This window comes from Onychostoma macrolepis, chromosome 20 (genome assembly GCF_012432095.1).
Source record: "Onychostoma macrolepis isolate SWU-2019 chromosome 20, ASM1243209v1, whole genome shotgun sequence".
NCBI lineage: Eukaryota > Metazoa > Chordata > Actinopteri > Cypriniformes > Cyprinidae > Onychostoma > Onychostoma macrolepis.
This window is the reverse complement of record NC_081174.1, coordinates 23,409,055-23,635,448: the sequence shown is the minus strand read 5'-3', so window position 1 is coordinate 23,635,448 and position 226,394 is coordinate 23,409,055. Positions and strand designations below refer to the sequence as shown.

At 37.3% G+C, this 226,394-nt stretch overlaps 6 protein-coding genes, 1 long non-coding RNA gene and 1 other non-coding gene across 31 annotated transcripts; 4 read left to right on the top strand and 4 right to left on the bottom strand.

The window, feature by feature from the left end:
* The first annotated feature begins 15,694 nt into the window (after positions 1-15,694).
* On the top strand, positions 15,695-84,497 carry hivep2a (HIVEP zinc finger 2a). The gene is given in 10 exon segments (XM_058755657.1): positions 15,695-16,075; positions 16,506-16,574; positions 65,750-65,902; positions 73,376-76,198; positions 76,200-78,512; positions 78,899-79,050; positions 79,495-79,670; positions 79,918-80,019; positions 80,365-81,290; positions 82,091-84,497. Coding segments are annotated over 7 exon segments (6,954 nt in total). The 5' UTR covers positions 15,695-16,075; positions 16,506-16,574; positions 65,750-65,902; positions 73,376-73,642; the 3' UTR covers positions 82,820-84,497.
* A 981-nt stretch (positions 84,498-85,478) lies between these two features.
* On the bottom strand, positions 85,479-92,204 carry LOC131527285 (uncharacterized). The gene is made up of 3 exons (XR_009267626.1): positions 92,065-92,204; positions 89,643-89,781; positions 85,479-86,319 (listed from the first exon to the last, which is right to left on the bottom strand). It is a non-coding gene; the product is annotated as an uncharacterized LOC131527285 (long non-coding RNA).
* A 2,162-nt stretch (positions 92,205-94,366) lies between these two features.
* Positions 94,367-98,875, top strand: si:ch211-202p1.5 (uncharacterized protein LOC103909337 homolog). Its single transcript, XM_058756825.1, has 4 exons — positions 94,367-94,424; positions 97,565-97,712; positions 98,120-98,248; positions 98,339-98,875. Exons 1-4 carry the CDS (start codon positions 94,367-94,369, stop codon positions 98,445-98,447), a joined length of 444 nt encoding a protein of 147 aa, XP_058612808.1. The 3' UTR covers positions 98,448-98,875.
* Positions 98,876-101,111: 2,236 nt separating this feature from the next.
* Positions 101,112-139,725, bottom strand: adgrg6 (adhesion G protein-coupled receptor G6). Of its 19 annotated transcripts, XM_058756266.1 has the most exons (33): positions 138,920-138,937; positions 138,740-138,824; positions 135,765-135,853; positions 130,083-130,436; positions 127,231-127,851; positions 123,732-123,773; positions 121,395-121,460; positions 120,197-120,265; positions 119,389-119,448; positions 119,239-119,280; positions 119,081-119,131; positions 118,604-118,645; positions 113,832-113,920; positions 113,636-113,688; positions 113,500-113,541; positions 113,251-113,390; positions 112,768-112,882; positions 112,549-112,637; positions 112,270-112,471; positions 111,390-111,555; positions 110,433-110,567; positions 110,298-110,315; positions 109,434-109,553; positions 109,164-109,215; positions 108,949-109,055; positions 108,344-108,471; positions 107,312-107,580; positions 107,073-107,172; positions 106,685-106,968; positions 106,035-106,136; positions 105,309-105,461; positions 104,525-104,563; positions 102,137-102,276 (listed from the first exon to the last, which is right to left on the bottom strand). In XM_058756266.1, exons 2-32 carry the CDS (start codon positions 138,742-138,744, stop codon positions 104,547-104,549), a joined length of 3,822 nt encoding a protein of 1,273 aa, XP_058612249.1. In that variant the 5' UTR covers positions 138,745-138,824; positions 138,920-138,937; the 3' UTR covers positions 102,137-102,276; positions 104,525-104,546. The 19 variants fall into 19 exon arrangements, with proteins under 19 accessions (XP_058612243.1, XP_058612247.1, XP_058612242.1 ...); XM_058756260.1 differs by lacking the exons at positions 104,525-104,563; positions 138,740-138,824; positions 138,920-138,937 and adding an exon at positions 139,406-139,725 and having other exon boundaries at positions 101,112-102,276; XM_058756264.1 differs by lacking the exons at positions 104,525-104,563; positions 120,197-120,265 and having other exon boundaries at positions 101,112-102,276; positions 138,920-138,934.
* On the top strand, positions 106,300-106,372 carry trnaf-gaa (transfer RNA phenylalanine (anticodon GAA)). The gene has a single exon. It is a non-coding gene; the product is annotated as a tRNA-Phe (tRNA).
* A 3,683-nt stretch (positions 139,726-143,408) lies between the features above and the next one.
* Positions 143,409-191,596, bottom strand: vta1 (vesicle (multivesicular body) trafficking 1). 2 transcript variants are annotated; one of them, XM_058756642.1, is made up of 8 exons: positions 191,357-191,596; positions 170,227-170,321; positions 162,693-162,820; positions 160,804-160,879; positions 157,255-157,366; positions 149,917-150,099; positions 148,803-148,880; positions 143,409-144,111 (listed from the first exon to the last, which is right to left on the bottom strand). In XM_058756642.1, the coding sequence occupies exons 1-8, from the start codon at positions 191,445-191,447 to the stop codon at positions 143,966-143,968; spliced, it is 909 nt and encodes a 302-aa protein (XP_058612625.1). In that variant the 5' UTR covers positions 191,448-191,596; the 3' UTR covers positions 143,409-143,965. The 2 variants fall into 2 exon arrangements, with proteins under 2 accessions (XP_058612625.1, XP_058612626.1); XM_058756643.1 differs by lacking the exons at positions 170,227-170,321; positions 191,357-191,596 and adding an exon at positions 166,257-166,381.
* Positions 191,597-192,045: 449 nt separating this feature from the next.
* gje1a (gap junction protein epsilon 1a) lies at positions 192,046-196,174 on the bottom strand. Of its 5 annotated transcripts, none has more exons than XM_058756227.1 (5): positions 195,857-196,174; positions 195,622-195,718; positions 194,823-194,974; positions 194,501-194,683; positions 192,046-193,500 (listed from the first exon to the last, which is right to left on the bottom strand). In XM_058756227.1, exons 3-5 carry the CDS (start codon positions 194,859-194,861, stop codon positions 193,099-193,101), a joined length of 624 nt encoding a protein of 207 aa, XP_058612210.1. In that variant the 5' UTR covers positions 194,862-194,974; positions 195,622-195,718; positions 195,857-196,174; the 3' UTR covers positions 192,046-193,098. The 5 variants fall into 5 exon arrangements, with proteins under 5 accessions (XP_058612210.1, XP_058612211.1, XP_058612209.1 ...); XM_058756228.1 differs by having other exon boundaries at positions 195,622-195,715; XM_058756226.1 differs by having other exon boundaries at positions 195,622-196,174.
* Positions 196,175-198,556: 2,382 nt separating this feature from the next.
* Positions 198,557-205,111, top strand: nmbr (neuromedin B receptor). The gene is made up of 3 exons (XM_058756574.1): positions 198,557-198,945; positions 202,197-202,542; positions 204,715-205,111. Exons 1-3 carry the CDS (start codon positions 198,557-198,559, stop codon positions 205,096-205,098), a joined length of 1,119 nt encoding a protein of 372 aa, XP_058612557.1. The 3' UTR covers positions 205,099-205,111.
* The last annotated feature ends 21,283 nt before the right edge of the window (positions 205,112-226,394 follow it).

The window sequence follows — 226,394 nt, the reverse complement described above, 5'->3', positions numbered from 1 at the left end:
TTACTTCTTTTCATGTAAAGCACTTTGAATTACGAGTGTGTATGAAATGTGCTATATAAATAAATTTACCTTGCCTTGCCTTGTGTGTGTGTGTGTACAATACATACAGGTGCTGGTCATATAATTAGAATATCATCAAAAAGTTGATTTATTTCACTAATTCCATTCAAAAAGTGAAACTTTTATATTATATTCATTCATTACACACAGACTGATATATTTCAAATGTTTATTTCTTTTAATTTTGATGATTACAGCTTACAGCTCATGAAAGTCAAAAATCAGTATCTCAAAATATTAGAATATTACTTAAGACCAATACAAAGAAAGGATTTTTAGAAATCTTGGCCAACTGAAAAGTATGAAAATGAAAAGTATGAGCATGTACAGCACTCAATACTTAGTTGGGGCTCCTTTTGCCTGAATTACTGCAGCAATGCGGCGTGGCATGGAGTCGATCAGTCTGTGGCACTGCTCAGGTGTTATGAGAGCCCAGGTTGCTCTGATAGTGGCCTTCAGCTCATCTGCATTGTTGGGTCTCGTATCTCTCATCTTCCTCTTGACAATACCCCATAGATTCTCTACGGGGTTCAGGTCAGGCGAGTTTGCTGCCAATCAAGCACAGTAACACTATGGTCATTGAACCAGCTTTTGGTACCTTTGGCAGTGTGGGCAGGTGCCAAGTCCTGCTGGAAAATGAAATCAGCATCTCCATAAAGATTGTCAACAGAAGGAAGCATGAAGTGCTCTAAAATTTCCTGGTAGATGGCTGCGTTGACTGTGGACTTCAGAAAACACAGTGGACCAACACCAGCAGATGACATGGCAGCCCAAATCATCACTGACTGTGGAAACTTCACACTGGACTTCAAGCAACATGGATTCTGTGCCTCTCCACTCTTCCTTCAGACTTTACTTAAAATTTACTTTCATCTGAAAAGATGACTTTGGACCACTGAGCAACAGTCCAGTTCTTTTTCTCCACAGCCCAGGTAAGACGCTTCTGACGTTGTCTCTGGTTCAGAAGTGGCTTGATAGCCCTTTTCCTGAAGACGTCTGAGCGTGGTGACTCTTGATGCACTGACTCCAGCTTCAGTTCTCTCCTTGTGAAGCTCTCCCAAGTGTTTAAATCGGCTTTGCTTGACTGTATTCTCAAGCTTGCGGTCATCCCTGTTGCTTGTGCACCTTTTCCTACCCAAATTCTTCCTTCCAGTCAACTTTGCATTTAATATGCTTTGATACAGCACTCTGTAAACAGCCACACCTTTCAGTAATGACCTTCTGTGACTTACCCTCTTTGTGGAGGGTGTCAATGTTCGTCTTCTGGATCATTGCCAAGTCAGCAGTCTTCCCCATTATTGTGGTTTCAAAGAACAAGAGATACCCAGAATTTATACTGTAGGGATGGTCATTTATTCAAACTCAAATGTAAATATTCTAATATTTTGAGATACTGATTTTTGACTTTCATGAGCTGTAAGCTCTAATCATCAAAATTAAAAGAAATAAACATTTGAAATATATCAGTCTGTGTGTAATGAATGAATATAATATACAAGTTTCACTTTTTGAATGGAATTGGTGAAATAAATCAACTTTTTGATGATATTCTAATTATATGACCAGCACCTGTAGATGAACATTAAGCCGAGAACATTCCATTTTATCATTTATCATTTTTATCAATATGAGAAAATTACTTTTGATATTCTCTGAAGATTCTTAAAAAGTAGTAATATTAATGTTTCATGGAAAAAACACATTCCATGAACAATATATTAGACATTATTAAAGACCTAAACTGTGGTGGTTAAAACCAATATACTAAACCACATACTAAATACACATAAAAGTACACAGTTGGCTAATTGGACCTTTGAAAACCTATGGTTACTGAGATGGTTACCTTGTGAAAACTTACTGTACATCTCCACTATTTAATTTTATTTAATTTTATTTATTACTTAGGCTATTTATTTACTTACTTACTTACTTACTTACCAGGTATAGAAGTGACCAGAATACAATGAAACATAAATAACCCTTCAAAAACATAACCCTTTCACACAAACCCATTTCTGAACAGTTTAACTGTAACCTATAATTGGCCATTTGAGTCCATCACTGTTTGAGAGATGTCAGACAGTAGCAGACAAAAATTTTTGCCCCCGTAAAACCTGCATTATGATACAATACAGCAGCCAAAGAGGTTTACAGTGGAAAATCCCTTGCCACAGGCACACAAATGGTTCCCAGAACTAGCCATTTAAGAGGATGGAGGAATGAGGATTAAAAAACTATGCCTGCCTCCACTTAAAGCAGCATTGCAGGGGCTGGTGTGATTCCTGTGACCTGGACTATACTAGACTATCTCTATATTACCTTGGACAGGATGTTTTTTTTAATTTTTCAAATCAAGGGATAATATGCAAAATATACACAGTTGTAGCTATCACATCTCAAATAGCGTTATGAAACCGGACGCTTTTATGTTTGGACTTACTGTCACTCACATGCCATGTTATCTCAGCCAAATCCACTTATTACCAGCATGTTATTGCTTTTTATATCTTAAACAAATCAGGTCACTGAAGTTGATGTGTGTAAAATCCTTTTTTCCCCTGAAATATTCAAAACCTCATATTTATCTAACTCGACCTGAGCCCCATGAGCAAAATGAGAGAATGCAAAGAAAATATAAGGCATGCTGACTGCTGTGCAGGCTCTTCACCTACTGTGGGGTTTGATGGGGTCTGCCAGAGTGCAGGAGTGCTCCACAGTTTGTGGTTAGCTGTGGGGAACGTGCATAAGTTTCCAGAGCTGAGGTAGACTTGTTCACAGTGAGTGCACTTGAGTGAGATACATGTGCATGTGGTTCTAGATGAGTGGGTCCGCCAACAACCCAAAACTTCATCTCAGTCAATATACTGTTCAGGGGACCTAGAAACCACAGCAGCGCTCCTGGAAATGATAGCACTGGATTAGTTATTGTAATATCAGTATGATAAGTCACACAAATAAGCAAATAGAACCCATTATTCCAGAAATATTCTTTACGCAAATATGCAAGTCTTGGTCAGAAGTCGTACTGTATTTGCTGTTAGTTGTTAGAATTTAGCAATAAATTCTATAATTTGCTGGCCAAATTGCGGATACAATCACACACTTCTGTTAAATAAAGAGCTTTTCACACTTAAAATAGTTAACCCTGGGTCATTCTAAACCTGGAGTAAATGAAATCCTGGGTTATCTTATCTTGTTTCACACTTCCCACTGTTCATTTTATATCCAGGGTTAAAAATTAATTCTGGATATTCATAAATTCTAATTCTAATTTAATTGATCAAAATTCTAAACCCTGGGTTCTGGATTCTTCTTTGCATATTTGCCGCTTCATTGTCACTGATTGGACAAACACAGCACCCGATATGTTTACATAACAAAGCTACCCTGCTGGAAAAACCAGCATAGACCATGCCATGCTGGTCTTGCTGGTCCACCAGCTAAACCAGCACCAAACCAGCATATACCAGCATAGACCAGCATAAACCAGCATGGGAATTATGCTGGTCTATGCTGGTTTTTCCAGCAGGGTATATATCGCTGTGTATTCTTATATTATAGACTGCCGACTGTACTATCAAGTTTTCCTGAAAGGACTTTTTGGACCATAAAGATAAGAATGAAACGGTCTCTTCATCACTCCAACTGATTTGATATGTTTCCCTTCAAAAGTTGAAACAAGTGTTTAAACAACAGTTTTTCCATGACTGTCCAAAGCATGTGAGTATGAGGCCCGCGGCGCGATTGGATGTCTGCTGCTAGGCATTTAGCCGTAACATTCTAAAACCACATTATTTTAAACTTTACGTGTTTGGCACCACAACCTGGAGTTAACACCGCGAAAGCGGCGCTAACCCTGTTCCTGCCCCAGAACAGGGTTTCATAACGGTTAAGGTTAGAAGGGATACAGCTCTGGCTACTGGGCATGTACACATAGCATAAGTTTTTATCACACTGTACAACAATAATTACTGTTTTTGCATTACTGTAAGGGGTAGGTTTAGGGTTGGGGTAGGTGTAGACGTTAATAAAACACAAACTAGGTAGAAAAATTAATTTATTGTTAGTTTCCTGCCGTAGCTTTATCCCTTTTAGCCACAACCTTTCATAAAAGGCGCTGTAATCTCCGCTTCTTAATTACAGATGTGAAACGTTCATCCCTTACGAAAATTAACCATGGTTTTACTAAAAATAAAACCAAAAACCATGGTTACTACGGGTAAACCATATTTACCACAAATAACCATGGTTTTGCTATACTAACCACAGTTTAATGGTATTTGTAGTAAAACTGTGGTTATGCAAAAGGTAATCAGTACGCCACAAAACATGGTTACTACATTTACTATAATAAAACCATGGTTAATTCTCATGAGGGTTCTTCTACCAGGTGTTAAAAGTAGAGTTTAGTAGGCTGATAACCCGGGGTTAAGCGCAGTGGGAAAAGCCCGTATGTTTCTGGCTTTATAATCAATTATGCTGTCTACAATAGATGGACAAATGGACGAGAATTACCATGACTGAGTTGTTTTTGGAACGTTCTCACACTGAACATTCCAATTAATCATTCAGAATCACGTACACCAGAGAGCCACATAAAACTTTGTATTACTCAAGTTTATCAAGTAATACAAGAACAAACATGTGTATAATGAATTATATGAAGAAATACTGCCTTTTGTAAATTCAGTAGGAAAAAGCAGTGGACTGTGAAAAGGCCTGCTGAGGTGATATACTTGCGGCTTGTGTGGCTGGCCTGGTCTGCTTTCTATATGTCTCTTTCGATTTTCTGTTAACTTAAGAAAGTTCATAGCCTAACTTATAGCCAATAAATGTGCAGTGGCAACCATCATTCAACCACATTTGAAAAGAGAGTTTAAGACACTGAACCGCAAGTCTTAATGCAGTTCACAGACGGCGCATAGAGCAATATATCTGTCTTTTGGATACATTTATGGTCATGTGGGGAAAGTCATGCTAATCCTTTTCCCCCTTATCAATCTCTAGTCAGATCTGCAACAAGATCCCAGGTAATTAGGTTGAGTTGCCCTTACGTACGTATGCCAGCATGACATTGTAGCAGCCTATAAATAGTCTATCAGTGTCTCATTAAAATGTTGTTTTGTTTACAACAGCGTAATGCTATGGACCAAACACTGGTGTGGGCACTGATGTTTGGACTTGTTTGCAGACATCAAAGTCTGCCCAATCAATCTAATGAAGAGAGAGCGAACACACACATCTGCCTGCTCGCCCGCCTCCTGCTTACCTTTGTCCTGGTTCTGCCAATTAGATGTCCCTTCTCAGAAACCTCCCACTCTAATCCCGCAGATAATGAGGAAATATTATTCATTCATTACAATTGCCTCCAGATTCAAATTTGGTTTCATAACTGTCCTACGGTTAATCAAAAAACGTCAACACAGATTATCAGCTTTTTGGATGGAGGTTGGCAGGACCGCAGGAACTTCAGCGGTCACATTGTGCTCACTGAGAGCTCAGGTATTCAGTGTTGTGCACTAACAATTCCATTTCAGCAAACAGGACACATTTAAATTTTATTATAAGTATAGTGAAATTCATATGAGTAGCATATCTGTTTTCAGCACTGATAATAATAAATGTTTTTGGACACAAATCAGCAGCATGACTTTTGAAGGATCGTGTGACTCTGAAGACTGAAGTAATGGTTGCTAAAAATTTAGCTTTGCCATCACAAAAATAAATACATTTATATATATATATATATATATATATATATATATATATATATATATATATATAGAAAACCGTTATTTTAAACTGTAATCACGATATTACTGTTTTTATTGTATTTTTGATCAATAAGTGTCTTATTCATTTCAAAATCATGTTTATTATTTGACAGGTAGCCATTTCTTCAAATATGAATTTTTCATAACTTTGCAGGTCTGCGTCCTGTATCTTTCCTCTTTCTCATGGCCCATTTGCTTGAGAATGAATGATGCATGTGGTGAGGTTTATAATTGTCCCTGTGGACTTCGAGATTTGAGTGTTGTTTACTGTGCCGGCGGCTTTCATCATCATCTTGACAAGCAATAAATGATACAGTGCGTATATAAAACGCTCACCGAAAGCAGTGGGGTTTCCATAGTCACATCACACATTTCATATCATTACCGTTTATGGTCTGCGGTCACAGTCTGTCCAAATATACAGATCACACACACACATACACACCTGCAGAGATATTTAAAGCACAAGGTGTGTATCCATAATGGAGAGGTGTGAAAAGACAGATGGCTGATGAGAGGTGTGTAAACACTGTACTTTCACTGGTTTGTTGAAAGTGTGCAGAAAACGCAAACATCCACCATGACAGCATAAGAGCTGGGCAAATAGAATTATGAGCAATAATAACACAGAATTCAGAGCAATAATGCTTTTGGATGTTACGGCTGAATAAGAATAACTCTCCTCCTCGCGCTGACGTATTTCCATTACCTGTTCGCAACAGGTCACTCACCAGACTCTTGTTTAGAAATAAAGCACACAACCTTTTTTATATGTATTTACTGGCTTTTATTTTAGACCATGAATCAGTCATTCAGGATGTTAGAGTGTTAACTGAAAGTGCAAATAAATTATTCAACTATTAAATGAAAGGAATAGTTCACCCAAAAATGAAAATTTGCTGCAAATGTACTCACCCTCAGGCTGTCTAAGATGTAGATGAGTTTGTTTCTTCATCAGAACAGATTTGGAGAAATTTAGCCTTACATCACTTGCTCACCAATGGATCCACTGCAGTGAATGGGTGCCGTCAGAATGAGAGTCCAAACAGCTGATAAAAGCATCACAATAATCCACAAGTAATGCAAGTTATCCACAAGCTGTGTGTTTGTAATAAACAAATCCATCATTTAGATGTTTTTAACTTCAAACCGTCACTTCCAACTAAAATACAAGTCTTCTATCCATAATATTTCTTTATCAAGTCATTTAGTCTGAATTAGACTAAATGACTTGATAAAGTTATTAGAAATCCATAATATTTCTTTATCAAGTCATTTAGTCTGAATTAAGAGAGAAATATGCACAGATCAAGCACCATTTACAAGTGAAAACAGTCTTAAAGAGTTCTGAACAAACATGTTGGTGGATTTTGATGTAGGAGGACAACAGGGGATGGACTTTTTTCCACTGGAGGAAGCGTTATTATAGATTATGGATTGGATTCTATTTGGAACTCTCATTCTGACGGCACCCATTCACTGCAGAGTATCCATTGGTGAGCAAATTATATAATACTGTATTTCTCCGAATCTGTTCCAATGAAGAAACAAATCTTTGATGGCCTGAGGGTGAGTACATTTTCAGTAAATTTTCATTTTTGGGTGAACTATTACTTAAAATTTTGGGTTATCTGTGAAGGGAGATATCATTTTGGGATCTTAGAATCGCTTGTGTGGTCCTGTTATTGTCTTGTTTTATAACAGTCATGGATTCATGGATGCTTCAATACGACTGTGTTGTCTTCTATTAAGAGACTTTATTTAGATAACAAGCTTTTTTCATTGACTATATGGATATAACTGCATTTGACAGACAGGCAAACGTCAAAAATAGGCTAGTGGCTCTTAAAACAAACGTTTTGATTGTGAGAATGATGTCCTTCCTGATCTGTGGGAACAAGAGGACAGAATCCATGTGTGCCAAGTACACTGTGGAAAACCTGTGCTCTGCCAGGCATCAATGTTTTACCGCTTTCTGTCAGTTGTTGACTTCAAACACAGCGTTTTGGTCTCACGGGATGGAGGAGTCCGCAATCACTGTGCTTTTATCTCATGAAAACATGTTAACCGCCTTTTTGCAGGGGCCTCTGTGCGGTCTCCAGGGTCCTGGAAAATGAGATAGACGTTCTGGGGGATGAGGAAGCACACACTGAAAGTCATATTGAGCATGAAAAAGAAAGTAATTAAAAGGCACCAGTGTACTATACTGCTAGAGGTTGACCACGCAGTTAGGGGTCAAACTAAATGCTAATGCATATGGCATAATACCAAGTGACATATTATAATAAATTTGTAAAATGTTATATTATTAAATGTTATTAAATATTTTATTTTATTTATATACACAACTGTTTAAAAGTTTTGGGGTGGTAAGACTTTTTTCATTCTCTGTATTTATAAGATTAAAAATAAAAACAATAGTATTATGAAATATTATTACTATTAAAATAACTGTTTTCTATTTAAATATACTATTTTAAAAATAATTTATTCTTGTAATGGCAAAGCTGGATTTTCAGCTTCTATTACATTTTTTTTTTCAGTGTCATATGATTCTGCAGAAGGAATCAAATATGCTGATATGCTGAAACATTTCTTATTATCAGTGTTTATGTTAGTAATATTTTGGTCACAGTGATTCTTTTTTTCAGGATTTTTTTGTCTGATGAATAGAAAGCTATATCAGTATTTGAATGAACGAATATCAGTCATTTGAAATCTTTTGTAACCTTATAAGTGTTTTACTGTCTCTTTTAAGCAATGTAATGCGTCCTATAAAAAAAATACAAAAAAACTAATTGTAACCGTAGTGCTTTATATGACAGCCATGACTTTATTTTATTTTTTCATTTTTATAATTAAAATAGTAATAAAATAAGCTTGCCCAATTTTGATCGGAAGATAATGCAATATCATTCTTAACCAGCAGAGGTCTTGAGGCAGCTCCTCAACCAGCTTCTCCTTTTACAGTATGACCGCCATTGAAAATTACCTTTGACACCGATTTCCAAACTGCTATATTTCAATATTTCAAAAGATAAAATCTTAGTATCTGAAAAAACTAAATGATAAAGATGAATTTAATGACACTGTTGATGTTCTTTCAACAGATATTAATTTAAGCTTTGGGATTCATTAGAAAGCATGTCAGGTAACATCTTGTCATTGAACAAATGAATGAATCATAGCGGCATTCACTTTTATAGTCAGCAGACCCAACAAAGGAGTATTTGAAATGGTATGGACTCTGAGACTTTAGGTGTGTCCACTTGCCAGGCCTTTGTCAGTTTTACAGGGCGGTCTACAGCTTAGGTACATGAGATGAAAGGAGTTCTTTGGCAAGGATTCACACATTAGTGCCCTGCCTTATCGCATAGACAACCTGACCTTTGTCAAGTGTAACATATTCTTATGTAATTTTCTGGCAGTGCTATAAGAGCAGAAAGAAAGCTCTGGGATTCCTGAGAATGACATGTTGCTGAGTATGAGGTTAATCACGGGGATGTGAAAGCCGCACAATAGTCACAGATTACCGGGGGTAAAACTGGGAGTGGAAGAGGGAGAGGCAGGTCCCTCTGTGTAAACTCTGGCAAGATGACTGCTGTTGAAGCAATATTACACCATCTCTACTGGAGAAACAGATACAGCCTTGGGCTGTATTCCTCTGTGTCATATATATATATATATATATATATATATATATATATATATATATATGTGTGTGAGAGTGTGTACGTGATTTCTCTCAGATTATTGAAGTGTGAAGAGAAGTGGGACTCTGTGTCTCAAAGAAGCATGAGGATGTTTGCTGCTGTCTGCTTGTTTTGACATCTTAATTATGAAGAATGTGGCTTTGGATTACTTATTCATTAATAAACCTTTCTGATCTGCTTTATTTCAGAAAGAAACAGCAGGTATAAAGCACACACGCACACACACACACACACACACACACACACACACACACACACACTTTTAATGCCATTACTCCAGTCTTCAGTGTCAAATGATCGTTCAGAAATCATTCTAATATGCTGATTTTCTTACTATTGTCAATGTTGAAAACAGTTGTTCTTTTGTGTAAACTGTGATAAGTCTTTTTTCATAGAAAGTTCAATGCAATACAAATAAATGATCAAAACTAAAATAAATATAAATTATAAAAATAAATTGTTGATCAATTTAATGCATCATGTATTGTATGGTTATGTACAGTATATATATATATATATATATATATAACAACTTTATAAAGTCTAATCTACTTGTCATCCAAAACTGGAAAATTAAACATGAAAAGGTAGCTTAATTCAAAAACATCTCAGAATGAGTCAGTCATGCTCTTGCTAATACCAGCACTTACATCTGATTAAATACAAACACACACACACAAATATGTACATGCACACATTCACAAACAAAGAGCTGTGGCACAACAGCACGTACAGATATAAAGACCCTTCCCTCATTTCCTTGCTTGTAAACAATGAAGTGTAAAGCTACTACATCTGTATTAATGTAACATTTATCAGACATATATAAATGAAGTATATAAATGAAGATGCGGAGGGGGTTAAGGATAAAAAATATGTTTCAGTGATAACAGTCACGGGAGTTATGATTTGCTTCTAGGAATGTCTAGTGGTGATCACTTCTGGGAAATAAAAGTGCATTGTGATTCATGGCATTCAAACATGGCATGGAGCAGTGTTTTTATCTGGTCCACCGATAATTAACTGAGAACTGCTTTGTGCTGCTGGGTACACCCTTGGTGTCCTTGAGAAAATGACTTTGCACGCTGAATACACGCAGACACCTGCACAGGCACTCGCAATCAGTAAACGCCAGCCAGTGCAACAAGATGACTTGATAAATGTTGATGAAACATACCCTTTGGGTCAAGTGCAGACATTTCCATTTCCTCTTTATTTCCTGCGGGAAAGCGCCATTGACTGTGATGTCTAAGCTCGTCCGGCAATGCTGATTTATGTCTGTGTGCTGTCAATTATGCTTGAGTGACTCAGATGCCAGTGCTTCTTTGGGGATGCCCTTGCTGTGGATTACAGAGGAGCTCCCTATTGCCAATGTGATGGGAACTCCAGGTCACAGCTGATGTGATCACAAGCTCCTTAAAGGAAACGTAAGCCACTCTAACCTAGCCAGTAATCCATTTAACACAATACAGAAAAGATGCACCACTCCCGGCAAGACAAGCATGCACATTTCATATCACGAACAGGACGTTCCCTTGATTTCTGTTGGTTTTGTAGTGAGCTAATGATAATTTCTTTCTCCTACCCCTGAACTAAAGCCTCAAACAAGCTTTCATTCATTTTGGTTTCCCTCAAGGTTTTATTGTCCCTACGAGGACATTCAGTCCCCACAACGTAGGTAAAGCCTAGGGCCTCATTTATAAAGCGTGCATATGCTCAGATTTGATCTTAGAGAGTGCGTACGCTTAAATCCACACCAACGCTCATATTTGTAAAAACTGGTTTTGACGTAGAAAAGTGCTTAGCGTACACACTATTTCTTGTCGGAGTATTCTTGTCATTCAGTTGCGCGCAAGTTCAAGATCATTTGCGATTCATACATGCGTTTTCTGTGCATACGTTCATTCTATGAATCACACGTATGCATATTTGAGAGAGGATTGTAAGATCAAATTTAGGATGGTTTCTGCGCAACATTTTATAAATGAGGCCCCTCATGCGCACACAAGAATTGAACAGGTTGTAGAGCTAAGAAAAATTATAAATAGTAAAAGTAAAATAGTTTACTTTAACAGTCTCTCTTTATTTGGGGCCAAACAAGGCCTGCATACGTGATGATGTTTACATGTATATAATTTTACTATTAAAAGTAATATTGGAAAGTAATCAACTTATTAATTGTCGTGTGTGTGTGTGTGTGTGTGTGTGTACTTGTTTGCTACATTGTGGGGACCACATGTCGCCACAAGGATAGTAAAACCTGAAATTTTTGACATTGTGGAGAATGGCCTGCAGTCCCCACGAGGGAAAAAAATGATTAAAAATAGTAAATTATGTTTATCTGAAAGTTTAACAATGCAAACAGGTTTAGGTTTAGGGTTAGGGGATAGAAAATATTGTATGGTCAAAATAAAAGTAATAGAAGTCAATGGAAAGTCCCCACAATTCACAGAAACAAACATGTGTGTGTGTGCACTGTCAATGATGCAGAAGTGTCTCTATATTTACCGCCTACAGTTCTTCTTTCCTAAACAATATGTGTCATGCATGGACATGGAGGTAGGGAAAACAGGTCACTGCCATAATTTTAGAGTAGAAAACAGACAAATGTGATGCTGGAAGAAGTCACAAAGGCTATTGAGCAGTTGTTCGTGGATGATAACATCTAGATCTTGGTGCAGATTCTAAATCTAAATTTGTCGTTTTATACTTCAAAATGATATTACTCTAGTGTCAAGTAGACCTAATGTCACCGCGCGTTCTCGCCCTGCCCTGATGCATCAAATTACAGGAACACAAGACTTCTGTCGCGGTTTGGAGTCGGAGGAGCTCGTTCTGGACAAATTTCACCAAGGGAGTTCCCTCCTCTATCAAGACAAGGAAGAGGCCAGGCAGGCGGGTAGTCTCGGTCAACCCCACTCCCTCCCCCCCTGCAGCTCCACGGGGACGCGCGCTGGGGGATCCGATGACGTCACAATCACACTGACACACACGCGCGCAGATTCGCTCTCTCCTTCTCCCTCTCTCGCTTTTCTATTCTGGGAAGCGACGCTAGGAATAACCCCGTCTGCCCCCCCAGCCGAAGCGGACTAACTCACTTTCATCTCTTTCTGAAGCAAAGACGCACTACATTGTACTCCAACACCTGGCGTCTGCAGCGTTGTCGTTGCCTCACAATTCGAGTTGAACTGATATTTTGTGTCAGTCAGAGCCGGGAGCGACAGTGGCGTTTGACACTCTTTTGGAATGTTGTGGGCGGATTTGAAAACGTTCTACCGGTAAGTTCTAGTCTTGTACACCTTGTTCTTAGAATGTCAGGGAGTGATATTCTTCTGAAAGCGCGATTAAGCGAGAATGAGTTGCGGATGGGTCTCCTCCGCTTATTGGGACATGTGGGGAATACCCCGTTTGCCTGGTTGGAGATAGTGAATATTGCGTAATATCCTAAGGAATTTGCACGGCTGATGCGAAAAGAGACATGAATCGCTATCTTGAGAGCGAATGTCATTAATGTCGAAGGGTCTGTGCTGTTTGTGTTGATGTAGACCGTTCGTTTTGTTCAGCATGGGTAATGTTGTGATCTGTATTTTCATGTACACACCGCCTGTGCGCGTGTATGTGTGTGAGCAGGAGAGAAGGTGGGTGGGACTTTGGCTCGTTCCGGGAATGTTCCATGACGCGCTCTCAGTCAGTGAAGGGCCCCTTTAGGGAGACTCTCGACAAGCGATTGTTGCTCAAGTCGGATGGCACCTGCTTTAAATGACCATGCTGTGATAGGATGGAACAATTATTTATTTATTTATTTTAATGTGGCGACACATATTGCATTCAAAAATGCATACAAAAGAATGTTAATGTATTAATATCTAATTTTTCACAACTTTCCAAATTGACAGCTCTAATACTTTATTTCAGCTATTTGTTATTTTTTATGCAAAACATACATATGCATACAAACATATTGCAAGCAGCAGTTACATGTTAAAGCTTAGTTGGAGGCTATACTATTATTATAGATAAATATTTAAAGTATACCGAAATTATAGGTCTTATATAGCTTTCTAAAATATACAATGAATTTCTTTTTTAGGGAGCAGCATTTTGCTTTAACGCTTTATATTGATGTAATTTTGTGAACCACAATCTTTTTGTCATTTACCTTTATGCAGACACTTTCATCCAAAGTGACTTACATTGCATTCAGTGTACACATTTACCTTTTTTTTCCGTCTTTTTTTTCCAGTTCTTGCTTTCTCTGGAAATCACACCCATGACCTTGGCATTGCTGGCACCATGCTCTACAGTTTGAGCTACAGGAAAGCATTTTTGTGAAAAATGTTTACTGTTCTGTTCTTCCATGATTAATATAAGATACTATATATTGTATATCCGGTAGGAATGGGCAGTAGGGTTATGTAACAAGCAAGCACACCAGCAGAGACAGGGCCAAGGGTGTAGCCAAGTATTTACAACCCATCAGGCAAATTAGTTTATTTGACTATGCCAAATACATGAGCCAGTGCCCTTTGCACTGGCTTGATATATATGTCCAGTGCAATGCATAAACACACCCACCATATCTCTTCCTGACACTGACATATGATACATAAACATCATTTTGTTTTCCATCACCTGGGTTCTATCCATCAAGAAGCAACAGACAGAGTTGGAGGTTTGACAAATGTCCTTACGCATTTTTTCCACAACAGAATCAGTCACATTGATTCCGTGTTGAGCTTTGACACATCTAGGCTTTCTGGCAATTTATTTGTAATTGTTTCTGATGGAAAGTCACTTTTAAAGGTAAACTGACCCACCTTATGTTCTCACTTTAAACGCACACACACATTTATGATTCACCCCTCGAAATGGCTTTCATTCAGTAATGCCAACATAAACAAATGGGTTCCTGGAATTAGGGAAGCATATTCAAAGGCTTCAAATTCTTAAGTGCCACTTTGATGGGAATTTCAACAAGCTTTCTTTGTGGCAGCCTGTTCCCCGGTGCAAACCGAACCATTAAATGCAGAGAACCCTCAGCACAAATTTAGGAAGGCAAAGGTCACTCTCTAGCACTTAGTCAAACCACACTGTCATTGGCTACAGAAGTCTTTTAGAGCTCATGCCATGTACAGGTCTCCGGTACATCTTTTCTTTCAAAATTGTAAATAAAGATTATTGGCGTACATTTGACAATGAAATACTAGCCTATTTCGGTCTTTTCGGAAAATGTCATGTTCAGTTGTCAGTTATTTGTAATTATTTGTGAAGTTTACTAGCGACTTCTGAGTGATAATTGTTTCTACAACTAATTTTGTAACAAACTGCGAACAGAAATTGCATTTACATTTATGCATTTAGCATATGCTTTCATCCAAAGCAGCTTTTGCATTTAAGGTATACATTTAATTGCTTGAACCCATGACCTTGGGGTTGGTTGCTAGAGGCATGCTTTTCTGTTTGGTACAGGAAAACTGACATGCACCAGTTGTGGTTAAATGCTAAATTGTGCAGTGGGCAACTGTTGTTTTTGTGTGCATGATGAGGGGAAGGATTTGTTCTCATGGTGCTGGTATGGAAGGAAACAGTTGAGGCGTATCACCGCTTAAACAGTGTGACAGAATGGATGCCAGCATCTGGGTTGTGCTTTTCCACCTGTTGCTTCAGGTTACATAATTGGATTTCTGCTCGAGAATACAAGGTTAAGGAGGAAAATACGATCTGGAGTAGCCACATACTTGGGGCTGATTCCTTGCTGAAAACAATCAGAGGTGAGCGATTGCGGAGGTGCTTCATTTACGTGGTTTTAATGTTCTCGTAACATTTTATACAGTAATACTTACTATTTCATGGCAGTAATAAAACTAGCTCTCTCACTCACAACGCTCAGTGTTAAACTGAATCCGGTATAGATGCTGGGAGGAATCTTCATGTGTGTGTTATAATCCTGAGGCTGTCTTGAAAGTGTCAAGATGAGCCGGCGTCTGTGTTGACACCCTGCCAGAGTGTGAATGCTGCGCGTGACGTCCTCGCTTGCTCGCTTCAGCTGCACAACAGGAAATACTCACGGCCTCCCCTCCTTCCTGCTTTGAAAAAGAGGTAGTCTCTCGCTCACACTCGCTCTCCTGCCCTTCTTTTCTTTCGTTTTCTGCAGCAGCAGGGCAAGGCGAGACCTATTTTAATGCCTGCAGCCATCGCCGTGGCTGACGCCTCCTTCGGACCATCCGGCCAATCAGAGAGCAGCTGCTTACGCCGAAGAAACATGATCGTTTTTTTCACTCTTTTGCTCCTTTCTCTGAGCAAGTGAAGGTAGCAGGAGTGGGAGCAACCAAAGAAAGAGTGTGCGGGAGGGAGGAGGAGAGAGAGAGAGAGAGAGAGAGAGAGAGAGAAGGCTGCAGACAGCAGTAGGGAAATAGCTTCTCGCAGAGAACGTGAGCGAATGGTGATTGTACGGGCTTGCGTGATTGCCACAGCAGAGAGGAAGGAGGTTCGGTGCCCCCGAGGATCTGAAGGATGCCATGTCAGGTGAGCAACTGACCCCCGGCAGGGAGAGATAGTGGAGGAGCAGTGAAAAAGAATGAGAATGAAAGTAAAGAAATGCTGGTTGTGCTGTGACTTGTGGTTTCTTGCTGCTTTGCTGCTTGTTTTTAAGTCCTATATGGAGTCAGGCTGAAGTGACAGCTGGTTAGCGGGTATTGACAGGGGATCTGACCGATGCTGGACACATTTGCACAAGTTCAGTAGCTTACGGGAACAAGTTTGTTAACCCACTGACATACCTTTTCTGATAATGTGTAGTGATTAAATACAGATACCTTGTCCGATTATAGATAACTTGTGCACTAGATGACTTGGCATATTGAACACTGCTGTACAAATTTTGTTTGTGTGTTTGTGCTTTAATAAAACCAGTGTTGCATGCACTAATGACATTATCTTTTCTCTTTCTGAACAGGGTGTGTGAGGAGGGTGTGTACCTGGATTAGATTCCCGGGACCGTCAGGACAAGAAAACCGAACACTGGGTACAGTATATGTTTGAGATACGTTGTGCCAAAATTAGTACAGGTGTTTATGCTATGCTTGCAGCTGCATCAATCAGAAGTTCGTAAAGCGGTGACGTCATCGGTTCCTGTGTGTTTGGTAAAGCATCTCCAGAAACGTTTGTGCAAGGGTGTGTTACTCAAAACCTATCGCGCTTTTTTTAAACTGCAGTTTCTGAGCTTTGTTAATAGGGCTGAATAATTAATGAGCAGGTAATTGAGTTGGGCTAATTATTCATTATAAGAATGATGAATATCATCGCCGATTTGGGAAGTATTTCTCGCCTCTCATTATTTTCAGTCGCTTTTGATGAACTTGCAGTCAACTTTGTTCAGGGTAGAGTTCGAGATAACAAAGAGAACGAATATGTGGGCCTGGAATCGAAAAGAGGAACTGAAAATAGTAAAAGTAGAACATACTTTCTAATCTATTTTAGAATACAGTCATCTTCAGTGCATGTATTGTTTTAGTGGAGGTTTTTGAGGTAGGCCTGATGTACTGTATATGTTCTGTTGTGTGCCACTCTTTTTGTAGGCCAGACCTCTTCTGTTTTTCTTTCTTTCAGGCTACCTCAACCATATGCTCAGGACACAAAGAGCTGTTTGTGACCGTACATAGTTTGCACCGTAAAAATAGATGTATAAAACATTGATAACCATCAGGCACCGCACAAGCCTGCCAGTGGATCAACAAAATTGAGGGACCAACTACCTTGAGCAAATTGTAGAAGAGTGTGTATAAGTAAATTGAACGTGTGGTCGTTGATTCAGGGTGTGGTGCCGTCACGTCTGTTATGGTGTGTGTTTGTCGATGTGGAGCTCGGTGGTTAGCACTGGACCGTAGGTAGAGTGTGAACTGTTGTGTCTGTCTGGACTAGAGTATTGTGGGTGGCAAATGTTGATCCATGCCTGAAGCAGTCTGGTGATGTAACCACAGTTTGCTCGGGGTGATAAAACAGGCAAGTCATTGAACTTTTCTGTTTGTGTTTAGTCTGTAAAGTTCAGGTGATGTTGAGCAACAGATTTTAATATTTTGGTTTTCGATGTGGAAGGCTGAGTGGGTTTGTCGTGCCGATGTGTATCACATTGGGTCAAATGGCATTTGATTGCTCTTGACTCCAATTGGCTAGGAGTGTTGTGATGCTCTTTGCTGATTTGAGGTGACAGTAAAGTGCCTTCTGGTTATAATACGCTGTGCTAATTGGAAAAACATGTGGCCCCTGGAAGAAAGGCAGCTGTACGACAGTCAGGCGGTCGTTGCCCTCTTCGTAGTGGTAAGCATTTGCCCTTGTTTACCTCAGAGAGCGTGAGTGTGGTGGGCATGGAGAGGTCAAAAGGTCATGCTTTCAGTCTTCTTCATGCAAGGGATGAGTTATAAGTGGGTCAAAATGACAAAGGTAATGACAGGAACTTGGGTAAGGATGCTTTGAGTATGGAAAATAGTTTCACATTTGGACTAAAGTCAGCATTTGGAATTATGCTGTATAATGCGATCTTCTGAAGTGAATTAATATGCTAAATAATATGAAAACCTGAAGACTGGTGTGCTGAGTATGGCTAGATATTGATGCATATCTCCCGATTCAAAGCTGCTTTATTTGATTCAGATTTTTTATTCAGATTCACTTGAGTATATTTCAGTGAAAACGAAAGAAACTCTCTCTTGCTAATGCCATTAATTATACAGGGAAGTGTTTCAGATGGATTCAACTCATCACTGAAGAACCAGCTCAAAAGAATCATTTATTTTTGGAATCAGACTACATTGCTCGTGCTTAGGGATGTAACAATTAACCGCAAGCTGGTTGAAAATCGATTCAAATATGTGACGATTCAAATCGGCTGAGATGCTAAACAAATCACGATTTAATGTCTGAGGGGAACTTACTGTCTTTAGAAAAGTTTAGATGGTATTTTTTCTTTTCGTCTTGCCTCCGTATAATGCATATTAATGTTCATAAGTGCAGCGCTGCTTTGTTTACAGCGGAAACCAAGGAAACGCTTTAAGTGCCACCTGCTGGCAGAGAGTAAATCTGCATCTCATTCAGCTCGTCTGCTGTTTCTGTTTCATGCAGATATTTTTTTTAATATTATGTATAGTTTCACAAAACTGAAGTCAGACCATTCTGTTTTTGCTTCAAATTTCGAAATTATACAATCTAATTTAGATTAAAAACTGCTCATGTTGCATGTATGCAGCTTCTTTGTTTGGATCATGATTAAAATGCAGTGGTTGCCTCTGATTTTAAATGGAAAGAGTATAGACAACGCCTTATTTTGTTTATATGAAGAGATTTCTTTTATATGTGTTACTAATATATTTGATTTGGGGCTTGTTTTAAAATTTCAATTTAGTTTTATTATTTACATTTAGGCTACATTATATTTACATGTTTTTATTTAGCAGACGCTTTTACCCAAAACAACTTACAAATGAGGACAATAGAAGTAATCAAAACCAACAAAAGAGCAGACAAAATATATTAGTATATTATTATAGTGTCATATTTAAATTTCACAAAGAAATGTGCAGCATTTTGTCCAAGCAATAATACAAGGACACATTTAATTTATAATTTGTCTTAAATCTCATTTTGTAAAAAAAAAAAAATTGTGAATCAAATCGAATCGTGAAATCAAAATCATGAATCGAATCGAATCGTGAGTTGAGTGAATTGTTACATCCCTACGTGCTGTATGTTTTTGTTTCACTAAGAAGTACTGGCTTATAACAATCTTATAAAATATTTTTGATTCATTGATTTGATTCACTAAAAATCAGCAGCTCAAGAGTCATTTGTTCATTAATCGGTCTACACTGGTCACATTTTTTCTCAAAGTTTGTCTTTGCCATCTACTTTTTAACTGATTTTTAAGCCCATTATTATCATCAGCATTGTCAGCATTTGCATTTTTTGTGTGCGTGTTACTAAAATGACTTTTGGTTGAGTAAATAATGCTGAGGCATTTTGAAAAATATTTTCAAACATTCTTTCAAAATGACATTCTTGTGACCACCCATGAATCAAACTTTTAAACTTTTGACCAGCATGTGCATGCTCAACAGTCCAGTAATGGCAAGTCAGCCATTATTACTAATTCTTACAGGCAATCTGTGCACCTGTTAGTGTTTTTCAGCTAAATGTGGCAATGGAGGATTTTTGTTATGGATTACCATTCAGAAAATGGTCGCGGTCAGGGCATCGCCTGACCTGTGAGTGTATATGTAGGTGTTTGTCCCTATAGTTCATGACACTTTTCACCCTACTGAGGGGCTGTCAGGTCAGGCACCTTCCATCCAAGGCAAAAAGGTCAGAGCTGCCAATGCAGTGACCACAGTTCTCTGGAGAGAGACGTGCTTCCTGCCTTACAGCTCTTCAATGTTTAAAGTCTACAATTAGTCTGACAAAAAAAACCCTGATTGTAGCCAACTCGCAGCGCATGCTGTATGAAATCTCTCTGAATGGTCATCAGGTGCACATTCTGCCCCAAATATAGAGAATGCAATGAACAACTGAATTAAATTGTGCAAGGAGAGTGAGGGATTGAACTATTTGACTCCTTTTCATCTTTTTTTTTCTTCTGTGCAAGTCAGGGCTAAAACATCCACTGCTCTTCTTGCTTGAAATGTTGGCAATTAGCTGTGTAAAGTTAAAGTGCATGCAACGTGACTGCATACATTAAATTCTGTGTCTTTTAAGACATATTCTGGTTTCAGCTTAATCAACAGCATTTGTGGAATAATGTTTACAGAGGATGCAAAGGAGGCCAATTTTTTGGAGGATTTAAAAGCAGAAATCTATAGCTTTTCATTTAAAAAAACATTCTAGAATTCTATATTATTTTAGCTGTAAAGTTGTTCTCATAATTTATATACGTGTAAAATATATATATATAATGTGCATATATATATATATATATATATATATATATATGCACATTACTAAATAAAACAGCGTAGGAAATATTACTATTGTAGTTTTACTGTTAAATAAAAAACATAAGTAATAATAATGATTTTATTACCTGTCATTTCTTCATTTTCAAATGTTAAACCGTCAAACATAATATTGATTTAAATGTTTGCAGGGAGATGTCAGTCTTACAGTGTGCACTATGAAACAAACTCCATCTCTTAGATATAGTGTGTTTGTAGAACAACATAATTTACCCAGATGCACTGCCTGTTTACAGTTCCTTTATGCCATCTGATATCACTTAAATCCTTCCTTGATACATTTAGTCGTCCATTAGCCCTTAAGTGGAGGAGGCGGTCTAGTATGAGCGATCGACTTAGTAAAACACACGGCACAGCAAAAACACTATGCATGATGATTATACGAATCTCTCTGTCAGCAGTTGCGTGTATCATGCTAATGGAGGATCTCGCTCATCAGAAGAGCGCGACCGCCCTGATATACAACGCTGAGATGACTGCTTATGATCTGAACCGCTGCAGGGGTTCCAGGTCGCGTTGACGGCTCGAGGTTGAGGGAAACGGGAGCTATTGGTCAGCCCAGAGCTTTTATATGAACCCCGCCGAAGAAGACAATGCACAAAAGCCCCTAAAGCAGCAACACATACTCTGTTACTATGGGAACCTATCAGAACTGTGCTTTGTCCTTGACGGAATCAGATGGATAGAGAAGCTGTATTAGTGGAGCTTAGAAGAGAGAGAAACAGACAGAGAAAAAAGAATAAAAGCAGGAAGCAGCATGTGTGAGGATGAATGGAGATACAGTACGTCTGCCTTCGAGTGAATTTCAACACAACGGGAGACTCTTGACCCTCAACCCTTGCTCTGATTGATCTGTCTGTATCGATTCAGTACATTAAGAATTTATTATGCCGCTAGACATCTCACTAGATTACATGAGCTCTTTGCTGACTAATTAGGTAACAGCAAAAAAGACAACAGTGTATTAGGTCGGAGAAACAAAGGTTCCTTGCACACATACACACATAAAGAATGAAGCACATGGCGCACAGGGACCAAAACTAGTCTCATCTTTCCCAAGCAGAACAATAGTCTGTGCAGGTGTTTCATCTGATCAGAAATAGAGCACCTACCCACCCACACACACACATACAGTTATACAAAGACACACGGAAACTCGTACGTATGCACCAACGAGCACACACATACATTCTCATTCACCTAAACTGTTTACGAGCAACCACGCATGCAGCGCACCTTTCTCTAACAAGCAATGCTACATTAGATACACTGTCTGTGGGTCGGAAAATAAGATAACGGAGTTGTTACCCAAAAATGAAAACTCTGTCATCATTTACTCATGCTCTTGTAGTTCCAAACCTTGATGACTTTTTTGTCTTCCATGGAACACAAAAGGAGATATTTTGACTAATGTCTGTGAAATTTAAATGAATGGGAACTGGAGCTTTTAAGCTTTAAAAAACACACAAAAGCACCATAGATGTATAAAAACTTGGTTTATATTCTATAAAGACTATAAAGACTTATTCACTGGTTATTATTCACTGATTTTTCTTCCAATTCTATTGGAGCAAATGGGAACACAAAAATTGTATTACATTTACCACTATAGAAGTTTACTCAACTGTGAAGATTTCTGCTTCTGGGAACTTCTGTAGAAATATGCAAAGGGTCTATCGAGTCAGTAAATTAAACTTAAAGAACCAGATCAGTCTGATTTATGAGCCAATTTTGCTAACTGGATCCACCAATTCATCGAAAAGATTTGATTCTAAAGAATCGTCTGTGCATGAATCGGGCATTGTTTTTCCCATATACTCTCATAAACATGCAGAGTTTGGGCGTAGGTGAATGTTTCTGGAGAATAACCACATCTGATTGTTCTTTACACTAATTGCTATAGGGTAAACATACCTATTAAGCTCACGTACCCATTAAGCACACTTCTATGTTTGAGATCAGATTATAAAAAGAAAAAAATAATTTATTATCCTACTTGATGTCTTAATCAATTGATCTGTTTGTTACTATATACCTCCTATAATTTCAAGTCAATCAGATCATTGCACACTGAGATATGAGTCTCCATGTGTCCACACTGTCTGGCGGCCATTTTGAAAGCTGTCTAAAAACTTTCACCAAAAGAGGAGCCCCTTAAATGTGCATTTTTTAGATGTTTAAGCCTTTATTTTGGGTAAATTTCACTACTTATTGTAAAATTAAGAGATTAATGTTCAGACTTTTGCATATTATAACCTGGAACTTGGATGTGGGGAATAATTACATCAGATCCAAAAGATAGTTTTAGCAACATAGCGCAGATGCTGCAGAACACAGTTAGCTGATTAGCTGTATAAGATTGTGTGCTACGCTAATATATTACTTCACAGGCATTACTGGCTTGTACTTTTACATCCATAATATTATAAATTGACAGTTTATTGCTGGTCTGTGGTTTTACAGTGCTGTAATTTTTAAAGAATTCATATTATTGTAAGGTGTATGAAAATCACACAGCTTCAGTGTGACATCAACAAGAAAAAGTATAATTTCATAGATATTGTTAATAATAGTTGTTTATATTAAAATATGTATGAACTTAATACATGACCTAGACTATATATTTAGCAAAAATCCTGTCATTTTAATAAATATTACATTACATTTATTAAAAATTGTTGCTGCTCCAATTAAGCTCAGTGTGCTCTCTTTAAGCTCTTCCACACTGAACGTCTCTGTAAATACTGTAAATACTCTAAGTTAAGTTAATCGATTTTCTATGGATTCTGTCAACTCAAATCTACAGACTGGCTCTGATCTTTGGCAACTAGCATCAACTTCTCCAGACTGTAAATTGGTGGAAAATCAGGGCAAAAATCGTGTAGTGTATTCCAGCCATAAAAGACTATAGATAAGTTGACATCCATTTAAAAAGAGGCTTCATAATGAGGCTAGTTTCTGTGTTCATCCGCATGAATTAAATGTTTTATTGGTTTGTTTTATTTGATTTTTGAATGTTACTGAATGTTACTTTGAATGTGGACTATAGAAGTTGCAATGTGCTAAAATGACACTTCACTATGAATATATAACTGATCAAATTGAATGCCTTGTTTGCTTGATTTTAGTGTTCTGTTTTTTTTGTTGTTGTTTTTTGTGTGTGATTGACTTTGTACCTTCGAAAAAAATATATTTTTACAATTATTCTTTAAAAATTTTCCTTAAAATAAACAAGAATTTTTAATAAAACATGATGTGAGCTTATTGGGAACAGGGGTGTGCTTAAAGGGTACAAAAATGTACCCATTAAGCACAGCCAGACTTTTTGAATTTAATGATGTATATCTTAATTGAAATGCTTTTGTCATTTAAAATAAAATTAAATATTTTTGTGTGAGAGATTAATATTTTATTTTAACATAACTTTTTGTACTGAAACCAATATCTGGTGCACTAAAAATGTCTCAATGTAGATTTTCGTGAGCTTAATAGGTATGTTTACCCTACATGTAATGTAGTACATTAGTCGTATGGACCATTTTGGACCCCATTCACTTTATATTGAAAGAATGTTCTTAAAAAAATTCAGATTTATTAAAACACTTTTGTGTTCCACTGAAAAAAGAAAGTTATAGAGTATGACCTTGGTGTGAGTAAATGATGACACATTTTCCATTTATTTAATTTTTTTGGATGAATTCCCCCTTTAAATAACTGTATTTTGTAGCTCGTTTAACTGCCAGGCTGTACAGTAGATACTCAGCACCTCACAGCCCCTCAGCTGTTCTTTTCTTCCTCATGCCACTTCCAGATAACAGAGCATTTGAATTTGAATAGTCCAGGATTGGACAACAAGCGTGCATGCTGTTGTTTCCTGCAGCCAGGCAGAGGTGAGGCGAGCGGCGTGTGTCCGTAGGCAAAGCACATGGAAAGCAGCGAGAGAGCGAGCAGGAACTGTCCTGCCTCGCTCTCCCACACATCGCGCCGCACAGGGCGTGCAGGCAGAAAGCTGAAATACGCCCTCCTTTCGTTTCCTTCTCTTTGTCAATGCAAATCGCACACCGTCCAAAAGCTGCACCGCTGCAACGGAGCACGCTTCCTGTTTGACATGGTGCATGCGTGAGCTTCTGCAGAGGTGGAGGGATGCGTGCTAGAGTTGATGCCGGGCCTGTGGTTTTCATGCCCACTCACTCAGTTGCCACATGCAAGCGTGTATGCGGGTGCTCAGCTGTCTCGATAAGGTCAGACGGTGACGGCTGTTTCTGGCGTGGAATTGCATCACAGCAAGAGACCCATTACTTCTGTGGCTAGACCCGGGTTCTAGTGATGTGTATCTCCCTATCTGGCAGACTCCTCTGTGCACTGCTATCTCTCTCTCCGGATGTCAAAGGCGGACAAAGCAGCACTTATGTGACACCTCTTTAACTTAATCCTCTATTATAATCATGGTTTATCTATATCTTAATCTATTAACCCAGCATCTGCAGATGACCGGCAGAATGCATTGCTAATTTGCATGAAAATCCACGTCATTAGATTACTAACATCATTACATTACTAATACCCGGTATGCAGATTACTAGATGGATGTAAAATAGCACCAGATGGCTTTGAAATCAAAGACTGTCGTCACTTTAAATTTAAGATAATTGTTTTATTTGTTCATGCAATCTGTTTTAAGTCGCTTACGGGCTTTTGGTTCCTTTAATGCACCCAGTTTTCCAAATAAAACGATCTTAGGCTTCACTAGTTTTTGTCCTTTGTCTCAAATCTTTGTTGTTGATCACATATTCCTGGACGGAGGAAGATGTTTATATCATATTACCGGCTAATACATGAATCGACTGTAATTGCTCATCATAATGACTTTTTGGCAGTGGTTTGTCAGAAAGCTGGAGAAAATAGGAAACCCTGATTGGGGGTTATTCAAGGAGAGCTCTGTTTTTGCTATCTGTAGAACAGGTGGTGAGCTGAGCTCGGTAGGATTGGTTGGCAGAGGCTGTTCGTTGAGTTGGTGAGGTGGCAGCTGCGTTGAGCACTGAGCAAAAAGTAGCGCTTCCCTCCCTCCCCGCCTCACTTTCAGCACACCCACGTGCCACCCGCATGCCGAAAAGAGCTGCTCTCGCCCCACTCTCGCTGCGATGGGATGAGGGTGTAGCAAGGGGGCGGTTGGGGGGGAGTGTGTTGCAATCAGTGCAACCGAGAGATGAGGAAAGATTTCAGTGTAGATCAGTATGAGTGCTAATTTTGTCAGTGAAATGTTCGTTAACATTTTTTTAAAATTTCGTAGAATGCACATCATGGTGAAAATGAAAATTTAAATGAATACCCATTGTTTACAAAAATATATATGTGAACTAAAATGATAGATATTAATTATGTGTCATTTGAACGAAGATCATTTGTTAAAATTAATATATAAAATGTTTGAATATTTATGAATATTATGAATTATTTTTCTATTTTTTTATAAGATGCAGTGTTTAATATTATTTATGTACTGTAATAGTATTTATTAATAGTTTTAATTTATGTATTTTCAGTTTTAAATTTAGTTTTACACATTTTGTTTTATGCTTTTTATGTCTGTTTTAGTTCATTTCAGTTTTTTAAACATTTCTCATTTATTTTATATTTTAGTTTTAGTAATTTTAGTGCTTCGACTTAAACATTTCTCATTTTTAAAAGTATTTAATCTATATTCAGTTATATGTGATATTATTTCAACTTTATTGCCATTAACAAAATTAATTTTTCATAATTTTAGTTTTAGTTAACAATAACAACAGATGCCATTTTAGTCAGAGTAAAACTGACTAAAATGTAGGAAATATCCATTAAATTTAAAGACTTTGACTAAAAAACTGTAACACATTTTATCCAGCACTCAGGGGTTGTTTTCCTTTATTTTTAATTTTTTTAATTTTACTTTATTTTAGTCATTTATATATTTTTATATATTTATTTAGTATTAGCACACTATCTAGTCATTGGTTTGCTCATTTTGTGAGTGTTCGCATCCAATATTTACTTCCTCTCTTGATCATATGTTTGATTTTTGTTCACTGCTACAACAGGAGTCTCAATTATCTCCTCTTTTTGAAGGTGACCTACTTATAGGCATGGAGTATTTTCCCTATTGTGTGGTATGAAGCAGGTAATCCCTACTGTATGTCATCTGTCATCCAACACTGTTGCCTATGGAGGATTTGGCCGGTGATAAGGGGAATAGAGGGGGTAGGCCACCCCCTGCTCGCACGATGAGTGCCCTGCTGGGAATGGAGCACCTCTGACACTGGCCTGTTGGCTCATCTTCCCAGGTCATTAATCCAACATTCTGTCATTAGTGGTTCCACGCTGTTCCTCAGCAGCTGTCCTTCACACTTGATAGCAGTACATTGAAGTGCTTATTAAACAGAGCACAGGCTGGACAGTGTGCTTCTGTTGACACAAATGAGCGGCGGATGACACTCGGTTTCCCTGCAATCAGGAAGGGTGCTTGCGATTAATTAGCGCTGGTCTCTCCAGCTAAAGATGCAGCCAAGAGGTGCCCTAAGATGTTTGTACTCTGTTCGGGAGGCTAACAACAGCACACATGAGGATCAGGAAGTGGTTACTTAATTCTGTGTCAAACAGAATTAGGTTTGTGTGAGATTACCAGCTTCTGAAATCCTCAGGAACATCAAACTGGCATCAGACAATAACCGTGCACACTTGACCAATTAGCAGAGGATAGGTCTTGCCAGGTCATGCCTTTGACAATTGACCCTTCGCTAAGGGTCAAGTTGGCTAAACAATTACTCCCTTGGTAATTGTTGTCCTCTCAGTTATGCTATATAGAATGTCCCGTAGGAATGAACTGGAGACTTCCAAGAATAGTAAAGGTAACAGTTTGAATCAAGGGTGATGTTGCAACACATTGGTATTCATCTGTCTTTAAATGAATTGTTTTACACAGTAATTTGATTAAAGAGACTCCGATCAGAATTCCAAAAAGCTGCTTGAAGGCAAGCCTTATTTGAAAGCAATTTCAAGTGATTCTTTTTAGCGAATCAATGGATGACTCTTATGAATCAGTTCTTTTTTTGAATCAAAAGCATTTAAAAAGAGTAATTTCTTTTTAATAAATAGTAGTTCATATGGTGGTGTGTTGTTAAAGATACACTGTGCATTTTATCAGTGGCATTTTATAGATATTAATGAATTAATTATGTCCACTTGTTTTGTTTGTTTAGTAAATTGTTATTTATATATTTAAGGCCACATTTCGCATATATGCCGCCTCTAAAAATCCATTAACTGCTTTTTGCAAGAATTGTTTTAGATATACTTATTGGAGTCTCAACATTTGACAGAGGAATTTTATTCCCTAAAAGTACAAAATAATCGCTAATAAAACCATTAAGGACAGAATCATTAAGAAATCGGAAGTGGAATCTTTTCTGTCCCTATTTATTCTGCCCTATTTATTGGAGTCACGATATGAGACACCAAGCTTTCTAGACATCTGTAAAAAAACACATTGTTTGGCCACTACAGGACATCTGTAATCTGCCAGTGGATTGAATTACAGTAATCATGTTTTATGAGGTGAGAGACAGAAAAAAGCTTGAACAATTCTGGATGCACAGACTTGAAAGTTGGATGCACAGTACACATGTGGTTGTGATCTTTTGGCATTTGTGATGAAGGACAAGATTTGAATCTGCATCTGCTTTAATAATCCCTCTCTTGTAGCTTTGGACTGATCCATCCATCCATGCAGGATTGCCAACATTTCATATACTCAGGAGTTTTCATTTCTGTTCCTAATGAGACATTTTGTCATGTCACGGACAGAATGGCTCTTATAATTTGTTGTTCTTCTTTGCTAAATAAGAAAACTCTGCTTTGGACTACCCAATAGACTGCCTGGAATGTTTTTATTAAAACTGCCATCTTCACATAGTCTAGTGATGAATGGCCTGCTAAATCTTTCCCTTGCTCCAATTTACTGCAGGGATTAATAGAAGCCAAAGTTTAATTACGGCATGTGAGCGGAGACACATATTAAGGCTCTTTGTTCTCCCTGTACATGAAAGGTGATTACAGGTGTAGTACAGCTCTATGTATCACTGCCTTGGAAATACACCTCAGTGAGTCACCTTTACTAGTACTCAAAAGTGGTTTTGCATCAAAATGCCTATTTTGGGTCTATCAGCTGGCTGATTAGGTTTTAAAAGCCAGTAATTTAATTTACTGTATGTGTTAAAGTCTGATTTTTTTCTACTCATATAGAGATGGTAAATTGTCAAGTCAAATCTTGAGGTATAACCTTATTATTTCCTATCTGTGCTGTTATTTCACAGCCATTGGATTGGAATACAGCTTTTTTTTAATACCTTTTGAGGTTCTGACTAAGGAAACTCTTACTATACATCACACCGCTGAGGCAGGGAGTTACAGACGTTATGAATCAAAGCTAGCAAAGTGCTGACAGAACCCACAGCGTATTACTCACCTGACGTCTCTGTCACAGAATTTCTTTTTCCACCTTAACAGTCCCTCCAGACAAGTTGGAAACAGATCTTGGAAACAACAGTATCATGGGATTGTGTTTGTCTAATGTGCCTCACAAATTAGCTTGATTCTTATCTCTAGCAAGACAAATATGGTATGATTTTTCATATATGTATACTCAGGGATGTAACCAACATGGGTACCAATTAGACTGTTATACATTGCTCTGCTTTTTGCTAGGATGAAAATGTAAATTTTTATGCTGTATACCTCAATGGTCTAAAGGTCATTGCACACCGAAAAATAATATGACCTCGCGTTGTGTCAATCACGTTTACACATTGCCTCCGAAACCTTCGTCCGTCATAAAAAAAATTCAGATCATTTTCTGCATTTTCACATCTGTAGCAAGCATTTTGATAGGAAAGGATGACGAATATGAAAAAAACAGAAAAAATGTCAGACTCAGTGTGGAAGGACCTTAACACTTGTCGATGTCAAAAAGATTGAGATGTCTAGTCAGATCAACAGCTTTACTGTTTACAAAATGAAAAAAGCATGATTTGCGGCTCGACACTTTAGTTTTAACAGTGAGAGAGTGAGAGGTAAAATGTAAGAAACATTCGACAGTTGCTTAATTATAGAAATGTTAAACAACCGAGAGTAATATCCAGTGATGCAAAGCTACTTGTTTTTGTCAAATTTTGCTGTTTTGAATTGGAAATATAGGCTATCATTTACATGATTCATGTAATTCATAATGTTTTGAGACAAGAATTGGCATTGGCATTTTAGGCACATGATTAAAAGTGAATGTGTGCATATTTTAAAATAAATTATTATTTGCATTTATAGTTAATTCCTTTAAATAAAAATAACCCCCCAAAAATAGGTTTGGTTCCCCTGTGGTCAAGACATGGTTACGACCTTGCTCTAAATCACTTTATTTTTTGACAAATTAAACAAAATTGGAGATCAAAACTTTTATAGTGCTGTCCAGCATGTTTCTGAGGCATTTCGATGCACTGGCTACTGATGCACATGCTTTTGAGTCTATGCGTTTGATTTGTGTTAAGCTTCTCTTCATCACAGGAGGACGGAGGAAGGGAGGGAAGGACCACCACTCCTCCTCCTTTGAGTCCGGATCCCTTGATCAGCAGCCTGCGCCTCCAAACGCCGTGTCATAGGTTCTGATGAGTGCAAAGACCCGAGCTGTCTGTCTCAGTGCATTGATCCCAGTCTCTCTGAAAAAAAGAAATAAAAACACTGACAGTATTAGCAAAAGAGATGAGCCCTCGACTTGACGTGTGTTGAAACATGCCCTGCTTTGAGAGCCCACCGAGCAAGCTGGGAGTCTTTTGAATAAGACGAGGGAGGGGGGTAACTGCGCTTCATGACATGCTTTTTTAAATGCTTTTGGCTGTGAACGACTGTTTCTTCGTGCGGTGGAAGAAACGGTGGCATTTTGTTTTGCTCGAGCGCTATGATCAACCAGCTTGCCTGGGCCACCGTGTGACAGGAAGCATTGCTAACAGAGACGTTATTACACTGACAGCCAGAAAAAACACCAGAGATGTGAAGTGTGTGAGATAAAATAGACCTGTTCTATCAGTATTTTGCCATTATTTGAGTGTGTTTACTTTGTTTCGTCCATCTGGTTGTCTTCACAGTTGACCCCGTTAGCATGGTTTGTTTCAAGAGAGACAGCATTATGCCAGCCTAGTCTTCCATAGCCAGACTTTTGACTGGGTCCTCATTACAGCTTATTCTGGCCAAGAACTGCCCACTTAAACAGGAAGAGACAATCTGACCAAACTGGTTTCAACAATGATAATAGGAAATGTTTATTTAATCAGTCTAACATGCTGATTTGGTGCTCAAGAAACATTTCTTATCTGCTCATATTTTGTTATCGATGTTTTTCTGCTTAGTATTGTTGTGGAAACCATGATACACTGCTATTGAGGGCAGAAAGAATAAAAACAAACAAAAGATAAATTAATACTTTTATTCAGAAAGGATGCGTTAAATTGATCCGAACTGACAGTAAATACATTAATAATATTACATAAGATTTCTGTTTCAAATGAATAATTCTTAATGTATAAATGTATCACTGTTTTCTCAAAATATTTAGAATTATTGCTAAAACAATCAATTAAATTAGTCGTATGGTAGAGATGAGACACTCGTAGTCAAAACACAAAACCTGATGGTAAAAATCAGTTTTTGATCACTTTCCGAGCTTCAGAATTAAATTTTTTTTTTTTTTGGGGTTGCGAGATAGATGGAAGATTACACAGTCGTTTAGCGAAGCACACTCATTTAGCTCGACGACTTTCTGATCTTGGTTTCCTCTTCGGAGAGGGGTAGACACCTGCTCAGTGTGATGTCAGCGATGTCTGCTTTCCCCTGCTCAACATGTGGTGTGATGCAGGGCGGTCGAGTGAGAGGAGGTGTTGTTGGTGCACGCGCACACACGCGTTCTCACACATGCACACACAGCGTACTGGGAAGGCTAAGGAAGTGTGAGCTGCCACAGTGTCAGGTCTCTGGTGCTCCCAGCAGCCCATGCTGAACACACTCAGCTTCCTGCCTGAGCTGACAATCTGCTCTCTGCTGACTGCTTGTGCGAGCATGTGTGTGCGTTTGTGCGTGCAAGTGCAAACACTGTGAAATTCTGTTCCTTTGAAATGTCAGGTGCGCAGGCCTAATGCAAAACCGTGTTAGTCACAAGACGTCCCTGAAAAGATTTTCCTAGCCTTGAAAGCTTTGGAGGAACGACACAAGAAAGCGACTTGTAAATTGCAATCTGCGAGTATGACGTCCATTTAAACGATTTCAGAACCAAAATATCCCATGCCTCGCTCACTTTCTCCCTCCAGTCACCCTCTGGCCAAAACAAATTGTGTGGCAAAGCAGGAACATTTTAAGTGCGACTCGAGGCGCTGTTCCTGGAGGATTGGATCTTGGCAGGGCTGCACCGGTACCGTGGCAGGAGGGGGGTTTCACTTTATCTCAATTCTGTCGGTTTCCTCATCCCATCTGTGAGCTTGGCAGCCTTGTTAAACTGACATTGCTAGTCTCCTATCTCACCTTCTAATTTTTGCCCTGCAGCCCATCCAAGAATCGCAAGTGCATCCGTTCTCCCGTGCTGCTGGTTTCCATGGTGTTGAGGAACTGTGGTCTGTGGTGGGATGCCAGTTTGGTGGATACCATGCTCCAGTGGTCCTCTTTCCTCGAGTACTGTACTGAGCAAACTGTTTTTGTTGCTCACGATTTAAAGGAACAGTTCACCCAAAAATGAAAATTCCCTCATCGATTACTCACTATCATGTTTTTGCAAACCTGCATGTAAAACAATTGATGAAAATACGTTTTTCCAAACCTTCTATAAACCTAGGCATTTTAGGTTTTAATCTCAAACCGCTGTGGAATTATTTATTTTATTTTATTTGCTTATAAATTAATTACAAATGATCTAAAATAGCACATAAATTATATGGGTAAATAATAGTAACCAACAAATATAGTTTTTATTTTAATTGTAGACACATTGTTTAATAATTTAATTTAATTGCTTTAAGGCGAGACACTGCAGGTGAATAGGGTAAAAAAATTAATTAATAGTTATCACCTTACTTACCTAGTTGATTGATTACATTGATAATTTCAAACATTTTTTGTATTACAAGTTTTCTAAAATGTTAGGTTTAAATATGCAAATGAGGCATTATTTAATGAAATATGCACTAATTTGCATACATTTCTAGTGCAAAAATCTAAACACTGGATGAAGTCAGTTTCAAAATTCTTGTTTAATTTTTTTGACATATTACAGTCAAAGGTTTTTACAGAGGGAATTTTGGGTATCTCATTTTGTCACTCCATAATTCAGAAAATACTTAGAACAGACAGAAAACACTATATTTTGACAATTTTGGGGGGATTAAAATGTTGTATATAATCAAGCAAATTATATATGAATAAATCCCTCTGTAAAAACCTTCAGGATATAGACAGGAATAAAAATGTAAAGTTTGGTGTGTGTAAGTGCTACTGAAGTGGAGATTTATGGCTCAGTGTAGGAGAAAAAACTCATTTTGAGAAAATGGCCTTTAAAAATATGTGTTGTAATTGGAATCTATTGACACAAATAGATAAAGTGCTATAAAAGAAACACTTAACAGTGTCTTTTGGATGTTTTCGTTCTACTAGTCTGAAAAAACACTTTATGAAAAACCAAAAAGCCCAAAATCTCAAAATTGACAGATTCATAAAAAAACAGTGTTTTTGCCTGCAGTGTCTCCCAATAAATAAAATATGAAATGTTTAAAATGGCTATATATAACGATATAAATTAAATTAAAACATTAAACGAGGGCTAACTATATACAAGTAAATAATAGGAACCTATAAATACAGGCATTTTTGATTATAGTTACAAGACTTGTGGAATCGTTTTATTGTGTTATTTTATTTTATTATTTTTTGATTTGCTTTAAATTAAATTAAATTATAAATTATTTAAAATAGCAATACAAATTAAATTAAATTTAACGCATTAAGGGATTATAGATGAGTAAATAATATAAACCTATAAATATAGGCTGTTTTGGTTGTAGTTACGCCACTGTAGAATCATTTTATTGCATGGTGTGTTTGTTTTCTTTTAGTTTAGTTTAGTTTAGATGGACACCAACTAGGGCTGGGTTTATGGCCTAGGTATTTAATCTAAAATGAAATTTCAGGGGGAATTTAATAATGAGTCCCAAAAGGCTACTTTGGTTTGTCAGGGCATATAAATATTGAAGCAGCAAATTTCAGCCCTCAAGACTGTAATCCTGTCAACGATTGTTGCTTTTTTGCTGAGGTTCCTTTTCATAAATTTTATGCAGGTTTTTCATCCGACATTTAACACTGTCACAGGCTGCCAGTTTGCAGCACAATGAGTAATGTTTTGAAGATCCAGGGAGGGATGAGAGAAAAGTTTAGGACGCAGAAATCTTTGCTGTGTTTACCTAAACTAAATGCAGCGACGTGGCTCGCAATGAACCCCTCAGAGAGCACAGGAAGCTTAACTGTGTTAATTAGCCCTGAATAGGTACGACGGTGTTCAGCCAAACCACTTTGGGATTGTAGGGACTCAGTATGCTCCCATTTGAGAGGGGAACTCCCAATTACTATGCAGAGCCTTAGATGTTGACGTGTGAAATCTTCGGGTCTTGCTTTACATATATTCAATCTTGGATTGGCACAGCCAGAGTAAAAGAAGAGAACAGTAGTCTGGCTTTTTACAAATATCCTGCTGAGGGAAGCACTTTATTGGCTTAGACTATCTGCTTTGTGTAAATACACAGCCCTGGAAGCCCTGGCAGTGGCAGGGTGAATTGATTTCCTCTGGTGGGACAGACCCTGGATCTGTGTGTGGAGGAGTGAGACAGCTGCTGTGTACTTTTCGGTCTCTCTCTGTCACTATGCTGCGTCAAGGCCACTTTCAACCCTATTTCTATCCCCCTTTACTGTTTACTACTCCCTCCTTCTCGCACTCCCTCTCTGCCTACACTTCATCATGTTTTTTTCCCTTCTGACACTCAGTTTTTTTCTCCTCTATCTCTGAATATATTGTCGCGTCTGGCTGTGAGTGTGCTTTAAGCACATGCTGCAACCTTGATAGATGTTCTCTCCCTCTATCTCTGTCTCCCTCCCTCTCTGCCTTCTTGTCCTCCTCTATTTCTGCATCCTAGCTGCTGCAGGTCTGTATTTCTCTCCCCCCAACAAGTTCAGGATCTTTCCCTTGTGTGATGTAAAATGCGGATCTAGGTGAGGGAATGGGCATCCGTTTGTGTATCTCTCGTTCTGCTGATGGGCTCTGGGAGAAACCTAAATTTAGAAGCTCAGTGCTATCTCTGTTGTGTTTGCTGTGCATGGCTTAATTAGCTATTGCACGCAGCATGGCGGAGTATGTCTTGGATGCATTATATAATGCGTTATATAATTGGATGCATATTTCATGTTGAATGTTGGAGAGGGAGGCTCTTCAGAATCACATCCTGTAGTTGAAAATGAGTGCTAATGTCAAGAAGATAGTGCAAGCTTATGTTCAGTTTGGAGAAATGAGGCAACTACTGCTGTTGTTAACCTGATTGAGAAACTCATACTCTGTCAGTTCTGTCAAAGTGTGAGCTAGTAATCAAAAGTGGCTTTAGTTAAGTGACAATATGAAACTGTGCAGCAGATAAATATAAATATGACATTTTATATATATATGTGTGTGTATGTATATATATATATATATATATACAGTACACATAAAAATTATTTTGACCTAGAATTATGGTTTTATATTGTCACTGTCAAATTAATTATAGTATAATTATAGTATAGGGACCAATTCTCACTATTAACTAGTTGCTTATTAGCATGCCTATTATTAACATATTAACTGTTTATTAGTACTGATAAAGCACATATTCTGCATGACCATATTCTACATCCCTAATCCTACCCAATACCTAAGCTTAACAACTACATAACTAAGTATTAACAAGCAGCAAATTAGGAGTGTATTAAGGCAAAAGTCATATATATACATACATAGACATACATATATACATACATACATATTAGATTGTCTTATTGTTTTATAATGGACTGATGAACTACTGTTGTAAATGAGATCTTCTGATCTAAAAATAACTCAAGTCCGCAGCAAATGTGTTTTTGAAGTCATTGTATAGTTGGCATCTTTTCTTTGTTGAGTGTGATTAGCTTGTCAGAAACTCTCTATAAGAGATCAATTCAAGATGTTTTCTAGTTCGATGTTCTTTGTAAACGAACAGGTCTTGTTGATTGTTGGAGTAATTGCTGTAAGCCTCAATGAGTCATTTCTTTTCCCAAAAGCGGAGAGGTTTACAATAGATGTTAACAAGCTCATGGCATGGCACCAGCTTACAAATATCTGACTGGAAACGGGCTGCAACATAATAACCCCTCAGGAGAGGAACATTTGTGTAGTTTACAACTGAAACGTTAAGCGTGTCATGACCTGGCCGTGATATTGTAATGTAACGTGAGTTAACACAGATACACCCAACTGAGTCACTCCTTTACAAAGTCTTACAAGGCAAATTTGATGGTTGCGTTTGTTTCACACTGCAGGAAATAATGTCACGGCATGTTGAGGTTTTCCTGCAGCAAATAGATGCTCTTGAACTGCTAGCTGATTGCGATGCAGTGGCCCGGGATGATAGTGGCATCTGGGGGGTGCTCGGAGGGGGGGCTTGTGACCAGGCCACCACTGCGTGAAAGGATTGCATTTCCAGAGTGATAGATAATACTGTAGCCCTGCTCATTGACAGAAATTCATTTATTCATCCTCTCCAGCAAACCATTTATGTTCACTAACCTCTCTGCTTACAAACCCATTAGCCATGGAATGAATCCTTGCGCTAAAGAAAATGGACTCTACAATTTTAGCCACCTGTCTAACCAGCTTTTTATTCACCGGCCTTAGTTTTCAGTACTAGACTGGTATCTTGGTGATATTATTTAAGATTGAAAGACATTAAAAAAATGTTTCCTTGCATTGCAGAAGTCGTGACAACTTACGTTGTTAAGAGTTCACCTTTGCGAACATCTGTTTCTATGTTACCACTGACGTATATTTTGAGAATATGAATGGCTCATGCACTTACTCTAAGAATGTTCCAGAGCCCTTCAGGGACATTCACATCACAGCCTAGCATATTTTTAGAGACCAACAATATGTTCAATGTGCCCTACTGTTCTTCCAGGATCAAGGCCCAAGTTTAGACCTGCCACACAGAAGGGTTGCAAGCCATTCAGAAGAGAGTTGAGAATGCCTTTTAAATTCAGTTTAAATTCCTGGATTTTAATTGACTTGATTTACAGTAACAAACATGATGCATAATTGCAATTTATATTTGAATGCAAAGAATAAATAAACTGTTCAAAGAATTCAAAGAAATGCTCTATTTTTAACTTTTACATTTTAATAACAAAGCATAGATAGATAGTTTTACATTCACATTTACATATTTATGCATGTCATGCCATTTCTAAATATTACAAAACCCAGCCACACAGAAGAATTTTTTGAACTGTATTTTTGAACCATCCGTGTGTAGATGGAGACAAAAACAAAACCACTGCCAAAAGGGTGTACTTACTGTATAGTGGTTTTAGAAGTTTGTGATGAACAGAGCAAGCACTGAATTTCAAAAAGCAATTAATAAGACTGTTTATTATCGTTTTGACTGTTTGTAGAATGGAGATTTATTTTAACGTTTGACTATTTAGTTTTTTGTTTCACTCATACACATAATTAGCCCTGCATAGCACATTCTGTTACTGAAGAATAAAAATAGCTCAAATTCAGTCATGAAAACATGTAGATCAAATCAGAATACTCTAAACTGCTGTAAAATTGAGAGTCTGATTCAGCCGTTTCACACAGTGACTTTAGCTTTTGCGCTTGACGTTTCTTTCTAATTCTTATGTAGCTCAAACGTGTTGTCAGAGCAATTGAGTTAATTTCAGCTGCTAATGTTCTATTCACAGTAATTGTTCGGAAGTGGAAAAATATAATTTCTTAAATTACCCCCAATCTAAGGTCTTTTTCCATGCCCCGGTGGACTGCATCCGGTTCTGGGCGCTGAATGAGAGGCGGGCGGCATATACAAAGCCTGAATCTGTTTGCTGTGTACTTTAATAGAACTCTTGTTCTCGCACTGGGCAGCGGCCGAGTCACCTGCACCACAATGTGTTTGGGTTCGGGGAAGCGGACGCAACAGGGGTCTTCTGTTTGGGAAGCCCCCGGTGTTCATTCCCAACATAAGCCAGCTGATCTGACTCAGGGCCAGGGCTAAAATTGGTCGTGCTTGTCTGGGCGATTTTTGTAAACCGACACTGCGGGTGAGGGGGCTCTGTTGGGGCGGCCGTGCCCCCTCCATGCCTCGCCTTTAAACGCAACAGGTGCAGCGGGGCAACTTGAACCCTGTGGAATGACAGACTGCTGAGAGAGGTGCTCTGGGGACGGTGCTCAGAGGGGTATTCGCTCCACAAGGTTTCTTTTCCCCTGTATTTTTCCTTCGGGCAAAATTGGAGACAGCTGCTGGGGAGCGGCGCAGATAGGAAAACACGCTCCTGGGTTGCATAACAGGAGAAAGCAGGTCCCCGATGGTGCACGGAGTGTGAGCCACTGCCTTGCACTCCAGTGAGCAATTGTGCAGCCCTCGCTTGAGAGCCTGTTTGTTTTGGAATGGCTGCTGAGTGACTGTTTTCATCAGCGTTTGCGCATGGCCTGTCAGACTACACACACGCACCCCCCTGAACTCCCGCCGGGCCTCCTAGGAGAATCACTCCTGGCGCGAGTCACGCCGGGGTTGAGAGGTCAAATGGAACACTGACATGAATTTGTGCTCGGCTCATCAAGGCCTGAAGTGAGGTGTCAGAAATCTGTGACTGTGACCCTGCAGTGTGTTGAATGAAAAGCTAATTTAATCTTGATTTTAATGAATGCTTGAGCCTGGAATGTGGTGGTTTATTTATAGGAAGTTTAGCCTGAAAGATGCAAATCACAACATAATTTTTAAACATGCCATAAGCTGTTTTAGAGTGCACAATTGTGATGAATGAGTGTGTGTGTGTGTGTATGTGTGTGTATGTATGTATATGTATGTATGTGTATATATATATATATATATATATATATATATATATATATATATATATACACACATACATAATATATTAAAATATATAAAATATATATTTTGTCCTCTCAGTCACTCTGTAATTACAGTTCAGTTGTCAGTTCTGTATGGAGGAACAGTGTGTAGGTATTTGATAGGTGTGAGGTTTTGTGTTAATTGGATATTGCAGTGCTTTTGATGCACTGTGTCTCATTTCCAGACTATCTTCAGGTTAATCACTTACTGAATCTGCAAACCCCTCTGTGCTGCTAACATGTTAACATGCTCTAATTGTGTGATTCATTTATGTGTGCGTAAAAGCTCTTGTTTTCGAGCAGTTGGCTGTGCCCTGTTCTCATGCGCTTGAGGGATCTAATGGAAAGTACTGTGCAGCGTTACAAATGAGACCCAGCACAGGTTGCCTCCCAATTTTCTCTGCTCTAGTTATCCACTATTGGATGATTTTCCCTCTTTTAGCATCTTTTCACAACACTAGTGCTTCCAGCGAAAGTGTATGAATGAGTGGTAAAGTAAAACAGGCTCAGGAGAAGTGATTTCAGGATGTGCCCTGCTGATTACGCTGCTTTTTTTAGTTATATACAATTGAACGCTCTCTTGACAATCCCCACTCTGGAGGATTGATGGTTCCTGAAGGCACGAACTTCTGTTGTCACCAACGCATGGAAACAAAACATCCCTCATTTCCGTTCTAAACAGATGCTTTTTCTTTACAGCTCCACAAATAGATTTAAAGACAATGCTGTCAGTTGTATGATACAAGCACGTTGTTACAGAGAAACATGTAGTTATTTGGTATTATTAATACGAAACCACTTTGATACAGATATCAGAAGTTGTCTTGTATACTTGTATGGGAAAGAAATACTCCCAGCAATACTTCAAATTAATTATTAATGTAGTAAATGTATACTGGACGAATTAAACTTCCTAATTAAATCACTATCACTATCATAATACACTATTATTATTATTTTACGGTGAAACAGACTGATTATTATAGTAGCATAAATATAAATATATAATTATCATATATAAGAAAATGATTGATGTACAGCAAGTATTTGCAGTAGGTTTTTGTCCTCAAATGAAATGGCTAATTAAGAAACACTGAATAAAATTCCCTTGGGGAACCTGTTGATTGATATAATGATCCGCTTATGACACAGTTTGGAACAGATCCATCTGATCTTAGAATTAATACATGGCAAATATACAAGAAACAGAGGCTGACATATCTTGCTGCAACATCTTGTTTCACAACACGTCTAACTTCACAGAGTTTTCAGTGGTTGCTGATGCAGTAATGATACTCCTAATGAATAATACCATGACTAAACAGTTGCAATATGTCAATGTCAAAAAGTTCAAAGGTTTGGGACGGTAACAGTAATCTCACCACAGTGGCACTCAGACAGCGAGGTCACTTCGCAAGGTAGTTTGTGCAATAGATTTATCATTAGCATCAAAGAGGGAAAACTTCCATGAGAAGGGGAAAAATAAAGGCAAATCCCAGCTGGGGGTTCGGTGAGGTAAGCAGAGTATACTGTGGTGACGGGAGGATCTTTCATTTCCCTCGAGTCCCTCCCCTCATCGCAGCCTGCTGATTAAAGGAGTGCTCACAGCTTGGCAAAGGTCCAGAGCCTCACCTCAGCCATTAAAGTTGTTCATTCAGCACTAATGCCAGCTGAGATCTTGTTCCTGTCCTATTGTCCCTTAGCCACAGACCTGTCAGGCTGCTTACTTACTGAGGGTGATGCAAAGAAACAGCCAGACGTCCATCCTGCCCGAGATCTTGTCCTAGACCGGTGTCTCTTCTCTGCCCATTACCGTGAACATGACAGGCTTGTACCTGTCTGCATGGATGGCATTGTAGCATTTTTTATTTGCTTTCACACTCAGCACATTGTCTCATCAGAAGTGACTTGGGTTGAGAGACACCTATGTGTAGGAAGAAGGTGGACTGACGCTGTTTTTAGATCAAGGGCAATCACATTCTGAGCAGTTAAATATTAATGAAGCTTCACCTGTCTAGTTTAGTAGGAAATGCACTATTATGTGTTACTGCATTCAGCAGGAATTTGTATACATTTGTATGCTTGCATGCATGTGGCCACAGGTGATGGATAAATAATTAATTTGTACAACAAAACAGTGGAAGATAGATGAAGCCTGCTCTTTATTTCTTCACAGTTAGCAGATGGTATCCAGATGATCACTTATGGTAAATACCACCTGATCTTACAGAAAACATATCAATATCTGGAAATCCCTTTCCATCTCTACAGCAAGCTTTTGCAATATGGGGTCACTCTTCATTTGTGGTGGGAAATATTTTTAGTATTTTGTTGTAATTTTTCTATCTTTATTATGATAGGAAAGTTTAGAGGTATCAGGAAACGAAGTGGGAGAGAGAGGGGGGGCGGGATCAGGAAATGTTCTTGAGCTGGGATTCGAACTCGGGACACCCGTAGCGCAACACCCATAAGGCTATCAGTGCTGACATCTTTTTAGTATTTAAAAATAAAATAATAATAATGAATTTAAAAACACACACTATCGTTCAAAGGTTTGAGGTCAACACGATTTTTGAAGTACTTTTATCCAGCAAGGATGCATTTAAAAAATCTTACAGATCCCAACTTTTTGAACAGTAGTGTACATTTTGATAAATGTCATCATGACATTGAATGTCCTATAACATTGAAACCATCACAACCTTAAATTTTTGAAAATCTGACCATGAAAGTAACAACCAAGACAAAGTGGTCACAAGTATTTTATTTAACCTTCCATTTCTCTGGATATTGCATGATAAACTGTTTTTAAATGCACATCTATAAAGCAGATTTCTAAATAACAAGTCCAAATTTATGCATCTCATTTGCTACTCCAATTAAAGAATGATCCATCTAGTTTAATTAGCAGAGCAAATAATACCCTATCAAAAACAATCCAACACATTTTAATATGGTGCCCTATTGGAGATCTATCGGTAGCTAAACCAGCAGAGTTGTTTACAGAGAGACTTGTTCAGACAGTGAGTGAGAACCCCCAGGGAACCGGTTTAGGTCCTTATAGTGTTTTTATTCTCTGCGTATCTGAGTGGGCGATGTCACAGGGGATCCTGGCTCCCTGTTGGCCAGATTCTCTGTTAGTCACCGAGGTCAGACCTGATCAAATATATTTAGCTGTGTAAATTGGATTCTGTGGTAAGGGCAAAAGTCTGCCGAATAGCTGTATATGTTTAGCTCGCAGATTAACTGATTCATCTTTGGGATAACTGGGATGGTCGTTATCATGGTGACTCCTGACAGCTTGATGTCATCCCGCAGGTTGAGTAAATGCTCCCTGGAACGGCGCCGCAGCTGTGGGCCGATGTGGCCATAACTCTTGATCCGACAGCTCATTCAGGTGACCCTCAGAAGGGCTGCATTGCTGTCACTCATGACACAGTATGGCGGCGGTAAATATATTAGCATAAGTTAGAATTAATCTTCTCTGCGGTGAAGGGGGTGGCCGGACGTCTTCCCTCAGCAGCCTGGTTCCCCCGTAAAATCTTTTATTATTGGGATTGTCGCAGTGCACACCTGTCCAATGTCACCGTTTGTTCGTTACAGTGAAATAACCCTTGCTAAATGCACGCACACTCACACAGACACACTATTTCACGGCGTGATCTAAGCGGTAATCGTATCAGTGTCTGGGCCTGGCCGAGAATGATCAGTGAAAGCGCATCAATAAAGGGATTTTGTAAGAATTAGCCCGGTGAGCTATTTTTAGCCCTGCGGGAGGTGGTGGAAGGAGGGGTGAGTGGTGATACCATGTTGTTATACACCGTACTCTGTGGACAATCCCAGGGTCAAAGGCACCGAGGCCAGACTGCAATTAAAGCACTGTCCGATAAGACTCGAGCATTGTTTCACACAAATGCTCCTTCGAAAGGCTGCCTGTGATTTTTGCGAAGTTCTTTGACCCATCTGCAGTATTTGTGTTCGCAGCTCTAGAGATTTAAAAGGCACCAAAACAACCCAGAAGAGCAGGCACTGCGAAAGTACCTCTCAGCGTAGTCTGTTGTACAATCCCTCTAGGGGCCCCATTGCTATTTTTGTTCCTGGATATGCGTCACGACTGGGTATTTTCTCTGGTGACTAGCTTACATCAGTAGGTCTCCTAGTATACGCTCTATCAGCGAGAGCCTTCTGATTGATGGGAGTTTCGGCTGGGGATTGCTGGCGTTTTATTCCTGACCTCCTAGAATGGACAAGGGGAATTTGAGATCGGCGGAATGTTGTGGATGACCGAGGACCTTGAGAAGCCAGGTTGGTTGACAAATCCATTTTTTCCCCTTTCTCGAGTTGTCTCTACCAGTGCGTCTAGTGTTGATCAGAGAGGTGATATCCCTGTCTGTGTTTGTAAACTGACGGGGGGCTGATGCGACCGCGAGGACAGGCATGGGAGCGGAGGAGCGTGTTTTAGCTGTTTTCCCTGGGCTGCAGCAAGCTGTCAGTGACAGAGTCTCTGCTTGCTTGATTTCCCTGTATAGCTCTCATGCTGCCGTAACATTACCACAGCGATATAGCCTTGCTTTTGTTAGGAATCTTTTTCCTGTGCATGACCCTTTCTTATTCCGTTCTCTCCTGCATTCTGATGGTACACTTGTTGTTACTGGCTTGATGGTGTGTTGCTGTTAGACTTCCATTGATACTGATGCATCCTCGGCGTCTGTGCGCAGAGGAATGTCAGTTCCCTTCTCGCTTGCGGGACACCCCTCACATACCCCCACCAAATTCCCCCCGGGTTCACATGCCTCACGTCATCCATCAATTGCACTGGGAATTATAAAAAAAATGCTTGTTTGCACAATGTGTCTCATCTGTCTCTGGATATGCAGATATGTCCCCCCCCCCCCCACCTCATACAGCTGTCTGCCTTATCAGCATGGCATAATTCATTATGTGAGGGATAGCTTTGGTGATAACGTGGGGAAACACCAGGCGAATGTCATTGGCTCATGTCACCAATTTAAAAATGCATAGATTTCTTTTGCATAAACCTTAGACTTATATGAATGTACTAAGTTCCATTCAGAAACCTTTACAGCGACCTTGAGATGCAGGTCAGGAGAGTATATCCTCCTCGTTTTCTTCCATCCTCCTCCTCTTGTTGTTTGTCTGCTTGTGTAGAGAGCAAGAATTGTAATAAGTCTGTCTGATAGCAGTGGAATGATCCTCCCTGCCAAGTGTGCTAAAGCATTTTCCATTCACAAATACTTCACGTTCCGGATTCGTCTGCTGTACTGTAGTTCGGAGAGGTGTCTCTGGGACAGGTTTCGGGAAATGCCCCATTTGACATGCCTTAAGGATTATCAAGTGTTTCGTGTGTACGGACCGGCTTGCGTAAACGTTTCGTTGTTTGTTTGGAGTTTACGTTTTATTTTTCCCCCTTGGGCTCTGAACATCTAAAGTGTGTCAGCGGAGGGAAGCCTACCACCACGGATCCTTTTGACCTGTCGGTGTGATAGAAAGCAATTACCGATCGAAGCGGGAGCTCTCTCCGCCCGTGAGCATGAGAGTAATGCGATGTTAGGCTGCCACCGCTGCACTCACGGGATTACAACAGACCCTCGTGCACAACAACCAGATACAGACCCCGCTTCATCAATTGCTCTGTCTTGGCTGTGGGACAGGAAGTAATTGTGTCCAGGTTTGGGCACTGCCTTCTTTACCGCTTGTTTTCTGCTTGCCATTGTTTGATTAGCCCAAAATCCTGTTTTTCTAGATTTGTGTGTTTGTGTGACACATATAGACCTATGCTCCCAGAAGTCCTTGGAAGGGATCTCCTGTTTTTTTTCTCAATTTACTGTTTAATTTGAAAGGAATTTCACCTCTTTACTCACCCTCATGTCATTCCAAACTTGTAGGACTTTGGTTTTCTTGTGCAACACAAAGGGAGAGATTTTTAATGATTTGCTTTTGTCTATACAATTTAATTAAATGGGACTAAAGATTTCAAGCTTCAAGGGATCATAAAAGTAAATTTACTTAATCCACTGAATTTGTGTACCACTCCAAATGTGTCATTGAGTTAAATTGATCTGTGAACATTCATTTTTGTGAACCAGATCAGTTTATTCATAGCGTTATTTTATTATGTATGTACTGTTATAGTATTTACTAATATTTTGAATTTTATTTTTATATTTTTAGTTTTCATTTTATTTTTTTAGTCATCTTATGAGCTTTTGATATTTTTAGATTTATATTTAGCTTTAATTTATTTCTTATTTCAGTTTTAGTAATTGTAGTACTTTAAAATGAGTACAGCTAATTTTAATTAATTTTAGAACCGTTTAAACTTATTTCATTATTTTCAGTTTTTCATTTAATATTTATGTTTCAGCTTTATTTCCATTAATAGTTTTAGTTAAAGGTAACAAAACTGATCGTTTATAAATTATAGATGACTGCTTATCACAATAATGGCCCAAGGCGAGTTAGGGCAGATAATGGCTTAAATTCTGTTCTTCAAATGCTTCAGTTTCACTATTTAAGACCCGGAATATAGTGCAGAAATCATATAGACCACTTTTATACTTGGTGCTTATACTGTATGTTTTATTTCTGGATCTTAAAACCTCCAGTCCCAATTAATTGTGACTGCGATGAAAAGAGCGACCAATGCATTAATCAAAGTCCTTCGTTTGTATTTCACGGAAGGAAAAAAAAGAGAGAAAGTGAACTATTTCTTTAAAACCACAAAAGTATTTGTCCAACTATCAAGATTCTTTCAGCCTTCGAAGAGCACAACGGACCGGCACTTCATTCAGCATCTAACCTTGTCTTCTTTTGTGTGTCCTACACAGTTCCTGCATTTGCTGTCTTTGTACACTTCCTCTTTTCAAGCTTTACTTGAATGAAACGATTTCTCCGCCGAAAGGTTCACTACTCATTTTCACACGTTAGTATGCATTTTCCTTCTAATCATGACACATTTTCATTCCCTTTCCAGACAGAAGTGGATGTTACGCATCTTCGCATGCTGATTAGAATCAGGCCATTTACAGTTGAGGACCTGATTTCTTAGAAGTACAGAAAATAGTGTTTTGATGATAAATTCCACCATTCAATGGCTAAGCTCCATGAAGGCAGCTCCATTTCAAAAATCTGAAATGAATAGAAAGCCACAGTGTACAGATGGCAGGAGGAGGCCACCTGTACAATTGAAACAATCCTCTGTGACCTTGCACAACCGCGCTCCTCCTTCTGTTGAAGAGGAGTGAAAGAGACAATCACCACATCCGTGCTCGCTCCTCCCGCATGATTTGCTTTTTTCCCAAGATCCTCTGTGCTGACACAGAAGTCTCTTTTTATCATGTGTTGGCAGATACCGATGAAATATCTTCGCATTTTGTTATCTCCTGACAAAGGGTTGGGCATCTGCACTCTTGAATGATTCTGTAGTGACCATCAGTGCGGGTTAAAAGTCAAGGCTGCTCCCTGTGCAGCATTAGAGAGATGTTCAGGAGAGAGGCAGTGTGTCCATGGTGACACGACTGGCATTTTGCCCCTATTAACATCTCTGACCTTTGTGTGAGTTAATGTGGCTATTCTATGAATTAATTATGCTGACGTGTAGATGGTCCACCTAATTTATGTCTGCTTCCTGTTCACTATTCAGTCACTTCTGTTTGGTTAATAATTTTCTTGGTTATTTCTGTTTTAGTGCTTTTATATTTTTCCTTTTAGATACCTGTTTCTATTTTATTTCTGTTAGTACATTTACAGTACAGTGAGAACATACCAAAAAAACTTTAGGTGAGAGCTAATGAAATTATATTATATTATATTATATTATATTGTTCTATTCTACTCTATTATACAGTAACTGAAAAGCAGAAAAGCCCATTTAAAACATTAAAACTGATTAAAATCAGTGCAAGAAATCACTGTCATTTGGTTCATAATTTTCTTGATTATTTCTGCTGGATTAATATTTTTATAATTATTTTCCATATTTTAATGTTATTTCCGTTAGTATATTACAGTAGCTGTATTAATATAGTATAATATGAAAATATTAAATAAATATTCAATATATTTTTGTACCGCTAAAAGGCAGATGGCCCATATACATTTATTTATTCATTTTAGTTCTTTACAATCTTTTTATTTTGACCCAAACTTTCAGTAATTAAAGCCAAAAGAAACATTTGCTGAAATGTACAGCTGCTGCCACTAGAAACCATAGATGAGCAACTACAGGGCGAATGCAGCAGGGTCTGATCGAAAACAGCATGGCCAGGTTTTCATAATGAATGCCGAGGCTTTCATTCAAACCTACTCTAGCTGTGCCTTGTGACGCAAATGTCACTGATCCGAGTGCCAGAAGAGTGTGGAGGTGTATGGATGGAGGTTGGACAGACCCTGACTGCGTCCTCTCTCTGCGTCTGTGGCCTGATCTCCGACTGGGCTAAGCTCTCCATACCTTCTGTTCGGTCCTGGCCAATGCCAGATCTGTAGCAAACAGTGAGACCTGGATAACCAACCTAAGCCAAATGGGCAAGCACTCTGACTCACACTTCAGTGAGGAAGGAGGTGGAATAAACGGTATTCAAAATCATGATTTGTTTTTAACATTAACATGATCTCCTGACTTATAGTTGTTATTCATGCTGTTTACGTCTTGAAATGCAGCGCATATGTGAATGCGAGTAAAGCAGCACAGAGTGGGCAGGAAGTTCAGTCATGCTGACCTCTCGACTTATAGCATGTGAATGTAGATTTCAGTGTTTGAGGGTGTACTGTGCATCGCCGGCAGCATTTTTTTGTGTCTGTATGTGTTTGTGTGCATCATACTGTACAAGTGTGTGTGCTGGCATTGCATTGGCCAGGCCCAGTGTGTGGGCTGAACTCAGGAAGTGGGCAGGCAGGCATGTGGCCCTCTGCCACTTGGGCCCCAGGGTTCCTATCACAGATGGCCCACTGACATTAGCCCAGGCCTGGGGTCAGCTAAGACATCATATGGAGAGAAAGAGAGAGCGAGACTCATGACATTCTCAGCCTGAAAGGATGAAAGACAACAGGGAGATGCACAAAGACACTTTACCTTTGCTTAGGTGAGGCTTCTTGCGGTGCTCGGATTCGAGAAATGGAGAGCGGAGACAGCCAGGAAAATGGTGGGTTTATTCCATGGAATCACAGGTGAGACCACCTGTCTCCACTGGCCTGAATTAACCACATTCCTGGCAGCTTTCACGCTGGAAAATCAGTTTGCTACGATCGAGATTCACATAAAAGCAATTTACGGTTCAGATCTATCCCAGGTACAGATTTGACGTTTAATAGCATATATTTACAGACTTTTATTGCGCAGGCATAAATTTATCCGACAACCCTGTCTGAACTCACCTTTACGGTATGGTTTAAAGGTAAAAGTTTAAAGTTGAATGTCAGACGCTTTTTTTAAAGTTAGGGTCTTTTTTTATCTCTTCTTTTTCCAAACAGCCCTGTCAGACAGATCAGAGTTTTTTTCCCTTCTCTTTTTCTCACCCAGACTCCCTGTGCTCTCTGAGAGTCTGTGGCCTCCATTATTAATGTAGAAAAAAATCTGGCTTTACACACTAGGCTGGTGGACTGTACCCTATAAAACATATCATCCAGCGTATGAGTCACTCCATGCTGGACACAAGATTTTATAGGCAATCGTTTCAACAAATCCCTTTTTTCAGCAAAACCTTTTTTGGAGGGATTTTGTAGATGTAGAGAATGAGGCTGGTCACAAGCATATGTTGTATTTTAGTGGCTTTTATTCTAACTAGTGTTATTTTAGTTTCATTACTATAATATCTTGTTTTGTATTTAATTTTAGTTAAAGATTTAGTCATTTTGTTGTTTTAGTCAGTTTATTAATATTATTTAAAAATGTCTATTTTAGTTTTAATAATTTTAGTACTTAAATAATGATATTATTTTAACATGTCTATTTAATTTTTATTAATTTTAATTTCATTTTTAGTTTTAAATAAATTAAATGATATTATTTAAAATATATATTTTAACTTTAAAAAAATAATAATTTAATTTTAGTTTTAATAATCTTAGTACTTCAGATAAATTTATATTTTTAATTTTAATTATAATTTTATTAATTTTATTTATTATATAATAAAATTTATTAGTTTTCATTTTAATTTTCAGTGGGGCTCCTTGACTAGATTAATTAGCTGGACCAGCAATGGGAATCAATCATTCTGGGCAACCTGGGCATAGACCAGAATCAAATCTTTATTTCCCACACAAGCACCATAGCTTAACCTGCTTGGAGAATGTGTTTGCGTGCTAATCACTTCATCATAGCTTTTTAGTATTGCAACACAGATTTTAATCATTAAAAATGATATAGGAATGATGTTAGAGGAGGCTGCTGGTAATGCATTATCTTTCTTTATCTGTCAGACACAGAGATACAAGAGGGAGACAGTGTGTGGCATGTCATAAGGGAATCATGCGGAGGTTTCAGAACAGGAAAGAACCAGATTAATGGAGAAAGAGAGAGTTTACTGTAATGAAACCCACCTGAATCTTCAACCACTAAAGAGAAGAGAGCAGCTGACGTTTATTCATCCTACTGACGCGCTGACACCGAGGCAAGGTGAGGGCCTCACTTGTATTTTTAGCCTGTGAATGGAAGGAGCCATGAGTTGAGTCAGAGGGAAGAATAGACAGAAAAGAAATGGAAGGAAACGGGAAAAAAAATCTGCAGGCAGATGGAGAGGCAGCAGCCGTGGGTTGCTGTGACTGAGATTGTGCTGCTCTATTTAAAAACCACAGGAGTTTGTTAATGCTGCCGTGGGGTACATGTTATGTGTGTAGAGATGGAGAGACAGGAGTGTGTAAGTAAGTGGGAGGACAGAGGGAAGGAAATAGAAAAACTGCCGCTAGCATAGCAGCCCTCATTACAGTGTGACACAGATCTGACCACACACTGCTGTGGGCATGACACTTATCTATGGACATTATAACATCACTGCCTTTTGACCTCTGCCCTTGGTAAGCATCAATGTTTAATCCCTGAATATGGATATATTGATCTCTTGAATCAGTTTTTAGCATCAACTAGGATTGTTTTGATAACATAATTTCAGTAGTTGATACCACTAAAATGTCATGATTTTCTTTGAATATTATTATTTTATTTACTGTAAGTACTTCTCAATGAAGTAAACATTGCTTCTCAGCTACACTACACTGTAAGTTGAGCCAACTTAAAATTTTAAGGCAACCAGCTTCAGCAGATTTTTGAGTTTGCTTAAAATTTTAAGTTGGCTCAACTTTTTTTTTTTTTATTAATTATTATTTTTATACAGTGTACCATTCAAAAGGGGTCTGTAAAATGTGTAATATTTTTTTTTTGTTTGTTTTGTTTAAATAAGTCTCTTATGCTCACCAAGTCTGCATTTATTTGAGTAAAAATACAGTAATATTGTGAAATATTATTAGAATGTAAAATAACCGTTTTCTATTTAAATTTATGTAGTTTATTCCTGTGATGACAATGAGTTTTCAGCAGCAATTACCCTCTTCTAGATCAATTTGATCAGTCTTTTGCTAAATTAACTATTATTTTATTATTTTATAAAATAATAATAAATAATGAACTGACCCTAAACTTTTGAACGGTGGTGTTAAATAAAATGAAATGAAATAAAATAATATGACTGTAATATAATAAAAAATATGAACTTTTTATTATTATTATGTAGGTTACGGATAACGGCATGCTTAATCTGAATCACCCACTGTACAGAACAGTATCATGATGTTTATGATGTAGCTGAACAATAAAACATTCACATATTAATTTAATCCATATCTAGCCATCAGCTTTTGACCCAAGCTACTGCATTATGCTAAATCGCATGAAACTACAACATTAGAACTCACTTAAATTGTTATCCCAGGAAAAGGAGCATCACTGAAACATTGTAAAAATTGCTGTAAATGTCTGTAATGGAGAAGGCCAATCCCCATATGCCTACTGTGCCGAGAGTGGTTCATGTTGTTCATTTCTCATTGCCAGTTAAGGGAGATCTCTGTGATACTGAGGAGAGGAGGCTGCCACTCGTCCATCTGCGTACAGTCACACCAAACAAAAGCTGAGCAGGAAGCCGTTCAGCAGTGGGAGAAACTAGATCTTTATTTGGTTCTGTCTACATTTATCACCCATGGAGACGGCCAAAGCTGTCCAGGTTGGAAATAAAAATGGGCGTCCTTAGAGAAAAGGGGTATCAGTTTTTGGCTCCACTATTGGATTGTATGAATATTGCAGTTTGGTGGAGTCAGTCATTGGTTGCATTAGTCAGGATGTGGCCTTAAAGAATGAAACCTCAGCCATAAGTCTGATATACTATTCAAACGTCTGTACTTCTTTTTTTTTTTTTTTTTTTTTGTTAAAGAAATTAATACTTCAGTTTAGCAAGGATGCATTAAATAGATCAAAAATGACAATTAAGACATTTGTTATGTTTTACAGCATTCTATTCATCAAAAAAAATGCATCAGTTTCCACAGAAATATTTTGAGCATCAACATTTTGAACATTATAATTATGAGAAATAATAATAATAAATGTTATGTGAGCATCAAATCAGCATATTACAATAATTTCCGAAGTTTTGTGTGATGCAGAAGAAAACTCAGCATTGCCATGGCATTATTAAATAGATTTATATAGAAAACAGTTGCTTTAAATTGTAATAATATTTCACAATGTTGCAATTTTTACTGTAATTTTAATCAAATAAATCCAGCCCCAGTGAGCATGAAGAGACTTTTAAAAACGTATTTTCAAAAATCTTGAATGGTAGTGTGTGTAATATCTTTTTCTATTCTTTAAAATGTCTAGACTTAATTCGGTCTACATGTTTGCATAAAATGCCTTATGGCATTCCATATCCATTGTAAGTTTTGCAGCGTATACACAGAAACTCTGTCGGTGTTAAACAACACCAGTGGACTGCCTGTGGGGATATCCCGTCAGCAGGTAGACATAAACACACTGAGAAATCCTCACACACTCAGACTCCAGCATATGCCGGGCACGCATGTCTGGCCCATGGAGAGGGAGGAATGTGGAAAACCTCGTAACGCACCTCTGATTTTCCACTCCTGCTGCGTACACATCCCATTATCAGTTTTATAAGAACACTGGAAATTCCTCCAGTGAGGTGGCTTCAGTGCACAGATGCCCCGGGCACGGCCGCTACATTCCTGACTGGGGGGCCTCTTTCCGAGACAACTTAGGGTGGCCCCTTCATGGCTCGTTTAATAGTGATATAAAAAACCGGTATGCTCCTTTTCCCCACTTCTCCAGTCATCAGCATGCAATGCAACACCACATAATGTGTGTATAGAGTTGCATGCGTGCATGTTTTTGTGCGTGCAATATACTGTGACCTCATGAGCTGGCAGGTCAGGCAGTCATTCGCTCAGCGTTTGTTGATCCAAAAGTAATTAAACGCAGGTTAAGTGTTTTTAGCGATGGAAAATCGAAAAGGAACTGTTGATAGATTTCTAATGTGTCATGGAAGAGGATTGGTTGCATAATACGCAGGGCGGACAAAAGGTTTCTAAGCCAAACTTCAGTTTGAACGTTATTTCACTCTTGTTAGTGCTTGAAATGGGTGGATTTATGGTTGTCAGAACTTATTTTGACAAGAACGATACCAGAAAACCATGTCCTGTAGACGTAATACAGGCAACACAATGCAAAATTTTATGTAGCAGTACCGGCTCTTACCTTCTAGAAGTCACATGCTTGTATTATCTGTGTCAGATATATAAATACACACAGAGTTCAAATACAGTGCTGTGGATATTGTATCAGGCTTATTCAGCAAATGAATGGTCGTGCCTGGAATTCATTTAGCAGTCTATTTTACACAGTAACAATGGTATCGGGGAGTTTTTTTCCCTGAAATCCGAATTAACACTCAGAATGTGTGACGTCTACATCTGAAATTCTTGAACAGATTTGACATAGTCGCATTTCACTACAACCCAACAATAGAAAGTACACGAACGGCTAATCTGGGTTAAAATGGGATCAACCTTGTTTTGCTTTAGAAGTGTTACTATCCATTTTTGGTATTATTTGATTGTTCTGTTCTAAATTTATCCCAGAACTATGTGTTAATAAGGTGCAGTTGTGACGTGGCAGCTTTAGCAGCTCTCAGATCATTTTCATAAAGCATCATCGATTGCGTAGTATTTGGGTGTTCTTTCTATATTAATCTCAAAACTCTTAATCAGGTGCTGCAGTGACGTGGCAGGTAACAGGTTTCGTGAAAATGACAGATTACAAATTATTAGAATGTTCTGTTCTATATTTACTGGGGAACTATTTTTAGTTAGATGACTTTAGCAGTTTTTGTTTCCTGCGTGGCAAATATTGCTGACTACTTACTAAGAACAGATTAATGAAACTGTGAACCCAAAATAAACACTAGACATAATTTAACTATAGTAATTTATCTATATTTGTCAATATTGAATATTTAATTGCCCATGTTCATTAGCCCTATTTTTATCTTAGCCCTATTTAATCTAAACTAATAATTTAATAACAGCTATGTAACATTTAGCAAATTTTGAAATTATTATACTTTTTGTATTGTACTAATGCCTAAAACTATTTTTTATTATTAATTTAGACAAAATAGTCATTTTAATTCACCTTATTATTTTTATTTAATGTCTGACTGATATTGATATTGAACTTTTGAACAGACCTACATAATGTGATGTATACATGACATTGGGCCTTAGACGATGTGCGACATGAATTTAATCCTTCAAATATTAAATTATGCATGTATATTTGGACAGAGTGATAGAATCTGTAGCTTGATTATAACTGCACATGTAAATATATTTAGTGGGGCAGCTGCGAGACATCTTATCCGTTCTTGCTTCATGTAAAAAATAAATAAATAAAAAATGGCCATGATTTGCCTATGCGGTTTGTTTATGTGTTTATTTACTTCTCTTACCCCTAGTCTGATGTGTCTCCGGGGATAAATGTAAATACACACGTACAAACAAGCTCTCCTGGGATCTGCACACACCCTTAAGAGACGTACACAAACAGCATACGTACACACTTAAACATTCAAGAGGCCTCATGTGTGCGTTCCTGCTCGAGGGCCAGATGATGAGAACTTGTTTGTGATGGAGGCCAGCAGTGACCTCAGACGCTTAACAGAGAAGCTAGTGTACCCCTCCACACCCCTCTGACACACACACACAGACTCGCACAGCGCAGTTTGTATACCCCTCCGCCCCAGCGAGACAGCGCAGCATCTGTTATGCAAGTCACACACACACACGCTGCCAGAGTTCACTGCGAGGTTCTCGACCGAGTTAGGCGGTGGACCTCAGTGACACCTCGTCCCTTCCATCTGCGAGGAGATCTGCATTGTCAGAGACACAAAAGAGGGTATCCTGGGTGTTACGCAATGCTCGCATCTCGGGATTTTGTGTGCTCATCCATCTTTTCGTCTTTCTTTGCACTGAATTGTATTTGCTTCACACTTCAGAATGGCTGAAGCAAGAACTTCATTGTCTGGATTTGATTCTGTAAGACAGGGCTTTCCCCTTGAGAGTCAGCTTATGACATCAACTGAACTTTCCTCTCTTCCAGTTACACGTTCCTGAAAACTGAAAAAAGGGTTTCGTGTCTGTCAGGTGAAATGAACGTTCAAGTTGTTTGGCTGTGGCAGACGTGAATGGAATCGGAGGGGAAATTGCCTGTTGAAATTGCAATGACCATTCCGACTGGAGCGTTTGATTTGTGTCCGGGCATGGGTGTTGTTTTCACTTTGAAAGGTGCTGATAGACAATAGTTTGCTTTTAGAATGACATACTCAGTGTTGACTTGAAAGTCATGCAAAACATGAGAAACCTGAGTAGTGAATTTAAGCTTGAGTCTGAATTGAATGTGATGAGATAAACATACATGTACCACAAAATTATAGAAAGAGAACTTTTTTCTATTCTACATGCAAAGTGTAGGGCGAATCACACAAAAACAATTCTTGTGATGGGGTTCTTTTTAGGGATAACACTGTAGTCTAATTCAGAAGCATATGACCCGGCTCTCTTTGAAGAATCACATACGTACAAGTTGACTAGTGTATTCTAACTTGGTTCTTTTTAGTGAGTCATATATTTACAATGTGTAGTCTGATTCAACAACTGATTCTTTTAATGAATCGTTCAAAAAGACTCACTAACTTCTATGTAAGTCTGATGAATCCTTGACTCAGTGGATTCATCTGAATGAATCTTTTACCGAATGAACTCACTGAATCAGTTAAAAAGGGTTCTGAATCAATATCTGACTCACTAAACTGCAGTTTTGACTGCCTTTGACCTTTAAAACTCTGTCATGGAGAGGTTTATACATGTATCATTACTATTGTTGTTGTCGTTATTTATTTTTATATTGTAGTTTCAACACGCCAGTCAATGTAGATTGGTCTAGAAATGGTCTAATTTTGCTTCAGTTTGGTGATTGTTTTAGGGGTTCACAGGGTAATCTGCTAACCTGGTAACCAAATAGTATCTGTTTTTGCTGTTCACAGCTCCCCAGTATCATGTGTGACTCAGCTGAATGCGGCCATGGTACAAACATGATACGGAACAAGCTGAGCGGGAATCACGGGCACACGGAAAGGCTCAGCTGCATGTCAATGGAACTGGAAAAACAATTATCTTAATTTCGTATTGAGGGGTTTTGTCCCAGTGCTGGGAGAGGCTGAGAAATTGTGAATGAGCGGTTCCATCCCCACTGTGCTGCCTTTGAGATGTAGTTGTGTCTTTTAGAAATGGAAATTCATGGTCAGATTACACTACGGACCTGTCTCTGGAAATGAACATGCCCGGGGAGAGGACTCGTCACGTTATGACAGATGTGGAAAACGCCAGAGAGCCGCTTGATTTTCCACTTTCCAAGCAGCTTGGAAAAATAATTTCTCAAAGAGACTCACAACAAGGGAAAGAAAAAAAAAAAAAAACGACAATGCCATCAGAAACTGCTTTGCGCTTGTTTGCGCAAATATGCATATTTGCGTGCTAGTGCCCAGCTTTTCCATGGGTAGTATTTGGTCTGGGGAAATCTGGCCTGTTCCTCCTTTTCTTTTTCCTCCAGTGGTACCCAGAGTTTCCAAGCCTGGAACTGTTAATCAGTGTTTGTTCTGGGCCCAAGTGTGTGTGGCAGACCCCAATTCCATGGCCGGAAAACCTGGGGCCTGCCTCTCAGAGCAAACTTAACAAAAAAAAAACAATTCATCATTCTTCACCTCACATCCTTTGTCTCCTCACTCAAAGACAGCTATAGAGACTTGCTCTTGCATGTGGGCGGATGTGTACGTGTGTGCGAGCGAGTAAGTCGCCTGCACTGTTGTGGTGTTGTAGCTACAGTCTTGTGGGAGTTCAGTTCGCACCTTTACATTACCACTTCCTCCAACGTCACTGACACAGTTGCGGCCTCAACAGTAGTAGTTGCTGTGTGGATCTCAGTGTTGCAACCTGGGATGCCACCCAAGATCTTGCATTCACTGACTTTCTGTGATTGTAATCTTAGTGTTGGTGCTAACATCTTCTCAGTTACATTTACTATCTTGAACTACTTGATGGAAAGGGTTAGTAAATGCATCAAAATCACAGGTTACACTTTTTCAGCGTTTGATTTGTGTCCGGGCATGGGTGTTGTTTTCACTTTGTTTAGACAATAGTTTGCTTTTAGAATGACATACTCAGTGTTGACTTGAAAGTCATGCAAAAAATGAGAAACCTGAGTAGTGAATTTAAGCTTGAGCCTGAATTGAATGTGATGAGATAAACATACATGTACCACAAAATTATAGAAAGAGAACTTTTTTCTATTCTACATGCAAAGTGTAGGGCGAATCACACAAAAACAATTCTTGTGATGGGGTTCTTTTTAGGGATAACACTGTAGTCTAATTCAGAAGCATATGACCCGGCTCTCTTTGAAGAATCACATACGTACAAGTTGACTAGTGTATTCTAACTTGGATCTCAGTGTTGCAACCTGGGATGCCACCCAAGATCTTGCATTCACTGACTTTCTGTGATTGTAATCTTAGTGTTGGTGCTAACATCTTCTCAGTTACTTTTACTATCTTGAACTACTTGATGGAAAGGGTTAGTAAATGCATCAAAATCACAGGTTACACTTTTTCAGCAGCGCCTCAGAGGTCCAAAGCCACTCAAGAAATGGTGGAAAATCTGTCCCCACTGTGTGCACACTTGAGGCCCTTTCAGGGATTGAGACAGGCAGATTTAGATAAGGAGACAGAATTAACATAGTTGCCTGACACTTCTCTTTCACTAAAAAACACTTTACGTCAGATCCCTAGAAGCCTGTTTCTGCAGAGTAAAAAAAAAAAAAAACATCTCACAGTATAACTTGTTATATCCCAGAATCACACCTGTATTTCTCCTAATTATGACTTTATATTTCAAAATCTGACTTTGTTTCAAAACTGCGCCTTTTTTCTCATAATCAACTTATTTTTCATAAAATGCATTTGTCTCACATCAGCAGAATCTCAGAATTAAAGCTAACAGTTATTACTTTTCTCATAATTCTGACTTTATTTCTTATAATTTTGAATTTGTCTCATAATTGTGACTTACATCTCAATATCTCAAAAATATGACTTTATATCTTGCAATTGCAACTTTATTTCTTGTAACTGTGACTTTATATCTCACAAGGTGACTTCATATTTCACAATATGCCGTTATTTCTCATTTTAAACTTTATTTCATTATTACATGCTTTATTTTTTTATTCTGAGGGTAAAAGCAGGCTTTCTTTTGTAAAGCAGCAAAACATTGTTGCAGCTGGTCTGTCAAAAATGTTGAATATTAATTACTTTAGCCACCTCTTGCATGCTGAAAAAGACTGGATGAATTGATTGCAATTATAGGTGTGCATTTGAAATAATTTTCTGGCCACAGTCTGTACAAATGTATTTCATTTACAGGAATAAACAGACTTTTAGAAGTGACCACCAAAAACGCATCTGAAAATGTATCTTACATTAGCCAGCCGATGAGTTAAAGGCACAAAGCCAGGGGTAAAGAGCAGCCATGTAGAGGAAATGGATATGCTGTTATTTTACTGAAGATGTCATAATTATGATGCCACAGTGGCTTCCTCTCCTTCCTCACACAGCTGTGACAGTTCCACCCTCAGCACTTGAGCCAGACACCAAAGACGCTTTGTCTCTCCGTCAGATTTCTGGAAGTAAAGGCTTTAATCGCATTACACAGATAGGCCCAATTTGTGGGAAAGGCCGTACTCTGATAAAGATCTTAGAATCAAGAATTGTTTGCAGTTGGTGTCAGTAGAGCGAGACCCTTGACAGGGTTTTTTTTTTTTTTTTCTGGTGGGAAATGGAAATATAGCGATTCCTGGGAAAGTTGGCACCTGAACGGCATGACGAGGTGTGACTCTGGCTCTGTTATTGTGCGTGTGGGACACAAGCTACTTTACAAGCTCTTCCCACAGGCACAGCATAAAGACAGGGTCCTGTTTTTGGAAATACAACTATGTCCTTAGGACTCAAGTGGCTCAAAACGCTCTCCCTCCCTCTCTATTTCCGCTGGCTTATGTGGCCTTGACTGCAAGGGCTTGACTGTAGTGGGCCACTTTAGTCCTGCACTTCAATATTAATGCATCAGGAGGATTTCAGAGGGGGCTGTTATTATCTCCCGCGCATGTCTGTCTCCAGCAGAGTGACAGTTAAAGGGACAGGCGCCACAGAGCAAACAGGCTCGTGTTCTCTATGATGTGGGCCAGTCAGCAGAGCCCAGAGAAACACTGCGGGGTGACTGATTGATATTCTTGGCCCCCAGGATCGTCCCCCGTGGCCTGTATTCGCTCTTAATTATAGGAGTGGTTGGAGGGCAGGGCACTCTCTCTCCAGTAATAATATTATTCTATCGGGTCTTAGGGGAGAGCCGCAAAATGTCAAATTTTCTCAGCTCCGTTAATGGCTTGGTGATGCACTCTGATCATGGGTAAAATCCTCCTGTGTAGCTGGAAATGGAGCACGGTCGAGGTCGAATCAGCATATTGCTCTGTCTGCTTTTCTTTTGCAGTGTGTAAGTGACTCGTTTATGCGTTAACCACCATCGGTTCTTTTCAGGAATCTCTTTGTCTTGAAGAAGGGCTTTCAGCAGCAGCACAGCCTCCTCGACGCTGGTGTTGGTTTAAAAACAGCTCAGTGCAGACACAGCAGAGTGGATATCAAAGGCCAGAGAATGGTATGACCACGGCACTGTTATCCCTACAGTGGTGAATCAGCACTTCACCCCTCTGGAAACAGCTATCCTCAGTGTTTGTGGTATAGCAATGCTACATCCACTTTTCAGAAAGACAACAGGAAGTCTAATGTACTCTTTATGTTCCCTAAAGTGCTGTTCAAGTAGGCCCAAAACTCTTTCTCTGATTTTTAACAGCTGCGATACTCATTTTCTTGGAAGTGTCTCTTGCTAGAAGTGTGACCATGAGTAATGAATGCAAGTAGGACTCTTGCATTAGTTCCTGGACTCAGTGTCACCTTTGGCCTAGACTGAAGTACATATTTGTGTCACTTAGGTTTGCTCATTGAAAATGTCTTTGGGGTTATGGAAAAGTCTGATGAGCAACTTCCCTTCATTGTGAAACGTCTCGACTTCCTGAATGGCGGCTTGTCACTCACTAGGTTTTGCGAAATCTATCAATCTATCCATCCATCCATCCATCCATCGTCTAAATAATAATAATGTCACGTAATGGCAGCTAATGAAATGTTTTTGACTAAAAGTTTTGGCAGTGATAAATTCTTTCTAGAATTACAGAAAGATGTGCTTTGCAGATGCAGAACTGAATTCTCATGGAAACTCACCTACAAAACTGTACTGAAATATTTCTGGACACCCTCATTGACCCTCATTCTTGCTGATGTATGGAGGGAAATATTATATAAACATTTTTCACTTGTGAGTTGTGTAATGCAGGTTTCAGGACATTTCATCATAAATCAAGACCGAAAATCAGAGTTGGGTTTGCGGGGATGGAAGGAGTGGCGCCGTGTTACGAGAATGCTGCACAGGAAGTGCTGTTTACCCCTAGGAGAAAGCAGCTGGTTTCTCGCTACAGGTCTATCAAAGATCATTACAGGAAGACCCTCTTCCTGCTTCAATACCTAATGTCCAGGAAGAAAAATGTCTAGGATCACCTCAGATAATTTAGCAGGAAATCTTACACTATATTATTCTCCCATTATTCTCCAGCCAACAATCTGGAATGACGTTTTTTCAACGAAAATGTGTTGGTTTGCGTTTATTCTAACTGGTGCCATTGCTGATTGGGTGTTAATAGCCACTGCTGCCTCAAGTCTCCGGACTCCTCAACCTTGAGTTGGTATGTTTATATATGGTGGGCTTCTATAAAAGGAGCGCATGTCTTTCACAGGGTAATGGCACTGTGCAGTGGTTGTGCTGCCCGAGCCCATCAATTACACAGCCGTAAAGCTCTCATTTCAGCCCAAATAGCTGCCATTGCTGTGTCAAAGTCCCCACCAAACTGCCTGGGTACTTTTAACAACCGCCCTCCCCCTCGGCTGAAGTAAATTGGTGAAAAGGCATGTTAGAGAGAAAATGAGTGGAAACTGGACAGACGGGGCCTGGATGTATTTTACAGACTGACTCAGACACCAGCTCAGCGCCAGCTTCTTGACTTGTATAACAGTGAGGAGATTGGAACAGATAGAGCGAGCTTGACTCACGGTGCTATCATGAAGAATCTGCTCTTGTTTTTCTTTAGTAGAGGAAAGAGAGAGAAGAACAGAAGGACAAGTGGGCGGACTCGCCTTACACGGCAAAAGACAGCTGAACCCAGTGACCTCGCCGTGGTCCTCGAGGAGAGGTTCTTCTTCGGCCCTCGGCCAGCGTGGAGGCCGGGATGGGGTGTTCTACGAACAGGTTCCTCGAGCCGTTCTCTCGGGGTGCTTGTTACGGTTCTGTGTTACTATCACACCCGATGTGATGTGCTCAGCTTGTGCGATATAAGTCACACTTCCCCCGTTTCAATCTCAGGGGAGGATTCTCTTGGCAGCGGATGGACTCGCGCTGATGCTGGCAGCATTCCTTCGCTGCGGCCCGCCTCTGATCCGAAAAGAGCGCCGCTTGTGAAAGGGGTGACAAGGATGGTAACTGGTCCACTCATCCCCCAATGACGTAAATGTCACTTCCCCCTTTCAGTCTGGGCCTAGAAGTCAGATGCACAGCGAAGCGAAGGGCTGGATAAGATGACACTGATTAGCTCGCTCTGGGGGCGACTGTCGTGGCTTGCGCAGGATGGCCGTGGCACTCTGTGATTAATGCCCATTAAACACCATGTGGCTCCAATTTGTTGCAGCCCAAATCCTGTCTCCCAATGCACTGATTACAGAGCGAAAGCCTAGCTCTTCTACACCTGCTGGATTGAGGAGATGCTCATTGTGCCTCGTTCTTGGTCATGTGGTTCCGCTGACTCTTTAGATAAACAAGCAACGGAGAGACAGCGCTCCCTCTGGAACTTTGCTGTGTGATCAGGGCTTTTATAGCTCATCTAAATCACAATAAACCATGAGACTTAAATATTTTTGTTTCAGCAGTTTTGTTTGACTAGAAAACCTCTAGAGGTATTCGCCTCATGATGTTTCAAATTAGACGTGAGCAATGAATCAATTTCTCACCTTTTAAGACTGGACAACTCGTAAATCATTGAATACCTAACATAATTTTCCACAGGGGTATCTGGCTGGTTCTGTTAAATGTGTCTTTTATTATCATGAAATTCTTGCAAAGCATTTAAATTGTTCTTGACATTGGGGCAGTGCTATAATGGTTGCTGTACGCTTTTTAAATTTTTTATTATTATTTAAAATCGTAGATATTTTCTATATAAATGTTTTATATGTACATTATGTTTAATTGCCACTGTATTCTCCTTTTGGTCCTTAGTTACTGTTCAGATGGGAAGGTCCCTTCTGGACTGACCAAACATAGACCATGACACATGTGAAAGTAGTTCTTCTGTCAGAAGATGATTGGATGGCCAACCCACTGACAAGAAGCGAACCCTTTCTCAGCCTGCTGGGAAGATCAGACATATTAGTTAAAATCACAGAAAACCAATCTTGCCCCGTTTATTTCCGATCTTGATTTTGGCCTGTCATTGGAGCTAATTCAAGTACAAGTCAGCCTGTGCCGTCAGGAAATCCACTTAGCCCGATTTCCCGGCTCTTGTGAGGGGTAACATGACACTGGACCCCAGCCGTCAGGGGAACACTCACCGCCCAACAATAAAACGTGTGACTCTGATGTCATGACCACAACTATGCGCCGAATTCCTCACTGATGCACTCATCTATCAGAGGTGCTCTTTCCATTAAAACGCCCTGTCATGAAGAGACATGGGAATCAAAGGGTGGAAGGAAGCAGAGAGAAAGATGGAAGCGGGGGATTCGGTGGGGGATTGTGTGCAGCTGGGGCTGAAGGAGAACAACAGAGCCTACTGATTTGTTTGTTTGCACTGGGAGACATGTGATGGTTTAACGGGATCCTTTCCTTTTTTCTGCCTTCTTTTTTAAGACTAAGCCGAAGGAAGGAGCTGTCACCTTTGTTGGTTGTGTCATTTGTCAAAAGTACTTTCCAGTTTCCTTCCATAAATTTTTAAGTTGCCCCATTAAATATAAGGTAATTGCATTGTCTCTATATGGCGCCTGGAGCTACAAGTCCTATTAAAGAGACACAAAGGCAGTGAGTGTTAAGAGTATTTATTAAAAAGAATGATATTAATTATAAAGGAGGAGGAGAATGTGAGATGAGGAGAACTTGTGATGCTGCGAGGGTCACAAGTGTAGATTTGTTCACGTAGTGGTCAATGTCGCTCATATCGATGACAAGCCATGGATGGGGATTAGACTGGTGTTGGGTCGATCTATTCTGGGTAGTAACGGTTCCTCCTTACCCTATCATTTGTCCCCGGCTGAGCTTCATTAAACCAACTTCCTCAAGTAAAAAGAGGCTCGGGTTTGGAAATGATGGCGTTATAGTTCGTCAGGCATGCAAGAGAATGCAAAATGATACACAGGCAGAAGGAAAGAGGTTTAAAAGAGAATGAGTAAAAGAGGAAATGAGAGAGAGTGGTGAGTGCAATGGAGGTAGGTGCACCTGACAGAGTGCACATTGGTTCCCATGGTTGCGGGGCCGGTGCGATGAGTGGCGAGTCAGAATGATGACAGCTCTTCTAGCCCCAGGGCCCTTCCTCCTCCGTGATACATTTAGCTTCTTAATGCCACCTCAAATGATCTTGCTAACTTTCCTGTATTACTCTGCATGAATTATTTAGCACCCTGAATAATGTTGTGGAAGTGAGGCAACAGGAAGGCTCTTCGCTTTGACAACTTTTACTCAAAGGATGTGGTCGCTGACCACGTGCAATATTAGAGCAGGGTTAGTGTAAATAAGGCTAAATGCACTGAGCTACACTCAACTGCTCGGTTGTTGGGCAGGATGTGCCTAATAAACTGGTTGTATAAATCGTTATCTGAAATCCTGTGACTCATGTACTGCAGATCTCTCTAAAAATGTACCTAAATAAATAAAAAAAGACAAATCTAGCAGTGTGCCTTTACATCTTAGCATGCAACACACATTAAAAATAGAAGTGGAACATTCAAATAAAGAATTGTTTAAGTGTTTTGATATTACATAAGATCCATCTGAACAACTAGGACTTCCTCCTGGTTTATCAGGCGGCTCGATTTCATTTTTATGAGGAGTTTGTGTTCTCTCACTGAAGTAAATGGAAATGGATTAGGGTAGAAACAGCTTCATAATAATATATTTCCTGTGTCAGTTCTGTAATCCTATTCACTTTAAGACAAAGAGGCAGAAAATGGTGCGAGGATGTTGGGAAGGGGGTTGGAAATGCATTTATGGCATGACATTATATGGCGCTTTTTCCACCGAAATCATTTTGCTGAAATTACTCAGACCATTGAAACAGAAAATATGCATTCACTTGTCACTCTTTACATTTTAATTCACACACTGTGGAGTGGCACAGAGCATAGTTTATGAGAGCTTTGACAAAATGTGCCACATGTCCTCAAGTACTTTCAAATGATAATTTCCAGGGGAAAAAGTGGAGGCATATAATTACAGGCAGTTATTTATACCCTGTACATCTCCAATTCATCGCCTGTTCATTTAGCTAACAGCTCTATGTTGGGTCTCTATTTTGGATGCTTTTTTTAAGATGAAGCAAGCACTCATCATTGCCCCCATTACAGCACATCTCAATGGTAAGAATAGTTTCTCTTGTGAGTTCTTCATGACCTGTTGTGGGTGAGATCCTTGGTTGTGGGTGAGCTCCTTGGTAAAGGGTTTTGAGCAAGTAGTCTAAATACTGTAGCTGGACTTTGTTTCTCAAAAGCATCATAAGCCTGCATAGAACATAGAAACCATTGGCAGAAACCACTTGTTTAAAGACACCAAAGTCATTTCAGCAACCAAAATATACTTCACTTCAAGTGATACGGTTGATGATTTGTTTTATTATAAAGACATAATAAACCTTCCTTATAATGGCATTGTTAAAACGTTTTGAAAGTCTGATGTCTTGATTTGGTGTGCACCGCGATATATGTGAGCTCTGGTGAAAGTTTTTTAGTTTTTTTGTTGTTGTTGCGGGTGAGAGGAAGTGTTGCCTGTGTTTACCCTGGGTGAGCTCCACTGCAGATTGTGATGCAACCTCACAGAAATGTCTTGTTTTTCTGGGTTAGCTGAGCTTGTCTTAGTGCAGCAGAGCAGCATAATGGTGTTTGTAATATCTCCAGCCCTGGGGCACATTTTAGATTGCGAGGCTGAAGAGCACAGCTTGGCTGCATTCACTCCAAATGCAGGGAGCATGAAAACACTGTGAAGCATGCTTCTCTAGATGGACTTTTGGAGAGCAGGCCTGAATAGCACTATAAAGGTCAAGCAAATTGTTTAACTAAGAACTAAGACCTTAAGGTTGTGGCATTTGTCAGAGAGACTTCTGGTATCTTTATTTTCTCATCATAGTATAAATGGATAGATGAGCAGTGTATGCTTATTGCACCTGTTTTATGATAAAGGAATACATTGATTTGTAGTCATGTTCCATTATTCTGTTTCGGTCCTGGTATCATAAGTGCCTTTTTTATAGCAATATTACAGCCATTTTTTTCTTTCTCCATCACAGACTGCTGGCCAAGGTTCAGTCTCGTCCAGGCACAAACAATGGAGCCCTGTGGTCGTCGTCTGGGTTCTTTGCTATTTTAATGTCTTGAAGGCCTTTTTTGCCATTTTAGTGTCTGTGTTGTTAAAGGCAACAAATTGTGTCAGACACCATTCTGTTTATGATAAGACAACCTCGTTCTGGCAGATTACCAGTCAGTATAATTATGCCCAGTGTTTGATTATGGTGTATGCGATTTTTGTAATTTATGAATTGGCAAAAGTCCAAGAAAGAATTTAGAGAACAATGTGTAAGATGCACAATACCATCATGCAGATGTCAACTGAAGGAAAGGTTGATGTTTAATCAGTTTGAATCTGTACCGGCATGTCTCATAACATTGTGTATACTATCTCAAAGACAGACACTTCATTGCAATATGGTTTGTGCATAAACACATCAGAGGATTCATATTAATAGAGCACGATTGCTCTAAAGGGGGTGGAAATATTGTTCTAGCAGATGCTCAGTTCCAGTTTATTTATTCGATATGAAGAGCCTTAAGCTAGTCTGATAGTCTCTATTTAGTCTCACATTATCATTAAACTTATTTCCTTTCACTGTCTCTACAGTGGTCTGCATAAACTCAGCACCCTGGCCAGGGGACCTTACTTGTCACCCCACTGCCCAGCCTTTGCCTGCCTAACCTGACTACCATAGAGGAAGCAGCGTGAGGCCTTTACCCTGAGAAACAAGCAGATCCCAGACTTACAGAGAACCTTTGGGTGAGTTCACAATGTCACACCACACAAGAGCAAAAACAGCAGGATGGGGAGTATCTGGGAGGCCATGAAGGACCCAGGTGTTTAATATGGAAAAAGTGGAAAAGACACGTTCCTCGAGCTGTGCATCTGGCGGGACCGTGTGCTGAGGTTGCATGCCTCACAGATGCAGTAGGAAGATAAAAGTGCATCGCTGATTATATGCCACGGCTAATAAAACTTTTGATTAGCATGGGAGTGGCTAATCAATATTTCGGTATTGATTCCAGTTTTTAGTCCCCTACAAGTAAGGCTAGAATACACTACAGATTTTAAAACAATAGGCACCATTTTACAGAGAAAAACTGGGCATTGTACACTAAACATCTGAAGATCACATACTACCAGACTTTCAAGTCGTTCCGAACATGAACTCGCACAGAAACATGCATCTTATTGCTAGGAGATGCACGACAAATGAAAGCAATATGTGTTCTAAAACTGACTCAAAATACCAAACGTGATTGATATCCTCCGACTGGATGGAATCATAGTCTGAAACACAAAAAAATCACACATGACGCAATTTTCTGCAAAATCTTTCAATTTTGACTGCCCAAAAACGACAGACTGGCTTTGACTTCCAACAGCTAAAGCGTCCAGACTGCAAATAGGGCCAAAATCTGGGCAAAAGTCATGTAGTGTATTCCAGCCTTTAGGCCCCTACAGCAGAGCAAAGATAGTCCTATGATATGTTTGTGAATGCCACAAATGCCTGTGCTTCAAAGCTTGAGCCGTGAACAGTGACGGGGTTTATTTTCAATGGTGCTCAGAGTAGTGGCAGCCAAACGTCCCACTCTTGCATGCTCGCCCACCAGTGCTTAAGCTTTTAACCTCGGACAGTGACTAGAGCCATTTATTTTTTCTACTCTAGGAGGCCAGGGCACACTTGTGGCAGATGTTTCAACTCTTCCACTCGGGATCACAACCTCCAGATGCTCTCCCTCTTGTTTTGCGCCTTCTCTTTATATAATTTTGGCAGTGGAAATCTTTCTGAGGTATACCGTTCCACTTGCTTTGGCTAGTCCTGTGCAACACCTTTTTTTTGATGCACTTGCATCCAGTAAGCTGTGGAGAGACCTTCATGTGGCTGAAGGGTTGACATGTGTTAGTCTACAAGATCCAAGCTGTGTCCAAACCCCTTTTATGGTAGAGCCAAGCTAAGACCTCCTTTGGAGTTAGTCATTTCCCCTTGGGTTCTGTGATTTCAATGTCAACAACTGACCACAGGTTTTACGTTTATACATGGTTCAGTCAACCTCATGAGGTTCTAATGTAGGTGAGAGGAAGTGAAAAAAGCAAGGATATAATTTCAATAAGGCATAATGTTATAAGTGGGGAACCAGTAAGAAAGACAATTAATCAGTGCCTCCACAGCTGCTTCCTGACATTTCTGCAATATGTTGTGGAAAATTTAATGAAGGCTAGCTTGTAATGGTTTCAAGCTTACCCGGTGGAAAATATGACAGTCTTTCCATAGACAATTAAGACCAACATGAAGCCCTGTTTTTCACTTTTTTTATTCCTGTCTTTCCTTCCATTGGGCAGTGTTCTGTGTTTAAGCCAAGGCTAAATGGAAACATGTACATTAAAACAGATACAGCTGTGAAGTCTGAAAAACACTTAGGATTGTTGGCGCTTCACTAAGCAATCTAAGCAATGGCACCTACAGGAAGATTTAGTGTCAAATCGCACGTTCCCTCCCACAGTCCGCAAGGCGGGCATGTTTTTAAACACCGCCTCCAGGAATGCATCATAAATCCATCTAATGACCTATACATGGTGCTGATGATCTTTTCCCTATTTACTTCCATGACGTTTTCCTGCATTGCACCAGTCCACAACTATGCAGTTCTTGTTTTGGGAGCGGGTTACTCACAGAGAATGTTTTCATCTCTGCCGTTTTCAATTATCGAGCCATCCTGTAATTACGCTGCTCTGCCCCATATTGGACTGCTGGTGTGCCTCAGAGTCCCGGGACAGACCTCTATCCCAGACCGGGGTACATTTTTCCTTCCAGGCCCCCCTTTTCTGTAGTGGCCGGTCCAGTCACTTATTTGATTGGTAACAGTATCTCGTGCTGGGGGATAGTGCTTGGGCTTTCAGAGTGGCAGTTAAATTAGACATGACCTCATGTTGAAAGGGATTTATTCTCTCCTTAATAGCTGTTGTGTTTTCTATCAGCAGGCACTGCCTTTTGACCCGACACCCACAGCAGCACTCCGATCGTGGTACTGTCCCAATGTAGACCTCTTCTGTGACAATGAGAAAGAAGAGAGAACTGCTGCTTGACTGTAATAGGTTTACTCAGGGCTTCCCATCAGACCCCTGCAAATGGTTGGTTGCTTGTAGAAACAGATATCAGTAGCTTTTTCAATATTAAGACATAAATGGTGGACATAATAACTTGGCACTTTCTTAACTGCCGTTACTATTCATCAAGATAAATCGCAACATTCCCCAAACTGAGGCAGTGCTAATGTCTTATTTAATGGCTGATGTCAAGGCCCAGTCAAATTTTAGCGCATAGCAATTTGTTGAGAGAGCAGCCGCCTGGACAGATGATGTTATTTAAATAATCACCATTGATATGATTATAATGACAAGCTAATGGATAATGTGTCCTTTCCGCTGTCGTATCTCAAAACTAATCAGAGCGAGCGAGCGTTTTCTGCCTCTTCTTTATGCCGTGATATTGTCCTTATGAAAGAATTGCCCATCATTTCCATGAATGTGAGTCTGTTGATGCTTGATTTTTCCGGTACATTCACTCTCTCGCTCTCACTGAGTCGCTGGCATCACAGCTGCTAGATAATTACGCATTCGACCAAATGTCTTGAAGGGTTGTATGCACCTCGTTTCCGGCTGCGTGCGGATCACAGCAGCTTTGCCATCCCTCTCGGCCTACACAGGCAGAGAATTGGATGGGCTGGGTTGTGTAACTGAAGCCCCTTTCATAACGCAATTCATCAACACCATAACCCTGCATGGTATTCATGCCTTCTCCTCCCACACAGGAACAGTCACCCACTCTCCTCACCCCGTCTCGAGATGGCTGTAGATGCTTCCCACGCATGCTTTCTCTCTCCAGCGCGCACATAAATGCTTAGGCTCTCCTGTACAGAGTGTTAAAAATACTTCCCCTTTGCTTTAATGGCTTTTTCCTCTCCTCCATATAGCTTTGAAAGACTGGTTTATCTGTCTGAACTGCAAGTACGGCTGTCTTTTCATGAACTCCTATCGATCCTCCCAGTTCCTCATTTCAGAAGGTTTTGAAGGCATTGTAACTATTGTCGAACGGTGCGTTATGGAAGTCTGGTGTCCTTGGAATGTGATTGCGATATTGCCGATGTGTAGAACTCCCCTCTGCTGACCATCTGGACATGATTTTAGCAGGCCTGTGTCTCTGCACTGTCCTTTCACCCGGCTGCATGTGGAGCTGGATGAGTCGTCTGCCCAAGATTCAACTTTGGATTCTTAATGAGGAGTCAGTATGACACTCCAGGGGGCTGACTCACACACATTTTGGGTGATACATCCTCCAGTCCTGCAAACACAGACCAAAATCACACCGTAAAAGTTGCTGGGTGAGCAAAAGGTGAATCTTGCGGGGAGCTGAGATAAACTGCAAAGACAAAAGTCCTGAGCGAGTGAAGGAAAAGGTAATGTGAGGATAGCATTAGTGGGCCATAACTCAAGATTGTCTCAGAAATTTCCTTTCAGGTAGTTATAGTAAGTTCTATAAAAGAACAGCTATTGAGATCCTTCCCGCATACAGTTGTGGTTACTTGAATAATTGCTTTGAATATACATGTGCCAGTTCTTTTAAAACAGAAGACTTTATTGTGGTATCCTTACTTCAATCTATTTTCAGACTTGTTCTCATCTGCTCTGTGCCAGATGATAAAGCCAGTTGGAGTAGTAAAAGTTGCCTCCATCACTAATGAGTTGGGATAGCTGGAACAAGGGCAGTGGAAAATCAACTCAGCAACCTCTCCTCCTCTGCAAGAGTAGTGGTATTTGTGCACACTTGAAATTCCCCTATGGCAGTATAGTTCCTCTTGAGACAACCAAGCAAGGTGTAAGCAAAATTTGGGCGCATGACGGCACAGCAAATACAAATAAGGTGCAAAATGAAGTTTGTGGGATTGACCACGATTGTTTTAGCGCAAGGAATTTGTCACTGTAACCTCTATAACCACTGAATTGAAACAATTAGCAGCCTGTTGAATTATTCAGTGTCTGTCCTACAAGGGACAAAAAAAAATTGTGCCACTTGGACTCAGGGAAATGAGATCTGGTTTGTGTACCTCCCCAGCATCATGGCTGTGATGTCATGAGGGAGTAGACAAAAGGTGGAACCCAATCTCTGGAACATGCCGCCCGGTGTGCCCAGGTGCACCTCAGTGAGCTACATGATCTAGTAACACTGTCTGCCTCCGAAGAGTCCATTAGCTTAAGTATGCAAACTGCAGTCACAAACATATCACCTAATTATTTCTGAGTCATTTACACTACACTACACTACTGTGTTTGAACCAACAGATCACACCATAAGCGGCTTTGGACTGCAAAACCATCCCTTTAAAAAGGGGGGAGCGGTAAATGGACAAGCTTGACTGAATTACCCTAGTTGTTTATTGCTATAACCCTGTAACTTTGGCAGGAGTTAAACAGCCAGGCAGCTGATAATCACAGTGTTAAAGAGCATGACTCAGAATATTTCAAGAACATACTTTGGCAAAAAAAACATTTTTTCCAGGTCTGCTTCTATTTTATTCTTTATTTAGTTGTTCATTTATATATTTATTTGTTTGCGGTCTTGCAGTGTCCTGCGGTGAACTTCGGGGAGATTAGGCATTTCCACTGCATAATGGCTTTAAATGTGATAGCACTTTAAAAAGACAGGGAGTCTCCCTTCAAGTGAAAAGGATATCCAACTGGCTTAGAATGTGACATAATGCTTCTCCAAATCCTTTTAGGACTGCTGCACCGTGCAGCATTCATTGACAAACAGACTTTGAGAAGACTGCTGTTAATCCTCTCACTGGAATCTGACAGCAGAACTGTAAAATGCATAATCCTTGCATTAGATTAGGTGGTGTATTTTTATTCATGAGCAAGTGTCCTCATAAAAGTTTTTATGTTCTTTATTATACTGGTATTGTGCATCCAGCATGGAGGCCTTGCTGTGGCCCCAGGCTAAGAACCTCCTACACTTTGTATGGTGAAATGGGGCAGGAAGATGAGTGGGACAGCAGACAGCAACATACTGATCTCAGCCATGCAAGGATCACAATAACCTTTGGGCATAAACAAGTTTCATAACCATCTAGCATGGGGTGGTTAAAAAATATGTCTCAAGCTATGTGTGTAGAACAGTACATACTGTAGATTCACTCTGTAACAGTGGCAGAGAGCACAGGGACTTAATGTCATATAAGATTCTTGTAACCTCTTTTGGTTTATGTAATACGACTTAGTCATTCTATTCCGAATTCTGATGGATTTGCTGTGAATGGAGGTACTGCTCTTATCCTCTTCACAGTGTGTGTCCCACACATGTGCTCTCAAGCACATCCATTTGCCTCTTAAAAATGTGATTCAAAGTATTTTTAATCTCCCTTAGAAACATAGATTATGCAATTCATCCAGTAGATGCAGTATCTCGTAACCCAAAAACCCATCATATCATGAAAAGCAAGTAAAAAGCAGGTGAAAGCATGAGCAATAGGGCTGGATGGAATGATGAGATGTATCACAGCAACAGTACAAACCCAGCAGGCACAAAACAGGCACACAACGTCATAAGACGTTGATATTTGGTTAAATTTCAGGCGACGTCGGGTGAACAAAATTCAATGTAAATTCAACGTCTAATGTCAATGTTAAATTGATGTCCAATACCGACGTCAGCTGACGTTAAGATTTTGTTGTCTTTAGGTTGTGCAACCAAAATCCAACGTTAAGTCAACGTCAAATATTGACGTCAACATGATTTTCATTTTCAACCAAAATGCAACGTCTGTCCGACGTCATGTCCAACGTCAACCTGATGTTACATAGACGTCTGGTGCATGCTGGGAAGTGTCTATCGCTACAGATTTCGCTATTGTTGTTGCAGAAGGTATAAAGATCCACACAGCGTAGTACTACTTATATTTATCAACACGTGAAGGTGGTAAAGAAACATGCATGAATGAGAAGAAGTTCTTTGGAGAAAATTTATCAATATATTGTCAATATGTTGGATCCATGAAGTAAGTCTATAATAGGCAGTACATTATAATATAATAGGCAGTAGTGCCTATAATACCTGCTGCAGTCTATGACATGTTATTCAAACAACAAAAGAAAAATCTACGTCCTTTATAGTAGTATCAAGGGTCTCTTGAAAATACATTGTGATCCTTTTATAGAAATCTTACTTATTTACAGAATTGGGCAGAAAGATTGTTATGCATGTTGCTATAGGAAACATTGCCTGACAATGCTGCTGTACATTTAAAATTGCTGCTTTAGTGCAACAGCAACTGTCGAGTTCAACTCATAGTTTGTCTTGGTTTGTGAACACATACTTTCCTGTGTCAGGCATGGAAGAATTATGAAAACAAAATGAACCAAAAGTTAATGTTTCAAGTGCTATAAATACCAGTGGTTTTTCTGCCCTGCTATTTTTAGTGCTCACATCGCCTTCCAGACACCAACGTCACACATTTTCCTCACTCATACTCAGGCAGTGCTGTCTGTTGCAATCAGAACGAGCACGAGATTAAGATATACATCGCACAGAGAGTGTTCAGTACCTTCCCTTTACAAACACGTTCATGTTCTATTTATTGCTTTGAGTACATACTGTACCTTAAAGCTGTATTTTGGTCTGCTCCCACCTTTGTCTTTAAGTGTTCACGGTGTTAAGGTTTTTAAAAGCATAGAAAAACCCAAAACTCTTAAGGAAGAAAATGCTTAGAGTTTGCCCTTTAAACACCCACACACACTACGTTGAATGTCATTTGCATTCCTTGGGCTATTTTTATATGTTTGTGTCTCTTTAGGAAATGAGTGGGCAAGGCTGTTAATGATGACTCATGAGCAGAGGGAGGTGGTAGCTCCTCTGCATCAGTTCATTGAAAACTCTTGACACACTTGCTAGGCGAGAAGTACACAGCTGTGCAGCTGCCTCGATATCAAACTGAAAGAAATAAAACAAGAAAGCAAGCTGTAATTGAAGTATGATGAGCAACAGAGTCACATGATAAACTACCATACTGTTTTGTTTAGACAGCTGAGTATTTTTTGCCAGCTTTTTTAGGCATCGGCTTTTAAAATCTGAAGGTAGTTATGTTACATATGTAGCATTTTCTTTAATACATGTAGAACAATAATCCTTGTCTAAAAACAATGTTTAAACATTATTTTATTTATTCTCTCTTATAGATACTGAAACAGAGGACATTAAACAGAAGAGGAACAAGCCTGGATGAAACAAAAAGTAAATGGACTTCTGAAATGAGTGATGGAAAGATACTGGCCTGATTGTCAAAGAGGGACATCATTTACATTTTAAAGTGGAGCAACACTTAAACTATGGAAGTGGAAGGACCTTTTATTTAGGAGTCACTTAAGTAACTCATCTGGCATGACAGCTTGCATGAATGAAATCTAGCAAACATCTTAAGAAACCTCACTGAAGTACTAAGAAAAATGGAGACACATGAACCTGCTGTTGGCCAAAAATGCACCAAGGAACAACGGGAAAAGAACCCCTTACAAAGAAAATGGGTCTCTGAGCCCTCTGCTGGAACGAAAAGAAGTACCTTTGGAGATCCAGATGTTAAAAGACACATGCATCGTGAGCAAAGTCTTACAAGTGGGGCAAGCCTTGCTAGCTCCACTCAAAAGTTTAGCTCTGGAAAGCTGATGTCATCTGCAGTGACACACTCATCACAAGAAAGCCAGTTTCAACAGGTCTTCCCTCGGCCTTACTCCTACCAGTTGCCACATTCATACCCGCAGGAGCCTTTCCTTGGTGGTACAAAGCCACAACCTGGGTTAGAGGCCCATGCCTGGTCTTTCTCTGGTCAAATGCAATCTCTGCCACCAGATGATATGTTTCCTGTGCATTCCCGCTCTCATGGAGTATTTCCCCGTCAGAAGTCTCCAGCTGCTTTTGGACAGTTTTCCCAATCTGGACCCGAGCAGCCAGATGAAAGTCATAAGAAGGAACAAAAACCCAAGAAGCCAGGCAAGTACATATGTCACTACTGCGGCAGGGCATGTGCTAAACCCAGTGTGCTTAAAAAACACATACGGTCCCACACAGGGGAGCGTCCTTATCCCTGTGTTCCATGTGGTTTCTCATTCAAAACCAAGAGCAATTTGTATAAACATAGAAAATCTCATGCTCATGCTATCAAAGCAGGACTTGTTCCATTCTCAGAGTTAGCAACTCGAACAGACACTGATCAAGCATCTTCAGTTGGGGAAGCAGAGGCACACTCTGATGGTGAACAAAGCACTGACACTGATGAAGAAACTGCAGAAGGTGCAGTGTTCCCAGAAAAACGCAGCCCACAGATATCATTTGAGTCTGACAAGAGCCCAATGGAAAGGGGACCAGCATACGCTGATCCAGCAGAGGAACTGTCCGTGGCATCTATGAAAGTGCCTATCTTAATTGTTCCAAAACAAGGGGTACCATCACCTGCCACAGAGTGTCCCCAGTTTACAGACATTAAAGGTTCAGTTATTGGTGGACAGATGGGCAGAGGAGATGAGTCTCATACGGTCAAACAGAGACTTGCCTTAAGACTCACTGAGAAAAAGGACCAGGATTCAGAGCAGTCTCAAAATCTCTTGAGCCCCCACAGTAAAGGTAGCACTGATTCTGGTTACTTTTCCCGCTCAGAGAGTGCCGAACAGCAGATCAGTCCACCCAACACCAATGCAAAGACATATGAAGAGATAATGTTTGGAAGAACGTGGTACCACAGAACCAACTCCAGATCTAGACAATCAGTCACAGTTGGGATGGTAGCTATTGCTAGTCAAGACACTAATATCAACAAGTCTAGTGCCATGCAGGAGTTGGCCATGGGAAAGATATCAGAGGGTCATGTATTTTATCAAAATTGTGTAGAATCACAATTAATTGCTGGATGTGACCCAAAGCATTATCATGCTGGCTCTTGCCAAACTAGCACAGGTCTTCTGGAAGCACCCTCTGATTCAGGGCCACTTATTAGAAGCAACTCAATGCCAACACCTTCTCCAACCAACCTCAATGTCCCACCAAGTCTAAGAGGGAGTCACTCATTTGATGAGATGATGACCCAAGATGAGGTCTTTTACGGAGGAGCTGCGGGTCTAAAACGGTTAAGGAGGCAGGCTGCCTTTGAACACTCTGCCCAAGAAGGTCATGGAGAATCAGAGAACTACGGGAAAATCACAGGTCTGAACTCAATTTTGAAAATGGGAGAGAGGGGGCCTTTGATGCCAGAATTTAAAGGCTCTGGGTCAGAGATGGCTTGCCCAGAAGTACGCACAGCATACGCTTCATATGGTACAAAGGTGGGAATAACAGAGTTTACCACAAGAAAGAGACGCATGAAAAAGAGTGTGGGTGAAGAAGAAGATTGCCTTGGACAAGATGATAGCAGTCGAAGTGGCTCTACTGAAATGACAGGAGATTATGACCTAAGACAAGGAAGTCAAGATTCTGCCAAGGCTGCTCCTACTAGTAAGGGTTCCATATTTAGAGCACACAGCCCATCAGACAGTTTTGACAGAGGCTCATGTATGACTCCAGAGGACATTGTACTTGTTCAAGATTCAGACACGAAGACTGCTGGCAATGTAATATCTGTCATTCAACATACCAATTCACTGAGCAGGCCAAACTCATTTGAAAAGACTGAATCAATTGAACATCCATTTTATCAGCCAGATAAGCATGCTGGACACCTTTCTGAGCAATCAGACTCAGAAAACATTGATGATGTGCAGAGCCCCGATTCTCATCATAGATCAGAAAGCATGGAACACCAGCAGCAGGGTGACAATGAACATGGATCTTTCTCTTCTAACCCACTGTATCATATGCCCCACAAACTTGTACGACAACCCAACATTCAAGTGCCTGAAATACGAGTTACAGAAGAGCCTGACAAACCAGAAAAAGAACCTGAAGTACCAGTGAAAGAACCAGAGAAACATGTTGAGGAATTTCAGTGGCCACAAAGGAGTGAAACATTGTCCCAGCTTCCCGCAGGAGAAGCTGCCCCCAAAGAAGAAACGTCTGCGTCTTGCAGATATGGAGCACTCTTCTGGGGAGTCAAGCTTTGAGTCTACTTGTACTAGCCTTTCGAGAAGCCCTAGTCAAGAAAGTAACTTATCACATAGCTCAAGTTTTTCAATGTCATTTGACAGAGAGGAAAGCATCAAATCTATATCTCCAACTAAACAAGATGACTTTGCTAAACAGTCTGAGTTCTTAACTGTTCCAGGCAGTGGCCATTCTCTGTCTATACCAGGCCATCATCAAAGAGAGATGCGACGCTCATCATCAGAGCAGGCCCCCTGTGCTCTACCCACTGAAGTACCTGAAATACGTAGCAAGTCGTTTGATTATGGAAGTCTTTCAACCGGTTCAAGACAAGGAGAAGTTTATGCAAGTGCTTCAGCTATGAAGGAGCGTAGACGAGGTTACCTTGTTAGACAGGCATCTCTCAGTGTCTATCCTGAAGTAGTGGTTCAAGAGCCAATCTCAGAGTTAAATATCAAACAAGAGCATTCTGACCATGTTTCTCAAACAGCTTTATCTGGTACATCCTATTGTGTAACTAGTGACTTGGCAAGACCCAGAAGAGGTACACAGTCAGTTCTTGGATCACATCACTTGCTGCAGCAAAGCATCAGTGAGGACAGTCTATCTGAGGATCATTTCCAGAATGCTCCTCGTTTGCCTGCACAGCTTTCATCAGATAGTGAGCATTCATTGCATGAGCACATGACCCAGGACATAATTCAGCACTCTTCACTTCAGAGCAACCTGCCATCCTCACCTTTCTTGCCATTTCAACCAATGCTCTGGCATCCTGAATCAACACAAAGAAACAAGCAGCACCTAGCATTCCAGGCACAACAATTACAGAAACTACATATCAAACAGCCAAATCTACAGCCCATGCTACAAAAACCATACCAACCTCGTCATCAAATTCAGGTGCAAACAGACTCAAAAACCGATGGGGCAAGTCACAACTATCCATATCCTTCAAGAGCCTCCCCACAGCAACTTGGAGTCTTGTCATCTAAAGTGCTGACTACAAGCTTCTTGCAACAAGTTCAGCCTACCTTTGCTACTCAAAATGTAGGTTCACAACCATCACTCCCTGGAATGCTGGTACCAGTCAGAATCCAGACAAATGTGCCATCTTATGGTAGTGTTATGTATACAAGTGTTTCACAAATCCTTGTCACTCATTCTCAGAGCACAACTTCTATCAGAGTTTTATGCACAGACAATGTGTCGACTGTTTCACTAACAGGCACTGCATCAAAGCAACAAGTAGGCATCAATTTATCCAAAATATTAGGACATTCAGAAGGGTCCTTAAATATTCCAATATGGAAAGTACCTGAATATTTACCTGGGAGCCTTAATACAGGAATTCCTTTGTCTTTGACATCAGGAACTATCTCTACTACAGACGCTTCCTCTAGTATTGGGGGGAGTAAGAGAATGTTGTCACCAGCCAGCAGTCTTGAGCTTTTTATTGAAACCAAACAACAGAAACGGGTCAAGGAAGAAAAGATGTATGGCCAGATAGTAAAAGAGCTTAGTGCAGTTGAGCTAAGCAATTCTAGTGCACCAAAAGATAAGTCCCCCAAACCTGAATTTTCAAAGAGAGATGACTCCATAGATGAACAAGAGAGGATGTCCTCATCTCCACCCACTGATTTCTTGTCATCTAAATTCCTTGGGTACCCCTCTGCACCTCATTTACCTGATGTGCCACCAAAAGACAACTTCATTCCACCCTTGCAAATTATTACAAACATGGCTAGCAGAGCAGATTCCCCAGAAGAGCTTGATGTAGATGAGTCTACCCCAGAGGCAAGCTCAAGCCCACAATCAGTAATCTCCTCAAGTGATACTCAAGAAGAATCTAAGCAGAACATGGGTAACAAGTTCCCAGTAAACATGCTGGTGCAGCTAGCGGCCAATCAGGGTGGTGGAGTTGTTGGTAGCACTCTCCTGCTCACTGACCTGGCAGATGTCCATCAGTTTTTTCAATTCCCAAGTCTTCGCACACCAACCAGTGTCAGCTGGTGCTTCCTAAATTATACCAAGCCAAATTACGCACAAACGACTCCCCTAACCTCTGTGTATGGTTCTTGGTGCGTCAGCTCTTACAACCCAAACCCACTCAACCTCAGCACCAAGGCCACCATGGCACTTCTTCGGTCAAAACAGAGGAAGAACACAGAAATGTATACAATGGCTGCTATGCATCAACCTGGCACTGGAAAACTTGTTTCGTCCCTCCGGTGGAAACAGAAGTTTGAGCAGGTAAAAATACACACAAAATAAAAAAAGAGATTTAATTGAAAAGAAAAACATTTACACATAATATAAATTTAATTCCTTTGATTTTTGTGAATAAATATTAATTTCAGAACATTGTAGATTTTAATAGTAATTTATATAGACAGATAATAGAGATATATATTGTTTAAAAAAAAAATCAGGTTAAATTTACCACTTGAAAATTTGTTAGCAAAATATGCACGAGTTGAAACATAAGAAACATGCTCATTTTTAAATGTAATTTTTAAATGATCAAGATGATTAAAAATGAATTACAAGAAAATGCACAGACCAACTTATGTTGCTTATGTTTTATGCTTACAGTTTTAGGGTTCATTATTCAATCTCTTCTCTGTTTACATTTTCAGTTGAAGCCAGAGATCATACAGTTGGATGTTGGCAAGTTTGGTAAGAAAATGAAGGGAATCAGCTTAAGAGACAGGGGGAAAGAAGACCACGGAGAGAAAGAAGCTTCTTCAAAGCAGGCTGAACCCACTCGCATCAAAATCTTTGAAGGAGGGTATGTGAAGATCTGTGTTTATTTTCCAACACATAACTTAGTATTCTTTATACGAGATGGGACTTCCACATTTCTAAAATGCAATAAGTTTACTGCTGCTAAGAAACAAATATTAGGAGCTGAGGAATGAAACTACAACTATTTATCAACATACAATTTCATTTATGGTGCCTAAATCTGTTGAACACAAGTACCTGGAATGTATACAACTACATGGTATGGTATCTCATTGGGTGCTCCACATAATATTATCCTGTGCAGGGAAAAAAATTTAATTGATACAGCTGTGAAAATGTTTTCGTTTCAAACATATAAAAGAATCATGCCTTAAAAATATATAATGTGAGCTTTTTGATGAACATGATATCATTCCACATCAGCATTAACCAATATATTTCCATATCTTCCAATAATGTTAATAACCCTGCCTTGTTTTTATTTCAGGTACAAATCCAATGAAGACTATGTTTATGTGCGTGGCCGAGGCCGGGGAAAGTACATCTGTGAGGAGTGTGGGATCCGCTGTAAAAAGCCAAGCATGCTGAAGAAACATATTCGCACACACACAGATGTCAGGCCATATGTCTGCAAGTTCTGCAACTTTGCTTTTAAAACAAAAGGTGGGTTTTCTCATACATTTCCAATAACCAATACATGCAAATGCACACACAAAATTAAAAAACAACATTCTATAATTTGACGAAAACAATGATTTTTGTACTTTTTGTGGACTTAAAAAAACATATGTTTGTACCACACTGAACAACAGAAGATCTCTGTATTATTTAATCAGAATAAATTGCAGGTCAGACATCATTTTTGGCATGCCAATGCAAGTAATTCAAACACTTTAAAATCTGTTTTCAGGAAACCTTACGAAACACATGAAGTCAAAAGCTCACATGAAAAAGTGCTTAGAGCTTGGAGTGTCAGTGACATCGGTGGATGAGACGGAAGCAGAAGAACCAGGTATGATTCAGATTCTGGATACATTTTATATAGAGGAGCCAATATTGCAATATATGTTGGCATCTGGAAGTAGTACCAGTACAGGAAAATTAGCCTAATTAAAAACAGAAACCTTCTACTGCCAGTGTTAAATAAAATATTTCTAAATAAAAAATAATATTTTCCTCCATTGTGATTTTCCCCACATGTCCTATCAAAGGGAGACAAAGAACCCCAGCAACCTTTCTAGGCCAACTGATATTTAGGAATAAAATAAACACTATTTGCTATTAAAATACCTCAAACAATGTTGATTTAACCTGTTAAAGTCAGTTGAGAAAATGTGTTATTGTACTTTTTTTCCAGACACCACTGAGGAGGTCCAAAGAGCATCAGAAAAGATTGGCATGTCAGAGATAATGGCAGAGCACCAATTCTCTGACGCTGATGACTCAGAGGGTGCTGAAGAGGATGGCGATGAAGTTGATGAAGATGAGGATGAGGATGACGAGTATGATGGTGATTCAACGCCGAAGACACGGTCCCGAAGCACAAGCCCACAGCCATGTGCCATCCCCTCACTCTCCATCACTGCAGTCGCCGCTTCACAAGAATCCACACCAGAGCCTCTGGCCTCTGTCTCCAAACAGCCTCTTTTCACTTATTTCACTAGTCTGCCCAGTATTCAGATCACCCAACTCATGGCACCCAGTGAGAAAGCTGGAGAGGCCCAGATGGCTGAATACCAGAAGCTCCTTCAAGGGGCTCTGGGTGAAGATCACAAAAACAGACTGGATGTGCCTAGCTCTATGGATGAAGACCTGGCTCTCTCTCCGGAACACAGCTCATCCTCCTTTGACTTCTCCTGCTCCCGTCTGTCTTCACCCGGCTGTGATTCCTCCCCTCTGCGAGAAAGCTCACCTTCCTCTAGGCGATATCTGTCCCCTCGAAGGGACCTCTCCCCACGTGGCCGTTTGTCACCAAGGCGAGAAGCGTCTCCCCTTAGGCATATCTCCCCCAGGCGGGATGTTTATAGAAGGGATCTGTCACCGAGGAGGGACCTTTCTCCTAGAGGACATCTCTCTCCCATCTCCCAGACAGGACGGCCGACATCCCCAGGAAGGGATCTCTCAGGCAGACTTTCTCCCAGAAGCCGTAGGGGCATGATCAGACCTGTGTCCCCCAGGAGGGGTCTCCATTATCAAAGCGGCCCATGGGCGCACAACCCCAGCCCACATGCAGAGATGATATCGTTAAGCCAAAAGACCAAGAGCCATGCAGATCTGGAGGTGGTAAGTTTTATTTGCCTCATAAAACTTTATATCTCCAGTCATTATTAACTTTTCTAAAACAAATCCAAATTAATATAGCTATAAACAGTTCTCCAGCTAGGCAACTATATCGAGTCCATCTCAAAATTACACAGCCTGCATACTTTACATGCGTGCCAGGTTTGGTAAGTTAAAGGATAAAAAGTAATTGTTGTTCGAAGTGAAGAGTAATAATAACGATATGCCAGAGGAAAGGCAATAGCCAGCATACAGTATATTGGATCCTTAATAAGGTATACAAAGCTCAAGTATACAAGTTTGGACAAGTAAATTGCAGTGGTAGTCAGTTAATGTCTCTAACAAACAAATTGCCATCATACAACAGAATGGAGCATTTCTATTTATATTGTATACTAGTTGATTAAGAACTCCCTGGAGAAAGTGGAAAACTGCAATGCCTATTCAGTGTATGCAGTATAGTAATTCATTTCAGTGCTACCTGGCTTATTACCATAGAGCTAGGGGGATAATAAGATAAATGAGCAAGGTCTATTATGTAAGCTTGGCCCTTTTTACTGGCAACTGTTGTTTTTTTTCGTTGCGGTCTTGTTAAATTTTCCAAACTTTCCAAGAGGTCCAGTTTAAATAACTGTGAAACAAGCCCCAGATAAGCAGAATAACAGACAAGTATTTCAAGAATTCTTTGCTAATCTTATCACCCAAGGTGTATTTAGCTTCACAAGGATTTATTTAAACACTGCCTTTACGATTTTCCAGGAATATTTTGTAATGTAAATGAACCATATCTTCCAACTGTTTAGGACCAGCGAAAGACATCATATCTTCAAGGGGATGCCCCCAGTGTCCACCAGGGATTATTTAGCCACCTTCCCCTGCACTCCCAGCAACAGATCCGCACTCCGTTCTCCATGATACCCATTGGCGGCATCCAGATGGTCCATTCTGTGCCCACTTCTGTCACTGGTCATGTCCACCCCACACGCCTTCCCCTGCAGAAGAGCACTTCGGAGGAATCCAGCACCAGCGAGGTGTCCTTCCACGTTTCCGAGGGTAGAGGGCCCACCAGCAGAGGCCCAGAAGACTCACCCCAATCCCACGAAAAATCCATGTCCCCCAAGGTTGCATCACCTTCCTCACAAAAGTCACGAGAGGACAGCACCGACATGTCCGACAAGGAGAGCAAGCAGGAAGAGTGCATCCAAACATGCACTAAGGCGATTGCCTCGCTGTGCATCGCCTCCGAAGAAAATCCCGATAAATCGACAGTTCCAATTGATCCTTACCATCAGCACACATTATCTCATTCACCCGCAGCTCAGCAGCACTATTGCAGCTCAGAGATCAGTCACCCCCTACACTCCAGAGCAGAGAGCAGTGTGTCTGCCACATCAAAGACTCCCACAGCAAGCCATCCCACTCTCTACAACACAGAGACGGCAGAGCAAGCGTCTGGCCAACAGGGCCGTGGAGAGAGGCCAGCGACCATAAAGAAAGGCAAAGATTTAAAAGACGCTATTAACAACAGGTGAACAAGGTCGAAGAGAGAGTGGTAAATTACGCTCACACATTTTATATTTACACATGTACATCCATGTACACACAGAAAATCAGTCTTGAAAAACAAGTGAACTGATTCAGTGGTTTTAAAGTACATGTATAGCATGCCTTTTATAACACGGTTTGCTATCTCAACTATAATTACTTTCTTATTTAAAGTTTCAAAGAATATACATATATATAAATATATATGTGTTAACTTATATATGAGCCTGACCAAAATTGCTTATGGACTTTGTCTGGTACTTTTAAAAAATGTACAGATGTGTGTGCCTTTTCTTTACTTTTTGCTTATATTCTTATAAGCATTAAACAGGAAGACATGTAAATATATATATCGAGTTTTGTGTATCCCGCTTTGTAATAAATGCAATTTACGGTCTTTTTGGACACTTTCGGTCTGAATGATGTGAAGTATCAATACATGTAAGGTTGCACTAAAACATATTTTTATATGTGTGAAATTAAATGGCTTTTGTGTACAGCAGCGATTCTATAATACTATTTATTGTATCATGTTTCATAAATTGTACATTTTTCTTAATGTTGTGGATGCCTTTTCTATGTAAAGCATGGGTTTTGCTATTGCATAATTAGAGCAAAAAATTATGTACATGTAATATGGCTTTATATATTTAGAAGTATGTGTGCATATACTTCTCAGTAAACTCGCTTTATTTAGAATTCTATATAATTTAAGTAAATGTTTATATACCTAGTATACAGAAAAACGATATATATGCACATGTTTTAGATTGACACCCACATACAGTATGGTAGATGGTTCTAAGTGCTTGTACCCTTCTCTTTCCTATTGGCTGGTAGGCTACACTAGTTGTGATTTCACCGTTCACATTTTAAATGTAGAACTGTTAAGCATTAAGTGAATCAACTTTCGCACTTCTGCATTTCCTCCACCACTTATTGAGGTAGATGTGAAAGGTATTTTGATCTTCTGTGAATTATGTTGCTTGAAGTACTTGACTTGTTGATGATTAGTATGGGGAACATTCCAACAGATGTAAATATCGGATGCCTATGGTTCTGTATACGCTCATAGCCATACATATTCACACATTGAAGGAGTTCGTCAAGGGCCACGTCATCAGTCCGTAAACACTTTTATAAATGTACATACAAAAACTCCAATACTGAGAACTCCTAAAATGCACCTTATGTTTCCTAAACCTTCCTAACGAATCCCAAATTATATCACTTTTAAAACTGGGATTGGAAATACAGATTTTTTCTTGGTTTTTTTTTTTTTTTGGAATATGTTTTGAGTTGAAGCAACCTAACTGAACTGGAGTATGGAGCCAGTGCACTTGTGTGTATATCTGTATTTTGTATTGTGTGTATATAATCTATGTAATTGACTCTTTTGACATTTTTGTCGGTAGTCCCTGCTATCCACTTAACTGTATTAACATGTCTTTCAAACCTAAGGTATCAAAAGCACAAATCATTGTATTGAAACAAACAAAAAGAATAAAAGACAAACATAATTAAAAATAATAAAAATAAAAAGGTTAACTTTGTGATTTTCAGTGGAAAACCAATATGTACAATATCAGTTTTGACGAATCACAGCACAGGTGAAAAAAATACAGATTGCTGTTTTCAAATAAATACAACTATGGTAACTTTGCATGTCTGTGGTGTCTTAATGCTTCTCTACTTTTCCAGGAAACTGGCACAAAATACGAATGCTCAAATTCTCTTTCAACTTATGTAAAAAGAGGGGTGAGGAAAGGAGAGGACAAAACGAAGAATTTGAAAAGGATCAGATACAGAATCAGATTGAATCTGTCAGTACACAAAGACATCTTGCATTGCTAATTTTAGTAGTTCTACCTGACAGTACATGAAAACTGTATCACCACAATGTTAATACACGTTGACACAAATGGGTTGATGTGACATCTTTTGTGCATCTACCAATTAGATCAACCCATCAATCTTGCTTTCATTTATTTTTTTAACAGCCTTATCAGTCTTTTTAAAATTATTTTTAATCTAAACAGTAAGAAAAGTAGTTGTAAACTTCTAATAATCATTGATATGATCATTTGCATTTTTTAAAAGAAAAAAATTAGTTTTAGTTTTAAAGGAAGGTTGAACCTACAATATTTTCCTACCAATCTACACACAACTTTTGGTCCATAAAAATTTCATTATCATCTTATACGACATAAGAACTGGCTAAAATAGCCACACATTTTGTACAAAACTTGTGCATTTCACATTTCACATCAACAAACATGGATGCTGAGCCTCTCTGATTAGAAATACATTGTTGTTTCAGAAGCAGAGCTACAGATGTTGGGTGTGCTCCTGAAAAATCTTCATGTCTGCCAAACAGTTATTACGAGCATTTGTCAGCAGATTAACCTTTTACCACATCATCCAAAAACTGATCAAGTGCACATATTATGGGGAAAAATTGTATGTCAATAGCACAGTACTCAAATAGTAGTATCATTAACGTTACGCAGGTTTTCCTTTGTCTACCATTCTTGATTATTCCCAAAATAAGATGTCATCTGTTCATCATTAACTATGTGGTGTCATATGACGTATCCATTACTGTTTAACTTAAGAATGGAATTGCACTTCCTGAACAGTGTGAGGAACTTGAGTGTTTTAAGAAATGTGACATGGCCTCCTCCCTATTAATGAACTGTTTCCCATGATTCCCTATATAGAATGATTGCACAATACAGTCTTATGCAACTAAACATTTTTACAGTGCAAGCAGAAACTCAATTGCTGTCATAAAAATGAGTGTAGCAGAATTCTATACAAGTGCACGGATACAACTGGCAATACCACCCATAATGGCACTCTTAAAAGTCTCAACAAATAGCAGCAGCCTTGTTCAAACTGATGCTGATTAGAACACAAGCTACAATAAATGTTTGTGATCTATTTAACCAGAATGACATATTTTCCTCCGCTGTTTTATATCTAACCTGCTTCTATACAGATTGAATGTGGAGAAAATAATTGATAATTACAGTAGTATGATAGGTCTGTACATAGGTTGGGGGACCAACCCAAAGTGCTGCCCATATGTTTGGGAACATATGTTTGGAACAGTTAACATTTTTCCTTTTTTTTTTTTTTTTAATTAAGGCAGTTTTTTGCCAAGAAGAGTCCACAGAAAGAAAACCACAGCCCACATTTTCCATGTGTAGATTCTACACCGCTTTATTCATGGGCGACATCCGCGCCTGTCCTGCTGGAGGTGACCGGATGTCATCTCTGATAGACCCTGAGAATAAAAAAGATCACACCTAGAGAGAATTCTACAGAAACTTACTGACAGGTCTCAAGCTAAATTCAGTGCATTTTCAAACTTCTCACATCTCACTTGCTGTAGTGTTACAGTGTGCGTAAAACAGTCTGCATCCTGGTCTTTTCTTTAAGACATACTGCCATCTGTTGGTTTAGGACTGAAATCAATTTTTTCCTATACGTGAACAATACAATGCAGAAGAGACATACCTTTAATATAAAAAAAATATTTGTGCAATTTTTAACTTTTTAATGTTTGTCAGATCTACTAATTCTTTTTCTAATACTTTTATTTAGAAAGGATGCTTAAAATGATTCAAAATAAAAACATTTATAATGTTACGATTTAAAAAAAAAAAAATTCAGTTGTTTTGAATGCTGTATTCATTAAAGAATTCTGAAAAAAAAGTATCAGTTTCCACAAACATTTTAAGCAGCACAACACTGATAACAATAAGAAATGTTTCTGAGCACAAAATCAGCATATTAGAATGATTTCTGAAGGACCATCTGACACTGAAGACAGGAGTAATAATGCTGAAAATACAGCTATGCATTACAGAAATAAATTACATTTTAAAATATATAACAGTTTATATTAATATTTCACAATATTACATTTTTTACTGTATTTTTGATAAAATGAATGTAGCCTTGATAAGCATAACAGACTTAATGATAATTCTCTCACAACAAGTACTGTAAATTATACAGATAGCCTTCTAACTTGGTACATTACAAAATACAAATAAAATCATTTTAAAATATATATATTTAAAAGATATTATATATATATATATATATATATATATATATATTTTAATCAACATTACCTAGACAAAGTATACTGTCCTGAACTATAAATCAAGGTATCAGGTATGAAATATGCCAGTGGTCAAGTGCAGACAGTCAACTTGTGTCTATGTTTGCTATCAGTGGTCATTAAGGCACATACTATACCTGTAAATAAGACATAGTAACACTAAAGGAGTGGATCATTAGGTGATGTGGTTCACCATACTGACCACACTTGGCTGGGCCTCTCCGTATATTGAGAGGGCGAACATATATGGCTTGGCTGGAACTTCTGAGTCATAATAAGAACCAGATGTAAAGGAGACAGCGACGATCTCAAAGTCAGACTTATAGCACAGTTTACGGTCTGTTCTCTTGGACTGATGGGCTTCTGTAAAACTTTTCAAAATCAATTTATAGGCAAAGACTTTTTTTCTCTCTCTCTCTCTTATCATGGAAGTACTTCCTCAGAGAATTTCTTGATGTGTTAACTAATTGCTTCTTTGCTGACATGCATCGTGTTCAGCTGATGGAATGTTACTGTAATATAGTGCAAGATGACTTTATAGCCTTTTCGCTTGTAAGTCACTGAATTTCTGTACTGTCAGCTCTATTAACCATGGCAGATGTTAAAAGCAGGGTGAGGTGAAAGACAAATTTATTGGAACATTTCCATGAACATTTCAATAAACGTTTATTGAAATGTTCTTTACACTAAGAAAATAAATGGTTCTTTTAAGAACCATTAACAGAAAGGTTCTTTGGGCCACCCAAAATGGTTCTTCTATTGCATTGCTTCAAACCCTGATTGGTTTATAGTTTCAACACACAGTAGACTTCCCATTATGTTAATATTTTTGCTACATAGTCCAATGGCATTCTGAATGGTGAATGAAGTGTGGCAGTCTCCTGAGAAAGCAAAGTTAAAAAGTTCAATTAAAACATCAGAAGGAAGGACGAGACTGAGGAAAGCTGCTTTCTAGTCAGAAGAGTTTAAACTGCGATCACCGCTGCCACCTTTAAAAGTGATTCATTTGGAAACACTTGGGGAAAGAACAACATCAGTTTTGCTTTGGTGGCTTGTGGAAAAGCTGTAGGCGTGCAGGTACATACAGAGAGGTTACTTTCCACCCATAGTCTAGGGCCAAGGAGACAGAGCAGGAGTCCGGCCAAGCGCAGGAGAACCATTAATGCAGAACTCTAAATCATTCCACCGATGGCCTCAAAGGCGTCATGTTTTCACAGGGCAGGAGCCAGGAAAGGATGTTTAGCTGTGCCTAATCTTCTCCTGGAGGTTTGCTTTTGATCGTATCTTGTACATTATGGACATACGATATCACACCCGAGAGGAATAGAGACGTGCAATGTACAGTGGCAGGGAGGAAGTGATCAGGCAGGCAGGCAGACAAGCAGGCAGGCAGTAGAATAGTAGGGTAGATGCGAGCCCAGCAAGACCTGCATGGCATATGGTGAAAAATCTGTTCTTCGCTGTTATTAAGTGGCTCTCAGGCTGCCTTCAGCCAAGGCATACCCAGTAAGCCATGGCAGACACAGAGCACTGTTCTTGCAGAGCTGACGCATTTTGATCCACTGTAGGGCTGCCCACCCTCTGATAGTCCATTATAATTAGAACACTTTGTCGTCATCTTGCTGTACACTGATGGTCTCATAAATTGCAAACTGCCAATTGCACTTTTTTAGCACAGTGTAAGAATATTTAGCATGCTGTTTACAGTAGACTGTATATACACAGTACTATGCAAAGCCATTCTTTTTCAACTATTGTAATAATTATGTGAGGTTTTTGTATGAACAGGAGTTAAAACTATTTTTTGTTAAGTTTGTCTATTATTGTCTGTGTGTGTGTGTGTGTGTGTGTGTGTGTGTGTGTTAAGCAACACACATACATACAAAGAAAAAATCTAGAGAGGTAAGTCATTAGACAAAATTTGCATTTGTAACCACTACTTCCAATGTTTCCCCTCAGAATAATTGGCCAATAACTCTTAAAGACTTTTGCCTGAGCCCAATTATCTAAATATAGCCTCAAAATCTTTTCAGTATTTCAAGTTGCAGTTGACCAACGTGTGTTTTTCTGGTTGTGTAATTACTGTGATTCAGCTCAAAAATAACATAATTATCTTCTGCCTAACCTTTAATTAGTTTTGTTGTCTTATCTAATTCGTATGCTCCATAAGTGGTTTTATGGATTTATCAGAACAATTAAAATGCTGATGTATAGATTGTCACATTTGACAAATTAAAGCATCCATGAACTCGTTAGCAGCATTAGTGGATGGATGCAGAGGGATGTATACAGGTGCTTTTTTCATTTCTTAAATTTCATTCTGTTCCTCATAGGAGCTTATCATAATCCCAGTTATTATGGACTACTGTTGTGGTACTGTTATTTATTTATTTATTTTTTTTTGCCATTCTTGATGCTTAATAGCCTCTGATTATCGTTCACTTTCATTGTGCAAAAGAGAGTAAATAAAATCTCTTTTTGAGGTCAGTGAAAGAAAGCCACATAGTTGAGAACTCCTAAAGATTATTAAAAATATTCATTTTAGCGTGAGCTCTCTCTTTAAAGAAAGTTTTGGTTAAATGTCAAACAAATTATTGGCTTCAAGGCTGTAGTGAACCTTCATTAGGTTTGAAAAGTTCAAGAAGTTCTTAGTGTAAAGCAGACAAAATCGGTACCTGACAAGCTCTCATGCTATCTAGGATCAAAATGATGTCTGACACCCTCTTAAAAGCAACTTCCTATAAAAGTCACCACCTCTCCATTAGTGTTGTCTGGAACAGTCACCCAGCAGGCCCTTGTGGTACGGCATTCACTCTGTAATCAAAGGTAAAATGTGTGGTTTTCAGTAAGAAAGTGTCTCAAATTGAAAAAATAAAAATGACACCAAGCTTATTTTATTCTATGCATCCGGCTCCCAAGTTTCCAGCTGGGATAATCGGCAATAAATCACATTTAATTTCCCAGAGAATGTGTGTCCAAGCCCAGCGCTAGAACATGAGACAGGATGTGGTAGACCTGTGTTAGCAGCACTTTCAGTAAGACTACATGTGCTCGTACATTATGTTTCACTTTGGAAAGAAGAAAGCATTAGCACTTCCTGACCTGTGACAAGCTGATGTATTTTTGCATTTATTTACAGTACATTGTTTCTGACAAAACCATTAAAATACAAAAAACTTAACTTATGATTCTTTAAAAACCTTTGTAATTATTCAGAAGTTCAGAACTGAAATCCAAAAATCCAGCACAAAGAATCTAATCCCAGGAAATTGCAACAGACTTAGTCTGTATTTGTAATGTAAAATTGCTTATTTTACAAAAGTAGCACAGTTATTGTAAAGCATAATTTACAGTTACCCAGTCATCATCAGAGCTTTTTACTTAAAATAAACTACATTGTTGTACACAAATTAAATAAAGATGTGTCTTTAAATCAGTAATTAAAGCACACTAACGCCTGAAGATAAATATAGCATTATAACATGTGTGTAATATGCTGTAAGACAGAAAGTCAATGAAGATCTAAATAATTATATGGGTCATGACAGCAAGAGATGGGACTGCATGTTCTATTACATAACATAAACATAAGCTGAGGTAGTTACCACAGTAAATGTACATATTTACCTACATGGTTTATGCCCAATGCAGTTTAAATTCATGTGGGCTTTAACCAAACCTGCTTTTATGTAAGACTGGGCTTTCCAAATAGTTTAGGTAAAACACTGAAGCTCTGTCTGACTTTTGCTGCTTTGCGCGGGAATCTCTCACCTTACTTCTTTAAAAAGGGAAAACGCGAGAAAATCTTTTTATCCATTGTGCTGACCAACAGGTGAAACATGGTTGTCGAGTCAGGAAAATATTTCAAAATTTACTCATTTTCGTTTGATTAAGATACCTACCTTTACAAATAGGCCTAGTAACAAGCTTGCGGTTTGAACGCTTCATCTAAACCCCACATCTGAACACTAGGTGGAGTCATGGAGTACCTTTTTTTTCTGTTAAACCCACTGATCTATAATAGAGAATTATATTCTATATATCATTATATATAGATCAGTGGTTAAACCTGATCAATCGCCCATTGTAGGAAGCGATGTCACGTTCATTGTCCATGCTTAATGTCTGAAATCGTTGATCATTTTTAATAATTATGTTTAAGTAGTATCTGTATGCAGTGGCGGATTAAGACCCTTTGGTGCCCCTGGACAACGACACCTAGAGTGCCCCCACCCGCCACGCCACGCTACACCACAAAAAATGAAAGAAAAAAAAAAAGAATGAATGAATGAATGAAATGTGCTTAAATGTGATAATTTACATTAACTCTTTGGCTTTTTTGCAAAATTTTATATTAATAAACTGATCTGATAACAAGGCTACAAAAATCCTTAGAAAATCAGGTTACCACTTTTTCTAGTGTACTCCGATAAATTATTTATAACTTGTGAGCCCACCTCTTACAGGTGTAATCTGTCCTAAAATGATATATAAATCTGAACTGTATGCATCAAATTGAAACATTTTATAACTAGTGAAGCCAACTGTTACAGATATAATAATTCAGTCTGTTAATCACTTCAGACTCAATGGCCAACAAAGAAAGTGTGGATAGTCTTTTTAGAGTCATTGTTGTCCTCAGCTCTTCTAATGCTAAAATATAATTATTGTTGTGATTGAATGGATTCGAAGATAGATTGCACAAAAGTTTAATCAAAAGCGGGTCTTTGGGAACAACTAGAAACTATTTGGAAGTCAGTAACAACAGAGACTATGGAAAAGTGCATAGGCCTACAAATTATGACAGCAAGAATGCAAGCTTTTATCAAGGCCAAAGGAGGCCATACAAAATAAAAATTATATATATATATATATATATATATATATATATGTGTGTGTTTTTTTTTTTTTGGTTTATTAGTTTTTTGGTTATTATGAGAGAATAAAGACTATTTAGTCGTTTCAGTTAGTTATTTCCTAATGACCATACAACTTTTAGTTAAGTTTTTGACGGGTGGTCTATACATTTGTTAAACACTGTATATAGCTGCATAGTTTTGTGAGGATTTGAACTGAAAATAAAACTTACAAACTCACTTGTTTACACACCCCTTTCTTGATTGCCAATGGCTGCAAAGTACAATGTGAAAGCGCAAGGCTGACGCTCGGTAGCGGATTCACACATCCATGAGCGAGGCAGTTTCATTTCAGTTGAAGAGACGGGAGTTGCTCGACACCACACAGTATGCTCCTAGAATCAGTTTGAGTATGCTAATATATGGGCGTCGAAACTAAAGTGCACGGGTTCACGCAGTAGCCTGTGTGTGAATCTGGCGATAGATCGCGCATCCACTGATTCACGCATGAGGGGGAAAAAACAACTTTTAACAAAACATTCAGAGAACTTAGTACGTTCAGATAAAAGGGTATTGGCCACGGCTAGATAGACGTTTTAGAATACATCGCTTATTTTACCGTAGAAAATTTCTTTGCGTGATATTATTAGAGGCTTAAAGGGGGAAGTGCAGCTGAGGGTCAGTGAAAGTCCAGGGGAGTGTGTAAAAACACTGCACCTGTGCATATGAAGGTACTGGTTTTCAGGAGCAAAAGTATTTTAAGAGATAGTCTAGCTTAATCATTGTCTTCTCTCAATAATATTTTACTTTTAATGCATTTTCTGGCTCCAGGATGGATAATAATGAACAGATAGTTTCAGACTTGCTTGGCAAGCTAACAATAATTCTGTTGAAATGTTTATAAAGCTTTCTTCTCGTATAGAGGTCAGTGTTCTGTGAAAACAGAAAAGTTATTGATTTACTGATTGATTTAGTCAGCGATTCTGCATGCCATTTGAGACTTCGAGCAGTTAGCCAAAGCCTCACTGTTTTATTAGTTTAATAAACACTTATTCAGCATGTGTACATTGCTACAAAAGATAAAACTATTTTTTTTTATCAAATAAAAACAAAGTGTTAATGTATTGCGATTTGAAACTCGATAGAGCAACAAAGACTGGCACAAAGAATTCAATTTTTTTTCCTCTCGCACTGTCGTCCTCTCCCAAAGATCAAGCATGTAATATTGTCTTGAATGAAAGAAAAAACAACACTTATATTCTCATTAATGTATCAGTTGAACTTGCATATACAGTAGTGGGGCTGTGTCACATAGTTCACAGTTCAATTTCAGAAGCATGAACATTTTTTCAGACAGTGTGTCAAACTGTTAATTATGTCTCTCCCACAGCTGCAGGAAGAAGCCGTTTGGAGCTCTGAAGTTCTCCTTCCTCCTCCACAGCACCTCACCTCACAGATCTAATTGCTGTAGCCAGGGGCTCTGTGACCAAATATGTTGTTTTGTGTTGTGCCCAGCCTTTAATTATCTCTCCTGAATGCAAAACTAAGCCTAATCTGGACTAATGAGAAGTCAAAAAGTGAGCTAAATAGAACTATGGGTGGGAAAAAATAACCCAACCCCTGTGGTGCTGCATAGAATACATCACTTTGCCCCCCTTGTGATTAAATGACAAGCCCCATTGAGGACCATTCTCAACAACTTTCACGCCACAGTTCATATGTCCTATAGCCTGTTTGTGCGGTGGAGCTCGTGTCACACGAATTTTCAACAAATTTGAAATGATTATGGAAGAAACTTCCAAAAATGAGAGCAAGAACTGTTTCTGAACCAGTTAGAGGAACCCTCCACAGTTAAAAGAGTCTGGCGAGCAGATGCTTATATTGAGATGTTTCAATTGGCTTTTTATTGTTTTAATTAAGATGGAGGTTTACCACAATGGGCTTCCCTTGGCTTGGGAAAAAGACCTGGTCTGTCTAGGTTTTCTACTTTGAAAAAGAAGGGTTTCCTCTCCAGGCTGTAGTTTTGACTTTGTTCTTCAAGCCTCCATTCCTAACATAGCATCAGGAAGGAAAAAACAAGAGTGCGCAAGAATTCCCATGAGATGCCAGCTCACCCATGAAGTGGAACTCAGTCCATCGGTTTATAATCTGTGATGCACCTCTGACAGTGTTGGAAGCACTTGATGGAAACAGACAATGTTGAGATACCTTCTTTCACAAATGTTTCCTCTAGATTTAGAGCATCTATCCAAACAAAGAGTGCAATCTCTCCCTCTCTCTCTCCCACTGACACTCACATACAATGAGTCTTGTCAAACACCTGTTCTTAGCATAGTGAAGAACAGCTTGGCAGGCTGATCCAAAGAGGGAGATGGGGGGAGGAGGGTGTGGTAGGCTGGAGGTGTCTAGAGAGTCACAGAAGTTTCTGAGAAACTCCACAACCTGCTCTCTTTCCCCTCACAACTTTCCTCTCTTCCTGTGGATAGACATCCAGGAGACAGGCTTGCCAATTAATATACTGAGCATCTTTGGAAAGAAGCATTATGGATTTTTCCTTCTTACTCTTAATAAGTGTGGTTGTTTTCATATTGGAACAACAAGGTAAATGACTATCATCTTTCTTATATATATACATATATATATATATATATATATATATATATATATATATATATATATAATTTCAGCTTTCTGTTCAAATCTTGAACTACTATGTGAATATTTTTCTATCTGAAAAAAAAAAAAATGTTAATCTGGTTTACATAAGATTTTATCCAGCAAAAGCCAACTCTGTTAAAATTTCATTATCAGATTCTCTCTGGTTTGTTCTTTGCATGTGAACTGTATTTTCAGACCAGATATATATTCTTGTAATTTAAAGGGATGAACTATTTACTGTTAATGCTTAAAGAAAAACATTTACTCACCCTCATATTGATCCATGCCTGTATGACTTTCTTTCCTCTATGGAACATAAAAGAAGATTTTTTTGAGAAATGGTTTGGTTACCAATATTCTTAAAAAATATCTTCTTTTGTGGTTCACAGAAGACATAAAATTCATAAAAGTTTGGTGTAAATTCTGACAGAAATACTTTGACACAAAATATTTTATTTGATTGTGACTGGTGTTATGGGGGAAAAAAACTAACTAACAGAAATCTATCAAAAATGTGAGTTCAATATTTTTTGATAGATTTCTATTATAAATTTTTTTTGTTCATAACGCCAGTCCAAATATGCAGTTAGTTGTACAATTGTAGACTGAACTGTTGAATTAGGGTTAAATGTGGTATAAAATGTTGCTTAAGCCATTTGAGCATGTAAGTGTGTAAACTCCCCATGTGTAGGCCATCTACCACTTCTATGGACCACAGAACATATAACTTCCTTCATGGTGGTGCAAAAGCAGCGACAGTTGCCTCAGAATGGTCTAGCTTTTGTTCTGTGGGTAGGCTTAATTTTAATAGCATGCAGAGTTCATAGCCAGAGCAAGCTGTCTCTGTAAACATTTCAAGCAATGAGAAATCTCAGACACTTTGGAAATCTTCTTGAATCAATTGACATGGTTGCAAGTTGGCTCACAAATTAACATAACAGAAAGGTTTGTTGTTGAGCTCTTTAGTTTCAGCATTGGATGTATAGGTATGCAGTGCAAAACACTAGGATATTAGGCTAGGATAATATACTGTATAGCAATGTATTGTTATTGCAGTTAATTGCTGGGAATACTTGAGCATTTTCCTCAGTAGTTTCGAGTTTCAAGACCAGTCTCCTACAGGACAGAAATGATCACAGCTTTGAATTTTAATAACAGCAGTCAAACGACTTGGGATTAGTAAAGGTTTACATTGTTTTGCTAACATGTTAATGCTAACAACAGGAAAAGTGTTGCTGCTTCTTTGAGTGAGGTCTGGTTCACTGTTGGTGGTTATGATTTTACGTAATCCCTTGCTTGTCTTTTACAATTCTATGCTGATCCACCTTGGCAGTCCTCTCTTTCTTCAGGGCACGAGTCACAAAATTAAATTTTTCTTGGGAAAACAAATTGTCCTGAGAGGTGCTACAGAACTCGCCTTAGCATCATTCCAGTCATACCATCTAGTATCGAACTAGTGAAGTCTAGCCTGATAAAATATTACAGGGATGAAGAAAACATTTCCTGATCGTCTTTCTCATGGTTTTGGGTAGGATGGTATAAAGTCAGTTGTATGTGAATTATGTCAGGCATTTTAAGCAGACATTCCTATGTCACAAAATCCAAGTTCCACATCTCAGCTACTCACTGTGATTAATTATTCTGACCTGATATATGAAAACTAACCCCAATGCTTCACCGGGTAACCTCAGCTGACGCCTTCAGGATGTGGATGACAACTGATTTCCAGCCAAGTCAGAACAACTGTTGTGTATTCCACATCGAACCTCTATGGTTAGACCCCCATAGCCTTGTTATAGTGATGGATTACTGTGATCACTCCCAGATCACTTTCCACCAGACCTGGGCATGCAATTTCATCCTTTTCTATAAAGCCTTACAGCCTCAGGCCCTGTTTGCTTGACTGAGCACCTTAGAAGTCATTCCGGTTACTGGGGTCCTGTTAATACCCCTCTTCCATGTATCCTGAACAAAACTCAAAGACCTCTTGCAGTCTTAGTTCATCCATCTTGCTTCATAAAAGAATTTATCCTGATGTAAATACCATCATACTTGTTCTTTTGTCTTTCTTTTTTGCTTTGAGATCTGTTTGTCTGTTGAAGAGTTACCATGTTGCAGATGAGCGCGAGATCTGTTTTTGATTCAACTTTTAAAACCCCAACCATCGGAAGCTGTAGTGGTGGTTTGCTTTGTAGCATTTACACGTGCTGCTGGAATCCTAGAGGCATAAAATGTGGTTGGCCACAGATTCGTATTTGCTGTCTTCTTTAAACATGGTCCACATGGTCCGCTTGGCTTTTTATTCACCGCAACCTTAATGAAGCTCAACCATAAGACATTTTGTTTTTAGTTTTTCTTCTTTTGTCAACATGATTCGAACATTATTAATACTGTTGCATGGCAATTCACTTCTGAAATGATAACCTATGAGATCAAAGCTTCATGAAAACAGGATTTGTACGGGAATCTTCAGGATTAAAACAAAGCCATCGAAGACACAACAGTGCTGAATTGTTTAGACAGCAGCAACAGCTTAGACATGTTATGTCTCAAATCATCAAGTGAAGACTAATATTTTGACAAATTTTGAGGATTTGTTTCAGGTGTAACACATCAAAGCAAAAAGTCTTAGGCTTAGGCTGAAAATGGGGATCTGTGAATTGCTATAATTAAGCTTTCCGAGGGCTGCATTCATAGAGTTACCCCATTTGTTTTTACTGCAACTATAAAGATTATTATTTGATCAAAAATACAGTAAAAATTGTGAAACATTATTACAATTTGAAATAGATGTTTTCTGTTTTAATATATTTTATAATGTAATTTATTCCAGTGATGGAAAAGCTGAATTTTCAGCAGCAATTATTCCAGTCTTCAGGGTCATGTGAATATGTATAACATATTGATTTGGTGCACAAAAACATTTCTTATTACAATGAAAGTTTTAGGATTCTTTAATGAACAGAACAGAACATTTAATTTGAAATAGAAATCTTTTGTAACATTGTCTTTACTTAATTTGATAGTTTTTGTTGTTGTTGTTGTTACCTGTTGTTTAAAGTTATTTTCTTTGTATCTGTCAGTCCCAGGGTCCCATGCAAACAGAAGTCCATCTGTAAATGCTACTCCACAAACTCACCGTCGTGAAAGACGCTGCTCCTGTGAAAACCTGAAGGACAAAGAATGTGTGTACTTTTGCCACATAGGAATCGTATGGGTCGATACGCCCAGGTACATCAAACATTGATTTGTGAATGTCTTTGAACAGCACATTTTGGTAAAGAGAGATTTGAGATCTATGGGGGACTGATGCTGGTAACCTGTGCGCTCTGCAAGCACGTGTCTGGTTGTATTTAAGTGTGTGGTCTCATTAATGTGGCCCACGCATAGAGACCCGAGGACAGGCAGACTGCCTTTGGTGAAAAACAACCCAGAAACCAAAGTTTGAGAGTCTGGCTCTTGGGAAGTGAAACAAGTGTGAAGTCTTTTATATTTGAAACAAACAGGAATCCACACACCTTGTCAAAATGCTAATTCAAAGAATCACAAGGCTTTCAGTTTTTATTTGTTAAATTTGATCATTAAAATCCATATTAAAAATTGAAAGGTTTCATAAAATATCCACTGTTCTCTCTCAGTCAGGTCATTCCCTACGGTGTGGGTTCACTCCAGATGCGTCTAAGACGAGATGTGGAACGATGCCAGTGCACAGACAAGAGAGATAAAAAGTGTGTGCGGTTTTGCTCTTACTTGGATCTCCAGCAAGAGTGAGTGTCATTACTAATTTCACTGCATTTGACACACATTGCGACAGTTTTATTATATTTTACTGATACACTACTTGGTATCTTTTGCAGAGATGAAAATGCCTCAGTCAGAAGGTACCATCCTAGAAACTACAAAGAACGATACAAGTCTAGATTCCCCCGGAGACTGAGGAATCACAAACCAACACAAACAACCTGAGAGAAATGAAAAAAGCTATGTAGTAACATGCTGTATATTATTACTATTTGGGCAGCAAGCCTGGCCATACGTCTGAACATGTGTGCTGTGAATGGTTTACGAAGTACAGTATTAGACATCATTTCTATTACTTTGGCTTGTCATGAAATGCTAGCATCTCAATAGTGACAGTACAGGAGTGATACTGTATATTATCTGTCAGTATTTTGTAGAATACTGTAAAACCGTATTGTTTCTTATTGACGTGTAATATATATTGTTTGATGTTTCCAATTTTGTTTCCTTATAGTGAGTACATTTGGATATTTATTGAGAGCAATAGCGGCTTATGGGCACTTTATGTTTGACATTAAACATATAAGTTGGCCTTGGGAAAAGATTTTTGTTTAGAAAGAGGACATTGTCAAAAGAAAGATTGAAGATTTGAGTTTTATTTTTAGCCTTGGAATAATAATAAAAATAATAACAATAAATACCTCTCTACTGCTCAGAAAAGCAGTTAAAATTTATTAGTGGATATAATATGACTTCTCAAGACAATTGGAACGATTTGTAATCTAATGAATGAACTGAATATTTATTGTAATGTGAAAAGGCAAATAATAAAATAAACAAAAACCTAGTCATCTGTGAACATTTTTTCCCCCATATAATGGAATATGGCTGAAGTATATAATTTTGGTTTCGGTATCGACTTTCTTTATAAATAGTTAAATATGTACAGAAAAAGTGGAAGTTAAGGGGAAAAGAAAAGAAAAGAAAGAAAAAAACTTCAGAGAGGAATAGTGTGAGAGAAACCGATAAAACTGTCATTGTGCCCAGAGATCAAACAGGAGTCTCATCATGGGAGAGGGTAATGGCAAAGCTAAATGTTTCCACAGTGCTAGAGGCTAGCAATTTTCTGAATAGCTGCACTCGCTCTTTCTTTTGCTGTTGTTGTTTTCCATGAGGTGATGTGTAAAGCCTTTCTGGTGTAAACCAATATTGTTGGTTGGTCTGGTTTCTGAGTGATCACATATTGAAGGATCAACCATGCAGTTAAGGTGAATAGTAGTGGGCCTACATCTTTATATAAGGCTGGCTATTTATCTCCATTCATTTTTGGCATCATCAGGAATGCTGGTTTACCTCACAGGAAGCCTTTCACAAGAAACTTCTGGAAGGAATTTGTGGTGCTCTCATTTACTACCGGGACAAAGGAACAAACACTCTCTATTCCTGTCCCCCCTGTTTCAGTCAGACGCATCGAGCCAGCCACTAACCACATTGTTAGGTTCTGGGAAACACCCTGAAAAAACCCAACAAATGATTAAAAGTCAGCTAAAAACAGATCATTAAGATGATCAAGATACGGCTGCATCACATACTGCATATAAATCTTAAAGGGATAGTTTACCCAAAAATGAAAATTCTGTCATTAATTACTCACCCGCATGTCGTTCCAAACCCGTAAGGCCTTTGTTCATATTTAGAACACAAATTAAGATATTTATAATGAAATCCAAGAGCTTTCTGACCCTGCATAGAGAGCAACGCGACTACCACGTTCAAGTCCCAGAAAGGTAGTACAGACATCGTTAAAATAGTCCATGTGACATCAGTGATTCAACCTTAATTTTATGAAGCTACGAGAATACTTTTTGTGCGCAAAGAAAAAAATATGCACTGTGCATCTGGGTTGTTTTGTCAAAACGTGGGCTCCTGCAACAGCAGCGCCACACATGTGTCGTGATACTCTTGTGAACTTGTGTCGAAGACTGACATGGTAGAGAAGAAATTGTTGAAAAAAAAAAGTTATCTTTGTTTTCTTTTTGCACAAAAAGTATTCTTGTAGCTTCATAAAATTAAGGTTGAACCACTGATGTCACATGGACTATTTTAATGATGTCCTTACTACCTTTCTGGGCCTTGAATGTGGTAGTTGCATTGCTTTCTATGCAGGGTCAGAAAACTCTCGGATTTCATCAAAAAAAATCTTAATTTGTGTTCCAAAGATGAATGAAGGTCTTAGTGGTTTGGAACGACATGAGGGTGAGTAATTAATGACAGAATTTTCAATTTTGGGTGAAATATCCCTTTAATTTATCATGATATTTAACTGGGTCACCTTTTTAATATTGTTATGGAAGTTAACTTTGTGAACATATCAAACAAACAGGAAACATGTTTTAACAGAAAATTAGATTTCCAAAAGTTTTGCTCTACATTATATGCACAGCACATTTAGACCTTTAACAGCCCAGCAACCACAGAATGTTCCCCTAACATTGCTATTTGGTTCTTGCTTGGTTATTTTAATTTATTTAATTATTTGTGAATCAAATAATAATGTTCTATGAACGTTCTTTTTAGTTTTTTTTGCAACCATACAATAACATTCCAAGAAAATGCAGTAAGTTTTTTTTTTTTTTTAAATAACTTAAAATTAACATACAGAACATTCTCTTAAAAAAAAAAAAAAATGAACCGGATGTTCAGAGAACATTTAAAAATAACAGTTTTATAACTTCATGAGAATGTTAGTAGTAAAACGTTCAGTTTTAGTAGAACATAATTAGCTTGTTAGGATATACAGACACAACATTTCTAAGGCATCCCTAGTATTTCAGATTTTTCAGCATAAACAGAAAATGTTTACTATTCAAACAAATAAGAATGACAAGATCTGTTTTAAGTGCATTTAATATGCAGGATGTCACATTTTCATAAAGCATCCATTACCACTATACAACGATGATCTACACTGATGACCAGAGCAAACTGAACAGCCCTCAGTAAGCATTTCCTCTGCTGACATTTTCTTGAATGAAGCATAGAAATCTCTTAAAAGCATTTAAAATAAATACCAAGTCAAAACAGTCATTAAACTACAGCAATAGGAAGATCTGAAAGTGTTAGATTTGGTGTATAGCCTAGCTGTTGTTTTCCATTATATCATCAAATAGCAAAAGAACTGATCTTGATGTCCTGCCCTTCTATTAGAGCAGTTTTATGAAACTGCATGCACTGAAACAACTGAACAATGAACACACTGTAAAAAAAACCCTAACATTTTCTGTAACATGTTAATCAGTAGTAGATCATGTGAAGACTAATATAGAGAGCATTTAAATAATGACAAAATAGAAGTATTAAAGGTTCACTAATTTACATTGAAAATGTACGTAAGGTAAAGAAAGCTAAATCAAGGCAAAATTCACAAGCATGAAAATTCAAGCTCCAACCGTACTTGTTCTTTCAGTCCCGAACTGAGGAACTAACTAGTACTCCTCATGTTTGCCAGCCAGTCTTTGGTTGTAAATTGGTCCCATTTTTTTCTGCTGCAGCAAGCAATTATGCATTTATATATACAAAAACAAAAACCAAAGTAATGTGCAAAAAAATTATGCAAAACCGAAATTAGAAAAAGCACAAATAGTAAAATATATTATGAATATTTACAGATCACATAGTCAGTATAAGCTGAATATCACAGTATGTCAAATCCACACTTTCATAGCTTGCCCTCTCTACAGGGTTATGTGTTTCTCTACTCCAGTCGAGGGAAGGGTGGAAGGGCTTGGAGGGTTAACTCAATATGTAGCGTAGTCTTTACAAACAAGGTAAGTCTGTGGGACAGAACGGGCCTCCGTCTCAGCCTCCTCTCACTAGAATTTAGTGCTGTTGCTAAAGCTGTCTGACATGATAATGTTTTTGTAGAAGTTGTCCGAGCGCACGGAGCAGTAGCCCTTTACCTTGTCCAGGACCTGGTGGACGGGGAGGATGGACGAGGAAGCCTCTCCGTCAGAAGGGCTGCATTTGGGACTGCTCTGATTGGAGAAACTTTTACCTGCAAATATGCCACAGTGGTTGATTGAAGGACTGAGGGAATATACTTACATAGTAGGAAAAGCAAGTATTGATGCCAAAGTATCTACACGCTTGCATACAAGGTGACGATGACAAATGGCAAAACTATTTTTTTAAACACAGTATTGGCTGCTTCAAAAGAAACAGGACTGTTTTGTCAACGCTTTGACAGTTTGATCATATTAGTTTCCAATTCATTCAACTATATAAAGGGTGAGTCATTATTTGTTCATGCCATTCTGATGAATTTCCATGCCTTTGTGCATTCTTAGGCAAAACATTCCAATGCACACATGCACCTTCAGTCCCCTTCTATAGCTCTATTTTATTTATTTATTGCTTTTTAATGTGCAATAAATTGAACACTGTATTATGCTCTATTATGAGGCTTCAGAAAGCTGCTAAACTGCAGAATAACACAAAAATTGTTGAACACTTTTGGCATTTCAACCCAGACTTATGTTAGAAAAGTCATTATTTGATTTTGATGAGGTCATTTACATAGCTAAAAACAGAAAAAGGTCTCAGTATAAGAGTAAATATTACTTCACAATACACATATTGTGTAAAATCAGTCAAAAATTAATAAATAAATAAAAATCAATTAATAATGTCAGTTATAATTGGTCAAGTACATAAAATCCTTCCATTACTGGATTTGGGAAATCAAATTTTCCTTTAGGAGGTGCAAGAATATAACAGTAAAAAAAGAAAGAAAAAAAAAATTATAAATTGGAAAAATTTTAAATTATTCAAATTAATTTAATTTCTTCATTAAATAGAAAAACAAAGGGTGTCAATATAATAGCAAAGATTGTTTCATAATACATAATGTGTACAGTAATAATGACAAAAATCTAGAAAATTAATAAATAAAATATCAACAAAAATAAAAATAGAAAAAGTGAAATATTATAGAAATCTAAATTCTTTAATGTACTTTGATTAATTTAATTTCTTTCACTAGAAAGAAAGAATAATCAATTGTAATTCATTGTACTGTTAATTAAAAAAAAAAGTGATTAATCGCATCCAAAATAAGTGTTTGTTTACATAATATATCTGTACTGTGTATATTTATTATGTATATATAAACACACACGTATAGTATATATTTTGAAAATATTTACATGTATATATTTATATTCACATAATTTATATTATACATAAATATACTTCATATATAAACATAACATAATTTTCTTAAATATATATATGCATATATATATGCATTTATATATAAATAATAAATATACACAGTACACAAACATATATTATGTAAACAAAAACTTTTATTTTGGATGTGATTAATCGCAATTAATCGTTTGACAGCACTAAAAAAAAATACATAATAGAGTGAGCTATACTATGTGAACTTATTTTTAGATAAATTATGCAATTTCACTCAATTCAGTGTAACAGCACAGTATTCCCTTCATCTCAGCATATATGCAAACATAACAAGTCTACTACTCCTAAATTCTAAATGTCTCAGAATTTCACAATGACAAAACTCTGATGTTAAGTGCATTATTAGCGTCAAGTGCATATAATCTATCCTCTGCATGGCCAGCATGTAGAGTGATCCTGCTGTGGGGATGAAGTGTTTACTGTGTATGGTTTTAAACATTTTAGTGTCAGCAGTGCAAGCTGGGTATTTTCTCCTGTGGGAACATTAACACTACCAAACGAAAAAAGAACAAAACAAAGGAGACAAAAAAACAACAACAAAAAAAAAACAGCCCACCGTGAGAAACATTAGTCTCAAACAGAGTGCAAATGACATTCAGAACTCCTAAAAGACACTAAAGCTTGTCAATGTCTATTGAAAGACTGGGTGGGAGTCAAGTCTTTAGCATATTTATATATTTATTCGGGTTGAGGTGTTTCCTGGTATTGCACCATTGTGCTAGCAACTTTATTTGCTATTTAACTGACAATGACAACCAGCAGCAGTGTGCTTTCTAGTTCTTGAATGTCACTCCACAACTTGGATTCAATCCAACAGGCAACTATTCCACCATAAAACATCACAACAGATGCCTAATGTTTCCAAAAAGGTAATGTCATATTAAGGGTCAAATAGAAGCATTTATGTGTTAGGAGTGAGTTAGACTAGGTATTACGTCTAGGGCCGCTGGATTGAATTCAGTCTATCCCAAAAGGGGAAGCTGATCACATGAATAGAGGAAAGCAGTGTGAACTCAAGCTGGCTTGCGTGGTTTTACCTCAGGAAGTCTCTCCATGGCATTATTGCAGGGTACTATCTATACCACAAACATAAATACAGACACACAGCACCACTAAGTCCAGACGTACAGTCACACAAAAAGTAACACAGTAGAGCAAGGCACAAAATGAAACACAAGGCATGAAGGGCAATATCCTTACTAAAAATAGTACAAAATCCTTACAAACATTACACATCAAAGCAAAGCATTACGTAGAACATGCTAACGAAATGTTTTCAAGCTCTATTTTTGGTATCAAATACCCGTTTTAATCCTAACCCTTTGATGCATGATGTTTGTTAAAGTGGACAGATCTTTAAAGGCTATTTTTAATCATTCATATACACTACTGGTCAAAAGTTTGGGGTTGGTGAGATGTTTTTCAATTGAATCTCTTATGCTTACTAAGGCAGCATTTATTTGAATTAAAAGTAAAAATTGTGAAGCAATATTGTGAAATAATATTACAATTTAAAATATATTTTCTATTTTTATTACACTATAAAACTCATTCTAATTCTTATTTGATGCTCAGCAAAATATATGTAATAATAAATATATTTTTGTCTATTATGAGCATATTTGAGTTCAGTTGACCTATTTATTAATTATATAACCTTTTTTTTGTAGGTTATTAGTTAAAAAATAATTGACATATTTCACTTATGTATTGACAGTTGTGTTTTTACCCTTGTTTTAATGTAATAGTTCATGCAACAAAGGGTTAATGTAAACCAACAATTGTGGCCTATGCAATCCACATCATTACTTTTATGCTTACCTGTATTACTGTGCCTGGCAAAGGGGTTTAGTGTGGCTTTGGCTTTAGACGTCCAGTTGGCTGTAGTGGAGCCAAACGAACTGGAGGAGAGGGATTTTCCCAGGTTATCGGAACTCACTTTCTTGGTATTATTAGTGGCAGTCTTACTCCAGTCTGCAAAATATGGTCAAATGTTATTCATACATACCAGTTAAGACAGATGAACCCCATGCATAAAGATACAGCACAAGACAAACCCAGGAAGTTTCCATCTTAAATACAAGACAAGACAACTTTCTAAAGGAAAGTTGTACGGGACTGGCATTCGAAAAATAGGCTACTTCACATTTCATTTTATCAGATTTAACTGTAAGTAAAGCCCAGCTAAGGCTTCTCATGGTCCTAAATTTTATTAACAATAGTTCTGTGATACTTGAGGGAAAAAAGTCTCCAAAGCTGGGCTTTACTGAAACACACATTCTGAGTGCAACAAAAGTCTCAGGAATTCAGCACCTAAAGATGTAGTCACAGCACAGTCCAATATGCCTATGAAACAGAAATGATATAAAAAATGAGGCAAAAAATGAAAAAAAGTATAAGCACTAAATTATGTGGGCTTTACTTCATGGAATGTGATTGAATATATGATACTTCCTCTGTATAGTACTCCGACACATGGTAGTTGACCAGAAAATCCCCCAAAAAACATAACTCATTTAAGGTATCAGTAATACTAACTAATTTTACCTGAGTTATCTGCCAAGCGGAACTTTCCACAGCACAAGTACCTCCTCCATTGCTTCTGTACATTTTCTTTCAGGGCACAATGGAACACAAATATGAATAATCCTGTTGAAAAAACAAATTACACTCCTTAATCTTTTCTGATTACAAACCCACAAGCTATTTTCAAATGAGTAGTCTTATTTCACGTTTAATAGACCAACAATATCAACACGACCTCTAGCGGATCGCATACAGAAGTGCATAATTACACACGAGACCCCTACTGGCCGAAATAGCTCAGTTGGGAGAGCGTTAGACTGAAGATCTAAAGGTCCCTGGTTCGATCCCGGGTTTCGGCAGAATGTGGCGCTACTGTAAGCAGCTTTTTAATGTTATTAATTCTAAAGGCAAAATTAAGTTTAAAGTAATAAAAGGTAAGTTTAAAATAAAAAAATGTAAAAAGATTTTTCCAGGTATTTACAACAAATAAGGTTTTTAAATGCCAACAAAATTCACTTTTGACATACGTATTTATACGTATTAAAGAAGGTAAAAATACTTTATGTAAAAATAGGAAACGCATAACATGAAAGATATCATGACCAGCATCACCTGATTCCATGGAGTCTTTAAATGTACAGGATAGTGAAAATATAATGATATAAACCAACCTTGTAGAGAGTTCAAAATGGAGAAGAGGTACATGAAGGCCAGGCTGACTGGACCCCAGGCAAAAAAAGCAAAGCCCCAGGTCATGCCCAGCAAGAAAGTCAGGCTGACCACACTGCGCAGGTTACGTAAGATCTCCTCTCGAAGTGTTCGGTTGCTGCGCTTGCCGTTACGCCCGCAGATCTGGATCATGACCACGATGAACATGGCAACATTCATCAGGAAGATCATGGAAAAGTAGCCCACGCATGTCACGTAGAATACCACCGGACTATGAATCCAACAGCTACAGAAGGAAAGACCGGGAAAGCCAACAGAATGAGAAGGAGAAACTAAAATATGCTACTTCTTTCACAGATATAAAATAATGGTCAGTTTGACCAAACTTACAATTCTGTGCCCTGTCCATTCTCTCCTTTTCCATAATAGTTTTTTCCGTAAGAATTTTTGCCCACAGCCAACACAATGCCAACAATTGAAGCAGGGACACCTGAAAACACAGTCAGATCTTCTTAATATTATGTTCAACACTTCTTCAGAATGATCTTATACTATATTGAACACTGGATACAAAAAAAATCCCTGGCAAACAACTATCAAAAGGAAAAACGACTTAGTGTAGCACTTACCCCATCCCACCAGGCAAAACTTGAGGATGTATCGCCGTATGTAGGTGTTGAAGACCTTGACCAAGGCAATGTACATGTGGATGGATTCTAAGCCCATCCAGGTGAAGGAAGTGAGAAGGAAAAAGTGCAGAAAAACAGCCACTGTCACACACAATCCCTCAATGTCGTATGAGGCCAACCAGCCATCCAGAAGAAACACCATGTTGAGGAAGAGCAGTGATGTGCTGAGATTCATCAGGATCTTAGAGGGATAGTCTCGCCGCAGCTTCCTATAGATGTATTTCAAAGAAAACAATGAGTCTTTCCAATTCCGTCGCACCTTTAGCCATTTACACCATCATTCTGAAGTTCTGAATCTTTTTCAAAGGAAACATGCTCACTGCATTTAATTGTTCAAAAATACAGTAAAACAGCAATATTCTGAAATATTTATTGCAATTTAAAATACTTTTTCTATTCTTGGTATGACAAAGCAAAACTTTCATCAGCCATTACTCCAGGTTTTAGTGTTACATGATACTTCAGAAATCATTCTAAAATGCTGATTTGGTGCTCAAGAAACAGTTATTATTATTATTATCGAAGCTGAAAATAGTTGTGATGCTTAATATTTTTGTGGAAATCATGCAAACAATTTTCTAGGATTCTTTGATGTTCACGTTCAAAAGAACAGCGTTTTTTTTGGAAACAGACGTTTTTTTGTAACAATGTAAATCTTTACTTTCACTTTTGATCAATTTAATATGTCCTTGCTGAAAATAAGTTTTTTTTTTTTTCCAAATCAGAATCATTGGATGCAAGTAACAAGGAAGGGTGCAGCCTAAACTGGACATTGAGTTGGGCGAAAACATCTGAATTTTAATAGCTGTTAATGGAGAGCCAAATGTATTATTTCACAACCTGTCATTAAAAAACATGTTTAAAAATGTGGGTAAGAAAACTTAACTAGCTGTAACATTTTTCCATTACGAAGAGGCATAGATCAAAGATGCAATATTATTCTTCTCTAGTCAGATGCTGAAGGACACTCACTCAAATGCGATGTAGGTGAGAAGTGTTGCTGCGGAAAAAATGGCTGAAATGCCACAGCCAATGTAGGTAATGAAGGTGAGAACCCTGTTGTTCTTCTCATCTATCTGTGCAGAAGCTCCAGAGATGTCCTAAAAGACAAAAGTGAGGTTAATCAATAATGGCATTGGTGTCTCATCAGTGTTTAGTTATAGTGATAATTCTTGAACTATGGAAAAACTAGGTCATAGATAAGGATATATTTCCTCAAACAAATTATATACAAAGACATTAATAGATAAAATGATTGCTGTTTTATTATACCTGTGAATAAAACAATGCCACTGGCATGTTTTGTATAATGCTACATTTAAATGACAAACTGGTGCAACATGAAAAAAGTGCACCTAATAATATGAGCGTGTAAAGTCATGATAGCTTCAATTCCACATCACACTGAAGCCTATTAATTAGCTATTTGCCAGCTATTTGGCCCTGTCCGCTTCAGGGATGGTTAGCCACTCTAGATGACATATATGACGCATCAACGTCGCTTCAGTCTGCCATATTGGCTTAATACATGAAACCGCTCTGTTGGGCCATTTTGTTGCCAATCCCACAAATCTCACCATTAGAATGCCAAAGTGTGTGAGGTGATTACACAAGCAGACGGTCCTGTTGCTGTTGGACTCCGGACTGACCTCGCAGCCTTCACTGTTCCAGCCCCCTGTGCGATCTAATGGAGACAAATGGATATTATATGAATGCTGTAAGTCTATACGTACAGCCTCCTATGGGACTGTTTTAATGCTTTAACAGTGGCCAAATAAATTATTTATTTTACCCTCATTTTGGAGGCTGAAATCCCAAAACACACAAAGACGCTTTGGATTTCTCTGGAGGACAAACAGACACATTAAGATGTGTTAGACACCATTGTTCCAGTTAGCTTGCACAAATAATTTTTGGGAAGAAAATGACTGCTTTGAAACCTCATTGACGGGAAGGTTAAACTAATAAAATGAATGGCTACTGTAATTACTCCAAAAAATATATCACCAAAACCAAAACTGGTAATACATTACATTTTCAATAAATCAAAAAAGCTGAATACCTGGTACTCCAGATGGGCAATCTCTATTTTGACAGGATCCTGCAGGTTTTTGATTGTGAAGTTGCCAACACTGCTAGCCACCACATAGCTGTTCAAGGACATGCCGTTACTTTGTTGATCCTGTGAAGACATGAAACAGATTGTCAGGACAAAGCTGCTCATCTTGGTTTTAGGAAGATTTAGACACCTCAATTTTTGTAAGTATGGACAGAATATATCACTTTTGTTAGCTATTAGTAAGCGACCAAAGATGCATTCAAGGAATAAGAAACATATCATTAGATACATATGTTAATTAAAATTCAGGACATACATTTCACATGTTTGGGAATGATTTTTAAAAAAGTTTTTTAATAAGTTTTAATAAGCTCGTCAAGGCTGCATTTTCTGATCACAGTGCAATAAAACAGTAATGTTGAGAAATATTATTATAATTAAAAAGAACTGTTTTCTGTTTTAATACAATTCGAAATGACATTTATTTCTGTGATGGCAAAGCGGGAATTTTCAGCAGTCATTCCAGTCTTCAGTGTCACATGATATTTCAGAAATAATTCTAATATACTGATTAGGTGCTTAAGAAACTGTGATATACTTTTTCAGTGTTCTTTAAATAATACATTTGAAAAGAACAGCATTTATTTAAAATAGCAATATTCTGAAACAGTGCAAAAGACTAACCTTTGATCAATTTAACACATTCTTGCTTAATAAAAGTATTCATTTCTTTTTCAAAAATCTTACAGACCCCAAACAGGTTTGAATGGTAGTGTATGCTACGCTGTTTAATGCACAATTTACAGTTTATTCTGAGAAGTTAGTTTACTTAGCACAGAGAAAACATCCAGAGATTCATTACCGTACCATGAATGATCCAAAGTGCTATTAACAGAAATATCAATAAATAAAGCCATATTTTAATATGAGAATGGACCATAGAATACTTCATTTAGAGAAAAATATACTATATAAAAAAAAGCTAAATAGGTTCATTCTTACCTGAAAGAGTCCTGTCTTGCTGAAGAACATGAAGTTTATTCTTGACACTCTTTGTGAATTACTCAAGTTCTGCAATAGTGTTGGAGGTAGAGTGACCACAGCCAAAGCATTCTGGGCTTCTGACTCAAAATCAATCTGTGGAGAAAAAGTTACTTATATTATACATAAATGTGTGTACTAAGGGTATAAGAGCTATATGTGTGTAACTGCATTTGAAGAGGTTATTGCGCCCTCTGCCAGAATAAAGTGGTAATGACTCCAGGTAGACTCGGGTTGAATAACCAATGATGCACTCTTGAAGATATAAAAATGGTTAACTTAAGACTTCCCTGAAACGGGGCCTTCAGGTGATAATCTAAACTGTTGGTAGGCTAATTTGTATTTTTTATTCTTTAAAATCCCTTAAATAGTTTCAATGATTGAATTAAGCTTCAACTATAAACATACAAAATGGCACAGAAATACAACAATTTAAACTTGAGTATGCTAAAAATACAGAAAATCCACTTAAATACTTGCAAAAATATACATTCTGACACTCATGCCCTGAGAAGAGAGAAATGTGTCATTGTCTGAGTCACTCTTAAACTGTACAATGTTGCTCTTTCCTCCCACAGCTTTCCAGGAAACGTTGGCTCTTAATCAATGGGTGCAACCTCTGGGCATGGTCCATACACGTCACCTCTCATTACACTGCTTTAATTGCTAAAGATTACTTTAAAACTTTACTGCAAAAATGTTTGGGCAGCCAAAAATACAGCTAAAATGTTTGGGCAGCCTTCCTGAGGAAGTCTTAAGCAAATTTTGAGTGCAGTACATGTTCAAATATACATGCATAACCAGAAATAGACCCCATCAAGCAAAAATAAAACACTCGTGCCCTTGAATAAAGAAATGTCAAATGTCACATCAAAAGACATGTAGCAGAGAGGTGAACATTTTTTGATGGACATTTACCTGAGGGTCCATTTTGTTTGTGGCTATAAACGCACTGAAAGTGGTCCCATTAAAATTGCTGACATTGAGTGCAGAAACTCCAACAGCCAGATATTTGGATGTGATGGTTAGTGAGGGTCCATCAAACTCAATCTTCTGTACAAGTTTATCCACTGCTTTGAGAGCTCTGATCATGTCGATACAAAAACAAGAGGCTCAGATGAGAAGATTAAAAAAAACTTCCAGACTGGACATACAAGAAGACCCTTCATTGAAACTGGAAACATTTGGATGCATAAGATACAGACATTTCTGAGAGATTCAGGCAATATAGTGTCTTACAAAAATATAATGCTTTGTTCTCAAATAATATGTAGTGCGGAGAATGTAATATTGAACCATATATAGCCATTTAAAACCGTAAAACTGAAAACAAAGGGAAAAATTTCCACAGAAGTTGATACAGCTTAAGAAATCTTAGACTTACTGACAATAAACAGACAATTATTAAAATGATGCAACACTCCTAAAAATAAAGGTTCTTTATTGGCATCAATGATTCCACAAAGAACCTTTACCATCCATGGAAACTTTACCTGTCACAAAAGGTTCTTTACAGTGGAAAAAGTTTTTTTAGATTATTAAAATGTTCTTCACGCTAAGAAAAAATGGTTCTTTTAAGAAGTGTTCACTGAAAGGGGAACCTAAACTGGTTCTTCTATGGCATCGCTGTGAAAACCCCCTCTTGGAACCTTTATTTTTCAGGGTGCAGATGACAACTGAACATTTGATGTTTAGTCAAGACATTTAATTCAATGTATTCAACTCCAAAAATGAATGCATATAATTTTATAATTTCTGAAAACTCTTCATGTTCTAGTGTACAGGTAATAGCACATACGTCTCTGAGGATTCCTTTTGAGCGGCCTCTGAGGTGATCATGACGTTGGAGATGATAGTGACCACAGTGCTGGCCAGGGTGGCGTTGATTTTGGCTATGTTCACAAGCTCATTCACCTTGAAGACAACCTGTGTCACCTCCTCCATAGAGAGCTCATTATTGGATATGTCAGCGAGCTGCACAGCCACTTCCATTGCATTTTCTGGCGAATTCAAAATAAGAGTTATTAAATTTGGTTTTGATTTCAGAGTAATGTGTGCAACGTGGATCGGAACCTACCTTGTGAAACTGAAATGCTTGTTATATTAGTGCAGTTTCCACGGTCCGGGAAGGCCCAATATGATGTATAATTATACTGGCTAATCATGCTAAAGAGTGGAAAAACAAACGCAAAATATTAAAAAGATTTTTTGAACACACCTGCTAAAATATGATTACTGGCTGTAATTGCTTCATTCCCATTTGCATCTAGATCAGAAGCTATCAGCATTTACTCACCAAGTCCTGGATGCGTTTTGCTCTTTGTAAGGGAAACAGGGGACATACTGGGTGACAGTGGGTCTGCTCTCTGGCCATCTGTAGTGGAATGGGAAATCCTCGGCCTGGCAGTTTTCTGAGTTAAAACAAACACAGAAACTAAATTAAAAGGATTCACTTATAAATGTTTCTTTAAAGAGGAGCCATGGTTCTGAAAATTTCCATCTTTCCTTAAAAGGTGTACTGAGTTCATTTTTCTCATTAAAAAGTTTTACTCTTAAGACATGAATAATCCTTTTGAAAATATGTTTAAAATCACATTACGGCTTTGACAACTAAAACCTGCTTGCTTGATGCTGCAAGGTATCAGGGTTCAAGAAAAACACCATATCATATTTTAAAAGGAGATCACAATAATTTGTAAGAATTGATATTAATGCTTTTTTCTTTAGCAGTTTGCAAGTACAGGGCTACTGAAATTGAACAACATGGAGCATGCCATACCCATTAAGTTCACGGTCACACTGTCCAATATCAAGCCATTTCCAATTGCAGGGTCTTTTCTCAATATGTTCTCAATCTCTGCTTCTGCCAGACTTGCATCAGTGGTATTCTTATACACCAGAAGAGCCATGTAGGTTTGTCTGAGAAGAATGCAACATCACATCATATCTTTTAGACATCAAAAATGCTGAAAACGAAATATTGTGAAATATTAATTGACAAAATAGTAACAGTCTGCAAACGTTTTACCGTATAGTTGTGGCCCTTGAGAGAACAGTGTTAGGTTGGAGACTGAAAAGGGGATGAGAGTGAGATTGCGAACAATCATCATTAAATAAAGTAAAGAGATGTTTATTTACACCTTCAAGTTAAAAAATAATCTTACCTGACACTCTCAACATAAACTCTGTAGGTCCAGTTTTGAAATGTTCGATTGAGCTGTAAAAACCACAGAAATGGATTAGTAAGCAGTAGCATGTTTAGAAAGAATTCAAAATGAATAAAATGATCTTAACATCCATTATTGAAGTTTTAAAACAGTGAAACAAAACAAATATATAAATTAACGAATATAAATGTACCCATTCAGATATCATCCTCGTAGCATCCCTGTCTGGGGTGTTTGCTTGTTCATCAATAACCACTAGGGATATTCTGTAGAAAATATCCTCTGTAAAAGGAGAATATGGTACTTTTTTAGTTATTAATCAAAACACACTTTGCTTAATTCACTTTTTTTCTGTGTTGCATAGCAGTAGTAATGTAATAATAATAAAATATATATCTTAGTCATTAGCAATTTTGAAACAAATGTGTTCTTAAGATAGGTCTTCTAAATCAAACTGATCCAAAGTGTTGTAAAAACTAATTTATTATAGATGATCTGGCAGTAAAAAAAATCCTGGTTTTGAGATCTACTGCTATGCTGCACTTCTATCACAAGATGGCTCTCATGTATCTTGAGTTGTTAGTGCTGGACTACTTTATAATGCATAACTACACCATGCCAAGACTTTCTTAGGAGACTCCTAATATAATAAAATGTAAAAACTCCACAAAATTTCCACAAATTGAAAATATGAGAAAACTTCCTTAGATGACACACTGTATTTTTACTCTGCACCCCAGGTAGTCTCTCAAAATCATCAGAGTGAAAATGATTGAAAGTAAGGCTGAACAGTTCAATGTAAAATAAATAATTAAATAAAGCAGTCTCCTAAGAAGGAAGAATGATACAAATCTGGATAATTACAAGAGACCTATGCACTCAATTTGAGTGAGCAAGTACCTGCCAGTACATGAAGAGCGTAGAAACTCAGTGATTGTCAGAACTGGCTATTGTTAATATCTTACTACTTCTAGTAAATCACATGGAATCAAAAAAATTTAATTTTAACACCAAGAAGACTGATTTTCCCCCCAAATTGAACAACCATCATTCTACGATCACTTGCTCAGAAAGTCAAGATTCAGCAATAAAAGAAGCTATCTCTCTTTCTAAGGTCTAGATTGTTATTGGAAAACATACTGTTCCCGGTTGAAAGTCCACACAGACATGTAATATGAAAGGGAGCTTTACATGGACATGGGTCCAGTTCATGAGGGTCTGTAGTGGTCCCATTGGTGGCACTAGTATGCACAGATCCAAAACCTGCACCGACTCCGTTGGTTGGGGTGTCGATCGTGCCATTTGTGCGGACAAAAGACTGGCCATCAATAGCTAGAGACGGATGCGTCTCGCTATCTGTGGTGGCGGGCTGAACAACGAGCGCATTGTGGCTATGACTGGAGGGGTTTGCTGATTCATTCTTGGCCCAAAATGGCCGCTTTGTTGTTGAGGAGTGGACATGTTTAGTGTCCAGCAGGTCTTCACTGTGGCTGCTTGAGATGTCCATTGATTTTGAGGGTTGGATGACTGGAACGGAGGCAAGTTCTGATGGCGTGCTGCTTGTAAAGGTGGAAAACTGATGAAAAGCAGGGTCTGGCAGGGTCTGAGATGACAGATCTGCACCAGTCATAGTCATTTGCAAAGGAGCATGAGTGTGCGGCACGATCGCTGACCATGATTCAAATGTGTGTATATCTGTTCTAAACAATTCATAGTCTTGGATAGTGTTTGAATGGCTCACAGTGGTCACGTTTGCAAAATTACTATGTGAATCAACAGAGTCACGTGTGCTGTTTTTGTTAAATGACTTAGAGACTTCTGAGACATTTAGAGAAGATGTTGTGTTGAGAAACCATGTGGTAGTTGTGGCTTCAACGTATTTGTGGGTTTGACTTGCTCGGCCATATGCACCAGAAATAACAAATCCATCATGATAAACCTCTCCTTTAGACTGAGAAGGAAGGACATTGCCAGGTTCTATGAAGTTAGAAATGTCCATTGTCTCTGATTGATACCTGAATTTGGTTTCATAAGGTGAGGCCTCATCTGGTCCATTCTTACTTATCGAATTGAACAAAATCGAGGGAAATATTTCAGTTGATGAAATTTGGGAACTCTCCCAATTGGCTTTGAAGTAATCCGACCATTTTGACGCGACCATGCCATGTTCTGAGCCGAAGTCAAAAATGTTGTGGGAGGGCAAACTGAATGTGGGCGACACATCTATCTTCTCCACTTTCATTTGGGAATCTGAATTAAGCGGTGAAGACTGAGCACCTCTCCATTCGTCTGTCAGGCCCACCACAGAACCGTATGGTAATTCCGAACTTGCGCTGACAGAAATATGAGGCATATGTGACAAGTCCCTCAGATCAGCCTCTGAAGGATTAACATCGCCTTGCCCGCTTAAGCCTCTGAAAAGGGTCTCTGGCAATCTGTTTACACGCGACGGCTCTAGTGCCAGAGGTGAATCTAATTTGGACCGGCTGCCCACTATTGACGTAGAAATGCCGCTCGTGATGCCTGGATACGCAGTGAGAACACTGCGAGTTGGGAATTGGCTGGAGTCAACAGCTTGTGGGTTTTCAGAGAGGATGAATTGATTGTTCATTGAGGGTAAAACCAGGTCAGCGTTGTTTTTGGCATCAGCGATAAAGAGACTTTGGGCTGAGCCAGGTGTCAGAGATGGGAAAACATCAGTGTGAGGCGAAGAAGACAACAGACTCGGTCTGATGGCCTCTGTCATTAAGGAGTCACTTTGAACCCCTGCAGTAGGCATCGAATTCAGGGGCTCAATAAGAGTGGCAGCACTGCGGGTTGAATTCATAAGCAGTCCAGCCACCGGCTCGACACTATGAGAAGAAGCGAGAGAGGAGATAACAAGTGTCTCTGTTGTGAGGGAATAGCTGCCTTGCGGAACGAGAGGGCTCGCTGCCAAAGGCTCTATGAGTAAAATAGTTTGATCGGGGAGATTGTCGAAAGAGCTCTGTTGGGAGGTTGATGAAAAATAGGAAGGGTTGGTATCAGTAAGACTGTACTCAGGTTCTCTAAAGCTTGTCCTGCCATAACCCTCTACTAAAGTTTCCACCTGGTCATGAGTAACCATTGTGGGCTCGACGGTGGACTTTTTCTGACCGTGTTGCGCATCTTTAAATGTGTCCTCGATGGCAGTTGCCTCTGAGAGGCCCCAAGGCACAGTGCTTGTTAGCTTTATATCAACAAGTTGTGTGGGCGACCGCTCTGGCCATGCTGCTGTTTGGTCAGAGAGACTCTTGAGCTCAAGCTGGATCATTTGCACACCTGTTCCTCCCAGAGACACGGTGGGAGATGGGATAAGTGTCCAGCTGCCGTCTGTCTCCTGCCTCTCTGAGACCTGTGCCAGCTCTGTCATAGCCCAGGGTAAACTAAGGTCTGACTGACTGTGTAAATGTTCCTGTTTGCTAACAGCCTGTCTCATAGGTCCAAAAGTCGTGGTGTTGACAGTAGGCACACTTTCTACCTCTAAGAAAGACATGTTATGGGGGATGGCAGTGGCCAAGCTTTCATCCAGGGAGTAGGTGGAATCAAAGTCGAACAAGCTGAAGACATCATCATCCAAGTCAATGTCGTAAAAAAACGCCTCCGGGCCAAAAGCAGATGGGTAATCAAGTATCTCCGTGCTGTTTTTGTCACTATCGCTCAGGACCAGTTGGGGAGCTAGTGGCTTGTTCTTACGATTACTGTGTGATGGCACCTGGAAAGACTCAAAGTCTTCACTCTGATTGTGAGCGTCTGATTGCCACGGAGGCTTCACCTGGGAATAGGCTGGCCTCATGCTTGTAGAGTCTGTTTTCTTGGCAACGGGGGCCACTGTGGATGTTTTCGGCAAGTGGGATTCATTTGTCATGCTTATTGCCGGTTGGGCAGGCGGCTTGGTCAGATGGATGGCGGGACGTTTGTGTGGTCGAGTGACGGCAGCCTCAACTTTCTTCCTCACGGGCCAGATGAGGGGTGTGGAGATGAAGCCGAGTGATGTTTTGGGGCCCCGGGGTGCAGGAGCAACAAGAGGCCTAGCAGGGGGAGAGCTAGTGGACGGAGTCTCAGCGCGAGGAGTAAACCGCAGTAGTGACCACAAAAATGCAGCCCTCTCTTTTTCTGCTCCAGCTCAATTATTTAGCAGAGGATCCCGGATTTGGTAAAAATGAAGAGGTCAGAGCAGGCTATTATTTATCTTTGTAGATATACAGTACACCATACAACAGAACAATATACTGGAAAAACAACCTGGAAAAGAAAAACCCATTCTAAAAAAACAATATAGAAGTTAGCACAATGACTGTTTGAAATAAAGCACAAACATAATCCAGTCATTAACACATTGCTGGTGACTGTGAAGAAAGCAGATTATATTAGAGCACACACACAGAGTGCTATGCACAAAGTAAAAGAATAAGAATGGTAGTTAATTTTGAAATGTAGCTTTGCTAAAAGCAAGAGATCAGTAGAGAACTGTTGGTTGGCTGCCAGGAAAGGTTTTAGTTGAACACATTTAGGGAATTTCAGAATATGCAATGAAAGAGAAGAGCGAAGGGAAGTGTTTAAAGACTTGAAAAAAATACAAAAAGCTTTCAAGATTCTAACAGATACATACACGAGGTAGAAGTCAAGTCCAAATTGGAAGAAAAAAAAACAAGCTAATCACAGCACACACTTGACAAATAAGACTTAGAATGGTGTTTATTTATACAATTAATTCGGAACATTCTAATATTCGATAAGTATACAAAACATGCATAAAAATAGGTATGAGGCCTTTCATCTGCACCCAGAAAATTTCAGAGCAATTAACCAATCGTTTTAATTACCGTGCCCATTTAAACAAGCTAGCAGTTCCCATTCTGCACATTCAAATGAAAAATTAGCAGTGACATCCCCTGGTAAGCACAAGCAAGCCATTTATGACATGAGATAACAGGTTTGGCTTACCATTGGTTTTGCGGTTGGACAGAGGTGAGTTAGTAGCAGCAGCTGCAGATGAATGAATGGATTAAATGACTGATGAATGGTTTAGGTAAATGAACACACATAGAGTAAAGCTATGCACGAGGACATGAGACCAGGGTCCATATACATGCCATGCAAATTTTTTCTGTTTATTTTTATCTTTCTTGGGCAATTCAAGGTATCTGCCAAAACAATGTTTAACTATTTTATCCAAAAATTTTATTTATTTATTTTTTTAAATATTGCAGGTAACAGCACATTAAGTGTCCAAATGCCACAAACATTTGACATGTATCTAGTCTTACAGTACATCAAATAAACGTAAATCTGTTCAAATAATCAGGTCTTGCAAACGTATAATCAAATGGATGTAAAAGCAGATTTTCTAGACATTACTGAGTAATTTAGCTAATAAAACTGGGAATTGATAATACATCTTTTGTAGAAGTGATGTCTTACCAGGGTTGATGGGTGGTGGGTTAGATTGAATTAAAGGTGATGTAGTTGGTGCTAATAATGGCACACACATGTTATAGGTTTGGTTAGTAAGGCAATATGAAACATAGCATGCATGTATATTAATGGCTAAATCTTTTACTCAGTAACTGTTAGCTTACCAGTAGTTGTTGTTTTAGCGCTAGTAGTTGGTGTGAGTAGAGCTAGCATTGGTACAAAGAAGCAGAGCCGCGCACATGTATTAGTGAGGGCTTTTATCATACCTCATTAAACAGAATATAAAACAGTAGGAAACCTAGATAAGTGCTTACCAGAAGTTGTGGTTAGAGGCATGCTAGAAGTAGATGTGTATGAAAGAGTAGTAGTAAGAGCTGATGAAGAAAATACAGAGATAATGAGCTCTACTGACATGCATCCATCTTTAAAATGATAAAATAAACATCTACTGGGTTATCTGCTTCATAACATTATTTAAAAAATGTAGATATATTTTTGACTTGGAATACATCAGTGAAGAAAAAGATGGCATATAACAAATACAATTTTTGTCATAGTTTAAACAACACAAGGGTGAATAAATGATGACAGAATTTTCATTTTTGAGGAAACTATCCCCAGTTATAAAAAGTAAACTGCCCCATTTGGCATATATTTAAATTTAGACAAACTGCATTGTTACTACATTATTAACAAGAGAAGGGGGTCATGCCTTAAATGACCATTCATCAGTCATTTAAGGCATCAATTAATACTGTTTATTAACTTTTAAATCACTTGTAAACTGAAATATGACAGAAATGAGCATTTCAACCAAAAACCATTTTGCATGATTATTAAAAAATAGGGACATTATCAGTAGAGTGCTGTGATTCAACCAATTCACCACATAAAGCAACCATTCTCATTGGAATTTTTTCAAATCTACTTTTGAGCATTTAAAAAAAAGCATTCGAAATTCTGGAACACAGCCACTAGCATTAATAAAACTTTCGCAGCTAATAACGATGTTCGCCAAATGAGTTGACCACCACCTGTTCTGCATTAGGCAAAAGACATTACCCTCATGAAACAAAAGGAACACAGGCATAAAATGATAAGAAGGCAGATGTGAATGCTTACCATGGGTTGTTGCATTAGTAGGAATCATGTTAGTGGTGGCAATGGATGCGGTGGTAACAGTTAATGTTGCTGGTGGCAGGGATGGAAGAAGGGCACACTGGCATTAAATGGAGGTTAGAGTGAAACCAAAAACGCAAGAACAACTGGTGGAGCAAATGAACAGTTGTGTGCATTACAAGCATAGCGTGAGATGAATATGGAAAAAAAAGAGAATAACCAAAAATGAGAAACATGACATGTTCTAAAACTATTTAATGGCAAGAAAAATTGGGCAACAGATGATTGTTTTAACTTCCCTTGCTGAGTCACACATGCGAATGAAAAGGAAAATGTTTCCTTCTCATAAATTTCTAGTCATTTTCTATAAACACCAAATAGGTCAAATTCTACCTTGTGTATCCTCAGAAATACATACAGTCAGTTCATCCTTTTTTAATGATTTTTTCCCGTCAGATATGACAGCCAGTTATATGTAATTAATCATTGTGAAATTTCAAGAAGGAAATTATATAGAAGTTACCAATGATTCTATATGCACTGATATGAATTTCTGTGCAAAGATATTTTATCTCCATGATAGGTTGCTTCTGCAAACATGATACATTAAAAAAATTATGACGACAATAATAGTTCAGTGACGAGTGATGTTGATTAAAGTTTATTTCTCAATCAGAAGACTAACTTTATTGAAAGACTGTCAAATCTCCAGGCATGAATATGCCATTTTTGTACTTCATGGGAATGAATATTATGCAATGAAATTTCAGTAGATCAGTGGGAAAGAAGCATGGGACAATGACCTTTAATGGCCATTACTATGGACAGGAGGCCTGAGGATTCTCATGGCTCCCAGATGATGATAGACGTTTACTGGCCACCAATTCGGTTCAAGGGTGTCTTAATGAGCGGAAGGCAAGCTGTTTTTATTTGTCATGCTTACGCAAGTACTAAGACTTGCCAATTAAGTATTACAAATAATTTTCATGGAAAATGGTTGTATGTTAAACTCTTTCATGTTAAAACTAGCAATGAAATTAAGAGACAAAGGAATAATGTTAATCAGTCATAAATGAGTCAAAAAGGTAAAGACTTTGATGAGACAATATTTGTTTATAATGGGTCAAGTAATTATCTAGTAAAAAATGTTCTGAGGAATGTGTTCAGCAAGAAAAGTTATAATTAGGATATTTTTTCCTACCTGGGCAGCCAAGTCCAGGGGAAGCACAACCTGTGGTTCCCGGGGAAAGAGTTGCTATGGCAGTGCCTAAGAAAGATTTGAAAATTATCATTTGACATTTTACAACAAATGAAATGTAAACAGTTCTAAAGTGAAACTAAATAAATAGCCAGTATGAGAATGCCTCATGATTACACTGAGAAAACACATTATATTCAAAATTCAAGAAAATATCTTTAAAATCTAAATGCTGCACAAAGTCACAAAAATACATCTAAAATGAATCAAGTTTGAGATGGACAGACTTGGACATTCCCAAAGCACTGTCAAAAATATTCATTCTCTCTCTTTTACATCCATAAATAGAAATTCAAGTCTACCTTAGGACAAGATTTGGATCGTAAAAGCGTCATACATTTCCCAGCACTCCTCTGGGCTTTGACAATGGAATGTGACCTCAAAATGTCCACACTGAAACTTGAACATCAGCGACTCAAAGGTGGAATTTAATAATTTGCCACAGTTGAATGACAGAAATGTTCTGCAGGCTGGTTTGATCGAGGCCCAGGAATGCCACCTTTTCTCAACACAAATCCATTAGGGGTGAGTGAAATACCAAATTGCATCTTCTTGTGCTTTTCAAATCTTTCCAATTCATCCGCTGACATAAAGCTCAAGCCGTGTCTAAACAACATGCTTGAATGCATGAAGACACCAAATCTTGAAAATAATTTAAAAGCCAGGCAATCCCCAAAAGCAAAACCTCAGCTTGCAATGCAAATCTATTGGTTAAGCTTTAGTCAATGAAATCTTCATCAGAGCATATCTGAGGATTGGAGCGATGACCAAAAGTCTAGTCAATAAACCTTTTGCACAGACCAAAATTTTAAAGGTTTTCCCAGATCTGTTTGATATTTTTCACTTTTTAAGATCGCTAAAGGATTTACTACATGTAAATCAAAATGCTATTGGTTCCAACAAAAGCTGATTATTTTGACATTTTCAAATACAATGTAACTCTGACTTAAGCTCTGGAAAGCTCTGGACAAGTCATTTGTGAAAAAGATGATTCGATTCAGGTGTCAAACTACACAAAGGAACTAATCCATTGTACATCATAGGAATTAAGTAGTAGGGTAACTTTAAGATCTCTTTAATATATTAACGGAGATGTCACATTGCGTAAACTGCCTAGTGTTATAGCGCAGAGTCTCTGATCATCCTGAAGTTCAGTGTTAAAAGGCAGGATGAGGGGGAAAAAAACCTCAGCTGTTCTAAGGACAGGCTCCTCTGCTGCATTTCCAAGCAAGGTGGGATCGCCGTCTCCCACTGGTCTTGTCAAAGGATGAGAAGGAACCACATGAGTAGCCAATGGAAAGACAGGGGAGGGTAGCGTTTTAAAGGCATGCTTATTAGTGACAGCATTAGTTTTGCTCCGGGCTCAACTTCACGGGCCTCTTGACTTTATGCCAACATCACAAGCACAGCTGGTTGTAACTGAGCAAAGGAAATAGTTATGTGTCATAGGTTCCAGCGTCTAACTGTCTGCAGAGGGTTGAGGGGGTCTTGCACTGCTCCTGTCAAGGTCAAAAAAAAAAAAATGCTAGCTAAAAGCAAAAATGCCCTGGAATCGGTCTAGCACTGAAATTGCAGAAATTCTAAATGAATGAATGGAACAAAAGATTGTATTAAAGGGGTAGTTCATTTATTCACCCTCATTTCGTCCCAAACCTGTATGACATTACCTGGATACAGTACTCTACCGTATGTGACTTTCTTTAGTAGAGTACCAAAAAGGTACATTTCTAAAAATATTCTGGTCACTCTTTTCAAAATAACGTAGCTCCAAAATGAAAAAGGCATCAAGTTAATCATGTGATCAGGCTAAATGATTTATTCTAGAAATGGACAGATCTGGTTCTCATGTTCAAAACAGATAAAATCTCACTAGAATTGAACATTTTCAGTGAATAATAACTTAAAATTCACAAAGATGATATACTGACTCCAGATGTGCTGTTATTTCTTGTGGTGCTTTTGCATTCTTTATGAAGCTTGAAGCAACCAGTGGCATACTAGAAATTAACCTTTTGCATTTTTAAAAAGCAGAAAGTACAGAAAGTCATACCGGTTTGAAACGACATGCGAGTGAGTAAACATAAGTATATGCTAATAAACATCAGCTTTCCAAATGTCCGTCAGTAAGAACATTTTATAGAAAATAAATTATACACTGTGCAAAAAAGCATCTATAGGTACAGCCACACGTTGAATGATTTTGTGTATGCGGCATGCATGACCTACACAGCTCAAAGCAAGCAATTATGCACATATTAGGCATGTTAGCAATACACTCACCACTAGTTGAAGCTTTTAAGTGAATGCAATTTGGGTAACAGACTGTAAAAGAAGATGAGAAATTAGTTGCCTTTACAAACTACAGTTAGCATAAGCACTTAATTCAATTGAAGTTAGCCAATGGCAGGGATATGTATGTACTAGGCATGGGACGATAACAGGTTTCAAGGTATATCGCGGTTTGGAAAATTCACGGTTTCAAAACCACTAAAATTTTTCGTTATACCGTTCCTGCGGTATGCGCTGTTTTTTATGTGTCGTCAAAGACGGAAAGTGCAGGACTCCCTCAGTTGTGAGCAGTGAAGAGCGTAACGAGTCACACGACTCCTCCTCCTCCGGATAGCGGTCAGTGAGGGTCACCTGTGTGCAGGATGATGGCCGAAGGAGGTGAATCCCTGGAACTTTTTCCCCCGTCGAAAAAGGCGAAGTATGCTGTATGGGAATTTCTCGGGTAACGTAGACTAATGTTCCGTACACAACGGTGTTCCGTACAGATGCCGTTTTGGCGCCGATCGCTAAATAAATACTTCCAGGTCGTACACAAACGATATATCTGTGTCGTCTTCATTTCTCCCTCTTTCACCCTCAATCAAGACAGAGACCCATTCGCCGTTTGTTTCAGTGTTGAAATAAATACTATTTGGCTTGCTACCGAGGCAGATAACATACCTAATTAACTAGCTAACGTCAACTAGTTTCCTCCCTCACGTTACTTCACAGAGCGGGGAATAGCAGACTAAAGTACTACGTTTCTGCGATTTAGTACACTAATTAAATTTAGCTGGTATCGCGTCTATAATTTTAAGCCTCCTGCCATTTTTTACATCTGTTCAAAATCACGTAATTTAAAAAAGAAACAAACTGCTGGCTCAGGTGTCTTTGCCACTGTTTGAGTGTGTGTGTGTGTGACACACTCACGCGCTCTCCTTATGTGTATGTGCACACATCTTTGTACCTCACCGCTCATAACTTGGACTGAAAGATGAATGTGTAGAAAGTGAGCATATCTCCAAAAACCTTGTTGAGCTGCAGGTTTAATTTTTTTACATAAATTGTTTTGATTTATGTTTTTGATTATTGAGCTGTAGGTTTAGGTTAAGTGACTGCATTTTTTATTTTTATTTTCATTTAGAAAGATTTTTTTTTTTTTTTTTACAGAAAATTATTTATTTATGTTCTGATTATTGTTGAGCTGCAGGTTTAGGCTCACTTAAGTGACTGCACGCAATTTAATTAACAAGAATTCAATTATTTATATTAATTATTTAGCCTGACATGTTTACCGTTTCAAAATGTTCTATACGTTTCTTAAAAATAAAATGTATTGTGTTCAGTGGAAAATTTTTGTTGTTTTTTACCCAGACATTTAAAAATAACATATTTTAGAGCTGTAATCGCAATACCGTGATACCGTGATATTTTTATCTAAGGTTATCATACACCGTCAGAATCTCATACCAGCCCATGCCTAGTATGTACATTGCATACAGCATCTATCAAAGGAATTTCATGCTTTGAAATGGACAGATAATTAAAAAGCTTTTGAAAACATTAATAACAGTACATACAAGTAAATAGTGGGAGTCCACATTGAAAATCTTGGATTCAACATCCAATTAAACCTTGAGCCAAAATAGTTTAAAAATTGTTTGATAAAAAACTCAAATAAATGTAAAACAAATATGAAAAAAGATTGTGCACTATTTATGAGATATTACTTTTGTGACATTTGTGATGCACAGGATGGTGATCGGTCAAGGCTATCATTTTCAAATCATTCTCAAATCATTCAGTTGCCAGCAAAAGTAGGACAAATCAAATAAAACATTCATGCTTGTTACCAGACACAATTTTACCTCTCAAGCAAATTAATTTTCTTTTAAAGATGTTTTACTAGAAAAAAATGACTTTGCAGGCTAAATAGAAATATTTTAGATTATGCACTAGTTAATTACTTTATAAAAAAGCTAATTTGTGATGCACAAGATGGATACAAAGCAAAGCAAAAGGGGGACAAATCAAATAAGACATTTGTGTATATTTTCAATTAAACTTTTAACTCATACTATTTTCATGTTAATAATACAATTTGCAATGAAGAAACGGTCAAAAAAGAGAAGCATTTTCAGAGCTTTGCAGCCCACTGTATATCAACATAAAAAAGCCAATGTGTTGCTAATGATTTGCATATGATCAAAAGGAACTCTCTGTTCTGATGTTCTCCTGACAAGAAAATACCTTTAACAGGGATCTATATAGGCGATTTAACAGGTTATCCAGAAAAAAATAATTCCAACACAACTTCCAAGACTAACACAGACCAAATGTTCACACAGGACGTATGGCTTTATCTGTCTTAGGGCACAGAACGTTACTGAGTGAGTTAATGCTTTTGATCTGAGGCGCCATAGTTTAAAGCGACACTTTTTTCCATGGGCTGCTGACCCAAGCTGTGCTGGGCATCTAGAGTTTCAGGAACCTAACTAAGTGGAAGAAAGCAGTCCCTGGTGAGGCTTGTTATGCATGTGAGTCATGCCTGCTTTTCCTCTATTCCACCCAAAGCTCATTCCTCTATGCTGAGAGTTGGAGGGCATTTGAAGGACTTTAAAAGTGTTGTCTTAAGTAGTGGGATAAGAAATGGTTCTCAAGATTCTTTCTGCATTTTTAGTTGATCAGAAAGTGCACAAGGAATGGGCCCCTTTAAACTTGGTATTAACATCCACATGTATCTGGAAAGTATCTGGATACCGTTTAACTGTATTGCATTTTCAGTGTGATACAATGACATTTATTTATGTAAAATGGAAAATGTGCTGTTTTACATATTATTTGTGTGGTTGTATAGACTAAACAAATTTAGCATGCACTAGCAGTCTGTGACCACCTCTGAATGTGTTTTTAATGCATCTTGGGTGCATTTACATACAGTATGGGGTTTATTGTGATCGCAGGACTGGCAAAGTCTTTTCTGTTGGTTTAAAACTACAGTCCTACTACATGTATTTGTATTTGCTTATGCATTTTCAAAGACTTTCAAAAGTTTACTTCTCCCTTTTGTTTTTTTTTAGAATGTTTGAAATTTTTACTGTGAAAATAAGCTGAAATTACTATTATTGATTACTAATTTCAGATTTTGAATTCATCAGATAAACAAAATTGTTCTCTTATACCTTGTGTAATACCTTATTCCAATGCCAAGTATAAAGGGGGCCTAACAGTTTCCTTTTGCAATGAAAATCGGAAAAAATATATAATAAAAATATATAATAACTCAACACTATAATTTAACACATGAATGAATGAATAAATAAATAAATGTTTTTATTTGAAATTATGTTTGATTATTATTATTATTTATTTCATTTATCTCATAGTTTAACTAGTGGGCAAAATGATAAGGCACTGAGTTGTGTGTGATGGCTTCTCAATTTAATCTCTCCCGTTTATTAATTTATAATAAACTAGCTTCCGCACAATAGAACTGAAACCGTATACTCACTACAGCTGAGAGTGCTGTCGGTCTGCGTGTAACTGCCTGGGATAGTCCAGAAGCGATGATCCCAGTCAATGACGTTTCCCTCGGCATCACAGGTGAGGACAGACAGCTCGGAGTAGGGCATGGCGTAATCCCACAATCGGAAATTGTACATGAAGCCATCCAAATTCTGATCATCCACATTGACCGAGCTTGACCCCTTTCCTGCAAGCTGGAGGATTCCCCCACTCGGCAAGGTGTAAACCTGAGAGGCTGCGCAGGTTTTGGCTCGATAGTGACCTCCAAAGTACACTGCCACAAGGCCGGTGGACTTGGTCCAGGTGAGGCAGATGGGCGTCATGCTGGATGTGATGTCTGAGCTGGTGAGCAGGTCGTTTACAGAGCAGTAGGAACCGTCGATGAACAGCTCCATGCCTCTGTCTGTCTTCTCAAATGCCAAAATGGATCTGCCATCAGCATCAGACAAGGTAAAGATGGTCTCTGTACTTTTCTGGGCCGTGCGGGCGATCTCAAAGCACACAGTGAACGCAGTGAGAACTGGAATGGGGACTGAATTGGACACTCTCACTACATTCTTGCTGCTTTTTGGCATTGTGACCTTCTGGTTCCTCAGTGCCACTGCCACTGCAAGAGTGAAAAACATTACATCTTAAAATATGACACAAATGCATGCACTTAGTTATTGTGGAAAATGGAAAATGGTTCATTCAAACCTCTTTATGATCTCCAAATTGGTTAAACAGGACAACACAGACTAAATTAAAATGAGAATCAGCTAATATAAAGTAACTGTTTCATTATACACACATGAGAAAAGAAGAGAAACATGAATGTCTGAAATCATCCAAGTTTGTCAGGAACATTATATTAAGTAATCACTCTAAGACAAGCTTATTAAACTTCTTCCAAACCGGACAATCATATTCTTTTGCCCATGTTAAAACACCTCTTTTAAGTCAGATTTGCTGACACATTTAATTTAAACTGGCGGAAGTGTGTGTCTGTTGGCCCTCTCACTATAAAAACCACAAGCAATTTGGAATGGAAAAATACACCTCCAGTTGTACTATTAGATCCCTGCACTCTATGTTCATGATGCTTTTTGACATAACCAGACATCTGACGCAGAACAAGCAACGGGTTTGCTGAACACTAAACACTAATGAGCTTGATCTCAAAGGTGTTTCATTTCAAAGCTGTTTCACTGGGAAGGTAATAGAAAATACAGTGTCTAAATCTGTAAGCTACTGGGTACTAACGGGAACCTTCACACCTGTCTGACTTCATAACAAAGGTTATTTTTGCAGGTTGTTATTTCTTTTAGAAGAGTGTGTGCTTTTCCATTGAACATAACTGTGTCCGTCAGTTTATACAGGCACCCTTGTTGCCTGATAATGAGCCTACACCTAGGAATTTGTAGTTTTGTTCACAAAAATAATTCTAACCCTAAATAAATACAATGTGTGACTTCCCAAACTCTTTCCGTGTTTCAAACAATTCTACAAAAATCATGTCTTCTAGTTAAACCAATATAACAATTTTACATTTTAGTTTATTGTTTTCACCTCAGAGTTAAAAAAGACACTTTTTAATTTTTTTTTATTATTATTATTATTTTACACCTTAAACTAACAGAAATTATAAACTGTTTTCAACATTGATAATAAAAATAAATATTTATTTAAGCCCCCACCTCCACCCCACCCCACAATGTTCACATCATTCTGTTCCAAAAACAGGCTTCCATTCGTTTATGAAAAAGAAGCAAAATCTATGCCAGTGGGCATGAAATATTAACTTAATGTAATATATATTATCTGAAAACTAGCCTTATTAGGTCACAAAATCAAATGAATAAATTAGTAATTGTTTTCTGAAAAACAAGAAAAAAAAACATTGATTAAACTACTTTGCAGGCTGAAAACTCTTGTTGACAGAATGAGAGAAGTGCTGAATAAATAACTCAATGTAGTTAAATGACTGTGACCGTGGTCATGAGAACCCAATGAGATGATACTTATAGCGTGAATGGCAAAGCAATATGTGACCCTGGACCACAAAACCAGTCATAAGGGTCAATTTTGAAATTGACTGAGATTTATACATCATCTGAAAGCTAATAATAAATCATAAATAAGCTAATAAATAAGCTTACCATTGATGTACGGTTTGTTAGGATAGGACAATATTTGGCTGAGATACAACCATTTGAAAATCTGGAATCTGAGGGTACAAAAAAATAAAAAATAAATCAAAATACTGAGAAAATTGCCTTTAAAGCTGTCCAAATGAAGTTCTTAGCAATACATATTACTAATCAAAAATTAAGTTTTAATATATTTACAGTATGAAAATTTACAAAACATCTTCATGGAACATGATCTTTACTTAATATCCTAATGATTTTTGGCATAAAAGAAAAATGGATAATTTTGACCCATACAATGCATTTTTGGCTATTGCTACAAATATACCCCAGCGACTTGAGACTGGTTTTGTGGTCCAGGGTCACATATGATGTGAGCAGCTGTGATAGGAAACGGAGCGATAGAGTTCAGAAACATAATCTTGATAATACTGCTGTCTATGATGTCTGATGTTTATTCACTGCATTAAAACACAGCTTTCGCTGTCACGCTTGTGGGGAAAGATTATCTGCAAAACATAATTAATGGCAAACCATAACAGGGTACAAAAAAAAATCTATTTAATTATACATTATGAAATAAATATTAATAAAATATTAATAAATTAAATGATTCCTTAAAATCAATCATGAATGATAAAAAAGGATAAATTAAATTATCTTACATAAATAAACATGCTGTGAAGAGCTCGCCATGCAGTAAACATACCTTGCTTGTAACTGATATGGAAGCCTTTCTTTTGGACACTAAAGTCTGAGTTAAAGGAAATCTCCATCACATTGCCACTGGAGTTGAGAGTTAGTCCATTGGGTGTTAAGCCGCAAAATTTGGCATCGCTCATGCCAGTGCTGATGACGATGCGGTCATAGATGCAGCCGTGCGCTTCCTCGAGCTCAAAATCTAGGAAGGTGATCTGCACTATAAAGCCGGTCGGGGCCTGTATGGTCCACTTGCAGGCCTGACTGGGTGGGTAGTCATTGGGGTAGCAGGGGGAGGTAAAAGAGCCCTGGGAGTCGGTGAGCACCACATTGCAGCTGACGCTACTCTGGCAGCTCTGTGCTACTGCAAGCAAACAGGTCACATGTCACTTTAGCTCGCAAAGGACAGGTATTAGAAGAGGCCAAGGACAGGAGAGGAGTCAGGTGACAGGAAGATGCATTTAGACAATCGTTGGGTTAGTGCATCGACAAGGACAGAACGGAAGGGAGACAGATATCAAGTTTGATCGAGATATGGTACGTTACTGTTGGAGTCCTGGAGCCATTTTCCCATTAAGACAACCTAGAATCTTGAACCATTTCATGGACTTACGATCAACGTCACCAACCATATCCTTTAAGATCCCTCAAGGCAACTCTCGGATGTGAAGACTTCAATGGGGGAAAAAAAAAACTTGACTCAGAGACAATGGCCTCTGTTCATACAGTCCCGAAAAGTACATAAGCAAAAACCACAGCACTTTTTGGCAAATTGAGCAGCGCTGAGCAATTAAACTTTCTCAAGATGCAGTGGCTTCCTCAGGACAAGCTTGATGTAAGTAAACAAACATTACTGAGGGTTAAATTTCATAACCCATTCCAACAGTCAAAGGACAAACTAATTTCAATGATTTATTATATGCTCTCCAAGTAAATAATATTCCATGAGTTTTTTTTTTTCTTTCTGCAGAAACAATTTTTCCTTTACAGTAACGATATTGTTGAGAACAACAAATTGAATTTTCATGCATGAAATTTTAAAACTCTTTGCCCACTCCCTTTGGTCCACTAGTGGCCATAAAAAAAAGTATTCATAGTAGTAGGTTTGAAACTCGCAGGTATAGTCATCGTACCTCAGGAGAAACAGGAAATATGGGATTTGATGGCTTTACACAGATTCCAGGTGGGGAACAATAAAAAGCACTTTAATGATGAGAACTGCTCTCTAATAGAATAGAAGGATAAAGGGCATTCACCCTAGAAAGGGAAAATGATCTTCCGTTTAAGGGGACACAAACTGAACCACAGAGTTCGCTCTCTTCAGAGACCTGAGTCATTACATGCCTTGTGTTCACCAGAGTGGACAGTTGATATAAAGGCTGAATTTCAGACCACTTACATTTCAATCCAAACTATCAAGAAGCCAAAACCACACACTTTTCTCCTTTCTGATTCTGTTTCAAAGAGGTCAGACATTTAAAAGCATTCCTAGAATTAAAATAAATCTTTTTATGAAAACGCACATTATCACTACTGTTGCAAACTACGAACTTTGCTCACTCTCTAACAAATTTGGTAGAATGTTACGGATTAAAATATGTATGGAATAAAATCAAGTTGTTGAAGTTGTTTAAAAACTAAATTTTCTTGTTTTAACTTATTTTAAAGCTATCATTCATTTTAAGCTATCTTAAGCATACTTACAGTATGTCTAAGTTAGGTCCAGACCAAACACACTACAAGGTAAATGTGAATGAACTTTAAAGGATACAAATTACTAACATACATAATAGCGATATACACACATTTTCTTGCAGAAGTGTTACTGTGTGCCTATGTACAAAATTAACGGATAATTTCTTAATGGAATAACACTATAAGACATTTTTGCTTGTGCTTGTTTCCCACAGCCCTGTGCCAAATTTAAATTAAACTAAATAAGTCAAGAAAAGGCAAAATATGTGATTAAAATTACTTTTGGAGAGTGACTCTGAATTTAATAAAGTATAGCACATTATGTGTTATGGCTCCAAGGCAAAACGATCGTTGGCTGTATCGCTGCAAGTTGTAAACTGTAAAACAATTTAACTAAATAGATTTTATAAATGTAACTACTACCTCATTTTTGATTTTATTTCATATTTAAAAGCCAGCAGGCTCTACATGCAAACGACACATCATAAATGTATAGCAGACCCTTTTTATTGGAGCGTAAGCTAAAGTTTCTGCACATTTGCATTCTCCTGGTCCCCTCTGGAGGATCAAATACACCACACAAATCAGAATGTCAGACCAGTCTGAACTGGGTCACTACAAAACCCACCACAAACAAGACCCCATCGACACACCTAGGACAGAAAACGGTGGAAAATTCATAACAGTTGTCCAGCAAAAACAAGTAAAGAGGTGAGGGAAAAAAGATCATTCTTTCCGCCGTCATGCCTGGGGTTTAAACAAGCAAGGAATGGGATCAGCTTTTGACAAGTGGCCTGTGAGTGTTTTGCAGAAAGAGGCTGAAATCACTATTGGATGGAATCACGCTACTGGAATATCCTGCTGTTTTATAGTTGTGTGCAAAGCTGTCGGAGTGGGCCACAGTAAAAAGCGGCACGACTAACTGTGCTACAGAAGCCACAGCTCTAACTGGCACAATATATCGTGTGCTGCTCAGATCCTGGTTCCCACCCAGGACGGGTTCATCTCAGTAGTGCGTCAGGGGGACTGAACACGTCACCTGCCTTTTTTAATGAATTTCATTCGCACAAACTGTACAAAACAGGATCGCTCCACTCAAAGGTCATTTACTCACTAGTGAGATCATTCAAAATAAGTACAATTTGTCTCGTTCATATACTTATGTGTAAAAACATCTTTAACAATGAATAGCTGATAACCGCTTTCACTATGTGCTGAGTGTAATAGTGTTAAATGTGTTGAAAATGAAATGTAATACATGTAATTTGTAATGTCAACCCTTTTATCTTTTTGAAGGTGTAAGTATATCACAGATATATTACAATATATTAATTTGGCATGAGATGGAACAATGTCATTTATTACACTTAAACACATTTAATAATTAATAAAAACTAAAATAATGTTTTTTTTTAATAATAAAAGGCACTGGTTTGCTACCTAATTTTTGCACTACAGTGATACCAATCAAATCAAATAAAATACTGGTGATAGGATGGGATTTGCGCAGTGTTGTGAAGTGAAGGTCAATGAAAGAATGCCTGCATGATTTTACAGGAGAAAAGGAGAGCTTTGATCTCAAAATGTCCTTTTAGAAGAAGGGCGCTTAGGGAAGATGCCAAAAGATGGAATGCCAGATACATGGATCCCAGGCTAAAAAGGCCTGGGAGATTAAAAATAGCCCTTTCAGCAGCGTCACATTTTGTGAAAGCTTTAATCCTGAAATGTCTCATTTCTCTCACTCTCCTGGCAGTTTACCTGCTGTCTTTGTACCTCAGGTGTGCTGCATTCGTCTGCCAAGGGTCAATTAACAGCTCACCCAAAAATGCGAATCCTGTCATCATTTAGTCACCTTTCTGTCATTACGGATGCTTGTTATTTTTTCCTTTCATGAAAACGAAAAGCAGATGCAAGGCAGAATGTCCAAGCCGTTCTTTTTCATATAAAATAAAATAACAAATAAGCTGCTATATGGGATCTGAGCACTGTTGTGATATTGATATCTGATGTGATTGTGATAAATGATATTATTTTCATTTTTGGGGGAACTGTTCCTTAATTGAGTCCATCACTTGTGCACCTTTTTTGCGTTGCTCTTGATCAACATGGAGCAGCTGTTATAAGGATTCAGTGAGATTTAACTCTATAAACACACCCATGGCTCCTTGGCTCATGAAGCATGGCAGAAAAACAAGGGCATCCAAGAACAAACATGTGACAAGTTGTGTGTACATTTGCGGTTTTGGTATGAAAACAAGCAACAAAAGCATATTGTGAACTTATGCACAAAGAGGCTGGTCTCTCTATGGGCTATAATCACATCTGGTTTTAATGACAACCTCTTGCACGAGGACAGTAAAGATTCCATGTCTGGGATGGAGAGTCTGTGTGCGCTGTTTACTGAACGTGGCAAATCATATCTAATCAAGTTTTTCATCAAGAATTTTCCAAGTTTGAACTACATTTGATTTAGGCGTGATTTAAGTGAGGTCTGGAATGCCTACGAGAGGCGGACGTCCTAAAATGATGTTCGAAATTGCTCTTGGCCTTCTCTGCACAACATTATTCCATTATTTGTTTTTGCTGTGGCTTACATTAATCGAATTTCATTGTTTTGAAAGAGTTTTAGCACTCGCTTGTCCGTTGTTTAAACTATTAAAGCGCTTTAGAAATCTCCCTGATGCTGATTCCCAGCATTAAATCTGATCTTTGCTCTAAACCATTTCTGACAGGCATCCAAAGACTGTAAACGTTCCTTCTTGGACCAATATAACAGTACGAACAAATCAGGCGAGCCATGGTATGCGACTAATATTAAAAAGACACATGCTTTTCATATGCAGCGCACAGGGAACTTAAATTCAGCAACAACAGGCCGATTAAGGATTCAAGCTGCCAGTTAAGGCCATGTTTTTTTGGTTCTGAAATTATTAATAACACGTCTGAATTATAACTCGGTCTCAGGAGAAACTGTCGTAACAAAGATTATGTCAGCTGCACAAAAACAACTACAAATGTTGTGCGTAATGACTGGCCTACAAACAGAAGCAGTCACGGTAAACCGTTTAGCCCATCAATGCATGCTGTGAGACCACTGACAGAGCCAGATCGCACCCTTGGGTCCTTTTTTATTTATATATGGAGGAGTATATGTAGGATCTTTCTTCACAGCTAAAGTGATTGTGGCGTTATTTTAAAAAATGTCTTTTTATGACTTTGAGATAACTGGTTGTGACTAGGACAAGGACAACAAAAGCATGTTAAAGGTGATTAAAAAAAGCATGATATAGAGCAAGAAAGTCATTTAAACAAATGTAAGGAAGCTGAGAGAAGGTTTAAAACATGTACATCACATATGTGACCCTGCACCACAAAACCAGTCTTAAGTCGCTTGGGTATATTTGTAGCAATAGCCAAAAATACATTGTATGGGTCAAAATTATTGATTTTTTTTAATGTCAAGATCATGTTCCATGAAGATATTTTGTACATTTCTTACCATAAATATATCAAAACTTCATTTTTGATTAGTAATATGCATTGCTAATAACTTCATTTGGACAACTTTAAAGGCGATTTTCTCAATATTTAGATTTTTTTGCACCCTCAGATTCCAGATTTTCAAATATTGTATCTCGGACAAATATTGTTCGATCCTAACAACCCATACATCAATGGAAAGCTTATTTATTCAGCTTTCAGATGATGTATAAATCTCAATTTTGAAAAATTGATGCTTAAGACTGGTTTTGTGGTCCAAGGTCACATATATTAAATGATTAGAGAAACAGTGAAATAAGTAAACTGAAAATATGAAATAAAGACATTAAAAAGGGGAAAAGATGAATTCATGAAATGGAAGCAATGTTGATTGGCATGATATGCAATATATATACATATAAATTATCAGATTAGAACTTAATTATGGCTTACATTTCCTGATAACACACTATTTGCATTATTACATTTTACATTTATAACTGTAGAGGTCCTTTACCTGAGATGGAAAAGCAGCACAGCAGCAGGAAAACTGTGAGAGTATTCTGGAACTTCCATCTCCACCACCTACCACTGATGAACGAAATCCTGCCAATCAGATTTAGCAAATTAAATTTCAAAACAAAACCACAATTTAATTTATTACTTACATGTAATTTTAGTACAGTGTAAATACACAAAACCCACAACTGCATTAGAGGTTTCATTAAATGGATTGCCGTTAAAGCCCAGGACATTATTTGACGGATGTTTGGAAACAAATTCGAGTTTATTTGTGTAAAAAATGCAAATAGCGTCATGAATTGTTGTCTCTGGTTTTCTTAGTCACTGACTTAAAACACTTCATACACAGCAACTGGCATAAACTTCATGCATTAGCTTTTCTCACTCTCACACACAGGCAGGAGCACAATATCTTTATTCATGCGTCTATAATTTAGGAGAACTTTGAAGGTTTAAATTATGTATTTGTGGCATGGAAACCGTTTTTTTCTTGTCAGAACAGTGACCACAGCCATGCAAAAACTGCCCTGTTACATAATGACTAATCACTCTCCCACGTCAGCCATAATAGGTTTGCTGAAAAAGATCACGGATGGTGAGGTTTACAAAGGGGTACACCACTATTTACAAAGCAAAACTTGAATATGAACATATATCATAGCTGCTAAAATAAACGGAAGGATACCTTGAAAAAGCAATTTAGCTATACAGAAAACCAGTATCTAAAAAAAGAAAATGATAATGCTTAAAACTACAATGCTTTTCACGGTCTTAAAGAGACAGATCACCCCTCAAAAAACATAAATTCTGTCAACGTCTCATGACTAATATAGAACACAAAATAATTATTTTGAAAGTCAGTGAGGTCTAAACAACATTGAACTCCATTGACTTTCATAGTACGGACAAAATCAGGGACATTTTTGAAAAGGTATTCTTTTGTGTTACACATAAGTAATAAAGTCAAAATGTGTGAAAACAAAATTCACTTTTGGGTGAACTATCCCTTTAAACTATTGTTAACCCTATAATACACTAACCATCCAATGTCCATCCATGTTCAAAAAGAGGTCAGGATACTGAGATGTGCAGTACAAAAGAACCAACTCCACATCCCCTTAAAAGCAATGATTGTAGTCTACAACCTGCTCAGAATGGATCACTATTTTGGTTCTTCAGATCCACAATAATGGACTGTATGGAGCATTGCCCAGGAGTCCCTGCTCTCATTCCTTTATAAAAAGACTGTGCTGTTCTAGCAGAGGCGACTGACACTATCAGCATCAGTTTTCAACTTTAAAATGGTCCTTCTGAGAGCTTCTTGTCACAGATTGTTGACTAGCTGCAAAAACTCCAACAGGTTTTTACTGGAAAGGGAAGCTGACAATCATTTTGAAAATAAAGGCTCTTCAATGATTCAGTGTAACCCCACAGATTCAGAAAAAGAACCCCTTTATCGTGGACATTTTTTTGGGGTTCGTGAGTTGGTTCTGGTTCTTTAAAGATAAAAAACAGTCATGATGTTACAGCTATAAATATCCATGTTATTCAGATCAGCGTCTTGTTTTCCCAAACTCTTTAAAACATCAGAACATAGCTGGTTGTCTAAAGAACTAGAGAAAAAAAGTTCTCAAACGATTCTCCTATTGAATCAAGGAGTAAAGAGTAAAGTTAGAAAGCACGTAGCACCGATCTGCACATCCAACTCAGAAGAATCAACTGCACATATCTGTGACTTTTCAATACAAACCACATTAAGATGCAAAATTTGAAATTGGATATCAACAAACAACCCCTGATCCGAAATCTGCTTCCAAGAAGGCGAGTTCTGGTGAGTCATTATCCGAGGTCTATGGAAAATGAAGATTCCAGCGGGAGACGACAACCAGAGACCTCATAAGTTATTCTGACGAAGACATTATTTGTTTAATTGGGCATTGTTCATCTGTATTAGAATTAGGGCGATAAATGTCTTCATTATTATAAATGGATGGAAAATTCCCTCCATCTGAGACTGAGTATGTTTTAATGAGATTATCGCAATGCTTCATTTGATACTATGGTTAATAACACATAGTCTGTATAAGCTTTTGTTGCCAAGACTTGAAGTGTGTGAAGTTACAAGATACTGTGTGAGGTCCCAAGATCTTGTTTCATTTTAACAACCATTGTCATAATATAATAGAGATCTCTATTTTCAGCCCACAGCGCAGTTTAGCGAAGGCAGAATTAGCCAGCAGGACAATAGACAGGGCCCTGAATTCATATTTTATTAAACAACCACAACATGCCATCAGTAACATTCATTAGGCAAGCCGCAATTGTAGAATAAAATTATTAAATAGGGCATGAAACGAGAAGGGAATCTTATCTAAGTGGAATGTAAGTCAACACCCTGACATAAATCATTGTTGCAAATCATGTTACTACATATTTTTCAGCCTTAAATAAACATCCTCATATCATCTCTGTAAGGTGGTGCATTTGGCATGAGCGATCAGAATGAGGCCATTTATTTAGACCACCATATAAAAGTCATGTTATACATGACATTAGGGAACATATGAATATTGTTCAGAACGCTCCCCTAAGCATATGTAAATACACATGAATGGGGTCAGCGACTCATGGGACCGTGCAAGCAGCATAAAGAACTTGATTCATCATGGCAAAAATGAGTTGGAAAACCAGAAACAGGGGCTTCTGGTATTCAAAATGCTAAGACTCTCATGCTAAGAAAATTATAATGCAAAATAAAAATTATTTGCATTAATATGAGCCACTATTGAGTTACAAAACCTAAACCTTAGATGTAACTGAAAAGTACATCAAAACTTCAACAGTTTTATTATCTTCAGAAACACCACAGCTGTCAACACTACAGGTAAATGGGATATTCATCATTCTCTAATTTTTCTCTGACATGAGCTCATCTCATTTAATGACCTAAGAAATTCCACATTAACCTACTTCATGGTTGTGCCTTAGAATCAAGTAGACTGTCCGACATCAAATGTTTGTGATGCCTGAAAACGCTGTGTAGGCAGGCAGCTTACTATAGTAAGAGAGACAGACTATGAGTGGAAGCTATAATTTAGACGTAGACATTTTAAATACTATTTAGTTGTTTACAGTTTTATTTGCGGTCACCTAAAAGTCCAATAAGCAACTCATCTGCCCACCAACATTGTAATGTGACACCCATTCTTTTGGGCCATGGATATTTCACTCTTAGTAAAAGAAGAAAAATATAACTAAATGCGCACAATACATACATAAAACAAGACTACATGCACTTTCCATTTATAAAAGTAAATGACCTACCTGAATATCAACGTTGTTTTAAATAAGAGAAAATATATAAAAAATATAAATAAAACACGTAGCGGTCTAACAGCTCACTCAGTTTCTAATAGTATTATTATTAGGATTAATTTTAGACGATATTTTAAACATTTATTAAAACGTATCAATATCTTGTGGTCAAATTCTATTTCCACTAATCAGAGCCCTTTATTATCAGCGAAAGTTAAACAGGAAAAACCACAAGACTAATTTACTTGAGATTTAGTCTGAATATGTAACATTAGGCTAATTTCACAAAGAAACGTGTAAGTAGTTCAAAAAGTCACTTACATTATTTCATTGAAGCTCGTCTCGTTGAAGAAGCATTATATCTCTTCTCCTGTTTGAACAACTTGTGAGAACTTTGAGAGGCAGCCCACCATCAATTTTCACGCGCCACGCCAGTGATTAACACACACATATCATCACCGGAGATATTTTTAAATTAATTGCACTATCTATTTTTGATGGATGAACCTGTTCTCCGAGCAGACAGATGCTGGGTAAAGCGTTAACAAGAGTTTACTAGACAAAACTGTGCTCGTCCAACCGCTGGAGGCAGTTCTCGATAGAGCCCCACCCTTCAGTGAGAGAAATCCCGAGGAGACCCCAAAAAGAAGAAATAAATAAATAAATACATGAATACTTTGCATTACTGTTTGGTACGCACTGTTGCTAGGATTAAATACGATGATATGAGCAACAATGTAGAACAGTATATGATTAAGCATATGATTACTTTTTATAAAATGTCTTATTTAGGTAGGCTATAGGCTAATAATACACACACGTGTGAGGGTGGAAAAAAAGAAAAATAGGAGAAATATATATATATAATATTAATATTGTTTTCTGTGTCATTTTAAATTAACTACACACACACACACATACACATAGCCTGCATATACACACACACACACACACACATATATATATGTAACTAACTACATATACAGTAAACACACGTGATAAAGAAAAAAATGAAAAAGAAAACTTGAATTTTTAAAACTATATACATTTACTATGTAGGCTATACAGTCATGGCCACAAATATCGGCACCCTTGGGAAATATGATCAAAGAAGGCTGTGAAAATTAATCTGCATTGTTAATCCTTTTAATATTTTATTTTAAAAAATAACAAAAATCTAACCTTTCATTACATAAGAATTTAAAATGGGGGGAAATATCATTATGAGATAAAAGTTTTTCTCTAATACACATTGGCCACAATTAACGGCACCCTTTTATTCAATGCTTTTTGAAATCTCCATTTGCCAGTTTAACAGCTCTACATTTTCTCCTATAATGCCTGATGAGGTTAGAGACACCTGACAAGAGATCAGAGACCATTCCTTCATCCAGAATCACTCCAGACCCTTTAGATTCCCAGCTCCATGTTGGTGCTTCTTCTCATCAGTTCACCTCACTCGTTTTCTATAGGGTTCAGGTCAGAGGACTGGAATGGCCAGCAGAAGCTTGGTTTTGTGCTCAGTGACCCATTTTTGTGTTGTTTTTGAGGTTTGTGTTTGGATTATTGTACGGTTGAAAGATCCAAACATGGCCCATTATAAGATTTCTAACAGAGTCAGTCACTTATTGATTTTTTTATCTGTTTGATAGAATCCATGATGCTGTTTTCTAAGATGTCCAGGACCTCCAACAGAAATACAGGCCTTGTACACATGGGGTACTTTTTATCCCTGTGTTCACCAAACCCATCTTGAGTGTTTGCTGCTAAAAAGCTCATTTTTTAGTTTCATCTGACCGTAGAAGCCAGTCCCATTTGAAGTTCCAGTCGTGTCTGATAACTGAATATGCTGGAGTTTGTTTTTGGATGAGTGAGGAGAATTTTTCTTGAAACCCTCCCAAACAACATGTGGTGATGTAGGTGCTGTTTGGCAAAATTTTTTTTAAGGTTTTCTGACCCCGGGACTCAACTGTTTTCTGCAATTCTCCAGCTGTGCTCCTTGGAGAGTCTTTAGATATTTTACTCATAAGAATTTCTAGGGGTGCCAATAATTGTGTCCAACGTGTATTTGAGAAAAACATTTCATAATGATATTTCCCCCCCATTTTAAATTCTTGTTATCCAATGAAAGGTTAGATTTTTGTGAATTTTTTAAATAAAAGATCAAAAGGATTAACAATGCAGATTAATTTTCACAGCCTTCTTTGATCATATTTACCAAGGGTGCCGATATTTTTGGCCATGACTGTATATTTTTATATATATATATATATATATATATATATATATATATATATATATATATATATATATATATATATATATATATATATATATATATATATATATATATACACAAAATAATTTTATATGTAATTTTAAATAAATTACCTGTTAAACTAAAATAAATCAGAAATTAAGAATAGAAAAATAAAAGAAAATATAGCCTATAGAATTCAGTCATTTTTCTAATTATATTTTCATGAACAAATTATTACTTCTTACTAATTTGTTGAAGACCTTAAAAGGATTGTAAATATGAGCTTGTCCTCAGTCACCCATGCTAGCTACTTTGTTTTCAACGTCAGAGAAGATCTTCCAGTTAGATAGTTCCTACAAGTCGGATAACTGTATTTGCATGTACCTCAGATACTTATATTTCAACATTCAGGTCAAATAGTACGCTCTACAGAAATCTCAGGTTATGTGCTTGTAACCAATTCCTGTTTACGACAAGCCTATGAGCTGATGAATGATAATACTACAGATTTTGTCATCCTTTATTTGGATGTATAGAGCCTGCCTCTTTCTTTGAATCAGATAAGAGTCCCGGTAGGGGACTGTTAGGTTTTGATCTATTGTGGGTGTGAGAACCCATACACAATAACATGGACATTTATTATAGGCTAGCTACATTTATGTTTTGTTTTGTATTGGGATTTACAGCCACAATGACGTTTTATCACCATAACACAGGAACTTGGCTGAGGATTTTGAATGTAAAACAACTACAGAGCCAGAAATTAAGATTTGAACGATCCTTCCAAATTTTTTGCTGTTCTCAAATTACCCATTTGTTCTGCTCAATAGCCATTGCAAAATATGGTAAATTTTAATAATGCAGCATTCATGGTGGTAAAAAAGATTTAACGGCTTTCTCCATTCCCACAGCACTGATAGCGATCAGGTCATAAACTTTATCTGTGCGCGTCAATGTCAGTATCCTTAAACACACTTTAAACACTAAAAAGAGATTATAAAGTCACAAAATTTGATGAATGTAGTCACTCAGAATTGAAGGATAATTTTTAAAGGTTAAAGGACAATGTTATGGTTTAATCCTCCGCTGTAGTGTAAATGTATATGCTGTCCTAGATGGATTTTAACAGAAGCAATTCATTACTTTGTAAATTCACTTAAGCCAATTAAACCAGAATACAAAGGAGTAAGACAGGTGGGATGGAAAATCCCAGGTGATGTTCATTTGCATCCACAGTCAGGCAGGAAAGGATTCAGGCAAATGCAGATGCATGCAGTGATAGCTGTCTACTTCCAGATAAGTGCAATGCCCTTTCTATTACACTTCAGGCTAAACTGTGGAAAGAGAGGAAAACAGTGACATCGCTAATGCGACCGCAACAATCACAAGTTGAGCAGAAAACAACAGGAACTGTCTATTGTAATTAGATGTTTCCTGAATATGCACACTGAACTGAACAAGTTCAGTCATGCATAGGGCCGAATGGGTTGTGACTAGTAAAAAATGACCCATCGTAACATAACTACACTCGGTGGGTATCACCTTTAGTGCCTTTGAAATACAATATCATCCCTGTCTTTCAATCTGCAGGAATACTTAACTGTGGCACATTTTACTGCCAACTGGAATGTTCAAAAATGAACATTATTTATGAAAAAAAAAAAAAAAAAAAGCATTTATGACAGTGAAGAAGAGTATAGAAGCCTGAAAAATAAAAAGCTGCAATTACTTTATTTTTTATTCTGTAGTATAAACGGCTTCAATAAGAAAATGACTGAACGTCTTTTTAATTTAACATATTTTCAATTGATTTGGTTTATAATTGCTATCGATTTATTTAAGGCTGTCTTTGCAGAGATCCAAAGTTAACACTATTATAATCCTTATTCGTGTTCTAACTGCATGTGTGCAATGCTTATAGTTCACATGATTCAATGCATGCACCTTGGAAAGCTGCATATGATGACTACATTTAATAATCAACCACCAAAAAGCAAAATGTGAGATGCTCATTTTTCATGAGAATAAAAGGAAACATGCACTGCAAATGACCAATAAAAGAGCTGACCAAAAAAGATTTATTGTTGATCGTAGCAATGCATAACTAACGGCTATGTTTACTATGTAAACTAACTGCAGAATCTTTTCACCTGAAGTATACACACAGAAGTGAAAGCAAAGTAGTAAAAGTAGTTAAGGGCAAAGTGTCTCCAAAGCTCATGTTTCAGATTGCTTGGGGTAAGATGAGAATTCCTGCTTAAGAGATATCTTGAGACATGCTTCCATGTCCATGCATATCTAACCAAATTGTTGTGAAGCCAGAAAAAAAAAAAAAAAAACCATTAAAACACCTCAAACCATAAATATGTATGAACTCCTCAGAATTTGAAAGGGTCTTTCACATGCACCTGATTTTTTAGTGTTGTATCTGTATCTCATCTGTCTACTAATGAGCAACTATTGACATCCAATATGGCAGAAACAGATGTTGTATTGAGTGATTGGGGGGTCCTGTGACGTGTCCCATTTTGATACAGATGGGGCTAAGGAAAAGGCCCTTTTTCAGTTCCTCTGGGCCAGATTTCTGATAAAGTGGTTTTAGGGGGGACAGCACAATGGTCTCATTCTTTGCCAGTGGTTAGTAGCTTCAGGGCCTTCTGCAGATTCTGGATGGCAGTGCCCACATCCTCATATTGCAGTGCACTGCCTGCGTATTTACAGTATTTCTGAGCCCGAGTAAAGTCTTCTGCTGTGAGCCGCACATCACCTGTAAAAAGAAAATATTTACACAAGTTAAACTTGACACACACTATACACACACATTACTGTTTAAAGTATTGGGTCAGTTTTATTTAAAATAAATTAACACTTATTCAGCAAGGACACATAGATATTCATCTATTTAACGTGATAGTGAAGTCATTTTACTTTTTAAAAGATTTGTTTTTAAAAAATGCTGTTCTTTTCAACAGTTTTTCACTAAAAATCCTGAAAAAAAGCACTTTTTCCACAATAATTGTTATGCACAACAACTGTTTTCAACATTTATAACAATAAGACGTATTTCTTGAGCACCAAATTGGCATATTAGAATGATTTCTGAAGGACCATGTGACACTGAAGACTCAGGCTGCTGAAAATGCAGCTTTGCCATCACAGGAATAACTTAATTTAACTTTTAACTTAACTGCATATTAAAGTAGAAAACATTTATTTTAAATTGCAATAATGTCAAATAATTGTTATTACTGTACTGTTGATTAAATAAATGCAGACTAAAGGATAAACAAAAGCCATACAATTTAAACTTTGTATATTAAGTTATTAATAAACTATTAGTGAATATAAAAATGAAATAAATATAATATGAGACAGATATTACCAGATAGCTTCTCTGCTAGCATTTTAATGATTTCCAGGGGAAAATTCTGGGAAAGCCATGCTCCCATTTCACACATGCATGTCTCTCCAGTGCCCACCAGCACATTAAATTATAGGGTGAGCTGAGGTTGTGCTAGTTTATGAATACTTAAGTTAAGGCATTTGCCAGTGGGCATGTGAAATATTATAGTCATGGTGCACGAATGCCTTTACCACAATGTAAACTATGCTGGCTCTCACAGTGACACACTGAGTGACAGTTTGAGCTGAATCCATAATGTGGGAACCAAATAATGAACTGGACAGAGACGACCACCAAAGCACTTGTGAGCTTTCAAAATAGTTTTAGGTACAGCATTTCTGGGAACCTACAAAGATCTCTAGATCCTGTCTCCTCTCCAGTATTAATATTTAACCATAATACATTTTTGCCTCATTCAATAGCACTGCTTGCACCTCGATTACTACAATATACACACAGCCTGGGAAGAGTATAACCACAGAACTATCTCAACTGAAATGCTCTATTTCAAGAACATTTCAACAAGTTACTACACTGGTAATGTTGTGACCTTGGTCATCATTTATTTTGGCCGTAGAGGGGGTGAAATATGGAACAGAAGGTGTATTTGTGCATTTATGGAACTCAAACTGGTTCATCTTTGTGTCATTCACAAATATTAATCTACTAATATGCCGATCCATTGAAAAGAACACAGAAATAATTGTTGAATATTTGAGGCCTGTTTGGTTGGTGCAGCTGGACAGAAGACTAGCTTGATTAAGGCTTTACACGTGACTGCCAGTAAGTACAGGTTCTGTGATGTAAGGATTTGTTAACTAAGACGTATTTCCCAGTTACACTGTAGTGACATGATCCACCCTGGGACTTGTTGTAATTGGTAATAGGTTTGTTATTGTTTGGTGTAGGCAGAGCAGTTGTCTCGGATGCATGTCGGTACATCAGCTTGTTTGCTGGTCTTGTTCATCACTGTCCTGCAAGTATTGATCACCATTATCTGCTCTGAAAATAGTGATTAGATCAGCATGAGTTGAGAAATGGGATTTAATTAATTTAATTTGAAGTCTTTTAACCTATTTATTAGAAACAGAAAGTAAACCATACGGATTCAGTATGATATAACATTATACACTTAACCAAAATCATAAAGGTAAAAGATGTGACATCTAATATATATAGTAGGGTTGTTCCGATACTAGTATCGGAAATTCCACCGATACCACAAAAAAATCTGGCATCGGTATCGGCGAGTACTTGAATCCATGTATCGATCCGATACCATTCTTAAACAAGATCTATAGTTATGCCCGCTAGCTTTGCTTAACGCTGCAAATCGGAAATCAATTCTTCTTCGCTGCTCAGAATGCAAACACAGGAAGTTGTGCACAAGCAACCACTATTTAGAGCAGCAAAGAATAAATACAAACGTGGTAGCACATTGCCAGTAAATCACTCGCATATGCGACTAAATCTTCACCCTGGGCGACTAAATAGTGTATAATATTAGCCACTGGCTAATAAATGCTCAGATTATACTCGCCAGTGTGTGAGTTGGAGGCTATGTATAAGTTTAGCACAGATATATTGTCACTCGCTGAACACTCTGACCAAGCGCTTCAGAGTTTCACTCTCCGTCAAGCGATCTGGGCTATTTTTCAGTTCATCTGAATGAATGCGCAGCGCACCTGTATTTGACGTACCGTAAGCTCTAGTGTGAGCTTTGCTTTTCGCCGTCGCTTTGCTTTTTTTCCTCACATGCAAAGAGAGAGAGAGAGAGAGAGAGAGAGAGAGAGAGAGAGAGAGAGAGAGAGAGACTTATGTAGCGCGTCAATTCTGCTTGGTATGTAAACGATATTCTTTGTTGTATTTTCCTGTCAGAATCACGGAGTTCCTTTGGAATTCTTCATCTTTTAAGAACTGCCGGGTTCTCCGGTAGTAGGCGGAGCTAATGCGCAAACGACAATCTCATTGGCTGGCGCTCACCTATAATCGTCCCTGTTTTGATTTCAGCAAATCAGTTCAAGCGAACGCAGACAACGTGATTAATATTCATGAATCCAGCAGCTCGTTAATCCTTAGTGCGTTTTATATTGTTTTTAGTAGAATTCATAGTATGATTATTATCTTATCAGTATTATTGATAGTTCCCCCATTTTTAGAGAAACACTGAATGACCAAAAAGCACCACCACCAGTTCAGTTAAAATGACTGTATTCATGGTTACCAAGTTTTAATTCTAATTGCTAAAGTTATATAATTAAATAATACTCGATTATCATAATACATTTATAATGCTTCACTGACTGATGTTAAGAGTGTACTTTTAGATATTTAAATAGATTTTAAAAATGGAATGCCATTTTCCAAACATTATATATTATATTTTTTGTTTACCGCCAGACTATCTATCTATCTATCTATCTATCTATCTATCTATCTATGGTGAAGCACACCATAAAATAATTGTATCTATTCATACAGATCTAGTAGTACATACAGCTGTATAACCAGATACACACCCAGGTATCGGATCAGTACTCAGTATCGGCCGATACCCTGAGCCTAGGTATCGGAATCGGTATCGGGAAGGGAAAAAGGGTATCGGAACATCTCTAATATATAGTACCATCTTATGTTAGTAATCTTTTTGACTTCAAAACAACAAAAATAAGGAAAGTCATTTTATTTCAGTAATTTATATTTTATTTATTTATTTCTGTTTAAGCTGAATGAGATCTGGTATTATTTTTTTAACTAATATCAAAAAAAGTTTTCGTTATTTGAAATAAAATATATTAATTTATATTCTATGTTGAAAAAAAAATTAAACTTAATTTTTAAATGATAATTAGAAATGTTGGCTTGGCAACTAACTAAAATACATCTACGCTTAATTACTAATAAAAATAAATTACATAAGAAAAATAAATAAATTAAAGCTAAATTGAGGGGAAAAAAAAAAATCACAAAATTACTAAAACCTTGAAAATAAAGCTAATTATATTAATATTTGAAATAAACATGAATAACTACTATTACAGTATTTAAAGAACAATAAATAATATACAAATTATTTATTCATTAATTAATACTAATTACCCCCATTTTTCTTAGCTTCTGAAAAAAAATGTTTTTGTTGCTTGAACAGTTTCTAATCCCTGGTTTCATGGATGAATGCTTCTTTTTACCTTGGTCTGTGCAATATCAAGTAAACAGGTTTTTGAATGGGTTCAGATATTGTAACTCTTGGAAGGATGGCCCTACCAAAATCACCTCACCTATTAGTGTCACATGCGGTGCAGACTTTCAAACCAATTAGACAATGTCACAGACGATATGTTCTCAGAAAGACCTCAATGGTTCAGGAAGGATGGTTTTGAAAAGCAATTTGCAGTATGACAATGCAAACTTTTCACACTGAGGTTATATTTATGTGTTATCTTCCTTATTTGTCCCTGTCTGGGTACAAGTTATGATAACAGACAGACTTCAATTAGCCAAAACCATATCAAATGATACTCTGTTTTCAATGTATACACGTCTGGTTGAGCTAGAAAAGCAACTTTTTACCCTCTGAAAATTTGTATCTGGATAAATTACGTCTTGCATTACAAGATTCTCAGTCTGCTCTATTTCTGGCAATTGCAGCAATAATAGACAGTCATTGTATATGAAATGACCTCACTCATTAGCCAAATTATTTAATTGGCAGGCTGAATGCCAACAGCAGCTTTGGGCACAATCTGCAGTAATTCATATTAAAGGTACATTCCGATGACACAATGGCTGGTAGTAAGGGAATGTCATTTTGAGCTTCATCTGTGGCTGTTCCCACCAACTATGGAAAGCCAAAAGTGTCAATCTGCTTCCCATAAAGCCTTAATTTATTTCAGAAAATCCAGTGCAATGTCTGATTTTCCTCTGGCTTCACGAACAGAAAATGAGGTCCATCATATCTGTGAAATGAGGTTCTATGCTTTCTGTCACGACTGTTTGCTGACTTCAGTGAAATTGGATTTCAGTGTAGGGGAGTCATCTTCAAACAAAAAGCTTACCTTCTTGAGTATTGTTTAGAAGTGAAGGATCGACCACTGGCATGGATCGTGGAACAGGCACTGGTTTGACGGGCTGTGCTGCTCCAAAAGAGGGGGAAAAGTCCATTAGCTCATAACCATGAAAGCGTTTTTTGCATTTGCAATCACGGCTGATAGGATGTTAAAAAACTGTAATGGATGAATTAACTAGTCCATTTATTTTAGACCGCTGTAACTGATTTAGATTTAGATGCGCTCAGCTACCAGCTACGGCTGAGCACAATTTTTCCAAGGAAGAAAAGAACAAAAGGTACATTTTATTTAAAGCAAAGTTCACTTTGGTTTCATCTAAGAGTCTGAGAGCTGACAGAGTCAAATACAAGAGATCATGCTATGCATGATCAAATTAAGTGGTTACACCTCTGGGGTGCCATGTAGCAGATTAGTCATTTCCGTGTCTGGAAGCCAAAGCACTAATCACAGAGGACAGCAGTTACCAGGGGAAACATGCCCCTCATGGGGACCCTGAGCCTGCCTTTCTGCGCTTTAGAAAGAAAAACAGGAAATATACAAGCAAACACGCAACAGCTCTGTCCCAGTCCTCTGAGAAGTACTAATTAACCTGTACGTTTGAATCAAGAGATTTGTGTTGTTATGAATGACAATCATTGTTCATCAATCGCTGCCCACACAAACTGAGCAAAAATGTTGTGGTGACACTTTAGAACAGGGAACACTTATTTACTGTTAACTACGACTTTTCCCTCAATAAACTCCTAATTTGCTGCTTATTAATAGTTAGTAAGGTAGTTGTTAAGTTTAGGTATCGGGTAGGATTATTCTGGATGTAGAATAAGGCATTAATTGTGCTTAATTACTACTAATAAATGGCTAATATTCTATTAATATGTATGCTAATTAGCAACTAGTTAAGAGACCCTAAAATAAAGCGTTATCAATTTTGTTATAAAATGCATGCTATCCATAAACAAGAAACTGTTTCTGGAAAAAAAAAAAAAAAGAAAAAGAAAGAAAAAAAGATTCCTAAGTACACATACACTACCACTTAAAGTTTGGGGTTGGTAAGATCTTTCAAAAACTTTGACCAAAGTCTCTTTAAGCTCAGCTAGCTTACCTTCCGGATGGGGAATCTCTGCAGGTGTATTGGCTGGGGCGTGTGACCCAGGAGGTATCTGAATATTACTGAAATTGGAAGCTGGGGGTTGATTTGATGGGTGGCCATGGAAAGAAGGCTGAGATTGAGGTGGATTGTGAGGCGCTTCTGAAGGATCACCACCCTCTGCACCAAATTCATCATCTAAAGTAAAGAGAAAAAAAACAAGCAAACGTTCATGCAAACAGCATTACACTTTGTCAACATTAAGCTTGTTGTGAAAGTGTCAAGAAAGTTCAACTTTGTTTTGGGAATACTGATAAAACCAATGCAATTCAGTATGAGGTTTTCCTTCCTAGAGTCATTTTTCCACAACTAATTGAGCTCTGAACTGTCTGCTGCCAGCACTAATCAGGCTTTTCAGTTTTCTCACATTATCCCATTCAGTGCTGAAAAGATGCCCATGTTCACAGCATTATTTTCTCACATAATTTTATCATGAACACAAATCATGGAACAAATGAGTCTCACTGCCAGTCAACTGTTTGAGGCTGTAAAAGCCTTTGATGAAGTGGCTTCAATCTGAAAATATCAGGGCAACTTCCTGTAGCCAAGGAGATACTTGGCAGCACAGGGAAACAAACACTACACAAAAATGTGAAATTGGGACACGCAGAATTTTATCAGCCGAATCTATTATGCAAGTGACATTTTAGCGTGATTTGATTTAAGCTTGAAACATTTTTGCTCCTCAAAACCCTGGAATAAGTTGATGAGGACTGCCATTACACGGAACCAATTTCAATCAAATGCAAGCTGAACCCTAAGACACCCCAAACGGAGTGATGAATATAAATAAATAGAACAAGGAAAAAAAAAAATATTCAATAAACTGTGGCTTGGTTCTTCCATTTGAAATTTAACAACCATCCCACATTCATAAGGTTTCTAAAGCCCCTGGGCAGATTCGATTTCGCAAAAATATTATATTACAGTAAAACACAGTTTAGAGGTTAGCACCATATGTATTTGCCTGCATCAGCAACATTTAATAACAAGGTAAAACTTCAATATAACATTTCTTCACAGGGAACAACTAAATGAAGCATATGAAAAACACATTTCCAAATTTGCTTGATTCAAATGTGCTTTTTTGACGACTTTTCTTTCCCCAGACATGTGTCGGGGGGTTTATTTTCATAATCGCCGGTGAAATAATAAGGGTGGGGCAAGTCAAACAAACATTATGCTATTATGAAAATATGGCCTTCATATGGTTTCTGTGCTGAGGGGCTTGATCGGCCAAAGATCAGGGGATTCCTGGTCAATCCTGGAGGAGAGTTTTGTTCTCAGAGCGATGCTGTAGGCAGATGAGGAATTGTGAAAAAGGCCATAAGTTGGCAGACTATGACCACGAAAGTATTGAGATAGCTTTGTACTGCTATAGTGAAAAGACAGGTTGTGATTACACAAGGATGGCCTTCTGCTCTTAAAACCAATAATCCACACCGAGGGGCTGGATGAAGAGCTGAGCTATGCGTGAATAAGCAGTGGCTCTGGAGAAAACTCTGAACACCATATCTATCTATCTATCTATCTATCTATCTATCTATCCATCTATCCATCTATCCATCTATCCATCTATCCATCTATCCATCTATCCATCTATCTCTCTATCTCTCTATCATGCTTTCCGTGTGAGCAATGAGGGAAATAAATACCAGCAATGTATAACATAACTACACAGCACATAGAAAATTAAATGTTCATTTTGTCTATGTGAGTAATTCACATATAATTCAAATGAGCACCCGACCCTCTCTAAACAGTGTTGAGTGCTGTGGACCTGGACAAAAAAAAAGTAAAATTCCTGTCTGATAAATCAGCAAGAAAAGTAAAAGCTGATTAAAAAGAAAAACGAAAGGTTGCAACCAATGACAAAAATTAAACAGTAAATAAGATGATTTATTTTGTGCGTACATGTTGCAGGACTTATCAATGTGACATTGATGTTTTGTAAAGTTTTTTTTGTGTGTGTGTGTGTGTGTGTGTGTGTGTTTTATTGATTAATCAGTGTGCTACCATTTCCGGGTACTTGAGTGCCAATCCATAATACAGATCCCACCTTTCACTGCCCAGTGCATAAGAAAGATTGATCAGTTAAACTTATTTTAAAACTCCATTAAAGTTCTCACCAATGAAAAGACTCCAAAAGCCCTTTGTTTTAAGTAGGAAGGTGATGAAGAGGGAGCCAGCATTGGCTCTAGCACACTATGGATTTGTAAAAGTCAACATGAGGATTAAGAGAAGCTCTCTCTGCAAATATGTCTCTTTATTTATTATTGATCTGTGCTGATAGCTGAATTCTGAAAGTTTTAATGGGTGTGCTCAACCAAACTCTACAGCTGCTGGCCAAAAATTGTGACCTACATTACACTTAAAAGAAAAATGTATTCTGTGCTAATTAGTGACAGGGAGGGAATGGATAAATTGTGAACAGATGGAATTGTTTTAATATGCAAGATGAATTGCTTGGAATGTTGCAGTCATGTTCGTCTGGAAAAGTATGGAGGAAAAAGTCATTTGTGGAATTGTAAAACGTATGCAACATTTTAGGAAATACTGCAATAGGACGGAGATGCTGTAATAATAAAAACTAGCAGCAATCAGAATTGTCATGGGTAATTTAATTCGCAAGGGCAAAAGGGCGTCATTATCAGGAGTAATTAAATTTGAAGCATGTCCAAATCACGTTTTGCAATCAGTCATGCTACATAAAGTTATAATGCTATCCATAATCATACTGTACATGTATACACATGGTCATGCTTGTTATATTTGTCTCAATTTAGGCCAACCTTGGTTATATAATCGACTTAATGCAAACCAATTCAAATCCAGAGGTTCACCTGAATACTACAAAAGAGTCATTTAGACAATGATTTCAGCATGTCTAGAGCATGTTCTTCACTAACTTTTTATACCTCTCATTTTTTCCAAGCTGTACTTGTCCTGACACCAGAGCCCATTTGAGTTCGACCTTAATTTCTCAACGGGCTTAAATAAAGAACCCCTTACTTTCCATGGAGTCATGGCATGGGTGCAAATCCTGCTCCAGGAAACGAACAGCTACTGGTGTAAACACTGTAGATGAGTCTTAGGAATAGTATACTAATTGAGAAAGTTGTTACAGATCAGTTCTCTTTCCTTCAAATAAGCCTTTTTCCCATGCCCCGAGGCGTGCTTGCTGTGCATATATTCCCGTAAGTGGGAAAGCCAAACTCATATGGTGAGGAGACAATACCACTAGTATGGTTCTTAAAGGACTATTCCACATTCATCACAACTTAAGTTCAACCAGCAGTTGTAGCATAATGTTGATTACCACAAATAATAATTTTGACTCGTCCTTCATTTTCTTTAACCCTTATGTTGTGTTCTAGTCAAGATTTCCTTTTTCCCCGAAAGTCCTAGCTAATGTTACAACACTGGGCTAAAACCTACTGACTTTGCAGTACTAGCTTGTTATACTTGTGGTGCTCCCAGTCAAAAATGACCAGCCTACAAAATATTGCTTAAAAATGTCTCGAAATATTATCATCAAATATCAGATCAAATCTTTTTTCATCATCTTGTTTTCTTTCAATAAGCACAGGGCTTGTATTTGTTTTTGGAACTGATTTATCATAGGCTCATTAATCTGAGCTTATGCATCTCAGTTTTTGAGTGAATATTGCAAACATTATCCAAAATCCAGAGGGTTTTTTTTTTTTTACTTCAAAACTGAGGTGCATAAGCTCAGATCAATACCAATCAGTTCCAAAAACAAATACAAAACCTGTACTGTACTAACTAAAAGAAAAGACGACAAAAGATTGAATCCAATAATCATAATATAGCATGACAGATTTACAAGCAATTTTTAAAAACAAACAGTCATTTATGATTGGGACACCAAAGTAGGTAAAGGATTTTCAGCACAGCATATTCCTTGAACATTATATAACTTAATATAAAATTTCACCAAATAAAACACTCTACTTTGTTAGACTTTCTTAATGGAAACAATTGCTTTTGGAAAAACACAGCGATCACTTTTCAAGTCCTTGAGGAGCAAAACTCTGTCTGCCTTCATCATATGCTGTAATAAGATGCACTGTCATACTGGGATCCCGCATACACAGGAACAACTTGACTAACTGCTAAGGACAATAGAAAGCGAACAGTTAATCAGCTGACCCGATGCAGGTCTGACCTCAAACGAGGTCTGGTGTTCGTTATACAGCACATAAACATCTTGGCATATTGTTATAATAATTTTTCTAAGGGACTTCCTTGGAAAGGCAATTTGACGGACATATGGAATGAGACAAATCTGTGATAAGGTGCTTAAACTCCGCAAGGCAAAAGCATGCTATCATTTTTCTCTTGGCAATGCTGCACATCAGTGGGAATAACCAAGCATGAGGTCACTACTTAACAAGAGGGGCCCAGCTGCTAGATGTAAAGCTCAAGAAATCAAATTTAAATACCATTAAAACAAGAAGAAACACTTTTGACATGGGTTTGTGACAGCAGTTAAAAATAAAACAGCTTGCACAGAATAAAAGCCAGTGATGATACAGGCAACATCATACAAATATCACATATACCGTGCATGCATGTGTACGTCCCAACTGCTCAGTCTACAGATGACTTCATCTCTGACATGAGCAGGTCAGGTCAAAAGCAGCACGCCCAGCAGATGTGGACGGGAGAGTGATCTAACTGAATCCCATCGCCAAGCACTATTTTGACCTCCACATGAACGAGGAAAATTCTTCACTCTTAAACATAAGCAACTTTCTAAAATATATGGTAACACTTTATTTTAGGGTCTCTTAACTAGTTGCTTATTAGCATGCATATTACTACAATATTAGCCATTTATTAGTGATAATTAAGCACATATTAAATGCCTTATTCTGCATGACCTTATTCTACATCCCTAATCCTACCCAATACCTAAACTAAACAACTACCTTATTAACTATTAATTTATTGAGGGAAAAGTCATAGTTAATAGTGAATAAGTGTTCCCTATTCTAAAGTGTTACCATATATATTATCTGGCAGTCAAACGGTCACATTTTCATATAATCTCTAAACAAGATAGACTTCATAATGAAACTGCAACTAATAGGAGGATCAATCTTTAGATGACTAACTGCAAAAGGCTCTCTCAAGTAGATGAATTTGTATATTCTACTTTATAAATATGCTATATTACAGACCTAATTAACTGGCAGCCCACTTAGCAAAAGTTTCATGGCTCGCTTGAGAAATTCTCTTAGACTGCTTTAATTGCAGTGAAAATGTGGTATTGCATGCACTCTGTGGAGAATTGTGTGTGTCAACTGTCAATCATTCAGGTTTAAAATCAGTGAGGCATCTTTTACAGTCTCATCAAATCATCAAAACTGAAAAAAATAGACAATGAAAACCACCAGTTCCAAGCAGAACAGGATGAAATCAGGATTGCACTAATGAATGCAATTTGCTCTCAACCAGTGCGTTTATTATGCAACGAGACTGTAACCATAGTAAAATAGTACAATGTGAAGAGGCACTATAAAATTGATGCATAGCTCTTGAATCAGTCTACTTGCAATCAGTCAGATATACTCTCTCTCTTATAGACAAATTTTAAAAGCCAATTAATTTACTGTATTTTTTCAGAATTTTCTCCTAGGTGGTGCTGGTTGTCATGAATAATGCAAAATGTTATAAAAAAAAAAACAGCTATATTGTTTTTAAAATGATCAAAATATTACTAAATACTGCTTTCATTCACAAAATATTCTAGCTCGGGTTTGCCCCAATGAATGTTTCATTTGGCCCACTTCTTGATGAAGTTGAATAGCCCTGCTATATGCTATTGGCACGGCCATGGTGTTCTATGTCTGGTGATCATTAATTTAAATAAAGTTTCAAGATGAAATGGGTTTGGTATTGCTATTGTGTAAACACCTTAGGATGAAATGACCTTTTCCTTTCCAAATGTCCAAATCAAAACATTGGCCTTATGTAACTCCATACAAAATCACTGAATTAAACATTCCCATTTTTATTATAGAGTAACATAAGCAACCTATTAAACAATACGTAATCAATTTGTGTTCTGTGAACTGATTACATTAATTTACTTTCTTTTTTTTTTTGGTTGAAATGTAATATCCTATACACTAGCTACAAGTAATATGCTGCAAGAGATTTCTTATGCACATTCTTAAGAAATCAACTGTCACCACTACAATGTAACTTCCTATTACTATGTTGCAGCTTTTTTAATCTTCATAAAAACTAGTGATATCAAACGATTAATCCTGATTAATCACATCCAAAATAAAAGTTTTTGTTTAAATAATATATGTATGTGTGCTGTGTATATTTATTATGTATATATAAATACAGAAACGCATGTATACATTTCAGAAAATGTATACATGCTGTTTATATATTAAATATACTATATTATAATAAATATTATATAATATAAATTATATGAATATAAATATAGACATGTAAATATTTTCAAATATGCTGTGTGTGTGTGTGTGTGTGTGTGTGTGTATGTATGTATGTATGTATGCATGTATATACACATACACACACACACGTATATATTACACATACATACATATACACATAAATGTACACAGAACACACACATATTATGCAAACAAGAACGTATTTGGTATGCGATTAATCGTTTGACAGCACTAATAAAAACCCATTTAGCTGCTTCTGATATCAAACTACTTGAGTTAGATAGTGGTTAGTCTGCGTCTCAGATGACACTCACAGACTGCAAACTGTTACTAAATCGAACAAAACTGGAAAGTACTTTATCTGGCAAGATCTAATATGTTTGGCTGGTTTTATCAATTTTTTTTAAAATCAACACTGTGTTTACACGGTACTGCATTACTTTTTTCCATTTAATTTTTAAAGACGCATTTCAATTCAGCATTCACTCTAAAACTTGAAATAGTTAGATTAGCCAACAGTGGATCATTTTCACACTATTAAAAGGGGTGGCAACCCTGATCCACTCTGTGATTGTTTAAATAATCACCACATAAATAGCAGCCTGTGCTGACTCGCAGTGGGAGGGTCACGGAGCGAGGCGGTCATCTCCTGTGTTCTTCACAAATTGATAAGGCACACAATGTGCTAACATTTAAATGACTCAAAACAACAGATTCACATCGAGGAAGCCTCTTAGTAAACCTGGAGGAAAGCCCCCGCCTGGTGTGTATTTTGTTAATGGGAGTCACAGGATCATTCTGGGGGAGCAGATATAATATCAGCACTTACCATATGCTTCCCCCTCCATTCCAATAGGACCAGGCTGTGGTGTCTCCCCATTCTTCAGGCAGTTGTGGATGTAGGCTGCCTTCCACTTTGCATACTTCCTGTGCTGGATATTCTGGATAGGGGAGAAAATGGGAAAGCCAATCGGTGAATAATTAAGATAAGAAATGCTCAATTAATGAACTTTCCCAACAACACAATAGATGCTAAAAGAGCAGGTCTGATTTGTTTGTCAGGATTTTATCTGGATATGACATGGATAAGAATTGATTGATGAATGATTCACTCGACTATGATTATGATACATACACTTATGAATGAGTTTAATGATGGTATATTCTGCATTGTTTTTGAATAAAGCACTAAGACTTGAAAAGCTTTCACTGAAATCGAAGGGCTGTTACGCATGATGAACAGTTTAATTCCTTGAATGGCGCATGCAGCATGTTAAAAGACACCAATAATTATTAAATAACCAATAATAAGGGGTTTTCAAAATTTTTGATGTTAAGTACCCACAAATAAGATGCTACCCTTGTAAAAGGGCCCCCTTCCTAAGAACAAAGTCAGCTATATATTTTCATGTACACTTAGGAAGAAAAATATTAAACACAATATTATAAAGACATAAAATAAAAAAAATACTTTTATATTTTACTATTATTTATCTGGAAAATATTTACTTTGTCTTAATTTGACAGGATATTTACTTTCTAACCACTAATAGTGTAATGTTAGACAGTTTTAATTTAAAAATATATAACTTTCACAATAAATATTGTTTTAAAGCAGCATATTAAAAATTATTGCTTTAAACATTATTTTCAACATATGTAACCTGATCCAGCAAAACGAGTCACAGTGACCCAAATTTCAAAATTGAGATCAATTTGGTATCTGATTGATTGGTATCAATGGAAAGAGGAGACGGTCACACTTTATAATAGGTGGCCTTAACTACTATGTACTTACATAAAAAATAAGTACAATGTACTTATTGTGTTCATACTATATTGCAAAACACTATTACTGCTATTGAGGTGGGATACGGGTAGGTTAGGGACAGGTTTGGTGGTATGGGTCGGTTTAAGGGTGGGTTAAAGTGTAAGGGATGGGTCAACAGTGTAATTATTTAAATGTAATTACAGAAATTAATTACAGATGTAATTACGTATAGGTATTTTTAAAAATATAAGTACAATGTAAAAACATGTACACAATAAGTGCATTGTACCAAATGATTAATTTAAATGCAAGTACACAGTAGTTAAGGCCACCTAATATAAAGTGGGACCGGGGAGACCATAAGCTTAAAAATGATATCCTAGTCAAAGTCATACCTTGAATGGTTTTAAAGATATACCCATTTGAATTATGGTCGTCTGCCCTCTTTTTCCAATTGAAAACCTGAGAAAATGGCCGTTTTTTTGGTTGATATCTTTCAAAATCCACTGCATTTAAAGGGATAAACTATTTATTTTACAGCTTAATTTGACCAAAGACATTTGTATATATATACAAATGCTATTAAACCAGGCTGAAGCTCAAATTATTTTAAAGTATTTATTTGAATAAATATTTTAAAAGGCACTTTTACAAAGATTTACTAAAATCAGAAAGATTGAACAGAGGTGCTACATTTTTGCTTGAGAGGGAGGTTGTGTGTGTGTGTATGTGTCTCTCTCTGTCTGTTTTGGCGACTTTGCTCTCTTTTGACCACGACACTTCTCAAATTAATAAACAGAACTACACACAGTATAGTACACTACATTATACTACACTACACAGTATTGAACTATCTTTCTGAGGAGATCTGCTAGCTTGTTTACACAGAGCACTGCTAGTCTGACAGGAGGATGGCTGGACCAATCGCGTGCCGGTCAGTCGAAATGGGGCTTCCCATTGACAAACACTGTTTGTGTACATTTCTAAGCGTTTTGATTGGTTTTATACAACGTTTAACACCATATTTGGAGAGCAGAGATAGTGATGTTTCAGGGGATACCCAGAATATAGGGAAATGCTCAGAAGTGACGAGAGGAGTTGAGAAAAGCAATGTTCATATCCAGTGAATTTAGTAGAACTTTAAGTCAACTTTAATAGTCATTTAAATACCTTTACTCAATTATCTGGACTACAAAACTTTGGGAGATTATTTTTGAATGTCTGTTCTTTGAAATTAGCTAAAAAGAGAAAAATCGATTTTTTCATTGTTTTTCCACAGTATCTTAAAACGGAACTCTTTTCGCCAGAACGGGTCACATATATTTTAAGTTCTTATTTTCTGATTTCCAATTTTTCTTCCAAATGACCCGCAGACCTTCTAGCAGGCCTCTGGCAATTCCTGGACTAAACATGCAATAACCACAAAAACAATTATTCTGTTAAATATTATAGTATATTAGCCTAGCTGTGGGTGATATCTCAGATACAATGTCCTAGCAAATTAATAAAGAATTTAACTATATGTAACATATATACACACACACACATACATACACACACATTTCAAGGTGGAATGTGTAACAGCTATTTTAAAGTCAGAACTTTATATCAACCAGTCTTTTGAAATATGAAAAACTAATGCAATGCATTCAGCATACTATTCATATAAGAGTTGTAATTATTGATTTTGTACAGTGAAACTTTTTTTAATCTAATGACTTTAAAGTATGTTGGCTTTATTTTCAATGGTCTGGAGCGTGCTGAAACCTGTAATTACACCACCAACTCAAATCCATTAAAAGGGTCTCGCAGACTCTTGAAGCCCCTTTACATCTCAACTTCTACTTTTACATACATCAGAACGGAGTCCTCTTAAGTCTAGCACTAAAAAGTTCCCTTTCCTCATGTAATCTAATATGGCACAACTCCTTGTGGTATTGTCAGAGAGAAACGGCACAGTAATGGAGGGCGATTCTGAGAGCTCATTGTCTGGGTTAGTGTTACACAGAGAAGGCACACTGTTTCAACAGTCAATCCAATGAGCTCTCTACAGTAGGAAAATGTCTGGCCCTTAGGGAGCGAAGAACACTCAATGAAACATTGTCCATCTTCGGACACAGGTCACTTCCCTCTGTATAAAAGAGACATCTGCGGCCATGGCGACCAGTAGGGATGGTCTAATAGGCACACTGGAAATACACAGATTCAACTGGTGGATTAGCAACACTTTCCAGGCGCAAGTTTGCCAAGAATTGGCCTCTAAAACCTCTGTGTACATTGAGTCTGGTGAGGCGTTGTCAGTCCTTGGGCTCAGCTTTATAGTTTCCCATTAATTTCCACCTTTTCATGTTTTTGTAGCAGTTTTCAGATTTGAACACGAGAACATGGCTCTAATGACGTATTTGATTCCATCAGACGTTTTCACGTTCCACTAAATTAGGCGAGTTTGTGTCTGTGCCATCAGAAACAGGGACTGTGTCAAGAAACACATCTCGGGTCCATATTTATGTCCCTTCAACACAAAACGTTGTCATACTAGACTTGGCGTCAAAATACAGACCTACCTAGTTGATAATGTGGAGGACGAAACAACCCGAGGTGACTCACCTCATCTGATAATTCGCCAAAGACATTCAACACATCAAACAGGAGACTTGAGGTGTAGAAGGACTTGATCATATTCCTGTGATCAAAACACACATTAAACTGTTAACACTGGAGTCAATTAATTTCTCAAAGTACAATAAATAAGCCAATTGTATGTCTCAAAGCAGATGTGTAAAACGTAGAACATCTGGATATTACACACATACTACTGTTCAGATGTTTGGGGTCAGTATAATTTTTTTTATCCAAGGCTACATTTATTTGAAAAAAAAAAAAAAAAAAAAAATAAGTGTTATAAATTATTACAATTTAAAATAACTTTTCTATTTTAATATATTAAAACATAAATATCACAGTTGCTTAATATTTTTTAAAAAGTGATACTTTTTCCCAAGATTTTCAGCATTTATTTTAAATAGAAATCTTCGCAACATGTAATACTGTCAAATAGTGTGTTATTTTTCGGAGAAATCAAGAATGTATGAAGCTAAAGAGACTGTTCACTTCTGGTAATCCTGACTCATAATCTTTTTTTTTTTTTCCCTTTCCAAAAGTCGTTTTATTTCTTCACACATGGTGCCATTAAACATGCATTTATGATGTAAGCAGCGTTGTTTTTTGCTACGGACCCCAAAGTAGTTTTCTTACTTAAATGTAAATTATCAAAGGTTTAGGTAGGTGTTTTTTAATTTCCTATGAAAACTTATGCAATGACACAGAGTCAGGTATGGTATTATTCTCATACAACAGCTCCGTTACCATCCTGGGACATATTAATCATAGTCACACTTCTGTTGTAGTCAAACACACCAACATTCAAACTTCCTAGAATAAGGAACCATGAAATGAGACATGAGACTATACCAAGTATGACTTATCCTCTTTAAATAAAAACAAACAAATATAATTTAAAGTGATTAATTTAAAGTCTCTTTCAGTACAGGTACGCTGCTCTGATCACTGTGAGAAAAACCTCACTCTATAAAACCTTTAGGGTTACAATTATACATTCATGTTCAAGAAAACCTAAAGGAACTTGCTGACAATACTAGCATTGTTTTTCCAGAATGAGAATAAATGTCATGAAATAGAGTACCTTTTAAAAGAAAACTATAAAGTACACAATGATTCACCTTTTGAACTGTTCGAACAAACCCTAAGTATGTGAATACATCCTGAAGAGTGGCCTTTGGACAGGGAGTGTATGCAGGACTGACAGCTTCCTACAGCAAGATAGATCTTCACTCTAAACCTCATCAGCAGGAAGGGGATAAAGAGCATAAGGGCACGAATTTCAGAATGTATTTTGAGACTCGGAGTGAACCTGTCGTTTCTTCATGTAGCAAAGCAAGACTTTGCTAGAAATTCACTTTTGGAAGCTTTTCTTGTGCAACCGCATGGCATACAAAGTTCCTATGTCTACGGCAACATCCTGAAGTGTATTTCTCTGAGATTTTATTACATCTTGGTAAACATTTTATAAATGTGTACTCAGGTTTATCTAGCTACAACCAAACTAACGATCACTTAAAATACCTTGAGAAGTGCCAGTCTGTATGACCTGAGGCCTGAGTCACTGCCAGGTATTCAGCTCCTGGACCCTTTACCAGCACTGCACTGCTTATGACGTCACTGTCCACAACAGCTTCATTATGCTGCCGTGACCTGTAACGCTACACCTGGCTAATCCATGCCGTCTCACTCCCAAGCAACTGCCCTGTACAGAACCAGCTTTGTTGCTAATTTTAGCCTGCTACTCACTCCCTGTATGTGCAATACTGACAGTGGGATTATTTTGTGTCACAGTTCAGTGAAACAGTAATTAAGGTCTGCGCATTTAAACAGTCTAAACAATCTGGGGACTGGGGACAATCTAGAACCTGACTTACTTGTGGAAACGTCCTGATCGATCTTCACTGTCTGCATAGAGGAACATTTTCAAGGCGTAATTCTCAATGTGGGCATTGCCAACTATTTCCTGCGTGATGGATTCATTGTCGCTGAGCTCCTTCTTCATCTGAAACACAAAGAAAGTTAGTTTTCCATGTGCAGTACTGATGTTAATGGTAATAACATCATCAAGTGCTATGCAAATGAGGTCATTTTAGCATGTGTGATACTGTAAAGTGTGTTTACTGCATCATTTATGACAGATTCTAGATGATTACTCTCTAAAGCGCTAGTTTCCATAGCATGACTAATTAATTCCTGAGACGCATCGGCCACTTTGATTCCACTCCAGAAGCCTAGTGTAATTAATATTTTGTTGTAAAAGAGGGTCCCTCTGGAGGATTGCCCACACGCAATTAGTGGACTCATTCACCCAGCTATTATGATGATCCTTTCTGCGACATCAGGCGAATGAATTTGCAGCCTCATAATTCACAGAAAATGGTTAAAATGCAACAGACAATAGCACTGCGTGGACTAAAGCAGGCTTATGCTTTCTCACTTCTAATAAAACTGAGACAGCAGCAAATCTGAATATATCCATTTGTTTTCCTGGCATGAGTTTTCAGGCTTCATCCTTCTCCATGTTGGTACATTGACAATAAATGTGGTGTAGCTTCATTTAAAATAAATTTAAACAGTGATTATATAAACATAAGCAATTTTTCAGGTGGTCCAGAATAAAAAAAAATAATAACTTCATTGCAACATTAAATGGAATGGCAGGTTTCAGCACATTTGAAGCTATAATCCTGATCTCTGCAAACCAGTGTAACACATAAGACAGCGGTGACCTGTCTTTTACTTAGGTTTGGAATGGCCAGCACCCAACCGCCAAAGCTTCAGCCAGTCAGTGGCCCCCGGGCTCTGCCTTCCTCTCTGTGATGTTACAGTCTACTAGAGAGCATCAGGTTTCCTTGTAAAATCAGTAAAGCAAATACAACTGGTTACATTTCAACAGGTGGAACCTGGGCGGCTGAATGGACTCACTGTTCATGTTTTAATGAAATTTTTACCTATTCTATGAAAAAGCATTGCGAAGGCACAGTACATCACTTGTGCTGCGTCGCAGAAGAATATGAAAACAAGTCGGAAGGAAGCGTGCAAAAACAGTACAGAGAGAAAGAGAGATTGAATGCTTTCAGTTGCCAGTGCACACTAAATCAAAGCCTTGAAACTAGATCTTGTCTCTACACACCGATTCCATGGGGTTTACCCAAAATCCCCCTGGAAAAAAAAAGAAACACTGGAGTCATTTTAACACTCTTACTAAAGGAAGCTTGTTCTGTTAAGAAAAGCGAAGAAGGTACTGTGTGTTTTCTGGCCAAGACACATGCTGATATTTAGCACGAGAGCATGATATAGGTGAAGTGAACCTTATCGCACACATTTTACTTCTCCGTGCCAGTCTATGAGACAAAACTCCTACATCTAATACTGAGAATTAGAAGGCATACAAGTCATTTATATAAATGCTTCAGAAGGCAGATATTTCAAGCCCACAATTCGCTGTATAAAACACACTTTGGTCAGCACAAATCATGTTAACCTCTGTCTCAAGTGAACCTGTATTTATTGTAGTCTGGGTCATGTTTTCTTTTACCTTGTCTAGATTTGTTCATTGTTTCTTGAGGATGGAGGAACCAGTACATGCTGGCATCTACCTAATTTGTCTAGCTTCTGCTAGCTGACAGACGAGTTTGTGCTGAAATACCTTAGAGATTAACTGGATGTTGCATCAGCAAAAAAACATATGGGGTTTCACTTCCTTTTTCAAACCTTTCTATCCCAGTTATGCAGTTATATAGTTAGTTATATATTAGCTATTATTTGCATTATGCATTTTTTCTGTGAACCATTTCTGGGTTGAGAACCACTGATTTCAATTACAGCTATGCTACCTGAACCACTGTAGCAGGGGTTAAAGCAAAAAAAAAAATCTTTTGACTGAAAATTTTTCCTCGGCCAAACCCCGATCCACAGTCATACCTGTCACACACCCAGTTTAAGAGCCGTGTTTTTCTTCTTGTAATTAGAAACGCTTGTCCTCCTAATTTAAAAAATTTAGGAGCACCTTCTAATCAATAATAAAAAATTCTGATCAAAAATTAGCCTTCTTAATACGAGGTGACATTTGACAAAGTGATTTACAGGGGAATTTTCTTTTTACTTTTGTAAATGCATTTTTCCAATTTTATTAAATGTATGCAGTGTTTTCCTCTAGGATTTTTTTCCAGCTGTGGTGGCAGGACTATTTCCCATGGAACACACCCCCTCCCCACCCAAGAATCATCTGCACTCAGAATTGAATTTATATTAACTAAAAAAAGTAGTATGTCTTTGAATAATTTAGTAAATAATCAAATAAGAGCAAATAAATTAATGACAATTAATAGAACAAACAAAAATAATAACAAGATACAAATTAAATTATCAGTACTTAAATTTGTTCAGTTAGGTCTAACTATAATCTATTCAACTGTAAAATAACACTGGATAGTCTTAACTGTATAATGAAAGACAGCAGCAGGTTTATTTAGGCTGCTGTCTCTTTAAGACCTCATGCATGGATCTTTTCTTTTTAGGAGTTCTTGTCCTCCTAATTCAAGGCTCGAAATTGCGACCATTTTGGTCGCATATGCTCCCATAATGTAATCTGTGCGACCTCAAAATATATTTGGGCGCATTTGTGCGAGTGCATATAATTGTTGTAGTGCGACCTGTTTTCATTTCTCTAAAAGCGTTCACACTTATGTGCCTTCTGTGTGCTGATACGGTGACCGGTCTGCCGTTCTATCAAACGTTATATAACTTCATCTTTACGTTCTTAAATTTAATGCAGATTTTAGATTGGTTAATAACGCCCGAAAAGACGGCATACAGTTTTCGGAGAGAATGGTTGAAAGACTTCGAGTGGCTCCGCTATGAAAATGCACTGTGCTCTATGCACTGCATTCACTTTAAAGCCTGTGGGACGGAGTTTGCAGGTAACACTAACAGCATTCGCCACCGAATCTACACATTTTAAGCTCGAGAGCTTGGTTAAATACAGAGAGAGTACCAAATACAAGAAATGCAGGGGCAAGTGTGTGGCAAAACGTTCAGGATCATCAGGTTCAATCGTCAAGGCCTTTAATTGTCAGGATGCTCACGTAAGGGGCTGCGATAATGTCGTAATTGTTGTTTTAACGATGTGCGATTTGACATTATCGAGTATATTGCAAAAACCAAACCAAACACCTACAGAGAGTGCACGCACACATGACGTGAAGTCTAGTAGGTTAGACTAGTGCGCGTGCGCATTTACAGTGCGTTTTCACTGCATGATTCGGTCTATTAAAATGCATAACAAAATTCAAGATATGGGGGCTTTATATCATTTCATATAGTTAATATCACACGGACAGTGCCGTTTTTTCCTCCAAAAATCAGCATGATTACAAATGTGATATTGATTTTATACAACAGTTCAATAAACAAGAGGTTAATATTAAGAGACTTACGTCTTAGACACCATATTTCCTGTTTTTGCTCCATTTCAACAACAAAAATTATTCCAAACAAAGCCACAGCACTGTTTTGCGTCTCTGAGCAACATGACGGTGTTTCGTTCCTGAATGAATCAACCGTTTAAATGATTCGGTTCAATCGCAGTGACTCACTTATTAACAGTGACTTGATGCCACCTGCTGGTGATTGTAATTTCACATTTAAGGTATCTTTTAATTTAAAAATAATAATTTCCAATATCAGTATTCAACGTTTTATGTTTACAGTATTAAAACATTATATATGCATGTGTAACTGTAGGGTAAATGCATTCATGTCCTGCATTAAGTAGGGTGTAAGTGCATCTAAATGCCACTTCAGAAATTCACAATTCAAATTCAAAGATGAATTTTGTTGATACTGATTTAATTTGCTTGATAACAGCCCAAATGGCTTCTTATTCTAATTGACTGATTAAATTTAAGAATTTGACTCAAATGATGATGCACACTTTTAGAAAAAATGGCTTAATTTTGAAAATGACCATAAAAAGGTAAAAATCAATTTAAACTTATTGGAAAAGATTAATTTCTATCACTGCTGTGAACTGACCACCACACAGAATATGAAGAATATCAAAATCAGCTGTCCACGGTAGTCCTTAAGACTACCAGCAAAATAACACAAGATCAGCACAATAACACAAGCAAAATCTCATCTAATTATTGTTATCGATAAAAAAAGAGATATACATTTTTGTCAATATTGCACACCCCTAGCTGCCAGCCATTCTGCACAATTTGCAGAGCTGAATGTAAAATTTAACACGGCATACACCATCCTAACCGTCGCCAAAGAGGAGCTCTCTCTCTGTCTGTGTTTAACCAAACTCAGATTAATTTAGGTGGTTTACGAAAGAAATCAGTCAGTGTTTCTTTTCATTTTCTCTCTTCTTCAGCCCTTTGCATTTCCCGCCGTAGTTATAGCTCCCTCTCACCTGACAGTGGAAAGCAGTGACTGAGTGATTGACAGCTAATATATTAACCCATCTGCATTAAAGTTAAGAATGTAAAGATGAAAACTGTTAATATATAATATGTAGTTATGGTGCTCATTAATTTTTGGTGGGTGCTCCTAAATTTTTGCTGGTGCTCCTAACTTTTTAAAGTTGGGAGCACCAGTGCTACCAAGTAAAAAAGTTAATTTCGAGCCCTGTAATTTAATTAGGAGCAGCTTCTGATCAATAATCAAAAATTCTGATAAAAAAAATTAGCCTTGCTAATTTGAGGTGACATTTGACTCAAAGTGATTTACAGGGGCATTTTCTTTTTTGCAATGGCATCATTTTCATGTCAAATTAAAACAATTGTTTATAAGCTTTTTAAAATTTCTATTTAAAAAAAAAAAAATTAATAAGAAGTAGAATAAGACAAATAAGTTACCAATTATATGAAATTAGTATTAATAAGAAATTAATTTGTACTACAGAGGTGGCACAGAAGAACACAAAAGTGGCTTGTAAGTACATTTTCAGACGTTTAATGAGGCTCAGAGGTGGCATGAGTGCAATTAAATTCATAAATTCATGTGGAGATTAATGTTTTAAATATACAATTTTGAATACAGAACTATTAAATGATTTAAATAACTAAAATTATACAGTAACCCATGTGTTTGCTTTTAGAGATGCGCAGCGGCTCAGCTGTTACTTTATTTAGAACTATTTTCGTTGATGATATAGAGCTGTTGTATTAAATCAATAAATCACATTTGCAAACTCCCTTAATTATTATTAAAAGCTGTCACTCTCCTTATCGCGATCTGTGCACATAGATGAGAGCGCGCGAGTGATTTATCAAAACTGATTTATCAAGCAGGTGCAAATGTGATACATTCCGTCGGAACCTGCGGGAATGAGTAGAATGATTATCACCGCTAATAGCCGCAATCCCGCGCCGAAATTCAAGTTCTGCTCTGTTCTCTGCTAATAAGCCGACTGTGAATGATGCGAGCAGGCCCGTAGCCAGCTATGAGGTCACCGAGGTCCGAACCTCGGTAAATTTTTCATGTTCAAAAATAAAATTTGTTCTCTGAATGACCAATTTGCTATTAAACTCCTCATATGTCTGTATGTATAATTCAGTTTAGACAGTTTGCAAGAATGTTTAGCGTCCGTGGTATGAAAATGATCGCTGCGAGACGCTGCCGGAGCGAACGAGGCTTGAGAGAGTTGATAGTGAGGACGCGAGCGCAGTCTCCGTATTGCCAAATCCAGCTAATATGCACGTTTTTGACTTGTCTTTCCCACTTAATTTGACACTTTAGAAAGTTAATAATGTAGGACCTTGCGGTTTAGGGTCAGCGATATCTTTATCTTATCTTATTTGCAAAAGATTTGTAATATATTCAGTTTATTTTTATTTACTGATGGGCTTTTGCTCATCTTAATAGCAATATCTGGCAACACTGCATCGCCGTAATCACCAGTAATCAAAAAAGCCCATTTCTGACATTCGATAAGGGAAACGCAAAAAAAAAAAAAAAAAAATCATTATCTGTCAGAAACGTTATCAACGCTGTCAAAAACAGTAGCATTTAACACTAGTGCAGAGATCTTTAGAAAAAGTAGGTTACAGAATAAAATGAAATATGCAAACACTATGAAGAAGTATATGCCAAGTCATTCATAGTAGTTAAATTTTCACAAATCATGCTATAAACATTTATAAGAGCACTAGACAAAGTTATCAGCTACACCGCAATGGTTATAAATAAAAACTATAACAGTATTGTTGCATGTATAATAAACAACTGATAAAATTATCCACCCCATAACTATAGAAATGTATTAACAAATTTTGATGCAATAAATAGGGTATGATTTAAAAATTAAAATCCCTCCAAAACAGAGAAAACTTCTTTCTTTCACAAAAATTTCTGTCTATTTTAAAGTGTTAATAGTGTATAATGAGTTGTATATATAGGGATTATTATAGCACAATTCTATAATAAGAGGTTATTATAGCATCCAATCTCCCCCCAACCATCCCCCCATCCGGACCTCACTAATTTTCAAAGCCTGGCTACGGCCATGGATGCGAGCGGCGTTACTATGTTCTCAGTGAGAAGCTGCAGCCGTGGCGGGGATGATTTTTGGTGTGCTGGCAGAACAACAACAACAATGCGCTACATGTATCTTTTCCCCTCATTTATCCCTAATAACTAATGGAGTGAACACGGAGCAGTTTTTCCGTGAGCGGGAACACAAAACCCGGAGTGGATCCACAGGAGAGAGGAACGTGCTTTCGCTCCATTCCAGGCTTTGATCACATCCCCCTCAGCAGGCTGAATACACCTCGACTTTCCCTAATTTAAGACCTATTCAAACTAAAATTAAGAAATGTATTACACTATTTGAGAAATGTAAGCCATCATCCTTTCACACAGATTCAGTTCAGTACACTGTATGCTTCAGACCTTTTGACCGGATGTGCCCACCAGGATCTGGGTCTCCACAGATTGTTGTTTCCTGTTTCTGTGACATTTAATGAACTGAGCCGAGGCGACAGTAAAAGCGAGCTCTAGAGACGGCAGGGTCTCCATTCTCCAGTAATTGGTTCCCGAAATGTCTATAACAGCGCCTAAGCATAAAAACAAAGTTTTTCCGTTGCTTCCTGCTCCCCTTCTGAGCTATAAATTCAGCCTTGTGAACGGTGATGTGAATACAGTGGCCTTAATACAAAAGGTCACTTAACACTTTTTGCTAATGCCACATACACAAAAGAAATCAAAACTAGTATAGAAGTATGAGTCTAGAATTATGAATCTATAGTTATTTGTAAATATCAGTATATTGCAAGATAAGGCAGTTAATTTTTAAGTAAATAGTTATAAATTCTTCACATCAGTTGAATAAGTGTGCTTAATGAGTTCATGATGTACAATGTTAATTTAAAAAAAGAAATGAACCTATTTAGGACTTACCATTTCCAACTGATCCATTAGTTTCACCAGAAACTTTCGGCACTCTGGAGTTTTGCTATCTAGTTTCATTCCCGTCTGCATGGCGTAAAGTCGACCTGAAACACATTAGACATGAGGAACATTTTACTTTCAATGTTTAATCACTGCACTGATGTCATGTTGGCATTCAGTATACAGTACAGTCAAATGTCTAGACACACCTTATGGGATCATTTTTCCATCTAAAGTATTGCGGTGACTGATAAAATAAGCATGAAACCAAAATTTTAAAATGCAAGTAAAAATATATTGCATAAAATTTAAAAATGAAAGCAGATTTTTTTCAGAATAGCAAACAATGGTCACGGATCGAAAGATAAGCCAGCGTAATTTTTTAAAATAAGCATATATCAAAACTTTAAACATTTAAAATCATATTGCACAAAACTGAAATCTCAATGCAAAATTATCCATTTTCTGCTAATTTTTTGTATGCTTATGGTGTTTTTCCTTTCGCTTGTTTCCACATTCTGCCGCTTGTTTCCCAAATGTTGCGGTTAGTTTCATGTAAATCAGGGCGGGTTTAAGCCTCATCATTGGTCCACTAGTTCTTGATTGACAGCTCCTCCTCTAGCCAATCAGTCGAAGAGGGGCGGTGACGTCAATCCAGTGCGCCTCATTAGCTGCTGATGCTCAGCGTTCACTTGTACAGCTGAAAATTACTGTCAGCTGGAGTAACATCTTTCCATACAGGACACTGTTATATGTGTCTGTCTGTCACTGCTGTATGCCTACCTGGCGATTAGTAAACGTTAAATGAGTCATCCTAGCGACCTGTCGCCATTATATTCACCTACGGTCACATCGTGAAAGGCAGCAGCCACTATATTCACCGGTCTCTCAAAGTCACTGTTATATGTGCCTGGCTCGCCTAAGTCAGTTATGGTAGGGTGACCAGACATCCCGTTTTTCCTGGGACAGTCCCATATTTCAGCTCTATTTTTAGTGTCCCGACTTATTTTGGAAAAAAAAAAAAATCTTTTGTACCGTATTTGGGCGATCAGAGCAAGTATTAGTAGTGTTCTGTCATACGAGAACAGCCTAATCAAAGGTAACCAAGCTCAAAACAAAATTACTATCCAATCACAATTTCGTTATCGTTTAACTTGCAGTAGGTTAAGAAGGGATAAGTGGAATCATGATGAATGACACACACACCGGAAGCGCTCTCTCGATCCCAGTTCTCTTTGCGCCTGAATTGTCAAATACACATACAGCTGTCAAAATGTCCATCGTATGTCGATATTACATCCATACATTTGGTTTTAAAGTGACAGCCTATACCCATCTAATCAAACAACAAAAGATGCTACATAAATGTATACATTTTAAATAAACCTAATGTATTTGAAAAATTAGTTTATTTAATTTATATCTCTATTGTATTCGTCTTGTAATTTGCTTATTTGTTAGTGTTAATAAAACAACTAATATAAATCAAATTTCTCATATAGTGGTCATATTGCCTACTCATCCCATATTCCACCATGAGAAATATGGTCATATGATCACCCACAGTTATAGTTAGTACTGTTAGGTGAGGATAATATGAGTAAGAGTAATATATGCCCGTCACAATTGTTTAGTTCACGTATATTCGTGATTGCAATATTTTTCTTATTTTTGTTGTGTATTTTTCCCCCTCAGATTTGCAGTTTTGTCTTTCATGTACAGTATGTCATTGAGTGGTTGTTGTTGGTTTTGTAAGATTTATAACATTTTTTATGTTACGCTGAGATTATAAAATGGCAAACAGTTAAACAATATCACACGAGGAAGAGTGTTGTTTTCAGCACCATTGCAAATGTTTATTGAACTGTAGTATAAAATCAATATAACAAAGTAAATTTAAGTTAAATACGTAGCCTAACTATTTTTTAATTTTGCTGTATTTCGACGAAGAGTCCAAATAAAGCCACAGTAGAAGAGTGTCCACTACAAGCAGCACAGAGCAGCCTTTTGTATTGATAAAATGATTCACTTTATTCCTCACTGAACGAATCCGCCATTTGAATGAATGATTTAATGACTCACTCTAAAGATAGAAACTTGCTGCCACCTACTGGCTATTTTACTTTCATATTGTTGCTATATTCAAACCTTATATATTTATGACATTAATATGACTGTGTTATGCAATTATATATGTAAATAAACAATATCCAAATGAATCGTTGTGTATATCAAATCCACCTGGCCTCTGTAACACTTGTTTTCACTGATCAGTAGTCAAATCTAGCCAAGTCAATGCAAATGACTTGCAAGTTCATTTATAATTAATTTATCAATTTACTCATTTACTGTTAACAGATTGCCAGGTTGGCATACAGCAGTGACAGACAGACACATATAATATGGAAAGATGTTACACCTCGATTGAATACAATAAAACAAAAAAAATATAACAAAACTAAAATATAATAAAATACCTAACTACATAATACTACTATTGTTAGAAATTGCAACAAAATTAAAATAGAAATATAAACTTTTGAACTGCGGGTTTCGTCTGGTGAGAGGAGAACTGACCCCCGACTGAGCCTGGTTTCTCCCAAGGTTTTTTTTCTCCATTCTGTCACAGAGGGAGTTTTGGTTCCTTGCCGCTGTCGCCTCTGGCTTGCTCAGTTGGGGTCACTTAATTTCTAGCGATTATCGCCGATTTGATTGCACAGATCATATTTAAACTAAACTGAGCTAGACAATGACATCTCTGAATTCAATAATGAAATGCCTTTAACTGAAAATTTAAAATTGAGTGTTTAATCTTATCATTATACATTACTGACACTCTATCCTCTAATTTGATACTGTTAAGTGCTTTGACACAATCTGTATTGTTAAAAGCGCTATATAAATAAAGGTGACTTGACTTGACTCCAGCTGACAGTAATTTTCACCTGCACAAGTGAACGCTGAGCATCGGCAACTAATGAGGCGCACTGGAGTGACGTCACCGCCCCTCTTCGATTGATTGGCTAGGGGAGGAGCTGTTAATCAAGAACTAGTGGACCAATGATGAGGCTTAAACCCGCCCTGATTTACATGAAACTCTAACCGCAACATTTGGGAAAGCAAGTGCAGAATGTGGAAACAAGAGCGAAAGGAAAAACAGCATAAGCATACAAAAAATAAATAAATAAATAAATATATATATATATATATATGAGCAGAAAATGGATAATTTGGAATTAATATTTCAGTTTTGTGCAATATGATTTTAAATGTTGGACAGAAAAATGATCCCATAACGCCTAACTGGATATATGTTTCTCATGACCTTACAGCTTATGCTAAAATGCCTGAAATTAACATCTTTTGTAGCGTACTTTTGTAAATTGTATAAGTCTTTACAAAACAAACAAAGTTTTTTTTAGTTGGAATGAAGTGAAGAAAACAAAGCCAGTATGTGTCCAGTATATCAGAATTCCTTCATTACAGTCCAAGAGGAGAATTCCAGACTACCTCATAAAGTTGGCTGAGAGAATGCCAAGAGTGTGCAAAGTGGTTATCAAAAAGAGGTACAGAAGTGTTATATTGAAATATTATTTTAATATTTCCATTTCTGTTATTTCAAAATTTTGCTGACCTAAAATGTGAAAAAAGTAGAATTGTCCAAATGTTTGACTTACTGGAAGCAAAATTATATTATGATGAGTTAGATTATAAAAAACAAAAAAAAAACACAAAAAACAACACCTTTAAATAGTAATTAAAAGGTCTGTGTTACAGTTCTGGCCCTTAATTAACTTTCTCCACTATCCTCTAATTCTCTTTCCTTGCCAGTAAACTGCATTTTTTGCTTTTGTGTGTTTTTGGACCAGTGGAGTCTAGTTGTCACTAGCGAGAGTTACAAAACATGATCAGGCCAGCACATCTGGCAAATGTTTTCAAGGTATTTTACTGGCCATATGTGGCCTGTACAATGGAATTCTTACTGGCTCTTGTTCATTTCGTATAATATACAACAGTGGTACATGGTAAGTGAGAAAGGGTTTATTTATTTATGTATATATATATATATATATAAAAAAGGTCCCACAAGCCTTTGATGCACACTGTATGTGTCATTTCCGGATGCGCACTTTGAATACCACAGCTACAACTGTCAGGGCAAACAACTCCAAAGATACAGAAGTCGCTGCTTTAAGGGCATAAAACTACACTCATATGCAGAATGAATTTCATTCACCTCACACATCAATAAAAAGCATTAACCCTGTTTTGATATTAATTAATAAATGTACAAGTCTAGATCAATCAATAAAAAATGTGATCTACAAAGAAGAGGTGAAGCATGAAACAGGATGCATGGAGTGTGTTCATTAGAATTCAAGAAGAATCGCAAACAAGGTCTTCATTATGGGTTGCCTGGAAGAAGACAAGGCAACAATCAATTGCTATTGCACAAGTTCAAAGTCATTAAGTTAAGAGGGAGGTGTTAAGAGGGACATTTGGGAAAAAAAGGCAGTAAGCCCAGAGCCCTTGGGATATGCTCCACTAATGAAGATAATATCCGTTCCCACCCACACTTTCACCAATTTAAAATCTCACCTAGGTGAACCTATGATGTCCCAAAGGAAATTAAAAAGATGAGGACTTACAAAGTATTCCCGGACTTGCTATCGTATTTATGTGATGAAGAGGGATGAAATGATCCCCTTGCGGCTAACATTGGCCAAAATCTTCATTCGCTAAATATTGAGATACATCAGTATGGACCTCTTACTTAATGTAACAAAACTAAATGTCACAACAATGAGAAAACTTAATGTCATGACCTTATGAACTGTTTTTACTTGGTCCTTAAAATGGTATATATTTGCAAGAAATGTCTTTTAATGGAAATACTGTGAAGACATAATTGGTACGTACATTTACATTAATTGCCGTAATTCAAGACACATAAATCTAACCTAATACATATGCTATAACTTAAAATGAATAAAAAAAAAAAAATGTAAAGTCATTCTAGTATGCAAACATAAGGAAACTGATGTGAATCATTAAGTGAAATACATATTTAAACTTGCTGTCTTTTGTTGTAAACACACTGTGGAAAAGGCTGGAAAAATTCTCTTGATATTACAGTGCTTTTAACAATATAAAATATCCAAACAAAATAACCAATTCCACATGCTTTGCTGAAGCGACATTCGTCAAGCTGAGACGGGACTTTGAATGGCACTTTGTATGCGAGGCAGACCTTGAAATCAATCATCTAATTCCGATTTTAAACACATTAGCCAGTAAAACACAGTGAACTGGCAATTACAACTTCCTGAAGGAAACAAGGAAAAGCAAATATACCCAGCTGTGAGTGCTCTGGCCAGGGCAAATACATCCTGCGTGTTAGTCCTCATAAGGGTGTCTGTATGCTGCTGGATAGAGCTGTGCTCTCTGCCAAGAGGTAAGGTTTAAATTTCAATAATTGAACTACAAATGTTTTTGTTGAGAGAGAAAAACACTAGATAGAAGACACACCTGAAATCGAATCAATTTTAAATGGTTTAGACTGCTATCAGCATCAAATGCTGAAGTTTTATTTCAAACAAGAGGCCTATTCACATCTAATGAGACATTTAAAGTGCCTTAGTTAAAATAAGCGTTAAATTAGTCAGAATAAGATGGGTTAAATAAACAGAGAGAAAGCAATATGATCAGCTTAAAGGGATACTCCACCCCAAAATAAAAATTGTGTCATTAATCACTTACCCCCATGTCGTTCCAAACCCGTAAAAGCTTCGTTCGTCTTCGGAACACAATTTAAGATATTTTAGATGAAAACCGTGAGGCTTGTGACTGTCCCATTGACTGCCAAGTAAATTACACTGTCAGGGTCCAGAAAAGTATGAAAGACATCGTCAGAATACTCCAGAATATTTTTTGTATGGAAATAAAACAAAAATAACGATTTAATTCAACAATTGAATTAAATTGTTCGGCACCGTAATGTCACCGTAGCGCCATTATGGAGAGTATTGCTGCACGCAAAATGCGTACGCTCTTCCGTGTCAGCCGCGACATAGGGATGCGCTGTTTGCATTTAAATCAAAGCATAAATCCACGTAGAAAACATATCCTTGTGTCGCGACTAACACAGAAGAGCGTACAAATTTTGCCAATTCTCCAAAATGGCGCTACGGTGACGTTACGGTGCTGAATTGTTGAATTAAGTCGTTATTTTTGTTTTATTTCCATACAAAAAGTATTCTCGTCGCTTCATAATGTTACGGTTGAACCACTGATGGCAGATGGAGTATTCTGATGATGTCTTCCATACTTTTCTGGACCCTGACAGTGTAATTTACTTGGCAGTCAATGGGACAGCCACAAGCCTCCCGGTTTTCATCTAAAATATCTTAAATTGTGTTCCGAAGACGAACAAAGCTTTTACGGGTTTGGAACAACATGGGGGTAAGTGATTAATGAGAAAATTTTCATTTTGGGGTGGAGTATCCCTTTAAGACAAAATACAAAAAAAAAAACGAATAGTCTTGTGTAGTGAACAAGGAAAGGCCATAGGAAGCACATGAAATACTAGTCAAAATATCACACATTTATCAATCATATCATCAAATATATATCCAAATATAATAAAAACAAACAAACACAGGGTAAGGTAATTGATTTATGAGCTCTCAATCTGGATAAACAGTATATTTTACCACTGTTAGTATCACCAAGTACAAAAACCCTAAGAGATCATAAACTGTTGTTGATGGGTTTTTTTTGGGGTTCCCATTTTGGTCTTGTTTTATAATCTCAACATAAACTTTGTTACTTTCTCATAATCTCAACCACATTTCTTATGGAAAACAAATGATGCGTTGCTCATGATTAGTGCCACTTCAGCTTGAGCGAGTCTCTGATCATTCATTAGGCAGCAATAAATGCACACTGCTTGGAAATTAATTTTGTTAAGGAAAAAATGAATACACCCGACTTTCTAAGTCAAAAACTTTTGTTGCAATCACTACAAAACAAAACAGAAAAAAACAAGACTTAGTGTCACGCTAATATTTATGCAATGCCTCTTTATTCCACTTTGTCCTCAAAAAATCCTCTCCATTTTGGGAGAAGACCAGTTATAATGAGGTCACAATTCAAATGGTTATCAGTTAGATAACCTTGTATGAACAAAATAATTGGAGGTTCAATAGATGGCAGCTGAAGGGAAAGGCTCATATGGTTTTTGATATATTTTTGTCAAGTACTTCTCGTCCTTGATTCTTTAAGAACATGCCATTTCCTCTTCCATGAGGCCCAATTTGCAGAGATCTGATGTCTATCAGAATAGATCACAGCATACGGTCACAAAGTCCTCCTTTGTAACTGTATTACGCCCATACTGCTCAGCATCCAATGTTCCTCATCTGAAACAATGCAACACTGAGGCTATTCAGACTTGTAAAGCATGAAATAAAAACCATAATCTATTATTTGCCTACGGATGATTTTATTTCTTTCTCTGTTTAAAAGAAAGCAAGTGAAATAAGTGTGGATTAATGTAAGAATAGGAGTTTCATTGAAAGCTGTTACAAACCTTATCAAGCGACTTAAAATAGCTCTAGAAATGACTCGTTTTGGCGTAATTAAGTGGTAAATGTAAATTAATTTAGAAAGACTCTTATTAGTCATATGATTCCTTGCTACTTGCATGTGCCTGGGCCAAACACCAGATTGCACCCGTTCAATGTCCACTGTACAACAAAGCACACTACAATATCTCAGACGCTCATTATTGGCCAAGTAAGCATCAATGCAAGCTTGACGTTTGACAGAAGAAAGACAGCGTGACTCTTCAGACGAGGACATGCCCGAGTATTTCACTGACATCTGCAGTAAGAACCGAATTGTATATTCAGGAATGTCAGCCCGCGCACTCTGCTTTCCCTATTACAAGGATGTTATTATGTAGCTGCTGCTCAATCTGAAGACTGGATAAGGTCCAGCGAGAAGGAAGGAAAACAATGTCAAAGAGGGCCTTTTCCATAGGTTTACAGCATGGTGCCAATCAGAGAACTGGAGCTCTGTCAAAGAGACAGAAGCCAGAGCAGAACCGCATCTGAAGAGCATTCTGCTTCAAAAACCACGCACAACTAAAGACTGCCACACATTAATCTGGCACCGCGCACATGGCTGTCGCACATTATGATGCCTTCATAAAAAATAAAACAATTCTTATAATCCAGAAAAACAGTTTTGCCATTACCAATGCTCTGAAGCAGCACTAAATCTGTTGTTTTTTTCATTATATCACATAATGCAGTTCATCCTAACTTTAAAAGTGTGAAGCATAAAATACACTTCAGCTGAAATACCGGGTATGACAAAATCACTAATTATGATTCATAAAGCAAGTTTAACTCCTGAGCCAAGAATAATTTACATTTTAGGATAATGAAGAAAAATATGATAATCAAGAGAGAGTGTAGATGCATCATCATCATCTAGTTATATAACAAACAGACCATGATCAACTATTAGGAGGGTAAGCAAACAACAGATAAAGTCATAAATAAAAAGGGGCCAGTAAGTTAACAACAGAAACAATTCCAGCAAAGCCTGATTCCCTCAGTTAAATGTCAATGCTGACCTCCAGTGGCACAGTAAATTCACCCTCTATTAAAAGAAACTGCTTAGACCTTTTATAATTAATAAGTCTTCATGTATGAGTACAACACAATTACAGCTTTATACAAACAACTTTCACAATCAAGAGCATCACTGAATGTCCCAAAGCACTGCAGACTAATGGAGACTTACTAAAATATGAAAAAAAGTGTTTAAAATCTACACTGAGACTGTTTAATCGACTGTCTTTTACATTTTGAACTGGAAAGAAGAACACAATTACACACAAAGCAACTGATCTGTTCAGAATAAATACAGAGCCTATAATCTATACAAGAAAATGTCATAATTGAGATAATAAAAAGCTGAAAATCTTCCAAAAAGGTGTGTTAGTGGGTGTTGATAAACTGCAGATAGTCATTTGATGTTTAGCAGGGACTAGTGTTATACATTTGCAAATCCCACCCAACTTTGGCAAGTGAACTTTTGCAAATTCATAGATCATCCCCATGGATTGTCCTTACAAAGCTTTGAGTTATGAGATCTTTAAAACCCAGTACTCCAGTTTTCAGTGTCAAATGATCCTTCAAAAATCTCACTGATTGATTTGGTGCTCAGTTGAAAACAGTTGTGCTGCTTATAGTTTTGCGGAAATCTTGATACTTTTTTTTTTTTTTCAGGATGTGTTTATGAATAGAAAGCTCAAAAGAACAGCATTTATTTGAAATCTTTTGTAACATTATAAGCAATGCTGTCACTTTTGATTCATTTAATACATCCTTGCTGAATAAAAGTATTATTTCTTTGCAAAAAAAAAAAAAAAAAAAGGAATCAGATTCATTTGTTATCTTTTCAAAGGGTTAGATACCGGATCACCGGAAGTGACGCAGTGAAAGGTGTTGTTGTTGGTGAGCGCGGTAAATTCGTGTTGTGGTTGTGGAGTAAATGGCGTAAATAAAGTTTATGGTGACCGAACATGGACTGCGGCCGAGGGATGTTTTGCCCGTTTTGTGGCAAACACATGAGCAGCTTAAGGCGGTTTTGCTGTACGTGTGGTCAGTGTTTGGAGTTTCTAAAGGACGCGAACCAAACGGAAACACAGGGGACGTCTCGACAGCCAGACAGTGTTAAGCTGCTCATGTGTTTGCCACAAAACGGTAGTGATGTGACGTTCGACACCGAGGCTTCGAAGCTTGTATCAAAAAAACTAAGCATCTGGTAGTGAAGCACTGTACCGGAGCTTGATTCATTTTGCCAAAACCACATGATCTGTGACGTCCGAAGCTTCGTTTTCGCACACAACCACGTGACTGCTTCATATTCTGTTTCAAATAACGCGAACCACTTGTGCAGTTTGAAGGGTCACTCACTTCTTTGATAAGAATGAATCAATATACGAATAAATATATGCATGTGTAGTTTTGTGCATGTTCATTTTGTATTAATTCCCGCTTCACAATCACTTCAGCTGACCATTCTGATAATCTTCTTTTATTTTGATCATTTATGCATTGCCTATTTTTTCCACAAATTTATTCACTCATTTATTCATATATTGTGTAAAACAATGACTGACATGTAAAAGATTAATTTATATAGCGTTAATACTTTGTTTTATTTTCATAGCACAAACTGATTTATTATCTGAAACAATCCAAAAATGGCTGGGTGGTCTGGGACGCAAAGGCAGCTATTTCCACCTTTTGACCACAAGATGTCGTTAGTGTGCATCGTTTTGAAAAGCTTCGAGTAATGAACCTTTTTACGATACAGTTGAGGGGAAGCCTTGGTGCTTCGCAAAGCTTCATTTTTACATCACTACAAAACGGGCAAAACATCCCTCGGCCGCAGTCCATGTTCGGTCACCATAAACTTTATTTACGGCATTTACTCCACAACACGAATTTACTGCGCTCACCAACAACACCACCTTTTACCACGTCACTTCCGGTGTGTGGTACATTCCCTTTCCGTGAAGAATCTGTCATTGTAAATTTGTTTCGGAACTGGTAAAAGTGTTTTGCGTCTTGTTAATTTGTTTTCTAAAATGTAAATTTGTTTCGTCCTTGGTAAAAGTGTTTTTCCCATGTAATTGTGTTTTATGATAGTTAAAAATGTTTTCCAAAATATAAATTTGTCTCGAGCTTCGTAAAAGTGTTTCACACTTTGTAATGTTGTTTTGCACTTCCCGGCCACTGTTGTTAGATGCCGGCTATATTAACAAATAAACTGATGTCCAAAATTTGTGACAATGGCACATTTCTGTCCTCGATTGAAGCCAAAACTTAATCTTCTCAAAGCAGTTCCATAACAGATGTATATTGATCTTCTCTACAATATTTTGCCCTGAAACATCAGGATGGCGTTAGCCTGGAAGCTTAAACGTGGCCTTTGTCAGAGTAATTGGACTGCCTTTCTCCTTCAGAGTTCAGAAACGGCCCAACAAAGAAGAGAGATTACATCTAACATTTTCTTAAAGTTGCCCCTCTCCCTTCATGGATTGCTCAGGTCATAACACAAATATCAAGTTTGACATTTAGACTCAGCAAAGAAAGGACATAATGCCTCACTACTCAGAAATGGAAAATTGTAGGAGCAGTGGGAGGTCTCCTATTGATGAGGTCGGACTCCCAGTACACTGACTGCAGTCTACCTGAAAAGGTGCTCTTCTGGTAACTATGACAACAAGAAAGCAACGCGAAAAAAAAAAAAAAAAAATGATCCTGCTCAATAGACAGAGGGATAATGACACTAGCCTTTTCACTGGGTATTTGATAGAAAATGGCTATTCGACATGTGACATAAGTATAATAGTGTGTGAGACTATTATCTGGGACATGCAAACATTTGGTAACCTTCCTTCAGCGTCCAGTCAACTTATTACATTTTTATTAGTGCTGTCAATCGATAATTTTTTTTAAATTGAGTTAATCACAGTCATGGACTTGAACCCGGTTGCTATAGAAACAGTCAGCGTTCTGAGACATGCGCTTAGGACTGCGCATGCGCACTGGCTGATCTAGCCTGAGAAATATGCTTTTTTTTAAATGCTATTTGAGCAAAATAAACAACTTTTATGATACAGTTGTTGTCAGATTTCATTGGTGATTTCAAATATGAAATTTAATCGTATGCTTGGCGAACAGTTTTGGAGAATTTGATGTTTCCCCATTCAAAGAGATAGGAGCTGCACTTGCATGCCCGAGAAGCGTTTCAAAGATGGCCGCTGAGTGACATGACTTGCCGGGACTTTGATTAGAGCTAACATTAGCATCATGCTACATAAGACAATTTATGGTATTAAACACTTGGTATTACACTTTTACTCAAAACTCACTTTAAACCACCATCGAGTGTTTGATCTTCCTTTTGCGATCACGTGGAATTTGGTCATTTACTGTTGTTAAAATATGCTATTAATAGCCTTTTTTTTATTCTTTTTTTTTTTCAAATCGCTGTACAAATTAGCATTTCAGTACACATTATTGTTATGAAAATATCCAAATCTCAAGAAAAATCACATATAAACCATATCCTATCATAATCGCGTGTTTATTATTTTATATAATCTATAGTGGCTGTTGTCATGTTTATTTCTGCTGTGTAAAAGCCTTAACATGTATGCTCTGGCTGAAACTCACGTTGTTTGTGATGTTACAACCGCCTCTCCGTTCTTAAGTTGCCAGGTATACAGTCCAAGAATAATACCCATTAGTAAAATTATACATTTTTATTTGTCTATACACTTTGGGCGGCCGCGGTACATTATAAAAGTTGCTAAAAAAAACGCAACCCACGGTGTAATTTTTCCTGCGACTGCAGCTGATTTTCAAAATAGCCCAATTGTGCGGGAAAATCGTGACCCTGGCAACACTGTAACAATGATAGATAACCTTCCACGCTGTGATGACGGCAGGAAGTTGGGGTCAAACCTTATCAAACGATTCATTTGCATTAAAAAATATTAACGTGTTAAAATTTTTAGATTAATCACATGCGTTAACAGCCCTAATTTTTAGGAATTGTTAACTTAACTCTCAAGCTGACTTGCACAGACCTAACAATGTCTTCCTTTCAGCCAATAAGATACTCCTATTATGAACATCAAATAACATTAATATTATGTGCAAAACCTTCCTCCTGAAGCTAAAGGTAAAACATATAGAACCAAAAATTGTAATACCAAATAAAATTAAAATATGCAAAAATCTATATCTGCAATTATCAAGCAATTATCAGTTTCTGCTATCTGATTCTGTGAGCACGCAGACTAAGCAGCTTGATGTTAAGCAGCCACAACACGCAGGTATTATCAAACATTCAAATATGCTACAATGTCCCTTGAGCACTAATTATCATTTTTAGTTTGTTAATTCATTAGAAAGCATACAAAAACATGCACACTAATTAATAACTGTTCAAATATAAAAGTATAATCAAAGTTGTTGAAATGCAATCCTTTCTACTGCAACATCACGGTCTTCCCATATTATAAGGGTTATGATTATCATATCACAATGACTACTTTCCTATGCACTTTGATTACATAGTTAGTTTATAAGTCATTGACATAAGGATTTTCGGGTCAAATGGGCCAATTTTAAAATACCAAAAAAATATCAATTGTAACTGTTCAAACATTAAGAATGTTGTGTACACAAATTCCTATTAAAATTTAAAATTAAGTGATTTTAGTGTTTTTTCACCTAGATGAATTGGCCGTAGTCTTAAAAAATGTCATGTAGCGCGACCATGATTTATATAAAAGTTAAATTCCTTAACTTTTTTTTTTTTTAAATGTTCTCAGTAATTAAATTGTTTAGAAAAAGTATTTGCATTTAATTTTGAGTTTTTGTAAATAATGACCTCTTATTTTTGTTCTATAATTTCAGAGTTGCCTTCTTAAACATAGTAAACAGTTTCCTGTAAATTGCATAAAACATAAAAATGTTTTAAAAATACCATTCACTTAAGCCTACCGTAGCAGTGATTTATATTTCAACCACAGAAATGTATTTTATTTTTAAATTATTACAGTTATTGATATAATTGGACGAGTGGTCGCTCCAAATAACACAAAGACCTTATATCATTAAAAATCTATTTAAAGACACTTGTGAAAAGTGCAGCACGTGGCATTAACTGCAGGCATTTCTTTAGCCCCAGTCATTTCTGTACTTTGCCCAATATTGGCTGCTCAATTGACCCTTCGCTGGGAGTTTGATTAACAAGCGATCTGACATACCACCGAATCCGTCATTTTTGTCCGACAAACAAACCAGACAGGAGAGTAGATTAACGTCGGTGGACTTGAACTTGAAAAATGGTGTGTATTGACATCTTTTCACGGTTGAAACAAAATACCTTCTGATTAGGGTTGGGTACCGAACTCAGTACTTTTAAGGGTATGGACCGAATTGCGTCGGTGCTACCGAGTATCAATTCACATTAAATCATTCGGTACCAAATTTCGGTACCTGAGAACGCATTTGGGCGCATACGAGAGAGACAGAGAGGGAGAGAGAGAGAGACCCTGTAAAAACGGAATCATAAAAAAGAATGTCTGTCACTTAATTTGAATCGCAATATGAACTAGTGTATGTGAATATTAAAACGCAAAAAGACAGTTTAAATATGAATCCTGCATGTTCCGTTAGCCTTGGTATGTATGAATGGCGGAGGTTTCGGTCCATGGTATTGTTTACTACACAAATACTGAAGTACACGTGAACTCGTGGTGATTTTGGACTCTGCACTACATGAACACATGAACATACAGGCTGTGAGAGTCACTTCATGAGAATTTTACCATTTCGTTTGAGAAAACCAGCATCATATCATACTGTATACACACAGAAACCTGTCAAAATAAAAGTGCGGTTTAACATGTAACAGAAATATATTACTCTTGTATTACTTTTGTACAGTATAATGTACGTTTATATATTCCATTTACTGACAAATTTAAATAAAACAATTAAGTGATAAAAATTATTACAACCACATTAACGACTTAATTGTAGAAAAAAATACAATTATTATTAAAACTTTTTTAAAAGTATATTCACACAATTTTTCTACCATTTATTAATTTTAACAGTAAACCTCTGTTTGTTTGCCAAAAAATAAAAGGGTTTCATTTTGATTTGATTAAAAATAAATAAATGTGCCATGCCTTCATTTGATTCATTTGCCTTCAAGAATTTCTGGAAGAAAAAAAAAAAAAAAAAGTAGGGTCCTATTGTTCAAAATGTTGAAATTGAGAGTTTTGGACTTATTTTTTCATTGAAATAAATGTTTTTGTTATTACACACAGAGTAAAGTACCGAAAAAAGGTACCGTTGGGTACTGGTACCGTGCAGTTCAAATGTGAACGGTACCCAACCCTACTTCTGATGTTCATTCATGTTTATTTTGTGCTATAACTAGTAAAGATGAAGAGATGATCGGTTCATGGGGTGCTTGAACTGAGGCGCTAAAGCAATCTGTCACAACACGTTAAAGAGCCACAAAACAGTATGTGTTTGAATTTCTTTAAAAATTACAAAATTTGAACACTGACACTTTGTTTCATACCAAAAGTAACCAGCTCAGTCTTGTATGTCGGGCGCACCGTGATGTATTTTTCACAGCAAGAGAACATGATGCGTGGCATAAAAATTCCATGGTTTGTCAGATGTAGCAACAGTAACTAAGGGGTGGGTCTTTGCGAAGGGTCAATTTAGAGTAGTGGGAGGTTGCTGGCTCAGGTTCTGAGATGACAACATGAATATCTTTCTTATAGTAGAAAATGACATCTGAGTTTGTGCTAGACTGCAGGGTCAGAATTAACATGCTGCCTATGGTGAGCATTTATTTTACTTTACATGGCAGTGCAATCTGGTAGAATAGATTAAAATAGTTATTAAATAAATAATAAAATTACTAATAAATGCATAATTACCAAAGTAAAATTACATGCTCTGAATTTTTTTCTCATATTGTACAAATATTAAACAAACCATCTGAAATGACCCAAATTGCATAAAAATCTATTACAAATTATAATAAAAGTATTTTATGTATACACACAGAAACCTGTCAAAATAAAAGTGCGGTTTAACATGTAACAGAAATATATTACTCTTGTATTACTTTTGTACAGTATAATGTACGTTTATATATTCCATTTACTGACAAATTTAAATAAAACAATTAAGTGATAAAAATTATTACAACCACATTAACGACTTAATTGTAGAAAAAATACAATTATTATTAAAACTTTTTAAAAGTATATTCACACAATTTTTCTACCATTTATTAATTTTAACAGTAAACCTCTGTTTGTTTGCCAAAAAATAAAAGGGTTTCATTTTGATTTGATTAAAAATAAATAAATGTGCCATGCCTTCATTTGATTATCAGAAAAAATAAAACAAGAATTTCTGGAAGAAAAAAAAAAAAAAGTAGGGTCCTATTGTTCAAAATGTTGAAATTGAGAGTTTTGGACTTATTTTTCATTGAAATAAATGTTTTTGTTATTACACACAGAGTAAAGTACCGAAAAAAAGGTACCGTTGGGTACTGGTACCGTACCGGTTCAAATGTGAACGGTACCCAACCCTACTTCTGATGTTCATTCATGTTTATTTTGTGCTATAACTAGTAAAGATGAAGAGATGATCGGTTCATGGGGTGCTTGAACTGAGGCGCTAAAGCAATCTGTCACAACACGTTAAAGAGCCACAAAACAGTATGTGTTTGAATTTCTTTAAAAAATTACAAAATTTGAACACTGACACTTTGTTTCATACCAAAAGTAACCAGCTCAGTCTTGTATGTCGGCGCACCGTGATGTATTTTTCACAGCAAGAGAACATGATGCGTGGCATAAAAATTCCATGGTTTGTCAGATGTAGCAACAGTAACTAAGGGGGGTGGGTCTTTGCGAAGGGTCAATTTAGAGTAGTGGGAGGTTGCTGGCTCAGGTTCTGAGATGACAACATGAATATCTTTCTTATAGTAGAAAATGACATCTGGAGTTTGTGCTAGACTGCAGGGTCAGAATTAACATGCTTCTTATGGTGAGCATTTATTTTACTTTACATGGCAGTGCAATCTGGTAGAATAGATTAAAATAGTTATTAAATAAATAATAAAATTACTAATAAATGCATAATTACCAAAGTAAAATTACATGCTCTGAATTTTTTTTTCTCATATTGTACAAATATTAAACAAACCATCTGAAATGACCCAAATTGCATAAAAATCTATTACAAATTATAATAAAAGTATTTTATGTATATAAACTACAAATTGAATATAAAAGCACAACAAATATTTTTCTATATTATTTAATTAAACAAATGTTTAGATATATATATTTTTTTTATGTGAATGTCCCTTTAGGGGACATGAGATTTTCATGAGATTTTAAGAGAGTTCAATTAAATGTTCCTTTAAATCTTTTTTCAATTAAATTAAATGTTATATCTTTTTGCTGCTTTTGAGAGTTAAAAATGTAACTGGTTGTGTAAAATATAGGGATTAACCATGAGCAGGTTGAAAATAGATTCAAATATGTGACGATTCAAATCGGTAAAGATGCTAAACAAATCGAGATTCAATTAGGGGTAGGAGTTTATATGAATACTGGAACTTACTGTCTTTAGAAAAGTTTAGATGGTATTTTTTCTTTTCATCTTGCCTCTGTATAATGCGTATTAATGTTCATAAGTGCAGCTCTGCTTTGTTTACAGCGGAAACCAAGGAAATGCTTTAAGTGCCACCTGCTGGCAGAGAGTGAATCTGCGTCTCATTCAGCTCGTCTGCAGTTTCTGTTTCATGCAGATATTTTTTTATGTATAGTTTCACAAAACTGAAGTCAGACCATTCTGTTTTTGCTTCAAATTTCGAAATTATACAATCTAATGGTTGCCTCTAATTTTAAATGGAAAGAGCATAGACAACGTCTTATTTTGTTTATATGAAGAGATTTATTTTATTTGTGTTAATTATTTATTTGATTTGGGGCTTGTTTTAAAATTTCAATTTAGTTTTGTTATTTACATTACATTTTGTTATTTAGCAGACGCTTTTATCCAAAGCGACTTACAAATGAGGACAATAGAAGCAATCAAAACCAACAAAAGAGCAATAATATGCAAGTGCTATATTAGTATATTATTATAGTGTTATATTTCAATTTCACAAAGAAACGTGCAGCATTTTGTCCAAGCAATAATAAAAGGACACATTTAATTTATAATTTGTCTTAAATCTCATTTTGTTAAAAATAAAATCATGAACCGAATCGTGAGTTGAGTGAATCATTACATCCCTAGTAAAATATGCACATAATATTGTAATATTGATGTATCGATCACAGGCCCTTGAATTTAACTAAAAGCACAACTGTATTGCAGCATGTTTTGAGGTATAACAAATATTGCATCGCTGGCAAAGAGAACCGACTGTGATGAAACCCTATTTACATCCTATTTTTCCTAGTACACAATAGTTTATATTATTCTTGCCATTTTATAGATTTTACAGTACATTTAATTTACTTTTCTGTACAATTTGTAAAACCACATGAATAATTACAATTAGTATTTTGAATAATAAAAAAAAAGGTTAAAATATTCACCCAAAAATGGAAATTCTGACATTTACTTACCTTCCAGTTGTTCCAAACCTGTATAAGTTTCTTTCTTCTGTTTAACATAAAAAAAGAGATAATTTGAATAATGTAGTAACTAAACAGTTGCTGGTCTCCATTGACTCCCACAGTATGAAAAAAATATAGCCTATACAATGGAAATCAATAGGGACCAGCAACTGTTTAGTTACAATTCTTTAAAGTGACCCTATTATGAGTTTTTGAAAATTACCTTACATGCAGTGTGTAACACAGCTCTAAATGAATGTAAACATCCTGCAAAGATTTAAATCTGAAAGTGCACTGTGTTTAAAGTTATTGTCTCTCAAAAGAAAGAGTTGACTCTGAATCATTGAAACAAGTCATTTTTAAAACGAATTCCAGGCATGTTACATGAAACATTAGCATATTGCCCACCCACATGTTGGTCTTTTTGTGTTGGTCTGAATGAAAATGCAAATTCATGCTTTGCCACTAGGTGCCGCTTTTGGGGAGGTAAAACAGCTGTTTCCCCAGTAACGCTGTACACAAAGCAGCACTGCCTCACAAACGCAGCATTATCAGGCATTACCGGCATGATGAAATGAAAATGAAACCAATCGGACCAATCACTACAGATCAACCACCATAGCGTCACACAAAGGAGGGTTTGGAAAAATGAATCGTTAAACAAATCGTTTGGGGGTCGTTGAACAAATAAGGTAAAAAATAATTGCATATTATAAGACAATGAAAGTGTTTTTTGACCTTGCATGCATGTCAACCTGTTGTTGGGGACTCCCAAAACCAAAATATGAACCTTTCATTACCCATAATAGGAGCACTTTAAATGGGTCATCGGATGCCCACTTTCCACAGGCTGATATGATTCTTTAGAGTCTTAATGAAAAGTCTATAACATACTTTGGTTAAAATTTCTCAATGGTAGTGTAAAAAAACACCCTTTTTAACCTATCAAAATCAGCTGTTTTCAGCAAGCCATTCTATTTCATGTTGCTTTAAATGCTAATGAGCTCTGCTCACCCCGCCCCTCTCTTCCGTGGGGTGACGAGCAGATTGTAAACTTCAGCCGCAAAACTCGCTAACTAGCATATATTAGGAAAGAAGATTTGCAAAGATTCATAAAAAACACTTATGCTCACTTCTTCTGCAGAAGCTGGGTCATGAATGATTCGCACAAACATAGACGCATTTAGGCAGAACAGGGATCATCGCATTCCTTTCAAAAATGAAAGTAACGCTAATCCTCTGCGTCTTCAGCGGCTCAGATGTCGGGAGTAAATGACGACTGCTATATTCATTATTACATCCAACAACAAAATACCTCAATCACTTAATCGGAGACATCTTGTCATCCTGCACCAGAGTCGACACAATGGTGGACAGCTCTCAGCTCACTCAGGGCGGGTCTAAGGTAAGATGGGCTTGTCAATCAACTATCGTCAATTAACTATCGCGGCCTGCGCAGAACTACATCATTCTGACAGGAATCTCATAAAAGCCTGATTTGGGGGATTTAAAAAAAATAATAATAATAACACTGGGTGGATTTTCATCATTATATAGGGTGGATGTGTACACATACTTCCAACACACATTTATGTTCAAACAACACAAAGTGAATTTTGCATCCGATGACCCATTTAAAATATCTTTTGTGTTCAGCAGTAGAAAAAACTCATACAGGTTTGGAACAACTTGAGGGTGATTAAATGATGGCCGAATTATAATTTTGTTGTGAACTATCCCTTTAATTATAACAGATTTAACAATTTAAAAAAAAAAAAAAGACTGCAGTTTTATGACATCACTAGAAGCATATGGCTACATAATATGCATGTGTCATGCATCTCATGATGTGAGCACAGATCAAGCATACTAATGGGATGGGGGGGACATCTAAAGGCCCAAGGCCTGCAGATGATCCCTGGGGTCCTCTGAGCAACTGGACTGACCAACTTCCTGTAACGCAAAGGGTCACGATTCATCTCAGTCTATGTCACGCTTTAAAAGTCTGTACAGAAGAATTACAGTATTGCTAAAAATAGATGTACCACATGCAAAGTCTGACACACCTATATGATAATTCAAAGTACCAAAGTCCTTCAAAAGCCCTAGCCCTTTACAACACCGAAAAGATTCTGTTAAAATTTTGACAACTCAGCTTCTGAGTAAAACATATTCTGAAATATACTGTAACTTTAAACAAGGTTGTGGAAATTTCAGTTCACGTCCTATCACAACACACATCGAGATGGGCGGACAAGGAACTTGTTTTTCAGCTTCGCGTGGTGAGAATGACAGCAATACCTAACATGATTCAGCATATAATGATTACTCTTACACCTGTCGTAAAGAAACAAACTGAATAGCATCCCTAAAGAACGACTACATCTCAAGAACAGCATCCCAGAACAGCATTAAATTAAATCTAGCACATGATGTACTCGTGATGCAGTGAAGTTTTGCCAAAACCTTTCCAAACAAAGCAACCAGTTAGCCAAATACTGTTACATTTATTCCTAAACTTGTATCACAACAGCGTGTGTGTAGATCTATTAAACGGGGAATCTAGCTGTACATATGTATTTATAAATGTTCTATAAATTAAGCTGTTGAAATAGCTATATGATCATAACAGCAGTTGTTAGCTAGCTTAGCAAAGTAACGTTAACTGAAATTAACTTCCATAACAAACTGGTTAAAATACAACATTTCTATCTACTGCATGTAAAAATACTGAGTAATTAAAACCATTTAAGCTAAATTGTACTGGTATAATCTACAAAATGACAAGTTTAGTAAACCAGTGAGAGGGGAGGAGCTGCTATGTGACAAGCTAACAAAACAAAGCGCTATTTTTATACTTACAGTAATAAGCGACCACCGGCTCTCTTTTCTCATGTTCCTGCGCTGTTCTTAAATAGTGCTGGATCGGTTTCAGCTGCGGTGGGAGAGCCATCCCGAAGAAAAGACACTGTTACAAACTTCTAAGATTAGCAAGAGCTGAAAAACGGCTAATAACAACGCTGACAGGCGCTCGCGAAGGAGCCACTTCCGCGTCTTCACGTGAACGCGCAGCCACGCCTTTACTGACCTCCATAGGCGTGGAGTAGGAAATGACCGACATGATCACTGGTTACTTTTATTCTGCATTAAAAACATTGGATTGTATACAAAGCATTTTGTTTAACGTTTTGTTTATTTAGTAATCATATATTTTAAGGTATAATTTGTAACGTATTTTCCATACTAATTGTTTTAATTAATTAAAGGCTACATTTACTTAATTTTGCTTTTCTGTTTTTATTACAACCATCAAGTTTTTTTGTAAATGTTGTACAATTCAATTCGGTGAACCTGTAGATTTACTGTACAGCATTACTGTCATAAAAGAGCCCCTCGTGAAGTTTTAATTTTAATTCCTGTTCTCCAATAATAGATTCTTTTTTAATTGTGTTCGCCTTATAATGTGTAAACATCACATATATGGAAAGGTGTAAACAAAAAAGGAATGACGTGACTATTTTAAATATTTTTACTTGATTGAAACTTTACAAACATTAGGAAAGCATTGTATCTGACAGAGTGCCAAGGATTCACAAGCAGTTCTGTTTATTCTGACCTAGACTGATAATACATTATGGCGGTCATAAAATTTGCACCAATTATTATATCTATATGATGATTTTCATGCATAATCATATCATAAATCCCACAGACATTGATCAAAAACCAATATAAATGATCAACTCTCTACACATAGTACAAAAGCTATTACTCAAACAGCTGTGGTGTTGAAACAGTTGGAAGGCAACTGTGGGAAGATGTGCAGGCCAGACCTGCTGTCAGATCTCCTCAGATGTTTCATTTATGCATAAATAGTATTCTCATAATAAATAGTTACCTGCTGACACAAAATAAGAGATCACAGTATGCCATTTTGTACCTGAGATGAAACACTTGGCTGAGAATAATAACAAAAGTTGGATGGATGCCTGATAAAAATGTACAGATACAGATACTACAAACACACAAGATAATGGACACAAAACTATATGGAAATCAACAGCATCATGAATATACTATCTATGTGCATGATTGTAACTAGGTACCGTGGACCATTCAATAATGTTTTTAGAAACTGATGCACTGTTGCATGTACTTATTCTTCCTTAAGAAGAATGAAATTTAAATCAAACAATATTTGTCAAAATAGTACTTGCAATTTGTGTAGTACTTCAATATCGAAATCTGAAAATATTATAGCAAAGATAATAATTACCTACAAAATATTTATGTGGGTTTGGTTTAGATTACACAAGTTTAAAAAAAAAGTGTCTCCTGCTAGAGAGGTGTTTTTTAGGCTTAAAAAATCTGAAAAGCTAAAAAGATTAATGAGTCCCTTGCCATTAATTAGGCTTGTTTTGTTTTGATTATTCCAGAAAAGGAATGATAAGCTGTCTTGTTTTAAAAAAGCATGTATTTCTGTGTCTACCACCAGAAAATGCAGAGGTATGTGGGTTTATGTCCTATCTGTCATTCAGAGACCCATAGAAGACATAAAACAAACACTGCTGAAGCATCACTCTTAAAAAACACTTCCTAAATTCTCAAGTCACTGGCTGGTTTAAATAACCAAGTCTTCGGAACAGAATCTCAAAAATCTCAGCGATACAGAGGAGTATGGTGATGATGGTGAAGGTGTACATCGCACTGAGGAAGATAGTCTTCTCAAAGTGTTCAGGGACCATACACTTCGAGATGTTGAAGATCTTTGCAAGGGCACTGGCATCGCACATATAAATAGGATCAACCAGGAACCCAAAAAGGTGGCTCTGAAGCCAAAATGCTAAGACTTCCAGAATTATTCTCAACAGGACAGAGATAATGTAGAAGACTGTGGACACTGGCCGCTGAAGGATCTCCTCCTGGTCTATATCTTTACAGGCAGCATAAAGATGAAACACAGCTCCAGGTACCAAGACAGTGACTAGCTGCAACGCCCAGAATACCTACAAACAGACAAAGACAACTTTTTATTACTTTTATGTCTTTAGGTTTTTTTTTTTCACTTTGTCATTTCGTTTTATTTGGATGAAAAATGAATATATGCTGACAGTTTAGTCACCCTCATGCCATCCAAGATGTAGATGAGTTTGTTTCTTCATTTGAACAAATGTGGAGAAATGTAGAATTACATCACCTGCTCACCAGTGGATCCTCTGCAGTGAATGGGTGCCGTCAGAATGCAAGTCCAAACAGCCGATAAAAACATCACAATAATCCACATGACTCCAGTCCTTTAATTTATTGTCTTGTGACTTGTAAATCTGTGTGTTTGTAATAAACAAATCCATCATTAAGTCGTTTTAAACCAGTGCATCACTTCTATTAATGTAACATTAAGACATTAATTGATGGCCTGAAGTCGTGTGGATTATTTATGGACTATTGTGATGTTTTTATCAACAGTTTGGATTCTCATTCTGACGGCACCCATTCACTGCAGAGGATCCATTGTTGAGCAAGTGATGAAATGCTTAATTTCTCCAAATTAGGTAAATCATTGAAGAAACAAACTCATCTACATCTTGGATGCCCTAAGGCAAGTCAGATTTCAGCAAATTTTCATTGAACTATTTCTTTAATTTATCTCAGTGGAAGTGACTGATAAGCTTCAAGTCTGACAGTTACTAGGAACTTACTTACTGATTTTTATTTATTTATTTATTTTTTAAATCCATGTTTTGATTATTGGATTTCTGAAATAGTTTCTAAGGTCCCGTAGACTGCATATACCTAAATGACAAATCTTACAGTTACATGTTTAGATTAGTAAAATGAATTATTGAATGAATAAAAATCTATTAGCTTCCCAGAATTTATCTTTGTTTCTTTATATCGACTTTCTACTTCTTCCTGCATCCACAGTCAATTTTCCCTGTCATTTCATGCATATTTTGATACCACAATAGCAGATTATTAAATCCAGATACTTTCAGAAACTTTTACCTGAGGTGTTATAGGTCTGAACTGGTTGTAACAGTAAAGGTTTATTTCCCTTTTGTCCGGATCACAGCTGAAGTGGAGGGCCTCATTGCCATAAACAGCGAATCCAAGGACCCCAAGGAAAAATGTACGCACAGAGCCAAAAAACAGCGTGTGGAACTGGCCTATCACTGTCGGAGGCCTGAGCTGAAATATGCAATGAAGAGATTATAACATGCATATGCAAGAGCACTAATATCATGCATCCACTAAAATCATGTTGATATCGAATTTTTCTAATTTTGCATAGAAAGATTTGCATATAAACTTTACATTGTATACTTACACATCCTTCATAAAAGTTTTTGATGTAGTTTAATGACATAATATGGCTTCACAACTCTGCATCATTCTATGGTAGCTTGTCACCATCATTGCCAGTCTTCTAGGCCTCAGGCAGAGGCAGATGGCAATTCCGAACCTCCAAATGACCTTTCGCTTTAGAAACCCCTTGTCAATGCATTCTCTTTTTATCCGCAGTGCCTTCATCAATTTACTCACACAGTGCAAAAAAACAAAAAAAACAAAAACAAAAAAACAAAAAGGAAAATAACAAAGGCCGCGGGACATGTGGTCAGCCCATAGGCTAATCCCTATTCAACTCTGTCAGCGAAAAACCAACTCTTGTATCTCACAATAGCACAGAGCAAACATGACAATTGCAACGAAATGCAATTGTATCACTGGGCAGATCACATAATGGAAAACAACAATTAATAAATTACTCAAATTCCTGAGCAGACCTTAAACAGGCTATACAAATCAAGGTAACAATAAATGGCATTTGAGTTAAGTGCATTTTGTAAAACAATGGTTGGTTGAGTAATGATATCTTGGGATTTTGAGACTCTCTAAAACACTTGCAAATTATATCGATGTATATAGTTCCATAAACATATATATTTTTCGTTATTACATATATCTATATATTATATTTGTAGCTACACATCTACCTCAGTTAGGCCTACTGAAAGTTCCTCTATACTTCCCTGCAGTGTTTCTACTCTAAAACTACAGCACAAGTAACGTTCACACGGTAAGAAACGTTTCACAAACGTTAAATCGTCTATTAAAAGTCCACACACCAACCGTAATCCAGGCGGAGAGCTGTTCATCCCCCTTCTTAATCAGAACCGAGGTCCTGCTCTCATGTCACTGCGTCCCGAGGGAAAGACAGACCTGCTGGAAAAGCAGCATGTTGGGGGCGCCTTTCTGACGGCAAGCTTTTTCGACTCATAAACCAAAGAGCAAACAGACAAGCAAGGCATCAAAGAAACGAAGCAAAGAATAGATCATTATGGCCACAGAGATGCTAATTACCGAAATAAGAGTACTGGGGTCTGGCGGTCATACGGTCATTGCGCACGTGATGCACACGCAAGCATAGCTGTCAATCAGAGTGATTCTTCATATATGACCATGCTTGATTGTTTTGTTAGCTCACGGAGATCATGGCATAATAGAGGACTCTGTTATATGAGTTTACATTATTAGTGCGATGCCATAGGCTGTAAATATGAGTTTGTGTATTTATATTGTTTGTGCAATAAAAAGTTTAAAAATTTCCCAATTTCTTTGAAAATAAAAGTAAAAGTGTAAATTACGTTTCCATAGGCTACGTCTGATTCCAAACTAATTTAAAATGCAATTCTTTATATATAAAAAATAAAATACTTGAATATGCCTTTTCTGTAATGAACGTGTTTTAAATTTCTTTTAATTAAAAAACAAAACAAAAAAAAAACATTAAATGACTGAATCCTTATAGCTAAAGATTCTTTTTTTTTTTTTTTCTAAAATGAGGCAGCTATGTGCGTTAGTTCTGGTTTTGGATGATGGAGAAGGTAACCCATAAACAGCATACGTAGGCTACCTTACAGCAATTAAATATTTCAGTTGCATTCTTCTCTAATTAGATTTTTCGTCTCCAGCATTAACATGTTGCATCAATAGCGTCATAAATACCAGCAGATGTCACTAAATCAACAGACTACATTTCCGCATGCAACCCAAGTCGGTTGCGAATTATATCCATTTAGCCTATTACCAAAGGCTACATTTACATCAGACAACATCTGTGTTGTGGTAAACATACACAATTAGATAGAAATGATTTTGTTCGTAGGATGTGAGTCAAGGCGAGTAACTAGTCCAGTTGAACTGCTAGAGACAGAGAAAGAGTGGGGCATGATGCTTTTCATTCGTAGACTGAAACTCATTCAGGTATGCAAGGCCCATGTCAAGTTCAGAATTTGATTGTTCCCTTGGCTGATCTTTAAGCAGAGCAGAACCAGTTAAAGTTGTCAAAACACCACACCATTTCCGAAGTTTCTGGAAGTTTGAATTCAGCCTTCTAAAATGAGGCTACGGAGGCTTAAAGTCTTTGTATTCAGCATGGCACAAAGACGAGTTTAACAGACCAAAAGCAAGGACCAAGACAGGAACGTGATAAATTGGCCAACTGAAAAATCTGATTTCAAGATCTGTCTAGACAAGGCACTTTTCTCATCAGCATTTATAATCCATAAATGTCTGTTTGCAGTCAGTGTCTGTTTGTTTTAATCCTCGTAAGGATGAGAAGCCCAATCTAAACGGAGGTTTGAATAAAAAATCTCTTTATGTAATTCTTTGGTTACATGCAGTGACACACGACACAAGCCACACACAAAAAGTCTTCTCCATTTCTCCAAAGTTGCCACATCTTTGCAAGGGACTGGAGAATTTTCTTTTCTATCTTTCTTTTTCAAATACCTGTTTTCCACTCTAGTTGTCCAGACCCAGTTGGTTTTCTGATTACGTATTTATTGCAATTCTTCCCTCAGTAAATCCCCCCTGCGAGTCATAGAAAGAGCATGAAAGAGCTCCAGCCGAACCCCGATAAGGGAGTACGCGGACAAAAGCTGCACCTGACGAGTCCAGAAAGCACAATCCCAGTTTGCGCTACTGATGAGCGACTGCACCATATGGCCAACATCATTCAGAGATGGGGCTTCGTTTCATGAAATAAATAAATACACTTTAAAACAGGTCGTGAAGGATAGATAGATAGATAGATAGATAGATAGATAGATAGATAGATAGATAGATAGATAGAGAACTGTTTGGTGCTGCGCTCTGCAACACTGTCCGCATTGAAGTGGTGGCTCCTATGGCAAGCCAATTTACCATTGATTCCTTTAATAATATATATATATATATATATATATATATATATATTATGCATCTAATACTTGTTTTCTAATTAATACTAATAGTAAAACTGGAATAGTTAGAATTGGAATAGCCAGAACCAAATACACACTAGTAAAAAGTGAATCGTGATTTGGGATCCAAGACCAGTGGCGAAGAATGAATAAATACTAGTATCACATGACTGGTTACATGACAAGCCAAGTCACCTTTATTTCTATAGCACTTTATACAACACAGATGGTTTCAAAGTAATAAACAGGAAAATTATGAAAACTCAATTATGAGACTATTCAGAGTCTGTTAAGCAGCTCTAAGTGTGTCTAAAAGTGTTGTTACTTAGCTTAAGTCAGTTAAGTGTTGATTCAGTTCAATAAAAGTGTAAAGTTAATCTATTTTGAAATGAGTTCAGTTCAGTTTTTCTACAGAAGCATTGTTGGTATTCAGCTTGAGTTGGTTCAGTGTTAATTCAATTCAGTTGGATAAAAGTGTAGATGTTGCAAGATGTGATTTACCTAAAAAGCAGCTACAGAATAGTCATTATCCAGCGTTTTACTATTCACTATTGGATTTTCTAAAATATGTGTTAATAACATCAATACACAATAGCTTGTTTTAAAGAGATAAATGTTAAATTGGTTTGCCACAAGCTCCCCCTTTACTTGTTCCTGCCTGTCAAAGAAGCCAGTCAACTTTTAGGGACGTGGCTGAAGACATCGCTCATTTCAGCACTAAGTTTGGCGGACAGCACCTCTCTCTCTTTCTCTCTCGCAACTGGACAACTTTTAAAACCCTTTCAACTTCTCTGCTTTCTAACCACTAAAACAAAATATGGATCACACTTTCTCTGAGGATACCTCAGTTTATGAGAACTTCACAGATGACTGGACATCAGATGGAGGGGAAACGGTGCATTTCATCATTCGATGCGTTATCCCGTCGGTCTACATACTTATCATAACGGTTGGTTTACTGGGCAACATTACTCTTGTGAAAATATTCATCACTACCAGCGCGATGCGAAGTGTACCAAACATTTTCATCTCCAGCCTGGCCGTGGGAGATCTTTTGCTTTTGGTCACTTGTGTACCAGTGGACGCGTTCAGGTATTTCTACGAGGAGTGGATTTTTGGAACGGTGGCTTGTAAGATGATCCCGGTGATCCAGCTCACTTCGGTCGGAGTCTCCGTGTTCACTCTCACGGCACTGAGCGCAGACAGGTAAGGCAAAAAAAATCATCAATGAACAACTGCAATCACTGTCACATTCACTACTGAATGAACTCAAGATAATGACATTTAGATAGAAGATAATGATTTTTAATGATGTTTAACCAATAAAACATGAGAAATGAGCAACAAACGTGATATAGCCTATGCCATTTTTGTATACTATAGCTTATACATTGATTTTAACACAATTTTGACACACACACACACACACACACACACACACACACATGTCTGCTAAATGACTAAAAGTAAAAAAAAGTAATATATATATATATATATATGTGTGTGTGTGTATTGCATTACTAATTAAACAATTTATTATATACACACACTTTATACATTTTTTATTTATATTTTTGATTATTTAATTTTTTTATATATTGTTAATATATTATTTTGTGTGTGTATATATACATTGTTTATTGCTATATAAGCCACGAGAAAATATTCATAGTTACTGCTTTAAGTCATTAAACAGTAAAGACCTCCTTATTAAGCACCTGTAGCTGAGAGCAAATGCAAATAACTTTGATTTACAGAGGAATTAATCGTGATGATGAAGATATCATACAACATTTGGCAAGCAGCCTGAAGGGATTCTGTAGTACATTTGATTCATGGCACAGATATATTTCTCAACAACAAAAATGCAGTTCATTTCTCTGTCATTACACAGAGTGATGGGGTTAGGTGGGCACAGAGCACAGGTTTGGACAGTTTATGAAAGATTTATTAGGTAGTTTGGTTTTTTATACTTTCTATACACATAAATATTGTTTTGAAGGCTGGAAGTCATCTATACAGCCTACCCATGACATTATTATTCTGATTTACTCACACCGCAGTGAATTTTATTATAGAAATGCAGCGTTTTCATAACCAAATTGGACCAAGGCAGCTGTAAATAACAGAGGCATCATTACAGCCAAGAGAGGAGGGTTTGGGATAAAGCTTACTAAAAATCATTGTTTATTCAAGAAAATCTCCACATACATCAGGACCATAATTCCTTAATATTTCTTTCCATAAACTGCTACTGAAAGTAGGAATATCTTCATAATTTGAAGTTTTCATTAGTAGATTACAGTGCCTCAAATCCTAAATGATGATTGACAACCTAACTAATTGACAAGCTTATTTCTGGCTGCAAGTCTGTGAAAGAGCATTAGAAATGTGGCTGAGGATCCGTAGTGAAGATGACAAATGTCCTCTCTGTTTCACATACTCAGTCTTATCCTTCATTGTTGTGTCAGTGCTTGGGGGCCCTGGCTAAAGGTGATGACCTTTCCTAGTCTGATTTGTCGCTCTGTCTGTTTGTTGTTTTGAGCACCTGAAAGTTCATTTGTGTCACAGTGATTATGCCACCACCCTGGGGGTCCAAGCAGTTCTCATTTATTGCTATTGATTTGCAGGCTGCATTAACAGTTCCGTTCCCCAAAACGACAATCGTGATGCAGAATGTAGTCAATGCTCAGCTACTTGTGATAATGAATCTCCTGGCCAAAGGAATTGAGTCTAAAATGATAGATTTGGGGAGCTTCTGCTTGAGGAAGAACGACAAGCGCGTTGACTAGTATTTCATGTGAGAGGAAGAGAAAACAGACAATTTGTTTTGTCAACCAGACGATTGTTTTGAAGACTTAATCTGATTAGAACTTACTCAGCATTCACAGTCATGCATGAAATACAATCGAGTTCATTTGCATGTCAGTCAGTTCATACTGTATGTTCAATTGGGACTTGTTTATTCATGGAGAAATCAAGCTGTGATCGTGGCGCTCCCCAGCTAACCCACGCCTCAGGCAGGGCAGTCCGTTTTCATTGAGGGAGGAAAAAGCAAGCCCGGGGCAGTGAAACCTGGTGGAGGGGAGAAGTCAGGGCGAGGATGCTGTCATATGAGATTTCCATTTACCTTAGAGATGATGGCAGCAGAATGTCTAAAGAACACTGTCGAATAGATCAAACCGTGCCGGTTTGTCAATAGGAGAAAATTGTCAATTTCCTTGGAGCAAAAGTAACCAATTTTCCACCATGAATTTCCTGTATTGGTTTTGGTGTATTCTGTCTGTAGGCTTTGCAGCTTCAGCAGAAGATCGGAAAGATGTGCACAGGAAATATCGTATTTCCTATAGGACAGCTTTTCTTTTAGGAAAAAACATTAACCTAGAGATGAATCATTTATGACTTTGATCATGTAGTTTTAGACTTACTATTGCTGATCTCCAGTGTAAAGATTTTTTAGGTGCAACTATAGAGTAGCAAACATTAAATAATTAAATTAAAAATGTGGAAAAAATAATTATGTAATATTTATAAGATAATTATTTTTTAAATTTACATACAGTATATGTAAAATCTGTAATCTGTAAATATAAATCCGGAAAATGGATAATTCTACATTATATTTCTAAAAACTCTATATATAAAATCTGTAAAAGTATATATATATATATATATATATATATATACATATATGACATACATAAAATATTTACTTTTTACGTTTATAGTATATGTATATTTAACATAAAGCACATTGTAATATTCCAAATTGAATCGGTAAAATAATCTGTAAATATATACATTTGCAAAATGATATATTTCTAAAAATCTATATAATCCATAAATAAAATCTTTAATATATATATATATATATATATATATATATATATATATATATATATATATATATATATATATTAATATGTCAAAGTAACAGTAAAATGCAAAAGAAAAAAAAAGTAAGCAGTTTTCGTTAATTCTTAAAGCTTAACATTTTTTTATTTAAAGGTGCCATAACCCTTGAGCAATATGTTTTAATGAAAAAAAAAAAAAAATTTAATATAAATTTACAGAGTGTGTAACTTCCGTTCATGACTGTGCTGACAAAGTACTTAAATTCTTCAAAGATTGTCACATAAAAAGCTTATCCAATAAAAGAAATGTATCCCTGTATGACGACAGTAGAATATTAAGAACATGGAATGAAACCATTTAAGAAACAGATTAGTAACGGTTAAAGCACCTAATCTCAAAATGTTGTTTTACTAATAATGGGTCAAGTTTAAACAGACACGTATCCTAGTGTGGACTTCAGATAAGAAACCACAGTGTTTTTTTCCCTTAAGCAATGATAAATAGTTGATAAACAAAGCAATTTTCTCTTTCATCCAACCTCAGCCTGGATGAAAGGCACAGCGATCTGTGTGCTGACAATTCTTCACATATGTTTCTCTTAGACACAAAGCTATTGTGAATCCCATGGACATCCAGACCTCCAGCGCAGTGTTCTGGACCTGCTTGAAGGCCATCACTATATGGGTTGTCTCAGTGCTGCTGGCTATCCCTGAGGCGGTCTTCTCGCAGGTGGTTCATATGCCAGATAAGAACATGACGTTCACCGCTTGTGTGCCGTATCCACTCTCCAACGAGATGCATCCCAAGATTCACTCCATTATGATATTCCTCGTCTACTTCCTCATCCCTCTGAGTATTATCTCTGTTTACTACTACCACATCGCGAAGACGCTTATCAAGAGTGCTCATGATATGCCAGGTGAGATTAGTGAGCACTCCAAAAGACAGGTAAGAGGTTCCAGGGGAAAAGTGTAAAACTCACACGGTTGAATGCCAATCCTCTGTGTTTGCATTATGTATCAATCATGTTTTAAATATCACAGATGAGACAGTACCACAGAACGTACAGATTTGTCATTATTAAATATTAACTTAATGTGCTTCATGTGGTCACTGGCAGGGTTGTGCCAAAATTCTAAATTTAAGAATGAGTGTGAATTTGGGATACACTTCACAGAAAGTTATTTGGGACAATTTGGAATATGTTATTTGGTTCTATCTATCTATCTATCTATCTATCTATCTATCTATCTATCTATCTATCTATCTATCTATCTATCTATCTATCTATCTATCTATCTATCTGTCTATCTGTCTATCTATCTATCTATCTATCTATCTATCTATCTATCTATCTATCCATCTATTCCATTTTTAAGCTGTCAAACAAGTTGTTAACCCAAGATCACTTTTATATACTTGCATACACTTGTAGTGTATAGGATTTACTTTGAAAAACATTTTTTTCTCAGAAATTGATACCAAATTTCACAAATAATTACAAAGAAATATTGAACTAAATGTGAAATTTGATAAATATAAAGACTATACAAAAATTATTGAAAAGAGGTGCTCTTCCAACGAAAGAGGAGGTGCAACCAAAAATCAAAAATCCGTCAAAAAACGTCATTGTAATTAATAAAGTTTTGACCTCTTCAAGAGTTTTCTACTGGCATGATAAGTATAAAGTATAAAGACTGAAATAGTATATTTATTTATTCATTTATTTTTTGTAAAATGTACTCTATATATATCATTTACAACTTTAAAGATTCAGGAATTCAATTGGAATTCAAAAGACATCCTTAATGCAGTTCACAATGCATATAATCCTTGCTCATTATTTAGAAAAAAATGTCAAATTGCAGTAACAGCTGTTGTTAATGGAATTGGCCCTTTTATGATGATCTAAGACCAGATGCCTTTCCAAAAATTCAAACCATAAACATTTTTAGAGAACGTATAAAATGAGCCTCTGTTGAACTGAGGGACACCCTTCATAAAATGCTCCCTTGACAGTTTTTCTGAGACAGGGCACTTTATCTTTTGCTGGGCTGTGAATCATCAGTTAAGCATTGTGCCAAGGGTCCTTAAGGATGACAGATATTCTCGTTAATATTCTCTTTTAGCAGCTGTTTCAAGGCAGCTAACATTTTCCGCTCCCGCTTGCCCTTGATAATACAGTATATCATCCTAGCTGAAGTTTATCACTTTATCTTATCTCTTTAGGTTATGAGTAATTATGCATTTCACGGGACAAAGCAACACAGTCATGTTCATCCATCTATCATTCATTTCTCTGAATGGCATGAATGGCTTTTTGGGATATAATCTCTTGTATTGCAATGTATGTACTTCATTGAACAGGAGAAAAATAATGCATTATCAGTACTGCAGAATCTCAGGAGCCAACTAATAAAAAATTGCATACCCAAAAATGAAAATTCAGACATTATTTACTCACCCTCACGTTATTCCAAAATAAAATAAGATATATCCTTTTATAAGAATAAGATAATTCAAAGCACAAAGCAACATGCACTACCGATCAAAAGTTCAGAATAATTAAGTGTTTAAAAGAAGTTGATTATTTGATTAAAATAATGCAGACACAAATGTTATCACAATTTAAAATAATCACTTTCGATTTTAATAAAACATTAAGCAGCAAAAACTGTTAATAATAAATGTGTATTGAGCACCAAATCATTCATTTTTTATGATTTCTGAAGATCATGTGACACTGATGACTGGAGTAATGGCTGCTGAAAATTCAGCTTTGCCATCACAGAAAAAAATTACATTTTAAAATACAACATTTTCAATATTACTGTTTTTGCTGTATTTTTGATCAAATAAATGCAGCCTTGTTACGCTTGATGAAGATGCTTCCTTTAAAAACATTCAAACATAATGCTGAAACATAAATTGCTAACCAGAACACCTGTTGGAACTAAACTTGATTCCTGCAAATGACAATCAATAACTGGGTTCAGAATCAGGCTTGAGGATGCACTACTGAACTTGCATGCATTTTATTGACCATTTCCTCATCTAAAATGCACCTTGTGCTTTATCGAGTGTTCTTATCTGTCAACTTTTCTCCTTCTCTCTTCTGAGACGGAAACGAGGAAGCGTCTAGCCAAGATCGTTCTGGTGTTCGTGGGCCTCTTTGCGCTGTGCTGGTTCCCCAACCACGTTCTCTACATGTACCGCTCATTCAACTATCGGCAGATCGACTCTTCGCTGTCACACCTCATCATCACGCTTGTGGCGCGCGTGTTGAGTTTCTCCAGCTCCTGCGTGAACCCGTTTGCCTTGTACCTGCTGAGCGAGAGCTTCCGAAGGCACTTCAACAACCAGCTACTGTGCAGACAACGCAAATACCAAGAGCGCAACACCAGCTACCTCCAGAGCACCTCTGCTATCCGCATGACCTCCATCAGGAAGAGTACACCCGCTGTCGCTAACGGACATGGCCTAAAAACAGGAGTCTGCATTTAGCATCTGTTCTCCAAACCGAACAAAACCTGAGCATAAGGGTTGCTGGTGACTCACATTTAGGTTCGATTGAAGTGTTTGGTGACCCAGCTGGGTAAACAGGTGGTTATTGAAGCAGAAGAATTACTGTTGTAAATATTGCATGCATGTTTTTTTCCAACGGTTGCAGCGTCGCTTGAGCCCAAGAATGAAATTTGCTTTATTTTTGAAACATTGTTCTTATTGCAAACAGAAAGGAATGGATATCTCGCTGATAAAGACTAATTCTATTTCTCCTCAACCAAAATACAATTTCTGCCTGTATAGATCTGTACAAAAGATTTCCATTATTGTATAATGGCAGGTTTGCTTTTCAGCTCAATCTTATTTCATTTATCATCCAATCAAATGATGAAAATTCAACTTTAATGAATGGAAAGTGCACTTAAAACAGTAAATGAATGTTTGGGAAAGCAGTTTTGATTTCACCAAGGAGGACAAGTGTATTGTAGAGATCCCACTGAAATCATATACAATGCCTATGATCACTTTCTATTTATCAGACAATGACAATATATTCAATTTAGGAGCAACGGGAGACATGGCTCTTCCTGGTGAATGTTAATGTCTACGATGATAGATCAGACAGGTCGCACACTCAAGGGTAAACTGTGGTGATTAGATTAATATATGCATAAACAGATTTGGATTCAACATGAATATAAATTTTTCAGACACATTCCCCCTTGCCTTCTGATATATGAGTCATAGGAACACCAAGATCATCCTGGCAGATTAATATCAATAACACATGCTGTGTATCATTCTTCGATTCACCAGCAAATATTATCATATTAATCACTGCATTGCAGTACATCATCTTTAAAAATCTTTGAAATCAGTTTCTGTTTGGAGTGCCTGGTGTCTATATGTAATGGAATAATCATTCATTCGTGAGGTGAAAATATTACCTATAAATGCAGCGACTGCAGGAAGTGCACCTTCGAGCCAAGTTTTGAGCTTTTCATCAGGTTGCAGAACCTTTAAAAAACATCAAACCTTAACATGACATGATTTAGTGACCTAAACAATGAGTTTAAAGAGTTTTTTGCGATCTTGTGATCCTTGAGGTATTATTTTGGAAAATTTACACAATTTTAAAACTGAATACTTGCACTTTTACCCAACACACACACATTTTCATTTAGACCTTCAAAGGACATAATTCATTGGTCATCATTATACATTTTGGTCTCTTTATCTGAACAAGTTAAGTTCCATGAATTTTCTTCAAAACAATGAAATCCGTTTTAATGGAAAATGTAATTAGTGATAACTAATTGCAATGATTTGTCCTTGTAAAGACACATCTTAGTTCCCACAACACAGAATCTTTGACGTAAAGCAATGTGTTTTAATTAAATTGAAAATTAACATGACTTAATTGACACTTGACTTTAACAATACATTTCAGAATGTTGGTTTCAGTTTAACATCAGTTTAAAAAAAAAAAAAGTTTGGGCATCAAAGTTACTTTAATGAAAAAAATCTCCACTGGTTCTTAATTTTCATAAGTCTATTTCGAAAGCCAAGAAAAAACCTTTACAAACCTGAATACAATTAAATGTGGAACTTGGATATTTTGACTTTAAAGTAATATTTCAACAGTACCCATAATTTCTACTTTTTACACTCTGCATAGTACAATTATGAAATGATATAAAAATATAACAGCACAGAACATAATAAATAGCATCCTTTAGCATCACGAAGTGAAGTGAAAATACACATCAAACTTACCTCCTCAAGAATTGATTGTAACTGTTCCACAGAAGCAGGATCTAAATGTAATTTGGAATGATTGATTAAACAGGCACACTACCCATTTCCCATCTACTTTATTGGGATTTCACTCCGAGAGTAAATTAAACATATGGATTAACTTCTTACATTGAATCAAGACACGTTCAACCAAACTGGTTAATTATATCTTTAAGAACATATGCAAAAAAGCAGTAAAAGGATAATGCTAAACCATAAAATAAGTATTTCTGCACTTCTGAGCTACAGTAGCCCGCTACCTACATTCATTCATTTATATTCATTAATCTGCCTACAGTGATTATTATCGGTTTGGAATTCAATATTAAAATAAAAACGATCAGTAAGAAATTTTATCTGCATTTGCAGTAATTTGGATGTAAACTGTATGTATCATCAACTGATAACAGCAAAACAATGTTGTTATTGTAACACAATTATTGTATGACTATGAGTCAACATGGAGAAGCAGGGCCTCCTCTGCTCTTAAATTGGAACATCAGTCAAGTGTTTCACGTGGGTATAGAGCAATGCACAGATATGTCTTCTACAAGTCTAGCTGATTTAGACATCTACATAATGCAGTAATAACAATTCAGTCATGCATGTTGACCATAACAAGGTCATGGAATATTAATCAAGATCTGTTAATTAAAAACATCAATAGACAAAACTTAGACTCAATAAAGCTTGCATATAACGGTTTTGATTACACTCTATTTAAAATGATTAATTTGATAAAGTGGCTCTGTTTTGATACAAGAGTTTATATTTTAATCAGGGATGTCCACCTCCTGCATATGATAAAATGTCAGTTATGCTTACAATGTGCATGTGCATTTCTTTTTCATAATTGAAAAAAGAATACAAAATATTCCAAAACATGTTCATATGGGACCACACTTGAATGGATAAATATGAATGAATACACCACGTAATGGTTCTATGTGTTGAAATATTACTAGCTGGTTTTAAGTAAATTGTATGCGTTTATTGAAAAGATGTATTTTAATGTTTTCTTGAGATTATTTGTGAGATTTTTTTTATTGTAGTATTTGTGATTCATAAATTGTTCAATAATATCAATCAAGATGTATTTAAAATGCTAAGTTATTAAAGATTCAGATGGAATAACAAATAAACTGATTTTTGGACTTCTACAAATCTACAAATGCTTTATGTTCCCTGAAACCAGACTTGGAAGATGCAAAACAAGCTTTATTTATTTATAGGCTATATTAACTTCCTTAAGCAACTGCAATGCAAATTTGGTCCTTTTTAAAAGACCATTATCTGTTCATTCACAGATAAAGTTCACTTTATTATTCATAACTGCTGAATGAGTCATGGCGCAAAACATTTGAAAGTCAGATGTAAAGAATTTTTATGACATGTTTTATCGCTGTCTCCCAGATTGGAATAGCATTTTCTTTTTATTTGTCACAGAGCAAAGTAGGAAGAAAATATTTGTGTCAATAATTGTATATCAAATATAAATCAGCATAATAAAAGGGAGCGTTGTGCTGTATGCACTGAACCCTGATAAGACAGTCGGCTGAAAGCAGTGGATTTTTTCAAGATGCTGCATTTTAGAAGAAATTATTATTAATAACACTAACAAATCATCAGATTTTCAGAGTACTGACGATTTTCTCTCACATATTTGTAAACCCCACACAGCACTGTCTGACTGGACTAATATTTTAGGTCCTGCTCATATATAATAGAAACTGTCCTTATGAAATAGTAATGAAAGTGTATGAAAAGCTTCATTCTATATGTACACAGTTTAAAGCACAAGGTTCATCCTTGGAAATAAGATAACATTTAGTGTGTTTTTCACTATCCCAGAGGCTTTTCCCCTTCCTTTCTGTGGAAAGAGTTCCTTAGTGACATGACAATCTAACATTTCCTTTGCAATTTCAAAGGAAGAGAGTAAGATCAGTCACTGAGAAGCAGCGAGAAAGACTTGCCATTGTGCTAGCAGAAAACACTAATGCACAATTTTCTCAACAACCCTCAGTGAAAGGCCAAACTGTGTAGACAGTTAATTACGCTTTTCTTTCTATTGTTGTCATGTTGACTTGTTGTCCTGATTGAAACAGCATGTAAATTGTTTGCTATTATTCCCTCTATGCTGATCACTAATCCAAAATTCTGGGAAAAGTCTTCTATAGTGACCCTAAATAACTTCATTAGTAAGGTTTTATCAGCGAGTTTAAAAATGGCTTTAAGAAAAAGAGCAAAAATAGAGTCAGCCCAAATCTTTCCATTGTGATATTAATTGAAATGAGCACACCCTGTAATTCTCTACCAATCATCTGCCTTAGTTGATTAGTTGTGATCTAGAAGTAACTCTTTCACCTATATGTACCTTTGCATAATCATATGCCATTAAACGGCAAAGCCTCAAAGGTCATTTATGTCTAGCGAAGCACCTGAATTGCATCCTTAAGAGTTCAGCTTTTCACAAAAACATGTGCAAAAGAGCATGTTAAAATGTCATTCGTGTATATGCCCTCAAGTAAACAACCCTGGTTAAATGTTTTTTCTATAACTGCCCCGTGTTCTGCTGAACTTTCCTGTTAATGAATATGGAGGCTATTCCTCTGCCGTCGTTATGATAAGGCCAATGCTCAATCAAGGAAAATAATTGGCAGCCATCCCATCGTTGTGTGTGATAATTCCATTTGACACTACCATGTCTTTTGTTTGCACGCATGCTGTCACTCTTCACACATTTATTAGCTCACATCTCAAAAGTGGCCAAATGCTGATGGCGCTGATCACTTTTAGACTGGGCGCAACTCCTTATACCCTCCACAGAATGAATGGCACTTTCTTAATGGAATAATTTCATTACCTAAGAACTGCATCGGTATCAATTCATCTCTTCTTAAAGGAACAGTGCACCCAAAATTAAAACACTTATTGTGTTTCTTTTCGTCAGCCTTTAACTGTTATTGTTCATTCTTGACAATTCCTTTACTGTCTCCAATACACTCATGAATATTTCACAGAAATTATATATTTGTCATAAAACATCACTTTTTACCACCTGTAAATGTCAACAACAACAACAACACTGAAAGTCTTTAATAAAAGAAACAAAAAAAAAATACTTACTGATAGTTCTCTCATCTCTTTCATCATTTAGGAATCTTCAATATAAATTTACTGAAAAAAAGGTGTTAAATTAAAAATAATTCTATTCAAAACCATGTAAATGTTTGTGTTGTTTAAAACATATATTAAAATAAAACCTTTAAGTTAGCGAAACCTTATAAAAAGTAGGCTATATTGATACAAATTTACTCTCTACTAGGGGTGTGCAGCGGAGCCATTATTTGTATCTGTATCTGTATCTGTGACAATCTCAAAATTATTTGTATCTGTATCTGTATTCGGATAGATCCGGAAGTGGGCGTGGCTTAAACCGGAAGTTCGTCAAATTACATGAAAATACTATTTTAAATGCAAACCTGTTCGATTCGTAGTTTTTATTTAACAAATGTGCCCTGTATAACTAACGAAAGTATTATTTTTTATTAAAATTATAACTTTGTAAATATCTTCTATTTAAAACGTTATCAAAAAAGAAAAATAACTGTATTCTTCTTATTTTCCAGTGAAACTGTGTACAAATTTGACAAGAGACAAGCATCCACAATCTTAAATAAGAGCAGCAGTAGTAGAAAAAAATTAAATGGAAAGAAAGTGTTCAGTAGCCTACTCATAGCAGAATGACAATAAAGCTTGCTTGAACTTTAAGTAATTAGATAATGTGTTGCAGGAGTCTGTGATCATTTACAAGTTTTTTTTTTTTATCGACAGAGCGTAACAAATCATTTGGACCCTCCAAAAGCCTTGATCAAACATCGCTTTGCGCTCATTTCATTCATATAGGCTATAGTTTACACTCATTCACTTTGCACATCCAGGCCCATAGCCAGCTATGAGGTCCAGACCTCCGTAAATGCTTCACGTTCAAAAATACAATTTGAAAACATATGAAAAATTCTTTAAAATCATGTCGCTGAATAAATTCATGTGGCTGACTCGCAGCAGGAGTGAAGGAGCTCTGCGCAACCGCTCCCCTCCACTCCCCTCCGCTCCGTGTTGCCAGATCTAGTTAATATAAGTGTCGCTGGACTTGTTTTAATACTTAATGTAACAGCGTTAATGAAGTAATTAGGGCATTAATAAAGTGGGAAGATGAAGGTTGAGGCTAGAGATTCTGTATCCTATTTGCAAAATACAAGATTTAAACTTATTTTGGTGCTTTTTTCAGGAGATTGGTTGTGTTTGTTTTTTGTAGCAATATCTGGCAACACTGCTTCGCCGGCACTGACAGGCAGCAATCAAAAAAGGAGCGTGTAGATAGTTTATTGCTGAGGAGACCGCATTCGGTAGACAAATGCAATGATCACCATGATAACGGATTTATCCGAATAACAGAAAAAATATTCGGCAGACTCAATCACATGACCTCACTAATGTAGTGCTGTTCCAGCAAACATGTGATTGTGTCTGCCGAATATTTTTTCTGTTATTCGGATAAATCCGTTATTCGTTTTGAAGCCATTATCCGTGCCTTTCCGAATAAGGTATTCGGATTCGGGCACATCCCTACTCTCTACAACAACTGTTTTAAAGACTCTGCAATATAAACATCATAAAGTACAATAAATATGGTACTAAACACATATGCCAGGTATAGCTAAAAGGCAAAGTATTGCCATATGCCACTGAATAGTATACTACCAACCAAGAGGTTGAAGACCCCTGGTTAAGGTCTATCCGTCTGTCCCTTTGTATTAGCACATATGGAACAAATGCTGCCCATCAGATTATTTATGGGTTGCTTAATTCACCTCCCCTGCGGCACGAATTCATGCTAGCGAACACATGCAGACGTGTGTGAACATACACATAAACACTCTTTCAAATTCTTCATATATATATATATATATATATATATATACTTATTTTTTACCCCTGACAGCTCATGAATGGCCTTGCTGTTTTATTTTAATATGACAGTTCGGTCTTGGTAGGGGATTTGCCAGAAGTCTTCTGTTACTATCAATGCAGAAAAGTGATGACAGTTCAGCAGGACTATTTCATTTATTACGACAGGTGCTAACGAAGGAGAGCTGACAAGTTATGATTACCTTCGTCTCAGCTCAGGGAATAATTTTATTTGAATGGTTATGTGACAATCAGATTAATATAAGGTAATTGAAACATTAACTAAGAGGGTGTGTGTGATTTTTTCAGAGCAGTCTTTTGTAATTCATCAGGACTCATTCAGGCACATTAGAAAATTAGTTTAACTGTTCACAGAATATATTGCTGTTCCCTACCAGGAGTGTGAAAATCAAACTCTGATCTCATAGTAAAGATATCATTTGTACTGTGACAAAATTTTCTTAAATTTTCTTAATGACAAAATATTCACTTGGGCTTGTTAGTCCACCATAAATGTGTCTTAAACATTTTACATGCTTAACCCTTCTCATTCATTTTCTGTAACTTTATAAATAAGTCAAAGCGGGTTTCAGAAGGAATCACCAGTGAGGCATTTGTGGAGGATAGTACTGGCCTGTGGCAATTTAGTCACCAAATGTCACTTAAAGCACCTGCAAGACATTTCAAATGTTTCAAATCCCCTCTGTGTGTTTGCTTTTTCTTGCTTCCTCACACACTCACAAGTCAGCTTGCATCCTCTTCCACATCTTCATCTTCCTCCTTGCATTGTGTTATCAAAACTGACACAAATATGGGCTGGTAAATAACATCACGGAGCAGCTGGATGGCAGTTTCATCAGGCCCTTCAAATTTTTGGGTAATGACCTCTCAAAAATGATCACTGTTAAAAAATATCAAAGCAAAACTGATGGGAGAGAAAGAGGACACAAGACATAGAATTAAAAAAACTATTGCTTTGACTTTGAAATCATTAAAGAATCTCATTTGCAATAAAAATGAGATGCTTTGTGGATTTGAAATTGTTTAAATAATATTATTTATATCAACGTGCCTGTCCATTGCCTTCCTATATTAGTCTTTGAGAGAATAAACACACAATTTTAGCATCAAAGCAGGTTATTCAATATAATTCAAATCGCTTCAATAGCTACCAGAAGATTCTTGGGGACAGACATAATAAATTCAAATGGCCTTTCCTGGCGCAACACAAAAAGCCTTTGGGATAAAGTCCATTTACAGTAATTTAATACATAATTATGACTGTAAGCAGGCAGGAAATAATTTGTGATTAAGCAGCTTACCAGAACAGAATGAAACGAATCAACTGCTGTTTGTTTGTGCCAGACCCTTGAAATTATTCTAGCAAAAGTGAATCTACAGAAATTGTCTGTATTCTGTGCAGAAAATACACATATATTGGTCATGCAGACTGAAATGTATATTATATTAACATCTAATTTTGGTGGTGCAAAAATTTAATAATTAAAAATTGAACTTTAATCAAGGTTTTAATATGTTTAATCAATTTTAATTAATTAATTTTTATATTGTTCACACAACACTAAATAAATATATTGTTTCCAACTCACACAATCATTTAGGCATCAAGATATCAATTGTACTTCATTTTGCCATGTGTTGCCGTTTCTCCACCTCTGGCAAACAATTCCCGCAGACATTGATGTATGGAAACCATTGAGAGTAAAGCAACTCCTGCCCTCACATGTCTCAACAAGTTGTGTGCTTTTGCTATCTGGTTCACCCAGAGACCTTTGTGATTGGTCAGACTGGACACTACTGTTTATCATGGTTATTCATTTGAAAAAGATAAGGTCAGAGTATTGTTTAATTGAATGGGACGGTGCTTTGTTGAGGCAAGATAGAGGTGTGACCGATAACTTAAGCCTAAATCAACGTGCGTTCTCATTATATTGTGGTCCTACAGCGTCGACTCACCACTCAATATTGGCAATATAGTGCTGTGCTGCACAGTTCATCAAACAAAAGATCATTGTGATTGCTACTGCAAACAAAGCTGGAAAAACAAAATGAAAGCGGGGCTCTTTTAAAGAATATGTCAACCAAGCCCAGCAGAAGAAAAAGAAAAAAATAGTGGGATTGGTATGAAAGGGGTTTATATAGAAAACTTTAACTAACAACTACATATAGTAATATTATTGTCTTGATGTCCACTAATCTTTTTCAGTTTTTTTTTTAGCACAAGTAGGTCAGTTTCCCAAAAAGAAGAAAAAAAAAAAAAATCAAACCATGTTGTAATTCTAAAAAAGAGAGAAAATAAATACAATAAAATAAAAACACTTTTGTTAATTGAAATAATAGTATATGAGAAATAACAATAACAATAATAAATTATAAAATAAGAAACAATAATACATTTTCAATTACTAGAAAACTGTAAAAAAAAAAAAAAAAATTAAAGAAGAAAAAAAAATTAAGCTAAACATACATAAACATTATAAAAATGTGAAAAACACAAAATTATTACAATTGAAATGAAAATACTGGTAATGAAAATGCTGTAGTAGTATATTAAACAATGAGAATAAAAAATAATAATAATAATAATAAAAAAATCGTACTACAACCAAAGAGATCTATATTACATAAGACCAATGACCTGAGCCAAATGTCATGAGACCCTGCAGAAAAGAGACATGACAATGCTGTTTGGCTGACAGCACCATGAGAATCTGCACATTTCCATGCTCTTTACTAGCAGCTTTCATAAGCTATAAAGTCAAAGGCAGAACATATCGAAAAATATATAACACAATGAAATACGTGCAATTCATATGTTGCTTGTAAATAATAATTTAAAAACCAACAACATATACAGCTTTATTTCTTAGTTTAAGAAATGAGCCTCTACATGTTAGTTATAAGAAATTCAAATAAAATGTGATTTAATAAAGAGAAAAATATTTATTTTTATTATCTCTATTTCAAAACCAGCTGGAAAAAAATAACTGGCAACCAGAGCTCAAGTTCTTCTACCTGCCTGCCAGAGAAAATGTAATTAGGGTTGTCTCCACAAATATCAAACACTGGTGGTGGAAAAGTGCTGAAAGCTTAATAAAGGATATATTGGTTAGGAGTGTTTGCTAGAGATCTGATTGGACAGGAGCTGCTTCTAAGGGTCAATTATAGTTGTTGTGAAGAGCTGCATATAAGTGAATGGTTGCCATTATGCTATTAACTCTCGGTGAAGAATGAGAAGGATAGCTGTTCTTGGTGTACCCATAAAATGCCCATTAACTTCCTTTCCATGAATAGTCCGTGTTCATGCTTGGAATTCATTTTCCATAGGGTATGCTCCAGGTCACTTCGGCTGTTCCCATGGCGACGGGAAGCTTGAAAGCTGCAAGCAAAACCAAGCCAAAAATGTTTATTTTACAGTCAAAATGAAGATTTTTTATTTTTTATTTATCGATTGATATGTTTAGAGAAAGATTTTATTTCGTGCATCACAGCTACAGCTTATTATCTGAAAATATTGTTAAGAAATAATATGTGTACGTGAACAGACTACTGAAAACATTCATTTGCAGCATGCAATACAAATTGTTTTCTTTTTTAACTGAGAAAGCTACATCAAAGCACATTGTGACAATCTCACCACTGGACTGGAAAATGAAACAGCAATGTTGGAAAATGATAACACTGCTTGATTTTGTAAACTATTGTGCATGTAACTGAAAGTCAACTATCAATTATAAGAGTGTTCAGCACAGGGAAACAATAAAGGCTATAGTTCAAAGGTGGACAGTAATGAAGGAAGTAAAATAGGTACAACCAAAATGCATTGCAACAGCTTAGGGATGTGCATCTCCATAACTGAGGGCGATGCGATACACATCTTGATGCATAGCCAACGTTACGATACATTAAAGATACATATGAAGCAGCCACGATGGGATGTGAGTCACCTCTATTATGATGCAGTGCGATCTGATTTTGATTCGATTCAACACAATGCGATTCAATGCAATGGAAAAAAATATGATGTTATGCAATTGAATATGGTACAGATAGTTCATTTTTATTTCTTTGTTTCAGAGAGACAGCGATTCATAAATTAACTTAAAGGGATAGTTCACCCAAAAATGAAAATTCTGTCATTAATTACTCACCCTCATGTCATTCCAAACACATAAGACATTTGTTCTTCTTCAGAACACAAATTAAGATATTTTAAATGAAATACAAGAGCTGACCCTACGAGAATACTTTTTGTGCACAAAGAAAACAAAAATAACGACTTTATTCAACAATTCTTTTCCTCCTCATACCGTCTGCCACCATTGTGGAGAGTATCACGATGCATGCGCGTGCTTTTGTCTGCATGTAAACAACGTATATTCGTGCTGCTGCTTATGTTGAAGACATCATGGTACTCTCCATAATGGCGGGAGACGGTAACTCAGGGGAGAAGAATAGTTAAATAAAGTCATCATTTTAGTTTTCTTTGGTCACATGACTATTTTACCGATGTCCTTGCTACGTTTCTGGGCCTGGGAACATTTCAGTTGCGTTGCTGTCTATGGAGCATCAGAAAGCTCTTGGATTTCATCAAAAATCTTAATTTGTGTTTCCGAAGATGAACAAAGGTCTTACAGGTTTGGAACGACATGAGGATGAGTAATTAATGACAGAATTTGCATTTTTGAATGAACTATCCCTTAAAGGGGTGGTTTACTGCGATTTCACTTTTTTCATTTTAAATAGTGTGTAATGTTGCTGTTGGTGCATGAACAGTATCTGCAAAGTTGCTGCGCTGAAAGTTCAACGTAAGCGGAGATATCTTTTAAAAATCAGGAAGTTTAATGCCTACAAAAACGACTCATATGGGACTACAACGAGATGCTTCCCGGGTTGCATACGTAAAAAACCCATACATTTGCATCAACCCCTCCCTCTGGAACATGCAAAAGAGGGGGCAAGGCCATGTTCTGCGGCTTTGTCGAAGAGGAAGAGTTATAGTGGAGAGTTGTAGCCATGCCGTCGAAACGGTGTTATTTTCACCCAGCTGTCAGGTCTTCTGTGTTCGGGCTTCCTACGAATGCTGTAGTTCGTCAACAATGGTTAAAATTTATGTTTGATTATGTTCCTGACAATTACAATCCTAATTTAGCTCTCTGTGCTGCGCATTTTACGGAAGACAGCTTCCAGAATCAAGAGAGTTCAGAGTTCAATGCCGGATTCACACAGAAACTGTTACTAAAACATGGAGCAGTTCCAACTTTAAAACCAGAGGCAGCAGTTGTTGGGCCACAACCTGTAAGTAAGATTTCATAATTTTAAATGTATTTGCATGTATAATTTCAGACGTAATGTTTCAGTTTTTATCAAGGATGCAAACAAATGCCAACGCTGGCTTTAGTAGCCAGTTAGTTAAATGCTATTTCGTGTGTCTATGACAAACGCGTACAAACATTTTGGACCCGAATTTGTAATTATGTACTAATTTTGTAAATGTATTTTCCATGTATACTTTATGACGTAATTTTTCGATTTGATCAAGAACGTAAACACAAGCCAACGTTGTCTGGTTATAGTAGCCAGTTAGTTCGATGCTATTTTGTGTGTATAAGACAAACGTGTACAAACTTCAAAAAATTTAATGTAATCACAACAGCAAACTTCCATTCAGAAACATTTTGTAAGAGCCGTGCTTGCGGAAGTTCTGCTTGACTCTCTTCATTACCGCTTTCTGGGTCTGATTCTGGCTCAAACTGATACGGCAATATTGACACCATTATTTACATTTGACCGGAGCACATGCAGCGGTCGCCCGTGAAGGGAATGGGCGTGAAGTTTCTGGACAATGTGCAGTACGCAGTTTAGCCAATCACAATACACCGGCCCAACTAACCAATCTGAGCCCATCGCCTGTTTCTGAGGGAGTGGTTTCATAGAATCAGGAAGTCAACCGGTCGTTCAAATGACAGAGGAGAAAGCGGCTTACAATAAAGGTGAAATATATGAAAAATAAGGCGTTTTTTAACAAACGAAACACGAAGACATGTTATATTGCACCCCATAAACGCAATCAAGCAAAGAAAAAAAGCAGTAAACCACCCCTTTAAAGCGCCTTCTGACCTCTAATGCCTTCGTCTCCATAGTGTTGTGATACGTCATATTTACGTAGCAGCAGTGTTGATGAGAGAACGTGATTGAGAAACAGTTTAGAGAAGAGAAATCAATCTACACAGGCCTATAAAATACTGGTCACAAATTATTGCCCACTTTCTAAATAATAAAGGTATAGTGCATCTATAATTAATTATATATAAATAAATTGTTTTTTAACAATGCAAATATGTTATAAACGATGCACTGTGAAACTAATGTCAACTTTTATCCAATGCACACTTTTTTTTTTCACTGATGCATTGATGCATTCAACTTTTAATGCCAATGCACTGATGTGGAACCGGTGACTCTTGCCATCCCTACAACAACAACAACTATTACTGATAGTGATATTACTTAAAATGACCAGCAACAACAAATGACTGTCTTTAGCATGCTTTGTCTTCATTCTGTGCTTTGCACCCAGACTACATCAATATTTATGTTAGAATCTAAAGCACTACTTACATACTACACACTGCATGCTGCATCCTTAACTCACTGACAGACTGCTTTATGTACGTCCATCAAATCCTCCCTGTCTGCTAGCTCACTGATAATTATGCATCTCTTCCCCTAAGCCTGGCATATAGCATGTGGTGTGGCATCTGGGCAAGCATGATGTTGAGGGATGTTTTGAAACCTCTGAAGATTAGCCTCCTGAATGTCTCTGCTGCATCTTTACCTCTGTGTAGTGTTGAATCAGCCTTAGAAGTCTGTTCGGTGGGGAGGTGGTTTGAACAGAATTTAATTCTCACCCGGATCAATGGTAAGGTTGAGGTTTCTAACAGGATTTACCCAAGGCTTTTTTGCCGTATCGATCTATCCAACTTTAAAACATCCTCAGAGTCTACTGGGAATTAGCAGGCACAGTAAGATGTCATCACTACTGTCAAGCTTTTTGAGTTAGAGTATGGCAAAATCATAATTTGTAATTGTCTCATTTAGTCATAAATGTGCTGAAAATGGTCCATTAAAGCATTTAGAGCAGAAACAGTGTTAAGTACTGTGACAGAAAAGCAATGTTTTTTTTTGCTCACACACATACACCAAAAAGACTATCTGTGTTAATGATTATGTAATTAACTGCTCTTCTTCAGACTTTGAAGTAATTAACTTGATTAACAAAAAAGTTTTTTCAGTTTTGAGTAAATGTCATGTTTTGAATGCACAGAGTGCTTGTACAGTTCAGCCAATGACATCAAAGCCTTGCCCAGGGGCATAAAAACTACAAATCATTAAGGCAAACCTTTCAGCAAAATCATCTGTAATACCTTGGACAAACACCACAGGCCGTAATGTATTGCAGTAATGAATATTTCCATTGCTATTAGGCAGATATTTGCCCTACTACTTCTCTATGGGCATAATTGTGAGTATAACTGAGTATAACTGAACGGTGCTTGTGCTGATACAACCAGTTTGACTTATTGCACATTCTAATACTGTAACTGTAAAGTCTTCAGGATATAAAATTATGAATCAGAAGCATAACAGAGCTCATTGATGTCTGTTTTAGCAGCAGTCAGTTACAGAGGTGAAGGGCCAGGGATGCCTGCTGGGTCTTTCCAAATGTCTTTCCACTGCTCATAAAAACGCAATATAGCAATAACGTGAATGATGTAGCTGAGAAAACAGCTCTAGTTGTTTTGTTAAAAGTAATAGTTTTGTCAGGAATTTATGACTATTTTAACTTTTTCACTTTGTGATTTTAATATATACAACATTTTCAATATGTGTGATCAACATTTTAGCATAGGCACAGACATGAATGCCATGTATTCCTAAACAAAGCTGTACATCTTCTGCTAGCACTAATAACTATTTTTTTGTGCAAAATCACAGAGTGTCTGGAAGTAAAGAGATCAGCCATTGCTTGGTCTTATCTCAATCAACAGACAGCGACAGCCTATTGGCCACACACATACACACAAACATACACAGTCTGACAATCACTCTTTCATGACCTAAATGATCAAACAAAACAAATAACCATTTAACCAGATTCAATGTTCAAACCCAAATCAGGATGCATATTTCAAATAATTAATCGTAATGTTAATTTAGCTTCATCTTCTGTTGCATATTGAAATGCAAATTGTAACCTGTTATGTAAAAATGTAAATAATATCTTTAAGCTTATAATTGTAATTTAATGTTCAAATTCAGCTAACATGAATGTTGCAATGAATCAAACGATATTTCTTCTATTTATTTGCAAACATACATGGAAGAGTTATGCTGATGTCATGGCAAATTTATAATACTTTGCATGAGATATGATGACATAACAGTGTGGCGAATCTCCAGGGAGCTAGAAAACAACAAGAGTCAAAACATGATTAAGCTGCAAGGTGTACGTTTACAGTAAGGCAAATCCAAACTTATATTAGTTATTCCAATGGTAGTTGATGTCTACTGCAACCACAACTTCCTGGCCTTTTACAATTGCAATTGTTTTTTTTTACAAAAAATAAGTGTTTGGCACATTCAACAACCAATCGACCAACAGACTGTAATGTAACATTTCAATTCCAACAGCTAATGACTTTCTATTGCCTTAATATTGCCTTTCCAACAAAACAGCACAGATTTCATGTTTAAAGGATACGTACAGTGAAAATAAAAAAGTAAATAACGGGGAATGGGGAATTGAAATGTACATTTGTGACCCTGGACCACAAAACCAGTCTTAAGTCGCTGGGGTACACTGTAAAAAAAAAAAAAAGAAAAGTTGAGCGAACTTAAAAAAAACGTTTTTATCAGCTTCAGCAGATTTTTGAGTTTGCTCAACTTATTTTTGTGGGAGATTCTCAAATTTTTGTTGTATAAACTTAAAACGACAAATTGAGAAAACTCAAAAATCTGCTGAAGCTGGTTGCCTTAAAATTTTAAGTTGGCTCAACTTTTTTTTTTTACAGTGTATATTTGTAGCAATAGCCAAAAATACATCGCATGGGTCAAAATTATCCATTTTTATTTTATGCTAAAAATCATTAGGATATTAAGTAAAGATCATGTTCCATGAAGATACTTTGTAAATTTCTTACCGTAAATATATCAAAACTTAATTTTTGATTAGTAATATGCATAGTTAAGAACTTCATTTGGACAACTTTAAAGACGATTTTCTCAATATTTTGATTTTTTTGCACCCTCAGATTCCAGATTTTCAAATAGTTGTATCTCGGACAAATATTGTCCTGTCCTAACAAACCATACATCAATGGAAAGCGTATTTATTCAGCTTTCAGATGATGTATAAATCTCAATTTCGAAAAATTGACACTTAAGACTGGTATTACAGAAAGATCTAACTTTAAAATCTTATCTTATCTGTTTGGTAACCATGGTAATTTCAGTTAGGACCACATTTAGGACAAAAGCTATTACAGAACAGCATTTCCTAAGTGCGTTATCCTATCTTAACTACAGATAGGAAAGGGGTATTACAGAAACCTCCTAACTTGACAAAAAAACCCTAAAAACTGTTTTAACTTTAGGACAACCCCACAGCTGTCCTAACTTTAAAATTATTTGAAAACCAACGGAAAAAACGCTTACAACTGTGCTGTCCGACAATGGTATTACATTTATTAATAGTTGAAAATGAAGAACGAAGATGATAGAAAGACTCACAGGAGCACAGGAACTGCAACCAGCATTATAGAGACCAATAAAAGTGTCACGGAGCATTATTTGTTGTAGTGAAAGTGACTAATGCCTTACGTTTTTTTGCAAAAGGCGATTTTCACAGTGAAGTAGCTTCTATTATTTTGTTTACTTAATCAGCAGTGTTGGTTGCTTGGTAACAGACCTAAGAGTGGATTGTCGAGCTTGATTATGCCATTTAAGATTTCCTAGCTAGAGATAAGATACTATTTTGTAAGATAGGATAAGAATCCCAAATCAAGTTAAGATTTGCTTCTGTAATACGAATTTGCGAAAAATCCTAATTTAACATATCATATCTTAAGTTAAGACCTAAGATAAGAAATTTTCTGTAATACGCCCGGGTCACATTTGACCTTTTAATGGAAAAAATGTGGCTGTTATTTAGCTTGTCAAATATTTGTTTCAATCTTGGACTGAATAAACTTTCAGCAATTCGTTTCATGTATTAATTCGCATTTGATATGAACCGGCTTTTAAACTCAACTGACCTTTTTGCCTAAACTGTAGGCCTATGGGTCAGACCTTATGGGTCTCCACTACATATTGAAAGCTGGTATATCACAGAGGCACTTTTTGAGAACAGTGTACACAGGTGGGGATTAGTGGTTTCACTCCTGCACATTAATATGGAACACAACTGACATCTTGTAAGGTCATTTCTAGTTTGCTGTGAAAAAGAACAACCTGTATACATTAAACATGAGCCCTGAGGAGATCCCATCTGCACGCCAATATCTACAACAGGAAACAACTCATGTTGACACCGGTGCCAGAACTACATCTTTCTAGCTCTGATGTGCTGATCATATCCTAGCTTCACAGAGGTACTTTCAAATCCAAAAAAAAAAAAAAAACATATTCTCCAAAGTAGGCAACACAAAAATCTTACATTAAAATTTCAGGATGTAACTCGACAGCTTGCTCAAAGCTGCTGTGGACGTACTGTGACTAGGATTTGTAAGTGCACCATTCATATAAGGATACTTTCTGAATGTACAGTAGTTCCAACATTTTGACAGTACAGTGTCATCTAAATACCTTATAGAGAAAATTAAAAGAAGAAAATTGTTTTTTGTATAAATATGCAACAGATTCAGCAGGTGATACTCTTTCCCACTGTCATTTTAACAAAATAATGTGAACTAGTCAGATTAGCTTGAATATTGAAATAATGGTGGGTTGTTAGGTTTATTATTTTTTAACAATGCTCGTCATGACAAAGACAGAATGGAATTTTGAGCATATTCATGCATAAACTTATCTAAAGTAATTAAGAATATGTCATGCAAAGCTCACTGAGGCATTTAGAGTTATTCTAATGAATATATCTCAGATAAACGATTCACTGGGTTTAAATGATTTCAACCTAAATGTTCAATCTTATTAATGGGATTCCATTAGGTGGAGAATTAGGTGGTCCAGAAACCAGATAAATCTAAGCCACCAGGAAAATCAGTCCTTCCTGCTCTTTTCTAATATACCCAAACACTGAAAAGAAGCTAAATCAGTTGTGTAAAGTTCTGCTTTAAAAATCATTAATGCAAAAAGTAATTCAGGCCAAAACTGTTACATTCGATCAAACCATTTTGAATTGGATGTAGTGAAATGCTTCTAACATCTTTATTGGCTGTCATGTAAATATGGAAAGCTTTGACACAGTAAATTGGAAGGAAATTCAGACACAAATTTGAAAGGAAATGAAATTCACAGTGGATCATGACATAAAGTGATTACACTTCAGAGGGTGTTTGAAGCGCTGAAGTGCTTCCTACATTTTCCGTTGTCGAGGCACTTTCAAACACACACACACACACACACACACACAGACTCCAGGAAGACTCCAGGAAGACTTCCTGGGGTGTTTTCCTCAGACTCACTGACACAATATGTGGGACACATGTTATACGGTGGCCAATTGGCACATGCAAACTCATTAAGCAACTCAGCTCAGTTCCGACAAAACCCTAATGAATGTGTTTATAATAATTAAACAAACAACCTTAGGGCTCCAAAGTGCAACGATGACGTGTAGGCTACAGAACTCAAACTCTGTTATTAAATTATTTCATCCAACAATGCAATACTTCTACCCTTGTCTCTATATTTCAGGCAGCTTATGGCTGAAGGCACAAGCTAATATCTACACCGTGTTCCTCAAAATGCTATTAGATATTCTGGTGTAGTCTATGACTAGAATACTTGAATAGTGATTATTCCATCCGCTCTGCCTGTTAGTCTGATGAGGCTTCTAGGGTAATGCGGAAGAAATCAGACAGTGGTGAATTGACATGCCGATACTGCAACAGGAGCCTCAATGTCATTAGCTATATACTTAAGAAAGGTCACAGCTCCATAAAATAAGACACAAGCCTTCATCTCAAGTGAAGATTAAATCATATTCACTGCAGTTCACTTTAGGCCGACCTCTATACTTCATATAGAAAACTTCACGCAGACTAAATAACATCCCAATACTGTCCATAAGGAATGCCTCTGGGATTAATGGAGTTTATTACTCCATTGATTTGCTAATATTCACGGATTCATCCAATCTCAACTTTCTTGAGAGCTGAACATGTGAAGAAAAATGCAACTGTTTTATTTCAGTTGACTTTGTTTTATATATTCCTTGTCATATTATTATAACGTATACACGGCCTATCAAGTTTGTTACTGTAAACTATAAAAATGAGAATAAGCAGTAAAAAAAGAGTATTTTTTGCTTTCGCCAAAAACAGACTAATACTATTGACATGGGTTTGTTTGATTAAAAGAAATCTACTTATTTAAATGATGAATTGAAAATAACCAAGTTATTTTGTTTGCAAATCCGACTACACATTTGTTTTTGCATGTTTTGCATGGTGCAGGACCAGATTGACCTCTTATCGTGACATAGGCAAAACTAATTTTTGGGCCCCCCTTCCCTATGAATGTATAGGCCACCTATATATTATATATTATTATTAATATTACCACCCCAGCAAACACAAATATTTCGTAATCAGTGGAAACCGTTACAATGTTTTCTATCGCAATAAGCACTTGTGTTCAGCCAATAAAAATCGAACGTAGCATAGTTCTTAATTTGACAACTGAGAAAGACTATTCCATTAATAGTTGGCCACATTACCAAGTGCATTATTTCTCTAATAATCTTAACAGCCTGGAGTCACAACCACACAGCAAGACATTGTTCAGATGTCATGTTTCCGTCCTGAAACCTCGGGTGTGTTGAACTAATTTTTTACGCACCTCATCCTAAACCCTCAGTTGCAGATTCCAAAAGATTAAGTTTTAGAGCTAATAACAGAGGCTTGAGCCACTGAGGCTAATGCTGTTATTGCTGCAGTAAAATGAAGTTATTAGAGGGAGAGAGATTAAGCGCGTGTGAATACCTGCGTCTTTGCGTCTCTCAGCAGTGTTCAGCAGCAGCGTAATAGTGAATCTTTAAGTTGAACTGCTTCAAGAACCTCACTACTGAGAAATGTCATATAGCTTTTCAGCTGCAAAACTATTTTATTGATAAATTCGTGGGGCAGTGCTGACAACATGTTTCTATGCGCGTCTCTGCGTGTGTGAGCGAGTGAGTGTCTGCACTGTGTGTGTGTCTGTGAGAGAGAATGGGAGAAAGAAAGACTGATTTCCATTCATAAAAAAATGTGGAAGACACATTTTTACCCAATTGTTTGTTATATTTATTTGCTCAATGTCTTCTGGGGTTTTAATTGGTTATTTTACTGTTGTAGATAGCCCATAGTATAACAAAAATATTATAGTTTGGGCCCCCCTGAACGAGCAAGCATAGGCACGTGCCTAGAATGCCTATGCATAAACCCAGCCCTAGTGGCGCATCATGTAAATGCAAGTTACGCCCATACAAGTTAACTAAACTTGAGACCTTATATTTTCATATTTCTCACATGGTATGAACTTTCCACCATTCTCAAACATTCCCATTTTTTTCCCCACTCCGCGACCCAGAGTTTGAAAACCACTGCAAAATACAGACCGGCAAAACCAATTTTATGCCTTGACTGTTCTGTATCTGCTTCAGTTGTTCTCAATATGACACAGATATCAAGCAGAATTTTAAGTCTAAAGTTTTTAAAAATACCTTAGAACTTTATGTGAATCTAAATGATTCCAAAGCACAGTAGTACAATTTCTTTAAAAGAAGAAAGATCAATAATAACAACAAACAACGGTATATTTGAGTTTAAGAGTAAGCTAAAATTTTGTTGTGTTTATTGTTGTAACCACTGTTGTTCATAAGATAATATAAGCCACAGTGCTAATAAAAAGTGCTGAGAAAATATTTGCAGTGCAATTTAGGTGCAATGGACAGTGATAACTTTAATGCAAGTCCATTCTTGACAGAGGTACATGAGAAGAAAAATACATCTGTTCTCTTTCAGTTGACTTTGATTTATGTATTCCTTGTTATGTTATTATAATGTGTACAAGGGCTATCAATTTTGTTACTGTAAGCTATAAAAATGAGAATAAGTCCCTTCTAACATCAGTAGGAACCATGTTCCACAAGTGAAGTGAGAGGACAGACAAAATTTCTTATCTAGATAGGCAGGCCCGTCTCATGTGGCGACACAAGTGAATTAGACAGCTGGCGATGGCAGCTGGGTCAGGGTGTGTGGTTTGATAATGCAGTGCAGGTAATG

What these genes read in the sequence shown, in the direction of transcription:
- vta1 (XM_058756642.1), bottom strand. Translation starts at nt 191,447, where the DNA reads ATGGCTCTCCCACCGCAGCTGAAACCGATCCAGCACTATTTAAGAACA. An exon ending in GCCGGTGGTCGCTTATTACT is followed by an intron (nt 170,322 to 191,356) that starts GTAAGTATAAAA and finishes AATGTGTTTCAG; the next exon opens with GTCGACTTTACGCCATGCAG. An exon ending in TAATGGATCAGTTGGAAATG is followed by an intron (nt 162,821 to 170,226) that starts GTAAGTCCTAAA and finishes TTTGTGTTTCAG; the next exon opens with ATGAAGAAGGAGCTCAGCGA.
- gje1a (XM_058756226.1), bottom strand. Translation starts at nt 194,861, where the DNA reads ATGTCATTAAACTACATCAAAAACTTTTATGAAGGATGT. An exon ending in AAAACTTTTATGAAGGATGT is followed by an intron (nt 194,684 to 194,822) that starts GTAAGTATACAA and finishes TGCATATTTCAG; the next exon opens with CTCAGGCCTCCGACAGTGAT. An exon ending in TCAGACCTATAACACCTCAG is followed by an intron (nt 193,501 to 194,500) that starts GTAAAAGTTTCT and finishes GTCTGTTTGTAG; the next exon opens with GTATTCTGGGCGTTGCAGCT.
- si:ch211-202p1.5 (XM_058756825.1), top strand. Translation starts at nt 94,367, where the DNA reads ATGGATTTTTCCTTCTTACTCTTAATAAGTGTGGTTGTTTTCATATTG. An exon ending in TTTCATATTGGAACAACAAG is followed by an intron (nt 94,425 to 97,564) that starts GTAAATGACTAT and finishes TGTATCTGTCAG; the next exon opens with TCCCAGGGTCCCATGCAAAC. An exon ending in TACTTGGATCTCCAGCAAGA is followed by an intron (nt 98,249 to 98,338) that starts GTGAGTGTCATT and finishes TATCTTTTGCAG; the next exon opens with AGATGAAAATGCCTCAGTCA.
- adgrg6 (XM_058756259.1), bottom strand. An exon ending in CGACAGCACTCTCAGCTGTA is followed by an intron (nt 123,774 to 127,230) that starts GTGAGTATACGG and finishes CTTCTTTTACAG; the next exon opens with TCTGTTACCCAAATTGCATT. An exon ending in CCCTGGACTTGGCTGCCCAG is followed by an intron (nt 120,266 to 121,394) that starts GTAGGAAAAAAT and finishes CCCTGCCACCAG; the next exon opens with CAACATTAACTGTTACCACC.
- nmbr (XM_058756574.1), top strand. Translation starts at nt 198,557, where the DNA reads ATGGATCACACTTTCTCTGAGGATACCTCAGTTTATGAGAACTTCACA. An exon ending in ACGGCACTGAGCGCAGACAG is followed by an intron (nt 198,946 to 202,196) that starts GTAAGGCAAAAA and finishes TGTTTCTCTTAG; the next exon opens with ACACAAAGCTATTGTGAATC. An exon ending in GTGAGCACTCCAAAAGACAG is followed by an intron (nt 202,543 to 204,714) that starts GTAAGAGGTTCC and finishes CTCTCTTCTGAG; the next exon opens with ACGGAAACGAGGAAGCGTCT.